Below are 288,358 nucleotides of genomic sequence, written 5' to 3' on the forward strand. Positions count from 1 at the left end.
TCCTGAGATCATGACCTGAGATGAAATCAAGAGTCGGAGGCTTCACTTACTAAGAGCCATCCAGCTGCCCTAGAGGGCACATTTTTAAGAAAGCTAATTTTTACATATGGAAAAGTTGAGGATGAAAGTTGATTTTAAAACTGTGTATTATACCTAAAGCAGAAGTAAGATTAGAATTCAGAATTCCTAACCCTTAGGACCATTCACAGATTTTTAATTCACCATCTATACAAGAGTTTCAGTAAATGGGTCATAGTCCCTATTTTTGGATAAAATTTTATTTCCAGGGCCTTCAAAATAGATGCATGAAATATAAAGTGGCATTCCATACTTTATAAAGCAATTTGATTTTGATTCATTTTCACTGGTGGGAAATTCTAGTTCATTCATTCTTGTGGTTCTCCTTTCTGTGTCAAGATTTAGGGGTCTTAAGCAGCATCAAAGATGGTTACAAAGCCTTAGCTAGTGGCTACTTCTGGCCATTGACCCTCTTTGCAAACAGTTTCCTTCTTAGTCGTACGTATGTTTGCCTTTTATGCACAGCAACTTTAGGTTTGAGAGTCATTGTTTTCATAGCACAATTGAGATGTGAGAAAATTTTCAGGGCTTCCAGCAGTGCCATCTCTAACTCTTCAATGACACTATTTTCCTGAAGGTCTTGCATCCCGCTTTTTTTTTTTTTTTTCGTTTGTTTGTTTGTTTGTTTTCCTACTCTGGGACCCATAGGTCTGTGTTCTCTCCCCAAGTCAGTAAGAAATTATTTTTTAATTTTTTAATTTTTATTTTTTTGTAAAGACCAGCCTTCTCCTTTGCTTCTTTGCGGGCACTCTGCTTTTTCCTGCACCCTGTCTTTGCATGTTTGCTTTCTCTGTGTGTTCTTCTAAGACCTAGACTTTAAGAGACAGTCAGAAAGTATGCCAGCTAACTCGACTTTTTCTCCCGTCATGATTGTTTATGACCCTTCAATCCTCAGGTGTTGAAAAAAAATAACTGACTACTTGTTTGAATGTTGCAACATTAGAAATATGTGTTAACACATACAGGATTAAGGGTGAGACGGAGAAAGATTATGAAAATTTTATTTATTCACTTTTGTGGCTTTTGATCTTTCACAATTCATATATATTACTTTTATAATTAGAAATACTAATGAGGCTTTGAAAGGATTGGTTGACATTTGGAAAATAAACTGGAGTTTGGCTAAAAGCACTTTTTAATTTTTTTTTTATTTTTAAAGATTTCATTTATTTATTTGACAGAGAGAGACACAGCACGAGAGGGAACATAAGCAGAAGGAGTGGAAGAGGGAGAAGTAGGCTTCCCGCTGAGCAGGGAACCCAGTGTGGGCTTGATCCCAGGACTGTGGGATCATGACCTGAGCCGAAGCCAGATGCTTAACGGGCCACCCAGGTGCCCCTAAAATCACTTTAAAAAAGAAAAGCTAGTGGGGCGCCTGGGTGGCTTAGTGGGTTAAAGCCTCTGCCTTGGGCTCAGGTCATGATCCCAGGGTCTTAGGATCGAGTCCCGCATCCGGCTCTCTGCTCAGCAGGGAGCCTGCTTCCTCCTCTCTCTGCCTGCCTCTCTGCCTACTTGTGATCTCTGTCTGTCAAATAAATAAATAAAATCTTAAAAAAAAATAAAAAAGAAAAGCTAGTGATTTTTTGATTTTTTTTTTTTTTTTTTTTTTTAGGTTCCAGTCTGTTTTCCAAACTGCAGTTTTATTTGCCCACATTAGCAACAAACTACTGGAAATTAAAATCAATAATGCACTTGCAATAGCATAAAAATAAAATACTTAAGGATAATTTAATAAAAAGAAAAAGGACACTCCTTTTAACAAGTGGTTCTAGAACAACTGGATCTCCATCTAGAAAAAAATATACCTCAACTCTTACCTCATACCAGTTAATCAAAATTAACTGGAAATGAGACAAAGACTTAAGTGTAAGTGTTAAAATTTAAAATACCTAGAAAATGAGAATAATTTTTGTGACCTTGTTTTAGGCATGTATTTCTTAGAACACAAAAAACATGAAATGTAAAAAAGCCCTGATAAGTCAGACTTTGTCAAGATTTAAAAATTCTACTTTTAAAAGACCCTGTTGAGAAAATAAGAGATAAGTTACAGAGTAGGAGAAAATACTTGCAAAACTCATATCCGATAAAGGACTTGTATCCAGAATATATGAGGAACTTTTGCACTTCAGCAATAAGATAAACTACTTATTTGACAAGATATTTCATCAGAGATTATGAATGACCAATAAATATACAAAAATATGTTCAACATCATTAATTATCAGGGAAATGCAGATTGAAACTCATTGAAATTGAGATACCTTCATACCCCCACTAGAATGGTTAAAATCAAAATGACTGAGAGCCTCAAGTGCTGACTAAAAGGTAGAATAACTAGAAGTCTCATACCCTGCTAATGGGAATGCAAAGTGGAATGGCCACTTCGTAAAACAATTAGTTTCTTATAGATGTAAGCATAACACTTGTCCTAAGCCCTGCCAATCTTACTCTTAGGTATTTAGGCAAGAGAAATGAAAACATACACCTGGTTCACAAAAAGGTAATGTATGTGAATGTTGATAAGGTCATTCATGGTAACCCCAAACTGGAAACATCTCCATTGTCCATCAGCTAGTGGACAGATAAACAAGTTGTGATAAACCTGCCCGGTGGAATATTGCTCAGCACTTTAAAGGAATGAGGACCTGATAAATGTAACAGCCTTTGTAAATCTCAAAAGCTGTATGCTAAGTAGGAAGTCAGATACAGAAAGCTCCACACTGTATAATTTCATTTGTGTAACATTGTAGAAAAGGCAAAAGTATAGGAACAGAAAATAGGTGAGTGGTTGCCATGGTCCAGGGTGGGAGAAGGATTGACTACAAGGGCGTCTGATCATCAGCTTGTGTCTTTTCACTGCCTATATTAATCCAAGATCATTTGTAGGTGGTTTTTTATATGTTAGTTTTACACCTTTTATTTTGAAATAATTTTATACTTAAAGAAAACCTACAAAAAACACTACAGGGATTCCCTGTAGACCCTCATGCCACTTCTTTTAGCATGACTTTTGCCATGATATAGCCGTAGAATGGTTAAGTGAACTAGGAAATTAACACTGGTCCAATATTCTTAATTTAAACACAGACTTTGTTTCTATTTCACTGCTTTCCCATTCATGTCCTCTCCTGGTCCAAGATCCATTCAGGAGGATTCTGTGTTGTGTTTGAGATGTCATGTCTCCCTAGTCTCTTCTAGTCTGTGATGGTATCTGTCTTGTCTTTCTTGATTGTAACATTTTTGAAAAGTACTGGTTACCTAGTTTGTAAAATGTCCCTCAATTTTATTTTGCCTGATGATTTACTCATACTTATAGCAAGGTTTAATATTTTTGGTCAAGAATACAACAGAAATGACTTAGTATCCATTTGTGTTCATCATAGGAGTGGTACAAGATGTCGACATGTCTTATTACTAGTGATGTTGACCCTGATTACTTGGTTAAGGTAATGTCTGCCAGGTTTAATCCAGTCTTTTCCTTTTGTAATTAATAACTTTGGGGGGGTATATATTTTGAGAATTTGCAAATATACTGTCCATACTGTATTAAATTCTAGGAAGAGAATCAGTTTACCCTCATGCTTAGCTGAAGAGCTCAGGGGAAAAAAAAAAGGATTTAGGAACCTTGAAATGTGGGTGCCCAAGAATTGGGTGTATGGGTCTATTTTAGCACTGAGTCCCTCTGAATATGTCTGATTCTAGGCCGAATAAGGAGAAGCAGTGTAGTGAAATGTGCATTGCAGGTGTCTGAGACAACTGACTGATTCAGTCACATTCACAGCATATTTCTGGGACTTATGTCATACAGCCCCTGCTGCCACTCTTGGGGACTCTGACTTACCCCACCTGCAAGCCATTCCACATTGAAGTTGGTGAGGATTTCAGCTCAGTGTCCTGAGGGTGTTTATTTCCTAGTTCCTCAGAGGGAAGGCACAGTGTGTCTACCCTGGCCTCCCTCTCCAATCAAAGATTCAGCTACCTCCACAGATGCCCATGTAAATCATCTTTAGTAGAACAATGAGAATCTGGGGAAAACCCCTCCTAGGGAAATGAGTGCCATTTCATTAAAAGAGGAAAAAAACACAATCCTTCAAATCTGGTTCATCTCACAGTCTAAATGCAAGTTCTTAATTAAAAGCCAACAGAGATTTCTAAAGTTGGAGGAAAACTAGAGCAACAACTTTTTAAAATTATCCTGTGGGCTTTTTTTCCTTCTTAGTCTCTTAAAGGGAAAAAGGCTAATAACCATTCAGTGGCAAATTGCTGTTCCTTCAGAACAAGGAAGTGAACGAGAATGAAAAGTGGCATCCCAGGGGAATAGGGAGTCATCCCGTAATTAGACTGGGCACCATGGAGAGAGGCAGCAAAAAATTACTGGAATGGATCAATGAGGATTTATCCTATTAGACCTCGATGGTTTATTCTAATTTCCAGCTTCTGAGAGAATAAGTAAAAGACCATCTTACCCTTTTGTGTTTTTCTCAGAACCTAAAACAGTGCTGAGCATGAAGAACTTGGGATCCTTGTTTATTGATTTGAGGATTCCATCATTCAAAGTCTCTGGTGTTTTTGGAGGCTGTGGTTTTTGCACAAGCACATCAGTGCTGAAATGATGGCAATGAAGATGAGTTCTTTAGGTCCACCTTTCTCTGCCTTGTACTATTGACGTTCTAAGTCTGCTAATTCTTTTTAGTGGGGGCTCTACTGTGTGTTATAAAGTGTTTTCCTAGGATCCCTGGCCTCTGTGCTAGATGCCAGTTCCACCCCCGAATTATGATAGTCAGGATGTCTCCAGACATTGCCAAATAGCCTCACAGGGGTTACAAAATCACCTTCATTTGAGAACCATGGTATGATTTCTTTATTCCAAGGTCACACAGCAAATAAATGATAGAACTGAGACTAACACCCAGAAAGTCTGAGCCCCTGGCCTCTAGTAATTTCTGTGATACAGCTCTAGACATCACATTGCCGACTACATGGATAAGAACATAATGTTAGGAGCATTGATATAGATTGGCATTTTTTTTTTTTTTTGGGGGGGGAATGGATCCTATCTGTGAGTCTGGTTAACTTAATGGCAAAGACTGCCTTAAAGAATCAAGAAACTGTCCATTTTTCAAGAGCACCAACTGATCACAGAGACCTGCAGTAATCTAAACTGGGCAGACTTGGTGTTGGCTCTTAGAATCAGCAGAGGTCTGGGGCAGTTCTGAATCCGCATCTCTTTCCTTAATTTACATACTGCCTCCATTTCAGCAATGCAGAAGGGAAATGAATAAAAACAATTATCCTCAAAGACATTCAGTCTGGTCTTGACTTGTTAAGAACGATAAAAGTCAGCAGTTAGAAGCATTTAATACAGCTGAACAAACCATAGAGTCTCAAACAGCTTCATCTGGTGTGTTTCCTCTCAGTGGCAAATAAAAAGGAAGACTATAATTAGGGCATGGTTCTATTTGAGCTATCAAATAAAAGCTTTTAAAAATGATTGCCCTTATAGACAACAATGTAAAGAACAAAGGAATCTTGCATGGTTTATTATTTGCTTATTAGTATTACTATGTGATATTCCCTACTTTTCACATTTTAAAATAAAAGGAAACACTAAATGCTCACATTATTTCTTAAGTGTATTTTGACAACACATAGAAAATACATTGACCTCCTAATTTTGAAAGCCAGGTTACAGATTTCCAGTTAATCAATAAGTGTTTATTAAATCCCACCCTGTTTTCCATTTCAGAGTACTGCATAAAATGTGGCTGAGAGATCATAGTTGCTTCTACATTCTAGAAATCTATCGAAAGTAGAAGTGAGAGGCAGAGAAATCAGTGTCCCCAATCTTTGGCCAGAGTGCACATGAATCCCCTGAGGATCTTGTGCAGATGAGTTTCTGACTCATTTAGGTGTGGAGTAGGGGATGAGATTCTGCCTTTGGAAGAAGTTTCCAGGTGATGCTGACGTTGGTCATGCAGCAATCACACTTTGTATAGCAACAATCTAAATGACAAATCAAGGATGCATGACCTCAAATAAGCTGAGCTTGTATTACTAAATTCAAAATATGGTCTCTCCTAAGCATGGAGAGTTACGTTGGTCTCCTCTCTGGTGTAGCAGTGACTAAAGATATCTAAGTGTCTCATGCTAATGCCCATTGCCAGTGCTCTGTACTATTCTTCATGTGTAAAGTGTGTTTGCATTTTGCTAAATGAGGCAGTGATGGGTTTCCACCATTGGACACCCCTTGAAACAAGTGCCTGAGTTGCTCAGAAAGGATTTGTAACCTGATATTGGCTGAAGGTCTGGGCTTGCCCTCGAACTTTCATGGCTCCTCTATTTTCTACTCAGGTTTTATGATTGCCTAGAGACTATTCAGATTGGGGACTTTGGTCCAACTATGTATTATTCACATAATAACCTTGAGCACAATCCTTGTCACTCTCTATGAAACAGATGCAGCTTGGGGGGAAAACCAGGTATAAGTTGAGTCCTTGTCTCCTATTTCATAGAAATTTGTGGGAGGCCTTCCCCCTGGAGGTTTGCTCCTGGGTGAGGATGACATTGTGTTCAGTTAGCAGCTGAGCTTCTAGGCCAGTGCAGTCTAATACATCTTTCTGCAGTGAGGGGATTTTCCGCTTCTCTGTTTGTGCCATTAGCCACATTAAGCTCCTGAGAATTTGAAATATAGCTGGTGCCACTGAGGAATGAAAGTTTGAATTCTACTTATGTTTAAGTAAATAAAATTTAAAGCCAGATTCTACCTGCAGCTAGTGGGTACCATACTGGACAGGACAGGTAGATGAACTTCTCAAAGATACAGGTACCTAGAAGAAAACAATAGGAAATGGTTGGATTCAACCAAGACTAGACTAGTTTAGATCTGGCTTTCTAATTTATCAAGGTGACCTAGGGAAATGTCTGAACTTCTCTTTTCATTTTTGTATCTTTCATAGATGTGAGAGACTAGGTATTTAATTTACGTTTTAAAAGTCTTTTAGTTTGCTTGATAAGAGATAGGTACCCATTACAGAAAATCTAGAAAATATTATTATGCAAAATGAATTTTGAGAAACCACTCATAAACCCACCATCTAAAAATAACCACATTGAACACATAGTGAACATTCTGGTGGTTAGTCTTCAGTTCCTTGTGTGTGTGAGCGTCTCACCTAGTGATCTATAAATGAATTTATAGATCAAAATCTATAAATAAGTAAATATTAATAAATAGTACATAAAAGAAATTTAATTTAGGTACAGTACTTTGGTGAGGGGTCATAGTGATACAGTGCTGGAGAAAATGCCAGATGCCACTGGAAGAGGGAGGCTAGGGTAATTTTCTTCCTTTTTTGGAAAAAAGTGATGCTCTGCTTTGCATGGTAACTATGACCAACCTGTGAAACTCTTTTGTAGGCATCAAAGAAATGGAGCCCGTGAGTGACTGATCAAAACTCATGGGCTAACAGACGGACGCTAATCTCAGAGCCCTGCATAAGCACTTAGCCATCTGAGTTGCTGTCAGTATCACAGCCAAATAACAGATGGAAATGGGGGAGAAAGTAGACCCAGCAAACTCCAGGATGAAGTTTGTCTTCATCATGTAGCGTTAAGTACTAAACAAGATGTTTCTCTAGTTAGTAGAGTTGTTTTCCTAAATGCTCTTATGTTACTGCTTAAGCAGCCCCTGCCTTTGTTCAGGCCCACAAGAAGAAAAAAAAAAATCTTTTGAGGATCAAGATGATGATTGCTTCTGAGGCCAGCTGAGTGAAAGGGGAAGTTCCTTTGCAAACTGAGCTTGGAAACTTGGAATTCAAGCTTTTGTATTGATGAAATGCAAGTCATTTTAAGGAACGTGGAGGTGACTTTCTGCAGATAGGGAAAGGAGGAAGGAGGAGGGAGACTGCAGAGGTCAAAGTATAAATGAGTGAGATTCACCCAGAAAGCTGTTGCAACAGACGTTTCTTAAATGTAGCTCTGTTTTCATTTGAGATCATGTGCAGTGTTAAGTGCTTAATCAATCTGAAAGCATTATCACAATAGCAGCTAGCAATAGTGCTTTTATTCTTTCCTGGCTGTTTCTCAGACTCAGGTTGAATGACAAGTTCAAAGTTTATGAACTCTAGCAAGACAAACTTAGACTTTTCTCCTGTATTCCGTGAAAGCTTTGTATTGTCCTCTTTACCGCCTAAGCCGGAGTACAAATATAGGTCCAGGGAACTGAATATCCCATTTATGAATTACCAGAGGATTCTTCCTTCTTGAATTTTCTGCCCTTTTTTTTTCATCATTTCCCTGCTTATTTAAACTTATGACTTCCATGGTATTTTTAGTTGAGATTTTTTAGTTGAGACTGCTGACTCTGGTGTTTGGCTGTTATCTCCAGAGGGTGGACTCTGGAGTCCTACTGCTGGATTCAAAGTCTGGCTCTACCATTATTTGGCTAAATTTCTAAGCGGTTATGTTATGTGTCTCAGTTTCCCCTTAGGTAACGTGGCAATAACAATAATCCTAATACCTGTTATTACTATCTGTTATGGTCTGGAGATACTTGTTCCAACATCATAACATTGTTGTGAGTGAAATTAGACAATCCTTGTAAATTGGATGAGCACAGTGAATAGCACAGTGCGTGTTCTAAAGTGTGTGGGCACCGAATACTTCAACCATGTCAGGTCTACCTTGTCATAGGCTTAGCTTTTTGGGAGAAATGTTTGTCTTACAAGTGGGAGGGATTTTTCCTTTAGTTTGCTGCCTATGGCTTTGTGCCTGGCACTCTAGGAGAAGAGAACCAAACTACATAGTACTACTAGTCTCATCCAGCAACTCTGGTAACTTTAATACACAGATCTGAAGAGCTAATAAGGAGAGATGGAAGGCCCAGCATTTAGAGTCGAATAGACTTGGTCCAATCGCAGCTTTATCATGAACCAGCTGTGTGATCTAGGACAGACTACTTAACATCTCTTGTTTTCAGGTTCCTTATTTGTGAATTGAGACTACTATTCCAACCTCACAGTACTGTAGTGAAGCTGAAATTAAAGAATCCTTATAAAGTGCTTATTATAGTGACCAGCACATTAATAGTCTAAAGTATCGATTCGTAACAGTTGCATAGTTTCGCCATTTTCCCTCTAAAGCATTAGGGAGCCTAGAAAGAACTTTAGAAAGAACTTATTCTCTGAAAGCTTAGAAATAAATATTCATTTATAGTTTGAATGGCACCTACCCAAATCAGATTCTAGGTGTAGCATTCAATTTTAGGTGTTCAATGAATGCTTGATTTTAAAAAATGCATAAATATATAAATATATATGCACACAGAGATCTCACTCATGTAGCATTGACTGTGTGGGAAGCATTTGTTTCAAGCACTGAAGAATATTCATTTAACTTTCATATTAATTTCCATGAAGTAGTTCTATTATTATCATTCCCATTTTCCAGATAAGGAAACTGAGTCAGAGAGAGCCTAAGTAACTTTTCAGGATCTCAGAGCTAGTACATGGTGAAGCTGGGATTTTTGCTCTGATTCACAACACTGTTCCCTCTAAGTGTTGCAGTCCTGACTCAGAGTACCTCACCTGAAAAAAGCAGGTGAGGCCACATACATTTCTCTACACTCATTTTCTTCTGAATGTGGAAATCAAACAACCAAAAGAAATATTTCTTTTTAAAGTCCCTTCCTCTTCACTCCTCTCCCATTCTCTTGCCATCTCCTCCACTCCCTCTCTCAGGCCATTCCATTATGTAAGTCCCATTACAGGCCTCTGCTGTCACACTCTGGACACAGTATAATTCAACATGACACATGGTGAGCAGAGATGTGTAGAAATACCTGAAACTATTAGAGCCAAACAGCTTTCTGTTAAAGTTTTTTACTGCCGCATAAATATTCTCCTAGCTGGCTGGAGTCTCCAAGGTATAAATACTCCATTAGAGAATGTATCCACAGCAGCAGCATGGCCCTCTGGGTCTTGTCCAAAAGCCCAAGAAAATGCAAGGGTTTGGTGACATCTGATTTCACTGTGTTTAAACAGCCCTCTCCAGTTTCCAGCATACAGAGGCATGATTAACAAGGTCCATTGGCTTATTTCTTCCTTAGAAGAAATCTCAAGACCCCTGTAGACAGATGTAAGGATCAATTAGACAACTTGTATTTATTGAGTGTTTAGTATATGCCCCGACCTCTGGCAGGTGCTATGGTAGAAACAGGTGAGCATTAAAATACCACACACCATTGTCATTGAATATTCAGATATTTTCCTATGAGCTTTCTGAAGGTGAGGGCTCTCTTTCTTCTTTAAACAGCACATTCATCTTCCATGAAGTCTCCTGAAAGAAAATATTTATTACAATATATTTTCATTTGACTAAGTTTTGCTGTCTAGAATATCAAACCATATCTTCAAAGTGCAGACCAAAAAAAAAAAAAAAAAGACTGTCCTGATGGTCTCTTCTTTCACAGTACTTTCTGAAGAGACCAAGCCTCTCCCTGAACACTCCAGGTGGCTGACAAGACCATACTCCTGCTTACTTAGGAATTCATATTTTCAGAGGAGGGAGGCTGGGTGTCAAGAGTGGTGAGGCCGGCAAGAATGTGTCATCAACTGGCCCACACATGTGAAAGATTGATTCATCCTTGTTCGTTCTCTGCCCGTGGCTCTGCCACTCCACAAACATGGGAACAGAGGGTCAGCACACAAGCTAGCCACTCTATGCAGCAAATTAGGCATATCTCCCAGGCCTGCATAAACACGAGAAGGGCATGCTTCATTCTCTCCAATCCACAAATCAGAAAATTAAGGTCAGTATTTCTTTGGCCTATACAACATCCTAGCGAGGTGAAGGAGAAAGGAGGCAGTCTGCCTTCTCACCATTTCACAGCCAGAGAATAGAGACCTAGAGAGGCCACACCTGCAGAGCTGATGCCTTTCTCCACCGAGGTTCCACATGCTTTCCATTTGACTGGGCTTCCCCAAACTTGGGTAATCATCAGCATCACCTAGGGGCTGGGGATAAATATGTGATTCCAAGGCTCATTTGTCCTTCAGAGACTCTGATTAAGTAAGTCTGGGTACTAGGAATCCATAGTTTTAACAAGCCGCATACATGACTTTGAAGATTCAGCATTGCATGAAACTACTGCCCTATGTTTCTGTAATTTTTGTGGGTTAGGAAAGAAAAGTCTGTATTTGACAAGCTGAGCAAAAGTACATATAGGAATTACCTTGTTACATGGGATTCGGTTTCAGCTTAAGCAGAAGACAGCTCTTGAGATGAATGGCCTTGAGAGGAAACGGTCAAGCCAATTCCACGTGGTTGACAAAGGCCCTGCCATTCTGTGGTCAGAGGAATGGAACGTGAGGCTTTCATCCACCAAATGTTTATTTGGGTCACAGAAGTGCCCTACTGTCTTTCCTGTCACTTACAGTCTCTGGGCTACGTCCTGTGAGGTTTTGAAGTCTTGGGGGTACTTCAATTTGAAAGGGATGCCAAATTCATCACATAAGGGGGATAGCCTTTAGTTATGGAGTGTCTGGTCTTGTTCTCATGGGGATTTGGGTTGGGCTGTTTTTAGGATGTTTTGTGGAAACAGCACACAGATATGAGACTTGGCATGAAGTTTTGCCCCCATTCTGATGTTAGATCGTTTGGGGAAGGGTTAAGCAGATTTTATTTCAGTGAGCGGGCGAGTCACTAGATCAAAGGATAAGAATTCTCAGAAGTTAATTAGAATCACCTTCTTTTCTGAGATCCTTCATTTTATTCAGTAAATTGCCAATGAAACATTTTCAAGGAATAGGAATAGTGTGGATAACTAAAACACATACATAATTACTACTCATATCATTTTCCCCTCAATCTCACAAGAGCCCAGCCTTATTAGTAGAAAATCAAATACACTGGTTTGAATTTTTTCTCTTTACTTACCCTTTCCACCCTCCTGAGGAATTATTCCATTAAAAAATGTATTTCTTTGAAATGGAAAGAGATTGGGAGGAATTTTACTACCCACTTGGAAATTTGGAAGATTCAATTCTATTTATGCAGGTAATCTCTACAGAAGATTCCAACATCCAAATGGACATAGTGACATATTTGATCATCCTAGGAACAGCCCTCAAAACCAAAATTTCCAGATGCATCTAAAACTGCGATGATATGCCTAAGTAAAGAAATATCCAAACACATGGTTAGTTCAGTTCTGCTGTGTATATATGCAGACATGGCCAGGATTTTGCAAAATATTTAGAACTAAACACCCAAGGGAGAGAGTGTTATTAGTTCTTTGCCTGTGGATATGTTATGGAAGGTCCTGCAGGTGTATGGGTTGGTCACTGTTTCTAGTCAGCGCATGGAAGCCCCAGAAGCTGGGTTCTCCCCTTCAATGACTGGCTCTGTGCTTCGGGAGTGGTGACAGTGACACTGGCCCAGCCTTTGCCCTGTCTGGCTCACATGAATGAGGAAGAGAATACAGAGTAGTACTGGGGTGAATTCAGCTCTGACTATAGTTTTTTTGCTTCCCTCCTGATGCCAAAGTCCAAATGATTTCCCTTCCAGCTTACGTCATGGTTCTTTAAAAATGAATTGTTGCCAGTTTCATGGTTGTCACTGCCTTGGAAGACTTTTCTGATGCATTTCATGATGAACCCTCATTGGTTGATAGTGGTTTGGTTAGCAATTCAGCTTCTAAATCTCGTTGGCCCCTATGCCAAATTCCTTAGTTCACATTCCCCCAAAACTGTTGCTTTGGATGAGTGATGCCTTCTTTCCTCACTTTTTTACTATCAGGAGATCCTAGCTATTGAATTTAAACAGCCAGTTAATATATTTGAAGGACATTTGGAGGCTGAAACTAGATTTTGCTTAGTAATCCTGCGACATTGGACTTCGGGGAGTACAGACTTTGAAAACGCATCATACAAATAGGATCGTGGTATAAAATGGTAGTCGGAAGACTTTATACCAAATGTTTGTAGAAACATACTTTTTTGAAGTAGTTCTCATTAAACCTGCAGTTTTTAAAAAATAAATTTTATTTATATACTATGAATATATATTTACTGTTCCTCTTTCACTGTCAACCGAGTTTCCTGTGAACTACAGTTTCTCAGGTTTTCACAATGCATTTCTTCATCTGTTTCTTCTCCTTTTAGCTCTAAATGTGTTTCTGGCCACTGCCTCTTTGTACTCTGACAATCTGCTTTTATAGTGATTCCTTATCCCCAAGACAATAAATATTTTTCCTTCTTAAATCTGTCTTTTTAATAATATCACACAAATTCTTTCTTCGTAACTGCCGTATTCTGTCCTCCTGCCTTCTTGCCCCTAATTTTGGTACACTGACTCCAGTTGGATAGGGGATATATGGCAGGGCCGGGTGGAAAAGAAACCCCATTAGAATGGGTTAAGACAGATGGGAGGAGGGAAGGTAAAGACAGGTTGTAAAGGGAAGAGTAACAGGATGGCGGTGAAATACAGGGAGATTCTTTGAAGACAGGAGGTATTACAGCATATTTGTCGGTTGATGGGGGTGATGTAACAGAGAATAACTGATAATTTCAGACCAATGTAGGTGAAATGGGACAGATCTAGTACACTGTAAGAAGGGTGGCCTCAGAGAAAACCACAGAATAAATACAAGGGTTATAATTCATTGTAACATGAGGGAAGACCCAGTAATTGGGCGCTGCTATAGCAGATTTGGTGGTGAGACTATGTGGAGGGGGATGATTCTACTGAATCTTCTAAAGACCCCTAACGTGAAATGATGACTATAACTCATCCTTCTGACCCATCCTGATTACTGATAATTTTTGTTAAAAATATTACTTTTACTGATCTCTAAATCAGTTAGTTTTTCTTATTATTTCTTACACATCATTCTGTCACCTCATTATTCCTCTTATCTGTCCCTCCCTTACCAGTTGCAGTACTACAATTACAGGTCAGTGGGGTCATTTGACTCAAGGACACATATTTGACAGCATTGTCATAATTTTGAATGAAAAGATTAAACATGTTTATTCGGGGTACCTGCGTTACTCAGTCATTTGGGTGTCTGACTCTTGATTTCAGCACAAGTCATGATCTTAGGGCTGTGGAGTCGAGCCCTGTGATGGGCTCCATGCTCAGGGGGTAGTCTGCTTGAGATTCTCTCTTGCCCTCTCCCTCTGCCCCTCTCCCTGCTTGTGTGCTTTCTCTCTCTCTCTTTCTCTCTCAAATATACAAATATTAAAAAACACATTTACTTTTTACCTTTTGATAAGTTCCTCAATATTACCAACGTATGTCCTGCAATATTTTTTTCTTGCTCTTGAGATAGTTTCATAATGAATACCATCATCTCACTAGTTTTTCTTTTTGTTCCAGCTTAAAAATATTTTTTTTTGTATTATTACCATCTATTCTATATACGAAGAGTCCTACTTTTACTTTCTCATTATTATCTTATTTACTTCACTTTGTCTGTATGCATTTTTCTCAATCTCTTTCCTATTTATGCTTCCTTTTATTTTCTTAAACTATTTCCATTTACCTTCCCCCATTTTTATGTCCTTTCAATGAAAATTTTCCTTATATCATATTTTAACATATCACCTCTGTGATATCTTGAGAGTAGGCTTCTAGTTCTTGTATCTTACCACAGTTTGAATTTTTCTTGTTTCTAACAGGACTTGGATTATTTTTATTTTATTTATTCAGTAGTTCAGGGATTTTTGAGAAGGGAGTATTAGTTATGACCATAGCATGATTAGCAAAATATGCTATTTTTTCATTCTCTAGTATGCAAGCTCAAATCTTATTGTAAATAAATCTTATCTATTGTAACTGGCCCATTTTTTTTCTGAGTGATTGTTTTTTCAGACTTGGTGTAGCTCACACAAAACAGTCATAAAAACAGTTTAGTTTGATACATGGGGCTCATACCTAGGGTAATAAAGTGATTTGTAATAGTGGTATTTAGCATAAGAAATAGAAAACAAGCATAGAGCAAAGGCAAAGGTGGCCTGTGCTAAGTCTTGAAGGCATTATTTTCCTACCCCCAAGTTATGATAGCTCATATTCCTCTAAGTATGGCAGTCTAGTCTAGAAGGAATTAGCAAAGGAAATTGGAGGCCTGCCTTGTGAATTTTATGTATAGAATCAACTTTCACTATAACAATAGAAATAGAGCAGTAGAAGCAGTTGATAAACTTCTGTAGCAAAAGCAGGAAACCTGTATCATTGAGAAATTACAGAGCCCATTACTCTTAGCATATCCCTGTTAATGCTGGGAGTTAACCAGACTTGCATGGAACATGAGGGAACAAGACTGAAAGTTGAACCTTAACACTCAGCAGTCTCCTGGCAAACTTCTCACACATAATTTCTTGAGGAAGGATTCGATCTTCACTTACACTTATGTATTATTCACAAGTACTATTGAACAGTGTTAGTTAACCTGTAGTAAAATGTATGTAATCTGTTGTGTGTTTAGTTTTCCTAATAAATGGTTTTTTCCTTAAAAGTGTCTTGCTTTAAATAGTTGCTTTAGGATTAGCAGTAGAACATGTCCTGGGTGAACATTTGCTATTATTTTCCTGATTGAATAGGGCAGTTATTACCTTATGTCTAAAATGCATGTTTGCTTATGTCTGTATTTTTGACATTTATTGAGTTTCTTATTCTTCTAATCCTGAACCTTCCAACCCTGATATTTAGTTGACACCAATTTTCAGCATCATTGTTGTCTTCAGGATTTCAGCCATATTTATTTGTATGCAATGTGTCACTTTTGATCTCTAATCTTATTTCTTCATCTCAAATTAAATCATCCTTTCATTCGGAGTGCCACACACTGTAGGCTTCTTGAGCTTTATGCTATTTTTATTACATGTCCAGCTTTACATTGTGTTATCCCCATAGTTTTGAGAATTTATTTAGTCTTGAGGCCTTTTTCCTTCTCCTCAGACTCCTGTTATTGTAGTTGAAAAACCAAACAAACAAGCTTCTCATTTTTTTTTCTCTTCTAAGACTTTGGCTCTGTATATATTGAACGTATTTTTTTCAGTCTTTGTTTTTATCTTATCCATTCATTTCTCTGGATGCTTTTTTTTTTTTTTTTTTTTTTTTAACCTCCCAAGAACTGAATTGCCTCTTTTGAGGGATTTGTTCTCTCTTCTTTCCTTGGCAGAAGCCACCATTTCCTTGATGTTTTATATATATATATATATATATATATATATTATATATATAATATATATATATATATTATATATATATAATATATATATACTTTTTCTAGTTTCTAAAACTATAGCCGTTCCTAAATGAAAAGTTCAAGGGGAAGAGAAGACAACTAATTAATGTTTTCTTTTTAATGGCACATTCATATACTGGAGCATATTAATACCAGTTCGTATCCTTTCTTTTGCTCATTGTTTTATTCCTGAAACAATTAAAGGAAGTTAGAATTCTGGATAGTTCACCATTTACCTTTTTTCAGTGGTCTCATCCCTTTTCTCCACTCAGAAACAATCTCTAAAATAAATTAATCTTTCACTGCCAATTTGGAACACATATCAAACTTCTTCCTTCCTAGAACTGAATCCCTGCACATCAGCCTTTGGAATCAATCCTCGTTGAATTACTAATCAGAGACTCCACTACATAACCTCTTACCCACCAGGATCCTGAGCATTGATCTCCCTCAAAAGGCTCCTGCATGCTGCCTCCCCTCATGGAAATGGCAAGTAGCCAAGATTGCATTCTCTTTTCTTTCTTCAGTTCCTAACCAGTAAAGAAGACAAGAATATTTTCTATTTCCTTTGCTCTCTAAATCTCCCCAGTATCCCACTATTTTTTTGCTTCTTTGCTGCTGCTCTGACTTACCATTTTAATGCTCTTCTGAGTGTATTCATTTGTAGCTTAGAGTTGGCATTACTTAAGAAATGGGAAAGAGGAATTGGGGTTGGGGCTGGAAATATGGACTATAGCCTGTTTGGGAATCTACCTCTGTCCTTATTACTGGCCTTTCATCCTCCCGGTAGAGTATGGTATGTCTTTGGCTCACACCTTTCCTCTCCTTGCTTGCTAGCAGTGCCACAATATTTCCCTGGTGACTTCTCACAGAAGAAATTTGCCGTGTTTCCCAGGGGCAGTAAGGGTGGTGCAGGTGCACATGATAGGCCTCATTTTAGAGGTTTTGCACTGAACATGAGGAGACCTTAGTGGCAGCCACTTACACAGCTGTAATTAAGGTTCAGGTCTCTAGACTCAGGCCTAACTTCAGCCTCTTTCTGCTGCACATTGTGTTCTAACTAGGCAGTCTTTCCAGCTTTTGTTGGGTCCTGCTTCACTCAGCCCTAAAAGCTGGGACATTTTCTTCAGTCGTACTCTCTTTCTTGGTGATCTCATTCAGTTCCATGTTAAATACCGTCTATATGCTAATGACTCCTAAATAGAAATCTCTTGATTTGATCTCTCCCCTGAATTCGGTTTCATTTATTTTTCTTACTTGACATCCATCAGGATATTTGATAGGCATTTCAAACTTAGCTTGTCCAAGATCTTCATGCCCTTCCATCTCAAAAACCAACCTCTTCCAAGCTTTCTCATTGTGACAGTCAGCCAGCTGGCTTTTGCTAAAAACCTTGGAGTCAATATTATCTTTCATTTAAACCATTTATTTAACTTATCAGTTGATGGTGTTTGCCCAGCTTTCAAAATATATCCCAGATCTGACCATTTCTCCCATTGCCATCCTATTACAAGCCACTCTTTTCTCAGCTGGTTTGTTACAGAAGATTCCACGCTGGTCCCGTTGATCCCATTCTTACTTGGTACAGTCTGTTTTCCACAGAGCTGCCAGAGGGGTCCTTTTAAAGAGAAGTCAGACTGTGGCACTCCTCTGCTCAGAGTTTTCTCATAGCTACACAGCATATTTTTAGGTCTTCCAGATTCCCTGGGATGCTCTGAGCACCAGCACAGTGGGTCACTGAGTAACTCACTGATTGCATCTACTCCATTCTCTCTCTCCTTTACTGTGGTCTGGACCAGCTCATCAGCTTTTCCTCAGGTTGCCAGGTGCACTGGGCTTCTTTGCTGCTGCTGCTTCTGCTTGGAATCACATCAAGATGTTTGCATTATCTTCTCTTTCACTTCCTTCAGAGTTCTGCTCAACTATCACAAGTATCTTCAGAGATACTTCACCACATGGATTAGAAATTGCAGCTCTTTGCCTCAGCACCTCTGTTCATTTCTCGTCACAGTCGTTATCACTCCCTGACTCTGTATTTGTATTGCCATTTTGTTTTTGGTCTGTTTATCTGTGTATTTTTTTGTTTCCTCTACTAGCCTGTAAGCTCTGCGTGACAGATTATGACTTCTGTTCCCTGTTATGTGCCCATTGTCTAGAATAGTTTCTAAACCCTAAGAACAGCTTAAGTCAAACTCAATAAATATTTGTTCACTCAGTGACTGGTGTTGTATACTAGAGGCCAGTCCATTTAAAAGGGTCCAGATCACAAGAAATCCTCTGAAGGAGTGATCTCACACTATACACTTGACTGTGGTTGAGTACACACTGTAAAACCATGTAAACCAGACTTCTTTGGGGCGGATAGATTTAATTTCAAATAGTCTGTCTTATGTTGACTGTTACTATTGTTTTGTTTTTGTAAGGAAGCACATGTTATCTCTGACTACATCTTTATTGGGACCATACTAAAGGCATGGTTCTGTACCTTTCTATTCACTAACTCGTCTGGTCTTCACCAGAAGCAAAAGGTGCACTTGAGCTTCAGTGACTTTCCCAAGGCCAGATGATTGATTGGTCACTGGTGGAGGCAGAATTTGAACCTTAGAAGCCTGACAAGAGAGCCATCCTCTCAATCATGATAGCTCTGCTTCCTAGTCTCATATTATTTCTTGTGTCCCATTTTTTGTTTAGAAGATATGTTTATCATGCCACAGTGTCAATGCAACAATGCCCTCAGAGGACTGACAGACCATTCCATATTTATGGAAGTATTTGGTCCTATGACATTTTTCTTCTTAAGATTCAACAACCCATTAATTTTGCACTTTTAGAACAACCTGCCCCATGTGCTGCCCAGAAAATATTCTTTCCACTTGTGATCATTGGAAAATAAGAAACCATGTTCTGGTCATCTCTCCAACACTTACCTTGCCCTCCTTCCCCTAAGAACTGGTTGTTCTCCATGTTCTGCAGGCTGCTCAGTCAACCGGGTCACTGCGATGTCCCGTATGCTAAGGACACTGGAAGCAGGAGTCATGTTTGCACAATTAGATTGATAAGCAGATGCTAAGCCGATGTGACACAGCTGCTACTGCTGAGCCAGGAAAAGCAGGTCAAGGTTATCAGGAGAAAGTGTGACACTTGCCCGTAGCTGGGAGCAAAAATATCCCCATGTAGTGTTTCCTTTCCTAGTTTCTCTCTTCATATTCCTTCTTGTCCTTTCTTTTTATTTCTTTGTGTCTCTTTTTTTTTTTTAATTTTTTATTTTTTAGGGTTGTGGTAAAAGACTCACAGTGAAGTCACTGGACATCTAAATGAAGGCCAGCTATAAATCAGCTGCTTTGTCTTTCTAACATTAGATGCATTATTTGATCTCCCAAGTGGATCTGTGCTTTCAAAACCAGATTCAAAGATTAACAGGGACCATTTGCCATTGATTATTTGATTCTGTTTATTTTTAATACATGGCTTCACATCTGAAATACACCAGATATCTTGTACTAATGTGTTGGATACTCATGGCACATCTGCATACATGCAGAGGAACAAGGGAGTCTGATTTCTTGTTGCCATTTTTCATTGAGTCGCATTTATTGGTGGCTAAATTTGATTATTCATCCAGAAGAACCTGTTTCCCCTAAGGTCTTTTTTAGCTATTTCTGTATAATTTTGAACTGAATATGATTTAATTAGATGAAAACAACCACATGAGATGAACCAAGCTTAAAACTAAAGCCATTTAAAAATTATCATCTTCAGATAAAGAATACCTCAGCATCTACTGGTAGCTCACAAAACTGTACCAGGCAGATCACCAGTGGGTAGATGATGCCACGTCCTTGTTTGGGGTTATTCTAATTGTTGATAGTGGAGTGGCCACGCATGGAAAGCCCACTTCACCTCCAGGAACGCTCATCCCCTTCTGACTAGGCCCTGTGCTCTGCCTGGAAATCTTCAGACTCATCAAAAATTTGAGGATCTCTGCTTCCATTTTATTTTATTTTATTTTATTTTTTAATTTGTTTCTATTTTGCCTTTCAGTCCCTTCAGCATATGTTATGTGGAGCATATAATGAAGACTGTGTTTGAAGTCTTGGTTTATATTTGAGCCCTGAAACCTGTCAGCTGTGTGACCTGAGATAATTACTTGTCTCTCTGAACCTCAGTTTGCTCATTTGAGTAGGGAGGCAGCAGCGAGATAAAATCTATAGAGTACCTAGCATTATACACTTGCAATAAACAATAGCTTTTTAAAAATAATAATATTATTATTTTTTGTTGAACTAGTTTTAGTGTTACTGGTGATAAAACCACTCAAGGCAGAGAATGGTAAGTGGAGAATAAGTCAAAATGACTTTTCACCAAATTTTGCTTGTAAAAGATAAGAAATTTAAATAATAATCAGACAACAAACTATCATACTCAACCCAAAACCAGATGATGGAGAGGAAACTCTAGATCCTAAAATGGTAATATGTAGTTACAGGATTTAACAGTATATTTTTTAGGTAGCAACTGTAAAATGGAAATGAAATAATGCCTACTGTGTGGGGTTGGTGTGCAAACAAAATGATTTAAGCCATGTAAAACTCTTAGAACACATAAGAAAAGAAGTTGGGTATTGTCATTAATGGATAAAAAGAAATTTAGAACTGGTGGAATACCAGGGATTATGGGGGGAGGTGTCTCCTTGGGTGGAAATACTATAAGTCTGATTGTGGTATTTCTCAAGCTTTGGAGAGTGACTAAGTGGTCGATATCCTTAGGTATGTATAAATGTAGGTATGCATATTGTATGCATGTATATATGTATATATCTATCTTTATATCTTCCTCCTTGGTGCATTATCTGGCCCAGGCCTCACATTTAGGGAATGCTTATTGAATGAGGGCATGAAGAAGTAGAAAAGTGACCCATCTTGTCTAATTCTGAGAGTTATTTGGTTGAGACCATATCATTCTGGTGCAAACTGAAATTCCTTTGTTTTCATCCTCACTTTGCCTACCTACCCCATCTTGCCAGGCACTGAGACCCTAATCCAGGCACAAAATTATGCAACCTTTCTACGCCTTTTCACCACAGAAAGCATTTTCCTGGAAGCGATCTGGGTTCACAAAGTCCTGAGCCTGCAGAGGCCAGGAAGGGAGTAGAAAGCGCTGGGTGGAAGTAGATTATGGGTACCCTCAGAAAGCAAGGTCAGTGAGAGCAGCCACCTCATCTGTTTTTTCAGTTGTGTCTGTTCAGCACCTGGAACAGTGCCTGCACACAGCCCTTTATGGATAAATATTGGTCGAAGGAATGAATAAATAAATGCTCTGTGCAGGCTGACTATTACAAGGCAGCGGCCAGGTCCTAATGTTGTCCAATGCTTGGATTTCTAAAGATAGAGCATAGAGTCTGCTTTTATGTGGAATCTCTTGGTTTCAAATGTTGTCAACAAGTTAAAAATGTTAAAGCACTGTGTAGGTCAAACAAAAACATATCTAAGAGGAAAATTCAGCTCATAAACTCCCAGTTTTCAACCTCTGCTGTTAGTAGTAGCTTATGTAGTGTTTTGCCATCTTCTCTATAGGCTCACTTTAATTACTACATTCCTTCTTCATATGTGCTGGGTAGTTTAGACAGCATTATGTCCATTTTATACAGAAGGTCACAGAGACTCAAGAAGTTAATTGACTTGTTTAAGGTCACAGCACTGGTATGTTATGGAACTGGAACCCGAATCCAAGTTTTCTGACCTCAAATCCTGTGCACATTCCAGAACATCATTGTGATTATTCTACCACATGTCCTTTGGGAGCACAAGGTGAATCATCAACTATGTGCTTTTGCTCACAAATTTGGGTTTCTGTTCTTCTTAGGACTGTCTAGCACTCTCTTACTCATGTTTCTCTCTCTGTGTTCCAACCAGTCCGGTCCAAGCAACTAAAATGCAATTTTATAATTGTAATTACAATAAAGTTACCTCCACTTTGGCATTATTAATTCACAGGTAGGCCCATTTATTTTGTTGTACACCTGTCTGTACAGATAGCAGATGTTAGTTTGAATCATCAAGAACTTACAGTTCTTTTCATTTGGATCTAGATTTGGTTGCTGTAAAACAACCAAAATAATAATGTTTTAAGCAAGATAAAACTTGTTTTGGGATGCCTGGGTGACTCAGTTGATTAAGTGTCCGACTCTTATTTTGGGCTCGGGTCGTGATCTCAGGGTCATGGAATTGAACCTTGTGTTGGGCTCTGTACTCACTGGAGTCTACTTGGAGTTCTCTCTCTCTGCCTCTTCCCTCCACCCCTGCTCGCTTTCTCTCTAAATAGGTAAAATATTGAAAGCAAGCCCCCGCCCCCCCCCGTCTACTGAAGATAAATAGTCCAGAAAAGCTTTAAGGTTACCCAGAGCTAGACATCTTCTATCTGTTACGTGCTTGTTACTCTTGCCTGCTTTGTTACTGTCTCTCACAAATATGTTCATATAAAGTCACAGGGACAGAAGAAGGAGATGAAGGGACTGCATTCCCTACCTCTGATGGGCATGAAGTGGAGGTTGCACACGGTGCCTCAGCTCATAGCTTATAGTATCTGAGTATCATGGTCACCTAGCTGTAAGGGAGTAAAGAGTCTAGTTTGTTTGTTTGTTTGTTTCTTTCTTTCTTCCTTCCTTCCTTTCTTCCTTCCTTTCTTTTTTTTATCTGAATGGCTGTGTGTCCAGCTGAAGATTTTATTACCATATAAAAAGAAGAAAATGGATATTGGAGAACAACTTGTCATTTCTACCAGAATAGCTAGTGGTTAGCTAAGCTATCTGATTGGGTATTCCTTGATTCAGATACTTGGTCCTAGTTTGCTTTTCATCTGCAGAATGTAATGTGAATAGTAGATATTTGTTGGATGAATGTTTTAATACATAAAACTGAGATGCTAGCTGGATAAGTATTAAGATTCCTCTCTGAATTCTTTGCAAATGATCGGTTATCTTTTGAAACTTGGAATTTGCAGGGAGCTGTCAGGACTTGTAGTTGATAACTGTTGATAGGGGTCCTTGAATAGGAATTCGTCAAATTAGTCTTTGGAGCTAACCCCTATTCCTCCAAATCTCACATATCTGGTTGAGCCAATTACTTCGTATACCTCCTCACCCTCTGTTTAGTTGGATGGTGGCATTGATGAAAACCCTGAAAATATTCCAGCATAATTGTATTTGTTTCCTATGGCTGCTGTAACAAATTATCACAGGTTTAGTGGCTTAAAGCATCAGTTTTTTTTTTTTTTTTCGGTCACAGTTTTGGATGCCCAAAGTCTGAAATCTGTATTACTGAGCCAAAATCAAGGTGTCAACAGGTTTGCATTGCCTCTGCAGGCTCTAAGGAAAAACCCATTCCTTCTTCTGGCTTCCAGTGGCTTCTGGATTGCTTTGACTCATGGTCATATCACTCTAGTCTCTGCTTCTGTTATCTCACTGCCTTCTTCTCTTCTGTCTGTGTCATATTTTCCTCCATATTTTTCTTGTGGTCTCAGTTAGGGTCTGCATGGATAATCCAGGATCATCTCCCCATCTTAAAATCCTTAATCACATCTGCAGAGTCCTTTTGCCATTGATAAGATGACATCCACAGATTCCACAGTTTAGAACATGGGTATCTTTTGGGGGAGCCATTATTCTGTCTACCATGGTAATATTATTGCCATGAGAAGCAGTGGCTACTTATTGACCTTACACTGTGTGCCTGACATTGTGCTATTTCACGTACTTTATTTAGTGTTAGCTTTTCACAAATTTTGCTTTCCCAGAAACTAAAAGGTTCAGAGAGACTGAGTAATCTGTTCTTGGTCACCCAGCATGTTCTGCCTCCTTTTCCCCCTTCCTTCCCTAAGCCAGTACCAAAATGAAGTTAAATGTTCCATCAGCTTAGAGCAGCAAGACAGAATACCTCCCTCCCTGTTGGCACCACCAGGTCAGTTTAGGTAGTACATCTCCCCTTGCTTCTAACTTGCATGAGACCCTCTGTGATTCCTTTTCCCCTTCAAGGGGGCCTTAATGTCCATTTTGTCCTCATCTCACCTGTGTGCAAAATTTGGCATCTAGGACAGGGGCCACATGCCCATGTGACTTTAACTTGTCATAATTTACTCATGGGACAGTTGGGAGTAGCAGTTCCCTTCACATAATTGGGTCCAGAACTCTTCTGGACCTTGGCAGTACACAGTTGGGTTACAGATGTCGTGAGAACAGGTTCTTTGGCAAGATATTGAGTATTCCTGCGTCTGGTCTCAACCAGACATAGCAGGAGACTGGCTTTTCCCAGGGGATTTTACTGCTTTAGGTTCTGGTCCAGACTGGAATCAAGTAGTGAAACAACTTCCAAGTCAACATTTAGAATGTTAGTGAAAAATCTTAGTTCAATATTAAGTGTATCAATAGCTGAATTGGGGGGATGGGGTGAAGAGAAGATTGGGAGGAGTTTGTGCTGCATATTTCTCCCTTAGTTATCCCCGCGTGAAGGCACCTGTTGGAAAGACCTGGCTGGCTCTGTTGTCTGATATGTGATTTCCCAAACAGTTATGTGCAGAAGTAGTGGCTGGCCAGCTCAGCTCTCTTGTTGCTATACTAATGTGGTAGCTTAGCCATTTGGAGTTAATTGTTAATCAAGTCAGACATCATCTGCAATACTATTCTGAAAGGTAGAAAGGCAAAAAAAAAAAAAAAAAAATCCAGTATCTCATTACCTTTGTCATCAAAATGCTCTCTAAAAGTTCTTGTATGATGGTCATGGAAATGGCAGGGATGGGACTATTACAAGGCCTATCTTCTGATTTTGGTTTTTATTTTCAAATAATTTTAGGACCTAAAATCAGCTGAGAAGTATCCGCTGCATCCTGGACATTGACAAGGCTGGCTTCCAGCAGCACCCTCTCTGTGACACTCATTTTGCTACTAAGAGAAGCTACTTAACAAACCAATTGTCAACAGGGGGAGATGAAAACACAATAGTTAATCAGGTTTTACAAGGTCACACGTCTAATGCGAATTGTAAAAGGACTCCATTAGTGCCTTCTTTCCCTTGTTCTTGAGTGTAGCCTTTTTCTAAATTAGGGCTCACCACTTTGGATCCCCCTACAAGATAGCAGTCAGTTAATAAAGATTTGAAGTACTTTTTTCCTTACTGAGGGCCCCCTTTGGAGCCTATTAACACCCTTTTTTTATGGCAAGCAGAGCAAGTAGCCACCTCCTGACATGTGTTGGCACTTTCTAAAAGGTCATTAATGCTCCATATTTCAGAGTATAACAAACCCAGAAAGGCTCTCAAGGAGCCCAGCAGGGGTAAAATAAAAACAGTGAGCAATTTACAGAGCTCTCTGTCTCACCTAGGTGGTGCATGCTAAATGAGAGAGAGAAAATTAGGGCACCCCCCCACCTTGAATTTGCAGGGATTTGCAGGATCTGGGGAGTTTCCAGGTAAAATCTAGAAAGTCTAGTTCTTAAGAAATAGCCTTCATCAAATATTTGTGTTGTAGAAAAACAGCATCACAGTAGTTTCTTTTTCCTGTCTTTACTCTTTAGAAGAAATTTTCTGCATGGGTAGGCCTTTTTTTACCTTCTGTTTACCTCTAAAGCTCTTTTGTGGTTTTTGATAACCTATCACATTGAAATTGGAAACTGATGGGCAAATTTGGTACTTCATTTTATTTTCAAATTTTGGAGATTTTTCTCTGTTCTGGAGATAAACTCAATCACATATTTTCTGATGGAGCTACTTGAATTTAGCATGTTGCTAAAACTTGCATTTGACACTAGATTGATGGGTTTATTTTGTTTTTGTTTTTTTTTCTTTTTTGAATTATTTATTTATTTAAGTGCTCTCTACACTCAACATGGGCTTGAACTACAACCCTGAGATCAAGAGTTGCACACTCCTCCGACTGAGCCAGCTAGGTGAATTTATTTATTTTAGAGAGAGAGAGAGAGCAAGGGCCGGGCAGAAGGAGAAGGAGAGAGAGAATTCCAGTCTCTTTGCTGAGCAATGAGCCCATCGTGGGGCTTGATCCCATGACTTTGAGATCAGGGCCTGAGCTGAAATCAAGAGCCAGCTGCTTAATTGACTGAGCCACCCAAATGCTCCCCACCACCCATTTATTTTCTTAAGTTATATGTGAAGATGTGAGAAGGAATATAAAAAGTTTTTAAAAATAAAATTTGTAGTGTTGTCACAATGTATATCTAAAGTTCACGTATATAAATCTTTGAAGAGCTAACAAGTCAGTGACCTTCTTGTGCCCTTAAAGATCGATACCACACCAAATAATGCACAAAACGCCTTCTTGTTTGCACTGTGGTTTCCCCAAAGGATAGAAGGATCAGCACCACTGGCTGTTATCACTGATGGGGTGTTCTTGTTCCTCCCATATTCTTAAATTTATTTTTGTGAACGAATCCAGCACTTGATAGTGAGGATTCTATTTAGAAGTGTTCTCTAAGCATTCATACTTTCTAACAATGATGAGAATGTACTTGGTTCATCCTTTACAGTTTTTCTGAGAATTTGCAAATAGCCTTTCATTCATAGGTCAGGAAGGTAGCATCTCTCGACCCTCCACGAGTCACACAAGAGTATTAATGCTCTACTCTATTACCCAGCTGACTCCCACTGATTCCCACAGCCCTCAAAAAATTCTGTCAACTGTTGCTTAAACATACACCAGAGAACTAAGCTTCAGTAAGAGAAGTCAGGGTAGCCTCGGCAGGACACACTGAGCAGGATTGTCTGGCAACTAAAGCAAGAGAGATGAACACTGACCATTTTCTTATGTTCTTGCCTCATGCTGCCTAAGATCAAAATCCTGTTTTGCAAATGAGGTGTCTGCTTGGTTTGGCTTTAATCATGTGTCCAGCCCTTGACATAGAAGAAGATTTCTATAATTCTGGTAAGTCTCCGTGCTCATGTAACAGGGTGTCCCACCTAAGCCTAAGGGGAGGGTAGACTCTGGGGGGCTGGTGACCTTGCCCTCAACAAGGCTTCATTTGTTGTCTAAAGACCCAAGAGACTTCTGAGAAAAGACCATGGGTAGGATCAGTTACTGAGTCCAGAGATATGCAGACATACCAGAAAGAACTGCAGGGCAAAACACAGCATACCAAACTAGATTCAGCAGCAGGGTATGGAGAAGACAGAGAGAAGAGAAGCCTATCTGGGTGTAGTATATGACTGTTACCTGAATCAACTCTGTCCCAGTCCCTCTGGCCACATGACTGTCCCTTATACCTCCTTTATTTAAATTTTATATATATAAACTAGTTCTCATTCTGGGTTCTGCCAACAGTGCATGAATATTGTGAAGTGGGAGTTAAAGAGTGGAAAGTGGTTTTTCTCCAAGTAGTAAGAGGAGAGAACTGAGTGTTTGGATTAGTACCAGGATTATCATGTATGGTAGAGCAGGTTGTACACTGCACAGTTTCAAGCATTATCCTTCACATAGACTGCAAGGTGCATATACTTTCATGGCTGCACTTGGTGGCCCCGCCAAGAATCAACATCAGCAGGGGAAAGAGGGTCAGCAGCATCCCAAAAGAGGGTCAGAGGTCTGAAATAGAGCAGCCATGATAGGGCATGCAGTGAAGGCTGACCCTGCATGATGGTCAGGTGTAGACAATACCCTGAAAAAGCTCAGTGGTCTAGAGTGTTGGCCTGAAGAAACTGAGTTCTAGGAGATATTCCCAGAAGCTTCCAGAGATACTGGTGGCAGTGGTGGGAAGGGGCTACTAAAAGGTGGCAGAGGAAATGGCAATGGCTATGAAAATTAAGAGAAGCTGGGTATGTTAATGTGGGATAGTTTTGTAGGCAGGTGGTAAGATCCTGGAGTCTTTGTATTATTTGTGTAAACAAATATGAGTAATTTATTTTCGGACCTCAGCTTCATGGTTGAGCCCTATTTGTTCTTTTTGGGACTTAAGCTTAGGAATTCCCTCCTTGTTAATGGGAAAAGTGCTTCTGCTTTGCTAAGTCCTGCACGTGCTCTCTGGCTGTGAAGGAGTGTGTACTCTGCTGGCCAGGTTGTCTCCAGCATGCTGTGTTCATACTGAGTTGGCACAGACAGTACAGTGACGTGACATTAAGTGGACTGATGATCTGAGTTTTCCACAATAAACTGCCAGGAAGAAATTCTTGGCCATGGCATTTAAAGAAAAAAGGAAAATAATAACAAGATGATTTTTAAAAGACCCTCACTAAAGGGAAAAGTTCAGAATTTTTACTAAAACGTACACCCACCGAGGGAGAGACTGACCAGGGGAAAATTCTTTTCCTTTCAACCTAATCATAACAAGATAGACATGATGGGAAACGATCGTGAGGAACATTTTGAAAGGCGGAATTTCTAAGTCCAAAGAGCAGTCAGTGTTTGGAAGGTACTGTGACTCTAACACTTCATAGACGTTGACAAAAGGCAGCTCCACAGCAAACTCCAGAGCCCCCGCTGGCCCAGAAGGGCTGCATTGTGGGGTGCAAAGTGGAGCCCGGCCAACAGGATCTGCCTGGATTTTTACTCTTTTGTCAGTGTCTCCCAGTGTCACCTCTTCCATACTTTGCTTGACCCCAGGGTGTTCAGCAGTGTACCTGCTTTATCCTGAGCATTTATGGAAGGCTCTCAGAAATCAAGAAGCTTGCTTCCTTCCTTCCGCCTTGCCTTCCCTTTCCCTTTCCTATCCCTTTCTGTCTCTCTCCTTCCTTCCTTCTTTCCTTCCTTTTAACTGTCAGGAGGGTAATGGGAGGTAGCTGATGACAGATGATGATGAGGGGTAAGAAGAGACAACTGGCTTCTTGCCTCACTTCATACCTTGATAGAACTAGTGAGCATTTATATGCCTGGGTGGCTCAGTCGGTTAAGCGCCTGCCTTTGGCTCAGGTCATGATCCCAGAGTCCTGGGATTGAGCCCTACATGAGGTTCCCTGCTCAGCCTGCTTCTCTTTCTCCAGACCTCCCCTTCCCCCCAACTTGTGTTCCCTCTCTTGCTGTCTCTCTCTGTCAAATAAATAAGATCTTAAAAAAAAAAATAAGTAGCAATCAATATGGGGGAATGTCTGGTGATCAAGGGGAAAATATCTCTTTATTGGGTGACAGTTGCTTGCATTGATCCTTCTATAAAAAAAGAGTTTTATCCCAGAGATCTCTACTTAATCTGTGTGTACCTTTTCAAATTTGAAGTCGATTACAACTGCCTTTACATTATTAGGCTTATTTAAGTACTATTCATTATACTTTAAACATCATGTCCTCCTTTCCTCTTTATGCCCCTTTTCCAGATCAGGGTCAAAGGAATTCCTTCTATTTAAACTCTTTGAAATACTCCATTTGTGTCACCATTAAGTTTGTCTCGTATTTAGACCATAGCTTTTTCAAGCAAATTTTCTTTTCCTGCCGTTTCTAATTACTAGAAGAAGAGATGTAGCCTCCTGCACCATATTATTATGATCTTACAGTTTCATGCTCATTGTATCTATCGAATGGGATTTGTTCCTTTCTCTTGCTTATAAAGTTAACCGTGGAGCCCACTGAGTGTCTGTTCTAATTTGGAGCAATTGCTTTATGTATTGTCTCTGGTGCTGTCAACCTCTGATTCATTTTTATTGGACTTTGAGTCATTCCCAGAGATGGTTATAGCTCAAGGCTTTTTCTTTCTTGGATTTCATACTTACTTTGTTGGAGTGTATCTATCTTCAAGTTACTTCCACAAAAAGGGTATGCAAGAGGTAAACTCTTTTTTTTTGTATAAAAGATGTCTTTATTTTCCTTTTTTTTTTTTTAAAAAAGATTGTGTTTTTTATTTGAGAGAGAGAGAGTGAGGTAGAGAAAGAGGGAGAGACAGCATGAGTGGGGGGAGGAGCCGAGGGAAGGGAGAAGCAGACTCTCTGCTGAGCAGGGAGACTCATTCAGGTTGATCCCAGGACCCTGGAATCCCAGGACTCCGGAATCATGGCCAGAGCTGAAGGAAGACGCGTTACCAGCTGAGCCACTCAGCTGCCCCAAAAGATGTTTTTATGTTCCTATTACAGATTATTGATAGTTGGAAGAAATAAAGGGCAATAGGATCAAAACAACTTTTCCTAAAACCCTGAAGAAGCCACTCTGCTAGAACCTCTTTCGGCATTTATTCTACACTGTTGCTTCCTCTTGTGTTTCTGCAAAACACTGCTTCCATGTACTGCCCATCTTCAAGGAAATTTTGGAGTCTCTATTTTTTTCCACTGTTAGGGATTTATTCACTTTTAAAGAAAACTTTTATCTTTTATCATCAATTTAACTATTTAATAGCAGCCCTGAAGAGGAAGGAGGCACAGTTGTATATTCTACTATGGTCAATCTACCATCCTGAAGAAACAAAACAAAACAAACAAAACATTAGCCTTCACCTGTTAAGTGCAAATACCTTTGGGGTAAGGGTGAAAGAGGCAGCTGACCTTATCGCATGCATTCCAGTAATCAAATTATTCTGAACAGCCCGAAAGAACAGTGAGTCAGAGCTGCACAAGGATGTATCAACAAGGCTTCAGAATACATCCTTATAAAACTAGGAAATGGAGAACAGATTCTTTGAAATTTGAAGAATTTCAAAGTGGTAGCTAAGGTTTGATCCTAGCTGAGGCAGAATTACTTCAGAATGGAATTCCTGTTTAAGGGTTGCTATTGAATTTTTTGTCAGTCATGTCATATATCTGTTCATCTATGTTTATATCTATCTAAATACATATACACATACATATATACACATGTACTTATATATACATATGTATATACTATATATATACACATACTTAAATATGCATACAATATACACACAGGTATATACACACATATGGACACATATACTTATGTATTGTACATATATGTGCATGTACATATAAATACATTTATGTGCCATATATACACATATGCATATGTATACATATAAATATATACACACATGTAAGTATATACAAAGACACACACACACATAAGTTTGAGCTTCAGTTACTTCCATTTCAGATAGCCTTCCTTATTTCCTATCTCAGAAAAGGAGGTCTGGGTATTTTGTTAATGTCAGTCTTAAGGATTGCCACTTATGTAAAAACTTAGGGCATATGCCCCTGTGAACTTGGATGCAACCATTTTTTCTGGATTCTTCAACTCTCAGAAATGTTCAAACTTCTGACAAGATTGTGGCCACTCTACCACTGAGGTTTTTTTTTTTTCTTCTCCCAGGCTTCATGGCATCCTAAAACAACACAACCACCACCACCACCACAACAACAAAACAACAACAACAAAACAACAACAAAAACATCTTCTGAAGTTGGTATTATCATGTAGCCCTTCAAGTTTACCATACTACTATTTGAGATCAGAGTTCTTTTAATTGTAACCCATCCACTTCTGATCTGCATTCACCCCAAAAGAATTTCAGGGAGTTTTGACTCTGAGTATTTGTCAGTGAAGCTGGCTATTGACATACGTGGATTAAAGCCACCAAGGAAGGAGACTGTTGTCCCAGAATATCTCACCAACACTAAATCTTTACTTTGTCCCACTGTCTTAAATTCTACTAATTGGGTTAATAAGGATTAGCTATTCATATTTAAATTGGTTTGAATGTCCAGATTTTTTTTTTCTTCCATCTATCTTAGAAGTATTAGGGAATTGAAGTTTGGAGATAAATGGAGGAAAGAGGTCAGTGAGAAAGGAGACTCTGAGGTGTGTGGGGACAAGCATGAGGTGCATGAGACTAAGGGAGAAGGTACCTAAGACAGCATGGCTTACTCCCAAGGCCGTGTCCCAGTGTGCTTGCAACTTGACTTCTGAGAGCAACAGAATGATTCTGCCCATATAGCTGGTTCTGGCAGACTTCTCCTCTGTTCTGATGATAGAGCAACATGGTCATTTTTCCTAAAGTTTACTGCTGTGGGTTTGAGGGCCTGCAACCCCAGATCCCAAAGTAGCTGGGCCTTTTAAGCCCATGTAGCATAGCCATGTTATGCTGAGAATTCTCTCCTCAGCTTCCTCACAGCTGGGGCCATATTTGATCAAGTGATGACTCACTGGACTGTGCACTCCAGTTTCCCTATAAGAAAGATAATGAGAAAGTGAAATGCCTGCAGGAGAAGGAGGATGAAGGTGGTTTTGGACCTCTTCCTGAAAAAATGAGGCAATATTTATCTTCTAGGCATTGGTTTGATGCTAGCTGGGGGAGACAGACATTATATCCATGCTTAAGAAAACTTGCTTTGTATGTTGGGGTTCCCCCCCCCCCCAATTAGAATTAAGGAAGAGGACATTTTTGAGTTGCATGTGTTTAGATAGTTGCAAATTGAGCACATTCTTGGGTCAGGCCAGCTAATCTGGCCTCCTGGCGCAGTGAAAATTTGGAACCAGACCTCTGAAATAACACAGAATAAATAACCATGGAAGGATTGAGTGATGTCTCTTATATGTCACTTTTAGTTAGCTTTTTCTCATCAGTCAGGTGGTATTATTTTTACTACATTAATAATTCATACCTCATTCTAGACAATAAAAAGATTCATAGTTTGGATTAGCCAAAACAAGTAATTTGGAGTTTGTGCATATGCAGAGTAAATTTGGATTGAGTAGCAATGAAAAAAGAATTAATGTTTACAGAATATGTTCCAATTGCCAGGTATTGTTTACAGGCTTTCTACATTTTCTTCTTTTATTCTTCATTACAATTAGCAACAGCAGTAACACCTCTTTGAGAAAAGTATTATGATATTTTATAGTTAAGCAAATTGACTTTTGGTGAGCTGTGGTAAATTGCCCAAGGTCACTCTATTTGTAAGTGTTTGAGTTGCATTCAGGTCTGGATTTTCGTGACATCAAATCCAGGCTGTTTCTGTCATGTCATGGTGTCTCTGAAAATGATGCCAAAAAGTCTGTCTGGTCAGCAATATCTCTGTCATTGATCTGTCACAGGACCTGAACTTGCCCTCACTGAAAGATATCATTTCTAGAAGGCACTTACCACAAAGTGCACCCAGAGCAAGTATAGTGTGGGAGTCTTATTAATCAGCTCCTCAACCACCGCCCCTTGCCTTAGCTCAATGATAGAGTCCCATAGAGCAGAAAGAGGCTCTGGGACAATTTAGCCCACCCTCTTTTTTATAAATGATGGAAATGGGATGCAGAGAGCCTTGGGAAACTCAAAATTACGTAACTTGTGTGGTTATTTTTTTTTTTTTTTAATCAGAAATCAGGGCATTCAGGGAATGACACAGCTGGAACTTGATTTAGAGAGTGAGGAAGGGGCAGACATGTTCAATGTTAGGGGTCCTTCTCAGAGGAAAGCATTATGGTAAATAGCACATAGAGAAACTACAGACGTCCATGGGATCACTCCCCTGAGGATCTGGAGTGGAGGGAGCCCCTGTCACAGTAAGGGGATGCTTACCACAGGAAGGGTGAACATTACAATTTTGCCAAAAACCAGTCCTGTCAGAAAGCTTAGATCATTAGAAATGTTTGGGAAGGCATGTGCCATTGTTGCCTCTTTCTTGAGAATGCCTCTAGTCATTCCTGTTGGCATTTTGCTCAGAGTTGATGGAAGACTCAAACAATACTTTTAGAGAGCAGTTATAGTTTATGCATAGTTTGTAGGTCAAAGCTCAGAAACATCTCACACCTGAAAGCAGAGCCTCAGAAAGCAAGAGGCTAAATTCCCACCCCACCAAATATTTGGCATGTCAGGGTGAACCCACCAGGCACTCACACAGACAGCTTCCACTGAATCTCTGATTCTGACTCATGGGGCAGCGAGGGAAATGGTGGGTCCTGAGAACGTGATAGCATTCTGGCTGGAGGGGTCTGGTTTTAGTGCTCATGTAAATATGATGAAAGCCTTATACCTCAAGCTTAAAAAAAAAAAAACAAACCCCAAAACCCAAAGGAAAAAAACAAAACAAAACAAAACAAAACAAAACAAAAAAAACAAAAGCAGTTCTGGTTCCTGAAAGAGAGAAATGTTACCCTGCTCTTCTCAGCCTAGGAAATGGCATCGCTGGCACACTTGGCAGCTGTTCTGAGGAGAGCTGTGTGACCAGCTCTTCAGGCTAGAAGTGTACTGGTAACAGCATAATGATGTCTGAGAAAATCAAAGACCAAAGGAACAATTACAGTTTGGTAGAAACAAATATACAACCAAGCCCAACTTTGGGGTAATTTTTGAAAAGATGCCCTTGGGTCTTGGGAAGACATTCTGGTTATAGATTCTGGAGGAAAACCATAATCACGAGAGGGCATTCAAAGGATCCAATAACCTGTGGTTAAGTCTATGTGTGTGTAATTGTGATTAGCTGGTCAAGGGAGGGTACTTGGGATCAGCAAGCCAAGAATAACATGCCTGAGTATAGCAAAAGAACCAAGGTGTGGGTATGCTTTTGCTCAGACAGAATACAAAGTCGAGAAAAGGAAGACCTCATTTGTACGTCTCATGATAGAAACATCTGGTATTGTCTTGCCACTCCTGGGCACCTAGATTCCTCAGACCTCAGTTTCCTTTTCTGTAAAGATAAAAGCTTGACTAGATGATTTTAAAGGTCTTTCCAGCTACAACATTGCATAATATAGCTGAAAAACACCTGTTGGGTCTTTGGAATATTTATGCAGGTCTTTTCGTTTTTCAAATGGTTGAGTATCTACTAGAAGGGCAGCCAGTTTGGTTGGTGCAGGGACTCTTGCAAAGAGTAACAAGTTAGAGCTCCTGCCATTAAGAGGTTGATAATTCAATGGGGTTAATGCTCTGAATTATATGTGAAATTCAGTGCGAAAGGAATATTCTGTGTGCTGTCCATGATGAGAGGTAAAAATGAACATGATGATGGGCTGCATGGCCACAGCATTCACCAGTCTGAACTAATACACATGAAACATGTCAATGACATCCAAGGGATAAACTTCTGGATGCTGATTGAAACCGCAACTGGGAAGTCAGAGCAAGCATACTGGGGAAGGAAGGGCTTGGTGGGACAGTGGAGGAGTGCTCGGATTTGAATAGGCAGAGAGGACAGACAAGGAAATGCCAGCTGGGGAAACTAGTATAGTAATTAATAGAAGAAATATTCATAGTTTTTCTCAGAAGCACTGAGAGCTTCAGCTGTCCTCAGCCAAATGTTAACCCAGATGGTATATCCAAATTTCATAATTAACAGTTCACCCAGGCACCACAGGTGCTTAAGGATAAGTCTCATGTTATTTATTTGTGGGGCCACGGAAGGAGGAGAAGACCTAGGGGTGGGGAAGGAGGGTGGGTGGGGGTGATACCCTGGGGCCTTTTCCCAAGATGGGTAAGTTTGATTAGTTTCTGTTTGGTTACTCTTTCTGAAGCTGCGTGTAGGTTTTCTCTCTGCATCCAGAAAAGGTGTCTATCTGACTGGGATGCCGCAGATGGAGTTCACAAGGCCAGCAGAGGCATATATACAAGGGCACAGCGCCTGGCACAGTGTTCTCTCTTATTCCTCTTGGCTGCTGAGACCAGGGCAAGAGAAGGTGGGAACGATTCAGCAGAAATCAGTCAACATTTTGCTGAAAACACAAGTCAGAGCGGATCCTGTCTGGCTGATAGACATCAGGAGGGAAGTAAAGAGAAGTAGCACCCTCCACAATGGGCCCGGACCTCAAGTCATGCTGGCTTACCTGGGAGATTGGGTTCTGCTTTCTGTACCAGCCCCTTCCTCAGAGGCACACAGATGGTTTCCGCCTTAAAGGCTCTAAGCAAAATTGAGTATTTATTAAAATTGAGCACAATTTATCATTTTTGCCTGCTTTTCCTTTTTGGCCCTTTCTCAACTCCCATGAGGAAAAGATTTAACTTGGGTTATTCATTCTATCCTGGGAGTTCTGTGTTTAAACATGATCCTGCTTCTGAAGTAAGATAGTGGCATTGGGTCCCAGGCTCTTGGGTTTTAGATGACATTTCCTCCAGATACATGTTGGGTTGGCCTTTGCCTGGTCTGAAGGTTTTGGGCTATTTTGGTTGTTAGCTGCAGTGATGATGCTGTTGCTGTGTTGGAAGAAGAGATCTGTGCTCTGATGTCTTGCTACATTTTGTGGGCCCCCTCTCTGCCAGCCCTTGCTACACAGGTGTCTACATTGACTGAGCATGGCCAAACCAAAAGACCTTGAGAAGGGAATCTTGGATTCCTTCTGAGGGGAACTAAGGAGGCTTCTTACTTCCTTCTTTATTTCTACAAAGTACACTGAAATTAAAATAATTTGCCCCAGGTACTCAGCAAACTGGGCCTACATTTAGGCTAGAATATTAGTCTCCTTGTACTCTTCAAATCCATAGATTTCTACTTGTCTAGAATTTTGCTCCTTCATGGGAGGCAATGTAGTACATTAATACATTGATTAAAAAAATGGGCTGTGAGAATGATAAACCCAGAGGGTTCAGATTCTTCTTTTTTTTCTTCTTATTATCTATTTGAACTTGGGCAAGTAACTCATCATACCTGTGGCTCAGTTTGTAAAAAGCATAGTGCCTATGTAATGTGATAATGATTAAATGAACTAATATTACAAATACTTATAGCAGTGTCTGAAAAACTAAGGATCCAATGTGTGTTGCTGCCATTGTTATTGTTATTTTATTATTATTGTCATTATTGTCAGAGTATGATGGTATTCATATATGTTCATTTGTTTATCTTCAGAATGTTTATTAAGAATCACCTGTTAGGCAGGACACCAGCCTAGGCATCAGAGATGATTAAGGCAAAATCTCTGCTCTCAAGAAATTACTCTTTCATTGGAGAAAAGAAATATAAAAACAGTGTGAGAAATAGAAGACATGGCGGGGAAGAATTGAGGGTTAGTTTAACTGGAGGTCAGAGCATACGATAAGGGAGCAGCTCCAGATGACCTTAGAGAGGTTCAGCTTGGAAAGGCTCAGGCCACATTGTAAAAATCTTGTGTGCATGCCAAAGATAGCAGATTTCAGGACACTTTTATATGAAATTACAAAACTGGCCCCTCTCCACCAGGGTCATAAGTCTTTACCAGCATTCACAGCTTGGTTAGTAGAAAATGTGCTGGGTTTCAGTGCCACCCTTTGCCACCCTTGTGCAGACTCACCGCACAACCATGTGCAATGACACAGAGAAGGGTATCCAGCAGGAAATGCATTAAGAGTAAGTGGGAGAATGAGTTTAGTCTTGACCCTGCTGAATTTGATGTGCCGTTGGACATTTGAATAGAAATGTCTGCTATAATTGGATATAATAACAATAATGATTAATGCATATGTATACTTTCTAGGTGCAAGATCTTTTTCTAATGAGATCTGTATCTGTAAACCGGGGTTTCTCAATCTCAGCACAATTGACCCAGTGGTTGAGATAACTTATTTTTGTGGAGGTGGTCTTGTTCATAGTAGTATGTTTAAGTAGCATCCCCAGACTCTACCCACCAAATACCAGTAGCACCCACCAGTTATTAAAGCCAGAATGTCTCCAGACATTGCCATATGACCTGTGCGGGGTGGGGGTAACCCCCAACCACCATGAGAACCATTGCCAGAAACTCACATCCTCACAACAGTTCTGTCATCTGCAAGTGATTGTTGTTATTCAGAGGTTAAGGACTTGTTCAAGGTCACATAGTGGGTAAGGAGCTGAACAAGGAGCACTCTGTCTTTAAAGTGCCCTTGTAACCACTGCTCCATAATAACACTCAGGAGTAATGGAGCCTGGAGAAAGAGATTTAAAAAAAAATTAATTGTTTGCTTATTTATTTATTTCTTTATTTGGGGGGAGAGACAGCAAGTGAGCATGTGGTTGCGCACATGTGAGCATGGAGGGGGCAGTGGGGGGAGAAGGAGAATCTCAGGCAGGCTCCCCACTGAGCAGGGGACTCTTGATATGATTGGCCTTGATCCCAGGACCCTGAAATCACCATCTGAGCTGAAATCAAGAGTCAGATGTTCAACCAATTGAGCCACCCAGGTACCAGGAGAAAGAGGTTTTAAAACTGTAGGCTAGAGTTGATGTTACAAGTCATTCAGGATACTGTTGGGAAAAGAAAAGGTTTCTATTATGAACCTGGGGAACATCATTATGTAAACAGGGTGAGGGGCTTCAAAACATGCTGAGCAGACATGGTAACAGAGGTAAGAGAACAACCAAGAGTGATGTGGGTTATCAGGCATTCCGAAGGAAGTCAGAGGTTGGGAGTGGCTTTGGATTTAGCAGCAAGGATGTCTTTGGTGAGCTTTGTGTTACTGTGGGAACAGAAGTGGCAGTCAGCTAGCTAAGTCTGAGGACGGGCATTAGAGTTTGGGACTGGAATAGTCCTTTAAAGATGCTGGCTTGAAGCGGTTTCTCAGGCCTTCTCAACGTGCTTTTGTCAATGGTGGGAGAGGGTTGAGTGCTAAGGCAGTCTGTCAGCTGCCCTGTCCTCAAAGGAAGCAGCTTCTCTGCAAAAACAGACAAGCAGGTTGCAGACGTTACCCTTGAATTTGACAAGTAGATCCTTCAAGAGAGTTATTTCCTCCCCCTTCGGAAATGTTGTTTCTAATGAACTGTGTGCAGGCAGAGAAAAGGGGCTTGTCTCTTCTTAATCCTGTTGATTCCTGAGTGTTTTCATTTTGTCCAGCTTCTGTCATGTCACTGATTGGAGGAGGGTTTGTTCAGGAGCATGGAGGGGTCTTTGTTGCCTCATCCACCCCTTTTTACTCAGCCGGAGTAAAAGTGTCCTGAGGAGTAACTGCCTGAGGCCAAAGCACTTCCTGGCTAAGGTTCCCAAACTTGGCTGATTCCCTGCATCACCTGGGGGATCTTTTTAAAACACAGATTCTTGGCCCTCACCCTTGCGGAGTCTTAACTCAGTAGGTCTGAGCCCTATAAGCCCAGCTTATTTAAAAACAAAACAAAACAAAACAAAACAAAACACTCTGGATGATTCTGAGGAAGTACTGGGGTAAGACTTTCCCCTGTAGCAGGAATGTGTAGGCTTTGTCTGTGAAAGGCCAGATCATTTCTGTTGCATCTACTTTGCTGTTATAGTATGAAAACATAGACACTGTGTCAGTGAACAAATTTCATGTAATTCCCATATGTCACACAGAGCATTCCTTTAAAAAAAAACTTTCCCCTAGTCATTTAAAAATGACAAAGCCATTCTTAGCTTACAGGCTATACAAAAATAGCAATGGGTCGTATTTGACCTATTGGCCATAGCCTGCTGACTCAGGAGCTATGATGCTTGGGTACTTAGGCTACAAATAAATGCTGACTCACATCGTTTCAAATATGGGCTTCACCAGTTCCCAGCTCTGTGATTTCAGGCAAGTTAACCCACCCTGGGCCTCTGGTGCCTTTTCTCCAAATGGCATAGTTTCCATTTATATTTTGTGGGCCATCACGAAGATTAAATAAGGTATTACTTAGGTTCCTGAAACAGTACAGTGCCTGGTAATTATAAGTGCTCAGTAAGTGTCAACATTTCTGTTATGACGAGGTGTTGTGCTTGATGCTGTAGAGTTGGAACAAATAGATAAAACCAGTTCTTTCCCCTTAAAAGAGCTCATATACTAACCAGCAGTGTGAGACATGCATGCAATTCTTTGATGACAGAAAGTAAGTTCATTGGAGCTGATACTACACACATGCTGTGTCTGTAGACATTGAGAAATGTGTCGTGGACTTGGTGCTGGAGAGGCCGGTCTGTAGCATTCCCCTGCTTCTCTGCTGTTTCTTTCATATTGATCTCATACTATGGAGTTCATCTGTTATAAGAGAGCTTCCCTTAGAACCAATGAGTATGGTCTGTAGCTCTGGATGCCACATTCTCATTGAACTGACTTGAATTCCTAATTCATTGTGAACTTCAAGGGAGTGAACTGAACACAGAGCCTGTTTTTAGGGTATAACTGGCTCATACTTCCAATTACCTGAGCCAATGAAAAAATGAGAGGGGGTGTAAAACACTTTTGAATTAGTCAGATAGTTTTTGTACTATTTGGTGGAGTTTCTTTGCAAATGAGACAGTATGGAACAAAAAACTGCATTACATCTTCACCATAACTTTTTTTTTTTTTTAACTGGAAAGCACCAAGATTAAAAATCGACTTTTATTCTCAATATTTAGCTATTATTTTGTTGCATGTGATCCCAATGTTTTATTGGGATCATGCCACGATATTTATCATGATACATGTATTTATATACATCATATATTTTTGGAAAGATTGGGATTACATCATATAAATTATTTTTAAAGTCTTCCTTCAGCTAATAATATTGCATGTACAATTCATGTCATTAAGCATCTTATTCATCAGCATCTCTATAAAATTGCTCAGGATGTAATTATCATCATATACCTAGGAAATTAAAATCATAGTACATGCAATGGTATTTTGGTAACCATGGAGGCATGCCACTCAGAGCCTCCTCTAAAGGCTGCCATGAGGAGTGCAGTGAACTGACCCTCCAGCTGCCACACCTTGGGGATCTGCCCCTATGTTCACGCTGAGTCCACACATGACTGCTGGACATGAAGGGGGTTTTGGAACAAGGCCATTCCTGCCTGACGCAGAACCCCTCTAACAGGCACCTGTTGCTCGGTGGCACCCTGTAGGCCTGGCTAGAAATTCCTTAGAGCTACACTACACTCCCAGGCTCCTACCCTAACCTCCTTCCTTTCTTCTCTCCTTTCACAGGTGTCAATTGGTGTCCCAGTCAGAACGTCCTCCCTGCCTCCTCCTAATCACTCTCCCTTTTATCTTTCCGGAGTGTTTTCTCTTGTACTTCTGATTTCATGAGGGCAGCTTCTTCTTAGACAACCCAGATTGGTACGGGTATTGAAGTCTAAGTCTCCTTCCTACTTCTGCCTCGTAACCTCGATGTCCTTCCTCAAAGGCAACCCTGCCATTCTTCTGTTTCATCCTGGAGTTTGTTCTTCCGATATAATCATTTTGTGTATTTCACGTATTTCCTTTTCTTTTCTTTCTTCTTCTGCCCTTTCTATATTTTTCTTCATCTTTTCCCTTCTCTTTCTTAGCAAGGCTGGAGTGTACAGTACATATTGCTGCATGCTGCTTTTTCACTTCACGTATCTTGGGGACAGGTCTGACCTTATTAGGACATGTACAAGTGCCTTTTCCTTTTATTTTCTTTTCCCTGTATAGTATTCCGTTGTTTGAATGTATTGACATTAATTTGACCTGTTCTCTATTATCTGATTATTTCTATCATTTTTTGTTCAAAGCAATGTTGCTGTGAATATCTGTATCTAAATTTTTTACACCCATGAGCAAATCCCAGATGTAACCTTTCTGGAACAATGGGCGTGCATATTGTGATCTTGAGAGAGACTGTCAAATTTCCCTTCCTGGTGGATGCACCGATTTCTACTCTCAGACAGACATGGCAGCAATAACACCACTTGAATGGCAACATAAAAAAATTTTTTTAAATTGAAGTAGTATAATTAAACTCTTCTTTAGTGGTTTGTCTTTAAGATTCTAGTCTTGTGTAGTTTCATGATTACTTTTCCTGGAGATTTTTTGGTGGCATTTTTGAGCACACTCAAGGAAGTGAATACTATTTTTGTAGGCTAGCTGCCTGAACATTCTGTGCCATTTAACAGGGAAGGATAACCATTCATGTTGTTAGGAGCCACTTACAGCCATCAAGGCATTGGAATAAATCAGAAAAAAAAAAAAACAGAAGTAGTTGATAACTTTAGGAATAATGTCTTATACATTAGGAAAAACACAGAATGGAAGTCAGAAGATCTGTTCCATTTCTCTTTTGTCTCTTTTTCTGTGGTTCCTCAGTTTTTTCCACTTTTGCCCCCTTAGCCTCACGGAGTTCTTGTGAGGACAGAATATGAAAGCGAATGGAACACACTATTAATATGATCATTTGTTATTAATAAGGGGAATTAATATTATTACATTAATAATTATTAATGCTGTGAGGATTGCAGGAGTGCAGAATATTAATAAAGGGACACCAGGGTGTCAAATAGCACTTTTTTTTTTTAAAGATTGATTTATTTGAGAGAGAGAGAGAGAGAGAGAGAATGAGAAGGGGTAGGGGCAAAGGGAGAGGGAGAGGGGAAGCATATAGCTGAGCATGCAATAGCTGAGTATGGAGCCTCACTTGGGCTGGATCTCAAGATCCTGAGATCCTGAGATCGCAACTGAACCGAAACCAAGAGTTGGATATTTAACTGACTGAGCCACCCAGATGCCCCAAATATCATTCATTTTATTGAGAACCAGCACATTGATTTTCTTCTGGTGAAATTCTTCCAGTGTAGATAAGATATTAGTGAAACATGAAGAAAGGTTGGCCCCAGGGTAAGGTCCTTCACTTTTCTATGCTTTAGTTTCCTCATCTGTAAAATGGTGCTGTTAATAGTAATTACATCACTGAGTTGTTATGAAATCAAATTAATAATGTAGAACTCTTAGAAGAGTCTCTGGTACTTAATAGGTGCTCAATAAACATTAGTCAGCATCATTATTACTATACCACTATTGTCTCTGTTTAGCTTCTTAAGTTCCCTGGTCTTTGAATTTAAGGTTATAGAAGGAATAATTTATTAAAAATGAATTCAAAATTTTAGAACTGAGAGTTTAGCCCTAGAAAAAATAAAATCTAAAAATGTTAAAGATGTAAAAATACTGAAAAGAAATGGCTTCACAATGAACAGAAGTTTTTAAGAGTAAAAGAAAAAAAAACATCAAAGCAAATGTTATTTTCAAAGCAAATCATTCTATCAGTGAAATTGTTTTGCCTGATGTGTATGCTACTGAATGGTTGAATGCAATATATGTGACTTTCATCTCCATTGGGCAAACCTTAGGCAAAATTTTGAACCAACTAAAATACATCTTGGAATTCGTTCCATTCCCTTTATCCTCACCCCCTCCCCCATCTCTTTATATGAAACTGTTAGAGGGGTGCTCATCTTGCCTCCCTAGCTGCTCACAGTTATGAACCCCTCCCTAAGCCACAGTGTTTTACCCCAAGCAACTGCAATGTAATTTGTTCTAAAATTTTCTCTCCCTTCTCCTAGTTGAGGAAATTAATCAGTTAAATTAGTTTACATTAGACTTTACTTTTGTATCTATCATTATGAAAAATAAGTGGTTATGCTAGATCAAATTCCCATTATATAGATGGCAAATGCAACATCTAAAGGCTTGGTAGTGCAGTATACCCATCTGACACTTCTTCTCTTTATCTATAATCCTGTCAGTTCTACTTCCTTAATATTATTTTGAGTTCTTCCTGAATAGCAGGCCTCCTAAAATGAAACAATCTGGCCATGTCTGCCATTCTTAAGTCCTTTAATAGCTCTATCTAATGTGACATAAAAGTGTCTTCAAGCCCAGTCAGACCCTTACCTTGGTAGCTTCACCAGTTCTCATTTCCTTCTCACTCCCACTCTACACATCAAACCTTGGGAAATTCCTCCTCTTCCTCCATACTTCTTTGACTTGCAGATGCTTACCCTGAGAAATGTTGGCTCTCATTTTTCTTTCTTTTCTCCATTTGGTGACTGTATGATCTATATATGACCTGTAAATTCTCCTTATTGACTTGGTTGCTGTAAGACTCAGAATCAAATTTATAGTCCTCATCTCACAAATGCATACACATTTAATAGCATGCATTTAACTTTCCTCCTGGGTCCACTAATTTTCCCCACTCTTTTTCTGTATGTTCCACTAGGAACACATTAGACAATACAGTTACCTTCTGGGACATTAATGTACTACTGAGATCTTTGTAAATGTATAGAACAAAGCTTTCTGCTTTAGTTAATTCCTATAGCAAGTGCTTATTAAAAGCTATGTCAGATATGATGCATGAAGATATAAATAATAATGCAGTTATACTTTTGTGGAGTGCCATGTTATTTATGGTGTAGGGGTTCATAGGAAGGAGTAGTCACCCTGTTGTAGGAAGTGTTCCTGGAGGAAGAAAGGAGGCCTGATAGGGTAAAAGGAGCCCTGAACTGAATCACAAGACCAACGTCAAGTAGAAGCCTCAGCACTGGCCAGGCTTTTTGATGGTGGTAGATTCAACCAAGGTTTTACTGTGTCATCTGCAAAGTGGGCTTATGTAGTAGACAGGATTCTGAAGATGGTCTGCCCAACATTGCTGTCCTCTGCTTATTTAGTTAAGTATGAATCTCAGTTTTGCTGTGAAGGGATTTTGCAGATGGAATAGAATTCCCAAGTCAGTTGACCTTGAAATATGAGATGATCAAGTTGAGTCTAATGTAATCACGTGCATCCTTTAGAAGCAGAGAGTTTTCTTAGCCAGTGAGGAAAAAGGTCAGAGAGAAAGCTTTCTGCTGGCTTGGGAGAAGGAAGAGAATAGCCATATTGTAGTCTCTATGAGGGCAAGTGGCTTCTAAAAGCTGAGAGTGATCCTGATCGATGGGCAGCAAAAAAATACAGGCTTTAGTGCCACACTTGCAAGGAAATGAATTTTGTCAACAAGCAGTAGGCCTGGAAGAGGATGCCAGACCTCAGCTAAGGATATGCCACTGGCTGACAGCTTGATTTCAGCTTGTGAGATGTGAGCAGAGGACCCAGGTAAATTCTATCTGGACTCCCGACCCAAGGAAATTATGAGATAATTTGTGATATTGAATTCGTGATATTTTAAGGTTCTAATTTGTTAAGGTAGCAACAGAAAACTAAAACAGCTTAAAATCCATCTTGCCTTGCAGATTACCAGAACATGATATATGTGATAGCCCTTTATAAAGCACGAAGACCAGTGCACATGTCAAAATTCAAAACAAGTCTCATACATCCCACCTTAAAACTGCTTCTCCCCAACAGTCTTCCTGACTTAGGCAAATGGTAGCATCATCCAGCTAATACAGCCTGAAAACCCAGGCGTTATCTCCCTCCCTCCCTCCCTTCCTTCCTTCTTTTCTTCCCTTATCCTTCATGTCTGATCTGCCAGCAAGTCCTGTCACCCCTAGACTACTGCCTGGCACATAGAAAGGCCTCCATAACTTTTGTTAAGTGAATGATAATCCTTCCTTGGATTAAATCACTTAGGTCATTGCCTCCATGAGTTCCTTCCTTTTTGGGCTGTCTGTCATTGTAATAGATTAGAATTTTTTTCATAAGTACATACTCCCTTTCCAATTCCTCACCTCAGTGGAAGAAGTCAGCTTCCTTGCCTTATTCAGTTAAACTTGGCCATGGACCAGTTTGGTTAACGGGAGTAATGGAAGTAACATGCTAGTTTTGAATAGGGCTTTTAGGAGGCATTGGTCTTTCTACCTGCTCACTTTGGGAGCTTTCAAACTTCTACATTAATAGAATATAATCTAGGTATTTGCTACTCTTCCAGCTTGGGCCTCAGCGTGAGACAAACAGAGCAGAATTGCCCCAGCCACCCAACACCTACAGAGCATTCCCAGGCACTGTGGGTGAGATGATAAATAATGTTTTAGCTACAGATGTTTGGGCTGGTTTGTTTTGCAGCATTAGAAAAACAGTAGTTGACTAATACACTTTTCTAAATGTGTAATGCTCCCACAATCTAGGAAATAACGTGTCTTGGTTCAGTGATTTAATGAGGTCATTTAAAAACTGATTTCTTTCAGTTAAATATACTAAGAATTCCTTTTGAGACTGAGGAGACAGAATACTGTAAGGAGTATTAGAAATGAGAATCTGCAACTCTCATTTTTCAGATAAGGAAGCTGATGTCCAGGGGTCCTCCAGCTTGTATAATTAATTCGTTCTAGAGAGGACCAAGGTCCAGAGCTCCCAAAGCAATGCCTCAAAGGCCTTAATAGGAGAATTTGATGGTAAGGCGACTAAATTGTGTGTGAAAATCAGCTCATTTTGTAACCTTCTTTGAAATACGCAAAGAGCAAGAAGTCCAATAAAAGGCAACAATGACTTTGGGAAAAGCAGGACATAGTTTTTAATATCCTTTGGGAGGAAACTGCCCTGTGTACCTATTAGCTACTGTCATTCAGAGGCATAATTTCAGCTAACATTGATATGCTGATTAGACACAGCCTTCTGTTTTGATCTCAGCTGACCGGTAGGGCCTAAATTTTGATTTGATTAAAAGAATAGGTAACATTCAATTAGAAAATTTCCTCAAGTTAAAATTGGTTAAAGCAGTTAATTCCAAATCTCTTCCACTATTGACTATTTGATAAACACAACTCACTTTTCCTATGAGGGAAGAAAAACCACATGGGGCACTTTTTAGGGGCTTTTTCAACTTAAATAAGGTTTGTTATATTTTGCTGACTTTTTTTTTTTTTTTTTTTTTTTTAATTTGGGAGAGGTGACTATCCCCAGAAATTCCTTTAGATTACAAATTTGGTTCCTACTTGAAATCATGTTTTTATATCAAAACATGTTAGTGTTGTAACTTCCAGAGTCTCTGGTATCATTAATTACATCTCCTTTGCAGTTTTTACCTTGTGGGGATCATGGCCAAATAGTGCATTTAATTGCCATAGAAATTCTGTAGATGTTAATAATTGTCATAGCTCAAATCTAGGTATACTATATTATAGCAATTACATATGTCAACTTCCTTTTTTAAAGAAAAAAAAATTATTACATCCTGCAGTTTCTTTTGGAAGATGGGGTGAATTTTGGATAAAGAGCCAACTCAGTGTATGGTGCAACATAAGCAACCAGTGAAAAAAGTCTTACTTGCTTAGTGACTAAAAGAAAGACATTGGGAGCGAGGTGAATTATCTCTTATAAACTCACATTTCTGTAGTTCTCTCAGTGAATATCAGATTCAGGCACATCAAATCTGTTAAAGCCCAAATTTGTAGTGTTGGGGTGCCTGTCAGACTAATCTTTGGAGCTTTTAGAAAATGTCTGTGTTGGGCCTCATTACTGGGACTTGAACTCCTCGGGACTGGGGTGGGACTTTGCTATTTGTTTAAAGAAAAAAAACTCTGCAGGTGAGTCTGATATCTTACCACTGAGTTCAGAATTCTCCAAAGGTTTTTATTTTTATAACTTTAGGTTTCCTTACTTCATTTCACTCTACTTTATCTGTTTTGTTCCATGAGCAACTGGACAATTTAGAAATATTTAGTTCCATCACCATTAATAGTAAGTTGTGCTGACCAGTTACGCTACAGTTCTGCAGATCTGGTCCAAGTATAATTTCAAGAATTAACAACTTTTTTTTTGAAAGATTTTATTTATTTATTTGACAGAGATAGAGAGCACAAGCAGGCAGAGCAGCAGGCAGAGGGAGAGGCAGAAGCAGGCTCTCCACTGAGCAGGAAGCCCAATGCAAAACTTGATCCCAGGACCCTGGGATCATTAGCTGAGCCAAAGGCAGCCACTTAACCGACTAAGCCAACCAGGCGCCCCAAGAATTTACAACTTTTTAATAGCAAAAAAATTATATTCTATAACTTGTAAAAAATAAAGATTTCTACTTTAGGCCTTTCTTAGATTTTTAAAGTTTAATTTTGTATTTCTCTTTAACCTGGGTATCTTATCTGTTTTTTAAAACTGTTTTTCATTGAGAGGTTGGATCAAGAAATACTCAAATAAGGGAATGTATGAAGAAAATCAAATGGAATTCAGTTTTCCAAGGATAATTCTAGTACTCTAGATTTCATATTAAAATAAGTGTGTTTGCATGTATTATTTTTGAATTTAAAAAATTTTAAATTACCTCGATTTCTGTTTCTTTAACAAAAACTATTTTTATAGCTTATTTCCTTAAAAATTGGAAAATTTAGTAAGCACATGAAAAAATCTTCAGTAATCCTATGAGTTGAAAGTAACATTATTTACATTTCAGTATGTATTTTTCTGTTTGCTTTTTTCTATAGTCATATACCTAAAATAAACTGAAATTTCTCAGGCAGTACTTTTTGGGAACTGGCTTATAAAAACATTATCCTTTTTAATTTTAAAATTATAAAGTAACACAGGGATGCTTTAAAAACCCAAACAATACAATTTTTAAATTAGGAAAGTAAAAGGCTTTCTGTCCCTCCCCCATGTTCTGTCCTACTTCCCTAGGGAAATTACTATTTGGTATTTTTGTTTGTTTTTGACTACACGTGTGTGTTTTTTTAAAATAAATAACTCCTTTTATTTCTTATACATTATAAATATTTTCATACTAAAGAATCATCCATAATTGATTTTTATTAGTCACCCAGTTTTATGTTTCATGTATTACAATAGTTGATTTTATTAAATCCCTACTATTGGAGACCTTTACTGATAATAGTTTGTATCCTCCTTATGATGAATTTCTGTAAGTAGACTTTATATGTTAAAGCCTTTATATATGTATGGCCAAATTTTGCTTCCAGAAACATAATAAATTTCATGTTCAGCTAGAGTTGTATCTACAACTGTACCTATTTCCTTTTGCCCTATATGGGATATTTTAATTTTTAATAATTGTGATTAATACTAGCTCATTTTGATTTTATTTGCACATCTTTATGTAGTAAGGTTAAACCTTTTTCCTGTAAGTACAGGGCTTTTGCATTTCCTTTAAAAATTGCTAGGTTATGAGTTCACTTTTGGTTTTATTGGTTTAAAAACATTCTTCAAATGTTAGAGATACTAAGACTTTTTCCTAAAGGATATGCTGCAAACAGTTTCTTCTCAGTTAATTTGTCTTTTCTTTGTATTATGAGGTACTTTTTTTTTTTTTTTGTGGCCAGATCTATTAATCTTTTAGTTATAGAGGCATTATGCTTAGAAAGGACTGCACTTGGAGATCAGATAAATACCCATCCATTTATTAAAAACAACCTTTTTATTTTAAGAAACTTTTATAGAAAAGTTGCAAAGATAGTGTAGAGATTTCCCTTAACTCTAAACTCAGTTAAACTTCTCACCTAGTTATGGTACATTTGTCACAACTAACTACACAAATACATTATTATTAACTAAAGGCTGTACTTTATTCAGTTTTCTCTAGTTTCACCTAATGTACTTTTTCTTATCCAGAATCTCATCCAGTATGTCATATTATATTTGGTTATCATGCTTCCTTAGGCCTCTCTGGTGTGATAGTTCCTAATACTGTCATTATTTTGACACTTTTAGAAGTATTGGTCAGAGGTTTTGTAGAATATTCATTAATTCGAGTTTGTCTGATTTCTTCAGATTTGTTTATATTTATTTTTTATTTAAGGGGTGCCTGGTGGCTCAGTGGGTTAAAGCCTCTGCCTTCGGCTCAGGTCATGATCCCAGGGCCCTGGGATCGAGCCCCACATCAGTCTCTCTGCTCAGCGGGGAGCCTGCTTCCTCCTCTCTCTCTCTCTCTCCGCCTGTCTCTGCCTACTTGTGATCTCTGTCAAATAAATAAAATAAAATCTTGAAAAAAAATAAATTCAGTTAGCCAACATATATCACATCATTAGTTTCTGATGTAGTGTTCAGTGATTCATTAGTTGCATATAATACCCAGTGCTCATCAGATCACACATGCCGTCCTTAATGTGCATCACCCGGTTACCCCAACCCCCAACCCCCATCCCTTCTGCAACCCTCAGTTTGTTGCCCAGAGTCAGGAGTCTCTCGTGGTTTTTGTTTTGTTTTGTTTTGTTTTTCTCACGATTAGACTGAGATTATTGGTTTTGGGGAGAAAGAACACAGAAGTTCTGTTGTATCATATCATAACAAGGATTCATTCTATCAGTGTGACATCACTTTTTATATTGACTGTCACCACCTTCTAAGGTAGTCGTCATCAAATTGTCCACTCTAAAGTTATTCTCTTCCACTCTCCATTTCCATACTGTAATCTTTGGAAGGATGTCATTATGAATAACTTGCATTTAAGTTGTAAGGAGTGATGTTTCACCTCCTTGAGGGAGGGAGTATCTATATGAATTATTTGTAGTTTTGTGGGACTCCTGGATGGCTCAGTCAGTTAAGTGTCTGCCTTTGGCTCAGGTCATGATCCCAGGGTCCTGGGATTGAGCCCTGCATTGAGGGTTCCCTGCTCACTGGAGAGTCTACTTCTCCCTCTCCCTCTGCTTTTTCCCGCTGCTCGTGCGCTCGCACTCTCTCTCTCTCAAATGAATGACTAAATCTTAAAAAAAATTATTGGAATTTTTCTCTACAGGAGATCAGTCATTTCATCCATGTGTTTACTTATTCATTGATTTATTTATGTCTCTGTGGACTCGTGGACATATATTTTATGCCTTGGGTTATAATTTCAATAACATGTTATTTATTTTGTTGCTCTAATTGTTTCAGTTTTGGCCATTCAGAGCTCTTTCAATTGACTTCTGTGTCCCTTTGACGTCCACTACCCATTTTGTTTGTTGTTACTTACGGACACTATAAGATGCTTCAGGCTCATCTTGTATATTCCCTTTTCCAGCCCTAGAATCAGTCATTTCTCTAAGGAGCCCCACTTCCTTTTATTGCAGAGTAGTATTAGAGACCAAGATTTGAATGCAGGGTGTGCTCAGGGCCATTGGGGAGTCATTGTTTGTAGATCCTCTCAGCTGACAGAGCGAGAGGATATATAGTGTGTATACTAACCTGTATGTATTCATATGTATATAATTAAAATTATGTAATTATAATGGTTTTAATTTTTATAGTTGTTTTTAGTTATATCTGTATCTTTTTAAAGCTAAACATGAGGTCATACTGATGTCTCCATCGCTAATCTTTGGTAACCATGTGGTTACCAGCCTTAACCCCTTGTTTATCTGCACATCTGCATTCCTATAGTGAGAAACCGGGCTCCTGCCATCCTCTGTCTATTTACTTATTTGTTCAATCCTAGTATACCTGTATAGTGGCTTCACAGTTGTTAACCCATAACCCTGTGGGAAACAGCTTTCCAGCTGGAGTGTGGTGCTTATGTATAGTTCCATTTTCTTTAGCTCTGTGTATCCAGTCATTTCCACAGTCACTCGAGTCAGTACTGCTTTTTCCCCACTTCTACACTGATGTTACATCATACATACAATCTGGAATACAACTAGATTCTTTTGTTACACTTTCATTCCATCCTGGGATCCTTCACCTTTCTGTTTGACACTTTGATTTGCACACAGTAAGGTGATGTATGGATTTTGATAAATGCACAGTGTCCTGTATCCATCACAACAGTACCATATGAAGTAATTTCACAGCCTTAAAAATTCTCAGTGCTTGGCCTTTTCAATGTCCTCTCCTATCCAAACCCCTGGCAACCATTGATCTGTTTGCCCTCTCTATAGTTTTATCTTTTCCAGAATACCATTTAAGTGGAATCTACAATATATAGTCTGCTAGGACTGGCTTCTTTTAGTTGGCAATATATATTTAAGATAGTATTGACATTACTGTGTGGATTTATTGTTGCTTTTGAGTCATCCATCACTTTACCTATTTTTTTAAGATCTCAATTTTTACATTTAACTCTTTAGTCAATTTGAAATTTATTTTGTTACATTGTTTAGGATAGAGATCTAAGTTTCTCTCCAAATAGTTAACTGAGTTGTGAATATCATTTATCAGAAGAATTTTTTCTCCATTGACTTGAAATGCTTTTATATAACTAAATTCAATGTTTGTAAAAGTCTGTTTCTTAGCTTTCTATGAGGTTTAATGTTTCTATGAGGCTCAGTGTTTCTGTTATTAATTCTTATGGAGCTACCAGTGTTAGAAGTACTGTAGTACTGCACTTTTGCTATATAATTTAATATTTAGTAGATGTCCTCTTAATTATTCTTCATAAAAATCCTTGGTAGTTTTTTCCAGGTTTTTCTTTTAAAAAATTTTAGATTTATTTCATTATTATAAAAACCACATTGTAATTTTAAATAGAATTAAATTCAGAGACTAAATTAAAGAAGAATTGATATCTTTCCAATACGGTCTTTTTGTTTTTAAACTGAAGTATGATACTTCTTTTCATTAGTTAGTTCTTCCCTTATGGTCCAGTTTTCTTAATTTGGGAATTGTACAAATATATTATTAAATTTTCTTCCATATATTTTATACTTTTCAGCATTATGAATTTTCAGTATTCATTGTTAATTTACAGTTATTTTTTTCTCAACTGTAATTTCTTTGAAATGTAAAAGCAATTAGTCTTTGCATTCTAATGCTTTGTTAGGACCTTTTATGTTGTTCACATTGGTCCTTCATTGATAATCATATTTTTTCATAGACAATCATATCATATTAAAATAATGAAATGTTTATTTCTGTTCTTTGAATTTTATACCACTTACTTCTTTTTCTTACTTCATTGTACTGGCTAGATCTTTCAGATGAGTTGAGCTAATAGATTTCTTTGTCTTTCTTCCCAACTTTAGTGTGAGTACCTCTGGTGTTTTATGGAAACAGTGAATTTAACAGCATTACAGATTCTTACAATTTATAGTTTTTTTTTTAAGACATTTATTTATTTGACAGAGATAGCACACACTCTGTCAAATTCCCCCTCCAAAGAGGAGGTATGGAGGGGGAAGGGCAGAGGGAGAGGGAAAAACAGGCTCCCTGCTGAGCAGGCAGGGCTCTATCCTCATGACCTGAGCCAAAGGCAGATGCTCAATGAACTGAGCCACCCAGGCACTCTATTTAGAGGGATTGTAAGATCACAACTGATGTATATTTTGCAAATAGAGTAATTATCTATTAATTTATCTTATGTAAAACAAAACATACCTTTACTTATTAATTTTATGTTAGAAGTGGTATACTAATATCTTGCTTCTCTCACTATATTAACACATACCTAGTAAATCCTCTTATTGCTGGCATTAAGAGCAGGGGATTAAATGTGTTGGATGTGCATCATCAAAATGAATATAGAACGTTTATTGCCCAGTTATTACTTTTGCAACTGGAATCTAGCGTCAGTGTCATAGTGTATTTTGACAAAAAGAAGGTCTTTAAAACAGAAAAGAAAAATGAAGACATAGTAGTGAGAGATTTTAGAATTTAGCTTTTTATTTCCTTGTGTTTGCAAAGATTTTTCTTTTTTCATGCTTAGCATCAGTGACCTGTTTTCTGGGCAGGGCTGATATAAGTACTGCTGTGCGTACCAATTGGTGTCCATTCTGACTGGTTAAATATTCTTATTGATTATTGTCCGATGATAAATATATTGACTGGTCACCTCATATTGTGATATAGTTTTTCATTTATGGGAAAATAAGATTTTTAGTTTCAAGTGTCATGCCTCATTACATCCCTAGTTATTGGAACATGAAGTCAGTTTCAGAATTTCTCTTCTATCTACCAGAGGGAAATGCCAATATGAAAAAAAAAAAAGATGAAACTTTTTCTTATCAATCAATAAATATCTACTGAATGTCTCATATCACCCAGATCATTAATTAGTCCTGCAGAAGACATAAGAGTTGCATAAACGCTTTGGTGGGTTAGGTGTTTCCAGTGCAGGACTCTGGACAGTGAAAAGATAAGCCTCTAGTATTTGGTACAATTTAAATACGAGGATACTACCTTTCTTTCCTTTCTTCCAAAATCAGCATTGCTTTTTATCAGGGAAATTTATTTCTCTTGCACTGTGGAGTCCTGGCAGTTAAGGTTACCTTGCCTTTGCAGTTGTTTACATCGGTGATAGCTCAGAAGACCGCCCAGGTTCAACGAGTGACAAATCATTACTGACTGTACAATGTAATTAAAAAGCACAGGCATCGATTAGCGATGAGCTAAACCTAAGACCGAAAAGTGAGAGACCCAGAATAGCTGGCAAAACTTCTCATTGGATCTGTCTGAAATGGAAGATGTTTGCCCCTCCAGGCATGGCGCAAGGCCCATTGTGCATTTCCATTAGAGATCCGCATTGCATCCGAGCATGCCATTGATGTTGGCCTATTTATGAAAGGCTGTTGAAAGAGGTTTCAGAGCTAATTGAAAAGAGATGTTTCTGAACTACAGTCACTTCAAACAACATGGCTCCAAAATCGTTTCAGTAATTTGGAAACAAACACGTCTCCATACTTTACACATGAAATTAAACAAATGATTTGTCGTGAAAGCTCCATTGGCATTCGGTAAGATTTGTTTCTTTAAAAAAATTATTAATTGGACAGTTGGCTGAGTTTATTATAATTGTCCCTGCCCACATCTATCTGTGCTTTCATTATGTTGTCTGTCCCTGTTTTCAGGGATGTCAACTGAGGCTCCTAAATCTGCCTTGTCTGGAGGCAGAGCATACGTTTTTAACAGGATGTTGTCAACTACTGTTCAGTTACAAATTTTTATCTTCTAGGAAAAAGGAATTTCTCAAAACCTCCTTTGCAAAAAAAAATAAATAAATAAGAAAAAAGAAAAAAGTATTAATAACAAAACAACACCCTCAACATGCTTCCACAAGATTTTTCTCAAGATAGACTGTAATAGAAAAAACGAGGTTGAGCTGAACCTCAACCACACTGAAAATTGAGTGAATTTATGTGAACAGAATGCAAACATAATTATTAAAAAATGTTCTCCCCCAGGCAGTTTTCAATCAAGATCTGAAAGCATTTGCAAACATTGATTTCTCCCATAACACTTGTTCTTATTATTGGAGCTGATATTTGTCTGTTCTTAAAGCAGAAATTGAGGTCTGATAACTGAAGCTGGTGTGGCCAAGTTTACAAGTTAGCTTTTGCCCATGGGGTAAGAAGGCAGGGGTTGATGTGTAGCTGTTCCTCAAAGCAGAGGGAGAATCAGGTTCATTGTTATTATCTCAGTTATCCATTAGATTTAATTGCTCTGTCCTTAATGTTTTAACAACATTTTTTTTTGGCGTGGGTTTTTTTGTTTGTTTGTTTGTTTGTTTGTTTTTGGTTGGGAAGACTAGAGCCAAGCAACTTACCTGGTTAGGCTTGTAGTCAATGCTCCACATTTATCATTGGTCCCTTACTCTAGCGTGGTTTAAAGCAACCACTTAGGTTTTTTGAAGTTCAGCTACTGAGGGGAATATGGAGTCCTAGCTTCTATGACCCATTGTGAAGGGTGTTTAAGGCTTCATAGCTATAACATCCATTAGATTTCACCACATCTGAGATAATTTGATTGTTTGAATAACTGAAGGAACTGGATTGAAATGGTAGGTGCTATTTGGCTGTTTCTGAGTGAGTTGTTTCTGCGTAGGAGAATGTGTCCATTGACTGTTGAGTGCTTGGTCTGACCATAGGAAATGTCCTCAAATGATTCCTCATACTGGCTCAAGCTCTTAGTGGCTATTTCTAATTATATGCCCTTGGGTGAATCTTGAGGATCAGAGCAACTTTGAGAGATCCCAGGACATTCAACAAGAGCTTGGGCAGATAAGAAGACCATGAGAGGAGTGAGGCAGTTCTGGAAATCACATGCACTGGAGAATTCAGAATTGGCTTAGGGAGGTGTAGAAGATCTAAAAGATTGCAGGATTCTGCCTCCTTCTCATGTAGGTATGATATAGCTTACCTTCTTTCCAATAGGTGAGCATGAGCTATGATGCAGAGTTTTAACATCTCTGGCCTTAACTAGAACCATCTTGAACACCATTCCTAGCTCTATGGAAGCTGAACAGATGTACTCCCTGTGATTTTCCTAAATTAAAGCAGACATCCTTGAAGTGACCCCAAGTTTCCCTTTGAGTTTACCCCAAGTGGATTTCCTGGGATGTCCTAGAACTTCAGAGTTTCAAGGGAGGTGAGATGCATGGATACATGTACAGGTGGTGGATAGTGAAAGGTTGAATACAAATTGATCTCATTTGAAGGACATCAAGCAGAGCACTGCTCTGGCTGCTACATAGCACCCCATATATAATGATTGTTTAGCTGTTTAGAAATAGAAAAGCAGCAATATATTTTGATAGGTCCTAATTCTGGATATCTTACTGCTGGTTAAGCATTTATAGGAGGAGAGATGAAAAGGAGCAGGGAATGAGCAAGTAACATTGCACTTACTATGTGCCAGGCATTGCACTTATATTTATCAGTTATCTCATTAAGTGCTCTTAAGCATCCTGGGAAGTAGACAGTGTTATTATTCTCATTTTACAGGTGAGGAAACTGTTCTCAAAGCAGAGGGGAAAATCAGGTTTATGGTCCAAGGTCAGAGACACACATTGGATAATTTCCAACTCAGTTATAGCTTATGCCTCCCAACTTCCATTTATGTCAGAGTAAAGCATAGAGAGGACACAAGAGAGGGAAGTAATTAGAGATGTAAAATAAAGATTTGTAGATAATCTTTTTAAAAGTTTCTGTTTAAATCCAGTTAGTTATGTGCAGTGTTATAATAGTTCCAGGCGTACAGTGTTTCAATTCCACAGCTCTGTACAGCACTCAGTCTTATCATAATAACTGTCCTCTTTAATCCCCATCACCTATTTCATCCATCACCCCATCCCCCCATCCACCTCCCCTCTGGTACCCATCTCTTTGTTTTCTATAGTTAAGAATCTGTTTCTTGGTTTGAGTCTCTCTTTCCCCTTTTACTTATTTCTTAAATTTCACATATGAGTGAAATAATAGTATTTGTCTTTCTCTGACTGATTTATTTTGCTTAATAATGCTCTAGCTCCACCCATGTTTTCCAAATGACAGGATTTCATTCTTTGTTATGACTGGTAGTATTCCATTGTAAACTGTTACAGCCATCCTGAAAAACAGTATGGATGTTCCTCAACAAGTTAAAAACAGAACTACCCTACAATTCCACAATCACATTACTAGGTATGTATATACTAATTCAAAGGGATACATGTGCCCTGATGTTTCTAGCAGCATTTTCTTATAATAGCCAAATCGTGGAAACAGCCTAAGTGTCCATCGATTGATGAATGGGTAAAGATGTGGGGAATATATACAATGTACTCAGCCATAAAAAAAGAATGTAGATAGTCTTACTCTGTGGAAGTTAAATGTTTTCCAGGTGTTTTATTCATTATTTTCTAAGGCTGTGTATGAGAGCTCAGGTCATGGGGAGAGGGAGTGGGTTAGCCATTTGACAAACCCAGGACCACTTTAGAAATATGGATAAAATTGTATTATTGGGGATAATAATAAGTGTGTATGTGTACGAAGGTCTGGAAGAGCTGGGAAGCAGTGAAAATTAAGGCAGATGTTCTCTTTTAAATTGTAAATACAATCTAAGTAGTGGAATTGAGTGAACATTGAACATTAGTGTAATTGTTTTTAATAGACTATTTTTTTTAGATCAGTTTTAGGTTCATACAGAATTGAAGGGAAGATATGTTGGTTTCCCATATATCCCCTGCACCCACACATGAATAGTTTTCCCATTATTAGCATCTTCCACCAAAGTAGCATACTGGCAGACTTTTAACAAAGGTTTATTTATTTTTTAGAGAAAGAGAGAGAGAGAGCGTGAGCGAGCCTGCATGAGAATGACGGAGAGGGAGAGGTAGAAGGAGAGGGATAGAGAAACTCAGAAGACTCTTTGCTGAGCACAGAGCTAATGGGGGGCTTGATCTCATAACCCTGAGATTACGATCTGAGCCGAAACCAAGAGTCAGACACTTCACCACCGATGCCATCCAGGCACCCTAGAGTAGTATATTTGTTAGAATTGATGAATCTACCTTGACACATCATTATAACTCAGAGTCCATAGTTTATATTAGGGTTCACTAATTGGTGTTATATATTCTATGGATTTGGGCAAATGTATAATGACATGTATCCACCATTATCATATCATACAGAGTAGTTTCACTGCCCTAAAAATCCTGGGTGTTCTGTCTGCTCATTCCTCCCTTCCCTCGACCCCTGCCAGCCATATTTTATTGCCTCCGTAATTTTGCCCCTTTCAGAATGTCATATAGTTGGAATCATACAGTATGTAGAATTTTCACACTGGATTCTGTCACTTAGCATATGTATTTACATTTCCTTCATGTCTTCTTATGGCTTGATAGCTCCTTTCTTTTTAGCATTGAATAACATTCCATAGTCTGGATGTTTATTTATCTATTCACTTACTGAAGGATATCTTGGTTGGTTCCATGTTTTGGCAATGATAAAGATGTTGTAAATATCTGTATGCAGATTTTTGTGTGGACATAAATTTTCAAATCCTGTTGATAAATACCAAGGAACATGGTTGCTGGATTTGGATAGTAAGAGCACTTCAGTTTTGTATGAAACTGTCAAACTGTTTTCCAAAGTGGATGTACCATTTTGTATTCCTACCTGCAATGAGTGATAGTCTGTGTGTTCTAAATCCTTGCCAACATTTGGTGTTGTCAGTGTTCTGGCTTTTGGCCATTCTAATAGGTGTGCAGTGATACGTTACTGATTCTTGTTTTAGTTTGCATTTCCCTGATGACATGGTGTGGGGCATCTATTCGTATGCTTATTTACTCACCATCTTTATATCTTCTTTGGTAAGGGAACTGTTGAGGTCTTTGGCTCATTTTTTTTTTTTTTTGTATTGATGTGTAGTTAATATACAATATTAGTTTCAGGCATACAACATGGTGATTTGACATTTATATGAATTATGAAATGAGCATCGTTGACTCTAGTCCCATGCAGTATTTTATACCACCACAACTTATTAATTTTATAACTAGAAGTTTGTACCTCTTAACCCTCTTCACCTGTTTCATCCATAGCCCACTCCACCTCGCCTTTGGCAACCTCCACTTTGTTCTCCGTATTTGTAAATCCACTTCAGTTTTGTTTTGTTTTGTTTTGTGTAGATTCTACATATAAGGGAAATCATATGATGTTTGTCTTCCTTTGTCTGGCTTATTTCACTTAGCAGAATACCCTCTTTGGATAAATACTCAGAGGTAGATTTGCTGGATTGTATGGTAGTTCATTTTTAGTTTTTGAGAAACTTCATACTTTTTCCACAGTAGGTGCCGTAATTTAAATCCCCATCAACAATGCACAAATGTTCCCTTTTCTCCACATTCTTGCCCACACTTGTTATTTCTTGTCTTCTTGATACTGACCATCCTGACAGGTGTAAGGTGATATTTCATTGTGGTTTGTATTTGCATTTCTCTGATGGTTAGTGATGCTGACCTTTTTTCATGTGTCTGTTTGCTATCTGTATTTCTTCTTTAGAAAAATGTCTACTCATGACCTTTTTTTCATGTGTCTGTTTGCTATCTGTATTTCTTCTTTAGAAAAATGTCTACTCAGGGTCTCTGCCCATTTCTTCATTGGACTCCTTGTAAGGGTTTTTCGTTTGTTTTTGTTTTTGGTGTTGAGTTGTAGGAGTTTTTTTTTTTTTAATATATTTTGAGTAATCATTCCTTTTTGTATATATTATTTGCAGATATCCTCTTCCATTCAATAGGCTGCCTTTACATTTTCTGGATGGTTTCCTATACTGTGCAAAAGCATTTTTGGTTTGGTTGTAATTACATTTATTTATTTAAATTTTAGTTAACATACAATGTACTATTGGTTTCAGGAGTAGAATTCAGTGATTCATCACTTACATAAAACACCCAGGGCTCATCACAACAAGTGCCCTCCTTGAGACCCATCACCCATCTAACTCATCCCCACTCCTCTCCATCAAGCCTCAGTTTATTTTCTATTTTCAAGAGTCCCTTTTTGTTTGTTTCCTCTCTCCTTTTTTTCTTTTCCCTCTTTCCATATGTTCAGCTGTTTTCTTTCTTAAATTCCACATATGAGTGAGCTCATATGGTATTTGTCTTTCTCTGACTGACTTAGTTCACTTAGCATAATATACTCTAGAGCCATACACATTGTTGCAAATGGCAAGATTTCATTCCCTTTGATGTCTGAATAATATTCCATTGTGTATATATATACTATGTCTTCTTATCTATTCATCAGTTGGACATCTGGGCTCTCTCCATAGTTTGGTTATTTTATTTTATTTTATTTTAGTTTAGTTTTTTGCTTGATTTTTTTTTATAATTTTTTATTTTTTATAAACATATATTTTTATCCCCAGGGGTACAGGTCTGTGAATCACCAGGTTTTCACACTTCACAGCACTCACCAAATCACATACCCTCCCCAATGTCCATAATCCCACCCCCTTCTCCCAAACCCCCTCCCCCCAGCAACCCTCAGTTTGTTTTGTGAGATTAAGAGTCACTTATGGTTTGTCTCCTTCCCATTCCTATCTTGTTTCATTTATTCTTCTCCTACCCACTTAAGCCCCCATGTTGCATCACCACTTCCTCATATCAGGGAGATCATATGATAGTTGTCTTTCTCTGCTTGACTTATTTCGCTAAGCATGATACGCTCTAGTTCCATCCATGTTGTCGCAAATGGCAAGATTTCATTTCTTTTGATGGCTGCATAGTATTCCATTGTGTATATATACCACATCTTCTTGATCCATTCATCTGTTGATGGACATCTAGGTTCTTTCCATAGTTTGGCTATTGTGGACATTGCTGCTATAAACATTTGGGTGCACGTGCTCCTTCGGATCACTACGTTTGTATCTTTAGGGTAAACACCCAATAGTGCAATTGCTGGGTCATAGGGCAGTTCTATTTTCAACATTTTAAGGAAACTCCATGCTGTTTTCCAGAGTGGTTGCACTAGATGTCATTCCCACCAACAGTTCAAGAGGGTTCCCCTTTCTCCACATTCCTCGCCAACACCTGTTGATTCTTGTATTGTTAATTTTAGCCATTCTGAGAGGTGTGAGGTGGTATCTCATTTTGTTTTTTTTCTTTTTAGAATTCTATTTATTTATTTGACAGAGATCACAAGTAGGCAGAGAGGCAAGCAGGGTGGGGGGGAAGCAGGCTCCCCATGGAGCAGAGAGTCCTATGCGGGGCTCAATCCCAGGACCCCGAGACCATGACACGAGCCGAAGGCAGACCCACTGAGCTACCCAGGTGCTCCTCATCTTGGTTTTGATTTGTATTTTGCTGATGATGAGTGATGTTGAGCATCTTGTGCAAAAGCTTTTTAGTTTCACTTTGTGCCATTTGTTTGTTTTTGCTTTTGTTGTCCTTGCCTGAGGAGACAAATAAGAAAAAATATTGCTAAGACTGATGTAAAACATTTACTGCCTGTGTTTTCATCTATGAGTTTTATGGTTTCAGGTCTTACATTTGAGTCTTTAATCTATTTTGAATTTATTTTTGTGTATGGTGTAAGAAAGCAGTCCAGTTTTATTTTTAGCCCATAGTTGTCCAGTTTTTCTAGTGCCATTCATCCAAGAGACTTTCCCCCATTATGTATTTTTGTTTCCTTTGCTGTGGATTAATTAGTCATGGATTTATTTCTCGTCTATCTATTCTGTTTTATTGACCTATATGTCTGTTTTTGTGCCAGTACCATACTGTCTTGATTACTATAGTTCTGTAGTCTAGTTGGGAATCAGGGACTGTGATATCCCCAGCTTTGCTCTTCTTTCTCATTCTGGTTCATTTTAAAGTAAAGTTGTTTGTTTCATGTGGTTGGATTTTAATAGTTCTATTTTAGATAACAGTTCCTTATCATTTGTGTCTTTACAGATATTTTCTACCAGTCCATGATTTGTCTTTTCATTCTCTTAACAGTATCTTTCATAGAGAAGAAATTGTTAATTTTAATGAATTCCATCTTATCAGTTCTGTCTTTCATGGATCATGATTTTTGTGTTTTATCTAAGACATCATAACCAAACCCAAGGTCTTCAGAATGTTCCTCCATGTTATTCTATAAGAGTTTTATAGTTTTTATTTCACTTTTAGGTGTGTGGTTCATTTTGCATTAATTTTTTTAAGGGTGGAGGGTCTGTGTCTAGAGTATTATTTTTTGCATGTGGATGTCCAGTTATTCTAGCACCGTTTGTTGAAAAGACTGTCTTTGCTCTCTTGTATTTCCTTTGCTCCATTGTAAAAGATCAGTTAACTACATTTAGTGGGGTCTATTTCTGGGCTCTATTCTGTTGCATTGATCTGTTTGTCTGCTCTCTCAGCAATACTCCAGTGTATTGATTACTGTAGCTGTATAAAAAGTCAGATCATGTCAGTCCTTCACCTTTGTTCTCCTTTAATATTATATTGGTTATTTAGGGTCTTTTGTCTCTTCTATAGACTTAGAATCAGTTTGCCAATACCCTCAAAAAACTTACTAGGCTTGTAATTTGGATAGCACTGACTCTGTAGATTAACCTATAGATTGTTATGGGAAGAGCTGACATCCTGACTATATTGAGTCTTCTATCAATGAACATGGAATCTCCCTCCCTTTATTATTTTTTGATATCTTTTATTGGAATTTTATAGTTTTCCTTATACAGATCTTGTTTATATTCTGTCAGTTTTATACCTAAATATTTTATTTTTTGGAGGCGCTGATGTAAATGGTATTGTGTTTTTAATTTTAAATTCCACTTGTTGGTAATCGGTAGTTTATAGGAAAGCATTTGACTTTCATATATTAACCTTGTATCCTGAAACTTTGCTATAATCACTTATTAGTTTTAGGGGTTTGTTGTCAATTCTTTTGGATTTTCTACATAGACATTCATGTCATCTGTGAACAAAGACAGTTTTATTTCTTCCTTCCCAAACTATATGCTTTTTGTTTCTTTTTCTTACCTTTTTGTACGAGTTAGGACTTCTATTATGATGTAAAGGAGTGATGATAGGGACATTTTCACCTTATACTTGATTTTAGTGAGAAAGCTTTGAGTTTCTCATCATTATCTTTGATATTAGCTGTAGGCTTTTTGTAGATAGTCTCTATCAAATTGAGGAAGTTGACCTTTACTCCTAATCATTGAGCATTTTTGTCATGAATGGGTGTCAGATTTTTTCAGATGCTTTTTCTGCATCTATTGATCTATGTGATTTTTCTTTTTTAGCCTATTGATGTGATGGGTTGCATTTATTTATTTTTGAATATTGAATCAGCCTTGCATACCTGAGTTATTTCCTAATTGGCTCTGGTGTGTAGTTCATTTTGTATACTGTTGAATTCAATTTGTTACTGTTTTGTTGAGCATTTTTGCATCTATGTTCATGAAAACCACTGTTCTATAGTTTTCCTTTTTGTGATGTCTTTGATTTTGATATTAAGGTCATACTGGTCTCATAGAATGAGCTCGTAAGTATTCCCTCTGCTTCTGTCTTCTGAAAGAGATCACAGGGAATTAATACAATGTATTCCTTAAATGTTTAATAGAATTCACCAGTAAATCTATCTGGGCCTGGCAGTTTCTGTTTTGGAAGGTTATTGATTTTTGATTCAATTTCTTTAATAGATGCAGGCCGAGATGTTCAGATTGTCTATTTCTTTTTGTGAGTTTTGGCAGATTGCATCTTTCAAGGAATTGGTCTTTCTCATCTAGGTTATCAAATCTGTGGCCATAGAGTTGTTCCTGATATTTCTAGATTATCCTCTAAAGGTCCGTGGGATCTATAGTGATATCTCCTTATTAATTTCTGATATTAGTTAATATCAGAATTTCTGATATTAGTTAATATCAGAATTAATAATTTCTGATTATGATTCATTAATTTCTGATATTAGTCATTTGTATCCTCTCTCTTTTTTTCCTAATTGGCCTGGCTAGAGGCTTATTGATTTGATTGATCTTTTCAAAGAATTGGCTTTTGGTTTTGATTTTCTATATTGATTTCCTGTTTTCAATATCAATTTCTGCTCTACCTTTTGTTTCTCTTTTCTTCTTCTTACTTTGGATTCAGTTTGTTCTCCTTTTCTAGTTTCCTAAGGTGGAAGTTTAGGAGATTGATTTTAGATCTTTCTTCTTTTAATATATGTACTCAATGCTATAAATTTTTCTCTAAGCACCATTTTTTAAAAATTTTTTATTTTTTATAAACATATATTTTTATCCCCAGGGGTACAGGTCTGTGAATCACCAGGTTTACACACTTCACAGCACTCACCAAAGCACATACCCTCCCCAATGTCCATAATCCCACCCCCTTCTCCCAACCCCCCTCCCCCAAGCAACCCTCAGTTTGTTTTGTGAGATTAAGAGTCACTTATGGTTTGTCTCCCTCCCAATTCCATCTTGTTTCATTGATTCTTCTTCTACCCACTTAAGCCCCCATGTTGCATCATGCTTAGCGATATAAGTCAAGCAGAGAAAGACAACTATCATATGATTTCCCTGATATGAGGAAGTGGTGATCTAAGCACCATTTTTAGTGCATTCCATAATTTTTTTATTCTCATTTAGTTTGAAAATTTTTTTATTTCTTTAGTAATTTCTTCATTGATCCATGTGTTATTTAGAAATGTATTATTTAATCCCCAAATATTTTGGAATTTTTCCAGCTAAGTTTCTATTGCTGATTTTTAACTTAGTTTGCTTGTGGTGTAAAAGCAGATATTGTATGATTTTTATGTTTTAAAATTTGCTGAGGCGTATTTTATGACCCAGAATGTGACATATCTTGGTGACTATTCCATGGAAGCTTAAGAAGAATCTGTAGTCTTTTGTTATTGGATAAAGTATTCTGAAGATGTGCATTGTATCTAGTTGAATATGGTGTTACTGAGTTTAACCATGTCCTTACTGATTTCCTGCTTGCCAGATCTGTCTATTTCCAATAGAAAGGTATCACACTTCAACTATAGTAGTGGATTTGCATATTTCTCTTTGCAGTTATATCAATTTTTGCCTCACATATTTTGACACTGTTATTAGAAACATACGTGTTAAGGGTTGTTATGTCTTCTTGGAGAAGTGACACCTTTATTACTTATATATTTCCCCCCTCTTTTATATATTTTGTAAAATTTTATATATTACTTATAAATTGCCCCCTCTTTTCATTAGTGTTGGCATGGTATATTTTTCTCCATCCTTTCACTTTTATCTGTATATGTCTTTATGTGTAAAGTGGATTTGCTGTAGATAATACAGGAAAGGCAGAGAGTGGAAAACAAAAATAGAAACAAAGAACAAGGGCAACAAATAAAACACACCAAATATGGTGATATTAATTTTCTGATATCAATAATCATTCTGAATGTCAGTGGTTTGAACGAAAATAAAAAAGACATTGTCAGAGTGGATCAAAAAACACACCCCAACTATATGTTGTCTATACTTTGCTTTTTTTTCCTAACAACCTATTCTAGAGGTGTGTAGATCTTTCCATATCAATACAAAGAGCTTTCTTTTTCTTTTTTATAACTGTGTAAGATTCCATTTTGTTGTGTGGTATGACATAGTTTATTTAATTGACTCACTCTTGGTGGATATTTGGATTGTTTCCCATTCTGCAAACAAATAAACTTGTACAATCATTTTGTGTATAAACAAGAATATGTGTAGGATGTATGAAAAATTAGGTTGTTACAAATGGTGTTGGGAAAATTGGACAACCACATGCAGAAAAATGAAACTGGACCATTTCCTTACACCAAACATGAAAATAGACTCAAAATGGATGAAGGACCTCAATGTGAGAAAGGAATCCATCAAAATCCTTGAGGAGAACACAGGCAGCAACCTCTTCCACCTCAGCCACAGCGACTTCTTCCCGGGAACATCACCAAAGGCAAGGGAAGCAAGGGCAAAAATGAACTATTGGGGCTTCATCAAGATGAAAAGCTTTTGCACAGCAAAGGAAACAGTTAACAAAACCAAAAGACAACTGACAGAATGGGAGAAGATATTTGCAAATGACATATCAGATAAAGGGCTAGTATCCAAAATGTATAAAGAACTTATCAAACTCAATACCCAAAGTACAAATAATCCAGTCAAGAAATGGGTAGAGGACATGAACAGACATTTCTGCAAAGAAGACATCCAGATGGTCAACAGACATATGAAAAAGTGCTCCACATCACTCGGCATCAGGGAAACACAAATCAAAACCACAATGAGATACCATCTCACTCCAGTTAGAATGGCTAAAATTAACAAGTCAGGAAATGATAGATGCTGGCAAGGATGCAGAGAAAGGGGAACCCTCCTACACTGTTGGTGCGAATGCAAGCTGCTGCAACCACTCTGGGAAACAGCATGGAGGTTCCTTGGAAAGTTTAAAATAGAGCTACCCTACAACCCAGCTATTGCACTACTGGGTATTTCCCTAAAGATTCAAATGTAGTGATCCAAAGGGCACGTGCACCCAAATGTTTATAGCAGCAATGTTCACAATAGCCAAATGATGGAAAGAACCTAGATGTCCATCAACAGAGGAATGGATAAAGAAGAGGTGATATATATATATATATGTATATGTATATACATATGTATATACATATATATATATACACACACATATACACAATGGAATACTATGCAGCCATCAAAAGAAATGAAATCTTGCCATTTGCGACGACGTGGATGGAACTAGAGGGTATTATGCTTAGCGAAATAAGTCAATCAGGGAAAGACAGTTATCATATGATCTCCCTGATATGAGGAAGTTGAGCGGCAATGTGAGGTGTTTGGGGAGTAGGAAAGGAATAAATGAAACAAGATGAAATCAGGAGGAAGACAAATCATAAGAGACTCTTAATCTCACAAAACAAACAGGGTTGTGGGGGTAGGGGGGTAGAGGGACGGTGGTTGGGTTATGGACATTGGGGAAGATATGTGCTATGGGGAGTGCTGTGAAGTGTGTAAACCTGGCAATTCACAGACCTGTAACCCTGGGGCTAATAATACATTATATGTTAATTTTAAAAAATTAGGTTGTTGTGACAAAGGGTAATTCTATTTGTACTTTTGATAGATTTGCCAAATTGTCCTTCACTGCAGTTTTGTTAATATAATTAATTAACTGCAGTTTTGTTAATATAATTAATTTTATGGGCAATCTCTAATTTTCTGTTTGTAAGTGTTGACTGTATTATACAAATGAGATGGCATGTTGGAAACTTCAAAGGGTCTCAACCAGGGAACTTGTGCTAGGTTGCCATCTCACTCTGGGTCTCACTTCCCTTATCCATATTGAGAAGCAGGATGCAACAGTTACAACTTTCCCTTGTGCAGTAGCTTTCTAAAATAAGATTTTATATTTCTTGTCATTACCAACACTGTGGATGTACTTCATGTTTAACATTAGCCTAATTCTGTGATCTCTTCTGATATCCAAAGCAAATTAAAACCTCACAACATCTGTTTTACCCAGAACACATTTCCTAAGAACATAACTACTCTTAGTCACTTAAATGAAAAATAAAGTGAAATTTAGGTGTTCCCTAGAGTAGAATTCAGCTACCAGGTGGTTTGCCTGGCTTACAAGCATCACATTTCCCTGCAGCTGCAGTAGGAGCTGGAAGTTGCATGGCATGGGTAGCATCTGGACTCAGCTTCATCAGGTGAATAGTTATGTGACAGAGAAGTGATCTGGGTCATGTGCTCCTTGCACACTGTTTCAACAGGCAAGCATTGTCAGCCAGCCATGAAGAGCCCTTCTGTCCTGCATGCATGCACTATGGTGGGCTCTCCAGTAAGGATGCTAAAAGGCATCAAGTTGACAATTTAAGGAGGAGAGGGGATCATATCAAGACTAGGCTGAATCTTGTGGTATCTTCTTGTTTGAGTCTGGGTGGGTAGGCACTAAGGTTTGGGACAGAAAAAAGAAAAAAGGTCAGTATAATTTGATACTCTGAATTTTCTATTTTGCCATCTTACTGCAAAATCAGAGTATCTGACATACTCCTAGGAGGTTGGTATTGGAATCAGGGTACATTTATCATAAACTATCCCATTGAATAAGTATCCCAGTCCTTTTATTCTGGTTCTGGAAGTTTCAGCAAAGGAGAGGAAGGAGACTCTTTGGTGGCTCAGGAGAAAGGGGGGAAGGGATGAAAGGACATACTAATTGTTGGCTGCCTACTCTCTGTCAAACTGAGCTGGCTGGTTTACATGTAAGCCAAGATGGAAGCTAGGTTTTTGTTTCCCCATGGAAATGAGGGAAAGTTTTTGCTTTCAAAACTCTGGGTAGCCTTTCTGACCCAGAACATAAAGAAGAAAATCAAACACTGCATTAGGTATATCCATTATATGACAGGGAGACGACGTTTATTAAGGCACTGATTGTGTTTTAGATGTTGTACTGAACACTGTGGATGCAACAAAATTAATTGTCTCTTTACAGATAAATCTGCCGTAGAATACTGAAGTTATCAATTTTCCATCTCTTCAAACCTCTATACCTATATTGCTCCTTATCAGAAAGAAAACCTCACAGATAATAGTTCCCTAAGAGTAAATTCCTTGTCTTATTTTCCCTTTTCATCTCACAGATAAAAATTGCAATATGAAAAGATTATTCTTCCCAACTGTCAGAACCCATTAGAATTTCTACAGCCTGATGCTCTTTAAGGTAAACATGCTGTATGCATTTACTGCAATAAACTCATCGGATTTACATTTTGATTGTTGAACACTGTACAAATTGCACATAATTGCCTTCTCTACGGCTACACTCTTGCTATTTGAAACTTTTGAAAATCTTCCTCATCTGGAATTCGGTAAGAGATTAATCTTCCCATCAAATAAGGGGACAGGAAATTGTCTTTTGCAGTTGTATCCTGTGAGGACACTAATTAGAAGCCATTTCCTGCTCTCTGACCACTTTCTAGCAGCGCTCCCCTGAGATCCAAGAGATGTCATGTGACAGCATTTGAGCTGAAGCCCTTGGTGGTCAGTAGGACTTGTCTATATGCTATGTTTGGAGATAGTAGGAATCCTAATTATTTCCAGATCTGTACTATATGTAGAGCATGGTTTCTCAACCTTGGCAGTATTGATATTGTAGGCCTGAATTTTTGTTGTTGTTTTGGGTCTCTCCTGTGCATTGTAGGACATTTGGCAGTAGCCTTGGCCTCTGCCCACTGAAGGCCAGCAGTAGCCTCCCCACAGACATGACAACCAGTGTGTATCCAGATATCACTGAAGGTCCCTGGGGAGCAGAATCACCACTGGTCTAGAACCACTGCTCCAGAGCATTTGGAATAACATTAAGTGTCCAGATGAGAGTGAGTTCACTGGCAATGTTATGACATGGTCTTATGGATGACTTTCTTCTCTGTTTCTACACAAATGCCAGAAAAAAACCAGTTTATACATTAGATTTTTCCCCCTGAATTTCTTTGTGGGTTAGCTAGAGTCAGAACAGAGGCTTGACTTCACTGATGCAATTTCCCTGCATGCAGAAGAGTGGTAGTTCTAGCTTTCATACAAAAGTTTCGAGAGTTGGGACTTGTTTTCTTTTCAACACGTATGGTTGGTGGTCTAAAGATGGAAGGTGTAATTTTCAGAGATGGCAGTGAAACTTGTATTTGGGATTGGTAAGAATTGGAATTAATATATTCTTTAGCTTCTCTCATATTTGAGTGACCTCAAAGGAAACTAAAATTATTTATATTTCTCACACATGTGTCTGCTATTTTGAATGGCAAATTGTTTTATCATTGGGGGAGAAAAGACAACTGGACCACGATACAGTGTAAGTTTCTCTAATCACATGGTCCACTATAGATACACTTGACAGGACAATTTTCATGCTGATAGTGCTTATTTATTTATATATCTGCCTCCCAATTGTAGATGTTGGCTTTCATCTGGTAGGAACCATGTCTGTTTTGTCCGTGTGCCCTGTTTTATAGGAGTCGCTAGAACATCCTGGGCCAACAACACTAGACTGCAGATTCCATCAGAGAGGAATTATATTTAATTTTGTTTGCCACTGTTTTTCTCTGTATCTGAGCACAGTGCCTGGCACACAGTGGGTATTCAACACATGTTCGTGAAGCAAATGCATGATTGGGAGCCACACTGGAAAAGTGGGGTCGAATCCTGGTTGCACAGGTCACAGGAATTTTGGCTTCCTAGTTCAAGTGAATCCATAGTAGCTCAATTTAATTTGTTTGAGCTAGGGCTTAGGAAAAAAGTACTTTGCCTCTTTTTAAATTTACTTTCTGTATAGGCAACCTGAAAGAAAGATGTAGGAAGCCCAATTAAATGCTTACAAAAGCACCTGACATCTGATGGATAAGCGCAAATTGGTGTGAACAGAGCTTTATTCTGATGAATGGAATTTCTTCTATCTAATTCAGCTGAAAGGAATGAACACTTTGTTTTGTTTTATTAGGGAAAACTTTCCTCCTGCATTTTGTTTTTAAAGGCTGTTCGGCATAGTGGGTAGGAGCGCACTATACTGCAGTCCGACTGCACTGCCCAAGTTCATATCCTGGCTACACTATTGATTAGATGTGTGACCTTTTAAAAATTATTGAACCTTACTGTACATTCTTCTTCTTTTTTTTAAAAAAGATTTTATTTATTTATTTGACAGAGAGAGAGAGATCACAAGTAGGCAGAGAAGCAGTCAGAGAGAGAGGAGGAAGCAGGCTCCCTGCTGAGCAGAGAGCCCAATGCGGGGCTCGATCCTAGGACCCTGGGACCATGACCTGAGCCGAAGGCAGAGGCTTTAACCCACTGAGCCACCCAGGCACCCTACTTTAATCTTCTTATCTAATAGACACATGAGTTTGAAAATACTATTCATCTCATAAAGCTAATAAGATTAAATGAGTAAAAATGGGTAAGTGTGCTTGAAACTCCTAAAGGGTATAGATGTATACACACACACATACACACATCTATTAGGAGGTGAAAAAAAGGACCATTAAACACAGATAAATACATTCGTATGTATGTTCTTATGTGGTAATATAAATATAGATCCTTTGCATGTATGTTCTAGGTAGGGGAATTCGATGAATTCCTATGTCTCCTCAACTTTAAACACAATTGAATAATTGATAAAAAGCAAAACCCCACTTTGTAGAAAGTTTTAGAGAACGAATATCCGAATTGTCAGCTTTCGAAGGTATGAAAACCTCATGCCATTGCAGAGCCGTAGCTGGCCTCGTGGCTTGAGCAAAAATGAGATGCTAATGAAGAACGCGAAGGGAACAGCTTTAGGGGAAACAAAGGTATAATGTAGCAGAAATTGCAGACTCGGGGCCTTCCATTTTGTAAATATTTGGATTGGTGGAAATTTGTTAATTGAGGCAATTGATTTTCACCTGAAAATGGTAGCAATATCTAATTCATTAAAGCCTGAAATAACATCCTTTGGGCCAAATGGGGTCATTCCAATCTTAACCTCTTAGTGATATATTAACAGTAGGAAAGCATTTGGATGCATATCTTAAAAAGTGCCACATTAACAGGAATCCACGCTGGAGAGAAATTTTAAAGAACCCAATCTGTACCCGCACTTGCACTAAGAGGGGAGAGAAACCCCCATGGCCTCCAGCTCCTGTCCTCGTCTTCAGCAGTGTTTTAAGGTCTGTGTTTAATATTGCCAAGCCTACTTGAGTGATAAATGTAACTGTATAAAAATTACTTATTACAAGCTGTCATGTTGCCTCACTCACATCGGCTGGGCTGCAGGCATTGTACATAAAACTTGAATCTCTACCTTGACAGCATCAGCCACACTGGCTTTAAAGTAAAATGCTTTCAGTCATGAATACAAAACATAATTTACCTTTTCATAATACTTCAGTTTGAAACAAGCTGGAAAGCTCGTGTTACCATCAGACCTGTACCTGAACAGAGTGGAGAACCAGCGAATTCCAAGCTGTCACCTGAAACGCACTGCTGCTTCCCTGCTGTCCCTTTGAAGCAAACTTAAGCTGTTAAATTGTGGGGCCTCTAATTTTTAAAGTTGTATTTATGTTTAATTCCTTTTTCGCAACTCTCTGGTGACAACATGTTGTCAAGGTGGATTAGCTCGTTTTCTAAATTGCTATTTGTATTGGAATTCCTGACGGGGTGGATTTTTCTCCCCTCGAAGCTCTCCCACCCCTTCTAGGAACTGTTTATTCAGGAGGTCAGAAGCACTCACGGATACCCAAATATGCCTTAAAAATGAAACCCTGACCCATTTGCAAGCACAGCCCAGTCTACCATGAACTCTCTCAAACCAGCAAAACCTTTCATCCAGTGGCTCAGACCCGTGGGGAAGGCCCCGCCGCCCGGGGATTGTGCCTTAGTCCTGATTCTCGGCTTAATCGAGCTGCTGACTGCAACCTGCAGACGTCAGCCGGATGGAAATCGAATGTGAAGGTTCCAAGGAGGCTCTCCGCAGCCCAGCTGATTCATTGTGACTGTGTTTATGGTTAGTCATGATGCATACAGTATGCGAGGCTCCAGCTGCGGGGGTGTCTGCCCACCAGCCTCCCTGCCACACGGCTGACGTAGCCCCCACCAGAAAACAGTAGGAATGGAGCTGCGGATGCCTCGCGTTAGCCCAATTCCTTCTGACAATGTTCACATTCAGTTAGGGCCCAAAGTGCTTGTACTTGTCAGTTGGGATAAATGATGAAGAAAGTAGTTCCCCTGTGGAAAGTGAAACAGAATGGCCAAAGGAAAGACTTTTCTTTGTGGCTTCCCCATGCTCCACTCCCAAGCACCCATCCCTGTAAAAATAACTCCTGAATTTTCTACTTCTTCAGCTTGCCGGATACTGAATGCTGGAGAAAAGACAGCCGGCCTGCAGGGGCATTCTCTGTCATGGGCTGTTCTCTTTTTGAAATCTTGGGGCACATGAAACTGATTCGGAAGGAAAACTAGTCGGGCAGGGAAAGTCTTGCTGCTTAGGTCAGACAGCTCCCCTGAAATGCTGGATTTGGATTTTATGGTTTGTCTGTGTCTGTGCAACACCTTTCACTAAGGAGTTTAAAGCACTATCCAAACATCATTTGTCAACTTTATGAACGGCGAACGTGGTATTCTTTTCACCAGCAGTTTGGAGTTTCCAGTGTGTAGCTGCAGACCTCTCTTATGCAGCTTTTTCTCAGACCCACGCATCTTCCTCCTTTCCCCTCAAAGGTGGTTGTGTTAGGCAGACGTAATCTATCCCTGACTTCCTAGCTTCCCGATGCTGTTGTTACATGCAGTTTGCCAGTGGGTCACCTTACTGTCCTTCTCCAGTACTGCCTTCTCTGATGGAGGAAACAAGTGTTTTCTTTATCATACCAAGGATTGTAGGGCCCATAAAATACGTCCCAAATTAAAAAGATAAAGTCTCTTCCCTTTAGCATTTGCCTCTTATTCTAGATACTCATTCAGCCTTCAGACCCAGACAATGGACACCCGTAACAAAATGTCATGTCCTTTTGTTCCATATCCTGTCACCTGTGCCCCCATTTCAACAGATGTTTATTTATTAGATAAAAATTTTGCCAGTGGACTTTTCTCCTGCTGTATTATTTTTTCCTATACATTAATATAGTTCTGCTTGGGCACTATGTTCTTCTAAGTGCTTAAGACCTTTAGATGGTGTCTATTTGATCTTATACGTATATAAGGATTTGCTGGTTTGAGAGAGCTCACGATAGACTGGACTGTGTATGCAAGTGGATAAGGGCTTCATTTTTAAGGGTTATTTGTGTTGATGGGTCTAGATAATAATTAAGAAAATAAAAATGTTTTATGTGGAGTCTTGAGTGGATCCTAATTAGATATGAATGTGTGCTAAGTACTGCTTGATAATTTTTTGATATTAATTTATTTTTAAAGTGTCTGAAGGTTGAATGGATTCTTATTGTGTTCCGAAATAAAACCATGGTATGAGGTAGTTGTGTTAGATTGGTAGTTGACAGACTTGCATTTTTTATGCCCCACTTGAAGCCAGTTAAGGCACATTTATTCATTTGCATATTTACAAGTGTTTTATTAATTTCTTCTATATTTACAATAACATTGCAGTAATGTTGTAGAATATTACTTTGGAGACCACTTCTAATTGCTACTGTTCATACACATGCCTCTGAACCAGGTAAGCTGATTATTTCTAGTACAGATCAGTGCATTTAAATCACTGTCACATGTGTAGATATGTCAGAGGATATAGCTCTGTGGGATGGTCACAGGAATGTAGGGAACACCTATTATTAAGTCAGAATTAATTCAGAACCCACTATGGGTTTAATACCTCTTGCTAAGTGCCAGGGGGATAAAAGATGGTAGATGGTGGTAAGATAAGCATATAGTATTTACTGCCAAATTAAATAATATGTTAATAAGTACTGTGGAAGCATGGAGAATGAGAGATTGATGGCTCCATGAAACGATAAGATGTAAGTACCACTTAGAAAAGCAGAGAAGAAGGAAGAAGGGGGATGCAGCAGATAACACTGTTTGCTGTTGAAGCTGAATTCCATGTTTGAGAAAGACACTGATCAGATCAGCTTGGTCAGAGTTGGAATCCTGGACTGGGAAAAATGGGAGGCACAATTGTTCAAACAGGCTTTGAAGAAATACGGCTGGAGAGGAGGTGCCCAGGAGGCTGGGTTTTTCCTGGAAACCATAGTGAACCCCAAAGATCCATCAAAGTTCCATCAGATGGTGCCTGATGAAATTTTGTGTGTGTGTGTGTGTGTGTGTGTGTGTGTGTGTATACAGGAAGGGATTTAATACCTGCTGAGTGATAATAGGTGCTAAGTATAGTTCGGAGTGTTTTAAGCATATTATCTCATTAAACCTCATAACGATGAGGATGAAGTAGTGTAATTATCTGAAGTAGGTATAATTATTGTAGTTTTTCTATCAATGCTGAGGCAGAGAGAAAACATTCCTTCTCTAAGACCATTCAGCAAAAGCAAGTTACAGAACCGGAGGCTGACTCTTGAGCTACTTGACACCAGTGTCTAGGGTCTTTGAGGAGACCCTCTAGAGAGGTTTGTGACTCAGCATGTAAATATTGTGGTTCACTGGTTAATAAACATGCCAGTTAGAACATATCAGGCAGATACTTGATTTAACACATAATCTAGTAAGGGCCACTTAACATCTACTTGCCGACTTTAATGTTGTGATGGCTGAGGAAAGTGATGGAACAAGGAAGGGAGTGTTGTACTTCAGTTCCAAATCATGTTTCATTTAGACTCTTATCTTTTGACTTAAAAAAAAAAAACTTCTGTATTTTTTCCTTTGATTCTTTCCTCTTGATTCTTTGATCCTTATTACTTTCTAGTTATTATGGAATGTTCAGAACAGGTAGACTTCTATGGAATTATATTTGTACAGGTTGCTTTCTTTAAATCATGATGGGAGCCATGGCAGCCATGAGAATGTGCCCGGCAGACCTCCTGGTAGAGGAGGTAATTGACCATGACCCCAGACACTGAGCTTTGAAATCCAGAGCTATGTTTATCCCAAGGTCACACCTCCCATGTGCTGCTCCTGGCCAAAGACTGAGTGCTGGAGGGATACTCAGGTTCCAGGAAGATATCTTTGTCAGTGGGTTTTGCCCAAAGGACCTGCTTAGGCTTTTGCCCTACCTTTGTGAGATTCAGGGAAGTCTAGGTTGCTTCCACCCATGAATCTCCCTTGTCCTCTCCTTCTGTCATGGTCTGATGACTATCCTGACTTTCTCTGGCTCTCTATCTCCTTTTACAGGAGCATTTTCTCTAGTAAAATCCTTGCACATTTGATCTTGTTTGGAATCTGCTTCTTAAAGGACCCAGAATAACAGAGGCATAAAAATACTATTCATTTTCTCAAACAACTCAAATGTGAGAAATAAGACAAACTAAATGGAAAATGTATTTAAGAATTGATAAATGGATTAGAATAAAGTTCATGCAAGAATATATTAAAAGATACTTAAGGGTGAGATTTTAGAATTTTTCTTAGTTTGTACATGGATCTCTATTTTTGGAACAAAAGGTATATAATTATAAAAATATTTTGAAAAAAGGCAGATTATGAGATAATTGACAATTGCCTGTTTTCAAAAGGCCCTTGAATCCATCCATATATGTGCATTTTATGTAACTGCCTATATATGCATATGATTTTGCTGTCTGCTTTTTTACTTACTGAGCATTTTCCATGTATCCACTGCATGGTACCACAATAGTTACAAGTTCCACCTTTGTCCTATTATTTCTTTACAGTGAACCTTTACTGGTTTCTACCTTCTTTTTCTGTTATAGTTTCTGTGATCTCTCTCAAAATATTTTGGTTATGTTGAGATATTTCCTGAACATACATTTCCCAGATGATCTTTTATACAGCAGAAGGAGATAATTTTTGTGTCACTTGCTGTAGTTGGCTATTATTTTTTTCCAAAATCATGGCATCATATACCAATGGTAAATAAGAATTCCAAATTCCACTTCACCTCACCAGCACTAAGTACTGAGCACTACATAGTGTTTTTCTCATGTTAAATAACAACAACCTTCCTAATTTGCCCTTATTTAATTATTAGCAAAGACAAACACTTTCAATGGACATATGTTCCAAATTAAAAAGAAAACATACATCTAATTAAGTAAACATTTATAATATTTTTGGATGTTGATGTATTGGTCCAGTTGTTATTTAAGCAGGGGTAAGAACTTCTTGTCTTTTCATTATAGGAATACTTGCTTTGTGTTTTTAAACGAATGTTTTTTCCCCCCTTGGCGTGTCAAGCAGCTATTCCTTTTTTTTTTTTTTTTTTTAAGATTTTATTTATTTATTTGACAGAGATCACAAGTAGGCAGAGAGGCAGGCAGAGAGAGAGGAGGAAGCAGGCTCCCTCCTGAGCAGAGAGCCTGATGTGGGGCTCGATCCCAGGACCCTGGGATCATGACCTGAGCCGAAGACAGAGGCTTTAACACACGGAGCCACCCAGGTGCCCCGCAGCTATTCCTTTTTAGTTCTGTAACATCAAGACAAAACAACAGCCACTTTTTATGCCAACAGGTAGAACACATGAATGTTGTAGATAACTTTTTTTTAGCATCATTTATTTATCAGTTCCTACCCCAGGAAAGCAATAACAGAAATTGGTTATATGGTAGAATCATATCAGAGGTTATATGGTAGAATCTCATCCTTCCTTGTGCATATTCACATTTCTAGGACCTAATAACAATACGTGCACAGACCAGCCCCCTCCAAAGGGAGAACTGGCAAGACAAAATTCCATGTAGGAGTCTGAGCCTCATTTCTCTCCAAAACACGGTGCCTTCTTCCACAGAGCTGTCAGTTCATCTGTTTGGGGACCAAGGTCATTTCCACCTTTTTTGTTGAGAGTGGAGAAACCCTGGAGGAGAATTAAGGATAGTTTTGGACTCTCCTTTTGAGAAAGTTGACCTGGGATCTTCCTGGATTTCTTTTTCTTTTCTTTTCTTTTCTTTCTTCTTCTTCTTTTTTTTTTTTTTAAAGGAAATTATCCCAGTGTTGGAACTACTTTTAAAATAAATTTTCCAAAACTACCCATTGTATTAATGAGCAACTGAAATATGAAATATGTCTTTCCAAAAGCATATAATCATTGAGAAAGTTATGTAATCACTGAAATGTTTCCCTAGGATGGAAATTATTGCACCTTCCGCTGTTCTCCAAACATATCTTGCATATACTTTTATTATTGCATGCCACCTCATTGTATTTATACTTAGATTTTTTATATGCCTAACTCTTCTTAATAGAATGAAAGCTCTGAGCAGCAACGTCTTGGTTATTATTTTATCCTATGAAACTTCTAATAAACTAATATTCAGAGGATGTACTCCATATGACAGGAGAAACATTGTATATCATATAATCCTTAGAACAACACAATGAAATAGGTATTATTATTATCTCCATTTTACTGATGAGGAAATTGAGATGAGGAGGTTAAGTAATTTGCCTGGGATTCATGGTCATTTAGTGGCAGAGCTAAGACTCAAATCAGATCTAACTCCAGAATCTTCATTTAGTCTTTAGTACAAAGGAATATAGTGTTTATGGTATTATTATTATTGTTCTTATTATTGTGATTTGTAAAGAATGAATGACCAAACCTGTGAGAAAACCCTGTGTTTGGAACTTTTTGGAATGTTCAAATTATCACAGTTTATAGGGGAAATAAAGTACACTGCTTCGACCACTGGACAGAAATTGAACTTACTTATGTATGGGTGCCTATTCCAGTCTCAAATTTTAATGCTCAACCTAGGTAAGAGAGGGTCCCATAATAGAAAGAACATGACCTTAGAAGTCAGTCTAATTTGGGCTTCAGTGCTCATCCCATAACTTTGTAGCTTTGTCATCTTTCATAAATTACATAACTTAGAGGAGTGTCAGTTTCTTCATCTGAAAAATAAGGATATAATACCAACCTGTGGCTTTTATGCAGATCAAATAAGATAACAAATCTTAGATTGTAAAAACTGTGAGTGGTATTTTCAACACTGTGTGTCCAGAAGTGTAGCTAGTGCTTTACATAGTGTTGGGCACAGAGTTGGTCCTCAGTAAATATTCATTGGGTAAATGAAAGAATGAACTTACATAGCATCTGGTATAGAGAAAATGCTCAATTTATGTTATTTGTCCCCTCAAACTTCTTTATTTTTTAAAGATTGATTATTGATCAGATTGAGAGAGAGAGAGAGAGAGTGTTTGTGTGTATGTGCGAGTGTGCAAGAAGGTCAGAGGGAGAGGAAGAGTCTTAAGCAGATTCCATTAGCAGGGAGGCCGACATGGGGCTCGATCTCATGACTCTGAGATCATGATCTGAGCTGAAACCAAGAGCTGGATGCTTAACTATGCTTAACTATGCTACCCAAGTGCCCCCAAACTTCTTTATTTTTATCAAATTGTTATGTTGTATACCTCAAACTAATATACATCAAGTATACCTGAATTAAAAAAAAAAGAAACCTCTTTATTTTTGCATTCACCTTTGTTTAGCATTAGCTTATTGAAATTCTTTCTTTCTTTCTTTCTTTCTTTTTTTAAGATTTTGTTTATTTATTTGGGAGAAAGAGAGAGTGCATGAGAGGGAGAAGCAGATTGTCTGCTGAACAGGGAGCACGATGAGGGACTCAATCCTGGGACTCCAGGATCATGACCTGAGCCAAAGGTAGTCACTTAACCAGCTGAGCCACCCAGGCGCCTTTGAAGTTATTTCTTGACTTAGCATGTCTCCTTCAAAACTTCTTTAATGATTTTATTGGTCTCTTCAACTATATCTTTGACCATTGTCTTTTCTCACCCTACTTGCCATCTTCAGTAGGACTCAATTACTGATTAAATGTGAGAAGTTTAGAAAAGAAATCAAGAAGGGATCTTGAGTTTCAGTTCCCATTGTCTGTGAGAATGGGGGTCAATGCTAGCAGTCATGGACAGAAGGGGTGTGGAATTATACAAGAATTAGCATAGACTGTGAACAGGGCTGAATGAAGGAGCTTGAAATATTGAAATATAAAGAAAAGGAAAAGGGCGGAAAAGACATTTAAAGACCCAATAGGATTGGAAAATTAATTAGGTTAGGGGTTGGAAAGCAAAGAAGAGTTTCTTGATAGTGTAACTAGAAAAGTAGTGGTATATCAACAGAAACACACAAAAAAATGAAGTATAATGGTTTTGAGGAAACATTGATGAAATATTGTTTTATATGTTCAATGACAAGAGTAATTATGAAAAAAGCCATTATTATACAGGGGACAAGTACAATTATTCCTGTAGGGGCTGCTGTGTTGTTTTCTTCTAAGTAAATGTTTCTAGAATGTTTGCTTTTTGTTTTCATGTCTAGTTTTATGATTTTACTGTAATGGTTCAGTATTATTATTTCTATTGTCAGCTTCTATCAGTTAATCTGTTTTTTTGTTACTTACTGAGTAAATTATAATGTACTAGGCACTATGTTAAATGCTTTCATGCATTAACTCATTTAATTTTCAGAAAAATACTATGTGGTAGATGGGTGAAGGTATCTATTGTTTTGCAGCTGGTTTCCAGCAAGACTTCTCCACTTTTCTATAAGCCATCACTTGCTGTGTCTTCAGAGTCCAAAATCCTAGTGTGTTTGAGGCACTTTAAGCATTAACTTGCTTTTACTCAAAGCCCACTCACAACCTGCTTCCAAATCTACCACATTTTGGATCTCTGTTAGAATGGCACAACACTTTCATTATCAGAGTTTGTGTTGGTTATATATTGCTGTATAACAAATTACCCCATGGCTCAGTGGTAAATGTGACGTTGCTATAGTTTTAAAACAAAGAATAAAACCATTGAGCCAGTATTCTTATTTATTCGTTGTAGAACTCTGAGCACAAAGAGAAGAAGGGCATGAATCCATGAAAATACCCTGAAGAGGAAAGATAAGATCTAAGGCAGATGGCAGTATGCCGTCTTAAACTTTAAAACCAGAGTTGAATAACATGTACAAGAGAGGGGATGGAAAAGTACAAATTAATGAACCCTGATGTCTGCTTTTTTTAAAAAAAAATTTCAGTTAAGAGTATATATTGTGCAGAGAAAGACAAATGTCATATGATCTCCCTGATATGAGGAATTTGAGAGGCTGAGTGGGGAGTTTGGGGGGCAGGAAAGGAAAAAATGAAAGAAGATGGGATCAGGAGGGAGACAAAACATAAGAGACTCTTAATCTCATGAAACGAACTGAGGGTTGATGGGGGGATGGGGGGTATGGAGAAGGTGGTTGGGTTATCGGCATTGAGGAGGGTATGTGATATGGTGAATGCTGTGAAATGTGTAATGCACATAACATCACTGAGAGGAAAAAAAATGATGGGTAAACAACCGAATATTACGTGACAAATGCTCTGCAGACATGTATAAAACGCTAAGGAAGTGCACACAAAGTAATGATTTGATATGAGAGAGTGTGCTGGGTATTCTGTCTTTGTCCCCCTCCCATCTGCTCCTCATCCTTCTCCCCTTGCTCTGTGCACTTAGAAGCAGCAGCTGACTCTCGGGCATATCATGGCAGGCTTGTCTTGGTCCCTCATTTCTGCCTGGTTTTGCCCAGTGGGAGGCATCAGCTGGATTGCAAAGGGAGAGAGATCAGTAGATTTACTCCCCTGGCTCCTGCCCTGCTGGGCCACAGTTTTCTCTTGGCTGCATTTCTTACCAGCGTTGAACTTTTAGTTCTTTCCTACAGCTACGCTCTCACTGAGTTCCAGTAATGGCTCCCACCTCTTGCCTGGCAGAGTTTCAAGGTTGCTAGCCTTATGGACTTCACCTTTCTTTCTAGTTTCTTTTAACTTTGCCAGCACCCTTATTACATTCTCCTTAATTACCTCTTCTGAGTGGGTCATCCCCTTCCTGCTAGGTCCCTGATTCTCAACTAACTACAAAAATGAACAGAATGAATCACTATAAAACAAGCTACCAATCACAGGAGCTTATCTAGCCTGGAGAGACATCTGGGCAGAGAGTGCTGTGTGCTTTTAAAATAGTTTCTGAGAGGAGTTTCGAACCTTTACAAGAGAGACCTAATACATACACTGGCCACATGTCATGTTCCAGATCCCACACTGAATTGTTGGCTTTCTATTCATGTGTTTGCGGATTGTCCCACCAAGAGGTAGATTATCTCACCAATGAAACAAAGCAACTGTTTATTTCACCTACTGGCAGGGCTGCCCAATTTAGCAAAAACAAAACCAAACCAGACAGGATTCCGGCTAAATTTGAATTTCACGTGAACAATGAAGGCTTTTTAAGTATGTCTCATTGGAATATTTGGGTGTGGCCATATTTATACTGCATTTTATCTGGCAATTGTACCTACAGGGACTTTTACATAGTAGGCACCTGATATATGTTTCTTTTTTTTTTTAATTTTTTTTTTTAAAGATTTTATTTATTTGAGAGAGAGACAGTGAGAGAGAGCATGAGCGAGGAGAAGGTCGGAGGGAGAAGCAGACTCCCCATGGAGCCGGGAGCCTGATGTGGGACTCGATCCCGGGACTCCAGGATCATGACCTGAGCCGAAGGCAGTCGTCCAACCAACTGAGCCACTCAGGCGCCCCCTGATATATGTTTCTTGATCGATAGATTTCGATGTTACAGAAAACAAAGTTCTCCAAAATAATCAGGCACTGGCTAAGGATTGCTGTTGCTATAGCAGGCTGTGTCAGAAATCATCAAGTGTCCCTGAGGCCACACATTCAGACTCTGCTGGCTCTCTTGGTCCTAACATCCATTTTACCATCAAGATGTATCTGTATCTTGGTTCCTCCAGGCTGTGTATCTGCTAGAGAGGCTGTTGCAAAGAGTAAAGAATGTATGGTTTGGATATAAGCACGTTCAAATTCTAACGGCGGTAGCAGTGAGACCTTGGGCAAGTCATTTAAGCTCCTCAAACCCGTCTCCTAAACTGGACAATGGCCATGAGTAATGCCTGATTGCTGTGTGGATTGATTAGAGTTAGAGCTGATGAGTGCTGAGTGCTTAGTCCCGAGCCTAGAACATAGCACTGAACGAGAACTAAAATACAGCGTCCCTGTATACCAGCTGATGGGTGAGACATAGAGATGACTTCTTGGTAATATGACATAACTACGCAGGCGACCTAGGAAAATGTCTTATAGATTCAGGTTAGTGCTGGAAGTAGCAAATACTATAATCCATCCCAGAAAGGTTTATTTGTTTGTTTGTTTTTTTAACGATTTTTGGTTGTGGGGATATAAAGATCATACCAGCCCAGCATAACGCTATCTCTTAACTGAGGAACCACCTTTGGAGTACAGAAACTATGTACAGAAGTAAAAATTGGGCCTTTTGATGTCCCTTTTAATCTTACGATTGTGGCATTATAGAACTTTGTTTAGAATTTTAGCCAACTCTGACAACATGAGCTATGAAAGAAACATTTTTAAACATGAATCTAGGTCTGGTATATTCGCTAAGAGAACAGCTAATTCTTAGGAACATAATATTGCTTTAAGCTTTCTTTTAAGCATGGTGTCTTTAAGAATATTCTCTAAGAGAACCTTCTCAAACATGCACATTTACAAAATCTCTGTTACCTGCAAATCTTGCCAAATATCTATCACTTCTGTAAATTGCTATATTTTTGTCCCTAGAAAGATATTTGGCTCTATCTCAAATTTTGAAAAACATTTAAGTAAAATAGTAAGTCATTACAATAATTCTTTAAGCTTTCAATTAATGTGTGGCTCATTTTGACAGAATGAAATAGAGGAACTTCATTTTATATATTTGCTTGTTGGGGAGAAGCTAATATACAGATGATAAAAGATGGTTTAAAAGGATTAGAGAAAACTAAACCCTTTGAGGATGTAGTTCATACCTTTATGTATAAAAAAGTTTTCTAGTCTCTATTATATATATTTTTAAAAAATTTGTTTTCCATACAGAAACATCAAATACATGGCATAATTCTATAAATGACTTATGGGAAAAGCCAGTAGATGGAGAATTGGCACACCAGGCTTAGCTTTGGCTCATGTCTACAATGAAACATTTTAGGTCTCAGTTTCTCGAAAGTGATGTTGGACTGGATCTTTCCTCCAATCCGTTTCTTGACATTGAGATTCTGTACTGTGTATTTTGTCCAGTGTGGACAGTCACAAGGCCAGAGTTAAGTGCCGTTAACAAGCATCCTGAGAACTAGACAGGATGAAGCTAAGAGACAGCAATATCCAAGGCAGTCCAGCCTCATCAGAAGGTGTCCCTTTGGTCCTCTTGGGTCACCATAACTCCTCTGCAGTGTCCCTCCATGCCATGGGCTCCATGTACTACTGTGTCTGAGATATGTATTCTAGGAAGATAGAGACTAGGGACTGAGACCTGGAGAGTTCTGATGTTATTTTAGGCTAGAGAGGGAGGTCCAGAAATAAGCCAGCTAGTGACAGCTCTAATGAGGTCAATTGCATGGTTTTCTGGGAGGCCAAGCAAAGGCAAGTGTGTAAAACCTTGGCTTTGCTCGGCCGTCTCCATCTTTCATTTCCATATAAATTCAATAACGGGTTTGAAGCAGCGCGGAAACAGTGCACTGAACAAAATCCTTTCACAGAGATCATTTCTTGAAGAATTTCATGAAGCAGTAGCCACAGCTGTTTAAGGCAGCCTGTATGTCATTTTCTAGGAGAAAATTGAACTGAAGAAATGCACTTTTCCATTGGTGTTATCGTCCCAAATTCTAGATATCTTCATAGATGTACTGTAACTAGAGCCCAAATATTTGTATTCCAAATGAGCTTTTAAAAGATTCAGTCCTTGTTATCCCAAACCAAAATTTCAGTAAAAACAGTTTGGACTAGCTAGCACGATTTTATGGCTCATATCACCGGAGACCCAATATAAAACTTGAGGAATATGTTTTGCAAGAGAATTATATCTCTTTCCACATATTACCATTTTAAAAGCCTAACACTTCAATATTTTTTCTCAGTCATCAGGGTGGCAAATTGCTTACATGAATAACTGTCCAACTGAAATGAATAATCACTAGCAAAGAAAACACAAATAGTCAATTTAGAATATATCAGCACGTCTCTTTCTATTTGGTGCCATAGAGCAAGAACAATTAGAACAACAACAACAACACCTGGTTCCCATTAAAAAAAAGAAAAATTGGACTGAATATTTGCAACGCTGACTACCTGAGACAGAAAGGTGAATAAGAGGTGTGTGTTTGTGAGTGATGCACCGATTTTCAGAGAAATGCAGTGTTCGTTAATAAGGGCAAATTACATCTTAACCCATTCTCAGGTTGGATTTGGGTGTTTTGAAATGCGATTCGTCACATCCTAGTATGACAGATTTGGAAAGGAGGGTAGCTGGGAGACCCAAGCACAACCCCAGGAACACAGGGATCCTCATTTCCAACGCTGCCTCTCTTCCCAGGGGCCTACAGCAGTTCAAGGACCATGCTAGGAGGCTTTGGGCTTTTCGGGAATTGGTAATACCTGCCGAGTTGGCTTTAAAATTACCAAGTAAAAGCATTAAATTCTAAAATTAATATTAAAATTTTAAATTAAATTTAAACAAATATTTAAAAATAGGAAATAAAATTTATTGTTAAAAAAATGCCAGTGAACACTCAAAATAACATTGAGAGGGGCCATTAAAATAGCAGCACCCTTTCTTCCTTTTAAAATAATTATCATTTTTAAGAATAGTGTCTTCCCTTGGATGAGAGCTATGTATCGTGTATTACTAGTGAGAACTTTGAAATGAAACTATCAGTCATTCTACTTGGAAATTAACTTAAATGCGGCACCTGTCTAAGTGTCAGGTGTGTGCTCAGTGAGTGGCTTGTGCAGCAGCATCTTTGTCTGTCTTTGTCTGTCTTAACGTGTCAACTCCCTGGGGGCAGACACATCATCTCCAACTTCCCTATTACCAGATAAGTAGATAGCAAATGCTAAAAAGATGGGCTGACATATGTTGGCCATTAAGAGAATTAAAATAAAAAGGTTGCTTTATTGTTTAATAGTTACAGAGTTTCAGTTTTGCTAGATGAAATCATTCTGGAGATACATAGGTGTGATGGTCGTGTGCCGATGTGGACACCCTTAATGCCTCAGACCTGTACACTTAACAGTGGTTCCAATGGTACATTTTATGTTAAGAATATTGTAACACAAAATGGTGGAGTTATTTAAGAGGAGGGAAAATAGTAAAAAGGAAGCAGACTTATTTTCATGTTTCACGTCATAATCATGGATTCTTTTCCCTTTTTCTGTTTTTTCTTTGCTAACATCAAAGTGACTGATCACTAAGCAGTGGGGCTGTTAAGATCTGTCATCACATATAGCCTGAAAATGTTTCCTTTCAAGTGTTCGTGATTGAATTGAAAGTTTCTTATTTTCTTATCTGATTTGATACAAAGAGACAGAGGGAGAAGAAAGGGAAGAGAGAAGAGGGAAAAGAACAGGACTAAGATTGTATTAATTGTAGGATTACCTCATCTAAGCCAGAGCATGTATCAGTAATGGAGATTCTTGACTTACTGATCAGGTATTTGTACCACTACTGGGACCAGTTTCATCTTTCTGAAATCGCTCTGGGGTCATGTCCAGCTCCTCGTAATCTTTTTCAGGTGGGGAGGTAGCTAGGAAGTTCTGAATTGACAAGAGAATATGACCAAAGGATGGGGGCGCAGAACAAATAGAACTTAGAAATGTATATTCTTGGATCCAGAAAAAGGAAAGGAGAAAAAAAACCCCTCTAAAATCTCCAGTGACAAATCTTTCTAATATGATGAATCTGTCATATTTTAACTATTCTGGAAAAACTGCTGGGTACATGTTAAATTTTCCTATGTGTGATTTAAAGGCAATATGTACATATATTTCATCTGCAAACCTGGATCTATTCATATAACTGTGTATGGAAAAATGGATTCATATTCAAACACATTTCCCCCCAAATTTCTTTGGTATTAGGATATAAAATTTTGGCAGTTTAAAATATAAAAGATGATTTTATGCATTTTTGAAACTGTGAGAATGAAATAAAACAGTGGCACACTAAAGATATTAGCTTATAATGAACAAAGAAAATCTGGTTTTAAATAATTAGAATTTTTAGGTTAAAGTCAAATGTTGCCATAATTATATTTGTTTCCTTTGTGAAAAATGCAATTAAGTAAATGTCTTCCAATAATTCCCAAATACGGGAAGTAAACTTGACAGTCTTTTATTTGGTGTTCAAGTTGGTGGTGTGCCGGACATATGTCATATAAACCACCTAGTAAATGCAAATTTAGGTGTGATGTTTGAGAATACCTGTTTCTACTTGATTGCTTATACGGTATAATAGAATAAAAACATTGGAGTGAATGGCTAGAAACTGAATATTCTTCCTTGAAGGCAGTTTTTTTTTTTTAAGGTTTTTTTTTTTTTTTTTTAAATTTATTTGAGAGAGAGAGTGAGCACAATGGTGGGGGGGAGGGAGAGGGAGGGTGCTGAGCATGGAGCCTTGTTCAGGGCTTGATCCATCCTAGGACCTTGGGATCACGACCTGAGCCGAAGGCAGAAGCTTAACCAACTAAGCCACCCGGAACCCCTTTGAAGGTAGTTTTTGCCCAGAATATGTCTTGCTGCAGGTGGCAGGCACTGTGTCATCCTGGTGTCCTGACTTATTTGACAGTCCCCTTTAATCAAATGTTTAGTGCAAAATAAGTCATATTGTAGCATTCCCTAGATACAAGAACAGTTATGCTCAGTTCATTTCATAACCACTTGCTCATCACTGCTTTTAAGTGATAAAGTTAATATTTGGGTTTTTTTTCTCCCTCTGTATTTACCTTTAAAAAAGTTTAAAACATACCTATTGCTAAAAAGTATGGACCCATTTATAGGAATAGCAAAATAACAAATCTGAGAATCATTAAGTGACATTTGTCCTCAAAATAGAAGTGGCATCTAGGCCTTTCCCATCAAGTCATAGAAAACCAGAAAATGACAATTTAGGCTCTGCCTAATTTATTTTGTACTTATGGGTGAGAGGAAAGATAAATTTGGGTTTTGACTATGGATGTAAATATGTACTCACTGCCAAGAAAATACAGGACATCTTACAAAACCGTGAGTGAATGATGAAAAGACAACATTCTAAAGACACTAGATTAAAGGAAAGTACTGTAGATTCTATTCCCCGCTCTGCAGAAATTGTCTGCTACATCCATTATATTAAGCATCTTGTAATTAAGTAGTAGTGCCCAAGGTGGTGTTATCTCGGAGATGCTGATAGAGGGAATTTTATGGCAAGGTATACACAAGGGCAGCATTTTTCATTTTAAGACAGTTTAAGGTATTTTTTTGAATTACCTTAATTTCCAGTCCTCAAACTTTAAAACATTGTTCTCCCTCTTACTTCATTTGGTCCTCTCAACATCTCTGTGAGGCTGCCATTACCATACCCTTTTGATAGAAAAGAGGAATGAAAGGTTCATAGAGTTGTCCAACTTCCTCAGTTAGCAAGGAGGCAGAGCTGGGATTTGGACCCAGATAATCTGGCTCTGGAGCCAGCCCTCTAAACCTCTGGGGCTCTTTGCCCTCCTGCTGTGACTCTTCTAAGGGCCTTCCCATACCCATACCACCAGAGGACCTCCGCTTTCAGCGAAGCTTCCATCCTTAAAGGAAACTCAGATGTGTTATGCTCAGGTGAAAATGCCATCCCCTTCCTTCTAGTTTTACTGAGCTCGAATTGACACAGAACACTGTGTAAGCAGAGTGATCTCCCTTCCATTTATTGTGAAATCATTACCATTTTAAGTTTAGTTAACATTCTGTTATGTTATAACTTTATATATTCTTTATAACTATTTGTATTTATATTTTCATATGTATGTATTTATATTTATAAAATAAATAAACATAATATATTATACATGCTATATATATTATATAAATATATAAATATTTATTTATATATATTTATGTATTCTTTATAGCTATAAGGAAAAGGAAAAAATCTGTGTTTGTTGTTGTTGTTTTTTTTTCCCGGTGATGAGGGTTCTTAGGATCTATCCTTCTAACAACTTTCTTGTATATTATAGGGCAGTGTTAGCTGGAGCAGCCATGCCATACGTTACATTCCTGGTACTTATTTATCTTAGAACTCGAAGTTTGTAGCTTTTCACCACCTTCATCCAGTTCCCCTTCCCTCCATCCTCTGTCATAGGTAACCGCAAATCTGATCTCTTTTTCGGAGTCTTCCCTTTCCCTTTACTTGCTTGATTAGATTACACATATAAATATGATCATATAGTATTTGTCTTTATCTGTGTGACTGATTTCACTTAGTGTAATGCCTTCAAGGGCCATCCAAGTTGTTGCAAATGTCAGGATTTCCATATTTTTAATGACTTAGTAATATTCCACTGTGTGTGCACATGTGTGTGTGTGTGTGTGTATACACACACACGTGCACACACACACACACACACATATGTATCTCAAAGCTTCTTTTTCCATTCCTCCCTTGAGGGACACTCAGATGGTTCACATGTCTTGGCTATTGTAAATAAAGTTGCTATGAACACGAGGGTGCGGATATCTCTGACATTGTGTTTTCATTTCCTTTGGTTAAATACTTAGAAGTGGAGTAGGTGGATCATAGGGTGGTTCTATTTTTAATTTGTTGAGGAATCTTTGTACTGTTTTCCATAGTGGCTGTACCAGTTTATGTTCCCACAAGCAGGCCCGAGAGCTTCCTTCTCTCCACGTCCTCTCCAGTAGTTTTGTCTCTTGTCTTTTGAGGACAGCCATAGAATACCATTCTGAAGGCTAAAACAAGAGTGACCTCATTACCGGAAGTCTGTACTGAAGACCCTGTAGCTCATGGACTTCCCGGTTCAGGTCCCAGCCATCCCCTCTTCCAGGTGAGAAAGCATAAACTGTCTCAGAACTCATTATTCTTACATTATGTTAAATAGAGTTAGAAACTTGATATCTATTATAAAGTATGGGGCCACTCACTTCCCACAAATCCTCCACTTGACTTAATAAGCATGGTAACATCTGTGTCAGTATCAGAGCCAGGCAAATACCATCTTTTAGCTATTGGAGTAATTTTTGTGTCATGTTAAATGTCCTGTCTCCGAGTCTCAGTGTCTTAACCCCTATCATTCAGGAGTTCAAGCAGATAAACCCAAAAAAGCCCTCTTGAACCATAAAAATTGTAGATTCCAAGGAATAGTGGAAATTATAACCTCTTCTTACTGTCTGAAGTAGCTCTTCTCTCTTAGCCGTAGACATCCATTCAGAGTTCTTTACCTCCAGCCCCACAAAAAGAAAAACTATACTATACACATAGTTGCATATGTGTATCCATTCACAACCATGTTTGATGGTCATGGTGACATGGGGTAATTTTCCAGGCTGCTCTCCTCTGAGCACCCTCTTCAGCTGATAGTATGGGAGGCCAGACCCTCTCTTAAGGAGGAAGGTTTTCTCTTCCTTCCCCTAGAGTTACTCTTTGCCCCAGGAAGAGAAAGTTCCTGGGCACTCTCATTGTCTTTAAACAATGGTAGTTCCTGCCTAGCAGGAGTTAGCTGCCTGTGAGTTCTGCTGGGCAATATAGCCCTGGTATGCTGTGGCTTTTTGTCAATGCTAATTGGCCATGGCAGTGATAACTGCCTATGACTTGAAGCCTGAGGAGTGCCGAGAAATGTGTGATTTCTATACAATAAGGGATAATTGAATATTGCTCCTTTCTGTTTCACAGCCTTGTGAACACTAGGTCTGGCAGATTTGAGGCAAGGCCTATGAGGAGACTTGCCAATTTCTTTCACTACAAGTGGCCCATGCTGGGCTGATCTGTTCTTCCACTTGTTCCTCTGGCACCTGCCCATGTGGAGGGGACGCTTCAACACAGCACATCTGTTGTAGCCTCACAGATTCTTCTGCTGTTCCAGATCTGTGTGTGATGAAGAGTCCTCTTGTGTGGAAATCATCCAGCCTCAACCACACAGTTCAGCAGTTTTGCTGAAAGGAGAACAGTCTTGGCGGCACTTGGCGAATCAGGATGACATTAGCAATCTTGCCTTGTTTCTGCTTTGCAGAAGGAGTAATCACAGCTTCTATCCTCAGCTTGTGCTGTGGCCATAAGGATAAGTCATATGGTTTTCATGCTTGAGCTGTATTGGGTCGTATCTATCTGACATCACCTTCTTTTTAAGTCCTATATGAAGAAAGATGGTGTGTGAGTTTTATTAGCAGCAACTCAAAACCCTTAAAGTATACCACTATACATTTTCCACATGGTCACCAGTTTCATTTAGCAAGGAGAATGTTTTTGATGAAAAGATAAACAATACTTGTTTGGTTCCTCAGTTCTTTTGAGTTATTTTTTGCTTCAGCTTCTTTTATCCAATACCTTTATCCTGTATTTGTCTGAGTTTCTCAATTGCTATTTGGCATATATGCATATATTTTCTTGGTGAAATCTATTCTGATTTTCACTGTATTGTGGATGAGACATTTTGCAGCTTTTTTTTGGCACTGTTAGCAAGCCCTGCACCTGGAACTTCGTTTGTTTCCAGTTTGGAAATTCCAGTTTGTCCTTTGAACTTCCTTGTTCCCCCATGACTGTGGTGGAGCTACTGTACACATTGGGCCTCTTTTTTTTGTATTTCTGGCTCAGACTGACAGGCTGACTGACATCTTCTTGAAGATAGAGACCACAAATCCCTCTTGTTTTGGAATTCCATTAACCGTGGCATTGTGCTTGCTTGGGTGGATGGAAGGATGAATGCCTTAGTTGATGAATGAATGAATGAGTGAATGAATGGGAAGTATCTCTGATATTTGATGTTGATGTTGTTCATAAATGATGTTTTAGGTGGATAGCCTAATAATAATCTGAAGGGTTTTCTTTATCGATATTAGGATGCTAAGAAAATGTACTTGTGGTAAGTGTTATTTATTCAGAAACTCCAAGTTCTCTCCATCCATCACACCTTTGTTACCTTTGTTTGACTCTGCCATGCTAGAGTTCGTGAATAGCCACCATCAAATTCCTGACACCTCCAGTAACTCCAGTCCAGCTGACCTCTCTTCCCTGAGAGTCTTTCCTTCCTCTTCTAAGTTACACCTTTGAACTGCTTCTCCTCACTGCTTCTTTCAAAGGACTCTGTTCTTTCACCTCCACGAACATCAGTTTTTCTAAATGTCAGTCTCTGCCTCTTTTCTCTCAAGAATTTTTTTCTCTCTTTGGGCATCATCTGTCGTCCATCAACTCTAGACTCATCTGTGTCTGTTGATCTGACATCCTTTCCGTGATCCAAGTTCACATTTCCGGTTGCTCATTCCACATTCTTCGTTTGGTGTTCTTCCTTTTCCTCAAACGTTTCCAGTGGGAAAGTCCTGCAGATCCTGTTCTCTACCTATGTCTGCCCAACTTGCTCTCTCCATTTCATACTACAACAACCACTTTAACTCCACTTCTCACACTCCCCTCAGCCATTTTCAGAATTGACAACTGTTCTTCCCACCTCTATGCTCTATTCCAGTCTGTAACTTGGGTTTCTCAGGCTTTTGACCAAATCTGTTATTACAGAACATCTAGCACCCAGATAAACCTTAACCTTAAAGTTCTGCCATACCTCCACAATCTCCTACTGATGGAGATATTATAAATGATTTTCTTTTATTTTCATCATCTTCCTACACTTCCTACACTTTCATGTCCTTGCACATGCTTTGATTAGAATGCTTTTTCTAACATACTAACCTCACAAACTTGTGTTCACTTTTCAAGATTCAAGTAGCACTTCCTTTAAACAATTTTTTTTTTCTTTTTCACTTTTTGGGGGAAAGTTTGCAATACAGAGCAATAATTACAGTTTTAAGGAAAACATTCACTTTACTCTTGCTTTCAAGGTGCTATAAATAAATGATTATGATATAATTTAATATTGTATATTAAATGATTTATAATAATATTTTAATATGGTATATTTAAATTTTGGTTTTAAGTCTGCAATTGTGAGTGTTATGAGGGTAAGGACGGCCTTACTTATTTTTGTTTCTCTAATACTTCATATGGCTCATAATAGGCATTTTATAAACATTTGCTAAATAATCTGCTTCAATCATTGTTGGATGTATGTGAGATCCTAATTGTTGTTTTCCCTTCTGAGTTCTGTTCAGTTACAAAGCATGTACAGGGAAGCAGTGTACGCCATCTGTTTCACTGTTGCCAAAACCAGATAAGAAAACTTGGCTAAGCCTCCCAACTCCCACCCCTCTTTGAACTTATCCCCCCAGGCACAAGTGAATAGATTGGAATTAGGAGAGCAGAAGTCTGTTTCTGACTAGACAGTAGGGGTGAGAGATGAACACCCAGTGTCTAAGCACAGGTGGCTCAGGATGGAGAGAGAGAGCCTCTTTGTTTCTGTGACACACTCTGGAAATGTAGACAAATAAGATTGGCCATTCTTCTTCTTGAAGGGAGGAATGAGCATGGGAGCAGTTTAGGATGACCAGCTGGTTCCAGATTGCCAAAATCTTTCCCGTTTCCAAAATCTTTCACTGAAAGACCCATCTCTCCCAAATTCCCTTAGCTTAGACAAACTGGCACAGTTGATCCCTGTAAAGGAGAAACAGGAAGGAAAATGTCTTCTCAGCATTTGTAAGAGAACAGAAGAAGTGATGGAGAAGGGCAACATTAGAGTGAAGAGAGGTTCTCCTCTGCTTTTTTTTTTTTTTTTGTTTAAGATTTATTTATTTTAGAAAGAGAGAGTTAAGGAGGGGGCAGAGTAAAGGGAGGGGGCAGAGGGAGAGAATCTAAAGCAGACTCCTTGCTGATCATAGAGACTAACACAGGGTTCAGTCCCACCACCCATGAAATTATGACCTGAGCCCAAACCAGAAGTCAGATACTTAACCATATGATTGAAACACCCAGGTGCCCCACTGCTGTTTTGCTTTTTAATGTTCAAGGTATGAATGCTCTACTTTGCCTATTAGATTAAGTATAAAGTACTCAGCCAGTCATTCTAAGACTTTCTCAGTTTAGCCCAAATCTACCATCTTTGATTTATTACTTATTATTCTGCAAGTATTTGTTGAGAATTTGCCATAGACCAGTCAGTTTTTAAAACCATGGGACAACATACTCAAAAGTGAACATAAAAAGGCTGTAAGTTCCTAACTGGCAAGATCTGTTGTCTTTAAGTGAAGTCTTTTGGGAAGCCTTTAAGATGGTTTCCACTGACTCTTCCTTTTGCCCCCCTCCCACCACTTTGTGATTCTTTCCCCTTGAATGTGGGCTAGACATATTGACTTGCTTCTCATCAATAAGATAATGCAGATATGACATTGTGGGGTGTCACTTCTGATATTAGGATATAAAACCTGGCTTCTCTTTGGGGGTGTTCTGTCTTAGGTTGCTCTCCCTGTAGGAAGCCAGCTGCCATGTCATAGCTCAGCCTTGTGCAGAAGACCACATAGCAAAGGACTGGGGCATGTTCAATAACCCTGTGAGTGGTCTTGGAAACAGATCATTTCCTGCCACCGTCCTTCACTATTGAACTTTCAGATGAGACAACAGGTCCAGCTGACAGCTTAACGTGAACCTGTTAGAGATTTTGAGCCACAGGCACCCAGTTGAGTTATACTTGAACTCCAAACCCATAGAAGGTGTGGGATAATACATTTTTGTTGTTTTAAGTCCTTAAGTTTTAGTGGCACCTGGGTGGCTAGTCCTTAAGCATCTGCCTTCAGCTCAGGTCATGATCCCAGCATCCTGGTACTGAGACCTTTATTAGGCTCCCTGCTCAGCAGGGGGCCTGCTTCTCTCTCTCCAGCTTCCCCGTGCTTGTGTTCCCCCTCTCCCTATCTCTCTCTGTTGTAAATAAATAAAATATTTTTAAAAAATTGCTAAGTTTTAGAGTTGTTATGCAACAATACATAATTAATACACCTAAGCCTATGTTTCTTTTGTTTGCTTGTTTTTGCTCATGATCTCCTTAACACAGTGCTTGTGTGTAATAGATGCCAAATAAATAATTTGGCCAGTGAATGAATGAAGGAATGAATGAATGACATGATCCTACTGCTAAAAGCAATTCTGCTGTTTTTATGAAGAGATTGTACATTGCCATTTTTAAGATCAGTAACTATGTTTCAGAAACATTTTTTTCCCTGTACTGCCTGTTATAATGTCTTATGCATCTATGAACTTAACCAAATTCTTGATTGAGTTTGATGTCTTACTTTTTTTTGATGCATCAAACTTGTGAAGTTACCATTCTGTTGAATTAAAATGTAGAGTTGGAGCTCATTTGGATAAAATCCAAGCTTGTATGAATAAGTATAATGAAGACCAGTGAATTGATCTCAAGCCAACTCATAACCTCATAATGTTTATTTCATTATTTTTCCTTTTTTGATGTTCATTACGTCAGTCACATCTTTTATCACTTGTTTAATTAGAGAATGGGCATGGGAATAAGCAGAGAATTTTGTGACTCTCATACCTATAATTAGAGTTATAATTGAAAAGACTTCCTTATTTGAAGAATTAACTCAATTCAAATGAGCAGGAACACAGTGTTGAAAATAGTACTAGCCCAGGAGTTAGGAGACTTGAGGTTTTTTTTTTTTTTTTTTAAAGATTTTATTTATTTATTTGACAGACAGAGATCACAAGTAGTCAGAGAGGCAGGCAGAGAGAGAGGGGAGGAAGCAAGCTCCCCGCTGAGCAGAGAGCCCGATGGGGGGCTCAATCCGAGGACCCTGAGATCATGACCCGAGCCGAAGGCAGAGGCTTAACCCATTGAGCCACCCAGGCGCCCCAAGACTTGAGTTTTTATCTTAGTTCTGCTACTAATAGGCATATGAGTACATCTCTCTGTGCCTTAATGTCCTTATCCATAAAATGAGCAGGTTGGGTTGATATTCTGTAAGTTTCTTTCTAGGGGAAAGAAACAGCTCTGTGATGGTCTGCAGTGAACTAGGTACTGTGTAACACATGCAAAGGATAGAGGCATGCCTGTAAGTTTTTAAAAGAAAGACAATTTTAAATAATTTGAATTTTTAAAAATTAGTAATTTGAAGATCATAAATAAACTGTGATAGAAAAAAGTCACTGAAGCCAGAATGAGCCCAGAATCTAGGGTTCTGAGGATAAGCAGTTATGTCCCTGGGGACTACAGGCTCCTAGTAATGTGATATTACCAGCTCTAGTGCAGAAGGGCCCTTCTGGGAAACTGACCAACAGGAATGGGTGAGATTTAGTAGTTGTCAGCAGATGACTAATATTTGTCATTTATTCTATGTCAACATTTCTAGGTAGGAGCTTTTCTGTTTGGTAAACAGTAAGTGTCCAATAAATATGTGTGGAATGAAGGAAATAAAAATAAGTTCTTCATGTTCCAAGTTCCTGTTCCATGATTATGATTAAGCATCTGGCATATGATAGGCACACTGTAAAACCCTATTGAATACATTCTCTCTTTAGCATGGTGGAGGAGTAAGATCAGGGACTTTGGAGCTGGACTTCGTTAGGTTTAAAGCCATTTACTTGCAAAGGGAATTTTCCTTAATCTCTGTCAGCCCCAATTTTATCACATGTAGAATGACAGAAGTAAGGCAAAAATAATTTCGTACTTCATTGGACTGTTGGAGAACTGTAAGAAAAAAATACAACGGTTAAGTATAATGTATGGCCCATAGGGTTTTTTTTTTTTAATTTATTTATTTGACAGACAGAGATCACAAGCAGGCAGAGAGGCAGGCAGAGAGAGAGAGAGAGAGGAGGAAGCAAGCTCTCCGTTGGCAGAGAGCCCGATGCGGGGCTCGATCCCAGGACCCTGAGATCATGACCTGAGCCGAAGGCACAGGCTTTAACCCACTGAGCCACCCAGGCGCCCCTGGCCCATAGGTTTTATAAATGTATTTAATTCTGTTTTCTTTCCATTTTTTGGTTTCATTTTCATTTGTCACCTTTTCTTTATTATTACACCTCTGCAAAACTAAACAAGATGAAATGAAGTAATAATATTAATATCAAAGCCCACAGTAGAATTGGAAATCTCTGTGTGTGTGCATATGTGTGATTCACCCTGTGTGTTCTATTGACTAGATAATATCTGATTATATTATTTTTGTGATTATAATGAAATGTCCTTAGATCTTAAACCTTTAGGAAATAAAAACATATCTTTAGCCACATATGAAAAACCCACAGTTCACATCATCCTTAATGAGGGAAAACTGAGAGCTTTCTCCATAAGATTAGAAACAAGACAAGGATGTCCACTGTCACTGCTTTCATTCAGCATAGTACGGGAAATCCTAGCCACAGCAATCAGACAAGAAAAAGGAATGAAAGGCATCCACATTGGTAAGGAAAGGGTAAAACTTTCACTATTTGTAGAAGATATGATACTTAACATACAGTAAACCCTAAAGACTCCACAAAAAAAAAAAAAGAAAGAAAAGAAAAAGAAAAAAAGAAAAACAAAACAAACCACTAGAATTGATCAATGAATTGAGTAAAGTTGCAGGGTATAAAATCAATGTACAGAAATCTGTAGTATTTCTATACAATAATAATGAAGCAGCAGAAAGAGACATGAAGAGCAATCCCAGTTACAATTGCACCAAAAATAATAAAATACCTAGGAATAAACTTAACCAAGGAGGTGAAAGACCTGTACTCTGAAAACTATTAAACACTGATGCAAGAAATTGAAGATGATAGAAACAAATGGAAAGATACTGTTGCTCATGGATTAAAAAAACAAATACTCTTTTTTTTTTTAAAGATTTTATTTATTTATTTGTCAGAGAGAGAGCGAGCGAGAGCGAGCACAGGCAGACAGAGTGGAAGGCAGAGCCAGAGGGAGAAGCAGGCTCCCTGCAGAGCAAGGAGCCCGATGTGGGACTCGATCCCAGGACGCTGAGATCATGACCTGAGCCGAAGGCAGCTGCTTAACCAACTGAGCCACCCAGGCGTCCCTAGAAAAACAAATACTCTTAAAATGTCTATACTATCCAAAGAAATATACAGATTTCATGCAATTTCTTTTTTTTTTTTTAAGATTTTATTTATTTATTTGACAGACAGAGATCCCGAGCAGGCAGAGAGGCAGGCAGAGAGAGAGAGAGGAGGAAGCAGGCTCCCTGCCGAGCAGAGAGCCCGATGCGGGACTCGATCCCAGGACCCTGAGATCATGACCTGAGCCGAAGGCAGCAGCTTAACCCACTGAGCCACCCAGGCGCCCTCATGCAATTTCTATCAAAATAACAACAGCATTTGTCACAGAACTAAAACAAACAATCCATAAATTTTTATGGAACCACAAAAGACCTGGAATAGTCAAAGCAATCTTGAAAAAGAAGACTAAAACTAAATGTATCACAATCCTAGATTTGAAGACATACCAAAAAGCTATAGTAATCAAAGCAGTATGGTACCGACACAAGAATAGACATATAAATCAACAGAACAGAATAGAAAGCCCCGAAACAAACCCATGATTATATGGTCAATTAGTCTTTAACAAAAGAGTCAAGAATATGCAGTGGGAAAATGACAGTCTCTTCAACAAATGGTGCTGGGAAAACTGGACAGCTACAATGCAAAAGAATGAAACTGGACCATTTTCTTGCACCACACACAAAAATAAACTCAAAATGAATTAACGACCCATGTATGACACCTGAAACCATAAATATCCTAGAAGAGAACATAAGCAGTAATTTCCCTGACATCAGCCATAGCAACATTTTTCTATATATGTCTTCCCTGGCAAGGGTAATAAAAGCAAAAATAAACTATTGGGACTACCTCAAAATAAACTGCTGCACAGCAAAGGAGATAGTCCACAAAACTAAAAGACAATCAACTGAACGGGATTTTACATTAGATTCTCAGACCTTACCTATCTCATAGCTGAAAGTTTATACCCTTTAGTTTTAGATAAAATGGGTTAGATACAATGGTAGACCAAGGTCTCTCAACCTTGGCACTACTCAATATTTTATGCTGGAAAGTTTTTTATTGTGGGGACTGTCCTATGCAGTGTACATTATTTAGGAGCATCCCATTTCTCTACCAGAAGCCAGTAGTATCCACCTCCTCCAATGGTAAAAAACCAAAAGTGTCTTCAGACATTGCTGAATGTCCCCCATGGGACAAAATCACCCTGGTTAAGAACCAGTGGTCTAGTCAACAGATTGACTCACACAGTGCAGGTGTGAAGAGATGACCTAAAGAGTATTAAGTGATTATCCTTTCCTTCCTTCCTCCTTCTTCCTTCCTTTCTTTTTTCTTTCTTTCTTTCTCGATTTTATTTATTTGATACACACAGAGAGAAAGAGAAAGCACACAAGCAGGGCAAGTAGCAAGGAGAGGAGAGGGAGAAGCAGACTCCCCTGATGAGCAGGGAGCCTGATGTGGGGCTCGATCCCAATGTCCTGGGATCATGATCTAAGCTGAAGGCAGATGCTTAACCAACGGAGCCACCCAGGCACCCCATGTTTGTTTTTTTTCAGTATGAAACCTCACCACTTTTTCTTTGTTCAGACTAAGCTCTGGCCTCCATGCACCAGGGAAACGGAGGCCACAGCTGAAATGCAGAGAAACATAATAAGGTAATGCTAAGCTTCTGATCTCCCAAGGACTAGATCTTAGGTTAAGCAATAAATTTGGAAGCATACTTAGCTCTTCTGTTTTACCTGGCACAAGGAATGAATATAAAACCCTCTGGATGGAAATAGCAAGAAATTTTGGAAAGAGTATTAGGTGAAGTATGAAAATTCTGTGTGTAAAGTGAAGGGGAAGTATAGAATTTTCTTTAAATTTGAGGATCTGAGATGAAAGGGATTTCTGCCTCTCCCTGTGGCTGAAGGCAAAACAAATAGAGAATGCCCCTGTACCATCATGAAGTGGGTGCCAGAGAGTAGAAATGACAGTGTGATCTTAGCATGTGTGAGAGGAACAAGGAAAAATTGTCAAGTTTCCTGAAGTGCAGAGAGGGATGTGGAGTATACAAAAGCTCTTGTGCTTTCTTCTCCGCTCCTTGCCATGTTGTCACTTGTGAAGGGACATTTGTTAGGAATGTTGTCAGTGAGAATGTGGGGACAGGAAGTTGGTAATGATGGCTTGTCCTTGCTGAGTATGCCCATTGGAGATTGTGGAGCAGAAAAACCCTCTAGGGACTGGATAATCCTCCAGTTACTTTTCATCTAGTTGGGGGCATGGAAGAGGAAATGTCTGAGGACCAGACAGGATATAATGATTCTGAGATGATTCCATGACAGGAGATATGCTATTCAAGATCAAGGAATGTATCAATCCATGTCTCTTCACCAGTGCCTCAGTCTCTTAGTGTCAGTCCTAGAGAGGAGAAGAGTGATGGGTCAGTTTTGAATTCTGCTGAGTTTTTATTTTCTTTTCATCTTGTTGTTACAGTTAATAGGCATTAACTGTAGAGTTACTAAACTTTTCTGCATATTCATTATAAATATTCATTATAACATGTCAGGAGAGCAATAACGATCAAGCCATTGTTTTTGCTAATAGTTCAACTAGTATTTATCTTTTTTGTTTATGTGTTTCAAGTTTTTATTTAAATTCTAGTTAGTTAGCATGTAGTACAACATTGGTTTCAGGAGTAGAATTTAGTGATTTTTCACTTGCATACAATACTCAGTGCTCAATGACAAATGCCCTCCTTAATACCCATCACCCATTTAGCCCATTCCCCACCCACCTCCCTCCATCAACCCTTCATTTGTTCTCTATCTTTAAGAGTTTCTTATGGTTTGTTTCCCTCTTTCTTTCCTCCCTCCCTCATATGTCCATCTGTTTTGTTTCTTAGATTCCACATATGTGAAATCTATAGTATTTGTCTTTATCTGATTTATCTCACTTAGCATTATATATTCTAGCTCCATCCATGTCAATGCAAATGGCAAGATTACATTCTTTTCGATGGCTGAGTAATATTCCATTGTATGTGTACACACGCACACACCACATCTTTATAAATTCATTAGTTGATGGATATCTGGGCTTTTGTGGATAATGCTGCTATAAACGTTGGCGCATGTGTACCCCGTTGAATTTATATTTCTCTATGCTTTGGGTAAATATCTAGTAGTGCAATTGCTAGATTAGCTCTGGGTAGTTCCATTTTTAGCTTAACTGGGTAGTTCTATTTTTAACTTTTGAGGAACCTTCACACTGTTCTCCAGAGTAGCTACACCAGCTTGCATTCTCATCAGCAGTGTAAGAGGGTTTCCCTTTCTCCACATCCTTGTGAACGCTTTTTTTTTCTTATGTTGTTAATTTTAGCCATTCTGACAGGTATGAGGTGGTATCTCATCATGGTTTTGATTTGTATTCCCCTGATGATGAGTGATGTTAAGCCTCTTTTCATGTTTCTGTTAGCCATCTGCTATGTCTTCTATGGAAAATGTCTATTCATGTCTTCTGCCCATTTCTTAACTGGATTATTATTTTTTTTTTGAGTGTTGAGTTTGATAAGTTTTTCATAGATTTTGGATACTGGCCCTTTACCAGATATGTTGATTGCAAATACCTTCTCACATTTAGTAGATTGCCTTTGGTTTTGCTGATTGTTTCCTTTGCTGTGCAGATGCTTTTTATCTTGAGAAAGTCCCAATAATTCTCCTTTGCTTTTGTTTCTCTTGCCTCTGAAGATGTGTTTAGTAAGAAGTTGTTGTAGCCAATGCCAAAGATGTTGCTGCCTGTGTTTTCCTAGAGGATATTGATGGTTTCCTGTCTCACATTTAGGTCTTTCATGCATTTTGAATTTATTTTTGTGGATGGTGTCAGAAAGTGGTCCAGTTTCATTCTTCTCTATGTTGCTGTCTAGTTTTCCCAATACCATTTATTGAACAGACTGTCTTTTTTTTTCTTTGGATATTCTTTCCTGAATTGTCAGAGATTAATTGATCACATAAGTTCTAGGTCCATTTTTGGGTTTCCTATTCTGTTCCACATTTGCAAATCAGTCATCGTGATACACCCCAGTAATAAAAGAAAGGATAAGAACCAATCCCCTCAACAGATGCAGGAAAAGCATTTGACAAAGTCTAGCAACCATTCTGATAAAAACTGTCAACAAAGTAGAGATAGAGGGAACATACTTCAACATCATAAAGGTCATATATGAAAAGCCCCACAGCTGATATCATCCTCAATGGGCATAAACTGCGAGCTTTTCCTCTATTGTCAGGAACGGGACAGGGATGTCCACTCCCACCATTGTTATTTAACATAGTACTGGAAGTCCTATAAGTAATATAAGGCACCCAGATCATCAAGAAAGATGTCAAACTTTCACTATTTATAGATGACATGTTATTCTATGTAGAAAACCCAAAAGACTCCACCAAAATATTGCTAGAATTGATACAGAAATTCAGCAAAGTAGTAGGATATAAAATGAACATACAGAAACCTGTTGCATTTCTGTATACCAATAATGAAGCAGCAGTAAGAGAAATCAGGGAATCAATCCCATTTACAATTACACCAAAAAATATAAGCTATGTAAGAATAAACCTAACCAAAGGGGTAAAAGGTCTGTACTCTGAAAACTATACAACACTTACAAAGGAAACTGAAGAGTCCACAAAGAAATTGGAAAAACATTCCATGCTCATGGATTTGAAGAACAAGTATTGTTAAAAAGCAGTCTATACCTTTAATGCAATCCCTGTCAAAATACCACCAGCATTTTTCACAGAGCTAGAACAACTAATCCTAAAATTTGTATGGAACCAGGAAAGATCCCCGATAGCCAAAGCAATCTTGAGAAAGAAGAGCGAAGCTGGAGGCATCACGATTCTGGACTTCAAGCTCTATTACAAAGTGTTAGTCATGAAGACAGGAAGGTACTGGCACAAAAACAGACACATAGGTCAATGGAACAGAGTAGAGAACCCAACTAGTATTTGAATTTGGTTTATTACATAGTAGTACAAATGTTAGGCATAGTTTTAACTCTTGCATATATGTTTACATGGAGATTTTATGTATATGTATACATGTGCATATGCGTATGCACATGTATGAATATGAATATGTATGACTATGAATGTAAGAAGGGGCAGATCATACTCTGCCTCCCTCCAGAGCAGTTCCAGCTGCTGCCCTGAACTCTTCAGGGGCCTTATTAGGAGTAGCTCACATTATCCCCACTTGCCCTTGCATCTCATATTTCACAGCTCCTCCTGGAATTTTCTAATAATTGTACAGTAGTGTGTTGTGGTTCATCATCTTGTCTTGACACTTTTTGCAGGGGGGAGGTGTAAATAAAAATACTTCTCACTACTGTTGAGGCCTTTGAAACATAAATTAGAATTCCTTGTCCTAATTTGCCGTTGACAAGTCTTACAGGCAGAGGTAAAACAAAATTCTTGAACCAGCAAACTTGCTTCCACAAGTACAAAGGAATTTCAGTCATAGCCTGAGGAGAAAATGGATGAGACTGTCAGTCACATAAAAGAATTTAAGGGGAGAAAGAACTGATGCTTCATCAAATGGGAGAATTCAAATGTTTCAGCATGTCACTGACCCCAGTACCTAATCTTACATTCTTTGAATCCCTACAGATAAAGAAGATGGTTAGGTCCCTCCATTAAGATCTACTAGAAAGTGCTCATGTCTCCCATATTAATTACATGGGGCATTATCTTACATGAAAATACAGTCTTAACTTTTAACGTATAGGCCTTTTGAGTATTTGTGATGTTTCTTTTAAAATTGAGATATGATTTACCTGTGATAAAATACATAAGTAACTGTTCAGTTTGATGGGTTTTGACAGTGTAACTGCCATCCAAAAATATTTATGATGTTCTTTAGTAAATCAAAACTATCAAATATTTTCAAAGTAGCTCACTGCTAACCAGGCATGGTATGAAGCCAGTAGTGGGTGGTGCTCTAAGTACTGATCTGAATAGTTCATGACCATACTTGAAGTAGTGTATAATAATAAACTTTTTTCAAGTTCAGTTTGATATATTTCCTGGGGAGGAAGAAATCTAACTTGTTTACTTATAATGTTTAGTTTTTGTAGACTTACAGAATCTTAACAACCAAACCTGGGAGTCTTGACTAATGTAATTCATTTCACAGAAATTAAATTTTATTATGGCTGCAGAAAAAATGAACTCCAAAGAAAAGAGTAAATTTGTGTTTGGTTATTTTCACAGCTACTATGTACTAGGTACTGTGTCCCTCAGAAAGAAGCTGACAGCTCTCACAGCCTCTAGTATCCTTGCAATGGAACCCCATCCTCACAGCACTGCCTCAGTGTACCTTCCCTCTATGGATCCACCCCCAAATCTGTTATAGGGCCAGACACATTGCTGGTCTGTTCTATGTGCTGGGCTGCGATCCTATACCCTTGCCCAAAAGCTCTTTACTCTAATAGGAACATTAAACATATATCTACCTTGTGGCAAGTATTGGAGAGGCACAGTACCTCCCTTATATCCTTTTATCCTCTTTATCATACTATGTCCATTTTAAGGATGAGACATCTGAGACTCAAAAAAATTAAGAAGCTTCTCATGGTCACCCAGCTGCTAAGTGGTGAAGCTCTTACATAGTGTTTGTTAACACTATTATCTAGTAAATCAAAATAAAATTAATTCAGAAAAAAAAGCCTACAACAATATTAAAACAGTTTCCTTGGGGTTGTTTAAGACACATAGTTAGTAAACATTTAGCATGATAAAAATTAGTTATCAGCAATTCTAATGCTTTCTAATCTGTGACCCTGCTTAGGGAAGAGAAGAAGGGGACAGCCCATGAATTCAGCTGAAATTGCAGTATTTTAATCTGTTTAGTTTGTTTATGCTCATTGTCTTAGTCCATTCAGGCTGCTATAACAAAATATCGTGAACTTGGTGGTTTTATAACAAAAAACATTTACTTCTCACTGTTTTGGGGGGTTTGGAGGTCCAAGATCATGGTCCCAGCAGTTTCAGTGCCTGTTGAGGGTCTACTTTCTCATAGGTAGCTATCTTTTTGCTGTAACCTTACATGGTAGAAGGAGCAACCTAGCTCTCTGGGGTCTCTTTATAAAGGCACATCCCATTCTTGAGAGCTCCACCCTCTTGACCTAAGCTACTCTCAAAAGCCCCACTGCTAATACCATTGCTTAGGGCATTAGATTTCAACGTCACCAATTTTGAGGGATTTAAATATTCAGTCTTTAGTATTCATGATTACTATTTTATTTGCACATGAGTTTCCATGAAAAAGAAGTTTAAGGACCACTGATCTGGTCCAACTCTCCCATCATATAGGTAAGGAAATGGAGAGCTACAGAATGGCTTATATAAGATTGTATCAAAATAATGAGAAAACCTAGATTAGTTCCACTCAGTTCAGAAAGCATATGCAGAGATTTTGTTATTTATGTGGCCCTGAGCTAGAAGCACAAGTTAACATGCATAACCCTGGTCCTCAGGCAACTCGAAGTCTATGGGAGAATTCATGTTTCCTGACAAGACAATTAATGTTTTGTCCTATCATTTTACTTCTTGTTTAATCCTACCAGGTCATACATTCTCTCTTTCTGGCCAGTCCTTCAATGACAATCATACTACACTAATGTCACACTAGTAGCTTTGCTTGAGACTCACTTATTCTGCTTCCCTGCTCTTACGGAGGCAGTCACAGAGAACTGTGTGCTTTGGAAAGGGGATGAAGTAGAGGGGGGAGAATGAAATCGAGAGATGAAGAAATAAGTGTCAAGGTGCTATGGGTGGATGGTAGGCTTGAGAATGCAGGAGACAAACTTTGCCTTACTGTTTTACACACCTTTCTAGGCTCTAGAATCTTGTGAATGATACTACAGGGTCTTGGGAAGCCAGATGTCCAAGTAAAAGCATAAGCACTGACTTTGGCAAGAATAGCCCTTAACAATGCAATAATAATCTTAATAATCCTCAACTCATCGTCTTTCTCATCTCTAAATAGGAATAACAATAGTCGACCTCATACAGTTTAACTGAGATGGTCTACACAAAGTCCTGACAGTCTCAGTAAGTGTGCCTCATAGCAGTTCTGCCTATGAGGTGGTACCCAGAGTTGGCTAAGGGAACTGGCTATACTTTGAAGATGAGCCACAGTGACCTTGTCTGGTCATTTGGCCAGTACATTGGTTTCCTTTGATTATCATCAAGTCAGGGTTCTGGGAAGATGCCTGGAGATATTTTCTCTACAGGGCATCTTGCTGTTTTTTTCCACTTGCTTTGAGAAGTGGCCAATTCCTGGAGAGATAACTCAGATGGAGATTATAAACTTGCATGAAAGACCTGCTCATGTGGGGGAAAGCCCATGGCTTCCTGGCAGTGAACTTGGTTACACCAACCAAGAAAAGAAAGGCCCTTGAGCATGATTGCTTCCCTTGATATTATCACTCCATGAACTGATGCTAGACATCTGCACAGGTGGAGGTTCATGTTTGAGGACCATTGAACATTACCCATTTCCCTAATGCATCATAATTAAACACCTGTGCTAAATAACTTTTTACTGATCTGCTGTGGAAATTTGCTGGGTGCTCAACAATCCTTGACATTTCTATCTCTTACTTGGGAGGGTGGTCTCAAGGTTATGCTTTGGTTCTCTTAAAAAAAAAAAATAAATAAAACAGGCAGCTCCCTTCCACTCCATGGGAAACTCTTACTGAGGTGTGAATTTCAGGCTCTTTCCAGGACATTTGGGAAAGAAAAGATTTTGTGGTTTTGGGAACTATTTCTGCTTTCTCAAAAGTGGCAGTAAGTAAAATGCATTGGCTAACAGTAAGAGGACATGAGAGGTCTGTTGTTTAATTTCTTTTCTTTCTTTTTTTTCTTTTCTTTTTTTTTTTTTTTTAAAGACATCACTGTTGCGGTGAAGAGAATGTCTGCAAATACAGTGCCTTTTTAATGAAGTTGACTCTGCTAATATGAGTAATATGCATAAACCAGCTGAACCAGTGTTGCTGTGTATCTTAAGGCTCTGCAAAAATTGTCCCTCTTAGGTTGTCATGTTCATATTTGCAGTACACATCAATGCCACATTGCATATCTTTCTTTATTCTTGAACAGAAGATAACAAACATGTTTTGCCCTAGACTAAAATTGTGGTTTGAGTGAAATCTATCTTCAACTTGTATTATTTCCCTTTCTCAATAGTTACTTCACATTTCAAAATTGTGTTTCTTTGCTGTTTAAGTTTTCCCTTCTGCCAAAATACGAGATAGTAATACCTAATGGATACTATCTATCCATAATCATCATCTATCTTAACTGTATTGTTCATGTAAATTGAGTAAGGTACATTTTTAACCCCCATGTTATAGATGAGGTTATTAATACTGAGCAGGGTTAAGACATGTTTATCACATCCTGTAATACTTAAGTATTACAGTTGGAAATTGAACCTAGAGTCTGTGGGACACCCAAGTCTTGAACCTTCCACTTAAGTAGATCTGAATCCATGATTTGTACTTAGTGATTTTTAAAATAATCAATCCTTAGACAATGTGTTTTCTTAACTAGGTATTTTAATTTTAAGCTTTTAGTTTCTAATACCAGATTAAAAACATGTATTAAGGGAAATCACAGACCTTATCAAGAAGGTGGGGAGAAACTGGCACGTCCATTCAGATATGTGATATATCAAGGCAGTCCTCCTGATTTTCTTGGTTTTGTCACTTTAAGTGATGAACTGGGGGCTAGATTTGTTCCCTCAATTCAAGATTTCCCCCTTTGTCTTTTTGCTCATTTTTGCAGAAGAACGCACAGTCCCGTGTTGACTCCTCATCTATAGAATGATCAAGAACCCCTGAGAAAAATACTATTACTATGGGTTTGGTAAACAAGTGCTATAATTTCATATTTCTGGAATCAAATGTATCCTCAGTTATTCTCATCGATTCTTTCCTGTGCCCCAAGTCTTCTGTTCCTAACATTAGCTGTTCCACATTTTTTAAAGATTTATTTATTTATTTATTTATTTATTTATTTATCAGAGAGAGAGAGGGAGAGAGAGCGAGCACAGGCAGACAGAATGGCAGGCAGAGGCAGAGGGAGAGGCAGGCTCCCCGCTGAGCAAGGAGCCCGATGTGGGACTCAATCCCAGGACGCTGGGATCATGACCTGAGCCAAAGGCAGCTGCTTAACCAACTGAGCCACCCAGGCGTCCCAGCTGTTCCACATTTTTATCATGTTCCTCGGGATATAACTGCCTTTCAGATGATGACCTCACCTTTAATTCATAGACAGAATCAAAGTTCTTAAGTGAGAATTCTATATGCTCTTTGGCATTCAAATGAATTTTAAAACCAAATCTATTGATTTTTCTCCTTTTCTTCATTTTTAGAAAAAACATGGCTGTGCTTTTATTTAAAGACCATCATTTCACCTCTGTTATGGATCCTCTTGTCTTCTCTACCCTGCTGTATCATTTTTTCTTTCTTTCTTCTGCAACTTTTATATTTTCATGTGTACTGGTTCCTTCCTCTTACTTAAAATATGCTCTAGTTTCTCTGATCTTAAACAAAAGAATGTTTGAAAAATAACTAGATTTTTCTTGGTCTCATATCTCCACTACCTATTGTTTTGTCTCCTTATTTTCCTTTCAAGTTTGTTGATGTTTTGTCCTCGCTTTTTTTTGTCACTTCCCCATGCCCACTGGTTTTTCAGTCCCCCAAAACTGACTTCTGTGTTTTCTACTCCATGAAGACCAATGACGTCTTATCCACCCAGTCCCACAGACAGTGTTCATTCCTGATTTCACTAGACATGTCTGTGTAACTGTAAATTTTTTTTAATAACATTTCTTTCTTTTTTCTCTTGAATATTGGAGTTTATACAGTCCAGCTTCATGGACTTCTCTTCCTCTACTCAAGCCTTAAATATGGGGCGGGTTCTTTTCTCAGTTGTCTTCTTTTACTTTATACTCTGCCCTCAACTGACCTTATCTAGGCCACTGACTTCAACTAGCTATACTTTGGTATAGCTTGTGAAATTTTGTATCTCTCTCTCTGATCTTTGTCCTGAATTCTGGGACAACAGAAGAAACTGATTGTTGATATTATCATTTGGTTGTACTATGGGATCCTCATATTTATCCTGGATTCATTCATCATCTCCCCTTACACAACTCACTCTGTGCCCTATTTCTGATCCTCATTAAGGACATTGCCAGTCATCCAGATTCTGAAGCCAGAAATTTAGAAGTTTCCCTATTATGTTCCAACTACCCTTCATCCTTGCCATGTGCAATTTTTATCAATTCTTCCCCCAAAATATTTTTTAAATTCATCTTCTCATTTTTATCTATTAGCAGTAATTTATTTCAGGCTTTCATCGTTGTCGCCTAGTCCACTTCAACGATCTCTTGAGTGTTGTAATTATTACTATTAGAAATAAGGAAATCAGTTAAAAGCCTTTGAGGTAGTTTAGGTTCCAAATGAGGGCTGTTTAGTAGCATCATGATTTTGGAAATGGAGGCTGAGGGAGGCAATGGCAGAGTGACTTGTTTGAAGAAAACAGAGAAGGTATGAAATAATAGTAAACAATTTAAAAGACTACATCAGCACCCCCGAAATGAAATATTTAGGTATAAATATAACAAAATGTTTACAACAGTTATATGAGGAAAACTTCAAAACTCTGATGAAAGATACTAAAGAGGAATTAAATGAATGGAGAGATTCCAAATTTTTAAGTAGGAAAACTCAATATTGTCAGGATGTCAGTCCCTACCAACCTTATGTAGACATTCAGGGCAATCCCAATCAAAATCCCATGAAGTTACTTTATGGATATTAACAAAATGATTCTAAGGTTTCTATTTTAAGGGTAAAAGACTCAGAATAGTCAACACAATATTGGAGGAAAATAACAAAGTTGGAGGACTGGCACACCTTACTTACTGTACAACTACTGTGTGTTGTACAAAACAGTGTGGTATTGGTGAGAGAATAGACAAATAGATCAATGGAACAGAATGGAGAACGCAGAAATAGACCTCCATAAATATAGTTTGATCACTGACAAAATAACAAAGGCAATAGAATGGAGCAAAGTATTTTTAACAAATAGCTCTAGAACAACTGTACATCCACATGCAGAAGATGAATCTAGACATAAATCTTAACAACCTTCACAAAAATTGAAGCTAAATGTAAAACACAAAACTACAAAACTCCTATAAGATAACATTGGAGAAACTCTTGATGACCTTGGGTTTGATAATGACTTTTTAGATACCACATTAAAAGAATGATGAAAGAAAGAAACAGTTGATAAGCTGGAGTTTATTAAAGTTAAAATTTTATGCTCTGTGAAAGAAAACATGAAGAGAATTAAAAGATAAGCCACATACTGGAGAAAATATTTGCAAAATGTACATCTGCTAAAGGACTGTAATCCTACCTCTTAAAACTCTATAGTAAGAAGAAAAACAATATAATTTGACTAAAGAACTTAATAGATACTTCACCAAAGAAGATATACAAATGGCAATATATACAAATGCTCCATATTATATATGATCAGGGAAATACAAACTATAAAAACCAGGAGATAACACTACACACATTTCAAATGGTCAAAAACTGGAACATAAGTAGACCAAATACTGATGAAGATGTGGAGCAACAGGAACTCCCCTTCATTGCTGGTGGGAACACAAAATGATACAACCACTTTGGAAGACAGTTTGGCCATTTCTTACAAAACAAAATGTATTTTTTTTTTCATGACATTTTTCTTCATAGTGAATGGATAAACTGTGGTACACTCAGGCCACGGAATATTATTCAGTGCTAAAAAGAAATGAGCTGTCAAGCCATAAAAAGACATGGAAGAAACTTAAATCCATATTACTAAGTGAAAGAATCGAATCTTAAAAGGGTTCATCATCAAATTGTATGGTTCCAACTACATGACATTCTAGAAATGTCAAAAATATGGAGACAATAAAAATATTGGTGGTTATCAGGTTGGCAGGGAGAGCATGGGGGAAGAGATGAATAGGTAAATTACAAAGAATGTGTAGGGCAGTAAAAATACTCTGTATGATATTATTATAATGAGCATATATTATTATACACATTTGTCCAAACCCATAGAATGTACCACTCCAAGAGTGAACCCTATTGTAAACTATGGACTTTGGATGATTGTGATGTGTCAATGTAGGTTCATCAGTCCTTCTAATGAGGGATGTTGGTAATGGGTGACTAAGCATATTTGGGGGCAGGGAGTATAGGGGAAATAAATATATCTTCTACGCAATTTTGCTGTGAACCTAAAACTGCTCTAAAAAAGTAAAATCTTAATAATAATAACAATAATAATAAAACAACTAAGGAGAGCTGACCAGGGAAATGTGCTGACATTTCCCATTTCTTAGGTGGGCTGAAATCCACTAGAAAAATGTTGACTTTCTTGGCCCCATTTTGCATCCTACTTTGATGCCTCTAACAGCCCCTATATAGGGGAAAAGAAAGGCATTGGGCTTCGTAGTGGGTTGAGAGTTTTGTTGATGTTGGGATGGGTCTGGAGCTCTAGGATTGAGCAGTATAGTGCAGCAGGCAAAATAATGCCTCTCTAGAATAAACAGGTCCTAATCCCTGGAACATGTGACTGTTATATTACATGGCTAAGGGACTTTACAGGTGAAGTTAAGTAAAGACCTTGAGATGTGAGATTATTCTGGATCATTATGGTGAAACCTAAATGTAATTAAGAGTGTGTTTATAAAAGGGAGACTAAGGGAGATTTGACCAAAAGCACAAGGTGATGTGATCACATGATGAAGAGGTTGTGGCAATATGCTTTGAGGATAGAGGAAAGGATCCATGAATCAAGGAGTATCAGTAGCCACCAGAAGTTGAAGAAGCAAGGAAATAGATTCAACCCCCAGAGCCTCCAGAAAGAAATTGTTCTGTTGACACCTTGATTTTAGTCCAGAGAAATTCATTTTAGACCTCTGATCTCCTGAGCTGTATTTATAAGAGAATATATTTGTTGTTTTAAGTCACCAAGTTTGTGGTAATTTGTTATTGTAACAACAAGAAACTTGATTCAAGATTCGGGATTTGGGCAGAAACATAAGCAGAGGGGAAAGAGACAAGATAATAAGGCAATAGCTGTAATAGTGTAGTTGAAGTGATAGTCCAGTGTTCAGCTTATTAGAGTGGAAGTCGAGATACACAGGGACCAATAGGAAGAAAGTAGAAGACTCAGGGAATTGGAAAGTCCAGTACAGACCAGGAAATTTCTACTTCATTTGAAGTAATTGGGTAAATTTCTCGTATAAGTTCACCTGAGCTTAAAAACATTCCAATACTACAACTATTCATAATATAAATATCACTAATAATAGGTGTGTAAATCTGTAGAAAAACCTTTGTTAGCTCACATGACCAACAAATATAGGGTTGAAAAGTAAATGGATATAAACATAGGAGACTGTACTTCCCTGGGCTTTGTAGATTTTTTTTCAATAGGCATGAGTGTCAGTAAATACCCCTTCGTTTTCAATTGTGGATTGATAAGATTGTTAACAAAGTATTAAAAGCACTTGCTTCAGTAAAATTTTAGGAAAATAGTAGCTCAATCTGTATCAGGATAGAAATGAAAAAAAAAAAGAGCTAAAAACCTGGAAAATTTGCTTTTTGACTGAAAACGAAATAATGAGACTGTGATATATATGTTTGCATTTGAAGAAATATTATAAGAAATCCACACAAATGCATATACACATAAATAATTATGTGACTGTTAGTTAAGTTTGGGAACTTAAACATATCAAAGTTCACTTCAAAATAATAGCAAGTACTATGCATATTTTTATTTGGATACCCACAGAACAATAAACTAATGTTATTTGAAAACTATTCAGAAGGAGATATAGTCCTTCTAGGCATTTGTTATGTCATCAGAAAATGCCTGTCCATACTAAGACATACACTTGGCCATAAGGCCATATCTTAATAGTGTTCATATCAGATTCATGAGAGTAATAAGATGGATTGTATTTGTTACATTTCCCTTGGTACTTAGGTTACCTACAAATTCTTGTCTTCCTTTATCACAACTGGATGACTTAATTTATAGAGGAAGTGGCTGCTGCTTTTATCTGCATCTCTTCTCTTCTCCTCTGGGTTGTTGTGTCCTACTATTGCTGTGAACTTCATGTAGTCTGACTATAAACCCATCCAAAGGAAAACTTAAACAGCTTCATTGTTAGTTGGACTGTATGCCTTTGTTCTGTAAGCAATAAAATTATATGTCCCTGGCTAAATGTAAATAGATAAGGTTTATTATTATCTTTCTAGAGATAAACTAGGATAGTTGATTTTTCCACATTGAATCATTTAATGGATTTTTTTCCAGAGGATGGTTTTTTATATGCTAATGAAACATGTAAAGTGTGACTTTAAATAGCGTAAGGACCTAAGTAGCACTACTATAGTAAGATTGGAAAATTCTCCTCTGAGTTCTAATCCTTACGGTACATTTAGAAGTTAGTACAACCAAGCTGGCCTGGGCAAAAGCTCATTTCAATCCTTTCGACCATTATAAAAATGATATAATAATGACTGGCTGTAACAAAAGTGTATTAGGGCATGGATCAACAAATTACATCCATGAGCCAAACCTGGCCAGTTGCTTTTTTTTTTTTTTGGAATATGAAGTTTTACTGGAACATAGCTATACCCATTTATTTATATATTGTTTGTGTCTTCTTTAGCTCTCCAAGGACAGAATTCAGTAGTTGTGCCAGAGACCTAATGGCTGGCAAAGCCTAAAATATTTACTAACAGGCTTTCTGAGAAGAAGCTTACCAACTTCTGTATTAGATAGTCAAATATGCATGTAATTTTTTATAGTACTTTATTTTGTCATTTACCTTGAATGTTTTGAGATCATTTTGATCTCAGATTTCCTCTTTTCTTTATGAACTACTTAAGAGTCCTAGGAATTTTGGTTTCAGTACTTCATTTGTGCCTCCTGGACAAAATATTTGTTCCTACCTCTTTTTAGAAACATGGTGCCTTAATTGCCTTTATAGTGTATACCTTTCATTTTAGAAAGTAAATGAATAGGGGTACCCGGATGGTTCAGTCAGTTGAGTGTCCAACTCTTGATTTCAGTTCAGGTCATGATCTCAGGGTTGTGAGATTGAGCTCTGCATCAGGCTCTATGCTCAGCACAAAGTCTGCTTGTCTCTCTCCTTCTGCTCCTCCCCCAGCTCTCACTCTCTCTCAAATAAATAAATAAAATCTTAAAAAAAAAAATTACATGGGATTTTCTAACATGGCGGAGAAGTAGCAGGCTGAGACTACTTCAGCTAGCAGGAGATCAGCTAGATAGCTTATCTAAAGATTGCAAACACCTGCAAATCCATCGGCAGATTGAAGAGAAGAAGAACAGCAATTCTAGAAAAAGAAAAACAAACACTTTCTGAAAGGTAGGACTGGTGGAGAAGTGAATCCAAAGCGATGGGAAGATAGACCCCGGCGGGGAGGGGTCGGCTCCCGGCAAGCGGCGGAACAACGGAGCACAAAATCAGGACTTTTAAAAGTCTGTTCCGCTGAGGGACATCTCTCCAGAGGCTAAACTGGGGTGAAGCCCATGTGGGGTCAGCGTGGCCTCAGGTCACACAGGATCACAGAAGGATCGGGGGTGTCTGAGTGTCGCAGAGCTTGCAGGTATTGAAATGGGAAAGCCGGCTACAGAGATAGAGCCGACAGTAAGATCACAGCTCGGGGTTACCTTGAACCGGCCACAGGCTCGGTGAGCTTGGAGTGCGGCCGGAGGTCAGGCAGACGGGAGTTACTGGGCGCTGTTCTCTGAGGGTGCACGGAGGAGTGGGGCCCCAGGTTCTCGGCTCCTCCGGGCCAGAGACCAGGAGGCTGCCATTTGTATTCCCGTCCTCCAGAACGCTACGGAAAGCGCTCAGGGAACAAAAGTTCCTGAAAGCAAACCTGAGCGGATTATTCAGCCCGGCCCCTGGTAAGGGCGGTGCAATTCCACCTGGGGCAAAGACACTTGAGAATCACTACAACAGGCCCCTCCCCCAGAAGATCAACAAGAAATCCAACCAAGACGTGCAGTTTCAATACCAAGGAGAGCAGCAGAATTCCAGAGGAGGAGAAAGCAAAGCACGGAACTCATGGCTTTCTCGTGTGATTTTTTAGTGTTGCAGTTAATTTAATTTCTTTTTCATTTTTTTTCTCTTCCTCTGCTAAAATTTTTTTAACTTTTACCCTTTTCTTTTTTAATGTTTTTTAACTAGTTTATCTAATTTATATATTTTTTCTTTTTTATACATTTCTTTATTCATTTTCTTTTTTTAATTCTTTTCTTTTTTTTTCTTTCTTTCTTTTTCAACCTCTTTTTATCCCCTTTCTTCCCCCTCATGATTTGGGATCTCTTCTGATTTGGTTAAAGCATATTTTCCTGGGGTTGTTGCCACCCTTTTAGTATTTTACTTGCTCCTTCATATACTCGAAGCTGGACAAAATGACAAGGTGGAAAAATTCACCACAAAAAAAAGAACAAGAGGCAGTACCGAAGGCTAGGGACCTAATCAATACAGACCTTGGTAATATGTCAGAGCTAGAGTTCAGAATGACAATTCTCAAGGTTCTAGCCGGGCTCGAAAAAGGCATGGAAGATATTAGAGAAACCCTCTCGGGAGATATAAAAGCCCTTTCTGGAGAAATAAAAGAACTAAAATCTAACCAAGTTGAAATCAAAAAAGCTATTAATGAGGTGCAATCAAAAATGGAGGCTCTCACTGCTAGGATAAATGAGGCAGAAGAAAGAATTAGCGATATAGAAGACCAAGTGACAGAGAATAAAGAAGCTGAGCAAAAGAGGAACAAACAGCTACTGGACCACCAGGGGAGAATTCGAGAGATAAGTGACACCATAAGACGAAACAAAATTAGAATAATTGGGATTCCAGAAGAAGAAGAAAGAGAGAGGGGAGCAGAAGGTATACTGGAAAGAATTATTGGGGAGAGTTTCCCCAATATGGCAAGGGGAACGAGCATCAAAATTCAGGAGGTTCAGAGAACGCCCCTCAAAATCAATAAGAATAGGCCCACACCCTGTCACCTAATAGTAAAATTTACAAGTCTCAGTGACAAAGAGAAAATCCTGAAAGCAGACCGGGAAAAGAAGTCTGCTAATATACAATGGTAAGAATATTAGATTGGCAGCTGACTTAGAGACTGCCAGGCAGAGACCTGGCAGGCCAGAAAGAGCTGGCATGATATATTCAGAACACTAAACCAGAAAAACATGCAGCCAAGAATACTATATCCAGCTAGGCTATCATTGAAAATAGAAGGAGAGATTAAAAGCTTCCAGGACAAACAAAAACTGAAAGAATTTGCAAACACCAAACCAGCTCTACAGGAAATATTGAAAGGGGTCCTCTAAGCAAAGGTAGATCAGAGGTAGATCAGAAAGGAACAGAGACAATATACAGTAACAGTCACCTTACAGGCAAAACAATGGCACTAAATTCATATCTTTCAATAGTTACCCTGAATGTTAATGGGCTAAATGACCCAATCAAAAGACACAGGGTATCAGAATGGATAAAAAAAAACAAAACCCATCTATATGTTGCCTACAAGAAACTCATTTTAAGCCCAAAGACACCTGCAGATTTAAAGTGAGAGGGTGGAAAAGAATTTACCATGTTAATAGACATCAGAAGAAAGCAGTAGTGTCAATCCTTATATCAGATCAATTAGATTTTAAGCCAAAGACTATAATAAGAGATGAGGAAGGACACTATATCATACTCAAAGGGTCTGTCCAACAAGAAGATCTAACAATTTTAAATATCTATGCCCCCAACGTGGGAGCAGCCAACTATATAAATCAATTAATAACAAAATCAAAGAAACACATAAACAATAATACAATAATAGTAGGGGACTTTAACACTCCCCTCACTGAAATGGACAGATCATCCAAGCAAAAGATCAACAAGGAAATAAAGGACTTAAACAACACACTGGACCAGATGGACATCACAGATATATTCAGGACATTTCATCCCAAAGCAACAGAATACACATTCTTCTCTAGTGCACATGGAACATTCTCCAGAACAGATCACATCCTCGGTCCTAAATCAGGACTCAACCGGTATCAAAAGATTGGGATCATTCCCTGCATATTTTTAGACCACAATGCTCTGAAGCTAGAACTCAATCACAAGAGGAAATTTGAAAGAACCCAAATACATGGAGACTAAACAGTATCCTTCTAAAGAATGAATGGGTCAACCGGGAAATTAAAGAAGAATTGAAAAAAATCATGGAAACAAATGGTAATGAAAATACAACAGTTCAAAATCTGTGGGACACAACAAAGGCAGTCCTGAGAGGAAAATATATAGTGGTACAAGCCTTTCTCAAGAAACAAGAAAGGTCTCAGGTACACAACCTAACCCTACACATAAAGGAGCTGGAGAAAGAACGAGAAAGAAACCCTAAGCCCAGCAGGAGAAGAGAAATCATAAAGATCAGAGCAGAAATCAATGAAATAGAAACCAAAAAAACAATAGAACAAATCAACAAAACTAGGAGCTGGTTCTTTGAAAGAATTAATAAAATTGATAAACCCCTGGCCCGACTTATCAAAATGAAAAGAGAAAGGACCCAAATAAATAAAATCATGAATGAAAGAGGAGAGATCACAACTAACACCAAAGAAACACAAACTATTATAAGAACATACTATGAGCAACTCTACGCCAACAAATTTGACAATCTGGAAGAAATGGATGCATTTCTAGAAACATATAAACTACCACAACTGAACCAGGAAGAAATAGAAAGCCTGAACAGACCCATAACCAGTAATGAGATTGAAACAGTCATTAAAAATCTCCAAACAAACAAAAGCCCAGGGCCGTACGGCTTCCCAGGGGAATTAACCAAACATTTAAAGAAGAACTAATTCCTCTTCTCCTGAAACTGTTCCAAAAAATAGAAACGGAAGGAAAACTTCCAAACTCATTTTATGAGGCCAGCATCACACTTGATCCCAAAAACAGACAAGGATCCCATCAAAAAAGAGAGCTATAGACCAATATCCTTGATGAACACAGATGTGAAAATTCTCACCAAAATACTAGCCAATAGGATTCAACAGTACATTAAAAGGATTATTCACCACGACCAAGTGGGATTTATTCCAGGGCTGCAAGGTTGGTTCAACATCTGCAAATCAGTCAGTGTGATACAACACATCAATAAAAGAAAGAACAAGAACCATATGATACTCTCAATAGATGCTGAAAAAGCATTTGACAAAGTACAGCATCCCTTCCTGATCAAAACTCTTCAAAGTGTAGGGATAGAGGACACATACCTCAATATCATCAAAGCCATCTATGAAAAACCCACCGCAAATATCATTCTCAATGGAGAAAAACTGAAAGCTTTTCCGCTAAGTCAGGAACACGGCAGGGATGTCCATTATCACCACTGCTATTCAACATAGTACTAGAAGTCCTAGCCTCAGCAATCAGACAACAAAAGGAAATTAAAGGCATCCAAATTGGCAAAGAAGAAGTCAAACTATCACTCTTCGCAGATGATATGATACTATATGTGGAAAACCCAAAAGACTCCACTCCAAAACTGCTAGAACTTGTACAGGAACTCAGTAAAGTGTCAGGATATAAAATCAATGCACAGAAATCAGTTGCATTTCTCTACACCAACAACAAGACAGAAGAAAGAAAAATTAAGGAGTCAATCCCATTTACAATTGCACCCCAAACCATAAGATACCTAGGAATAAACCTAACCAAAGAGGAACAGAATCTATACTAAGAAAAATATAAAGTACTCATGAAAGAAATTGAGGAAGACGCAAAGAAATGGAAAAATGTTCCATGGTCCTGGATTGGAAGAATAAATATTGTGAAAATGTCTATGCTACCTAAAGTAATCTACACATTTAATGCAATTCCTATCAAAGTACCATCCATCTTTTTCAAAGAAATGGAACAAATAATTTTAAAATTTATATGGAACCAGAAAAGACCTCGAATAGCCAAAGGGATATTGAAAAAGAAAGCCAAAGTTGGTGGCATCACAATTCCAGACTTCAAGCTCTATTACAAAGCTGTCATCATCAAGACAGCATGGTACTGGCACAAAAACAGACACATAGATCAATGGAACAGAATAGAGAGCCCAGACATAGACCCTCAACTCTATGGTCAACTAATCTTTGACAAAGCAGGAGAGAATGTCCAATGGAAAAAAGAGAGCCTCTTCAATAAATGGTGTTGGGAAAATTGGACAGCCACATGCAGAAAAATGAAATTGAACCATTTCCTTACACCACACACAAAAATAGACTCAAAATGGATGAAGGACCTCAATGTGAGAAAGAAATCCATCAAAATCCTTGAGGAGAACACAGGCAGCAACCTCTTCGACCTCAGCCGCAGCAACATCTTCCTAGGAACATCGCTAAAGGCAAGGGAAGCAAGGGCAAAAATGAACTATTGGGATTTCATCAAGATGAAAAGTTTTTGCACAGCAAAGGAAACAGTTAACAAAATCAAAAGACAACTGACAGAATGGGAGAAGATATTTGCAAACGACATATCAGATAAAGGACTAGTGTCCAAAATCTATAAAGAACTTAGCAAACTCAACACCCAAAGAACAAATAATCCAATCAAGAAATGGGCAGAGGACATGAACAGACATTTCTGCAAAGAAGACATCCAGATGGCCAACAGACACATGAAAAAGTGCTCCATATCACTTGGCATCAGGGAAATACAAATCAAAATCACAATGAGATATCACCTCACACCAGTCAGAATGGCTAAAATCAACAAGTCAGGAAATGACAGATGCTGGCGAGGATGCGGAGAAAGGGGAACCCTCCTACACTGTTGGTGGGAATGCAAGCTGGTGCAGCCACTCTGGAAAACAGCACGGAGGTTCCTCAAAATGTGGAAAATAGAACCGCCCTATGACCCAGCAATTGCACTACTGGGTATTTACCCTAAAGATACAAAGGTAGTGATCCGAAGGGGCATGTGCACCCGAATGTTTATAGCAGCAATGTCCACAATAGCCAAACTATGGAAAGAACCTAGATGTCCATCAACAGATGAGTGGATCAAGAAGATGTGGTATCTATACATAATGGAATACTATGCAGCCATCAAAAGAAATGAAGTCTTGCCATTTGCAACAACATGGATGGAACTAGAGCATATCATGCTTAGGGAAATAAGTTAACCTGAGAAAGACAACTATCATATGATCTCCCTGATATGAGGAAGTGGTGATGCAACATGGGGGCTTAAGTGGGTAGGTGGGTAGGAGAAGAATAAATGAAACAAGATGGGATTGGGAGGGAGACAATTCATAAGTGACTCTTAATCTCACAAAACAAACTGAGGGTTGCTGGGGGGAGGGGGGTTGGGAGAAGTGGGGTGGGGTTATGGACATTGGGGAGTGTATGTGCTTTGGTGAGTGCTGTGAAGTGTGTAAACCTGGCAATTCACAGACCTGTACCCCTGGGGATAAAAATATATGTTTATATAAAAAATAAAAAAATTTAAAAATAAAAAAAAGTACATGAATATTAAATTACCTCATTTATTGGTATTGTAATAAGTTTTATCTTAGGTTTGGTTTTAAATTCGAATACAGGTTTTTGAGGTTTTTTTTTTAAAGATTTTATTTATTTATTTATTTATTTGAGAGAGTGAGAGAGAGCACGAGAGGGGAGAAGGTCAGAGAGAGAACTAGACTCCTTTCTGGGCTGGCAGCCCAATGCAGGACTTGATCCCATGACTCCAGGATCATGACCTGACCTGAAGATGGTCGCCCAAGCAACTGAGCCACCCAGGTGTCCTACTTTGAGTTTAAATCCATAAATAACACAGCCCATTCTATGGACTTTTATTAACAGTGATAAACTCTGTAAAGCTACTTTTATGAACTGACTTTGGACTCCTCATTTAATTGCAGTGTTAGCTTCAGATGATCTGTCCTCGCTATTCTCTTGCAATCTATTCAATAAACCTCTATCTCCTTTAAAAAACAAAATTACAATGTTAGCTAACTCTATCTGTAAAATGAGACCAGTAACTGTTTATCTGGAAGGAGAAGAAGCCCAGTGGGCTTCAAGGTCTGTGCTAAACCATGCTCCATGTTTAGTTGGTGGCTGTGTTTCTCAGTTGCCTAAGATATTATTAATGATCTGTTTGTTCCCCCTGCAAGAATCACATATTTTATAAAATGAGAGCCCTAGTCATAGGCTTTTGCATGTTGGTCTATTGATTGTCATTAACCTGTGGCAGAAAGCATGGACTGCTCTATATGGACCCATTTGTCTTCACATAATACTTTTGGTATATCATGAGGAAGATTGGTATGGTGGTGTTCCTGGAAAGAGGAAGCCAAAGGGAGGTTTTCTCCTTTTAAAGAAAGCCATCCTATACTGAGTAAGCTATTCTTCGCACTACTAGAAGAGTTGTCTTTTTTTTCCCCCCCCTGAAGTCATGAAGAGGCAACACATTGAATAAGGATTAAATACATGGTTCTTCCAAGGAATCGATGAGCTCTCCCACTCAGGCCACCAGTATTACCGGTATTACTTACCAGTATTTGGTAAGTTATCTCCTATCAGGGTGGTTTAAGTTCTAGGTCAATTGGACCCTTGTAAACAGATGAGTTTGTATAGAATCTCTTTGTTTTCTAGAACAGAACTAATGGAAATTTAATTCTAAGAAATAAAAATTTAAAAAACAAGTTAAACGCATTCAGATTCTCAACTATTTCCATTTTATTGGCTTTAGAGGAGATTTAGCAACACCGCCCATAGGCAGAAGACAAATAAATTCAAAGAGTATATGAAACTGTGTAGAAGATTTTGTAAGAGTTTGAATTCCTACGTATATTTACGAAGGAAAAGGTTTAGTTAGGATTAGAATTGCAAGGCTTCCTCTTTTAGTGAGGAGTGAAAGTGAAAAACCCAGGAGTGACTCTCCCCAGGAGTATTTAGGGGATTCAGCAGGGCTTGTGAAGGATACATTTTGGAAGTGGAGCTTTCTATGTCTCTGTTGATGGGGCTTTTTAGTCCTGGAGTGTGTTCTCCTATCCATGCCACCCTCTAGCCAACTGTCAGAAACACCAAGCCAGGTTAACGGAACTTCTGCTCTTCTTAAGAATGGCCCAGAAGACTTGGATTAGGAATTTTATGAATCTCTCATTAGGTTCATTTTTTGTCATACTTGGAATTATATAGCCCATTAAACCAGTTTCAGGTGATACTACTTCATGCACACAAAATGTTCTTTATGACCTTGCTAGAAATCTCTTTGAACTGCCTAAGTATTCATTGTGTCTCACTTCCCCGAGGTTCAGGTTGCAGTCTGAACAGCCTTCTGCCATCCAGGAAAGACATGCACCCCATCCAACTTGCTTTGACCTCTGGTCCCTTAGGAAGATGGATTAAGAGCTCTCCAACCTAGGTTTAAATTCCTGGTCCATTCCTGGCCAAGCAAGTTGCATAACCTCATTTGTAAAATGGAAATAATAATATTAGAAATTATGATAGATATTTTTAAGAGGCTTAGAAGAGTGTGGCACATGGTGTTATATATTGTATGCCCCAAGGTGTTAGTCCTAGATGATAAAATGAAAGTGTCTCCTGAAATACACAAAGTCATGGTTGTGTAGAAATAGGAGTTGATATTAGTGTCATTATTATTAAATTGAATATTAATTTAGCTATATTTTTAAGCTCACTCTGGTCTTAATTCTTCCTTCTCTTTGCTTTTTTACTTTTTCCACTTTTGGCTTTCAGTCTCCCTAGAATCCTTTCCCTTGGTCTTCCAAGAGACTATGGGGTATTTCTATTCTATGATCTTATTCACATGGCACTCATTATAGCCATTGTCACTTCATTCCTTAGCAATACTTCAGTATTGGTTACAATATTCTTGGGAATATAAAGCAATGGTATCATTCTTACTGACTTTCTGAAATGGTATGTTAACTTACAGTGTGTATACATGTGATGAGTTAAATAGAACCAGGGCATAACTCTAAGCAGTAAACTGCTTGTGGGATTTACCACTTTTATTTTTCCAGTTCCTTTTCGATTTTTATTTTTTCTTAAATGGAAGACATAGTTAAGTTGGCTGTTATATGAAAATTCTGAATAGCCAACATAATTTCTCTTCTTACTCTTTACAGTCATCCCCCCCCCCCCGATATATTTATACATACATCTTCAGCCTCATCTTGGCACTGGCTAGGTGACTGACTCCTTGAACAATCAAAAATTATATCTCAAGCTTCAAGTTGCTCTAACCAGAGAAGCGTACTACTATGGAAATCCTCATTTGTCGTTTGAGTTTTGCTTATTTTTGAGATTGAGGAAGTGAGTCTTGAGCCATGAATCTGACTGTAGGTCAATGCATGTGACTTTCTCCCAATAGCAGTAGCTCTGGCTCTTTAATCTTTGGGTGATCATATCCTACTTCCACATTGAAAATCCCAGGCCATTAGTTGATCTTTTCCTGATTTCAAGGATGTCCCGGAATCGTTCTGTCAATGGCTAATGAACTAACTCTTGCAGCTCATAATGGGATATTGGCTTCTGTGTTTATGAGAGCACCAGTTGAGTAAGAAGTACAGATGTTCTCTCTAACAGTTGTCATGATTTTATCATGAAGGGTGCATTGCTTGAAAGGGAGAAACACTGGATGTGAATCAGTCACTGTTTACATAATTGGAAGGGTAATTGCCTTTATCGTAATATAAGTATTGAAGATATTCAGAAAAAGGTAGATGGCTGATAGGTAATTGTGATCAATGTATGGGAAATGGCTAAATTTGTACAGTGCTATGCACTTAAAAAATCTGATTCATGTACTATCGTGATTGATTTTTACTGCAACCATGGAATGAAGCATCAAAGGTAGTTAGTCCTCTGGCATGTTTCACCTAGGTTCATTTAGCTTTAATTTTTCAAGTCATTTCTTGGTCTAGCCCTTGTGAAACCTGCTTCAATAGTTTTAAGTTTCCCACAGCTACACGAAGAGCACGGCCACCAACTCCATTTCTCACACTCTAGCTTTTTGGGAGGAATATATTCTTGGTATCACAGTTTTTAGACTAGATGTCTTCATGCCCCCTGAATGAAAGATAACTTTCCTTTCTGAGATTTTTTATTTTATTTATTTATTTTTTAGTGTTCAGCATTTCATTAGTTGCGTGAATTACCCCCATCACCGGCCACTCTGGAAAACAGTATGGAGGTTCCTCAAGACATTAAAAATAGAGCTACCCTATGTCCCCGCAATTGCACTACTAGGTATTCTGTTTGAAATTTTTTGAATATACTAACAAATCAAATTTATAGTTTTCTTCTGGAAGAAATGACAAATCAAAACAAGAAGAATATTTTGTTAAGGAATGTGAGGAAAGTAAGTAATAAAAATGATGTGGCTTCAATTAGAAGGAAAGAAATTGCTGTTTTCCAGTTGTTCTAGCTCTGGTGTCTTCACGGACATTATCAGTCGTATCCAAACACCTAAAGGAAGTTGCAAAATATTACTGCATTCTTGAATGCTGCTCTGCCTACCAGGCTCCAAGTCTCAAGTTTGTCCTGTTTGAGAATTTTTTTTTTTTTTTTTTTAACAAGAATGAGTTCTGCCACATATTATCCGAAACTTGACCTTAGGAATTATCCTTTAAGGGAAGAAAGTTGTTCTGAGGCAGGAGATGACAGATTAGTTTTGGAAAAATAAAGCTGCAGCAAACTACTTTGGTTTTCTGAAGCAGTCTTCATTCTTCAAGAATTTGAGTTTTTTAAAAACATATTTCTAAATGTGAAGTTCATGCATTTGAATAACTTTATGTCATATACTACCTCCCAAAACACACCTCTATTTATGTGTTTTTAAAAAAGGTCAAAAATTGGTAGAGGGGTATCTGGTATCACTTTATTAAATAGCATTTAGTGAATGGTGGTTAGTTGACTTACAGATAGATAATTTTACATAAGAAAGTTTTAAAGCTTACCATGATGTGGAGAAGTATGCATGTTCAGGCATATGGAAATGTGAATTTTTGCAAAATTCTGAATGCAGTGCAAATATGATACCTTGTGTCTCCTAAGGAGGCTGGTGAAATTGCGTTCATATTTTACCTTTCTCCTCAATCAAGTGGATCTTTCCCTGATTTTTCATATTGAAATACTTGGGCACTCAAATGGAATGTCATGTGACATAAAAGTCATTCTTTGACAAGATTACCATATACACCATGCCTAGATGCTCAGGGCATTCAGAAGGGTAGAGCTTTCTGCAACATGACTTCAGCTGTTGAAGTCAAACTAACCCACAAAAACTTAAGTATAGAGAATTGGTGGACAGGAAAAAAAATGAGAAGACTCAGGTACTAGTCACTATGCATTTTCTTAAAGATTTTTCGATAGGCCAGTAATAAATATTTTTAATGTGCATTTAGAGCATAGCATGGCACCACGTAGACATTACTGCTATGCAAAGGAAGTAATCTCTTCTTAAACTTGGCGAACTTGTAACTGGCTGGAGCTAATATTTCTGTCATATCTCATTTAGTATCTCAGCCATGCTTCGCTGTTCTTTTCATAACTGGTTCTATTTCGTGTCCCTATCCATATATTTCTCTTTATCCTATTCCTTAGAATACCTTCTCTTATAAAAAATATTTTAATTATAGTATATTTTACAAACTGTTACATTCATATTAGGTGTAGGCTATAGTGATTCAACAATTCTAACATTACTCAGTGCTCATCATTTTAAGTCTACTCTAAAACCCCTTCATCTCCAGCCTCCCTGCCACCACCTCCCCTCTGGTAAGCATGTTTGTTCTCTATAGTTAAGAGTCTGGGTTTTTGTTTGTTTGTTTCTTTTTTTTCTTTATTCATTTGTTTCTTAAATTCCACATATAAGTAAAATCATATGGTATTTATCTTTCTCTGATGGACTTACTTCACTTCACTTAGCATTATACCCTCTATAACCATCCATGTTGTTGCAGATGACAAGATTTCATTCTTATTTATGGCTGAGTTATATTTCATTGTATCTGTATATCATCTTCTTTATTCATCTATTGATGGACACTTGGGTTGCTTCCATATCCTGATTATTGACATAAGTAATGCTATAATAAACATAGGAATACATATATCTTTTTGAATGAGTATTTTTGTATTTTTTGGGTAAATACCCAGTAATAGAATTAATGGATCATAGGATTATTCTATTTTTAATTTTTTGAGGAAACTCCATATTATTTTTCATAGTGGCTGAACCAGTTATGTTCCCTCTAACAGAGCAAAGGGTTCCCTTTTCTCTGCATCCTCGCCAATACTTCCTGTTTCTTGTGGTTTTGGTTAGCTGTTCTGACAGGTGTGAGGTGATATCTCATTGCAGTTTGATTTGCATTTCCCTGATGATTGGTGATGTTGAGCATCTTTTCATGTGTCTGTCAGCCATCTGTATATCTTCTTCTTTATTTTTTTAAGAATTATGTTCAGTTAGCCAGCATATAGTACATCATCAGTTTTTGATATGTTGTTCAACTATTCATTAGTTGCATGTAACACCCAGTGCATCTATATGTCATCTTTGGAGAAATGTCTGTTCATCTCTTCTGCTCACTTTTTCTTTTTCTTTTTTAAATTAACATATAATGTATTATTTGTTTCAGGGGTATAGGTCTATGATTCATCAGTCTGACACAATTCACAACATTCACCATAGCACATACCTTTCCAGGTGTTCATCACCCAGCCACCCCATCCCTCCCACCCACCTCCCCTCCAGCAACCCTCAGTTTGTTTCCTGAGATTAAGAGTATCTTATGGTTTGTCTCCATGTCTGGTTTCATCTTGATTCATTTTTCCCTCCTTTCCCATACAATCTTCTGTCTTGTTTCTCAAATTCCTCAGATCACCAAGATCATACGATAATTGTGTTTCTCTGACTGACTTATTTCGCTTAGCATAATACCCTCTAGTTTCATCCCATGTTGTTGCAAATGCCAAGATTTTGGTTTTTGGTGGCCACATAATATTCCAGTGTGTGTGTGTGTGTGTGCGTGCATGTGTGTGTGTGTGTGTATTTATATACATACATACACACTACATTTTTATCCATTCATCTTTTGATGGAAATCTAGGTTCTTTCCATAGTTTGGCTATTGTGGACATAGCTGCTATAAACATTGGGGAGCACATGCCCCTTCAGATCACTATATTTATATCTTTAGGGTAAATATCCAATAGTACAAATGCTGGGTCATAGGATAGTTCTGTTTTTCAACTTTTTGAGGAATCTTCACATTGTTTTCTGGAGTGCCTGCACCAGCTTGCATTCCCACTAACAGTGTAGGAGGGTTCCCCTTTCTCTGTATCCTCACCAACACCTGTCATTTCCTGACTTGTTAATTTTAGCCATTCTGACTGGTGTAAGGTGGTACTTCACTGTGGTTTTGATTTGTATTTCCCTGATTCCAAGTGATCTTGAATAATCTTTTCATGTGTCTGTTAGTCATCTGTGGGTCTTCTTTGGAAAAAGTGTCCATTCATGTCTTCTGCCCATTTCTTAACTGGATTACTTGTTTTTGAGTGCTGAGTTTGATATGTTCTTCATATATTTTGGGTACTAGCCCTTTAACCATGATATGTGATTGGCAGATAACTTTCCCCATTATATAGGGTGCCTATTAATTTTGTTGATCGTTTCCTTTGCTGTGCAGAAGACTTTTATCTTGACAAAGTCCCAATAATTCTCTTTTGCTTTTGTTTTTCTTTCCTCTGGAGATGTGTTTAGTAAGAAGTTGCTGCAACCAATGCCAAGAGGTCGCTACCTTGTTCTCCTCTAAAATTTTGATGGTTTCCTGTCTTACATTTAGGTATTTCATGCATTTTGAATTTATCTTTGTGTATGGTGTAAAAAAGTAGTCCAGTTTCATTCTTCTGCATGTTACTGTCCAGTTTTCCCAATACCATTTATTGAAGAGACTGTCTTTTTTCCATTGGATATTTCCTGCTTTGTCAGAAATTAGTTGACCATAGAGTTGTGGGTCTATGTCTGGGTTTTCCATTCTGTTCCACTGATCTATATGTGTGTTTTTGTGCCAGTATCATACTGTCTTGACAACTGTAGCTTTGTAATATAGCTTGAAGTCCAGAATTGGGATACCTCCAGTTTGTTTTTCTTTTTCAGGATTGCTTTGGAAATTTGGGGTCTTTTGTGGTTCTGTACAGATTTTAGGATTGTTTATTCTAGCTCTGTGAAAAATGCTGGTTGTATTTTGGTATAAAATGCATTAAATGTGTAGATTACTTTAGGCAGTAAAAACATTTTAACAGTGTTTGTTCATCCAGTCTATAAGCATGGAATGGATTTCCATTTCTTTGTGTCCTCTTCAATTCCTCCTTCCCTTCCTTCCATCCTTCCTTCCCTCCCTCCTTCCTTGCTTCCTTCCTTGAGGAGAGCATGTGTTACATGTATTGTTACTCGATGTTATATGCAAGTGATGAATCATTGAACACTACATCAAAAACTAATGATGTACTATATGTTGGCTAATTGAACATAATAAAAAGAAATTTTGTTGGCTGATTGAACAAAATAATAAAAAATAATTAAGTGGATTTCAGTTTCTTACTTAAGTGTGGTATAGTTTTCAGAGTGCAGATCTTTTACTTCTTTGGTTAGGTTATTCCTGGGTGTTTACTGTTTTTGGTGCAATTGTGAATGGGATCAATTCCTTGATTTCTTTTTCTTTTGCCTCATTGTTGTTATGTAAAAATGCAACAGGTTTCTGTATTGACTTTATATCCTGTGACCCAAAGAAAGAATCTGACTTCTCTCTTTTCTAGTTCTATTTCTAAAGAATGGGTAAGCTGATACTCATCCTTCTGTGACTAGGAAACTACTATTTACTGTCTGTTCTCCATTTCCTTGGCTGAATCCCCTCACCTGAGAGCTCCTTTTCTAACCACTGGCCTGGATGGGGTCTTATGAGTCCTATAAATCTTGGGCACTGTGTTTTTGGAATAGATGAACCCTTCTCTATTCACGGAAGGCTTTCTTCCATGTACCTTCTAGGAGTCAAAATGTCCTAATTCATTTCTAAGCCTCATTTCTTTATTAATTAATTAGTTAGTTAATTAATTTCCTGTTTTAAATAACTGGGACAGATTAGGCCTGGTTTCAAGTAGTGACATAATACAAGAATTATACAATATATGTAATTGAATATTACATTGTGTATTGCGGTTCTGTTTGTGTGTATGTGGTTTTTAAGAGATAATTTGAATCAAAATTCTTTTATTCACTCATTCTTTATTTATTGAAAAATGCTTTGGAACACACACACACACACACAAAAGGAAGTAGCTTAGTGTAGTAAATAGGAACTGAGTTCTAAGGTTGACAAATTTGAGCTCAATCGTGGCATTGACTTAATTGGCTCTGCTTAAATTCTTTGTGTCTCTTTGTGCCTCAGTTGTCTTAGCTGAAATATTGGTATAATAAAGCACTTAGTTCTCAAAGTTGTTCTGAGAATTAAATAAATAAATGCATGTGAAAAACTTAGTATTGTGTCTGGCAAAAACAGGTGTTCAAAGGTTTTCACTTTAATTTTTTTTAGAATTAACAAACCATATTACTTGACCTGATGAAAACGTAATCTAATATTAGACAAGTAATATAGCTCAAAGCATTTGGTAAATCAGGGGTTGGCAAACGCATGGGCCAAATCCTCCTGTCTGCCTTTTTAAAATCAGGTCTTTTTTTTTTTTTCTTTTTTTAAGATTTTATTTATTTGACAGAGAGCGATCCCAAGTAGGCAGAGAGAGAGGGGGAAGCAGGCTCCCCACTGAGCAGAGAGCCCAGTGTGGGGCTCCATCCCAGGACCCTGAGATCATGACCTGAGCTGAAGACAGAGGTTTAACCCACTGAACCAGCCAGGCACCCCCAGAAATAAGGTTTTATTGGAACTCAGCTAGATCCATTTACATACTATTAATGGATACAATTGCCTAAAATGTAGAGTTGAGTAGTTTTAACAGAGACCTGGAAAATTGAAAATATTTGCTATCTGACATTATACAGAAAAAGTTTTCCAATCCCTATTATAAATAGTAAGAGTTATAAAGTAGTGTGTAAAAGGTTAAAGGTGGGAGATTATTTCTGAGTGTGAGATCAGTAAGAAGAGTTTCATTGATACTATTGAGAAAGAGGCACCTTAATGTTGTTGGACTGATTTCCCTTAAGTAACTCTTAGAGATGAGACTTACTTCTGGGTGAAAGGAGGTAATTATTTAAAAAATGTCTTCCAGGATGTAAATCAGAGATGAGGTCTATTTTAGTAAACAATATAGGAAATAATATTTTGTGTTAAAAATTATCATATGGTTTCACTTATTTGTGGAGCATAACAAATAGCATGGAGGACAAGGGGAGATGGAGAGGAGAAGGGAGTTGAGGGAAATTGGAAGGGGAGGTGAACCATGAGAGACTATGGACTCTGAAAAACAATCTGAGGGGTTTTAATGGTGGGGGGGTGGGAGGTTGGGGGAACCAGGTGGTGGGTATTAGAGAGGACACGGATTGCATGGAGCACGGAGTGTGGTGCAAAAACAATGAATACTGTTACTCTGAAAATAAATAAAAAAATAAATAAAAAAATTAATTTTGGTTCAGGAGGAAGCTACTTCATAATATTATAGTATATGACTGTTCTACAATGTTGAAGTAGAGATCACCACAGTGTATTCCTGAAGCACGGAGTGTGGTGCAAAAACAATGAATACTGTTACTCTGAAAATAAATAAAAAAATAAAAAAATTAATTTTGGTTCAGGAGGAAGCTACTTCATAATATTATAGTATATGACTGTTCTACAATGTTGAAGTAGAGATCACCACAGTGTATTCCTGATATCGTAGCCCTTACGTAATTCCGTCATCATATAAGTAGAGTTTGTTTAAAAAATGAGTTGTGAAGGGGTGCCTGGGTGGCTCAGTGGGTTAATGCCTCTGCCTTCGGCTTAGGTCATGAACCCAGAGTCCTGGGATCAAGCCCCACATCGGCTCTCTGCTCAAAGGGGAGCCTGCTTCCTCCTCTCTCTCTGCCTGCTTCTCTGCCTACTTGTCATCTCTGTCTGTCAAATAAATAAATAAAATCTTTTAAAAAAATGAGTTGTGAATATTCCATAAAAATCAAAATTTAAAAAACGACAGTTGTCTACTGTTTCAGTTACTTTAATCATTTTTGGGCGATTTAAGTTTTTTTAATGTCTTCTTAAATAGAAATATTTTTTAAAATATATTTTCTAGGAATTTGTCCTTGAGTTTAAATTTTCAACATTACTGGCATTATTTATACTATTCTGTATTGACTATTAAATGTTTGAAGTTTCTTACTGTGTCTCACTTTTAAATCTCTGTGTTGATTATTTGTGACTTTCTATTTTTCCCAATTAGTTATGCCAGTGGTTTGGGAACTTTTAGTAGACTTTTGAAAAACCAGTTTTTAGCTTCATTGATAATCTCTATTGAATGCTTTTCATTCTTATCTCCCTAATTTCTGTTTTTATCTTCATTATTTATCCTACCTTTTTTTCCCCCTGTTCTTTTATCATACTTTGAGGATATTTATCTCATTAATTTTTAGACTTTATTCCTTTGTAATATGTGCATTAAATGCTATAATTTTCTTTTTAATGTCATCTTTGCTGTGTCTCACAAGTTTGGATATGTAGTAATTTCATTATCATTCCTTTCAAAATAGATTCTAGTTTACATTATGTTTTCTCCTCTGATATATGGGTTAATTAGAAGAACTGTGTTTATTAATTTCGAAACATACAGGGCTTTTTGGTTATTATTGATCTTTAATTTGTGATTTAATTGCACTGTGGTGGAAGATGATGCAATGTGTGATTTTAGTGCTTTGAAATTTTTTGGGTTTAGCTTAACGGCCCAGAAGAGTACAATGTTTATGAATGTTTCATATATGCTAGAGAATAACATGTTCTCTCCAATTTTGAGTGTAGCATTTCATGTATATCTTTAGTTCATGTTTATTCCTTATGATGTTCTAGATCTCTACCCACTTTTTTGTTTGCTTAGTTTATCAAATGATAAACATTTAAAAATCTTCTGAATTTTCCTATTTCAACTTGTAGTCCTAATATTTTTTACTTTGTATGTATTGTAGTTTTTATATGTAACCAAATTAAAAATTGTAGATTCCTAATGAATTGAACATTTTTTTTATTATGTTGTGACTTAATAAGAATAAGAAAAACAACTTTTTTTTTGCTTGATACTAGTATAGCTACGATAACTTTCTTTTGCGTATTAGTTGCATGGTTTACCTTTCAAACTTTCTGTATACATATGCGTTAGATGTGCAAATATATTTATATGTTAATTGAACCCTATGTTTTTGCCTTTAACTAAAATATTTAGCCTACTTTATTTAATATTATTACTAATACATTTTAACATATTTGGGTTTATAACTATAATTTATTTGTGCTATCTCTCCTACACATTCTATGTTTTTCTTTCCTTTTTTTTTTTTTTTTTTTTGGTTCTTTTGTGTTGAAACTTTCATTTTTTTCCTTCTACAGGTTTATAAATTATACTTCTTTTAGTGCTTATCCTGGAAATTACAGCATGTATTTTTAACTTGTCAAAGTCAAACGTTAATCATTGCCTTCACCTTCTATCCTGACAATAGAAGGTCCCTAAAACATTTAATTTCCTTTATGCCTCTCCTGACTTAGCTTGGTACTGTTATATATTTTACTTCTCTGTTGGCATTTTTAAACTCTAAGACATTATAATTGTTTTATTTAGTATTTATTTAGAATTATTCCCATTTTTGCTATTTATTATCACACACCATTCTTTTTATGATCACTTTTCTTCTGCTACTTTCTTTTGTCTGTTAGGTTCCTTTGTCCATAAAGTTTCCTTTACTATGGTTTGCTGGGTCTAAATTCTCTGTCATTTTTTGTTCGGGGAGGAGACATCTGAAAATGCCTTTAATTCTCTCTCATTATTAAAAGATATTTTTGATAGGTATAGGATTTGGAGTTTGCAGTTATTTCTTTAAGCACATTATGAGTGCCATTCCACTGACTGCTGTAACCCCTTGTTATTTTAAAGACTTTTCAGTCTATCACCCCTTTGAAGGCAATTTATTTTTTTATTGTTGCCAATTGATATTTAATAATTATTTTTATCTTCTTGTGTGTTTTTCAGTTTGATATTATGGACCGGTATAGATTTATCTTATTTATCTTATTATTCAGACACCCTGTACCTCCTGAATCTGTGGGTCAATCTCTGTCATTATATCTGGGAAATGCTCTGGTATGTCTCTTCAGACACAGCCTGTGTGACCTGTTCTCCCTCATCTCCCTCTAGATTCCAGTTAAATTAATGTCAGATATTTCCATTCCATATATTCTTCATGTCCCTTAACTTAATTTTTATTTTTCCTTTCTCTTCCACATTCTTGATAATTATTTTCAACCTATTCTCCAGCTACCTCATTTTCTCTTCAGTTATGTCTGGCTATCATTAAACTTATTATTGAGTTTCAAATTATAGTTATTTTATTTTTTATTTCTTGATTTCGTCCTTTTCCACATCTGTATTTTTTAACAGAGCTTTTGGTCCCCATCAGATACTTTGTTCCCTATTCCTATCAAGTTATGTTTTATTTCTTTAAACAAAATTATTTATAATCATGTCTGATAATCCCAAGGTCTCATTTCAATAATTCCAATATTTAATATTTTGAGGAGCCTGTTTTCTTTCATTACTGCTATTTTTTGCTCATGCGGCCATATTGCTATATTGTTATTTTTAGTATGTGCATCTCATTTTCCCTGTAACATTATTCATGAGAATTCTTTCAGCATTAAAATTAAGAGTTACAGTCTACGAGGGAGTTTCTATTATCTTCTGTCAGGTACGTAATAAACTAATTTCATAGCATTAGGTTTCCCTTTATTTCTTGTTTTGAGGAGAGTGCAGGTGAGATTTTGTATTGCAACTCCTACCGAAAGCAGGCTTATGCTTACTCACAGATATGACCACACTCTCCCAAGTAGAGATAAAACAATTTTACTAAACAGGTGATCTAACCAAGAAGTAAGAGAACTCTACTTCTTGTTCGTCCTTACATGGAGGGTGTAACCCTGGGAAATTCCAGCTCTGTGAGTGGGAGAATATCTTAATAGCCTCCATACTTTGGATGGATCCTGGCTTTTGACCATACTGTGTTTGCAGGCAGACTAGAAAGCCAGAGTTTACCAAACTCAGCAAATGCCTTATGTCAAGAGTAGCTTCACTTAACTCTCTGAGTTGGAGATTTTACTTAGATTTTGACCTGTTTATTCTCTATAACTTGTCTATCCTTTGGTGTTTTAAGATGGATAAAAAAAATTATTCCTTTTTACCATCACATTTGGTTATTTCTTTGGCGGGGGGGGTAAAGAGATGATCTTAATAGCTTAGCTCACTATTCTAGAAACTTCTATCTTCTGGTTGATATATTATATTGTATTTTATACATATATAACCTGTTTTATTCTGAAATGCACATAAGATAATTTTACTTTGTTTTGTTATTATGCACAAACAGCATTTGATAAAATCGAACATCTTTTTATGTTAAAAACTCTCAGCAAACTGGGTATGGAAGAAATGTGCCTCAACATAATGAAGTTCATGTATAACAAGCCAGAGCTAATATCACACTTGTCAGTAAAAAGCTGTAAGCTTTTCTTCTAAGATCAGGAATGAGACAAGGGTGCCCACTCTTACCACTTTTATTAAACATACCACTGGAAGTCCTAGCCAGAACAATTAGGCAAGAAAAAGAAATAAAGTTTTTCAAATGAGAAAGGAAGAATTAAAAGTTTTTCTGTTCATAGATGGTACATTACATATAGAAAACGTCACAAAAAGACTTCACAAAAAATCTGTTAGATGTCACAAAAGACTTCACAGAGGCGCCTGGGTGGCTCAGTCACTAAGCGTCTGCCTTCCACTCAGGGCATGATCCCAGAGTCCTGGGATTGAGTCCCACATTGGGCTCCCTGCTGGTGGGAAGCCTGCTTCTCCCTTTCTCACTCCCACTGCTTGTGTTCACTCTCTTACTGTGTCTCTATCAAATAAATAAATTTTTAAAAAAATCTTTAAAAACAAAACAAACACAGAAGATTTTACAAAAAACCTGTTATAACTAATAAATGAATTCAGTAACATGGCAGAGTATAAATGGCAGAATATAAAATCAAAATATAAAAATCAGTTGTGTTTTTATATGTAATAATAAAATATCAGTAAAAAATTTAAGAAAATAATGTCATTGAGGGACGCCTGGGTGGCTTATTTGGTCAAGCATCCAACTCTTGATTTCAGCTCAAATCATGATCTCAGGGGCCTGGGATCCAGCTGCATGTTGGACTCCTTGCTCAGTGAGGAGTTGACTTCAAGATTCTCTCTCCCTTTGCCCCTCTCCCTACTTGCTCTTTCTCTCTCAAAAAAAAAAAAAATAAATAAATCTTTAAAAAAAAATTCCATTTATGATTTCATGAAAAAGAATAAAATACTCAGGTATAGATTTATATGTATCTTTCCTGATTTATTAACAGAGTTACATTTATTTTTAAAGATTTTAAAAAATTCCCCAAATTTTTTAGCAGATTTTTTGTGGGCCTTTCTTATTTTAAAGTCCTAAAGCTTGGGGTGCCTGGGTGGCTCAGTTGGTTAAGGGTCTAACTCTTTATTTTGACTCATGTCATGATCTGAGAGTCATGAAATCAAGCCCCATGTTGGGCTCCATGCTCAACGGGGAGTCTGCTTGAGATTCTCTCTCCCTCTGCCCTTTACCACCACCCACCATGCTCTCTCTCTCAAATAAATAAATAAATCTTTAAAAAATCTCGAGACTTAAACCTATGCATCTATGCTGTTTTTCTACCATGACTAGTCTTCGTAGCAACAAATAGGAAAAACATCAAAGACAGGGGTTGTAACAGGTTCTTTCAGGATTCGACTTATTTTACAATCATGGATGTGGAAATTTGGTAGCCAAGCAATGAAACAAAACTAATGGAAAAGTATTGGTGAACCAGGCTAAATAATCTCAGTATCAGCCATGGGATAACAGATGAGAGAGACCCAGGCGTCCCTGGACAGAGGGTATGTGAAAACAACTTAAGTTCATTTCCCTATCTCTTATCAGGACACTTCTCCCCATTAGTGTTCATAGATTCTGTTAAAAAATTCATCATGTCTTTCTGTAGCTTTTAATGTTGCAAGATGACATTTAGAAATTGCTAAAAAAAAAAAAAAAAAGAAATTGCTCAACCAATTAATAATGGAGGATTTGAAGGCAATGATCAGGCATTTGAGAATCTTCCTCTTATATAGCTCTAGTAATGAGAACAAAGGTTTTTAAATCAGAATGCCTGGGTTCATCCTAGGAGAGGTAACCATCAGTCTGTGACTTGGTTTCCTCATTTGTAGAATATGAGTAATAAGAGGATCCTCTGCAGAGTTGTTGTGAATATTAAATAAGTCCATACATAGAATGTGCTTTGAACTAAGCCCGTCCCTTAGTATGTGTTATGTGAATGTTCAAAGGGAATGGAGCTTTTCAATCCTCAGTGGAGGCGGAGTGAAGATATAAGCACTTCTCGGGGAGGTAGCACATTGAATGTGTTCCTATGAGTAGACCAGTTTTAGGAAGTTAGGTGCAATAAGGATAGAGGGCATTGGTTGCCTCAGGAGTGGGAATGAGAAAGGAGTTTAGGACAAACGTACAGAGGTGCTGTTCTTAGCCTAATTGATATTTTTACTCCTGCTTTATTGCTTTTTTCCTCCCACTCCTCTGTCCCTCAGTTACATAGGCTGAATTCTCTTTCCTTGAAGCCAGTGAGTATACAGACTGATTTTTCTTTTAACCAAGGAATATATTAAGTAAGGTTGAACATGAATTGTTATTGTGCCACAAGGGGAAAGAAACTGATTCAATCTGATTCTCAAGTGTATTCCTACATTGAATAATAATGACATTATCATTTAATTATTTAGACATTAGCTTCATTCGCATGTGTAGTTTGGGATCATTTAGAAAAAAAACTGGAAAGAACAATATTCTGTTTTTATTGTAGAACCCCACTGTTAAATATCTTGCAGGCTAATGTTTAATCGCATTTTTAGTCTTGCACAGTTCTTGATAATAATTAACCTGAAATAACTACTTCCTTACGTGAGTTGGGGACACATTTGCTTTTGTTGTTTCCTTTCTCAGGAAGTTAAATGGTTAAAACTTGCCAATCTAAATTGTCCATGAATAGCCATAAGAGGAAAAAGCCCATGAAACGTGGAAATAGGAAGGTTTTGTATGTATTTCCTAATATAAACTTGAATATTTGTTAAACATTTAAAGACTGTATTTAAATGGATGTTTCTTTTTAATATCATGTGACTAGAATATTAGGCTTGAAAACCTTAGACTCCACTATGAGGAGTTTATCTCTTGTTTGTGGTGACTAAAGTCAAGAAAATCAAATTATGAAGCCTCTCTACATTAAACATAACTTTGGTGAGCCATGTTGTAGGTCTACAACAGAGTTCATACATATATATATATATATATATATATATATATGAAGTATGTTTGAAGTATGGCAGAGGCAATAAAAGATAAGAAACAAAAAATACTATATATAGAGAGATATATATAGTATATATATAAATGCTCCCAATAAGATGACATTTTATGGTAATGAGCAGGAATGTTTAATACTCCAGTGGGGAAGAAATTTAAAAATTTATAAGTAGTTATTTCAGGTTAATTATTATTATAGTATAAAAATACTATATATATATATATATATATATATATATATATATATAGTATTTTTTGTTTCTTATCTTTTATTGCCTCTGCCATACTTCAAACATACTCAGTTCAGTTACTTAGGAGATGCTCTACTAGTTTTCCAATTAACTGTGACAAAAATCAATTAAAACATGTTTTGGAATTTTAAAAAATCAATGAATTAGCAAATACGTGTATTTATTGCGATGGGTTTTATTATTTTTTCAACCTTTTTTAGGGGGACTGGGGCAGAGGAAGATGGAGAGAGGCAATCTTAAGCGATCTCTGTGCCCTGCATGGAGACAGACTCAGGACTCCATCTCACAAACCTGAGATCATGACGTGAGCCAAAATCAAGAGGTAAATGCTAAACCAAATGAGCCACCCAGGAGCCACAATTTTTCCAAATTTTTAAATTTCTTCCCCACCAGAGTATTAAACATTCCTGCTCATTACCATAAAATGTTGTATTATTGGGAGCGTTTACTTTTCTACCTCATTGTCAGATGGCCAAATAATTTGCTGGGCCAGTGGAATGTGAGAAGTGACAGAATTCCAGACCAAGCAGAAAATTTAAGAGGCATCATGTTTCTGCCAACTCTTGTGCTTTCCCACATATCACCTTGATATGATAAAGTAGCTTCTTCTTTTACTAAAGGGAGATATTTTTATGTAGGAAAAGGATGGGAGGTTACTTTTTCAATTTTAGTTGTTTTCCCTTACTTTTGATTCAAACTATGCCATTGGGTTAGTATTTTTAGACTATTATCTCAGAGAAGGCATACAGTATCTATATAAATACACTTGTTGCCCATAACAATATAGTAGCTGATTGATTCTTGGATTGAACCTCACCAGATTCTGTCCCAAAACACATTTCTAGAAGACAATATAAATGTTGCCCTTACTTCAGGTTCTGTCCTAAATCAACTCAACCTCTTTGTTGAAGGCTCCCTGATCACACCTGCCAACACCAGTTTTTCCACTATGCTACTTCTTCCATATTGTACACTGGTCTCATTGAATTGGTGTGTTTTGAGGGTGAGTGATGGTGTCATACAGCACCTCCATGTTCACTGAATACATAAGTCTATCGGAGGACAGTGTGCATTGATGAGTAAAGTAGATCACGTGGAGTTTAGTATGTGAGGTATCAGCTGGCTTTAGTTATACTCCCATTGATTCTTATCCGTCTCACAGGAAACTCCTTGAGGACAGTCATCATGTCACTCCATTATTTTTTCCCACAGCACTAGGCACACACAATTGTGGTTCAGCAAGTGCCCATTGAATATAATCTAACTGAGCTCAATAGGTAGGATAACAAAAAGACTTTTTTGAGTCAGACTTCACTCATTTGGAATTGAAACATACATAAGTCCTCAGAATCACTAATTTAAGCCTCATCACCTTAGTGTTCCGGACAATTTATATTACCAAAATCCATGAATGAGCTGCTGAACTCTTATTTTGTGAACAAATTTAAAGAGTTGAGGAAACAAAGATTTAAGCATTTTTGTTACTCATTCACACTAATAGTGTATGCAGGTTGGAGTTGACCTGGGAGAGATACAAGTGTCGCCATTTAGGGTGGAGTATTGTGGCCATGATCACCCCATTCTATAGCACAGATGTGCTACAGTACCTGGGTTGCAGGTGTTGTAATGCAAATTTCCAGCAAACACCTAGGACTATAGAGGGGAGCCTGGCTGGCTCAGTGGGTGGAGCATGGGACTTTTGATCTCTGAGTTGTGAGTTTTGAGTTCCAAGTTGCATGTGGAGATTACTTAAAAATAAAATCTTTAAAACAAAACAAAACAAAACAAAAACTTCAGAAGAGTGTTGGGATCAGTGCGTGGGACAGAACATGCTATCTTTCACCAGATAGACAGTTTGAATCTCAGTTCTAGTACTTAATGCTTATTTGCTGAGCAGTTTAGATAAATCACATAAACTGTTTAAATCTTGGTTGCCCCATTTATCAAATGGGAACAAATGCCTACTTCAAAGGCTTCTGGAATGTTAGGGATAAGGTGGTGAGTTGCCTAGGGCAATGACTGACTCGAGGATGGACTGTAATACATGTTAATCTTTGTTGTTATTCACACCTTCAGTCCCTAACCCAATGCCTGGTATATCATAAATGCTAAATCAAGTTAACTTCAGTAAACGGACTCTCTTGGACTCATTAACCAGTTTCTGTTGTAATGACAGGAAAAGAAAGCTCTATAAAACATGGAGAGATTTTATGAATTAGAAGAGGTGAAAAAGACTTTGTCCTTGTAGCTGTGTATGGAACTATGGCTATATAGTATAATTCGTGTCAATAGTTAATATTAAGTATCTACATCTGATTAGCACTGAGAGCACTTTTTCATGTACCACAGAAGATTTAAAAACAATATGGATAGAACTGGTGTCGAACATGGGAAAAAATTTGCCACCTCTATTGCGGAATTAGAAAGATGGTGGACAAGCTTCTGAATCAGAAGTACCTGATGTCCTGGTATGTAAAAAAAAGTTATCAAAAACCCATCCCTATATTGTTAATTACTACTTACCATGACAGTGGCACACATTGTGTAGCACTTGAACCCAGGTAAGTAAGAAGAAATTATCCGCAATTTGTAGATGATTGTATAATTGGAAGTTTATGATGCCAGGAAACAACTCTTCTAGTACAGAGCTCCTTCCTCTGTGGGCTTACTAAGTCTTCTACTAATAATAGAGATCTAGAGAGGAAGGTATAACTTCTTATTGTGATAGATGAGAGCCAAGTCCCCAAAGAATGGTAAATCAGTAGCTCGTAATGTCAGGGGTCTGGGAGGGGGAGAGAATACTCTAAGGCAAATCCTTGAAGGCAACCTTAACACTTTGATATTTTCACTGGGTAACTTTTTTGTTGTAGGGGCTATCTGTGTACTATAGTATGATCAGCTGCTTTCTTTGCCTTTACCCATTCGATGCCCATAACACTCCCTCAGTAGGGACAATAGGAAATGTCTCCAGACATTACCAAATATCCCTTATGAAGAAGGGGCAAATCAGCCTGGTTGGGAACCAGTCCTCTAGGAAAAAGACAAAAAATAAACTTCACCTACTTTACAGTTTTCATCATGACTAAATATAAGCAGAAGTTATGGTATCTGAACCAGAAGTTATTATTTTTCACAGATCCAGGTGCAACCCTGCTTCTTAGTAGTTTAGTTGGTGCTGAAAGCAGGAGAAAACAGTGGGGATCGGTGAGACACTTTTCCTCCAGGAGAAGATAAGTCTGGTCTCACAGAGAGAAATCTGCTAGTATTCCAGGGCATAAGGCCAAGTAAGATCATTCACTGAAACATAAAGAGGGAGCAGGAGGGAGAATTGTCCATCTGAAATGTATCCAGGGTGTGCTAACCACACATTTTCTTTCCTGTAATATGCTGTATAATACCCATGGGTGGTGCCACTCTGTGTTTCTGACTCCAAAACACCTTGGAGCCTTTCTCAACAGCAGAACCACTCTACTTTAATATTAAAAGGGTGCATTGGGGGGAGTATACAAGGTTATGAGTCTTGAGACCTATGATTTGACACTTTGTCAGTCACTAGCCACTAGTGTGTAACCTCAGGCAAGGTGTTTCACCTCTCCGGATCTAGGTTTCTATATCTGAAAATGAGATTAATTTCAACATCTCCACGCTTTAAAATTGTATGGTTTTCTTTCTCTTATGACCACAACTAAGTCACTGCTATTACTGCCAGCTAGTATGAATGTATGATTATTCTACCAAGCACATCACCAGAAGTAATATGGTAATATTGGTGGTATCATTCTTGTAAAGTTAAAAAAAAAAGTTCTAATGAAGCAGATTAAGGCTACTTACAATATATGCATCCTTGGGCTCAGGAAGACTAGGGAGGAAATGATCTACTTGGATATGAGAAATGAAGTAGCCAGGGCATTGAAATCCATAACTCACCATGGTTAATGAATCTTCCTCTCCCTAACCCAGTACCCCAGGCAAAAGATTGGCATTGGTACCTATTAAATAAGAGCTAGGAGAAAAGGAATTACAGTCAAAACCCTCTTAAGACATTTTCAAAGGAGCAGCCATTAAAGCTTCTAAACCAGGAAATCATCCTTGGATAGAAATGGAAAATCACAGGTACGCTGCCATGCAAATGTTGTCATTTAATAAATACTATTGGATGAGGAGGATGATAAGAATAAATGCATGCTGGAGGCAAAAGTGAGAAGCAGGAACCTTTTAAAGGGTGGTTAATTTTTTTTTCCCCCACAAACTGAGTTTGTACTAGTGGAAATGTTCTATCACCTGGAGATGGAGATTCTTAATGGACTGATTTCTCTCACCCCAAATTTAGGCTTTGGTGGTCATTGTAGCCACACAGATGTAAGGGGCACTTTTTCCATTTGGGGAGATGGAGGGGAAGGATTATCACTTTCATAGTCAGATGCACTCTTCGAAAGGTAAAGGCAAGACCTCCTTTTCCTCATCTGTTGCTAGTTTCCCAGTGGATGCCAGCCCCCTCCTCTGCAGCAGCATCAGTGAAGATATGCAGGCAGGCAGCAACCACATTAATGATCTAATTGGATTATTGATTGATTAAGGAAGCAGTGAGAGATGGTGCCATAGAGAAAGTTTAGCTTTTAAAGTAAATATTGTAATACTGAAGTCTCTAAGAGAATTTGGAATCAGTGAAATTTGTTTGGGGACCTTTACTACTCTCTCAGTGGAAGCATAGATATGGTGAGCATTGGCATTCTCTGCCGCATCTCGCCTGCTGCTCAGCAGGTTCCTATTTGCCTCCTGCAGACCAAAGTCCCATCAGGCACTGCTTGTGTCTTCACATTCAGGACCTCTAGGCATCCAGTCAGGATATGATGATCTAACAACAAAAAAGGCAAATTATCCACACTCCTTCTTCACTTAGTAGGAAATGGAGGAGCAGGGATAGGTTGATTGGACTACATCTGTCTCAGGCTGGCTTCCTGGAAAGCAGACGCAGACAGAAGTTGCCTGCAGGAGGTTTGTCAGGAAGTGCTGTTGTGAGCCCCACCTGAGGAAAGGAAGGGAAGGAAGCAACACATTCCTCAGCCAGTTGCATGATGTAGCTGGGGTGGCCCTTTAGGATTGCCCCAAGGTAGGGCAAGGAGGCTGGGCTTTTATAGTTCAGGTGGATCGGTTATTGGATTTGGATATCTCTGGAAAGGGGCATGGCCTTAGACAAAGTGAGGGGCAACTTTCTTTAGCTGAGACAATAACAAGTGTTGTCGGAGGGCTCTTGGTGGTACAGTTGATTAAGCATCTACTCTTGGTTTCTGCTCAGGTCATGAACTCAGGGTTCTGATCCAGCCCTGAGGCTGATCCAGCCTTCAGCAGGGTGTCTGCCTGATATTCTCTCCCTCTCTGCCCCTCCTCCTTCCTCTGTCTCTCTCTCTAAAATAAATAAGTCTTTAAAAAAAAAAAAAAAGGTGTCATTCAGGGGCTCTATTTGGCACTCTGAGCAACTGGGAAATCAAATCCTTTAGTCCTTTAGTGGGATACAGGAGCTGCATCATAGTAACTGCTACAAAATATCATTCAGAAAAAGGAACAACACAACAGTCATTGTTTGTACTAGCACTTGGAATCCTGGGAAATTTCTTTTCCCTGTAAGAGAAGAAGGTACCTGATGAGATTTCTGGAAGAACTTCTTCCCATTTTTTTCAGTGGCTCTGCCTTCTAGGGAAGTTTTGCTTTATTATCTTCTACACGTGTATATGAAGTGGGTGGATGGTGTGGCGTCATTTTTTCCCTGGGGTTATGCATATTTTAGATGTATTCCATTTCTGAAAATTTGGAGGGCCAAAAGACTGATTTAAATCTTGAGTAGTGACTTTTAAAATCAGGATTAATGGTTTCTTTGACAATACAGTTTATTTAAAAACTTTATAGACCTCTGATCTATTTGTTTCCAGTCAATTTCATGTAAAAATCATACCAGATTTATTTTCCAGACATCATCCCCAAATTTGCTTTATTTGCTTCTTTACTCCCATGCATCTCTTTTCTCTTAATTTAATGGTGGTTACCTTGAAAGTATCTTGCTTTGCCCAAGGTTGAATATTAGGAGTCTTTACTTGTCTATCAATCTTACTTTTATACTTCTTGAGGTCTAGAAAAAGTCATTTTGTCTGAAGCTTTAAAATACTGAATTTCATTCTCTATTTTGGGACAATTTTCTAGAAGCTTATCACTTTCTTCAAATACTTTGCCAAACACAACCAATAGTAGCCAACACACACCATCAATATGTTTCCTTCCAGCCAGCCCCCTGAAGAGTTGCCACCTCAGTAGACACATGGTCTCCTTCTCACATTATTTCAAGTGACAGGCTGACCAAACAGTTTACCGCTGTGTATTATAGGTCAACAGTTCATTGTATCTTTTTCTTTTTTTTTTTTTTTTGCCATGTATTTCACATACTTGAGATACTGGGTTTTGCAGCATCCTATTTCAAGCCACCAATTTTTATCAGTGTCATACATTAACAGTTTACCAATTTACCAGTTGTTGTAATAGTTTAACACTATAATAAACAACCCACAAATTCCAGTACTTAACATTTTTATAGTGTCTAGCTCATTCATATCACATCCATTGTATGCCAGGTCACTCTCATCCATGCACTGATTCAGATCTTTTGAATCTGCGTCCTTTTATCTTTTGTTACTAATATCCTTAACATATGGCTTCTAAGATTTTCTAGGAAGAGAAAGAAAACAGAGGGTGGAGCATGGGAGATTCAAGAAGCGGGTGTTAAGCTGGAAAACACCAGATATCACTTCTGCCCATATTATGTTGTCCATAAGTCATTCAAATGTTTCATTTAACTTCAAAATACATTTTAGTATATATCTTGGGTGAAGAGCAGAAAGAGTGTTGATGAGCAGCCATCCTTTGCTCCTGGTGGGCTGGAGCAAGAGGTCAAACCAAATTGTGAAGGGCCTTGTATTACCCTCTTATGGAAATTGGACAGTAACCTTAAAAAAATGATTTAAGGGAAGTGACTGAAAGAAAGGGAAAAGTAAAGTTGGTTGGTGATATACAAGATAGGAGGATCTAACAATGCAAACTAAGGAGGGATATTAACAGAGGTAATGAAGAGTCTTAAGAGAGAGTGATGTCTTGGAAGTTAAGGGAGGAGAATTTTCACAGAAGTCTAAAGTGTCAAATGCTACAGAGTAGCCAAAATGATGGGATAGTGAAAGGACAGAAAATACCAAGTATTAAAAATTTGGGGGAGCAGCTAGAGATTGATACATACCCTTTGGAAAACTGTATCAGCTAAAGATGAAAAATATATATTTGTATGTGATACAAGAGGTTTTTGGATATCTATAGTAAAAGCTCTGTCATATCCAAGAATTGGAAATGGCTCAAAAGTCCATCCATAGCAGTATAGTACAGATAAATTGTGATATGTTTATACATTGGAATATTATATTATCATAAACATAAACATTATGCATAAATCTCACAGTGCTGACCAAAGGAAACCAAACAGAAAATGTATATCCATCATTACTCTATTTACATAGGGTTTAAAATAGGCTAACTTAATCTACAGGATTAGAAATTAGGATGTTGGCTACCCGTAATGGCTAGGTATGACTGGAAGGGGACAGAAGAGTTCTTTTTAAGCTCTGTTTGGTTAATGGTTACATAGTTTGCTAGATAATAATGGCTCCCTAAAGGTATAGCTATAGCCTAATCCCTGGAATCTATGAATAAGTTAACTTACATGGCAAAAAGGATTTTGCATATATGATTGTTTTAACCATCTTGAGATTGAAAGATTAGCCTGGATTATATTTTAGAGAGAGAGAGAGAGAGAGACAGAGTGGGAAGAAAAAAGAGAATACTTAGGTAACACTTCAGTAAAAATTTACATTAAGAAAAGGATGGAACAGGAGAATTATCTTTGGGTTTCACAGGAAGTAATTTACAACCCTATGTAGAGCAGTGGAGGTAGGAGCAAGGTTGTAATGGCTTGGAAGGCAAAAGAAGCTGAGGAAGTAGAGAAATGGATATGGATACTTCTTTTAGAAGCTTATCAGTTATGGTAAAGAAAAAGTTATGGTTGTAGTTGGAAGGAGTGAGGTAAGGTGCATTGGAGTAGTGTTAAGGGAAGAGTTTTGTTTAGGCTGAAAGAGCCATAAGCAATTTTTTAAGTGGAGGGGAAGTAACCAGAGAAGCTATAGGAAAGAATGCTCAAATAGCAGAGATGGAAATACTCCATATTACTTCCTTTTTTATCCCCCCTGTAAGTAAGAGGAGAAATGAAAAATAAACACATAAAAGAACACCTGGAGATTTTATGCATATTAGAAGGTAAGTGTCCCTTCCTCTGCTCCCTTAAGGTAGGAGGCACAGAGCTAAGCTCTTCTGTTTATTTTTGTGTCAGTTAGCTATTGCTGTGTAATAACAATCCAAAAATTGGTGGTTTATGTTGAAAAGAATTTATTTAGCTCATGTGCTTATAGGTTAGTTGGGTGGTTCTTTAGTCTCAGTTGACTTGGTTGATTTTTTTTCTTTTTTTTTAAATTTATTTTTTATTTTCAGCATAACAGTATTCATTATTTTTGCACTACACAGTGCTCCATGCAATCCGTGCCCTCTATAATACTCACCACCTGGTACCCCGCCCTCCCACTCCCCGCCCCTTGAAAACCCTCAGATTGTTTTTCAGAGTCCATAGTCTCCCATGAGAGACTATGGACTTGGTTGATTTCTGCTGTTTTTCTCATTTGTGTGCAATCAGTTAATGACTCACCTGGTCTAAGATGGCCCTACGAGGGTGATTTGAATCCATTCCCTACTGTCTTTTATCCACCAGTAGGATAGCTTCAGTTTATCTCATATAGACTCAGGATCTCAAGAGATCAAGCAGAAGTATGCAAGATATCTTTAGACATATGCTTGTATCTGACATCTATCACTGCCACCTCATCCTTTTGGCCAAATCAAGTCACAAAAAAAGTCTGAATTCAAGGACTGGAGGAATAAATTCAGCATCCTGATGGGTAGAACTACAAAGTCACATTGCAAGAGGCCTGGACACAGGGAAAGAAATACTTGGGCCATTTTTGCAATCAATATACTAAAATGCTCTTTGCAAGTCATGGAGTTATAATGAAAGACAGCATTTGTAAGATATGTTTCCATGTTGATTTAACTCTAGCTTTGTTGTTACTCTGACATCATTCTTTCAGAGGCTGCCTTTTGTCCATAGGACAGGCTTTTTGGGCTGCTGGACAGTGAAGATTTCAGTTGACTGATGGTAGAGTGGTTGCCTGAGGTGTCCAGAAACTATTGATTCAATGTTCTGTAAGACTATGTTTTTATACCACTCTCAGTTATAGAAGGAGGGAATTTTATTCATTAGTAGCAGAGATATGTAACAAATACAATATTCAAGTCTAGATTTATCAGAAGATAATTCAAATTATCTCACTTAACAGATTCTGGATCTGTTTAAATTCACTGAAAATCTGGATCAAATATTAGCTTTCCTATTACAGGGATATCAAATTTCAGATATGCTTCATTATGACTCAATTTCTTGGCACATGCTAAAAAGCACCCCAGTGATCTAGAGCAAATGAATGTGAAACATATCACAGACCATGCTTTCGGTCAAAATGTCCCTGCTTCCTCCTTACATTCTCACTTTATTTTTTTCCTGCATAGGATATACCCCATATTGATATTCAATACAGATACTGAGCATGCAATTTATTATGTCAAACTGAAAAATGCCTGTGGTAATACAGGTTTTTATAGCTCTGGTTTTCTCCAGCTCAAATTGCTTTGAGTATCTATGTGTCGGCAGAAAGTTCGAAGTAGGATGAATACAGAAACCATGAGTGGACAAAAGACACCTTTAGAAACTACAAGCCAGCAACCGGAAAGCCTTTTAGCTGTAAGTCAGCAGACTTTTATGTCAAGCTTGGCTGACTAATTATTGCTTATAATTTGCATTAGGATTAATTAACTAATTAGAGAGGAATGTCTGAAGGCAAAGTTATGGCTCTGCTTGTCAAGCTGAGGACTTTAATTATTCTGATATTTTTAATTATAATCAGCTGCTGAATGAGTATTACATTGTCAGCTACTATCACTGAAACTAAGCTTGGGCAAAGGAGCTGGAGGAATTATGGGTCGCCACTGTTCTTTCCCCAGCGACAGAAAAGTATGACCCAAACGCCCACAGTAGGAAAACCTTCTAAGAGCAGTGATCTTTAAAACTGCACACAGAACTGGGTAAACCACAGTAATTCAGGTTGGTTTGCCAATTACAGACTGTAGTAGAAACTTCTCCTAAGCAGAATGAGGAAATCAGCCTTATGCCCATGTCTGATTGTAGCTGGCAAGGAGCCTTGTGAGGTGATCCTACTAATAGACTGGACTTAGCCAACAACTTGCTGTTTTTTTATGAAACGTGGTATCAGCTTCCTGGAGCCCTCTATAAACTATTTGATGTAAAACTGAGTATCAAAGACTTTCTTCTTTTTCTCTGAGTGGCAGATTAGGAGAATGAGTATGCATATCCTCAAAACTGCTTTGACTGTTCCAAAGAAAGTTATTAACTAAATGTGCCAAGCACATAGTACATACTCAGTAAAAATTTATTGAATGAACTATGATATATAATCCACAGGAACTAGTGAATAAAGACTTGATAACACAGCAGCTAACTTCACAAGATATTTGGTAATTTTTGCCCGAATATTAGAAATAAAAATCCTAGATACTACTTTTATTATTTTTTAAAAGATTTTATTTATTTATTTGACAGAGAGAGAGATCACAAGTAGACAGGGAGGCATGCAGAGAGAGAGAGAGGGAAGCAGGCTCCCTGCTGAGCAGAGAGCCCTATGGAAGACTCGATATCAGGACCCTGAGATCATGACCTGAGCCGAAGGCAGCGGCTTAACCCACTGAGCCACCCAGGCACCCCTAGATACTACTTTTAAATAATAGAAACAGTAGAGAAAAATGCCTCCAAATGATTCATAGAAAGATAAAACATGCTTGCTAACTTTTTCATGATGGTTGAAGAGCTAAAAAGTTCTCTGTTCTTGTCAAATAATTACAACAAAGAAACTCTAAGCTTAAGTGGTGTTAAAGGTTCCGAATGACTTACAAATTGGCAAAGGCCTGCAGATTTAATGTCAAGGCACAACACAAATGTTGTGCTGATTTCTTTTCTTTTTAAAGATGCCCAGGAGTGAATTCACAGATTCTCAATCACACAGACACTCTATGAGAATCAGCAGTGTTTTCTTTGAGACCATAGTTTGGAAATGGGGGTACTCTATTAGTTTTTTATTATCACAGAAATGCTTGCATTTAGCAGTCTCTGTTTTTTACTTTTATGTGGAGTTGAGTGTATAAGGAGACATGGCCATTCATAAAATCATAGCCTTGTAAAGACCTGAAGGAGATCTTTGAGATGGGTAGGACTCTGTAGTGTTTAAGAGCATAAGAGCTCTTATTTATTTATTTAACAAGCACTTGCAGAATCAGTAATTTGTACCAGGCACCATTTGAAGCACTCTCAAATGACCCTAAAAGAAACCCTCTGTATTACTGAGGCACAAAGGTTAAGGAACTTGCTCAAAGTAACCAACCAGTCTGTGGTGGGGCTGGGAATTGAGCTTAGGCTCAAGAAGCCATGCTCAACATGATTGGGATACCCTCCCTCACTTGGTGTGAATTGCATCCTGATCTCTCATAATATTCTGTGTTCTTATCTTCTAGTGAGGAGTAATAATACTACTTACATCATAATGTTGTTGGGAGGATTCAGTGGTGTAAAATCTATAGAGAATCTTTCATATCTGAAAGATGGTACATGCTTCATATATGTACTATTTAGGTAGCTATTAGGTCCAAATTCCCAGTTTTGCACACAGAGGAACCAAGGACCAGAGGTTAAGTGATTTGCCCAGAATTACTACATCAGCTAAGAGAAGAATATTTGGCATCTGGTTCTCAGTCTAGGCTCTTTCCAGTGTCTGCATCATGCTTCTCAGAGTGATGAACTTGTCTCCCAATTTGTTCAAGACTTTCCCAGTTTTATCACTAATAACCATGTGTCTCGAGAGACCCCTCAGACTCCCTAGAAATTGATCACCCTACTTCTCATGCAATTGTATTTTGCAGAGGACAAGTCATCTTGTCCCTCTCCCTGACATTTGACTTTTTGGTAAGTTATTCCCTGGGCTCAAAGGGCATATGAAACTTTTATTCCCTTTACACTATAAATGAGAAAGCTATATATAATAACAGGCATATATTTTTAATGCCTTGAAAAAATGGATTTGGCTGATTTTATCACTGTTTTTATCAAGTGTTCTTGTGACACCTAAACAAATAAAATATCATAAAAGCTATGGCACCATGATAGTGCTTTAGCATACATTGCTTCACATTTTCAGAAACAATTTTAGACCCATGGTTTCATTTGGCTTTGTTTACTATTTTGAATATTCTGACTCCATTTTGAAAATGGAGAAATGGGGGCTCAGATCATTATGACTTAGGTATGACTTACTCAGAGCTGAATGTTCTTTTTGCTACGCTGTAATAACACATGGTAGGATCTTATAATAAGGGATAATTCTGCTGAATAAGCAGAGACAGAACAAGAGTAAGGTGCTTAGCTTGGTGCAAACTTAAGAAGGCAGCAAAAAACTCAGTAATCAAGATAAAGAATATTCTAGTGTAATACTTGAAGAAAACAATATGGGCTATGGACATCATCTCAGCACTCTCCCTCTGCCTTGCTCCAGCTCACTGGTATAATTCAGGAAAGAGCTTATTCATTTGTCTGGAGCTCTGATTTTTGTGACTGCCACCCAGGGGGAGCCTCTAGGTCCCCTGACTTTGGTGGGCACTAGGGCTTACAACTGTAGTTGTGTAGAACAGTTTGTATTTACATACTTTTAAAACCTGATGACTGAGTGCCTGGCTAGCTCAGTCAGTAGAGCATAAGACTCTTAAAACCTGATGCCTGAGGTCTGGCTTTCAGTCAGCCTGAATCTAAGTATTGAGATCCTTCTCTTTGGGACACTGACAAGTCTTGGTACATTCTCAGTGGTGGGGAGCTGTTAACAATATAATAAACTTGGGGGAAGCACAAAATTATGAGAGACACCAAGAACTGAGGCAGGGTTGAACAACAAGTTTCATCTCCTATAAAAGGCCATTCCTTCAAGATTGGAAGAGGTGGTTGTTTCATCTACAGTATAGAAACCAACACGGAATCAAGCACAGTTTCCAGATTAAAGAATGGTAAAACCTCAGGAGAAAACACACTTTAATCAAGGAGAGATAAGTAGTTTACCTGATGAAGAGTTCAAAGTAATGGTCAGAAAGAGGCCCATAGAACTAGGAAGAAGAATGGATAAACACAGGGAGAACTTCAATAAAGAGAGAAAATGTAAGAAAGCACCAAACGGAAGTCACAGAGCTGAAGAATACAATAACTGAACTAAAAAATATGGTAGAGGGTTTCAACAGCAAATGAGATAAAGCAGAAGAAAGGATAAGTCAACTCAAAGACAAGGCAGTGGATACTCACCCAAGCAGCAGGAAAAAAAGAGAGAAGGAATGAAGAAATGATGAAGAGAGCTTAAAAGAACTTATAAGACAACATCAAACAGACAAATATTTGCACTAAGGGAGTCATTGAAGAAGAACAGAGAGAAAGGGGTAGAAATCTTCTTTGAACAAATAATGACTTGAAAACTTCCCTAACCTCTGGAAGGAAGCAGACTTCCAGATTCAGGAAGCCCGGAAAGTCTTAAATAAGAAGGACACAAAGAGACCTACAACACTCATTATAATTAAAATTTCGAAAGCTAAAGACAAGGAGAAAATATGAAGAGGAGCAAGAGAAAAGTTAACTTGTCATATACAGGGAAACTCTATCAGACTGTCTGCAGATCTTATAGCAGAAATGTTGCTCATCAGAAAAGAGTAGTATGATATATTCTAGTGTTGAAAAAAACCAACAAAAAACCCTTTCAACTGAGAATACTCTACCTGGCAAAGTTATCATTTAAAAGTGAAGGAGAAACTAAGTTTTTTAGATAAGCAAAAGCTAACAGAGTTCATCACCATTACACCAGCTATACAAATGTTAAAGGAATTTCTTTATGCTAAAAAGAAAAGAGCTAATTAGTAACAAGAACACATATGAAAGAATAAATCTCAATGGAAAAGTAAATATATGATAATGACATAAGCTAGTATGAAGGTTAAAAGACAAAAATGGTAAAATAACTATGATCACAGTAATTAGTTAAGGGAAGCACAGGATAAAAAGATGTAAAATGTGACATCAAAAACATAAAACAGAGGGGGGCATGAGCAATATTAAGCTTTATCTTGGTATCAAACTTAAGTTGTTATCCACCTAAAATAGACTGTTATAAATTGTTCCATATAAACTTCATGGTAACTGCAAAGCAAAAATTTATAGCAAATACACAAAAGATAAAGAGAAAAGAATATAAATATATCACTAAAAAAGTCTTCAAAGCACAAAGGAAGAGAGAAGAAGAAAGGGACAGAGGAACTACAGAAACAGCTAGAAAACAATCAAAATAGCAAAGAACATATACCTATCAGTAATTACCTTAAATGTAAATGGGCTAAATGATTCAATCAAAAGACATGGAGTGGCTGAGTGGATACAAAAACAAGACTTTCTTATATATGCTGCCTATAAGAGATTCACTTTAGATGTAAGAACATGCACAGACTTAAAGTAAAGGGATGGAAAAATATATTCCATGCAAATGGAAACTGAAAGGAAGATGAAGTAGTTATGCTTGTATCAGTCAAAATAGACTTTAAAACAAAGACTGTAAAAAGAAAAAATATACGACTGTTACATAGTGATACGGGAGTCAGTCCAACAAGAAGATATAACATTTGTGAATATCTACAAACCTAACACAGGAGCACCTAAATATATAAAACAAATATTAACAGACCTCAAGGGAGAACTACAGAGCAATTCAATAATAGTGGGATAGTTTAATAGCCCACTTATAACAATGGATAGATCATCCAGACAGAAAATCAATAAGGAAACATTGGCCTTAAATGACACTTTAGAACAGATGGACTTAGCAGATATTTAAAGAATATTCCATCCCAAAGCAACAGAAAACACATTCTTCTCAAGTACACAGGAACATTTTCCAAGATAGATAATATGTTAGGTGACAAAAAAAAGTCTTAATACAATTAAGAGGATTGAAATCATGTGAAGCATCTTGTCCAACCCCCCAGGTATGAATCTAGAAATTAATTACATACAGAAAACTGGAAAACTATCAAATATGTGGAGATTAAACAATATGCTATTGCACAACCAATGGGTCAAAGAAGAAATTAAGAGAGCAGTAAAAAAAAAAAAAATACCTTGAGACAAATGAAAAAGGAAATGAACATTCCAAAATTGGAATGAAGGAAAGATGAAGGAAAAGCAGTTCTAAGAGGGACGTTCTTAGCAATCAATGACTACCTCAAAAATAAAAATCTCAAACAACCTAACTTTACACTTCAAGGAACTAGAAAAAGAACAAAGCCCAAAGTTAGTAGAGAAGGAAGGAAATAACAAAGATTAGAGCCAATTGAACGAAATGAGTACTAAAAAGAAAATGGAAAGTTCAAATGAAACTAGATCTGGCTCTTTGAAAATATAAACAAAATTGAGAAATCTTTAGCTGACTCACCAGGAATGAATGAATGAATGAATGAATGAATGAATGAATGAATAAAACCAGACATGAAAGAGGTGTTATAGCTGCAATACAAAGGATCATTAAGAGACTACTGGTAACAGTTATACACCAACAAATTGGACAACCTAGAAGAAATGGATAAATTCCTAGAAATGTATAACCCATCAAGACTAAATCATGATGCAACAGAATAGACTGATGACTAGTGAGGATAATGAATCAGTAGTAAAAACCTCCTAACAAAGTCCTGGAACAGAAGCTTCCACTGGTAAATTCTACCAAACTTTCAAAGAAGACTTAATATCAATTCTTCTCAAACTATTCTGAAAAAATAAAAGGGGAGGGAACTTTTCCAAATTGATTTTACAAGACCGACACTACCCATTACCCTGATACCAAAACCAGATATGGATGCCACAAAAGAAGAAAATTCTACCTCGGTATCCCTGATAAAGATAGATGCAAAAATCCTCAACAAGGTATTAGCAAACTGAAATCAATAATATAAGGATCAGACACCATGATCAAGTGGGATTTATTTCAGGAGTGCCAGTACGGTTCAAAAGCCACAAATCAGTCAATATACACCACATTCACAAAATAAAAGATAAAAATCTTATATCATTTCAATAGGTGCAGAAAAAGCATTTAACAAAATTAAACATCTATTTATGATAAAAACTCTCAACAAAGTGGGTGTAGAGGGAACATAGCTTGACACAATAGAGTCCATGTATGACAAGCCCACAGCTAACATCATACTCAAGAGCAAAGAGCAGAAAACTTTTCCTTTAAGATCAGGAACAAGACAAGGATTCTCATTCTCACCATTTTTATTCAACATAGTATTGAAAATTCTAGCCAGAGAAATTAGACAAGAAAAAGAAATAAAAATTTTCCAAATTAGAAAGGAAGAAGTAGAAGTTTTTCTATTTGCAGGTGACGTGATACTACACATAGAAAATTCTAAAGACTCCATCAAAAAATCTTTAGAAATAGTAAATGAATTTAGTAAACTTGCAGGATACAAAATCAGTATACAAAACAAAAATCTGTGGCATTTCTGGACACTAATATTATGAAGTATGAGAAAGAGAAATGAATAAATAATTTCATTTAAAATTGCATCAAAAAAATAAAATGCCTTGGAATATATTTAACCAAGGAAGTCGAAGACCTATATATTGATAACTACAAGACGTTAATGACAGAAATTGAAGAAGGCACAAATAAATGGAAAGATATTCCCTGCTCATGGATTAGAATAATTAATATTGTTAAAATGTTCATAATATCCAAAACAATATACATATTGAATGCAACCGCTATCAAAATTCCAATGGCATTTTTCATAGAAAAATAGCAGCAATCTTAAAATTTGTATGGAACCATGAAAGACCCCAAATAGCCACAGCAATTTGGAGAAAGAGCAACAAAGCTGGAGACATCATGCTTCCTAATTTCAAACTATATTACAAAGCTGTTGTACCTAAAATGGCATGGTATGGGCATAAAGAGACACACAGCTCAATGGAATAAAATCCCAGAAATAAACCTATAAATATCCAGTCAACTAATTTATGACAATATGCAATGAGGAAGTATATTCTTTTTATAAATGGTGTTGGGAAAATTAGACAACCACATGCAAAAGAACAAAACTGACCACTTTCTTAAACCACACACACACACACCCCTCAAAATCAATTGAATATAAGGCCTGAAACTCAAACTTCTAGGAAGAAAAATAGACAATTACTTCCTTGACATAGGTCTTAGTGATGATCTTTTAAATCTGACACCCAAAGGAAAAGCAACAAAAGTAAAAATAAAAAGCAGGACTACATCAAACAAAAAGATTTTACACAACAAAGGAAACCATAAATGAAATGAAAAAGCAGCCTACTGTTAGAAAATATTTGCAAATCATGTATCTGATAAGGGGCTAATATCCAAAATATATAAAAAACTCATACAATAGCAAAAAAATGGATTAAAAATGGGCATAAGATGTGAAAAGACATTTTTCTAGCAAAGGCATACAGGCACATGGTCAAAGAAAGGTACATGAAAATACACTCTACATCAGGGAAATGCAAATCAAAACCACAGTGAGATATCACCTCACACCAGTCAGAATGGCTATTATCAAAAAAGACTAGAAATAATAAGTATTGTAGAGAACGTGGTGAAAAGGGAATTTTTTTTTTTTTTTTTTTGGGAATGTAAATTGGTACAGCTACTACGGGAAACAGTATGGAGGTTCCTCAAAAAATTAAAAATAGAAACACCATATGGTCCAGAAATTCCACTTCTAGGTATTTATCTGAAGAAAACAAAAACACTAAATTGAATAGATATATATACCTTCATGGTCATTGTACCATTATTTAGAATAGCCAAGATAGGGAAGCAGCTTAAGTCTCCATTGCTAGAAGAATGGATAAATTATAGCATGGATATAAATATACATATATGGGTATGGAATATTTAAAAAATTAACTCAAAATGGATTGTAGACTTACATGTAAATAGAAAACTATAAAACTAAAAGATAACATAGGAGAAATTCATATGATCATCTCAGTAGATGCAGAAAAATCACTTGACAAAACTAAACCTCTGTTTGTGATAAAAACTCTCAACAAAGTGAGTGTAGAGAGAACATACGTCGACATAGTAAAGTTCGTATTTGACAAGTCCACATCTAATATCTTAGGTAAGGTTGATGCCTTTTTAGATACAGTATCAAAGACATAATCCATTAGAAAATAATTGATAAGCTGGACATTAAAATTAAAAATTTCTGCTCCATAAAAGACAGTATCAAGAAAATGAGAAGACAAGACACAAATTGGGAGAAAGTGTTTGCAGAAAACATATCTGGTAAAAGACTGTTATTCAGAATATAAAAAGAACTCTTAAAACTCCATAATAGGAAAACAAACAACCCAATTAAAAAATGGACCAAAGATATTTAAAGATAGTTCACCAGAGAAGGTATACAGATGGCCAATATGCACATAAAAAGATGATTCACATCATATGTTATCAGGGACATGCACAATAATCACAATAATGAGATACCATTACACACCAATTATCACAATAATGAGATACCATTGCACACCAATTAGAATGGCCAAAATCCAAAACACTGGCAACACCAAGTGCTGGTGAGGGTGTGGAGCAATTGGAGCAAGAACACTGTTCTCATTCACAGCAGGTGGGAATGCAAAATGGTATAGCCACTTTGGAAGATAGTTTGGAAGTTTCTTATGAAACTAAATCCACTCCTTACCGTACAATCCTGCAATCGTGTTCCTTGGTATGTATGTAAAAATGTTGAAAATGTATGCCCATATAAAAATTTGCACACAGATATTTATAGAAGCTTTATTCATCACTGTCAGTACTTGGAAGCAACCAAGATGTCCTTCAGTAGAATAAATAAGCTGTGATGTACCAGATAATGGATCATTACTCAGTGCAAAAAAGACATGGATTATCCTGCTATGAAAAGACATGGAGGAACCATAAGTGCATATTACTAAGTAAAAGAAGACAATCTGAAAAGGCTATGTCATGCCAACTGCATGGCACTCTGGAAAAGGCAAAACCTGGAAGACAAAAAGATCAGTGGTTGCTTGTGAGTGGGGAGTGGGGAAAGAGATAAGTAGGCAGATCAGAGGATTTTTAGGGCAGCAAAAATACTTTATATGATATTATAATTGATAGATGTTATGCATTTGTCCAAACCCATGGAACACACAATGCAGAAGTGAACCCTAAAGTAAACTAGGGATTTTGGGTGATTATGATGTCTCAATGTAGTTCATTCTTGGTTAAAAAAATGTACCATTCCAGTGAATCATGTTGATAATTGGGGAACCATGCATGCATAGGGGGGAGGGGTTCTATGGAAAATTTCTGTAATACTCTCTTAATTTTCTTGTAAACCTTAAATTGCTCTGAGGAAGCCTGTCTTTAAAAAAAAAAAAAAAAAAGACACAATTCAACCCTGTACTTACACAATCTTGCTTCACTCTCCTCACCCTAATCCTGGTCTTATGTGCAAGTTCTTTTTCAGTGCTGAAAAGAGAAGAAATCAACTCCCTTAGTGCATAGGGATAAAAAATTCAGTTATTTCTTCCATTTCTTCAACATTCAACAAACCAACTCAATTGGTTTTAATTTTGCTTTTTTCCTAACTCATCTTCTTAGAGCATTTTCTTTTCTCTCAATAGTTCTTATACTACTTCTAAGAACCCATCTTATTTCTGAGTCATACATGGGTGATTCTCTAGAACCTTGACATCCTGGGAAAATGTGTCATCTTCCACACAGCTCACCCAGCTTGGGCAGCTCTGTATTATGGTCCTGGTACCCATTCATATAGAGGAAAGAGATCATGGTGCTGGAGTGACCGCTGAGTGTTTCAAAAGCATGGACTGTGGGATTGCAAAGATAGCACCTACAGGGCCAAGGGTTCGGTGTGTGGGGGGGGGCGGCGAGAGGGTTGTCACAAAGGTGGGGGCAGTGGCTCCATTGGCTGCAGGTTCTTTCAGATGTTTGTGATTTGGGGCCTGCCTTACAAAGACCCCTTCAGCTCCAAAAGGAAGTAGTGTACTCACCAGCCGGGCCTGGATGACTGTTCTTTATTAGGGAACATCTGTGATGAGTATTTGAAGTAAACGTCTCTGGAAAACGTGTACACGTTTATGCTCTGGTATGCCATTTGCATCCCACTGGCTCCTCTGCAAAATATGTTTTAAAAAAAATCTCAAGCTGGCTGCTTTATTTCTTCCTCCCCAGTCAGCATTCTTTTGCTTGAAAGGACTTTCATCTACGAGACTGCCTATACCCACCCACTTCCCTACCCCTTAGGAATCAAAAGGCACTTTGTCAAGCTCAGACGTCAAAATGAACAAAACCTAACGAGACTGTCAGTGTTCAATGACTAATGTGGGTTTATTGCCCGTGATGCAGATATGGGGGACAAGTGTGGACATACCTTAAGTTTCTCTAATAACACCAGGCAGACTGATTAGCGTTGTCTTTTATTTTTTAAATATGATTAATGTGAATAGATGAGACACAAAAACAGGGGCATAAATTTTCATCTGAGAAGAAAAACAGGCCTTTTGATTCCTGGAGCACCAAAGAAGCGCAAAGACCAGTGTGAGGGGAAAAGAAAAAGATACAGAGGACAAACACGAACACACACACATGGACAAATAACCCTAACACAAAAGACACTAAACAAGATCAGTAATTCTCTGTCCTTGTATGAGAAGGATATTGAAAAATGTAGAAAGGCAGATCTTCCAGCCCCTTTGAATTCTTACTTCACTAACAGTAGGAATACTTGTAAACCTAGGACTACCTCCATTATTAGGCATGGCTGTGAAAAGAACTATTCCACATGGGTAAATATTTTTAAGAAATTGGCATTTTTAGGTTTCTAAACAATGTTTCAACCCTTTGGTTGTTATATAGGGTTGACTACCTCATCGGACTCTTGACCAGCCACAGTAACTTCTCATCCTGTGCTCTCACCCAGTGGTGCCTCCTGGGTTTGTTTATGTGTACAGAGATATTGTCCTCCTTGCCAAGTGGCCCAGAATCTGCTTTTTCATCCAGTTCCATGTTGATTTCAGTAGTTTTTATATCTCATGTGTTGATCGCTATCACTGTTGTCAACATTTCATTGCCGCCAAATTGTATCTGTCTCCACAGGTCTTCGTAGCATCCGAGATATGTCTTCTGATTTGTTCTTTTCATCTACTGTGGGCTAGTACATAAGATGGCCAAGTTTTTTGTTTGTTTGTTTGTTTGTTTTTTTACCTTAATACAGCCAATACCATTCTTTTATTTTACTTTCTTTAGATGGGTGTTGGGTATCAAGTAGGGCCCTTGTTACGATGAGCACTGGGTGTTATATGTAAATGAAGAACCACTGTCTGAAACCAATATTAAACTAGCTAAATTCTAGCTAACTAGAATTTAAAATAAAAATAATAATAATAATAAATCCCCAGATGACCAAGACTTTTAGAGTTCAGTCTAAATTGAGGCTCCAAAGGTCACCTGGGTGGCTCAGATGGTTAAGCATCTGCTTTCAGCTCAGGTCTGGGAATCCAGTCCCATCTCTCTCTCTCTCTCTCTCTCTGGCAAATGAATAAGTAAAAGCTTTAAAAAAAAAATAAAATGAGTCTCCAAGGAAGAGCTTTTCTATAAGCTTTAGGTCATAGCTTTAGGTCATGAGTTTAAGCTTATGAAGCTTATTTCCTTTCTTTATGTATTACTTCCTCACTGTATTCCCGATAGCTGAGACAGCTAGACAACTGAGTTGGAAATAAGTGGATATCTTGGTTTAATGTATGTGTTGCCTCTCCAAGATCATTGGAAGCTGTCTTACGAGTTTCCAAATTTCCTTCCCTACCCAGGATGTGAACTTATTGGGGCACCTGGGTGGCTCAGTGCATTAAGCGTCTGCCCTCGGCTCAGGTCATGATCTCCGGGTCCTGGGATCGAGCCCCACATCAGGCTTCCTGCTCAGTGGGGAGCCTGCTTCCCCCTCTCTCTGCCTGCTTCTCTGCCTGCTTGTGATCTCTCTCTGTCAAATAAATAAATAAAGCCTTTAAAAAAAAAATGAATGGAACCTTACTTTCTAAGCCTCAGTGTCCTTATTTATAATGCAGTGGATTTGGTCTCTGTGAGTAGTTCCCTGGGGAGCAGGGACTGATAAAAATAAGGCCATTCTAGTGTAGGTATACCACAACAGTGTAAGAATGGTGAATCTAGTGTAGGTATACCACAACAGTGTAAGAATGGTGAATCTCTTGTTCTTTCTGCAATTTTATCTGTCCTAATTCGTGGTGCTGAGACAGTATTTTTTTATGAAATGATGATGGTAATAGGTGATTCTAAAAATGTCTTTACTATTATAACATACTACATACAAAAATACTACCTTATCTCAACTGATCTGAAACAAAACTGTTACTACTTTCTAAAAATCTGTTAAAAGCCCTGAACTAGAGGAAAAATCCAATCATAACATTGTATATGTTTGTAAATCATTTTTAAAATAGATTGAACTATATCAATGTCAATGATGTAATATATATTGAAATGTATGTATGTCTAGGAAGGATTAGTTAAATTCGTAGAGACACAATCACTAATACAGACTTAAAGCTAGTAAATTTCTGATGGAACATAGCTTACTTTTGCAGTTGATGTCATGAAAGTCACTTGTACTTCCCAAGCTCTTCCTTTAGATCCTCAGAAAGTCAGGGCATAGGCTAGAACAATCAGCTGTCTGACCCTGGCGGACAGCTCTTTACGTTTTTCTAAACATTCTTCTTTGCATTTATCTTCCCACGTCCCACTGCTGACTCCAACTGCATTTTAGAAGAAACTGAAGAAAAAGAGAAAGGAATGGAGTGAAGGTGCAAAGAGGGAAAGGGGAAAGTCATTGTTTTAATCCTTCGGGTGTCTGCAGGTACCTTGCTTATAACTCTAGATCTGGCATGTTTCACAACTGGCAGAATGCCCTGACTTTGTAACTTGGCTGTAACTTTGTAACTTTGTAACATGGCTCAGTGACAGCTGACACACATCACATGGGAAGCTCTTTGTGGGACAGCCATATTCCAAGGTGGGATAGAACTACCCAGCAAAGACGACTGATTTCTCCCCAGATCTCTCTTCTGCCCTCACAAGAAGGATCATGCATGTCTCTGAGGAGGCGGTAGCAAAAACATCCCATCTCCCTTCTGTCTGCTCTGTTCTGCTCTGTTGGCTACAGCTGACTTAGAATTGCTCACCTTTCTTCTTTCCCTTCAGGAGATTGTGAAGGACTGGAGCATGAAACTGAGGGGTGGGGGCATTTACGGAGTCTATGTGGACACAGGCATAGGCACCACTGTTCAGGGGACTCATGAATCGTGTCTGGGACATTATTACACTCCACAGAAGTTTAGAGGTAAGACATCAGAAGGCATCTGAGATCCTTTGGAGGAAAGGTATGTCGTCAGTTGGGAACATTTGACTGGACTGATTTTCTTTCATGTCCCTTTCCATCCTGTACTTAGAGAGCTGCTCTGTCATGACATTCATTCAAGACCTATTTATTCACTGTCGAACATGTGCTGTGTACTGTGTTAGATTCTGGGATTCAAATGCACATTTCTGCCCTTGAGGAGCCCATAGTCTGGCAAGACCCAGGGAGAAATGAAGACCCAATGATACCACAGTGGGCTAAATGATAACAAGACTCCCACACTGTTACAAGCACAGATAGGTGTGTGTTTGGGGGTGGTGGTGTGAGTAACTGTGGGGCTGAGGAGGAGGCAAGCAGGGAAGACTTAACCAGGGAGTTGAGATTGGAATTGAGTATAGTGCTATACAAAGAAAGCTGGGAAGGAAGCTGAGAGGAGGAATTCATGAAAGCACGGAAGTAGAGGCACATTTGTAACTGAAAAGATGAGTATGTCTGGAATATTGGGTGTGGGTTTGCTTGAGTTAGTGGGAGATGATGTTGAAAGGGGGACATTTAAGGTCCCACATAGTCCTACAGGTTCTCATCCCTGAAGGAGATGGTGGATTCAGTATGCACATGTCACCTTTATTTCCTGTTCTTCTCCTGAAGCACAAAGGAACAGAAAGAGGAGTAAGGGAACTAATGTGGGTTACAAATGTAAAAGTCAGTCACTGAGCTAGTCTTTGTATGTTGTCTTAATCTTTAAACCTGAAGATTATGAAATATCCAGATCTCACAAATGCAAAAACCAGTCTTGACCAAAGTCACACGCTCGGCACCATAGCCTTAGAATTCTAATCAGATCTGTGTGGATTTCAGTAATCTTTCTAGATTTTGCTTCTGATGGCTCCTTTTAAAAAAATATTCATGACCCTCACAATATGAGTACAAAAATTGGATTAATTTTATGGACTTGCTGTAAATGTAGGCTTTTCCCCGTAGACAACAGAGTGCCATTCTACCCATCGAGACAAGGAGCCTGGGAGCTGGTGAATCCTGGGAGCTTGCTCAGTGTAATATGAAACAGTCCTTCATACATGGAGGGCAGGGGAAATAGCAAAGAAAGGCAGGTCACTACAGATCGGGAGGAGCAGGTTTAATGAGCAAGGGAACTTACATACAGATTTCATCTTGGGTGGCTGCAAAATGAGTAGATCTGGGCACACTCTCTGCCAGAATCTTCAAAGTTTATATAGAGGCCTTAACTGAGTTCAGTCACGTACACAGTCTAGATAGTCTCAACATCACATCACTATCTCAAGGCTATGTCCTTGGGGCAGCTTCTGGGAGTGGGGAAGACAAGCAGAATGCACATTCCAAGCACAGGGGAGCCGTGAGGAGACTCCAGTTGGCTGGATCCAGTTCGTGGGTCAAAGCAGCGGTCACGTCTTCCTGATGACCTCCCCCAAAGGAGCTCCTGTGGGACTAGGGCTGCCATCAGCTGTCTGATGGTGTCTGGCAGGAATAGAACCCCATCAAGCAGGAGAGAAGGGAGCAACAGATAGCCAGTTGCAAACCCTGGAGAAGCATTCCAAAATCAGGGGATTTGCATAGTGAAATTGAAAGCATATTTGCATTCAGGAATCAAACGCATGCATTACCACTGTCCTGGAAATAGGCTGACTCAGACCATACGACTAAATAAAAGAATAATGTTTACTCAGAACTGATGTACTTGTTTAAAAAGTTAATGTTTTAAGCTTTCTGCCTTCTAGCAAAACATCGCTAATCTAATTAGAGCTTTCCAGCCCCACTTGGCCTGCAAGTAGGCCTGCAGTGCATTGACTGCTCACCAGACAGGATGGACCCCAGGCCCTTTCTCCTCACCCCCTGAGCTTAAAAAGTTCAGCTCTACCCTGCTTCCCATCGCCAAATGTTTTCTTCTCATTTCTAAGCCAGCCACCAGGCACATTCCAGCACTTTGCACTCTCTAGAAAGCAAGTTTATTTAGGTGATAGGTCTTCCCTTAAAGACATTCTTAGAACACTCGGTGGTGAACAGCACATATCAATTGCAAAGGCAAGGGAATTTTAGCAGTAGATGAGGTTTTATAACATCAGGGCTACTTAGGGGTGGTGGGAGGGATCTTTAAGACTCCCCAACCTCAGATTTCAGCAAGTTCATTGAAACATTTTTCCCATTCTCAAGTAGTAGCTTGTTAGTGTTTATGGTCCTGGGGACTGGTGGGTGGTGGGCTCGAGAAGTTATGGGTGATGAACTTTAAGATTGAGGTGGAATTAATTAGACATAATCCCATTCTAAACCTAGTGTGCTTTTAATCATTCAAGATCCAAGAGAGTGAGCCCAAAGGGGTTTATAAGAAAATCATGAAATAAAAATATAAATGTAAATCTGTGAAGTTTTCCTGTGTTCTATACAGAACTGGACTTAGTCTGGCTGCAGTATTTTCTGGAGATGCTGGTTGAGAACATGGGTGTGGGAAGCCCTGCATATTCCTCCCCAATTCCCAAAGGTGCTGACTTTGAGGATGATGAAGTCATGGAGTGGTACTTGTATCAGGGATACTAATAACGACAACGTGTGTTATAGGGTTCTCACAGTTTCAGACCCCTCTCCTATCATATCTTACTTCATACCAATACAACCCATGAGGGAAGTTAGTGAAGGTATTAGTATTCCCATTTTCGCAAAAGAGTCACTTGAGACATATAGCGGTTAAGTGGTTTGCATAACATTGCACAAGTATTTCACCAGAGATGGGATGAAAAGTGTAACAAGTGATCGCACTTTCAAAGTCCTGAATGGTTGGTCTACCCAGTGTAAAGAATCTGTAAGTTTCCTCCTCTTTCACAGATAAAGAGTTTGTGGAAATGAGATAGGGAGAGGCAAGGTCATGACCATCTCATTCCTGTCTCCGCCCCTTCCCTGCCTTTGAAAGGTTGAAGTAAGTGTATTTGATGTCTTCAGGACAACATACTACGGGACTGATGAATGCATTTCTATCTTTGGATTTCAGAACTCGCATACAACCCTTTGACCCTGTGTTAGCACTGAGTGACCTTATCCTTGTCTACGCTCCAGGGGGCACCTACATTTGCAAATGCATAGGGTAAGAGTCTGATGGTCTTAATTATTTTCCCAAATTCTCTCAGGGTCTGAACTTGACATCCAGTTCTGGTGGGTGAGGTTTAATGACAGGTAGAAGGAGTTATTTCATCAGTGAAACCAGCACTTTAAAAAAAAACCAAAACCAAGCAAACACACAAAACCAGTTGTGTTATTCGTAACAAATGTGGTGGAGGGAAACCAGCTTATTTTCTCAAGCTTTTACTCCAACATATTAATATTAAGTGAATGTTTTGGACATATTTTGATTTAGTTAATTTCTTAGTGGTTTGTTTGAGCCCAATTCTGTTGTGTCATCCATTGAGAAAAAAGCTGTGATCCTGTTTCCTCCCTGACTTATTAATTACCTTCTGCCTGAATGCGGTAGTCAGCATTGTTATCTCATGGATCACATGCCACGTTGTATAATACTTTCGTTGTAGCTGAGAATTCAGCCATCACCCAGTTGCAGTATAGGGGAGATTATATCAAGAGCAGTGTTTACAGTGTATTAACAGCCTCATAAAGATAGACATCGGAAATTCATTTGAAAACCTAAAACACTGTGTTCATTCCTAAGTTCTCATAGATGGCTTCTTAAGTATTTGTCCCTGACATAGTGTGCATTGTTGCCAAGACTTTCAGCAGAACCTCTCTGACACATTCATATAGGAGTGTGGACACAGAAGAATGGTTTATTTCATGAGCCACTCCCCTACTTCCCTTTGGCCCCATGGCCTAACACACAGGGAAGGGAGGCTTCTTCTCATGGATGCTAAGCAGATTGCTCGAACATACTCTCTAATGACATGTCTGAAGAGCCTTACTCTGTGCTCATCTTACCCAGGAACAGAGTTTGTGAGGGACCTTTCCGACTCTATTTGTTCTGCCATTTCTGAATCAGAAAAGAAGAGAGCAGATGTGGAACCCTGGGAATGCCCACATTGACCTGGAGGAGGGTGTTAAGGATGCTGACTTTGAAGTCAGGGAGGCTTCCCATCAGCACTATTTCCAACACTTGCTATCTGCATTATCTTGATGAGTTTGGACACCTGATATCTCAGTTGGGGGCTATAAATAATGATGTCATAGTCTCTTTGTGAGGATTGAATCAGTGTACATAAACACCTACGCTGGTACTCAGTACCAAGCAGATGATCAATAAATGTTAATTACTATTATGTCTGCCACCCTGGAGGACCACCTACGAGGTTGTTATAGAGAATACATATCATAATGCCGGCAAAAGCCCTTAATACAGACTTCATGCCTTTACCTTTTCCTGTATAGCAAGGGGGAAAAAATCTGTATTCATACTCAATTCATGGATTTTAATTAGTGAGTAAAATAAACTCTCTCCCTAGCTTCCATGAGGATGCAGGTGTGAGAGTCTCTTTTAAATACACTTCTCATTTCTACTTGCCATTCCTTTGTTCTGACACATGCTGCATAGATGGGCGCATTTCCAAAGCTGAAATGTCTGGATTTGGTCAAGAGTCAAAACTTTGTCTGTAGTTTATCTTCTGATCGCACAGGTTATCCCAGGAGACCAGAGACCACCCTGAGACTTCAATCTTGGCATTCAAAGTAAAGTAGCATCCTCTGTGCATGAGCACCCAGTTACCGGGAATATGCGCTTATTGATGCATAAATATATAAACAGGCAGAAAGCCAGTACTCTTAGATGATGGTGAGTCAGTCTGAACCCCAAAGGCCAACAGGACTGAGAGGTACTTCTCAGGCAGAGCCTCAAGGCCCTTAGGTTGAACTTTGATAGGATTTTAGATCTAAGCGCTCCTTAGCAGGTAATGAAACCACCTGAAATTTCCATAGCATTATGTTCTTTTCAAAGACCTTTCATATAAAACAGCTTATCCCAACCATCCTGTGATGTAGGCAATGCAAAGACTCTCATCTTCACTTTACCTTTAGAAGGAAATGTAGGTTGAGAGACATTAAGTGTTTCCAGGCAAATGCTGAGTGAGTGACAGCCTCTGAAAAGTGCCTCAGACAAGATCCCAGTGTGGGAGTGGAGAAGTGGCAGTGTTGCAAGGAAGGAACCCCAAGGAGAATTCTCCTGTGGGAATGATGAAGAGGTCAAGAAGAGTTGCCTCTCCTTTCTGAGGTGCAATGTCCCTTGTGAGTTATCTCTGTAGGTCCCTCGGGTCCTACAAGATGGATAATGTCTGCTGATTTTCCAGTTCTTCTTGCTACCTCCTGGATGCTCAGTTAGATTGTGGTTCCTGTTTCTGTTGGGAATAGATTCTATGCCTCCTGGAGTATTGCTACTTCTTTGAAAAGGTTCTCACAGTTTTCTGGGCACTAGACTTACCGCGTGCTCTTTAAAAATGAACTGTGGATCAGCTGTTTTAGGAGATTCTGGATGGGAATATGTATGTGTGTGTTGTGGATTCGGTGTTATGCTGAAGTTTGCAAGAACTTTTTTTTTTAAGCAATTTTATTTTTAAATTTTTTTAAATTATTAACATAAAATGTATTATTTGCCCCAGGGATACAGGTCTGTGAATCATCTGGCTTACACATTTCACAGCACTCACCATTGCCCATACCTTCCCAAAGGTCCATCACCTAGCCACCCTATCCCTACCCCTCCACCCCCCAGCAATCCTCATTTTGTTTCATGAGATTAAGAGTCTCTTATGGTTTGTCTCCCTCCTGATCCCATCTTGTTTCATTTTCTCCTCCCTACCCCCCATGACCCCCTGCCTTGCCTCTCAAATTCCCATATAAGAGAGATCATATGATAATTGTCTTTCTCTGATTGACTTATTTTGCTTAACACAATACCTTCTAGTTCTATCCACGTCCTTGCAAATGACAAGATTTCATTTTTTGATGGCTGCGTAGTATTCCATTGTGTGTGTGTGTGTGTGTGTGTGTGTGTGTATATATATATATATATATATACCAACTCTTCTTTATCCATTCATCTGTTGGTGGACATCTAGGTACTTTCCATAGTTTGGCTATTGTGGACATTTGCAAGAACTTTTTGGGTACATATTTTCCCATCTCTATAACTGGTGGTGTAGTATCTTGAAATTGACCATGGTATAGGTTTTTGGCCCACGGAAATCAGGAGGCACTACAAATAACCTCCTTTTCCCCCATCCTGAGAGCTGCTTATTAAACATTTACTAGCATACCACTGAGTAGTTCCAATGTGTTCCAACCACATACTTAGGCCTCAGATAATTTAAGTTAGTGCCTGTAAGTCTAGGGGAGCTACTTGGGCACAAAGATCATGACTGACAAACTTGATTGCTTCACGCTATTTTCCCTCCCAAAATAGGAAAAAAATGTAGTTCATGTTTTCCCTCTTAAGCAGACTTAATTATATGATTTTATATTTCTAGCATATGTTGCAGCTCTTTCAATAATAGGAATCATTGAGCATCTATTCTGTTCCCAGCCCTATTCTAGTGCATGAAACAAAGCCAGCCTTGGCTCTTTTGGAACATGCACAAAATTCTGAAGTCTGTAATTCGTTGGAAATTTTAAGGAGATTCCATGTAAATGGAACAAAGTGAAGGAGAAGGAAAATGATACAAGATGAGGTTGGTCTTGTAGGCAGAGTCAAGTAAAGAGTTTGTATTTAATTTAGAGTTTAATAGGCAGCCCTGTTTAAGCAGGGGATCTGAGGAGGCATGTTCAGATTTATGGTATAAGAAGATCACTCAGGTTGCTGTGTGAGAAGTCCTTGAGAGTGCAAAGGGAAGTCTGGTGGTAAAACAATTTTTTTTTCTTAAATTTCTTCAAAGAAGAACAATCTACAATTCTCTTTGGCCCTCTTAAGCACAGATTTCTTCCTCACAATGATAGGAATTCAAATCCTCAAGCCACACACTGGGGGAATATTGCCTCCCTGGAGAATAGGTGAAATCACCTCAGAAGTATTGTGGTATAAAAACTTATATTTGTATAGTACTTTCTACACTTCTCGTCTCCTTTGGCCACTGGACCCAAGCTCTAGACTTTAGATGAAGACATTCAACCAGCATTATCCAATAGAGCCTCCTACAATAATGGAAATATTCTGTATTTTCCTTCTCCAGTATGGTCACCATTCTCCATGTGTGGGCTGTTGAACACTTGAGATATAGCTTATGTGGCTGATGTTTTAAACTTTATTTGATTTCAGTGATTTAAACAGTCATAGGTGACTAGCTACTGTCTTGGACAGTGATGCATTAGATCCTCTATCTCTGGCTGTGCAAATGACCTCTCTGAGCCATTTATGTGGATAATGATACTTACCTTTAGAGAACTGAAGATTAAACGATGTATATAAAAACATAAAGCTTGTGACTAGCAGCTCTCAGGCAGCTGGATTCAGCAGTACCCTGGAGCAGGACTGAACTGGCTCAAGAGAGGAAATTGTGCACATCTCTACCCAGCTCTGAGTGTACTGACCCTGCACTTAGTCATAGTGGGACTAACTAAATCACGGAAATTACCAACAACCACCACTCAGGGCTCCCTGCCTTTACCCTTGCCCCGAGAGCCAGTTGTTAAAAATTTACCAACACATCTGGTGGGATACATTTATTTGTACTCTTTTCCAACACCAGACCTTCAATTATTTCCCTAATCCTTTTCCTTTTCACGATTCCTACAACATTTTAATATCCTATTCCTTTCCTTCCGTGGTGGTCAAAGACTTTTTTGCATCTGTATTTCTGCCACCTCAGAGAAAAGCATCTGCTCAAGACTGTGCATCTTTGTTCTTTCTCTTTTTCCTTTAATACAACCTTGGAACTTTTAGTCACCCAGTTTTCCTATTCAGTCTTAAATGTGAAGAAAGCAAACAGCTGGCCCTGCACTTTTCAGAAATGCTCCGGGTCTCCATCTCTCTGTACCTTTATCTTGGCTGGGGGCTCTGGGCAGTCCTAAGCTTTTGTATTCACCAGCAAAGTGTTTTGTAAAATGTTGCAAATTATACTTCTGCTTTTTCATGCCTCCCCATTTCCAGTAATTTTAACTGGTGTTTCATCTGCAAACTTGATTAGGAAGGCAATATATTTGTATTATTGATGACTTTGTTTTCTCAGCAATATGGTTTTAAGATAACGGCCCTGAAGTTTGGAGTGCCTAAATCTCATCTCAGCCTGGGACTTCTGCAGAGAGTTTATCAGTCAAAAGCTTAAAAGATGAAACTGAATGAAGACCTTTAAAACGGCTCAGAACCTGTTCTGACTTGTGAGCTCTGATCTCTACCAACAAGTTAACCCTGATTAACTTCCCAGGTGTGATCCCATCTGGATGAACTCTAAGAAGATCTATCCCATTGGTTTTCAAAACATTTCTGTTTTTTAAAGTAGCAAAATCTTTTCCTCAAAGATAATTTACATGAAAGTCTAATATATAAAATAGTATATAAAACAAGATGAGTTTTCTTCCCAGAAGGAGGGGCTTCAAATAGAAGTGTTCAAAAAACATTGATGAGCCTAATTTTTTTTTTAATTAAAAAGAAATTACGCATCTATTCTGTTGTAGGTAGTTTTTCTAAATTACACTTTGTTTTCTCTTTTAACAAAATTATAAATCTTGGTTTCCTATGCCAATATTTACACAACGATCAAGAGATCAAGTGGGTTTTATAATAATGGACAACTTTTTAAGCTCTGTAGATTGGGGTCACCTGGGTGGCTCAGTTGGTTAAGAGGCTACCTTTGGCTCAGGTCATGATCACAGGGTCCTGATATCCAGCCCTGCAAGAGGCTCCCTGCTCAGTGCGGGGAGCCTTCTCCCTCTTCCTCTGTCCCTCCCCACTGCTCAGGCTCTTTCATAGGCTGTTTCTCTCTCATTCTCAAATGAATGGATAAATAAATCTTAAAAATGAACTCTGCAGTTTTGTGGTGAAATCCATTAAAAATAGCATAATGTTGTTTGTGCTTTTATGATTTCTTTTTGCACTTTAGTTTCTTGTGCGGAAAACAGTTGTGGGATAAACTGTGTGGCTTCAGTATTGATGTTCTCTCGTTAACACAAAAACAAAACCCATATTTTAACCTAACTTGGGCACTTACGGTCTTCAGGCTAATCCTCTGGAAAGAAAAAAAATGGCAATTTCGAATGGACTGAGATTCAAGTCTTTAAGGTTCTTAACCTATTTTGGAACATCTGGATGTATGCCTTTTTGTCTCACATCTCCTTCCATATATTGATATTATAATTTTATTGCCATGAATGAAGAATGGTCTTAATAGGCAGTTAGTCATGCTATCCAGTTATCAGCAGAAAAACAAATTAGTACCAACAATGCAAAATGTTATATTTTTTCACATTTTATTGTTTTGTACTTAATATGCCTATAGTTCAGATTGATTCATATGGTCACTTAGCCAGTGCTATTTTATCCATTGGCCTCTTTGAACTCAGAGCCTAGGGATTATGAGCTTTGCAGGGGCTTGCTAAGATGTTTGAGTCCAGAAAAGAAAATATATTGATCTCGAAATAAAAAAAGAAAACTGCTAACTCAAAATTGGGAACTGTTGAATCATGTGTCTCTCAAAGCTAACATTATGTTAACTAATTTAATGCCAGTCTTCTACAGTCATATGTCAGTATAATAACCTTTAAAACAAAAGAACAAAAATGAATTATTTATTCTTCATAAGACTCAAGATTTAACAATGTGCAAAATCCTTTAAGACAATTTGCAGAATAAGAGGGGTGGGGTTATGGACATTGGGGAGGATATGTGCTTTGGTGAGTGCTGTGAAATGTGTAAACCGGGCGATTCACAGACCTGTACCCCTGGGGATAAAAATATATGTTTATAAAAAATTAAAAATTAAAAATTAAAAATTTAAAAAAAGACAATTTGCAGAATAATAATAACTTTGAAGTAGAATATTTAGTATGTTTCTTATGAAGTCAAATAAGGCCAAAATCAGGAAGGTCTAGAAAAGTCTTTTTCTTTTCTCTTTTTTTAAGGATTTATTTATTTATTTGAGAGAGAGAGAGGGAGGGAGAGAGAGCGTGAGCAGTGGGGAGGGGCAGAGGAAGAAACAGACTCCCCTCTCAGCAAAAAGCCAGACGTGGGGCTTCATCCCAGGCCCTGGGATCATGACCTGAGCCAAAGGCAGATGCTTAACCAACTGAGCCCCAGAGGCATCCCCTTAGAAAAGTCCTCTTAAAAGTCCTGTACACTTAGCAACTAATTTGCCTTGACAGATTAATTAATTTATAATAATTGGTCAAAATAACAAAGTACTTTGCATATTATCAGGGTCAAAGTCAAAAAGGAAACACTCAAGAATAAAACTATTGGGGCACCTGGGTGGCTCAGTGGGTTAAGCCGCTGCCTTCAGCTCAGGTCATGATCTCGGGGTCCTGGGATCCAGCCCCGCATTGGGCTGTCTGCTCAACGGGGAGCCTGCTTCCCCCTCTCTCTTTGCCTGCCTCTCTGCCTATTTGTGATCTTTCTCTCTGTCAAATAAATAAAATCTTAAAAAAAAAAAAAGAATAAAACTACTTAGTCATATACTGAAGTAGACTTTAAACTATTTCTGTAAAATAATCTTGTTTTACCAAGTGACACGTCTGTGGCCTACCATGTGGAAATAGGAATGTTGTCTATAAAGAACAAGTTTTATTTGGTTTTCCTGCTTGATTTATGTAATAAGCGGAACTGCTCAAGTATTTCCTGTAATTACATTTAATTTGTTTTTCAATACATATCAGAATCTCTGATGATAGAAAGGATGTTTCATGAGTGTTGCAGGGAAGACCTTTAATCCATCTGTTCTCCAAGAATGAGTTCTTAATCTAGGGTTCCAGGACCTATAGTTAACTAGTTGGTGATGGATGGATTTTAGGAGACCTTTCTGCTCAGTAAAATTGTACCAAAAAATATGTGAATATGTGCATGGATGTGATTTTCTCTGGCAAAGTTCTATAACTTTCACAGTCTTCTTAAAAGGATTCATGCACATGTATGTGGGTGCGTATTCACTTGCGAATGCTTGCGCTGCACACATGTAAAGAAACCTTGCCCCAGAGTCTCTCCTTGGATCAAGCCAGATTATCAAAAGATCAAGTGTTGTTGTTGTTGTTGTTGTTGTTTTAAGATTTTATTTATTTGAGAGAGGGAGAGAAAGCACACACGAGTGGGGGGGGTGGGGGGGCAGGCGGAGGGAGTGGTTAGGAGCAGAGGGAGAAGGAGAAACAGGCTTCCTGCTGAGCCGTGAATGGGATGGGGGGCTTAATCCCGAGATCATGACCTGAGCTGAAGGCAGATGCTTAACTGACTGAGCCACCCAGGTGCCCCAAAAGATCATGTGCATGGTCATATTACCTTGAGTCTTGCTTTACCCCCTGCTTTCCCTATTTACCTCTTTCTTGCTTAAGAACAGACTTTCAATTCTGAACCCAAAGTTTTGTGGAGGTTTTTGGGAATAGACTTATGAAATCTTTAACTGCATCTGTTTGGAAAGCTGGTGAGGGTGTTGTTTATCATGTTATGGAGAACCTTCCCTAGGGAGATCCATTTGAGAAAATTAAGAGGTAATCTTTGTAAAAGGTTTTGCTTCTCTCAGGAGATTGGCAGGTTTTTTTCATTTTTTTGTTTGTTTGTTTTTTTGTTTTTGTTTTTGTTTTTAACCTGTGGAGTTCTGTCCACTCCTGTTCTACGTGATCTTGGTTTTGACTTTCTATTCTTATTAACGCTTTTTTAAAAAAAATTATTTTTATTTATTTTCAGCATAACAGTATTCATTATTTTTGCACCACACCCAGTGCTCCATGCCATCCGTGCCCTCTATACTACCACCATCTTGTACCCCGACCTCCCACCCACCTCCCCTTCAAAACCCTCAGATTGTTTTTCAGAGTCCTTAGTCTCTCATGGCTCACCTCCTCTTCCAATTTCCCCCAACTTCCTTCTCCTTTCTATCTCCCCATGTCCTCTATGCTATTTGTTATGCTCCACAAATAAGTGAAACCATATAATTGACTCTCTCTGCTTTACTTATTTCACTCAGCATAATCTCTTCCAGTCCCGTCCATGTTGTTACAAAAGTTGGGTATTCGTCCTTTCTGATGGAGGCATAATACTCCATAGTGTATATGGACCACATCTTCCTTATCCATTCAAAGAGCTGGAGCAAATAATCCTAAAATTTGTATGGAATCAGAAGAGACCCCGAATCGCTAAGGAAATGTTGAAAAACAAAAATAAAATGGGGGGGCATCACGTTACCTGATTTCAAGCTTTACTACAAAGCTGTGATCACCAAGACAGCATGGTACTGGCATAAAAACAGACACACAGACCAGTGGAACAGACTAGAGAGCCCAGATATGGACCCTCAACTCTATGGTCAAATAATCTTCGACAAAACAGGAAAAAATATACAGTGGAAAAAAGACAGTCTCTTCAATAAATGGTGCTGGGAAAACTGGGCAGCTATATGTAGAAGAATGAAACTCAACCATTCTCTTACACCATACACAAAGATAAACTCAAAATGGATAAAAGACCTCAATGTGAGACAGGAATCCATCAGAATCCTAGAGGATAACATAGGCAGTAATCTCTTCGATATCAGCCACAGCAACTTCTTTCAAGATATGTCCCCAAAGGCAAAGGAAACAAAAGCGAAAATGAACTTTTGGGACTTCATCAAAATCAAAAGCTTCTGCACAGCAAAGGAAACAGTCAAGAAAACAGAGAGGCAACCCACGGAATGGGAGAAGATATTTGCAAATGACAGTACAGACAAAAGGTTGATATCCAGGATCTATAAAGAACTCCTCAAACTCAACATACACAAAACAGACAATCATATCAAAAAATGGGCAGAAGATATGAACAGACACTTCTCCAATGAAGACATACAAATGGCTATCAGACACATGAAAAAATGTTCATCATCACTAGCCATCAGGGAGATTCAAATTATTAACACTTTTTATTCTTAGTTATAGTTACTATTTTTGTAAGCATTATTGACATAATCCTTCTTAAAGGATGGTTAAGGGGAGAAAGAAATGAATATCCAACTCATAAATGGAGAAATTAAATTTCAGTTTAATGGCTACCCAAAGTAACAGAGCCTGTCCCACGTAAGACCTCAAATCCAGGCCTCTTATATGCCGAACTTGTTCTTTTGATAGTTTTCCAAACAGATGACTCAGAATGCTGGTTATTGGGAAGCAGTGCAACTTGAACGTAGACCTATAAGACACTCCTCTGGCCTCTATGGCTTCCCAAGTTATGAAACTACATCCTTTTTAGTTCTGGATGTATTACCTCTTTACCATAGACAACACAGTGACTTTGAACTTTGTCTTTTCTATCTACAATAGCATTTGAGGAAACTGGGGTTGGGGGGTAGTAGCAGAGTGCTACACAGATGTAGAGACAGAAAAGCTTGAGTTGCATGTCTACCCGCTCTCTCTGCATCTTCCCCTCTTGAAGAGAAAGATAGAATACCACAGTGATTAAGAAGATGGGTTCTAGAGCCACATAGATTTATGAAGCCCAGCTCTGTACTTGCAACCATGTAACCTCGGAAAAGTTATATAATTTATCTTTGCAAAAGAAAGCTAGCTATCTTTTATCCCATAAGGTTTCTGTGAAGATTAAACAGTTTATTTATATATAGAAAGAGAGTTTAGAACCGTACCTGGCATATAATGCAATCTCAGTAAGTATTGTATATTGTGATTACTGCCAGAATTATAAATAGATACAGCATAAACATGTTCACCTTGTAGAAAGAGACCCCTTGGAGAACATAGGAAAGTCAGGTCTTTCTCTTACACATAGAAAGAATTAGACTCAGTCCTCTGTTAGACAGTATATTTTCCCCAGGGCAAAATGCAGTGCGCACAGAACTAGGGTTTTAAAATAATGCAGGTATCATTTTACCTACAAATCAAGACCTGGGATTGATTTTTAAAACATTTCTCTAGTACCTGCTGAAATCCATTTCAGGTGAGAGCAGAAGGGATAGAGAGAGCCAGGGAAGAAGTAGTGGAAATCGCGTGCACAAGGTTGTTGTTCCAACTTTGGAGGTTGGAGTAAAGCCACCTCGAAGATTTGGCCTAGTATGTTTATGATCCTAGGAAATTTCCCCAGCATTAAAGTTGTGCTTCAGGGAACAGAAAGAAGTAATGATTTTTGTATCTGTAAATAAGGTCGTTGCTATGTGTGAGTGGCAACGTTCCATAGACATTAGCTATTTTCACTTTCTTGTGGTCCACCCATGAATTACAAAGCGCAAAAGGGTGTTCCCTTTCTAGTTGAAAATAGCTTTTGGCAGCATTTTCTGACACAGTTCTTCCATGCGCCACGGGACCTGTCACCTCCATCATTTTGCTTTCCCTTTCATCCTCCTACAAAAGTGATTTTGAAGGGGGAGGGTAACTGATCAGATGAAGCTGAGGGATATGTGAGCGTGTTAATAACAACCTGTCAAAACCCGGGATAGCCAGATGCAAACATGTTAGATTAGGGTGAGGTGGATGTCTAAAATGTTCATACCCTCATTTACCTGAAATTCTGTGCAAACCTCCATCCTCCTTCCCCGTCTTAGGAGCAAAACATTGCTTTCATCTTCATCTCCAGTATTATAAAAATCAATAGCAAATCTTTATCTTTTTAAAGCTAGACAACACTCACAACTCAAAAATTCACTCTCAGCCTCTTTTATTCTCAAGAGTTCATGAAATTAGTCCCAGGATATTCTTTATTGGGGGAAACAATCAAATAATCATTAATAATTATATATATATTTATATGTATATGTATATAAATATATAAAATAATGAAGATTAAATACAAATTAAATTCAAATAAACCTTGCTGGAAAGCCTTAAGAGATACACTTAAAATGGGTCCCTTTGGCCCAAGTATTGCTCTAAATGCCTTACTTACATTAGTCAATTTAGACCTTCATAGCAACCTCACGAGGTGGGTACTGGGATTATAACCATTTTTCATATAAACAAACTGAGCCACAGATGGGTTAATGATCTTGTTTAGATTTGTACAGCCAACTGCGAGTTAGAGATGACATTCAGACCTGGGCGGTTTGTCTCTAGGATGCTGCCCCCGCACCGGACAATACTGCCTCTCATGGCAAACACAGAGGCCTGGGTGGTGGTGAATTCTGAGAGGCTGTGATAATCCACTGAGGCTTGCTTCCTCCTCACAGATCAACTGGAGTAAAAATATAAAACTAGAGTTTCAAGGGATGTTAGAGATCACTTAGGCCCTGAAGTATCTTGTAACTAGTTGGTGAGAGAACCAGGGCCCCAAATATTGGCTCCTTTCACCTTGTCCAGTGCCTCATCGCATTAGACTGGGATTTCACTAGGAAATAATCCTGGAAGATTCTTCTCTTCCTCTTCTGCAGCTCCTGTTTTTCTGTGCTGATCCATCCCCAGTGCCTCCCATTTAAAGTCATGGTAATATGGAAGGAACACAGGCATGTGGTCAAGACCCTAAGGTTTGAGGCCCAACTCTGGTATTTCCCAGCTATCTGAAACCTGGCCAACCTCTTTATCTCCTGGACTCTGTATTTTCTCATCAGTGGTGATAAACACCTGACTTTTTTTTTTCCTTTTTTTTTTTTCATGTTGCTGGGTTCTCTCCAGAATTGACATTTCCACATCTCTAGATCTTTGCTACTTAAAGTGTGGTCCACACACCAGCCACACAGGCATCGATGGGAGTGGCTTAGAAATAAAGGATCTGAGCCCCAACCTCAAGTCTGCTGAATCAGAATCTGAATATTAGTGAAATCTTCAGAGGACTGCTGTGATATTAAAGTTCAAGAAGCCCTGTGAAAGTGCTACAACTAGCTGGAAGGGTTCTTGTTGTCTAGAAGGTACTTCAGGTCACCAGTTTTTTAGTATTGAGACCAGTTTTGAAATGTGGAAACTTTTTGTATTTTAAAAAAGGTAATTTACTGCACATACTCTCTCTTATTTAATACCCCGTGTGGTGTTTGGAGCAGCACCCTTAAGAAAACACAGTGACAATTACACTAAATGGGATAAAGATCAAGGATTATCTTTATTATTGCCTTTAGACAACAAGTTTTGGGTTTCAGAGCTTTTTGGGGTTTTGGATAGACTTATGGGGACTGGGTATATGAATTTCTCAGGGATGTCCTGCCCTGCAAGATCCTATCAACTGTTCTAAACCCAAGGCAGGTGCATGTTTTGGGGTTAGAGAGTCAGTGTATGAAAAAGAAGAAGACTTTGCTTGTGACTTTTTAATCCCTTGGAAATCAAATAAATAGCTCAACTAATTAAAAATGTCTTTTTGAAGGTATTGATGATATGGGTGATTGAATCACAGAAACAAATGTTCTTTTGATAAAACTTCTCTAAAACGTTGAAGGAACTGCATCCTTCCATTTGATTTTTCCCACTCTCTCTTTTACAACTATCTTAAGCTCAGATTATGTTTTGGGGGCTCAAGCACAGGCAGAATATTTGGGCTATTTTTCTAACACGATGACTTTGTTGTAGCCTTGCTTCGAACAAAAAGAAAGGGGGTAAAATCCATTAGCATAACTTCATCACTGATATTTCAAAGAAGACCCACCTAAAACGAAAAGCTGTTTGAAGAGCCTGTAAGGTTTAAGAGATGGAAGAGAATAGGGCCTCTGGTTCAGTAGAATTGGCTTCTAATCCTAGCTCTTTCCCAAGCTGCTGCCAGGATCTGGAACTCTATCCCCTCTTGGTCTGGAGCACAAGATATTTGGTGGGTAGTCAATGCTGGGCGGCAGGCATATGACTTCCCTACCAGAAGTACCTACCAACTCACCTCAGAGTCCTTTCAGAGACAATGAAGCTGAAATGACCAGCTCTAAACCGAGCCAGCTCTGAAACATGTACACACATTCACGTTAATGTCCAGATATCCATTTATGTTATTTCACGTAATCTTCATAAAGCTTTGGATGACAAAAAAACTACAGAGTAGGAAACGGAGGCTTGGGAGGTTAGGTAAATTGCCAAAGATCACACAGCTAGAACCCGGGTCTGGCTAATTCCAAAAATTGTGCTCCGCATCACTGTGGTTTCCAGTTTTATTCTGAGCCTTAGATTTGCCTTAAGAGCCCTAGAGTTCAAGGTAGCACAGCTGTACTCTCAGCAACAAGGCTGGACAGGCTACCTAAGTACTGTCCATGGAAATGGTGTTGGGTAAAGGAGGAGGCGATGTGGCAGGACTGGGATTCATGAGCCCACAGAAGATGATTTATAGCTCCTTTTCAACCTGCCTTCTATCTTCCTTCCAGGGACATAAGTGAGATAATCATAGGATTATAGTGATGAAATGAAACTCCTAAAGCCAATCTATCCCCCTGCCTTCAGGCAGTGGTTCATTTAAACTAGACGATTTTCTCCCTTTGTTTAAAGATCTTAAGAGGAGGAATTTCCAAATCACTCAAAGATACCTATGACAGGGGCTCACAGGTCTCATGGTGATTAATCTTTTTCTGATAATAAACCCAAATTAATTTCCAAGCATTTATTGAGTTCCTACATTGTCCCATGTGTTAATGTGGGTGGAGAAATTTGTGTGTGTGTGTGTGTGTGTGTGTGTGTGTGTGTGTGTGTGTGTGTGTTTTAGATGTTGTAGGGAGGCATAGTTAGCTCACTCTTAGATTTATTTTAGTTTTAGTTTTAAATTAGTTTTCTTAGATCAACAAGAGTAATACAACTGCAATAATTAAAACCCAGTAAAGTGGCGCTTGTGTGCCTCAGTCTTGCCTTCGGTTCAGGTTATGATCCCAGGTTCTGGGATTGAGCCTGTGGGCTCCCTGCTCAGTGGGAAGCCGGCTCTCCCTCTCCCACTCCCCCTGCTTGTGTTCCCTCTCTCACTGTCACTCTCTCTTTCAAAATAAATAAATAAAAATCTTAAAAAAAAAAAACAGTAAAAGTGTTTTCAGAAACCACATGCTACGTAGCAGTAATCTTAAAACCTCTCTGACATTCAGCTTACTCCTCTATAAAGTGAAGGGCAGACAGTCTTGTCACCATGGTTGCTTAGCAGCCTGAGGGTTGCAGATTCTTAGATATATGGTGTAGACTATGAGGGTCATAAGACCTCTGGAGAGAAGTGATTTTGGGGGGACAGTCTTGTTCAGGTGTTAGGGAGTTGGTTCCAGAAGAATAGGAAGCCTTGGTCTTGGGAGACTGAAAGACACTCCAGGAAAATAACAGGAAAACGTTACCTGTTAACCAGCCAATGAAGGCCCATTGAGGGAAGAGTGGGGCCAGATTATCTAAAATTGCACATAGATTTGAGGCATTGAGGTTAGAGGTGGCATCTCATTGAAAACATGACAGCAACAACAGTAATATAGAGGGGAAATGCAGAGAGAAAGGAACTATATGACTAGATCATCTCATGTATCCTGGTTTCTAGGGTAGGTGATTTAGGGAGATAACCCCTCACACCCACTTAGAAGTCAGAGGTGAGTTTCCCCAGTCATGTATGATGAAACAAGGCTCAGAGAGGTTCTGTAATTTGCCTCTATTCCCCCTGCAAGTAAATGGACTCCAGTCTATTTAAGTCAAAGCCTGAGATTTCTGCATGGCCAGGATATGAAGTAGGAGGTGTTGTGGATATTTTATGAGAGTGGAGTAATTACCTTAAGGTAAGGAAGCAGGGAAGTGCTGAGGTCATGTAGGCTTACAGGTGGCAGGATGAGAGGGGGAATAAGGCATCCTAAAGTAATATTCTAGCAGACTGAAGGGAACATGGATCGGATATAGGGTTGTGAGGCCAGACATGGGTAAATCAGAGGGGACTACAGTGTTTGGAATATGAAAAAACTTGAAATTCTCTGACTCCATAGATTTCAAGTAGGAAGAGAAGCAAGCTGGTTTGGAGATGAAGGTGACTTACATCTTGGCTATAAGTGATCTCAGTTGGTGTGCCCAGATGGATGCTGATGTTTGCATGTGGGGACCTTGGTATAAAGTCAGAGCTAATGAGAAAGCTTTGGGAATGATTAGCAAAGACAAATCATTAAAATCTGAAAAAGGGGGGAATGCAATAGGAAATAGAGGGAGGAGAGCCCCTCCAGGACAAATGTAAGAAGAGCAAGAGAAGTCTGCGTGGAAGATGGAGTATTCAAGGAGAGCATAAGAAAAGCAAGAGAGCAGAATAGCTACAAGATGAAGGGAAAGTGATTTGCAGGAAAGTGGGGTAGAGTGAGGAGGATGGGGTATGTGGGCCTGTTAATCCTCAGAAACTCCAGTTACAACAAAGAAGTCTATTAGAACGAAGATAGAAAGGGGTGCCTGAGTGGCCTGGGTGACTCGGTTGGTTAAGCATCTACCTTGGACACAGGTCATGATCCTGGGGTCCTGTGATTGAGCTCCACGTCAGGCTCCCTGCTCAGTGGGGAGCCTTCCTCTCCCTCTCCCTGCTGTTCTGCCCACTTTTGCTTTCTCTTTCTCTGTCAAATAAGTAAATAAATAAAATCTTTAAAAAAAGAAAAAAAGAATGAAGACAGAAAAATCCAGATCGTGTGTGAGTGTGTGTGCGCGCATGCATCGTTTCAAGGATCTTTTCTCTTTTGTTATTTCTTCAGGCAAACAGTACAACTGTGATCTTTAGATTTTCTGCAAAGAAGAACTCTTCTGTAGAACTTTCTCTGATACGACTTTGTACTTGAAAACAATGTGCTTTCCTAGGTAGGGTGTTAATTGCTGAAATGGTCACCCAGAAATTTGGAGCACTCACACGCTCACTCGGTAACCATGTAAGATATCCTTCTGTGAGCCAGGCCCTGTGCTAGGCATGGCCCCGCAGGTAGGTCCGTGGAGTCCTCTCCCTTCTCCCCAGCAAGCCATGTTGTCATTAGCTCAGGTAGCCAAAGGGAGTAGGAGAGCAAAGGGAGCCGCTGAGACAGAGGCTGAACTGGCTTCAGTCTCACACTCTGCCTCCATAATCAGTTGAGGCTGGGGGTAAGTGGCAGTTCCCTTCCAGACGTGTGACCCTCTATTTCATAAACAAGTGAGAAGTGAATGTCGTCTCTAGCCCAGGAAGCCCTTTTCCCCAAGGCAGATTTGGCGGGGAGCTCAGGAGGTTTGCCCTCTTCCCCTGCAGAGATCATCTGTTGGGATCAGGTGATCAATACCCTGGGAGAGCTGCTGGACAGGAGCGGGCAGCAAATAGGACAGGGAGTTCCTGACTTTTTCTTTGGTTAGTTCTTTTACCTTTCAGATAGAGGGCTTGCCCGCCTGTTTGACAAGGTAAATGCAGTATGTTTGAAATTAGTATAGATTTCATTATAAACAACCTGTGTCTCTTCTCCCGTTGATACTCATTTTACTGACAAGCAGTTTTGGGAAATCACAGTCACTTCTTCTCTACTGCTCTCTCTTTCTATTCCCCGGCACCCCCCTACCCCCACCCGTGCCGACCACACCACTTATATACACACAGAAGCCTTTCCGTTCTGTACATTTTCATACATGCGGGGAAGACAAAGCCTTTAAAAATATGAATCATCTTCTATTTTTCTTAGTCAGACAAAAATTTCCTGCACTTTTGTTCATGTAAACGCGAAATTATCTTCCTGCAAGTTGAGGTGGCGGCAGTTCCTGAACACAGTTATATTTTGCAGATAACAGGATTAGCTTGGATGTGGGTAATAAGTTGGTGAATCCCCCCCCGGCCATTTCTCAACACTGTGAGAGCACTAATCCTTTATGCTTTGATGTCTTCTACTTTTCCATCAGGTGCGCCACGGACTATTTGTCCTGGGGCAGTCAGCTCTCTTATAAGATCTCATAGTGTCCTCATTAGCTGCGCCTATTTACCCAGCCAGCCTGTTGAACCCAATTTATAGTTTATGTGATTAATTCCCAAAGTACAGTAAACCCTAGCTCTAAGGCTCTCTATTATATGACTGCATCTCCTTTAAGGGAAAACACAAGCTTCAGCTCTTCTGCTGTGTGACGGCATCATACATAACACACTAATAATTTTACTCTCGACGACACATTAAACATCTTTCTATGCAGTTTCTTTATAGCACACAGCTCATAAAGAAAAGAATGTTCCATATTGGACTGTAAAGTGCTAACTATGTGAGGGAGTCATTTGGTTTTTTGCTTTAAATTTTTTTTTTTCTGAAATTATGGCACAGCGTTACTATATGGTTTGAACAGTGAATGGGCAAACCACGCCACTGTACAACTTTTTATCTACCGAAATATACGTTTGGAAAAGCTGAATAGGTAATGTGGCAGCATAAACCCATGGGCTCCTGTTCATCTTTAACATTCAGGCTTGGAAGATAAAAGGTTTAAGTGTGTGTGTGTGTGTGTGTGTGTGTGTGTGTGTATGTGTGTGTGTAGAGAGCGAGAAAGCCAGACAAAGAAAACAAAATGAAGAGAGGAGCACTCAAGACAGTCTGTCAACTTTGCTGGGATTTTTCTTATAGCAGAAAGAATTATGGAGAAGTGACTTACAACTGGTAAGGGGGGAAACTGTACCAGTGGTTCTTAACTGGGTGTATCTCTCCCCCAGGGACATTTGACATTGTCTGGGGATATTTTTGTTTAGCACAACTCCGGGGCATGCTAGTGGCATCTAGTGGGCAGAGGCCAGGAATCTAGCTAAATATTCTACAGGCAGCTCTTACAACAAAAAAGTTACTTGGCCTCAAATGCCAATAGTGTCAAAGTTGAGAAATCCTGTTCTATACCTCTGGATAATGGAATTAATTGCAGAGAACATGATAATTTCCGCTTTTAAATCTTAACTGACCTCAACGTTGAGAGGGCATGAAAAGGCAGTTGACAGTTGGCATCTATCTATCTATCTTGAATTTTGCAAAGACAGCAGATCAGGGGCTGATTATTTCTAGTGTGAACGACTTAAGCCTCTCACTTCTTTTTACTTGAAGTCAACTAATTTGGTGCATAATGAATCTAATGGGGGAGGTGGCCAAAGAAATGTGTGAGGTAGGACTCAACCTCCTTTGCTACTGGTCGGCAGCTCAAGACAGCATTCGAGGAGGTAAGATGTGAAAATGAATGTCTTTGAAACTATGGATTTCCATTATTTATAACACCTCTATTCTATTTCAAGTCCGTCTCTCTGTACATTATCTCTATTCTCCATGGCCAGGGGAATGAGTAATCATGAACATTTGCCGATGATTTACTTGTCTATGAATAATCCCTCAATTCTTTTTTGGACAATTTTCTCATGGCTGTGGTCTTTATTTAGAGATGAATAAACTCAAGTGGTGAAGGGATGAAAGTAGCACAAGAAACAATGGAGAATTATTGAAGTACTGTGATGGGATGGTTGTAGAGTAGCAACCATCATTGCTGCACAGACCCAAGGCTTTTTTCCCTGGTTCCAGAAAGACTCCAGAGATCTGATAATTGTACGAATCATTACATAGATGCCCAGACATTTCCTGGATTAATTTTCCCTTAAACATGTCTACAGAGCAAGTAGATTCTTTAGGCAATATCACTTTTTTTTTAAATTTTTTATTTTTTATAGCAATATCACTTTTTAAAGGAATGTTTTTGTTCCCAAGTTCTTGTCCTGGAACCTACACATGAAGTTTTTATCATCCATATCACAAAGTTTTTATCATCCAGTTTTTGATCATTCAGTTTAAGAAGAGGACTTTGAGTTTACTGTTAATTACATACTCTCACTAAATGTATAGCTAAGGAGAATTTTATGTTCCTCCACTTCCTATTTCCACATTTCTTTAAGAATTGGGGCTCTCCAACCATGTGAGATCCTCAGTGACCCAACTGAGTCATGGGGCTTCAGCATGAAGCATTTAGTCTGGCTCACCAGCAAGGAGATTGCATAGAAACTTGGTAACCTTTCCCTTAAAATGAGGGCGTGTGTGTGTTTCTGGCAATGTGCCCTATCTATAGTGGATTTTCTCCAGGAGTATAAGGTAGTAGAGTAATCTCTTAATTGGGAATAGTGGGAGTTAGAAAACTCGGTAAATCTCTCAGCAGAAATAGTATCACTTGGCTTTGTGTCATTTCAAATAATCTGACCCTTAGTTTGCAATCCTTTGAAATATAGGTAGTGATGCTGGACTCCCTCATAGAGATGTAGGAGGAATCATTCATAAAACATACTGTAAAGTTTTTATGAAAGTCCAAAGTACCATAATAAATCAGATGTTGATACCTTCTGGTTCTGAAATTCTCTGACTTTATGATGCTAAACAGGGAATTATCACAATCTGTAAAAATTCAGCTGGTGGTAGAATGTCCTAAGGCAGGATTTGATCCTGAGTAAGTGATGTTGCATATTTTTTTGTTTTGTTTTTCAAAATCTAGTCAGCTCTTGATTTTCATCATAAATAGCAAATGGAGATAATCTCAAGAAGATGAGATTAAAAATTCCTTGCAATCAAGTGACATAAATTAGATATTTTTAACATAAGAATATATTTACATTTTCAGAACATATAAGAGTGACAGATAATATTGATGAAGTACTTACCGTGTTCCAGGAACTGTGCTAAGCTTTCTATGCTGATTATTTTTTTTAATCTCCAAAGTAATCCTGTGAAGTAATTTGCTACTATTATCACCAATTTACTGAGAAGTAAACTGAGGCCTACCATACATGTAGTAAGGGGCAGTAATGGGATTCAAACTGGAATACTTCTGACTCCAGCATCTGAACCCTGAACCACTCCATTATACAACATATGCTTGGATTCTCATTACAGAGGAATTGGACTAACATGCATGGTTTTTCTGTTATCCATCATTAAAGCACACTCAACTGAAATCCCTTGAACTTAGCAACTCAAGTATATTTTTAGTTTATAATTGATAAAAGTAGAGTAGTTCCTGAGAAATGGGTGGAAAATAGAACATTCTTTTATGTTTTCTTCAGTTGCCTAAGGAAGGTGAGGAAGGGGGACTGCCTTCTAACAATTCAGCATTGTGGGACCTCAGCAATTCTTTGCAGAGCAGAGCTTTTTCTCTTTTGCTTGGGGTGTTTAGGATGCTAAGTAGATCAACTCTGGGCTCAGAGAGCAACAACCCAGACTGGACATTGGGTAATCCAGAATAAAGAGCATGATATCCGTAATGATAATGAGGTAAGATTTGTCTTTTTTCTCTGACCATCACCATCATCTCTTCCCTCAGAAACAAACAAACAAACAACAACACCACCAAAAAACAACTCTAAACACTATAGGCCATATGATTAACATAATTCCTCTGAAATTTTCACATGTTCTACAAAGTAGCTGAGGCATATAGACGTTGGGGAGACATAAAGTACTCTGGGCTTAAGAGGTTGAGAGAGAGAGAGGAAAAAAAAAAAAAAAGAAACAAAGACAGTGTTATGGGGCATCTGCTATAGGCCATCGAAACGGTAGGTGAGGGAAAACCAGCTGCTGAGGTCAGTTGAACTCTCATAATGTTGATCTCCGAAGGGACTTGGATTCTCTGGACATCTGCTGGGCTAAAGACCCATGAAGGATCAAAGGAGTTACTGAATTGGAGAACTGCAACTTTCTGTTACCAACCGTAGCTAATGTAATTGAGGGAAAAATTGTGTTAGATTTGCTTATGGACAGGTAAGATTTTATTGAAAGTAGAAAAACAAGAGATACGTTTAATATGCTTGCCTGTGTGATGATGTGTACACAGTAGAGTAAAAATGAAAAAAAAAAAAAACCCTGAATACAGCACTACCAGAAAATTAAACTCTAAACAAGCATATTAAGGGATCAAGTTAGCATAAGAGAAAATATTAAACTTCAGCAAGGTGGTGGGGGAGGGGCCCAAAGCGGTCTTGGGGACAGTCATAATTGCAGCTTTCTAGACTGCAATTCCTCAGGAAGAAATGAAGAAACAAACCAGCAGATCTTCACTGAGGCTTCTTGTAAGCTTGGTGTGGGCTCCGACAGAGCTTTCCAGGAAGAGCTACAGTACCACATCAGTTAAAGCTGTCAGGGCAGGGAAGATAAGGACAGTAAGGCATCTAGAATCAATTAATGATAACAAGAGGGTTAAAGTGAAAAGGGGATTTTTTTAAGAGATATGCTAGGCAAATGGAAGAGGTCAGAGAGAAACTTCATCTGGAGTATCTTACTGAAGCAAGACTGAGAGTTCAGAAGTCATGAATTCAGATTTTAATCCCAGTTCTTTGTGAGATATGAAGGCAATGACTTGACTTATTGGCATGTGAAGTTTTCCTTTCAGTAAGAACGACAGGAATCAGCTTTCAAGTAACTAAGTACAAGGGTATCGATGGTTGAAATTTCAGGGGGCTCTGAAATGCTTCAGCATTACCCCTATGAGTCCCTGAAGCTATTAATGTGAGGCTTTATTCAATCATGATGATAAAATATCCCTGGCGAGGGTAACACATTACATTTCATCAAGGGGGCATGAGTATTTTCCTTTGAATGGGCTTTAAATTTGACTTGGAGATTGATTTGGCCATTCAAAGATGGAGGGCACATTTGGGATAGAAATAGTGGCCTTAACTGGGTGATATGGAAACTTGGAAAACAGGCTTCCTCCACATCATAAGCTCCTCTACAGACGCTTATGCAAGGATAATCATTCTCACCATATTGTGGCCCACTCTAGGTGACACTTCTTTAAGGAAATCATAAAAAGGTGGAGGGGCCATATACTGTGGAATGATCTTTCTTGCCTTTTCCATATATATATATATATATGTATATATACATATATATATATATATACAGTGATTGTTGAGGGCAGTAATTACTGGTTGTAAAAGAGAAAGAGGGGATAGATCAATCTAAATTCCCTTTTTGCCTTGGAGCTACATTCCTAGTTAAAAGAGAAGGAAGGAGCTTCCCTTTCCCAGCTGTAAAGGAGAAGTATTGTACCCTTTCAAAACAATAAAATAGCCCATCAGGAAGGGGTCTTACAAGTAAACTAAGTCCTGCCTCATCTTCTTACAGATGAGAAAATTGAGGCTCAGTAAAGATGTTTGACCCTCTCTGCTCATTATTAGTGTCAGATCCTGGTGACTCTTGACATCAAAGAGACATTGTTGGCAGTAAAGGGATGCATGGAATAACCAGGACATACTTTCCCTTCCCCTGTCTCTTCCAGTAATTTAACTGCTTAGCCTGCTGCCTCTTCTTCTCTCTCCTCTTTCTCCCCAACCCTCTTACTTCCTATTTTATTTGGGGAAAATAAAAAAAATCACCCATATTCTCCTACCCAGGAAAGATTTTTTTCCTAGTATTTTAAAATCATAAGTAGTATATCAAAGTGTTTTATTTTTTATAACAAAAAACTAACGTCTTCTTCGATCTTTCCTTTTCCACATTATGGTTCTCTACTCCCATTCCTAGAGGCAATGACACATGTCAAATGAACTTTTTTTTAATTCTTCTTGGTCATTTTTCATACCTGTATTTGAGCCCATTGAAAATATACAACATCGATGTGTATGGGGGAGATCTGTTTATAAATGATTTTGCACATGTAGTCCTCAGCTTGTTTTGTAGTTTTGGTATCAGTGTTGATACTGATGTCAGCATTGATCTTGTTCATCCCTCTTTACTGTTGTATAGTATTTTATTATATAAATATATCACATTTTATTACTCTATTCATGTATTGATGTCCTTTAGATTTTTAAAGTTATAAACCATGGTGATTGAAAATCCTAATGCTGTTTCTTTGTGCACAGATGCCAATGATTTTCAAGGTTGCTTACCAAGAAATTGAGTCACTGAGTCATTTAAAATGAATAACTGTAGGCTGTCCTAACAATTTCACCTCCAGAGTACCTATACTAATTTGCATCAACAGAAAGTTAAAATACTAATTATTTTTCGTCTCTAATACTTCAGACTACAAAATATTTTAATTTTGCCACCCTGTCTGATGAAAAGTAGTATCTCGAGGTGCCTGGGTAGCTCAGTTGTTAAGTGTCTGCCTTCGACTCAGAAAATGATCCTAGGGTCCTGGGATCAAGCCCCACACCCGGCTCCTTGCTCGGAGGGAACAGCTTCTCCCTCTCCCATTCCCCCTGCTTGTGTTCTCTTTCTCGCCATGTCTCTCTCTGTCAAATAAATAAATAAAATAGTAAAAAAAAAAAAAAGAAAAGTAGTATCTCACAATTTCAATACTCAAGTTGAGACTTTTTCATATATTTATCAGCTATTTGTAATTTGTTTTCTGTTAATTGCCTGCTCATAAACTTTGCCCATATTTATAAAATAGACTAACTTTTTTTCTCTACTGATTGGTAGACATTCCTTATATATTGTAGATACTACTATTTTGTTATATAAGTTGAAAAATATTTTCCCCTGTCACTTTCTTTAAAAAAAGCTTTTAATGTTAATTCGTTAAAATTTGATAATTACTGTGTAAGTATATGCATCTTGCCTTTTGAACTTGAGTAAAACAAGATTCCGTAAAGTGATAAATATTTTTCTATCTTTTCTTCTTATAATTTAATTAATATTTTGGCTTTGTCTTTAATCTGGAGTTATTTTTGTATATGGTATGAGGTAAGGTTCTAATTTTTTATATGGGTGGCCAGCTTTTTTATTCCATTTCAAATTTTTCTGGTATCATTCCATCCCTGGGGGCAACCATTAGTTTCGATTTCTACCATCAGAGATTGTTTTATCTGTTATTAGACTTCACATAAATGTATACAGAATGTGCTTTTCTGTATCTGGCTTCTTTTGTTCCACATAATGTTTCTGAGATTCCTATACTGGTATTCATTTTCACAGCTTTGCTTGATTCTCTTATTAATGATTTTTAGTTAAATTTTGTGTGTTATCTAATTAACTGTTATATAACTAACATAAAACAACCGAATTTAACCTTTTTTATACAAGTCACTTGCATGCACGCATGCACACACACACACACATTCTTACATTGTTATTGACTTTAATGGGGACACGTCTAATATTTCACTATTAAGTGTATTAGCTTCATGATTTTAATTGATTTTTCTTTTCAGGTGAGGACTTCTTTAGCTGCATCATAATACATCTCGATGTATGCTGTATGTTATATTTTATACTGATTCACTTCTAGATTTTTGTAAAATTCTTTTTCAGTTTCATGACCTATGAATTATTTGGAAGTCTGCTCTTTTCACTGTCAGATGTCTAAGACCGGTGCTTTAGTCTATATAAGAGCTTGTTACCATGTTTTTATTGTTTTGGGGGTTTTTGCATTATAATCAGCAAGTGCAGACTAATTTATACTTTTTGTCTTTAAGATTTCTCTTGTTTAAGTATACAGTTTTTTATACTTTTCAAAATTCAAGTGTGATTAATGTACAGTTTTATTAGTTTCAGGTGTAGTTTTAGTTTCTCAGTGCTCATTGAAATAAGTGTACTCTCAATTTCCTTTATCTATTTCACCCATCCCCCCATCCACCTCTGCTCTGACAACCATCGATTCATTCTTTCTGTTTACATCTGTTTTTTGAGGGGAAAGGGGTTGTTTCTTTTTTTTTTTCTATTTATTCATTTGTTTTGTTTTTTGAATTCCATACATGTATGAAATCATAGGGCATTTTTCTTTCTGTGACTAATTTCACTTAACATTATACCTTCTAGATCCATTCATATTGTTGAAAATGGTGAGATTTCATTCTTTTTTATGGCTGAGTAAGATTCCATCTTCCTCATCTTCTTTCTCCATTTGTCTATGGATGGATTTTGCGTTGCTTCCATATCTTGGCTATTGCAAATAATGTTGCAATAAACCTAGGGGTGTTTAGTGATTTGGGGGGTAAATACCTAGTAGTGGAATGATTGGATCATATGGCAATTCTATTTTTAATTTTTTGAGGAACTTCCATGATGTTTTCCACAGTGACTGCAGCAATTTACATTCCCACCAACAGCGCACAAGCGTTCCTTATTCTCCACATCCTCAGCAATACTTGTGTCTTGTGTTCCTGATTTTAGCCATTTTGACAGGTGTGAGGTGATGTATCTCATTGTGTTTTTCATTTACATTGACCTGGTGATCAGTGATGTTGAGCATTCTTTCATGTGTCTGTTGGCCATCTGTATGTTTTTAGAAAAATGTCTGTTTAGGTCCTCTGCTCATTTTTTTTAATAAATATATTTTTAAAGATTTTATTTATTTATTTGAAAGAGAGGCAGTCAGAGAGAGCATGAGCAAGGAGAAGGTCAGAGGGAGAAGCAGACTCCCCGTGGAGCTGGGAGCCCGATGCGGGACTCGATCCCAGGACTCCAGGATCATGACCTGAGCCAAAGGCAGTCGTCCAACCAACTGAGCCACCCAGGCATTCCCTCTGCTCATTTTTTTAAAAAAATATTTTATTTATTCAATTTATTCATTTGAGAGAGAGAGTGAGAGAGAAGCGAGAGAGCGAGTGAGCACAAGCACGGGGAGAGGCAGTGGGATGGAAAGAAGTCGACTCCCTTCTGAACTGGGAACCCAACATGGGGTTCTATCCCAGGGCCTGGACATCATGACCTGAGCCAAAGGCAGACGCTTAAAACCATCTGAGCCACCCAGTGCCCCTTTGCTCATTTTTTATTGCATTACTTGTTTGTGGTGTTGAGTTGTAGAAGTTCTTTATATATTTGGGATATTAACCATTATAAGATGTATCATTTGTAAATATCTTCTTCCATTCAGCAGGTTGTCTTTTTGTTTTGTGGATTGCTTCCTCTGCTGTGCAAAAGCTTTTTAGTTTTGGTGTAGTCCCAATAGTTTATTTTTGCTTTTGTTTCCCTTGCCTCAGGAGGCATAAGTAGAAAAATGTTTCTACGGCCAATGTCAAAGAGATTACTGCCTGTGATTTTTCTAGGAATTTTATGGTTTCAAGTCTCACATTTAGATCTTTGGTCCATTTTCAGTTTTATTTTAGTATATGGTATAAGAAAATGGTCCAATGTCATTCTTTTGCATGTAGCTATCCAGTTTTCCCAACACCATGTTCAAGAAACTGTCTTTTTCCCATTGCATAATCTTGGCTACTTTGTCATAGATTTACTGACCACATAAGCTTGCGTTTATTTCAGGACTTTATCATCTTCTATTGATCTATGTGTCTGTTTTTCTTCCAGTATCATGCTGTCTTGATTACTACAGCTTTGTAGTGTATTTTGAAATCTGGGATTGTGGTATCTTCAGTTTTGTTCTTTTTCAAAATTGCTATGGCTGTTCAGGGTCTTTTGTGATTCCATATGAGTTTTAGGATTATTTTTTCTAGTTTTATGGAAAATATTGCTGGCATTTGATAGGGATTGCATTAAATATGTAGAATGCTTTGGGTAGTATGGATATTTTAACAATATTAATTTTTCCAATCCATGAGCATGAGGTTTGTGTCATGTTCAGTTTCTTCCATCCATGTTTTAGAGTTTTCAGAGTACAGATCTTTTACCTCCTTGGTTAAGTTTATTCCTAGATATTTTATTATTTTTGGTGCAATTGTAAATGAGACTGTTTCCTTGAGTCTTTTTTTTTTTTGCTACTTAATTATTAGTGTATAGAAATGCAAAAGATTTTTGTATGCTAGTTTTGTATCCTGTGACCTCACACAATTTATTTATCAGCTCCTGTAGTTTTTTGGGGATGTCATTAGGGTTTTCTTTGTATATAGTATCATGTCATCTGCTAGTAGTAGAAGTTTTACTTCTTCCTTATTTCGTTTAAATATGTTTTATTTCTTTTTCTTGTCTGATTTCTGTGGCTAAGACTTGCATTACTATGTTGAATAAAAGTGGTGATAGTGGATATCCCTGTCTTGTTCCTGATTATAGGGGAAAAGGTCTCAATTTTTGATCACTGAGTATGATATTAGTTGTGGGTTTTTCATATATGGCCTCTATTATGTTGATGTATGTTCTCTGTAAACCTACTTTATTGAGAGTTAATATGAATGGATGTTGTACTTTGTAAAATGCTTTTTCTGCATTTACTGAAGTGATAATACAGTTTTTATCCTTTCACTTGTTGATGTGATGTATCACATTGATTGATTTGCGATTATTGAACTACCTTGCATCCTTGGAGTTAATTCCACTTGATGATGTTAAATGATTTTTTTAATGTGTCATTGGATTTGGTTTGCTAATATTTTGTTGAATATTTGTTCATCTATGTTCATCAAAGTTGCTGGCCTATTTTTTTCTCTTTTTTTTTGTAGTGTCTTTATCTGGTTTTGGTATCAGGACAATCTTGCACTCATGGAATGAGTGTGGACGCTTTCCTTCTATTTTTTTGGAATAGTTTGAGAAGAATAGTATAACTCACCTTTAAATGTTTGGTAGAATTCCCCTGTGACACTATCTGATTCTGAACTTCTGTTTGTTGGGAAGTTTTTTTTGTTTTGTTTTTTGATTACTGATTCATTTTCATTGTTAGTAATAGGTCTGTTCCAATTTTTTCTTTTTTCCCCTGATTCAGTTTTGGAAGTTTATATGTTTCTAGGAATTTATCCATTTCTTCTAGGATGTTCAATTTGTTGACATATAATTATTCTTGATGTTCTGTTGTAATTATTTGCATTTCTGTAGTATGAGCTGTTATTTCTCCTCTTCATTTTAAGTATGCAGTTCATTTTTTAAATTAAAATTTTCAGGTGTATTAGAAAATGATGTGTTTTTCACATCTATTTAATAATTGAGATATTTTTCCTTCTGATTTAATGATGTAGAAATAAGAAAAAGATTATTTTACACTGTTTCACTTCACACTCACCAGATGGGTATATAAAATAGTGCAGCCACCTTGAAAAACAGTTGGGCAGTTTTGCAAAATGTTAAATATATAATTACCATATGACCCAGCAACTTCACTATTAAGTATATGTGAAAAAGAACTGAAAACATATGCCCATACGAAAGTTTGGTGAGAATGTTCGTAGCATCATTCTTTATAATACCCACAAAGTGGAAGCAATACAAATGTTTACCAACTGCTAAATGGCTAAAAAAATTGGTATATCCATACAAGAGAATATTATTCAGCCCCAACAAGTATTGAGCTACTAAGAGATGCATATAGATGAACCTTGAAAGCACTATCCTAAATGAAAGAAACTAGACACAAAACCTTACAGATCATATTACTCCATTTATATGAAAATCCTATAATAGGCAAATTCATAGAGACGGAAAGTAGATTAGAATTTACTGCGGACTGAGGGTACATGAAATGGAGAAAACTGCTAAAGAGTATGAGGTTTCTTTTGAGGTGATAAAAAGGATCTGCAATTAGATAGTGGTGATAGTTGCACAACTTTGTGAATATACACTAAAACCCACTGAAGCATACATATATTTTAAAATGGTGAATTCTGTAACATTATGACTACAGCCAGCATTGCTGTATGAAACACAGGAAAGATGTTAAGAGAGTAAATCCTAAGTATTCTCATCTTGAGATGAATTTTTTTTCTTTTTCTTTTCTTTTCTCTTTTGTAGGAGAAGACAGATGTTCGCTGAGCTTATTGTAGTAATATTTCAAAACAATGTAAATCAAGCCATCATCTTGTATACTTTAAGCTTATATAGTGAGGAATTTTATTATTATTTCTCAATAAATACTTTCTCAATAAAACTGGAAAAAATCTCAAAATAAAGGTGAGTTCTATGATATACAGATTCTATCTGAATTTTTAAAAAGCTTAAATACATTAGGAGAATTTCTTGAGGTCTCAAACTGACTGAAGTATCTAATCACTCAGACAGAACTTATTAGTCTTTTCTGTTTGCTCTGGCCCTGTTAATACACTCAAGAATATATAAGAGACTTCTGATTGAAGATGACAGTTATTTTTGTATGTGTGCAGTTGAAGGATTATATTTAATTTAAATTAATTAAACTTAAATAAATAAATGAAAAAAATAAGTGTAATTGGGTAATTAAAAATGGTCCCCCAATAATTCCTTGGTCCATGTCACAAAATGCAAACAGCTAAAGAGGCCAATGAATTACATAACTAGATCTCAAATTATGTAAAGAATTTCAACTTTATGTTATAATGTGAAAACAGCAAGCAATAGTCTAGTTGATCGTAAGAGGAAGAGTATTCTCCAGAGCCCCAAAAGTTCAAATGCTATACTGGAAATACATACCGATAGTGAATACTCAAGTCCTTCCTATTCTTCCTTCAAGTCCATACTGATAATAGACATTTATCATTTATAAATAAAATAATGGAGATTTTGACAAGTACAAAAAATGGTTTGATATTCATGGCACTTCCTTTTTGGAGATAATTAAGAGGGTAAATACTCATCTCTAAAATGGTTTAGGTGTGGGCACCTGGGTGGCTCAGTGGGTTAAAGCCTCTGCCTTCAGCTCAGATCATGATCCCAGGGTTGTGGGACATCAGGCTCTTTGCTTGGCAGGGATCCTGCTTCCTCCTCTCTCTCTCTACCTGCCTCTCTGCCTACTTATAATCTCTCTCTCTGTGTCAAATAAATAAAATCTTAAAAATTTTTTTTTAAAAAGTGGTTTAGGTGTGACCTTTTCCTGAGTACAAACAGATAAACTTTTGTGGGGTTTTTCTCATCCTAGTCTACAAAATGTCAGTTTTCTGATTCAATGAGCAATCTTTTTCACTTCTCTCTCATATTAGTTGTCATAATAGTTAAGTGGTTGGTTAATTGGCTTAGCATCAGATTTCATTGCCTATATATTATGTTTGTTTTTTTCTTCTACTCCAAGTATTTTCAGTCAAACCCTCTTTTGTGTTTTATTACAAACCTTACATTCCAATTTGAACTTTGAAGTAATTTAAAAAATAAGCCTCTAATTTAGTTATTTATTCATTCACTTTTCTGTCACTTATTCATTTATTTAGCAAATGCTGACTGCCCACCATCTGCCTGACCCTATGCTAAGAACCAGTGATACATAGTCTTGGCCCTTAAGGGCCTCCTGGTTTAGTTAGGAAAAACAAAATGTATAAGTAAGGAAAACTGTGCATTTTGGTAGGGGTTTTAACAAAGGTACCGACCAGCTGTTCTTCAAGGGTGGAGATGGAAGGGATTACACTGGAGGTAGAGAATGAAGAACTAGAAAATTGTCAGAGAAGACTTCAGGAAAGCAGGAGTAGACATTCTCTAGATGCACCATAGGTAAGGTGAGAGAACATTCCAGATATATGGGTTTCCTGTGAAAACTTTCATAAGCTGAAGTGACATAAAGGAAAGAAGCAACTACCATTAATTTATGAGGAAAAATTCTTGAGCATTCCCAGACCCAAAAATGACCTCTTTCAGGCTGTTCTGAGACCTTAGGACTTCTCTTGCTATACACCGAATAAAATAGAAATAAAGCACAGATGCTCAAGATACTCAATTGAGAGCGATGGTGGCTTGATGCTGAGATACTGAGCATAGTTTCTGGGGAAGGAGCTTCGTGGGGCCATTCTACCTGCTCACGGTGCTTGCTACCTTTGTAAAGGCTTGATGCAAAACAAATGCTGAATACTATTTTTGCTTTTTGCCTTTTTCTGTAAGGTTTCTTTTGGTTAGGGAGAACAGGTATTAATAAGTCTTTTGTCAGGCGAACGTGATAACCACTACACTACGGAAACTTAATAAGTCTTTTGTAAAAGCAAAGTGGCATAATGCAAACTTTCAAAAAGTGGGGGGATACCTGTAGTAAAATTTGTAGCAAAGAATGAAACTCTTGAGTGTTTTCATTGAGTACTGCTATGTACACACATTACTAAATACAGTCCATTAGACAGAATAAACAGAGTCCTCATAATACTATTGAGGGTTCACATGATTAGTAGAGGAGTCAGTATTTAAATTTATTTCTAGCTGATTCTATAGCACACGGTCTTAACCAACATATTCCCCTGCCTCTAATGACACTTGTAATGTCTACTACCCCTTACTGTTTGTTTCTTTAATTCTCATTATGAAACTCTCCTGTATCCAAAGACCGCCTAATAATGTTCTCCCTTTACCGACTGCCAAAATATAAATCAGTATGTTCTCAACAAACTTTATCTCCTTGAAGCTAAATCAAATACTTAAAAAAAAATTATCACTTTGACAAACTAAATATATTTTGATGGGCTCTATAACCATAGAAACAATCCCATAAGCATAATGAAAACAAAGTATTTAATTTCAAGTGATAAATTTAATAAAAGCACCTTTTAATAATATGTTGACTGTTAAAAGACATTAGCTGGTTTTACAGATGATTTATACCACAATATTTGTTTCCTCCCTATAAAACAAACTCAGATCTGGTGAAACAAATCACGTAAAATCTCTCCTGTTGTTTTTGTTGAGCTTCCTCTTAGTGCTCTAACACTCTTGTCTATACTAGGTCTTCTGTATTGTAAAACATCCCTCTGTTAGCAGAGTAGTTTGGTGTTCTCTCCTTCTTTCAGATCAAACACCTGTGAGGTGGGATGAATATGGAATTCTTTTGAGTGTTCAGCACAGTGCAAAATACCTTCCAAACTTTCCTGGCATAGAGAAGTACCAGATGTGTTTTCCTTAAAAGAAAAAGAAAGTAGATAAGCTTAGATGTATTTCCAGGTAAAGTTAATCCGTATGTTACTGATTAGTTAATTGATATTATCAAAAAGTTCACTGATGCTACACGAATAAAGAACTCTTTATTGACTCTTCGTAAAAGTGCAGGTATATTTTGCTTTTAGATATGAGTAAGACTTTTGGCATAGGAATTTTATTTTTTTCATGTATAAAGTTCAGTGTTAAGGATCTTGTTGATTCTTGGGAACTTCAAGATTTTAGAGAGAGCTGGTTAATTGGCACATGTGAGACTTGATGGTTATCTCATACAGAGCATAATGGAGTGGCTGAGTTACATGGATACTGGAGTTAGATCGTCTCAGTATAAATCCTGTATCTATTAGTTACAAGCTGTGCAATTTTATGCAAATTGCGTAGCTTTCTATGCCTTAGTTTCTTATTCCTACACTAAAAACAGTAATAGGATTACCCTGAAGGTTAAATTAGTTAAGGCATGTGAAGCACTTAGAATAGGTATATCATACATGCTCATACAAGTTGCCATTGTCATGTATTACGCTATAAGGATATTATCAACTCCTAGCAGTACTCCTGACTCTTATTTCACACACCTAGAACCCATCCTTACCAACTTGGAGTTGGCAACACTTTTTACAGGTGTTTTATATGGCTTTACTGTAGGTGGCTTTCAGATGTTTGTGTGATATTGTGCTGGGCACTGATTTGGAACAAAAAACACCTATTCTGAACATATATCAAGTCTATAGGAGGCTGTATAAGTTATTTCTTTTGGAAGATTTTCCATTGACAAATGTAAGGTTTCACAATTTGGTCCATGTTGAAAATGTCCAGCAGGGCTCTTGTCTGGCAAATGACAGAGCTTAGGGAAGCCTTGACCTCTAGGAACCCACAGGGTGTCCTCGTAAACAACTAGATACATTCAATTCAGTGTTATCTTTCTTTCTTTTTTTTTTTTTAAAGATTTTTTTATTTATTTGACAGACAGAGATCACAAGTAGGCAGAGAGGCAGGCAGAGACAGAGAGGGGGAAGCAGGCTCCCCGCTGAGCAGAGAGCCCGATGTGGGGCTTGATCCCAGGACCCTGAGACCATGACCTGAGCCGAAGGAAGAGGCTTAACCCACTGAGCCACCCAGGCACCCCCAGTATTATCTTTCTGACCAAGGAGATATGTCTTAGTCACATTTCACACTCCTGATCCTGTGCTCTCCACCTTTTCCCTCAGCTCTATCAGTACCACAGCAGGGGTGCATCCTTATTTGGAGCATGGATATGACTGGACTTATCTGATGAGTTAGACACATAGAATCAATATTTGGTGCAGTAAGAGATGTGCATGTTCAAATAAAACTGGAATGAAGCAAACAGTACGGTGACTGGTTGAGTCAGTACTTTCCTTTGGCCTGTGTTATATGGTATCAGATGAAAAGAAAGTGAGCCCAAGAATGTTCTTGGCCACTCTTTAACCCTACCATAGCAGGCTTTGGTCTGCCAGTAAAATTTCCAGGCAAGTGAGGTATCTACAAATTAAATCTCAGACATCAGCAATGCTAAATATCAAAGGGACTATTTCAGTGTCTGCAGTGACAGTCTTGGTTGATATTCAAAATATTTAGTAGCCATTATGTCTTTGACTCTGACAAATCAGTACAAATGTTGGAAGAAGTCAACCAGTACAGTTATATTGTCAAAAGCCTGCTGAATAGTACCCCTCCTGTATTGTCTTAGTCATTTGGGAATTTCTGAAGACAGGTTATGAACTGAACACTTATTCATGGAGATGTTGTTGTTAGGAAAACAGAAACAGATACACTAACAGAGAGAATTTAATATAGGAAATTGTTAAACAAGGGTTGGGGAACTGAGAAAACGTTAACAACAGTGAGGTAATGCAGATAGAAGAACCACAGGCATCAGCTCTCACTCCTAGATCTGGGGGAACAGAGTGAAGAGATTGGAATTATTAGAAGCAATAAACTCTGAGGAGAGGCACTTCAGTTGGGGATTCAAATTTCTGAAAAGGGATTTCTGCCTGTTCAGGAGCTCCGAAGGGGTCCAGTGGAGCTTGTTCTCAGACTTCTGAGGAGGGGGTCACTGGCTTGATGGTGTAATACTTGTGAGGCCAAGTGATGGCTCATTTCAGGGAGTGTCAAAAGAAGCTAGAAAAAGCTCCCGTGTTATCAAACGGAGTGCCTGTTCTGGGACCACACTGATAAGAATGGCAGGCAAGTTGTGTTTCTTCCCCCAGCCTTTTAGATCCCACCCCCTCCCTGGTGAGCCCCCTTTTGATGCAATATAACAGGAATCAAAATTGGTAAAAGAGAAATATATTTAGTAGAATGGTAGCCCTGATATTATAAACACTATATATATAACAGAGTTGATTAAAAACTGAGAGATAATAGCTTCAAAATCAGCAAGGTAAACTAGTTGTTTCTATAGATACTGGTAAATTCATATCTAGTATTAATTTACATATATGTGTGTGTGTATTTACATATATATACACATACATTACATGACTATATACATATATTATGACATACATATGTCTTTGGTTATGGAAAGTTCTAAAGCCACAGAAACTTTAATACATTAAATAGCTTACTAATTTATTATAAATGTATTTGTAAGGCTCACTTACTAACGGATATAATAAGCTAGAATCGTGAAAACTTTCCACCATAAAATATCTAAAAATCCCAGAGAGTAAATAGTTTTAGGTCCTCTTTTAAATAAGTGCCCTAAGAAACAGGATCAGGAATCCAGGAAATTAGTCCACTGAAGTTACTGAGCAGGGATGTCTACTGATAATAGGAAGCCTAAAGCTTAGGTTTCAATGACTGCCTGGGAGTGAGGGTGGCAAAGGTAAAGCTCTGAGACATCCAAGAGATGAGAAGTACAATGAAAGGTTACCATTTCTTCCCCTGTCTGAAGTCTTATGTGATCCAGAAAAATCTACACCCTTCAGGGAAATGAAATGGAAAAAAAATGTACTTCACAGTTACAGAGCGCAAGAAAATTGATTGCCTCAGTTTTGACTTGAGTAGAGAAGAAAAATCCTTTGTGGGGAATTTATGACCAAAAGCCCATACTTATGTGATACTTGAAACAAAAAGTGTAAGTTGAGAATTATTTTTAAAGTGTACCTCGGTAGGGAGTGCCTTCAAGAGCCTACAGAAACAAACAATATCCTCTCTGGAGGAAAACACTTTCAATCCAGCTTTAAAAGACTTGCTGAGATAGAGTAATAATGATTATGGGATCACAATAGAAAAGTAACAAAGCGGGGTGCCTGGGTGGCTCAGTGGTTAAGCCACTGCCTTCGGCTTGGGTCATGATCCCAGGGTCCTGGGATCGAGCCCTGCATTGGGCTCTCTGCTCAGCAGGGAGCCTGCTTCCTCCTCTCTCTCTCTGCCTGCCTCTCTGCCTACTTGTGATCTCTGTCTGTCAAATAAATAAATAAAATCTTTAAAAAAAAAAAAAAAAGTAACAAAGCTAGGAGGAAGAACAAACAAACAAACACCTTGAGAGAAAGTCAGCAGAAACAACAAGCAATAGAGAACCAGATCCAAAAGTCTTTATTTAGATAGTAACATTTTGGGGTTAATTTAACATTAAAAAAGTTATTAAAGACTTACAAAAGTGAACCAACAACGTGAATCAGAAGCAAGAGTTAAAGCAGATAATAGTCAATTTGTAAATAAACAAAATAGATGAAAGTAAAATTAAAATATTTTATGGAAAGTTTCAAGAGCAGATTAGGTCAGGGGTAAGCAAACTTTTTCTGTAAAGTTTTTTCTTTTATTTTCCTGTCTCATTTCTCCTTCTTCTCCTCCTCCTCCTCTTTCTTTTTTTTTTTTTTTTTGTGTTATTGTTCTTTGTCTCTTTTTTGTTTGTTTTTTGATTTTTATAATCTTTTCAATGTGTGAAAACCATTCTCAGCTCTCGGGCTCTACAAAAATAGATTGTGGGCCAGATTTGGACCATAATTTGCTGTTCTCTGGATTAGACAGTGCTAAAAAGATAATTAGTTATCCAAAAGTAGAGCTGAAGAAATTCCACAGAAAGCAGAACAGAAAGATAAAATGATACAAAATATAAATGAGGGATTAAGAGAATTTTTACTTTACTTTTTAAAGTAAAAAGTCAAACTGACATCTAGGAGATCTAAAAGAATGGTAGAGAGACGATATTTAAATTTTTTTGTTGTGGGAGTGTAGTTGACTTGCAATGTTAGATTAGTTTCACACACACAGCGTAACGATTCAACACATGTCTGTATGTTGTACTGTACTCATAAGTGTAGCTACCAACCATCACCATACAATGCCTTTACAATATCATTGACTATATTCCCTGCACTGTACCTTTTATCCCTGTGACTTATTCATTCCATTTTGAGAGACAATTGCTGAACATTTTTAAAAACTGATGGAAAGTTCTCAGATTCAAGAAGGCCAGTGGATCATAAAGTGAAGTCTACTCTTAAACAAGCTGAAGAAGGACAATAACAAAACACCAAAGAGAACTTCAGAGCAGTCATGCTGTTCCTCCTAGGTAAATTGGCAGCTAATTTGACAGCTGGTTTGATAATAGCCATAAGTAGAAGCCAGAAGATGGTGAGATAGTATCTTCAAAATGCTGAGAAAATATCACTAGCAACTTAAAATATCTATTGCTATTTTATAGGTTTCTTTTTTTCATGTTTCTGGTAAATTTCATGAATTTATATCTGCCTCATTTTTCACATTGCTTGGGTTTTCTGAATTAGAGATGGATGAAATCACTGTTCTTGCCTTTCTGGCTGTGGAACACTTAAAATGGACCATGGAGTAGAGAGTTTTTGTGAGTGTCCAAACATATGCTTTGTATCTAAAATCTACATTTTATGGGCCTGAATAATAAAAGTGTCTGGACAACCAAAATAAATGGAAAACCTCTATATTAATGGTCACAGTCTTTGCTAATAAACAGGTCTCTTGAGCGTGCTTTCCATTCATTCTTATTTGACGTTCATATTTTTTTTTTAAGATTTTATTTATTTATTTGACAGACAGAGATCACAAGTAGGCAGAGAGGCAGGCAGAGAGAGAGGAAAGGAAGCAGGCTCCCTGCTGGGCAGAGAGCCTGATGTGGGGCTCTATCCCAGGACCCTGGGATCATGACCTGAGCCAAAGGCAGAGGCTTTAACCCACTGAGCCACCCAGGTGCCCCCTCATATTTTGAAAAGAAGCAAACTTTTAAACAAATAATTACCTGTTTGCCCCAGGAACCACCAAGTATATGTCATGAGAATACTTTGCTCATAAACTGTGAAGATAAGGTTCTGTCTGTCTCACTCACTACTGTAATCCGAGCTCCAATGAAATGCCTTAAGCATGGTAGTACTTACTACATATTGGTTTGAAGAGATGAATGGAAGGATTAGTGAATAAGGCAGCTGATTCTAGCTGCAGATTGTTCAAATGTTAATAACCCCTCCAAGTGGAGTCTTTCTTTCTTGGGGTCCCCTTTGGCATTATGGATATGTCAGTATGTATACAACATTATTTTCATATATTTCACATTTACTTTTTCAGTCTCTTTGAGAAGAAGTCACGTACATTTTTAAACTCAAGTGCTAAGCACAATGTTTAGAACACATACCCTCTTTAAGGAAACCTAATCAGTGAGTGTTTGACCCACTGGCTGACTAAATGGATGAATAAATGAACGGATGAGGAAGCTCAAGATGGATAGCTCTTAGCCTTGGGGGACCAGGGAAGGCATATTGGGTAAGAGAATGCCTAAATGACCTTTTACTTTACCTCTCTTATTTAGATATACCGTAGCTCTAGAAACATATTCTCAGACGCATGCTTGGGATAACACTAGTGCATCACAATGCTCTGCGGTTTGGTTTCCTTTGCCACCGGGCTACTGAAAAGGTTCCTGCATTCAATCAGATTGGTGATTCCTCCTTCTTGGAAGCCTCTATACCTTGCCTCTGGGCTCCCCTTTCTCCTCTCCCACCAATCTCATTCCCTTTCTGGACCTCCTCTTTCCCTTTTCCCATCAAACATCAGTGTGCCCCTGTTTTGTTGTTGCCTCTCCTCTTTTCATTCCCTAGGTAACCTCATCCACCTACATTACTGAAGAGAAGGCTGACAAATAGGAGATCTCTGGCCCAGGTCATTCTGGAGGCCTTCCAGAATCCTGCTACATGCCTGTATCTTCCATAGGTGTCTAAACCGTAACTCATCTACAACTAAACTAATTATTGTTCCTGGAGTTTGGGGAATGAGCATTTCTCTTAATTTCCAACCTGGGTTAGAGATACAGGTAGCAGACTGATTATACATTTCACACCAGGCCCACCTCTCAGGTCCTTCCATACCATACCTGGGCCACTGGAAATTCGTGTGATATCTAGGATATTATGCTTGCCTACCTATGAGACTTTGAGGGATACAGATCTCCATTGCTTGGGGGGCTTCCCAGCATATCTGTTTCTGTCTTTTCAGAAACCCCAAGAATAAATAAATAAATAAATAAATATGTATGTATATATATTTGTATATTTTATTTATATATTATATAGGATATATATTTTATATTTAATATATATATATATTTATATATTTTTAAATTTAATTTCTTTTCAGTGTAACAGAATTCATTGTTTATGCACCACACCCAGTGCTCCATGCAATACGTGCCCTCCATAATACCCACCACCAGTCTACCCCAGCCTCGCACCCCCCCGCCCCTTCAAAACCCTCAGATTGTTTTTCAGAGTCCATAGTCTCTCATCGTTCATCTCCCCCTCCAATTTCCCTCAACTCCCTTTCTCCTCTCCATCTCCCCATGTCCTCCATGTTATTTCTTATGCTCCACAAATAAGTGAAACCATATGATAATTGACTCTTTCTGCTTGACTTATTTCACTCAGCATAATCTCTTCCAGTCCCGTCCATGTTGATGCAAAAGTTGGGTATTCATCCTTTCTGATGGAGGCAAAATACTCCATAGTGTATATGGACCACATCTTCCTTATCCATTTGTCCGTTGAAGGGCATCTTGGTTCCTTCCACAGTTTGGCGACCATGGCCATTGCTGCTATGAACATTGGGGTATAGATGGCCCTTCTTTTCACTACATCTGTACCTTTGGGGTAAATACTTAGTAGTGCCCAGATATGGACCTTCAACTCTATGGTCAAATAATCTTCAACAAAGTAGGAAAAAATATCTAGTGGAAAAAAGACAGTTTCTCCAATAAATGGTGCTGCGAAAATTGGATAGCTATATGTAGAAGAATGAAACTCAACCATTCTTTTATACCGTACACAAAGATAAACTCGAAATGGATAAAAGACCTCAACGTGAGACAGGAATCCATCAGAATCCTAGAGGAGAACATAGTAACTTCTTCGATATCAGTCACAGCAACTTCTTTCAAAATATGTCTCCAAAGGCAAAGGAAACAAAAGCGAAAATGAACTTTGGGGACTTCATCAAGATCAAAACCTTATGCACAGCAAAGGAAACAGTCAACAAAACAAAAAGGCAACCCACAGAATGGGAGAAGATACTTGCAAATGACAGTACAGACAAAAGGTTGATATCCAGGATCTATAATGAACTCCTCAAACTCAACACACATGAAACAGGCAAACATATCAAAAAATGGGCAGAAGATATGAACAGACACTTCTCCAATGAAGACATACAAATGGCTATCAGACACATGAAAAAATGTTCATCATCACTAGCCCTCAGGGAGATTCAAATTAAAACCACATTGAGATCTGTGAATCACCAGGTTTACACACTTCAGCAAAAATAATGAATACTGTTATGCTGGAAATAAAAAAAAAAAAATTGTTCAAAGAAAAAAAAAAAAAAACCACATTGAGATACCACCTTACACCAGTTAAAATGGCCAAAATTAGCAAGACAGGGAACAACATGTATTGGAGAGGATGTGAAGAATATATTTTTATTTCAGGAGAAATTCCTTTCTCTCTCTCTTTTTGAAGATTATTTATTTATTTGAGAGAGGGAGAGTGGGCAGCAAGCGCACAAGCAGAGGAAGCAGCAGAGGGAGTGAGAAGCAGGCTCTCTGCTGAGCAGGGAACCCAATGCAGGGATCCATCCCAGGAACCCAAAATCATGACTTAAGTTGAAGGCAGATGCCCAAATGACTGAGCCCCCCAAGGGTCCCCTCTTTTCTCTTTAAAACTTACTTCCCTCAGTGGGCTGAGGTTTCTGAAAACAAAAGCCTGGAAGCTACACTAGGAATTTCCCATGACAAAAGAATGAGCAGACCATCTTGCCTGCTTAATAAGTATGAGGCAAAAGATGTGGAAAAATCTCTGATGACAGAGGGCAAGGTTTTCCATGTTCAATAGTAGAGAATATCCTTTGGTAGGGGGAAATTCTGAGTAGTAGTGAAGAGAGTTGATAGAGTAGTAGGTTGCTGACAGGGTCCTTGCCCACACCATCCAGGGCAAATCTAAGTGCAAGATAATGCTAAAACCCCTAGACAGATTTGAGGATCTGGGAAAAATTACACCCAATTCTGATGTGGGATCTGCAGAGGTGGAAAACATTACACTTCTCCATTCCCAGCCAGATGGGAGAGCAGAAGAAATGTATATATGGTTATCTCGATAGACAGGTGATCCAGAATTTTCTGTGGTGTCCCAAACTCTAGAGCAGCAGAATCTTTCTGTGTTGTTGGGAGCACAAAGAGGAGTTTCCCACATTCCAAGCTCAGCATTTTCCAAATGCCCAGTGTAGCACATGAAGAGACCATGAGCTCTGGAACAAGGAAGGATCAATAGATCCTCTGTGGATCGATAGCCTCATGGTGAATGGAGATGTGGGTCCAGCAGAGTAAGCCCATGTGGACAGAGGATACGCCATAGGCCAGATGCCTCTTTGAATGCTTTTGAATTTTTCTATGACTCTGGAACAAGGAGAGACTAAAGTCCCTGATGGAAATTGAGCTCCCATCTGTGAAGGCTTGAAGTAGAAATAAATGCCAAATTTAGAAATAAATCTGCCTTTTTATGCATCTGATTCTGCATCCTTTGGGCAGTTTGATAATCTATTAAAAGGTCAAGTGGTTACTAAGCATGTTATTGAGATTTTGAAAAGTAAATCAGGGAAGAATAAAATGTGTAAAAGATTTCAATTAGGTTCTGGATGGAAGAATTTAAAAAGAGGTATAGTTTTGAGGAGAAAATCTGTTCTTCAGGAATGTTTCTTGAATTACACAAGAAAGTAATTTATGAAAGGAGTTATCTGGCATTTTTGGGGGGGGGGTTGTATACATTTACTTCCAAGAATCTGTTTTCTTTTTTAAGTACATACACATGCATTCAATGTTAATCTTGATGTTTTAATCCTAACCCCCTATTTTTAAAATGAGCATTGATCTTGCCAACTGTGGTTTTTCTAGCCATGGTACATTTAAGGAATATTACTCTTAATTGGCAAGAAATTTAATTCTGGTTATTAAGAAGAAGGACGGATGGGTGGACTTTTAAAGGATTTTCCAAATATGTTGAAAGCAACAGGGCTTTCTTGATTCCTTATTCAATACAATTAAATACCCCAAATTCTCAGTTGCTAGACTATGCCAGGTAACTATGATACACTTTTATTATATTTATAATTTTTATTTTTTAGTGGCTCCTTTTACATAATCAACTCTAAATAATGGAAGATCTTAATTCGGAGAAAAAAACCATCCGTTGATATATAAAGACTAATGGTAAAAGTAAATTTTTAACTCAAATTTATGGTATTATTCTACATCAGAATTCAGCATTGATGATATTTAATGAAATAATAAGCAGTATTTTTGAGGCTGGGAAAGCAGAAGAAAGAAAATCAAATTTGAATTATTATGATATGCGAGTCATTGAATCTATTAAATCCACTTGCCCTTAAGACTTCTTGCTGTTGTGGAAGGCATTTCACAAGCTTATAATTACATTTTGTTTTTTTTCCCCCTTTGCATTTAGGCTGTAGCTTTATTAAATTATTCATTATAATATACCAACTTTAAACCCAAATAGTGTATAAATACAAGATCTTGTAACTTCAACACGGTATTAGAGCCTTAGGAACCAAAGGTATGTGTTATGTGTTCTACTGTATTATTTTCTGATTGCCACTGGACTCTCTATGGCTTTGGCTGCCCCTGTTGTCATATACTGAGTCCGCTGCAGTCTTTCCAGTGTAACTTCATACCTTCGCCGTGTCTCACAGCTGGGTACCTAAGGACCCTGCACGAGATGCTGGATGGCACTTCTACCTACGTATTACATTTCTCCAAATGACAATGCACGTCATAGTGCAGGCAGTGATCATGTATGTGGGTATTTAAGTGGGGAAAGTAAGTTATGGGAAGGCCAAAAACATTTCAGCAAAGAAAATAATAAAATTGTATTATATGTTGACCAAGTTTTGTCACAGTCAGGAGTTAGCATGCATTGCCCTGTTTTCCAGCTCTTCTGACTTGTGATCATTTGAGTACAAGAACAGAGAAAAGTCAAAATTGAGGGTTTCATCAATGCATCATTGTGTGTGCGTGCACATACATGTGTGTATGAGTGTGGTTGTTTGAAGAGATAAGATCCTATTAACTTAAAATTTGCACTGGAATAATCCCATCACTGACTTTACCTCTATTCTCATATTTCCTTCGGTCTACCACTGGCATCCACATCGTTTTGCATCATACCTCCTCCCGCCCCTGTAATAAACTTGTTTGAATGCATATAACATCTACATTTCCTTTATTTTGTAGGGTTGGAACTGACTCAGTTTTGCACTCCATACATGTCAAAGTCTGAACAAGATAGAAACTGACTATAATAAGTGCTCAGTAAATGTTTGCTCAATGAATAAGAGAAAAAGTTGTAGATGTCTTCAACCACAGTTTTACATCATATACCCCTGTGTAATTACAGAAGTCCATGCATAAACACATTCTTGTCAGAAAAGATTCAAATAATATGGAGGTTATAGGATGTAAAATAACAGTCTGCCATTTTCCTGGTCCTGTTCCACCCTCACTATCCTACTTTCTTCCGCAGAAGGAACTATTTTTACTACTTACTGTGTTTCTTTATAGTCCTTTTTAAATTTCTATTTGTACACCCCTCCACACACATACATATACCCACACAGATTTTCTTCTTCTTGGTGTAAATTCATGGGGTTAAAACTATCTTCTAAAATTTGATTTTTGGACTAACATATTTATTGGAAATTTTTATTGTGTCACTGTGCAGAGATGTACCTTATTTTTTAATAATTCTTTTTATGATTTTGTAATATTGATGTACTATATAATCTAATAGCTCCATACCTGATGAGCAATTAGGTTGTTTACTGTTTTTCTTTTGCAGAATTTTTTACTTTAACAATTTGATGGGTGCAAATCTTATGCATTTTAAATCTTGCACAATTGTATTTATGAGTGAGGTTGATCAGTTTTACTTATGAGTATTTTCAGACATGATGTTCACATACATTGCCCATTTTCTTTCTTTTTTTTTTTTTAAGATTTTATTTATTTATTTGTCAGAGACAGAGAGAGAGAGCATGCACAAGCAGGGGGAACAGCAGGCAGAAGGAGAAGTAGGCTCCCTGCCATGCAAGGAGCCTGAGTGGAACTTGGTCCTAGGACCCGGAATCATGATGCGAGCTAAAGGCAGAGGCTTAATGGACTGGCCACCCAGGTGTCCCCACTTTACCCATTTTCTATTTGTTGGTTTCTCTTTACCTCTTCTCAGTTTTTTGATTAGAATGTCCTAGAAATTAAATACCTTTTTTTCTTTATCGGTGCTGCTGGTATTTTACCTTACACGCTTGTATTCTAATTTGGAGTTTTTATTCCTTTCTGTTCTAAATGCTTATACCAGTTTGTTTATGTGTACTTTTTGTAAACCCTATATATTGTGTGTTTTCCCTTTCAATAGAATAATTTAATAAGTTCAGACAGGTGTGATCATTGTTGTCCTTGGACTTGACCTTATGTTAATTTGCGATGTAATCATCTTTTCCTTACTCTTTCCCCTGCTCTTCCTTCCTCCTTCCCTCCTGACGCTGTCTATTGATTTAATTATTTTTATTTATTTTCCTTCTACTGCTAGAATTCTGTTTTTAATACATATATTTAAGTTTTTTGTCATTATTTAGTATTAATCAGTATGTTTTTCTCCTCTGAAGATGACAAAAAGCTTAGCATGTTTTCATCTCTCCCCTCCCCACTGTCTCCTGCATTGAGATCATTCAAGATTTTGATTTCAGATTATTTCTTTACATTATGCATATAGAATTATTCAGACTTAACTATGAATGTCCTATATCACTTTATCTATACTTTTGTTGTAATGGGATGTGACTATCTGTAACTTTTATTAAAAAGAGCTTCTGCAAACAGTACATTTCCTTCACTCTTGCACTTGAATGCTAGTTTAGACATAAGATTTTGGGTCAAAATAATGTTATTTCTTAACTTTGAGGGTATTACTTCATTGTCTCCTAGCACCTCATGTTGTCAGTGGGAAGACTGATGCGTCTGATTTTTTCAGTTTTGTGAACAGAGCAGTATTTTCACCAAAACATTTTGTGATTTTCTCATTATCTTTATTTTTTTTAAAAAAATTTTATTTATTTATTTGAGAGAAAGCACGTGCACACACGCAAAAAAGAGCATGAGCAGTGGGGAGCGTCAGAGGGAGAGGCAGAAGCAGGCTTCCCATTGAGCATGGAGCCTGATGAGGGACTGGATCCCAGGACCCTGGGATCATGATCTGAGCCGAAGGCAGGCGCTTAACTGACTGAGCCACCCAGGCGCCTGCCATCTAATTATTTTGATGAAATTTTCCCAAGGTGTACTTAGGATAACTATTTTCTCATTACCCTGCAGAATGAGTCTACTCAGTAATAGAATCTTATTTCTCTGTAGCTCTGGAAATTTTCTTCTGTTACTTTGTACTCTCCCTTGACTTCCATTCTTTCTGGTCTCTTTAGAACTGTTTTAAGTAGATGTTGGCTTCCTTGACAATTTCAATGTATACATATTTTATGTAATGATTTTCATCTCTTTGTCTTTTAGTCATTATTCTTTGGGGTAATTTTTTGATTTTTTTTTCTCCCACTTCTTCCTAGCTTTATTGTGTCCATTCTGCTATTTACTCCATATAGTTCACTGTGTTTAAAGTTTTCAGCATTATTTATTTACTAGGTAAATAGCTGTGGGTTTTGTTTTTTTAATCTCTATGAGAAGAATCAGTAACACTTAATTTTTTTGGTTTTTTTTTCCAGTTTGGACTATTAACTTTTCTCAAGTGTTAGACCTTGGTTAATTTTATTTGGTGTTTGGTAGTGTTGGTTAAACCCAACGATCTGGTTCACTCTCTGTCAAATAAATAAAATATAAAAAAAAAAAAAAAAAAAAAAGATCTGGTGATTCTTCCTTATCTCCTCCCATCTTTGTGTTTTGTTATGTTTGTAAATGTCTTTTTGTCTACTCCTGTGTGTGAATTCTCATTCAAGATCTTACTTTCAGATATTGGTTGGGGAGGGGCAGGACATAGATTGGGAAGAGTGTGCCAGTAGCTTATCATCTGGGTAATGTGTTTCCCTCTTCCTTCTTGATGTCACTAACTCCCTATGCTGCCTCTCTTCTTCCTTCCCTGAGTACCCAGACTTCTGCTTTAGCCTGAGGGGTAAATGCCGTGCTGCAACCTACTTATGACAAGCTGTGGAGGGATAAAAGCCAGGATGCCCAGGTGCTCTGAATGGATTTTTTCAAATAATGGCTCTGATGATTGCCACGGGGTTTTCTTCCACTTCATGTCTCTGTTGCCTTAAGAGTGAAACATTCCCAGAACCACTTCTACTTCAACAGGCATGTTCTTGTGGATTTTTTGGTTGTTTTTTTTTTCCCCCCTCTAATATCTCAATCCCATCTTCCTTCAATCTTTTAAGAATTCTTTAAAATTGTTTACCCACCAATAGCATGTCTTCCTCTTTGCCTCATTATTATAAAAGAAGAGATCTTTGTGTCCCTCTGTATCTGTTATCTCGGTCACTATCGGAACTATAATATTTACACCCACAGTTATTTCCATAAATAAACCTTTATTACTATACATGGTTCAGTGGCTTTTAGCCATATAGTGTGGTTTGGGGTAGGCATGGATGTGGGCACCTGAGTTCATTTCTGACATTTTGTCTTAATATCCAGAAATTGTCTTTAAATGGACCCTTATGCTCTGATTTCGTTGACAGTAGAAGGCATAACATTACAGGGTATTCACTAGGTTTAGTGAAATTCTTTGTGCAAACCACTTAAGACAATAAAGCTGAATAGCTTTGTGTCTGATGATTTATCTAGTGTAGGGATGGAGCATGGAGATCCTGCAGGAAGAGAGTGTTAACATGTTACTTACACTGTCTCTCCTAAATATTGGATATCTCCAAACAAGGTGGTAGTAAGTACAGGATCAAAGGCAATTAAAGATTGAATTTGCTGAAAACTGCCTGAAGTGTCTATATTCTGGGTCGTTGATTAAACAAAGATCCATATGCTTGAGATACCATATGTGCAGGCAGGAGTTGACATTCTGTTATGAAAATTTAAGAGCATAACTCTTATCTTTGCCCAGATGGGAGGCTGTCCTTTGTATGATGGTTCACCTGAAACTTCTTTTTTTCCAAACAAGGAGCTAAGACTGATACAGAAAGCAGGCAACTATTCACTAAAAGAGTCACTTTTTTTTTTTTTTTGGCCTTAAATATTGAAGGCATAACAGGCCGCATATGAATTGGGCTTTATTTTTTCCTTCCCTATCACTGTTCTATAATAATCTCATGTGATTCCTAACACTGTTTCTAAAAAGCCAGTAAATAATATTGTAAAATATTTACATCATAGAAGAATCATGATGGACTTTAATTTCCTTTTTTTTTTTTTCATAATTCTACTCCTTATACAAGAGATAAAGTGCAAACATTTTTAGGCCTGTCTTGTGATGAAGTCGTCCGTTTCAGTCTAGTCTAAATGTCCATATTGAGAAGGGAGAAAAGACAAAAACAGTAATTCTAACCCTTGATTAGAGGCATAAGTGAAATGATCTCTTCCTTATTTCACAGGTTGATCTTTATTCTTACTAGATTGTGCTCTGAAAGAGGTCACTATGTTGCATTTCTCATTGAATCATTCAGAGATCCTTTGGAGACAATATTCCTAATCCAGATTTTCTCCCCCCTTTTTTTTTTTAGGTTTTATTTATTTATTTGACAGAGAGAGAGAGAGAGATCATAAGTAGGCAGAGAGGCAGGCAGAGAAAGTGAGGGGGAAGCAGGCTAGGCTCCCTGCTGAGCAGAGAGCCCAATGTAGTGCTCGATTTGAGGACCCCTGAGATCATGACCTGAGTCGAAGGCAGAGGCTTAACCCACTGAGCCACCCAAGTGTCCTCTAATCCAGAATTTCTATGGAAGAAGCTCCACCATAATTACTTCTGGCTCTTAGCTGTTTTGTTAAGTCCTGTTAGTTCATGAACTCCAGTATTGACAAATTTGTTCCAATATCTAAGAGAACCAGAAAGTGAAAAATATGAGAGAAAAATATGAGTTTCTATAGATGCCAAATAGTTCAGAAACTGACCTACTGATGTTAACTGAATTTAGTGGAGTGAGTCTACCCTCATTTCTTTCAAATTTGTTTTGGCCAGGGGTTGGTTAAGAGAAGGACTTAAAATGAAGACAAAGTAGAAAGTCTTTAAAAATAGATATTCGCAACGGTCAGAATATGAGGGCCACTCTTCTATTCTAAGCAGAGGGTTTTAAAGCAGACAGGTTGTTTTTACCATTTGGAAATATTCAAAAATCTTTACCATCACTTAAAAATGCAATAACTTGGGGCACCTGGGTGGCTCAGTGGGTTAAGCCTCTGCCTTCGGCTCAGGTCAGGGTCTCAGGGTCCTGGGATCGAGCCCTGCATTGGGCTCTCTGCTCAGCGGGGAGACTGCTTCCCCCTCTCCCTCTGCCTGCCTCTCTACTGGTGTCTCTCTACTGGTGATCTCTCTCAAATAAATAAATAAAATCTTTAAAAAAATGCAATAACTTATCTTTCCAAAACTATTTTGCGTTCTAATCTATTTCAAGATAATATAGTAACATCTGCACAAGTCAGACTCCAAAATGAATGTTTACTTTCAATCTATTCTGCCCTGTACATAAGTGAAACTAAACCCTTAATTGTTGTATATCTCTTTCACATGATACTGGATATCAGCACTTAAAAAAATTTTTGGACTAAATGTACCTTACATCCCCCCCCAAGCCCAGGGACATAGGAACATGCATACATACGTCCATGTACCTACTTGAGAGTTTTACCTTCTTCACAGAAAGATAGCTGTTTATGTGTGCAAAGACACGAGTGCCAGGTTACCATTTGGTTAGGACAGGCAGATAAAAATAGAAAGAGGCACCGTGGAAATTAAATCACATGAATAACTTCTTAGAAGTTGTTTTTCCCTTGCTATTAGCTGCACACACCTCAGGACTTCTTGCGGGGTCACTGTGGGCCTGGAGAGTAAATATTCCTTGGCAGTTGCTTTGTATTTCCTCCTAGATGAGTTGTTTGTAATGGTTAAAGCAGTAGAGTGCGACCCATATATAGAGAAAGTGACAGGTGCCAGTTTTGTTATTAAATCCCAGCAGCAGAGCCTCTGAATTTCAAATGAGGCCCCTTATTGGCTGCATGTGTGAGGGGTCAGGGGATGGGAAAGCGTGACTGAAGCAGAATGGGTTTCACTTCACTGAGCTACTCCAAAGTCTTCATTAAACATGAGCATAACATTTGCACTTGTTTTGTTTGTTCTAGACAGTTTGGATAATTACCCTCTGAAATGGTGTGCACCCATGTAGATTTGTGTATTTATCAAGGGGAGGGGGTGTCGAGGCACGGGGAGAGGGAGGACGAAGGTTCATTGCACTATTTATTTTAATCCTTCAGTGATGATTGCATTTCTCAACCTCCATACGGAACCTCATCATCCGCTCCTTAAAACTGCTAGTTCAGGTCATTCAGTTGAAATTTTATTTGATTTTAAGGGTAGCTTTTAGCAGTTCTAATTCCTCCTTCTCCTCCCCCCCCTCCCGGAGGGTTTGAGGACCCCCATTGACTTGGGAAGGAACTCTGCCCTCTACCAGAAAAGAATGAAGGGAAGAACTCAACCTTAAAGAAAAAAGACAACCAGCCTGTGACCCCTCCCCCGCCAAATAAAACAGGCTGGGTAGAGATGGGAGGAGGGAGCAGAGACCATTGTCATCATGTTGTTCCCCTTAAGAGAGTGAATTGGGAAGGTCAGCAATTCTGAGAAAGCCATTTCTAGTGGTCTGTACACAGGCGTCAGGATCAAGCACATCTTGGTACCATGTCTTAATATTTTTTTCATCAGCTTTTCTGTATTTATGCACTCTATTCACAGATCATTAGCTCTCTTCCTACCTGAGAAAGTAGATAATCTCAATATTTCTATATAGTTAAGGCAGAAAGCTGGGGCAGCCAATCCTATAACACCACATAACCACAAATGCTAGTCACCACGACAATTACCCTGAGAATGGGAGAAGTCATTTCTGCAGAGATTTTCTTTGTCAGAAACATGACATAAGAGAGGGTCCCATCCTAACATCTTACATTGCAGAGCACTATTAATTCTCTCCTGTATAGTATCAAAGGTAGATAGATGGATTTAACATTACTAAGAGCAGATTATGCAGCAGATACCATTCTAAGTACTTGAAACCTATTAACTTGTTTAATTCTCATAACTGCATGAGGAAATCATTATTATTGTAAGTATTGTAGTTTTTTTTTTTAAAGATTTATTTACTTATTTATTTGGTAGAGATCACAAGTAGGCAGAGAGGCGGGCAGAGAGAGAGGGGGAAACAGGCTCCCTGCTCTGATGCGGGGCTCCATCCCAGGACCCCAGGACCATGACCCGAGCTGAAGACAGAGGCTTAACCCACTGAACCACCCAGGTGTCCCTGTAATTATTATTATTATTATTTTTTTAAGATTTTATTTATTTATTTGACAGAGATCACAAGCAGGCTGAGAGGCAGGCAGAGAGAGAGAGAGGCAGAAGCAGGCTCTCCACTGAGCAGAGAGCCTGATGCGGGGCTTGATCCCAGGACCCTGGGATCATGACCCGTGCCAAAGGCAGAGGCTTTAACCCACTGAGCCACCTAGGCGCCCCCTGTAATTATTTTTTAAATGATGAGTCGAAGGCATTGGGAAATTGGGTAATTTGCCCAAGTGACAAATCTAATAAGTACTAAGCTGGGATTTGAGTGCAGCAGCAGCATCTGGCACAGTGGGATCCAAGTGGGAAACCAAGGGCTTAGCGACATGCCTTTACTGTCCGAGTACCAAAGCTAGATGAAGCGTCCTGACAACTTGCTCTAGATTTCCTCCACTAGTCATCTGAGGATTGTATCTCTGAAAAGGGCACCTGAAGAGCCTGTCCTCCCAGGTGACTGGGCACAGAAAGCAGCAGTCCTCTCTCTTGGAACCGCCATCCACCATACTTGGGGCGTTAAGAGTGGCACGCACCAGGGGCCCGTGTGTACACCATGCTCTACTAGGTACTGTGCGCAGTCAAACCAAGAAACAGTTCTGAACGGAGGGATCTCACAGTCTGCTAGGAAGCCAAGACATGGAACAAATGGGACACAAAAGTTAATGGAGTTTTCTTTGTTTCAGGATGTGCCTCCCTGCTGATTGAAAAAAAAGATTAACTAACTGATTATTTCATCTCATAACCTGGTGCAACTTTTGAACCTTAGAAAAGGAATTAGCTTATCTTATTGCTGAGTGTTGAAAATCTTAGAGTGGAGGGGAGTCCGTATGGATCAGCAGTACTTTCTGAGGACGTGTTTGCCACCCAGCACTGTGACTGACATGTTAAAATATGAAGACTGTTGGAGGCAGATTAGTTAGTGGGTGGTGGGTGCACACTGTCTTCGAGTGTGGATTGATCCTGTGCCCTCCAGCGTTCAGCAGCTTGAGAATATTGTTCAAAGGAGGTGAGAAAATCTATCCACAAATAAATATGGGGACAACTAATCATAAAAAAAATACTGTAAAAGAGAATTTCATATATATTAGAAGAGAGAGGCAAAGTTACTATCTCCAAGGACTGTATACTTGCATTGGAAATAATATGATGTAAATTATGAAAAAGCTAGAGAAAAATATATGACTATAACCCCAGGTACTGTGGATGCATAATCGTGTAGCAGTGAAACTAATGAGGAAAGCCAAATAGTTTTTTTTTTTTTTTAATTTAAATTCTAGTTAGTTAGCATAGAGTGAAATATTGGTTTCAGGAGTAGAAGGCAGTGATTCATCACTTACATACAACACCCAGTGCTCATCACAAGTGCCCTCCTGAATACCCGTCACCATCTAGCCCATCCCCCATCTACATCCCTCCATCAACCCTCAGTATGTTCTCTATCCTCTCTTCTGGTTTGTTTCCCCCATCCCCCCCATCCTCCACCCCCACCATATGTTCATCTCTTTTGTTTCTTAAGTTTCACATGTGAGTGAAATCATAGGGTATTTGTCTTTCTCTCACTGACCTACTCACCTACTGTGATACACTCTAGCCTCTAGCTCTTTCCATGTCATCGTGAATGGTAAAATTTCTCCTTTTGATGGCCAAGTCATATTCATTGTGTGTGCATATGTGTGTGCGTGTGTGTGTCACACCTTCTTTATCCATTCAACAGTCAATAGACATTGGGCTCTTTCCATAGTTACAGCCAAATAGTTTTAAAGTTTATGTCAGCACTTACATAAGTCTCAAGATTTATTAAAGCCTATTTAGACTGAGAGTGAGGAACGTAGAACTTGTTTATGGCTTTAGATGTGATCTCCTTTATAATAAGCTTATTTGATATGCTCTGTCTTAGCTGACCTAACAAAAGAAAGCTAGGGAGGAATGGACATACTCCTTATGCACTGTGTCCAGGAAACCCCAGCTAGTTTGCTTACCTTTCTGCTTTGGCCTTGCTTTTTCTACAGCCATTGAAAACTTGGGGCTGTTTCCGGCCTAGTGCTTCACACAGTGCAGGAGGGTTTGTAAGATGGTGAGATCGGGAATGTTGGCTCACCATGAGCAGCGTGGGTGGCCCCGGGAGCCTGGCCATTCGAGGAGCCCTGGATGTTCAGCAGCACACAGGAAGATGGTTGTGGTGGGTGAGGCTATCCATGTTACTTCTGCAGATACTGTATATGCAACAAGCTGTGTACTGCTAAGAAAGTCACTTGTCAGATTTCAGTACGGGGAGATGTTCTGTGTTTTCGAAGCACAAAAACCCAAGAAGACATCTGATCCTACATTCTTTCCAGCACAGAGATTCCTTCCAGCAACAGTCTGATCCTGGATGTGCTTAAACTTACAGTGATAAGAAAGTTATCAACTTTGAGGCAACCCATTTTATGTATTAAGTTGACATGTGTCTTTCTGTATCTTTTACTTGGCTCTTCTTTACAAAGTAGCACAAAATAAATAGTTCTTTCTGAATCTTCTTTAAACCAAATTGAACTCGACAACTTACCAGACCTTATATGGGTACCTTCCCATCTGCTGAGTTACTCTACTCTTGAAGCTCTGTGTTTTGTTTTCATGTCTCAAAATGTGCAACTCAGAATTCAGATCAACACTACAGATGTTCTCAAAATGTGCAACTCAAAATTTGGATCAACCCTACAGATGTTCTCTGGCCTGGGGTCAAGCAGTAAGACATGTGCCTTCCTTGAGCAGGACACCGTCTTTTTTCAGACAACTCAAGATGATGTTAACTTACAAGAAGCTCTGTATTACCTATACTGGTTGTTGTCAGCTGGGTGGTATTTACTCCAGAGGACATTTAGCAATGTCTGGAGATAAATTTGGTCACCACCCCTGGTAGAGTACTCAAGGCATTTAGAGTGTAGAAAAATGAGATGCTGCTACCCATTCTCCGATGCACGGGACAGCTCCCACTGCAAGGGCTGCTCAGTCCTGACCAGCAGTAGAGCTGAAGTTGAGACATTCCGATCTTGCCTACAAATATCCTGAAGACAAGCTTCATCCGAACACAAAAGCTAATAGTAGAAGGAATAAGGGGGTCAGAAAAGTGTTTAATCTACACTAAGGAGGAAGTCTAAGTATATAAAGGCCCAAACCCCAGAATAAACCTCTTCTCATGTGAGTCAGAAGGAAGGCTTTGGCCATTATTAGGAAAACAAGACTGGCAGTAAGTTAGAAAGTCTGTAAGAAAAGCCCTAAAAATGTGCAGCCTGGTGACCCACTTCTCTGAGATTATCTTAAGAGGTAATTAGAGTTAAGGGAAAATATTTAGCAATAAGAAATGCTTATTACCACACTGTTTTCATAATAAATATGAAGACCAACCTAAATGTTTAACAACAGGGATGGCTTAAATAATTTATTATCCATACACACAATAAAATATTACACTGTCATTAAAATTGCATGGGAATATATTTATTGACAAGAAAATATGGCATCCTCACAAAATTGTATTCAATGAAAAAAGAAAACACGTGTTTTTTTGTATGTGGGCACTGGCAGGGAGGGATTTGGGTTAAAACTTTTTGTTTTCATGCTTGTACTTTCTCATTTTTGGTACTGAATAAGAACTGCTGTATTTAACAAAAGCAAATGTTATTTTTATTTTTAGTTTTTTAAGATCTTGTTTATTTATTTGACAGACAGAGAGGAAACAAGCAGGGAGAGCAGCAGGCAGAGTGAGAGGGAGAAACAGACTCCCTGCTGAGCAGAGAGACCAGGACCCTGGGGTCATGATTCAAGCCAAAGGCAGACACTTCACTGACTGAGCCACCCGGGTGTCCCAGAAATAAGTTATTTTCAGATACTTAGGAAAAAGAAGGTCTAGAAGACATTGAAGAGAATTTTATGCCACTTTAATAAATAATAATAAGTATGAATAGACTGAATCTGAGAGGGAAAAAACATTTGAAAAGTCTGGGGAAGCAATAACATTAGGCCAAGAAATAATAATGAGTGCATTTGATTACCTAAACTTAGATGGACAGAATATAATAGGAGTTGGAGGTACGATTTTCACAAAGGACCAAAGACTGTTTCCTAGAACAGGCAGTTCACAAGCAAAAAAAAAAAAAAAAAAAAATGCACTCTTTTGACTATTGCATTAAAGGGCTGATTCGGAAGGTAATGGTAAATGAGTCGGAAACCGATTAAAAAGAATCTTTTCTATAAGAGAAGCCAGTCTGATTGTTGTTAGGACTTCTAAGTATTTATATAGGATTGAGAAATAAATTCAGGGGCTAAAAAAAAAAAAAAAAAAAAAAATCCACCCACAAAGTGTGACCCACTGCAGGGTCCTCTACCTAGGATCCTACAGTGAATTGCAAAGGGTCGTCTCTGGTTTTCTGACCTTCCCTCAGGACTCAAGTGGCTAACTGCAGGGTTCAAACCAACAAGTAAGGAGTGTATGGGGGTGCCTGGCTGGCTCAGTGGGTAGAGCAAGGGACTCTTGATCTCGAGGTCTTGAGTTCAAGCCCCCACATTGGGGGTAGAGATTACTTAAAATCAAATAAAATATCTAAAGAGTGTGTGACTCTGTGCATATAGATGAGACATGGCAGGAAGTGTGAGAAGGCTGTATAATGCATTAACTGATGATCCTGTGCTATTGTTTACAACTCAGGGAAGAATCTAGGTCCTCTACACACATCTTTCCATTGCAAAGGGGACCATCCAAAAGTTGGCAGACAGGAGATACAATTCAAATGTCATCTTCCTTTTGCTTATCTCGTGAGGTTTCTGCACCTCGCACTCTCTGTGCCATTCTAGTGTTGGAACCTCCAGAGAGGCCTGTTGAGGATAGAGAAAATCCAGAGGAAGTCTGCAAAATGAATTGGAGGCAACGTCACAAGGAACGAGGGGAATAGGAAAGGAGGAAGAAAGAAAGGCAAGAGTGGCTGCTAATAATGTTAGTTTTCCTTTCAGGTAACAGAAACTCTGCTGGGCTTTTTCACAGGATACCTTATTTTGTCTTCATAGCTCATTTATTTGGCAAGATGAAGATGATATGTTAATCCAGTTTTAGTTATTCTCAATTCATTGCAAGACTACAGTTAATCTCTGCCCCTCACTTTCTAGCTGTGTGACTTCAGGTGAGTGATTTAACTTCCCTGTGTCTGATTTCCTAAATCTTTATATAATAGGTCTGATGATCAGCACACAAGGAGTTGTTGACATCTGTGGTCTTGTTTGCTAATATTTGGCACATCTAGAATGAAGTGGCCATTTGAAACTTGAATTTTGGCCTAGCCTTCCTCCCTCCCTAAAAAAGACTACTTCTCATGGTAGCTCTTGGACATGGCATGGAGAGGCAGCTCCCACAGCAGGCCTGCCTGAGTTATGTTTCCCATGTTCCTGTGTTTGTACATGCAAGACAGTCTGTTAGGCTCATGAGAAAAAAGGCTTTCCTCTGTCTGAGCCAGGAGCTGACACTAAGGCAAGAATGGAGCTAAATTGTTCCCATCAGCATTTGTGTTTAAATTAAAGGACCGTGCATTTGAAGGGAGTGGCAAACTGTGGGAACCTTGGCTGAGACACACTTAGAGGCTTATCATTGCAGGCTCAAGATACGTAATTTTATTAAAAGAAAATATGAAGCTAATGTCTCCAAATGTTTTAATTATTTATCCACCTCTGTTTCAACTTGTCCTCTGATGTTGGCCATGAATCAGAATGCAGATTTAAGCAGTGTTTTAGTGATTATTATGCCAGCATTAGCTTTTCTTCCACATTAGAAACCAAATCGAAAGACCTTTTTTTTTCACATTTTTAATATATTTTTGTTTTATGACAGCAATGAAAAAAAATAACATTTAATGAAGGAAAATAAAAGCCTCAAATAGCTCAATCGCAGGGGTTCAGAATGAGCCTCCCCCAAATTTGTCACATTGGCCTATGGGATTATTTTGAGTCGAAGGCAGTCATGGCTCAAAAGACTCAGGGGGAGCTTCTTACCTTCCCCTTCAAGGCCTCTGAAAACTTAGATAGAGGGCCTGATGTAGGAGGAGGGCTCTGCTACGATAACCCGTTCCAAAGAGTATAGGCTAGGTGTGGTAAGCTAGAGGATGCTCAGCCGGGCTTGGAGCTCAAATTCCTGTTTGTCCGTATATAGCAAATACATGTTTACCGGACATTTGCTCTTCCTGTATTCCCGTCAGTTGTCTTTTTTCTCTCTGATGCCCTGGGCCCCTATCCTATTCCTCAGCTCAGGAGGCATAGAAGACCTCAACTGCCAGACTTGCTCTTGAGTCCCCTATTTTGGGGGGCTTCTGTTCATTCAAAATTAAATTTATTTTTCTCCATTAGTCTGTCTTGTCTCACTTTGATTATTAGAACAGCCAAAGAACCAAGAAGGGAGAAGTAAAAAATTCCCCCCCCCACCCTTACATATGTGTCCCTGTCAATGAAGTCACAGAAAAGAAAAAAAAAAAAACATAAGTGTGTGTATCTGTATACACGCACACACACACACACACACACACACTTGCACTCCAGAAATGTAGGTTTCGGGGACAAAACCTGTTTGGAAGGAGGCAAGCCTCAGTGAGCCGAAAGGTTGAATTCCTGCCTCGCAGAGTGACTTTAGCTAGGTCTTTTATGCTATTCCATGCTTGAGTTTCCTTATCAGAAATTGGGTATACAAAATTCTGTTGTATCTCACATACTGTCTTTAATTCTACTTAAGTGAATATGTTTTGAGGCTTTAAAGTATGATTAGCACTTTGATGGAGCCTCACTAATCCATAATAATGTTTAAAGTACTAGACAGAATTACCTACTGAATAGAGGCAATTAAAATCTTTTGCCTTCTTGTACTTAAATTAAGGATTAAATATGGACCCTTCCTCTTCCATCTTTAATTCCATGCCACTCTTGAGGAAAAAATGTAGAATTGGTGGCATTATTTGATGTGTGGAATAGGAGAATCTCCCCCCCCGTTCCCCCCCCCCCTTTTTTTTTGGCTTGAGAATTATAGACTCTGAAGATCTGGAAAGGCTGTAGGGGTCAGATAGTACAACCATGGGACCATCCATTTAGACAGTGAAACTGACCTCCATTTCGAGGAAGAAAGTTGGCTGAGCCTGCATCTTTACAACTTTTAAAACAAATAGTTCTTTGAAAACTGTTTTAAAGAGAGACCTTAGTTAAATGATTATCTATGGCTCCATAAATTACAGCATTGTAACCATAAACTCATCTGTAGGCTAAATTGGGTAAATGATGACAAAAACTGTGAATTTTTGTTTATGAATTTTTATTTATTGAGTTTTTATGAATTCTTATTTATTGTACTTTATATCCCAGTTAATCAAGTTAGAGGAAAATATCCTAAGAAATCAGTAATTCAAGAAAAAAAAGCAATGAAAGACATCAACCCTTGGATAAATCAGTAAAATGTTAATTAAATGCCTGCTGGGTCAAGGCATAGTACTGGAAGCTTCAAGGAAAACAGATGTAGTGTGATGCGTACTTTGTCTCCAGTAAGATTTTCCCAGGCATTTTCAGACAGTTTTTTCAGAAACCAAGGCCTTTTTGTAGAAAATGGAGGAGTCACTTCTGGGACCAAGGGATATCTAGGAAATCACCAGGCCCCTTGTTACCTGTCTTGATCCGAGAACTTTTAGGGGGGAAAAGGGTCCTCCCACTATTTCATCTGAAAAGATTCCACTCTTTAAATAAAAGTTTGAAGATTGTATAATGCTTTTATTTCAGAAATACTAAAATTTATAATAAAATAGTATTACCCTATATACATACTTTTTTTTGCATTTCTTTCCACTGTTTCCTTTTTATACAAGGTCATCACAAATTGCTCAGAAGGAAAAAATTCTGTTTGCTTAACAGAATTTTAAAAAGCTGTAAGTTCTGGCCATTTCTCCCCCTCCCTTGGGTCGTTTGGTGAAGAAACCAATATACTGTTTCTCTTTTTAGGATTTGTTCTGGCTTGTAAATCCAAGAAATTTAAATTTCTCTTTGCTAATTAAAATTAAATTTCCTTCAAGTGACAAGGATTTACTAAATGGCTAGAATGGATTCAGAACAAAAGTTTATAACCAAGCACAGATAGGGCAAGGTATGAACATACAATAAATTTGAAACACGGCCCTGCACATGAGGAGTTTAGGGTCTAGCTGGGCAGGCAAAAGGAAAACCCAGAAAGTCACAATGAGTAAGGGGGAGTTTCTTTATGGAAAAATGCCCTTTCTCCAGCTAACCATCCTGAGGTAAGGATGATTAAATAGAGTGTGGACTGGGTAAGCAATCAGAAGAAATAAGTTTAATGGAAGAGAAATAAAAAGCATTAGCTCATAAGTGTTTTCCCCACGTCACAAATAAAATGTTAACTAAAGAGAAAAACTAGTACCTTCCAAAGACTTCGCTGCCAAGGGGCTTGGCATTTCCATAATGGTGAGGAAGGAGAGACATCTCTGATTTCCATAGTACTTTGTAATTAATTTGGTGCTCTTATGGAAAATTAATTGGTTTTTGGATAATGAAATAGAAAGAAATATTCAGACTCTGGCATATTAAAAGAAATTCTCTTTAATAGACACAATGTCAGCCTGATAATGTGGTCTTGCTCCCTCAGGTGCTCGGATGCCGTTTCAGGGTAGCCCGAGAGAGCCTCGGTGGCTTAACAGTTAAGCAAGCTTCTCCCTTGCAACTAAAGCTAAGCAGATTAATTAAAACTTAAAAGCATTATGATTTAGTTATGAATAACAGTTTGCGGTGACAGAGCTCCCCGTCTATAATTCACCATAACAAAATGACACTTGGGCTCGCTGCTGCTATAATTAGCTTTTGATATACTATTTCTTGGAAATTTCTCGCCAGCCACAGCCTGTGTGTGTTTCCAGATGTCCTGCACATACTTAAAAATGGTAAACATTAATTTATAGGGATGACAGCTGTGGGTCAAGTTTGAGGTTGATTGATAATTCCTTATTCAAATGTGTGCCTATGCGGCTTCATCTGTCATCCCCTAGTGAAACAGAAAGCTATTCTACCACATTCCTAGTTAATATTTCATTTTTTTTCATAAATTATCTGTAAAGGCAAAAGCAATAGAATTTAGACCTTTCTCCACCATATGGCATGGAATATTAATGGAGCTGAGGGTTTTTAAAAATTATTTTGCAGCCAGAAGGGTTGTGATTTGTTAACCTGACACATTTGTGTTTGCACAGTGTTAAGCACACAGTGGGCGCTCAATAAATGCTGCCCAGTGACTGTGAGGGGGCTCAAAACACTTTCTAGATGACAGGCCATAATTCCTCCGAGCAACCTTCCCGTTTTATAAATTAAGAAACAGCAGACCTGAGAAGTTTTCCTAAGGAGGTGATTAAGTGATTCATCTCTAGGTCACACTCAACTTGAGAGCACAGAAAATGACCCGTGCTCGCAGAAGATATATTCTTTCTGATTTACTTATTCACTTAGACTTGGAGTACACATCTTGCCAAATCATCTTTCCCTTGGACTGTCTGTATGGAGTCAGAATAGATTCCTGAAACATAAAGAAAATGTCAGTCATTTAGCAAACTGTTTTGTCTATCAGGCACCAAGCTGGTTGACTGAACTTGCCACCCAACTGGCTGACATTTTTCAGTTTTGAAATGCCGATTTTGCAGGATTTGGGTGCTTTGGGTGCTGTGGGTAATAGCCATGAACAGAATGCCTGAGTCCCTGCTATGAAAGTATAGGCTGCAATGTTAGGACAACAGAAGATCTCATCAGTGCATTAAAAATATGCAGTGCCCTTGGTTATTGGGTCTTCTGCAGACCATGTGTCTGGTTTCAACTAACTTTAAGTGTGATGGCACTGTGTAGCCAGCCATTTAGCCTGTATTACTTAATCCCAATTCATCCAAACGAGGGACTAGGCCATTTTATTGTGCTACCAGAAACACACTGAGGTTTAAAAAGATATATGGCTTCCTGGAAACAAGGAATGCTTGCCATTTACGGTTCAGAGTCCCTTAATTATGAATATGTGCTTCTACAAAGCAGCTCTCTAAACCAGAAAATGTTATTTCAGTATATGCATAAGCAAAATGAGGATTTTTTAAAAAAGATTTTATTTATTTATTTGACAGACAGAGATCACAAGTAGGCAAGAGGCAAGCAGAGAGAGAGGGAGGGAAACGGGCTCCCTACTGAGCAGAGAGCCCGATGTGGGACTTGATCCCAGGACCCTGGGATCATGACCTGAACCGAAGGCAGACGCTTAATGACTGAGCCACACAGGCACCCCCAAAATGAGGAAATTAAGATGCAAAGATTTTGGTGACTTGCCTAAGGTCAAACGTAAATTTGCAAGTGAACAAAAATAAAATTCAGTGAGTTTTTTTACAGGTTGAATTGCATGTTTTCCAACAAAAGTGTTGACATTATTAAGTTTTTATTCTCTCTGTGCTCAATGCTCACAGAATTCTGATTTTTTGACCAGGCCACCTAACAGAAAACAGGTATTCATTTGGTCTTCGGTGAGCAGGTGAGCAGAACTGGTTGTAGTAAACCCATAAGGTAAAAGTTTTTTGTTTTGCTTTTGTGTTTTGGGGAGTTTATAAACTCTGCTCAGATGGTTGGAGAAATTGGCACATGTGGTTGTCATGGAATTGGTAATGGGAGCAACTGTGTGTGATTGCAACCCTGGAACAAAAGGACAAGAACAACATTTTAATAGTTATAGTGTGTAATATGGAACATTGGGTAATAATAGCATTTTATTTTTAATGGCATTTTTAAAAGTATTTTAAGATTCATAAAAGAATTGGTGATAAATTTCCAATGCAAATCAAAATTTTAAAATGTGGAAGCCTGTGCTAGAATGTCAAGTAAAAACAGAAATTTATAAAAATTTAAATATTGCAACTATAACCATTTTGATAAAAATATTAGTGGCTAAATTTAATGAATATAAATCATATAAAATAAGTGAATCAAAAAATTAAAAAATTATCTTCAAAATGAAGAATAAAATAACACAACCTTTTAAATGATATATTGCAATCCCATTAAAAAAAGGTATTACCGATATTAAGTTGTAAAGTATATCTGAGAAAACCTTTCCATCTGTAGAAGCAGTTTTTCATTCAACACTAGTTATAACTACATTAGTAATAAGATAAATACTTTATTTTTTAACTTCGGAAAATTTCATCTCTTCATAATCCATAAGAATTTTCTGAACAGTTTGCTTTTGAAGGGGAGGGCTAAAAACAGCAATTTTTAAAAGTAATATCTTTTTATTTTTGTTTTCAATTAAAACTGTTGTCTTCTTTAGTCTTGATGCTCAGCCCTATGTTTAGCTTTATTTATCTTTTCTTCTTTATCTTTTTTTTTTTTTTAAAGATTTTATTTATTTATTTGACAGAGAGAGGCATAGAGAGGGAACACAAGCCGGGGGAGTGGGAGAGGGAGAAGCAGGTTTCCCATGGAGCAGGGAGCCCTACGTGGGGCTCGATCATGACCTGAGCTGAAAGCAGATGCTTAACAACTGAGCCACCCAGGCACTCCTGTATTTATCTTTTTCTGAAGCTCTGTTACTTACATCAATTTCAGCAGTCCTGTAGTTCATTGTCTAATTTGGGGGCAGGCTATGAGATGGATTAAGAGTTACTCATGCAGTAGGAGTTTTTCTTAGTCGATTCTCTTTTTCCTTTCTCCTCCTAAGAATTATAGAGTTAAAGAACACTTTCTGAATCAGGGAAACATTATCTGATGCAAAATGTTAATTTTGAAGGGGGTGTGTGTGTGCATGTTTGTGTGTGTACATACAGAGAGAGAGAGAGAGAAACCTCATATTGTACATGATTCAGGTTTCAGAGTTTTTCTGTCCTTCCAAAACCATACAAATACCAACAACAACAACAAAAATCTCTGGTGTTTCATACTTTAAAAATGCGCTCTGCCAGGTAACTGGGTGTTGTGGAGAATACTGCCTGCTGCTCCACCCAATGTTTCTCTCTGTGGACTCAAGAAGGATGCTCTAACTTTACACTGGGAGAAGCTTGCTGCTTCTTAGCAGCTGCTGAAATGCTACTAATGTTTTGGAAACTTTGAATTATGTGTCTTTACCTTTGGCCACTAGGGAACTCAGAGCCCATTTGCCATCCATTCTTCTGTACAGGAGTTTCTCGTGTATGCTTTAGTATACTATTTTTTCCCATTTCAATTACTTTTCTACCCTAAATTTCCCTTTGTCTTTTGGCATTTTTCCTATGATATTATGTCCATGTATTAGAGGCCTCTGTTTCTGGTCTTTGGTTTTGTTTTTGTTTTTATTTGGAAAGAGAGAGCAAAATAGAGAATGAAAAGATGAAAGAACTAAAGGAATTACAGGCTGAGGAAAATCACAAAAAGGAAAGTCTCCAATGAACTAAACAGTTATGTAGTTCATTTGGACTGCTTAAAGACCTAAGCAAATGGTTGGCACAGCACCACTGCTTTCTTAGCAAATCAAATCTTGGGGTGCTTTTTCCATGTTCTTTTTTGCGACCTCTTGTGAACTTCTGATGAGTTCCTGGTTGGCATGCACAGCGTCTCAGTCATCTTTGAATCTCCCCAGCCCTCCCTGATGTCATGCACTTTGTCTAGAATATAATTGCAACTTCATAGGTAGGCACTGAGTGAAATACTTAAGCAGTACCCAGATTTTCAGGATGGTGTGAAATATTCTGGTACTTATTTAACGTTGGTTCATTTAATTATTTCACCAGAAACACAATAATCAGGAGAAAAAGAAACATCTAGTGCTTACGGTGGGGGTAGAAGAGGGTTATGTCGATGATTTTTCTTCTGCATGAAAAGGACACAGCTCTTTCAAATTCAGCAGCTGAGTGGATCCATATGCCTTCCAGGCAGAATGTAGCCAGGGTAATGCTACAGATAATGTAATTAATTAACCCTTTTGTAGTCTTAGGATTTCAAACTTCTAGGTAATGGCATTTGTATAGTAATTTCCCTTGGTTCTATATAAGATCTTTAGTGGAGTCACAAAATAAGATTTGCATTTAAATGTAAATGGTGGGAGTAAGGCAGTGAAAGTTATGAAAATGAACACTTGATAAATTTGGATAAAAGTGGCTTAGTACAATAAACTATATCTTACAAGATCTTTTGTATTCTGGAAATCACTGGTGAATGCCCACGATAGTTTAATCTTCGCTTTGTCACTTCTGTTCTGGTTTGGTTTGACAATCAGCATTTCTTTTTAAAGGAATGATGATTTCAAACTCTCGGAGAGAAATAACTGTATTTTATGGAAGCCAGTAAGTTTAAGATGATTTAATCACTCTAGAATGTGGTCAAAGTACATCTATAACAGGATATGGGTGCATAGAGAGACTCAGTGAATGAGTGACTTGTTGAAATGAAGGTCATCTAGTCAGCCTGTCCCTAAGTGAGACTCCAGAGTGGAGTGTCTTCTCGTAGGCCACAGCAGAGCACACTGCTAAATGCATAAAGGAAATGGAGGGGCCCTGAGCCGAAAATGGTGAAAAACCAATCTATGCAAATTTATTAACTTATAGATATTCTGAAAGTGTGTTAGTCTTGAAAACTGACCACTTAGAGTTTGATATTTATTGCTGAGAAATAACACATAATAAAAAGTCCCCCATATTTGAAAATCACACAAAAAAATTGTTTCTACATCCCATCTTTCCTTTTCCCCTTCCTCTCTCCCTCTTGGCTTCCTCCTCCCTGTTCCTCTTCCATTTCCATTCATTTACATCTCTACAGTTGAATAGACATATATCTAAATAATGTTAGACTAGTGTTAGATTATAATTCTACCCAACCTAAGATAGTTTTCTTTCTTTATCCCTTACAAAAGGATTTTTTTTTTTCATCCCAACTCTTCTCTCAGTTATGGAAACCAGTGGTATCACTGTGTCCAGTATTCATCTGTATTGATGAAATTAACAGTAGCTATTTAATTTTGAGCCTATAAACAGATATATTGAAGAGTTCACAATATAGTTTTCCCCAAATGTCATTGCAATGCCAATTTTAAAAAGGTTGGATAGACTGAAGACAATATTAAATAAAACCCTGCTGTTTCACTTCTGAGACTATACTCTTTTCTAAGCCTCAGGTCTTATGCTGAAAATGAGATTGGTTGCCCCAGTTTAGTTTTAGGAGATAATTTATAACCAAAAAGTTGATGATAGGTGCATTAGTAAACAAGGACAAAGAGGATGTAGTTAGTGGACATGCTGGAATGACACAGTAGCAGAAAGTGTACAAGGCAAAAGGGGAGGGATGTTCTGTGAAAAGGTGCACTAGATGCTTCTTTCTAGAAGAATTTAATACATGGAACAAGTTGATTCAGCTTTATCCCAGTATCAAATACATTCTTAGAGGTTGATTTTTTTTTCTTTATCAGTGAAACTTGCAAGTTTGGTCATAGAACAAGATTGTGGGTCTCTGACAAGACACAGAAACAATTCTTGTGCTTTTGACAATAGAAGGCGTAATGGTCAAGATTCCAGAAAAGGGAAATTTGGGGCTTTTGAAAAATATGGCCCAAGTACAGACTTGGTGAGATAGTGGTCTATTCGAAGCTAGCCTTTGTCATCACTTCTAATTGTGCGCTATCGTTATATCCTGTAAATTTAAGATTTGTGCTAGCTAGGGGTAAGCTGTTATAAATAGAAAAAAACATTGTTTTATAACATAAATTTTCCCATGGGTTTATGTGACTTGAGTCATACTCCACGACTCCTGCTATAAACACATATGCTATTTATATTAAATCCTATATTTATTTTATTTAAGATTTTAGAAGAGAGAGAGAGAGAGAGAGTGCACAAGCAGGGGGAATGGCTGGGAGGGGGGAGAAGCAGGCTCTCAACAGAGCAAGGACTTCATTGTGGGACTTGATCCCAGGACCCCGGGATCATGACCTGAGCTGATGGCAGATGCTTAACCAACTGAGTCACCTAGGCATCCCTAAATCCTATCTTTAAACCTAGAGATATCGCTGCAGTTATGGGTAGAAGTGAAATGTTTCCATTCTTAGTGTTTTATACTTTCCTTTGGGCATCCTGTTGTACTTTGGTCTTTGTCACATTGGAAGCTCTGATACCAGCTGGTCCAAGTGGGAGGAACATCTCCACTCTCCTCCCTGAGTGGCTGTATGCCCAGTGGACCCCCAATAAACAGAAGTTTACTGCTACAATGGCAACTACCAGATATAAATATGGACAGGACAAAAAATTAGTCCTACACCAGGCACGATGGAATTTTGTTTTGATAAAACCCCAGGGCCAGTAAGATGGGTTGTCTGAGCAGGAAAAGACTGCAGGAGAAGAAAAATGTACTGGTTTCTTGTAAGGATGTTTCTTGTGAGGATGAAACTTGCTGGACGTGGGAAAATCTCTCCTCAGCATCATTTACGGATGAAGCAGAAAAGAATGAGAGTGATAGATTGCATTTATCTTCAAATATACAGACTGGTCAAATGCCTTCCTTTCACAGTATCCAAGAAAAATGCGGTGTACTGCCTAGCCCTGAACATGGCCCATTACGTGACCCTGGTCCCAAGTCTGAGTCAGTAGAAATGCTGTTCCACTCCAAGGATGACATTAAGAGTTTGCAACTTGTGATCCAAGCTCCTTGGCTCTGCTTATCCATTTTCTTTTTCTTTACTTTTACTTTATTTTTGAACTGTCAATTCAGTTTGCATTTAGAAATCAGAGGCCTCTTTTATCAAGGGGGAACCGAAGCACGGCAGTTGGTTATTGCCATTCACATTCTCCAACTAGAAGTACACGTTTTTGTTTGACATTTTAACACGTAGACATTTTGTATAGGGGAATCCACCTGATTCATAAACACGTTTGGGCTTTTTTAACACTTCTGCAAGGAAATCTTGTTAGTGGTTTTAGGGTAGAATTAAAAGAAAAAGAAAAAGAAATGGGGACATCAATGACAGATCTCTCCTGTACTTCTGAAGGATTTTAGAGCCACACTTAGTTTTCAGATCTGTGAACTTCTCATGTTTTCTAGACCCTCCTTGAATGTGTGCAGCATAATAGCATTCTAGCTACTGGAGCTGTGGCTTGCAGATCTGTCTTAAGGAATTTTTTCTCAATATAGAGGGGCTCTCTGGATCCTCAGAACCAGTACTAGTCAGTACTTTTTCTTTTTTTAATTATTTGTCAAACTGTAAGGCCTTTGAAAAGGAGGTCTCCTTGTCACATTTTTCTAGTTTCTCTTTCCTTCCTTACATTTCACTGTTTCAGTATTGTGTTTTCTGTACCTTTCTTTCACTGCTGCTGGGGAAGTTGATCCTTCTTTATATTTCCTTCCCCAAACTTCTCTGGCTCAGTGTGTCTTTTGACACAGGAGTACAGATAAGCACTTTAATAAATAGAACTAAACAGAAATATTCAGAAACGTGGCTAATGATAGAGTATAATATGTATCATAGAAAAATCATAATTTAACTAGACAAATTGTATTATACCCCAAAATGTGATATTATGCTGATACTGAAATAATGATTATAAAGAATTTATAGTCTAGAGGGAAATGCTCATTACATAACAAATTGTTACAGCAACTATGAAACTATGGATAAATATAATTTCAATTACATAAATATATATGTATATATTATATATACATACATATATATATGTGTGTGTATATATATATATGAATGGAAGATAGTGCACCAAAATATGCAAAGATTATTTCTGACCATTGGTATTACTTTAAAAATACTCTGCCAGGAGCATAGATTTCTAGCATAAATTACTAATACCGATTTTCTTAGAACCTACCGGGCACTTTGTACTGTGCTAGGTGTGTGGGGCTATTATGACATTAAATCCTCGGCACACCCTATAAAGTAGATATTAATCTCATTTTACATAGAAAAGCCCATATATCAGAAATGTTGAGTAAATCATAATAGGTCACATAACTAGAAATAATAATGATTATCCTCATTTTACAGGTGAAAACACCCAGGCTCAGACAGATGACTTAAGTTGACTAAGGTCATCTTGCAGCTAAGTAGCAGGACAAGTTTGAACCCAGATCTTTGTGCCTTCACATGTCGTGCTGTTCCCAGTATATCACTGTGCTCTCTAAAACCAAACCATGACAGTGACAACAAAAAAATATATTAAGAAGTGTAATAAAGAAAGAGAAGGAAATCCAGTAGGAAAGCAGAAAAGTATTTTGTCTCTGACTTCTTAACTAATCAGTTCTTGCTGAGCCCTCTGACCCTTATCCAGAGATCTGGATTGGTGCAGTATGTGTGAAAACACGTAGTAACCTTTTATAGTGTCTACCTTCGGAGAGTTTCAGAATTCACATAGCAAATGTTTTCTGGTGTCTCACTTATTAAATGTCTTGTTGTTGTTTTTCTACCTTGTAATAATCCTCTTTTGACACAAGTTACACTGCAAGCGGAGAGACAGAAAAGTTTGTATCTATTGTCAGTCCCCAAATAATGCATGCTATGGCATTATGTTCGTATAATATTTTTTCTTGGCTCGTTGTCTCCTGTCTGTTGTTGGGCTCAGAAAATGCATATAAAAAGTGCAAACATTATTGTCATAAATATGGTATGTCACCAAAAACTGCTGTGGAAACTCAAAAGATAGATAAGAAATAATGAGGTTTATAGATTCATTAGCATTTGAATGATGAAACATGTATATGTGTTAGTCCTTTGATCAATACTGCCCTGGAGGGAAAGTACTGTATCTCATTGTCTTTCCCAGACCTTCCACTGTGGACATCTGGTTGCTATGCAGTCCCGTAGCACGACATTTCATTGCCTCGGTGTTGTAGAATTCAAGTTCCTATTTTATTACCAGCGATGGCATAAGTTACAAGGAAATGTGTGGAAAATCTTGGTCTGAATGCTAGAAACGTTTCCAGGAGGGCATCTCTTCTCTTCTGTTCTGTCTGCATTGGCCTGACTTGACTAGCATGCATGTCCTCTCATTCTAGGTAACTGTTAAATTTGAGTGATTTTATTATATATGTTATATACATCTGTGAGCTGTTTCATTAGGTGAGTTTCACTGCACTATGAATGCTTCCTTTTTATAGATACTGTTCATTTTGCAATTACCCAAGCCATTTGCAAACATTGCTTGTATATAGTAGACCAAAGCAACGTTTCATTGTGGAAAAAATCAAGTGCATTAGAGTCAGAGTGACCTGGCATCAAATGCTGATGTCATTGTTTTCCAGTTGTGATAGTCAAGCAATTATTCATTCCATGTACGCCTCAGTTTCCTCATCTGTGAAATGGAGACATTAATACCTAGCTCATGGACTCTTGAAGAAAATTAAATGAGTAACACAAAAAAGCTTGACACATTATAGAACTCGTTTTTTTTTTTTTTTTTTTTTTACCTCTTCTCAATGATCTGTACTGACAAAATGGTCAAAGTGAACTAGTATATGTAGTAATAATCTAAAACAAGATTTGCTATGAAAACATTATTTGTAGAGTAGAAATATAGTATATGACTTTTGTGCGGAAGGGGTAGTGGTTTGCCCATGTTAAGCTTGTACTAAAATTGTTTCCCCAAATGCTGGCCAGTTGATGGAAGGGAGTATGCTCCAGAAACAAACACAAGATTTATGGCAGCCAGTGGCCGGTGTGGAATATCACACATGCCCTGCACAAAATATAAAGTGCATATTCTATAAGTGGATAATTGAGAATTTCTTATATTCGGTTTCCATGCTTATGACCTGGTGGCACACATGAAGGATGGCGTAATCCAGGAGTTAATGGAGGGCAAATTTTAAAATGCCCCGAAACTTATCTTCCTATAGAGAAGGATGCCGGTGTCTACCAGGTTTCTGCTTGTTAATTTCTATGGTTGCTGCTACTGGGGAAATTGTCCTCATTTGCATTGTCTTTCAGTGACCTACCTGGAGGCAAACACCTGCAGACACTTTATGTTCACAGAAGTATCACTTGGGACAGAGACCCACATCCATTCAGTGCAACCAACTATGTTAAAATAACATTATGGGCAAATATTTCAAAGCTTAACATTTCAAACGATCGCTTCACATACTATTTTACCCTCTCTTATTGCTCATGAGTAATATATATTGCTGCCAACATAACTTCTTGGCCTCTCCTTTGCCCTGTGTGTTTTTAACTTTGCAGATAGAATTCTTACAGAGTTTTAATTGTAGGAATTCAATTACTATGTTCACTTTTTTTTTTAAACAAGAGAAAAGAAAGAGTCCCTGGTGAAAGAATAATTTGATTTCAGTTGAAAATAAAGAATGAATAAGAAATAATAAAAAGGAAATGCGTTTGGAAATGTGAATAGGTATATGTTACTTATAAATTATGCATGCGTGCATGATTACATATTAAAGAGTATCTGTTAGTCATAAAAATGATCATTTGCATATTGTTTCATATATAAATGTGTTTATTCTGAATACAAGTATATATGCCTATATAATAAAAAATATATATTGTCCACATAATTATAACTTATAAATTTTACTTTTTAAGAAAAGTGATCAAGGAAAATTCTGAATGTGTATCAGTGTTTTGTTTTTTTTTAAGGAGTAAGTTCCTTTTTAAAAACTATTTCCTTGGACTGCTTGCAGCATTCTCTAAATAATGGTTTGGAGTTGAAATGTTTCCTTTCATGCATTAATGTTCAAAGTCTTTATTTATTTATTTATTTGTTTATTTCTATTTGTATGTATGTGCGTGTGTGCTTAGTAGTTACAGCAAAATAGATTCAGCTTGTATAAGGTTTTAAGAGATTTTTAAAAAGCACTCCCTCCCTCTCTATTAAGACAATGTTTGCATTGAAGCTATAAACTTTATGTTTGGCATGGTTACAGAACTCACTGGAGGAGGAAAATCAAGCCATATTTAAAGAAATGAGGTTAAGAATTTTCAAAGTGATCATGACTTACATTAACTGTTGAGCACAAATGCCATAGAAATGTAGTTGGCTATTATTACTATTTTTTTTTGAATCACTGAAACAATTAATAAGTCTGCTTTAAAGACTTTTTTGCCTTAGGCAGTAATACTTAAAGGTTCTTGTGTTTAGGTTTCAGCTTTTCATTTGGATCTTTCCGACCACGGGAATAAAGAATAAAATTGTGAGTAATCTATCTCAGGGGACACTGACCAATTAATCTTTTTATTGGTATTGAGAGGCATCAGGTAAATCCTTTAACAATTATAGGTAGTATATTGGATTTATCTGTATATTGGTGAGGAACCTGGGACATAGGAAGTATTTTGCTACATACATGTGCAGTGACAGGATGTGGTCAAAAATATATCCTACTTTATGGTCCTGGGACTCACATGACAGGAGCAACCAACAGACGACTTACCATCTCCTGTAAGTCTACAAACCCTCGGGTGGGGACACCTTCTTTTTGTGATGTTAACCTGTTTATCGCCACGGAATAGTTATCATCCCGATTATGAATGTGTCTTCACTCCTCCAATAGACTGCAACTTCAAGAGGATTTATTCTTTCTTCTTACCTTCTGAGTCTACTCTGCCCAACATTACACTTTCAATAAGGATCAAGATATATTAAATATTTGGTTGAAAAAAATTCCTCTTGGTATTATAGTGCAAATAGAATGCTTTACTTTTATAGAGTTTAAATATTTAAAGAAATATAGGTATACTATAACTGTAAGTAGATAAAGCAGTAAGTGAGACTTTCTAGAAATAACTCTTTCTATTGGTGTCCTCCATATATCTCAGGACTAAGAGTTGCTTATTGTGGCTTTTAGCAATGGTCAGTTTCCATTCTATTCTAGAAGCCATCAGATGTCCCCTGGGCCCACACAGCAGAATCTGCCTTCTCTTCATGAGCAGAATTGGAGATTTCCTAATCTCACAGGCTGTAGCTATCACGCGGGGAAGGTAAGGCATTTCCACTCCTCAGATCCGGTAAAATAAACCATAGCTTTAAGGAAAAGAGTCGTTTGGTTCTGTTTGGATCTGAATTATCCATCCCGACGAACTGTAACAATCCCATGTTGAATATATTTGCTCATCTTTCCCTTCCACTTGCTTTACAATCATCCAGCAAGAGAGTTCAGAGTAAGAAATTAGAAATGCATGGAGCTACTAGGTCAACGTTCGCCCAACGCCCCATTAGAATCTGAGAGCAGCTCCACAATGAGTGGACCCACACGATCCCTCCCCCTGATGGAATTAGTATTAATTTTGAAAAAAACCCAACACCAGAGACTCAGCACCCCCTGAGAGGGTGTATCCTAACTAAGTAAGGGGGCAGAGAAGGAGGCAAATGTGCCGGCACCGCCTACCCCTCCCACAGCCCACTGGCGGGTGGTGGAATTAGAAGTTCCGAGGGTACATTTCTCCCCGAGCAGTCTCTCTTCCTAGTTTTTCCACGAAGAAACCTCGCGCAAATCTGAAAATATTAATAGACTCATTACCAGTGCCTTCATTTGCAAGTCCGATTCGTTTCTCCCTCTCACCCTCCCGGCCCACCTCGTCTCCTTCTTCGTATGTTTCAGCAAGGGAAGAGAGGATCAAGGAGGGGGGACAGTGAACTTAGCCACAAAATAAGTCAAGGGAGAAATGAAGTACTAATTAAGAAAGCCGGGGTGTTATGCAAATGGCTCATGCACCGAAGGCAGCCTAATGAATGTGCCCGGAGTGGATGGGGCGTCTTCGCCGCGCCGACAGCTGGCTCCCAGGAAGGTCAGGCGCAGGCGGGCGCGCGGGAGCATAATCCTTCAGATTGGCAGCTCTGCCCCCTGGTCACCGTTTGATTATCTCCCAAATTGCTGTATTTCACAGAGATAATGATTTTTTATGGTCACAGATTTGAAGACAACTGCTGTATCCTCGGGGTTGTCGTTCTGCAAGGAGACGCTGCTGCTTCCTTCCGAAGAGGGAGAGGGGGAGAGAGACAGTTTCTTCTCCTTTTCTCTGCCTCGCAACTTACTTCCTGGAATGGTTTATTATCATAACGAAAGCCATATATATTATGACGGGAATCGCCCCAGTTCCGATTAATCCCAATCCTTTCCCTGTTCCTCAGCCGTGGCTAGGGTCTGAAAGTCCTTTTTCTCTGGTCTTCCAAGCGTTCCAGCACTTTCTCCTGCTCACAAGAAGGAGGGGGTTCTGTCTGCAAAAACCCAAAATAGTTTGGACTTTGAAAGAGGAAAAGAAGGTGCATCTCATAGCTTCCAAGAAGTGTGTGTGTGTGTGTGTGTGTGCGTGCACATGCTCACGCCATGTTTGCCATGCATCATTACTTAGACCTGTCCTCTGAGAGCTGAAGAGAGTGCAGGTGGGAAGCCTGTAGGTCACCTCCTCTGACCCCAGTTGGAGTTTGCCCAGGGTGGGGAATGAGGCTGTGACTCATGGTCTCTTTTAAGTTCTTTAAAAAAGCCTTCAAGGTGGGAACTTTTGGCTGGAGCTCCCAAGTGGGATTTTCATTTAATTTGAATGTAAAAGCAATCAGGAAAAAAGGGAAAGTTTAACCATATGATTACTCCCCTTGAAGACTGGTTTATTTAGCATTAGTTGTAGGATTACTTGTGAGCTTAGGGCATATAGGAGCAAACTTATTTTTCTTTGAGAAGGTGACACTGAATGAAGCTCTGGTATGAACTTGATTTTCTGTTTATATTGGGGACATTACTGTAGTAATTTGGACGCATATCCTGCAAGGATGCTTTTCTGAGCTGATAAGGGAACGTCAATGTTTTCCAACTGGAAGAACTGCAACTTGAAAACAATTTGTGTTTTAGTTCAGCCTTAATTATTCCAATGTTGCTGGTGTTTTAATATTGATGAAGAAAGGGATTGCCTGGGACTCATATTTTAAATCACTTCTCTCCTCTTAATTGAAGAAAAAGGTAAATAGTGTGTAAATGAGGCCCACTTGGCTTGAGGTCTTGCTGGTGCTTATCTAGAGGTGCTTATCAAGGTGACTTGATATATCCTGTTTCCTATCAAATATTAATTTCTTCATATTTTTATTGTTTCTACTGTAGTTAATATGCATTTATTTTATTTTAAAATACACAAGTTACTTGTATGTAGGGTTCTTTGGGTTTATCTACAGAGCAGTCTTTTAGAATAAAAAAAGGGAGGGTTCTATCATTTATTTTCCTGTGTCTGTAGCTAAAAGAAGTTACAAAACAGAGTGCTTCTGCAGACCAATTACCCACACATCATTAGGTCCTAGCCATTTCTTTTTTGACCTGGAAGTCCTGTCTCTATTCCCAGGTGAGTTTACATTGGGAAATAAGTTTCCAGCCTCACTAAGAGATAAGATGCTTCTCTGGCATTTTGGTGCATCTTCATACTATGAGTATCAAAGCGTTATTTTTTTAGACATTATTATCATTCCTTCAGCAGTTTCAATGATTCTTACCAGGTATTGCTCTAAGAGTAAAGAAAACAAATCTGGCAAAGTTAAGGGGCAAGGTGAAGGGGTTGGAATTGCTGTTTTAGATGGGATAGCCAGGCCTCTTGAGCAGGTGCTATTGAGCTGAGTCAAGGAGAATCCATGCACCTATCAAATGGCAGAAACAGCAAATTTAAGGCTATGAGGTGAGATCATGAATGCCTTATTTGAGGGATAGCGAGGACAGTGTGTTGGAATTGGAATTAAGCAAGACAAAAAGTGTGGGAGATGAGATCTGAGCCAGGTCTTAGAGTCAGGTCATAGAACTTTTACAGATGATGGAAAGGAGCATGGATTCTATTTTAAGTGGAGTAGACAGCTTGAAACAGTCTTCTGCAAATGAACATTGAGCATTTCCATTGATCACAATTATAAAAACACTGAAGTGAACATCCTTTTTTATAAACCTTTGCACACTTGCTTATTTGTTCATTCATTCATTAAATAAATATTATTGAGTGCCTACTTTCTGCCAGCTGCTATGCTAGACACTGGGGATCCTGCTGTGGAGAGATCAGACATAGTCTTTCCTCACATGGAGCTTATAGTATATGGGATATATGATCTCTCTTATTTATCCTTAGGATATATTTTAATTATTTCTTGAGGAAATAGTCTTAAAAATGGAATCATTCTATCAAAAAGAATGCACATTTCAAATCATACACACATGAATTATATATTAAAAAATAAATATATATCTGCCCTCCAGAAAAGTTGTACCCATGCATATACTGACTACCAGTGGGTAAAAGTGACTATTTCCTCTCTCCCACAGAAGATGCCCCCAAAAGGATACACCAGCAAAAGAAAAGAAAAGTATATTTCTTCCTCTTTTCAGTTTGTGTTTTCCCAATTATTAAATTAGTTGAATATCTTCACATTTTGTATTTTCATTGTCTTTCTAAATTCAAAGTCGGTTCATTTGTTGCTAATTATCAACACACAGCCTAGATATTACTTACAAATGATGATAGTAACAACCTACAACCACAGAAACTAAGACTTAATAAGTGCATGCTTAGTGCTGGCATAGTGCTAAGCTCTTAAACACATCATTTCATCTAATCCTCACCAAACCTAGGGGGAAAAAACACTGTGGTTTTCATTTTGACCCATTAGACTTTAAGCTCTTAGAAGCAATGACCACATTGATTTTACTCACTATTATTTGCTTCTGAGTCTGGCCTAGGAACTGGCCTAGCTAAATAGTCATATACATTTGCCACCTGTTTATACATGAAAAGTTGAAGCACAGTGATTTTAAAACCAGGCTAGGTAATATTTCTGGGATATAGGCTATACTATATCACAGAGTTAGGTAAAAGAAAAGCTGTTTGTTTTAAATTGTATTATTTTCTCAAAATGTTTCAAAATGAAAATGGCATAAAAGGGTACACTGTGCAAAGTATCTTCCAACCCCATCTTTCTGTCTTCTCAACACTTGGCTTCCCTCATCAGGTGATCAGTGATACCAGTTTCTCATATGTCTTTGCAGTAATGGTTTATATAATAAAGAAATAGATGGCATATGTGTATATGTTATGTCATTTTTTATGCATTTAAATAATATGAATGGTAGAAAATTATATTATTCTGCATCTTGTTTTTTTGTTGTTGTTGGGAAAACAGTATAATATACTTCTTTTAAAAGCAAAGACTAGAGCTAGACTGCCTGTCTTCAAAATTTTGCTGTGCTCAAACAGTAGCTGAGTGATCTCAGACAAGTTTATTAGCCTCTCTGTTGTGGGAAATGAGATAGTTTGTATCTTGTAGGGTTGTTGTGTGTAAATCACCATGCACATAAAACAGCAAGTAATGCATAAAACATATGTATTACAAGAATAATTACATAAAGCACATGGTAATCATACAATGTTGCTAGCTCTTGTTACTGTTATTATCATTATTTTTGGATCTTTTTTTTTAAATTAATTTATTTTCAGAAAAACAGTATTCATTATTTTTTCACCACACCCAGTGCTCCATGCAATCCATGCCCTCTATAATACCCACCACCTGGTACCCCGACCTCCCACCCCCTATTTTTGGATCTTGTAGAGCATTCCCATTTTAGTACATGAAGAGGTCCCTCATTTTTATCCCTTCACAACATTGCAGTGTATGGCAGTTCTTAATATTAACCGTACCTTATTTAGGATCCCTCCCCTACCCCAATATTTTGGTGCTACAAGGAATGCTATAATGAAAAACTTTTCATGTTTGATCACCCTAGATTATATCAAGCATATCTGCAGCATGAATTCCTCAGAGTGGAGTTTCTGGGTCACATGGTGTGTTCATTTATATCTTTTTTTTTTTTTTAAGTTATTGCCAAACTTCTCTCCATAGAAGTTGTACTAAGTTATGCTCTCACCAGCAGTGTGTGCAAGTGGTGTTCACATAAAATAAATAACCTCCTTGAGAGGTATTGTTTAAATCTGCATTTCTCTGATTAGGAATGACTTTGAGCATAGGTTCATGTTTAGGAGCCATTTGTATTTCTTTTTTTCTGTGAATTCTCTGTGAATCCATTTTCCCTATTTGTTTCTTTTTTCCCTGTTTTTAAATAATTAAGACAGACATTAACATATTTTTTATCTCAGGGATAGAGGTCTACGAATCATCAGTCTTACACAACACCCAGCACCCACCATAGCACATACCTTTCCCAGTGTCCATCACCCAGCCACCCTATCCTGACCACCCCCACCCCCACTCCAGGAGCCCTCAGTTTGTTTCCTGAGATTAAGAGTCTCCTGTGGTTTATCTCCTTCTCTGGGTTCATCTTGTTTCATTTTTTTCAGCAGGCGTGTTAGGATAACCAAGGCTCCAGACTCAAGCTTTTGCTTCCTTATTTGTTTCTATTGGGTTGTTGGCATAAACACATATTTACTATGTGTTTTTGTAAGTCCCTTGCATTTTGAAGAAGTATGTGTTACAAGTATTTTCCCCAGTTAGTATTTTTTTTTTTCTTTTGGCTTTATTTGTGGAAGTTTTTGGCATACACACATTTTTTTATTTTATATAATTGAATATTTTATCTTTTCTTTTATGAGTTCGATATTTTATCTTCTAAGGGAAAGTTTAAATGAGTTGTAGTTAAAGGCTATAGTTTTGTAAGATTGCGATTTGAGTTTATAATTATGTCTGGCTTTCTCTCTTCCTTATTTGAATTTAAGTTGTTTGAGGGCAGAATTTGTGTGAATTAACTCATATAAGTTGCTTTATATGAATTAATCCACTTAATCTCCATAACATCCCAAAGAAGTCAATAAAACTGTTATTCCCATTTTACAGGGGGGCACCCTGAACTCAGAGAAGTTGAGTTATCTGCTTAATATTACACAGCTAGCAAGTTAAATTGTTGGGATTCCAGCTCATGTGCTCACCTGCATAGGAGGCATAGTCAATAAAATTTAATGGATTTTTCTATGGAACAGACTCAGTTGTCAAAATTCGTGACCAAAGGACACAAAGTCTTACCCTAATCATCTTTATTTAGACCTGAACTCCACCCCAACAGAGATGAACCATTCTGGGACAACTTTGCAAAAAATATATATATTTTTTCAAAATCAGATGTAAAGAAGTCTAAAGCTGAGCTTATTCAGCAATGTTTCTCTTTCTCTTTCTGATACAGTAATGTAAAAAAAAAAAAAAAAAAAAAGGCATGTCTCCCCTTCCCTTTGCTGTACCAAGAGAATATTGCAGGCCAAGCCTTCTAAACTTATGTGTAGAACTGAGCTTAGGCTGTACGTTAAGCAGAGACCTAAGGATCACCTACAACCATGCAGCAGTGGGCATGAGTAACACCAAGAAGCATGAGACACTGTGGGTCTCTAAGGTCTAGTGTGCTACCCTCATTTAGAATTGCAAAAGAATGCCTGCTGGGTGCTGCACTTGATGGGCAGGAACATCTGTGCAGACAGAACACTAAAAGGAATCTTCAGAGAAGCAACATGTTGGCACTGTCCTCTTAAACTGGGTTTCTGGTTAGCAAATTGGTCAGTTGGGCAATGTTGTTCCAACCAAATAGTCACATGAAACGAAACGAAAAATACTACCTTTGTACATTTTGACACAATAAATGTATCTTGGAAGTTCATCTTTTTGGCAGCCTGTGTGTTTCTAACCAAAAGAAGATCACGAATCATTTCATTCAGTGTTTGCTATGTTTATCATTTTTTCACCCCAGAAACTTTTTTCATTGTTTTTAAGTGCGTAATTCCAACTTAAGCACTAAAATAAGATCATTCTGCCTGCTTCTGACTCTGGACTTGATTTTTCTGTGTGTAAGAATCTACTTTACTAAGTACTGCACCGCTGATGAAAATACAGGAAATTAACCCAGATTTATTCAACATATATTTAGTGTGGACCTGTCATTTGTGAAAAAGTCTGAAGACTTGAACTGCAGCACTCAGAGAGTGTTGGCAAGCATCACACAGAACTTTTGTAACTTACTTGGATTGTGAGATGTTCATTAGGAAGAACTAGAAGAGGTACCAAAGAAAAAGAGATAGAAACTAGATTCATGTCTTGTGTAATCATGCTGTAGACCTAAAATGTGGAGTTGGATTGAAGATTGATCTTTCACATAGAAATTCATTTCTATTACTCTAAAGGTTTTTGATGAGTCAACTAGTGATATACTTTTAAAGACAACTTTATTGAGAAATAAAGAAACTTTATTGAGAAATAGTGTGCATACATACAATTCAGTCATTTAAAGTATACCATTCATTGATTTTTAATATATTCACAGATATGTGGAATCATCATTACAGTCAATTTTAGAACATTTTAATCACTTTCAGAAGTAACCTGATACACTTTAACTATCAGTCCCCACACTTGGGCTCCCTCCTTTCTCCTATCCCTGGGCAACCATTAACCTGTTTTCTGTTTGTGTAACTTTCCCTGTTATGGACATTTCATATGAATGGAATCATGTAATATGTGATTTCTTGCAACTAGCTTCTTTCATTTAGCATAGTGTTTTCTAAGTTCATCTGTATTGAAGCATATGTTGATTCTTCATATGGCCAAATAATATTCCATTGTATGGATATAACATATTTGTTTATCCTTCTGTCACTTGATGGACATTTGGGATGTTTCCACCTTTGGGCTAGTATAAATAATGTTACCATAAACAATTTTGTATATTTTTCTGTGTAAAAAGTTTCTGTGTAAACATATGTCTTAATTTTTCTTTTGATATATATCTAAGAGTAGAATTTCTTTGTCATAAGGTAACTTCATGTTCAGTCTTTTGAGGAAACGCCAGAGTGGTTTTCCAAAGGAGCTTATACACTTTACATTTCCATCTGTGGTATGTGAGGGTTCTGACTTGTCCACAGTCTCCCTGATAGTTGTTATTATCTGGCTTTTTGATTCTAGCCAACCTAGTGACTGTGAAGTGGTATGTCAGGTATGCATTGTCATTTTGATTTACTCTTCCCTGATGGCTAATGATTTTGAGGGCCATTTTATGTGCTTATTGGCTATTTGTATATCCTTCTTGAAGAAATGTCTGTTCATATTCTTTGTCCATTTTGTAATTGGGTTGTCTTTTTATTATTGAGGTAGAAAAAGTCTTTATATATTTTGGATATAAGTCTCTTATCAGATATACAACTTTGAAATATTTTCTCCCATTCTGTTGGTTTTCCTCTCACTTTCTTGATGGTGCTTTTTGAAGAACAGAAGTTGGAAATTTTGATGAAGTCCAATTCTCTCCCTTTTTCCTTTTTTTTTTTTTTTTTTTCTGCTTATGCCTTTAAAGTCATGTCTAAGAATCCTTTGCCAAATCCAAGGACATAAAGGTTTACCCCTAAATTTTCTTCTAAGATTTTATAATTTTATTTTAAGTCTTTGATCCATTTTGAGTTAATTATTTTATATAGTCTAAGGTACAGGTCCAAATTAATTCTGCATGTGGTCTTCCAGTTGTCCCAGAAGCACTTTTTGAAAAGACACTGTCCTCTTAAACTGGGTTTCCGGTTAACAAATTGATCAGTTGGACTATGTCATTCCAATCAAATATTCACATGAAACAAAACTAAAACACTACTTTTGTACATTTTGTAAAAGTGCCAGCGTTGCAAGATCCTGCAACCTTTATCAAAAAACAGTTAAACCATAGATACGTGTATTTATTTCTGGACTTCCAGTTCTATCCATTGACTTATATGTACTACAGTGTCTTGATTACTGTTGTTTTGTAGTTCAGTTTTAAAAATCAGGAGGTATGAGTCCTCCTGTTTTGTTCTTTTTCAAGATTGTTTTGGCTACTTTTATTTTAATTTTATTTTGAGAGAGAGAGAGAGCATGAGTGTGGGGGTGGGAGGCTCAGAGAGAGAGAGAATCCAAGTAGGTTCTGTGCTCAATATGGAGTTCTCTGCAGGGCTCACTCTCATGACCCTAAGATCATGGAATCAAGAATGGGGAATTTAACTGACTGAGCCACCCAGGTGCCCCGAGATGAATTTTAAAATTAGCTTTAACTTCTACAAAGAGATTGGATGAGATTCTGATATGGATTGTGTTGAATCTGCCTTATCAATTTGAGAAATATTATCATTTTAACAATATTAAACCTTCTTATTCATGGACATGGGCTCTTTTTGTGATGTACTTAAAAAAGTATTCATCCATTCAGCTCATATTTACTGAGCAACTAGAGTGTGCTATGTACGTGGGATAGAGCATGTCAGTCAGGCCTTCTTCTATGCAGGGTCTTTCCTCTAAATGCCTGAGAATCTGCCTGACCTCCTTCAGATCTTCCCTCAAACTCACCCTCTCAGTGGGGCCCTCTCTGGTCACATACCCCATCCATTAGCTGGACTTGCTCTCTCTTTGCCCTACATTATTTTACTTCTTAACAATTATCATTATTTATTATAAATTTTTATTTTTTTTTAATTTTTCTAAGTCCTAAGAAGATGACAATGGGTAGAAATCCTTGACTTCACAGAGCTTACACTTTAGCAGGAAATACAGATGAGAGAAAAGAAAAATATGTCAAATGTATGGAACGAGAGTAATAAATAGTCTGTGAAAACTAAAGTTGAGAAAAGGAAGGACTTGGGGTTGTAGTGAAAGACCCGCGGATCCCCTTACCCAAGAATTCAACACTGCCACAGGATGCAAACAGCAAGAGGTTCTTTATTGTAGCGCGGGCGCCTGCGGGTGGTCAGCAGCTCCTGCTAGCTGAGCACACCAGGCTGGGGTGGTGCAGGATTTTTATAGACAGGTACAAACAAGTTTCGGATGGGGCGGAGCTGATTGGCTGACAATTTGAACATTTGAAAAAGGCATACTTGGTGTTTGCGGATTGGCTTTGGAGGACCCGCGTGTGCGAAGAAAAAGGCGGGAAGGGGGAGTGAGGAGGGGGCGTTGGACCTTATTACTCGGCAGAGAAGCATCCTGCCTACGTGACTATGCGGCCCCCTGCCTACGTGACCATTCCTCGGCTATTAGCAGAAGGTATCTTGTTCAAACAGGAGACAAGTGTCACACCCTAAAAGCCAACCGGTTACAGAAAGGCAAAAGAGCAGTTAATTAGTTAACAACTGGGGGAAGGGTCTTTCAGTAGTTTTAGACAAGATGGCCAAAGGCCAAGGGCTAGCTAGCCAGGAGTTAGGCAGTGAACCAGGGAAAGAGCACTCAAGGCCGAATCAACTGTGTGTGCAAAGGCCTGGAGGCGGGAGCAGACATGGACACTTGGAGGAACAATCAGGCAACCAAGGGGGGCTGCAGTGCAGGGAGACTAAACTAGGGAAGTAGTAAGAGACTTTGTAATGGACTTCAGTGTTCAAGAAGATTAGGGAAGATGTCTAAGGGGACCTGGTCTCTATGAAGGTTTGTGCTCCCAAGAATGCCTGATGAGAATGAAGGCAGAGAAAGTGTAAGTGAGCTAGTAACATTGTCAAATCTCCAGCTTCAAGCTACATGCTGTCAACTATCTGGGTATGTTAATGAGCTGCATAATTGCTTCAGTTATCAACTGTGTATACACAGATACTCATCGGCCTTCTAAATTAATGGTAAAGACTATCTTAGCAATGATGCCTGGGTGGCTCAGTCAGTTAAGCCTCTGGCTTCAGCTCAAGTCATGATCCCGGGGTCCTAGGATGGAGCCCCGCATCAAGGAGTATGCTTCTCCCTCTGCCTACAGCTCCCCTTGCTTGTGTGCTCTTTCTCTCTGACCAATGGATAAATAAAATCTTTAAAAATAAAAATGGAAAAAAAAAAAAGGGAAGAAAAAAAAAAGGAGTATCTTAGCATGCTAGTTTTCTCCCTTCTTGTTTTGGCCTGAAAGAACTTTACTTGGTTCATGTCTCAAGCTTGCTCTAAGACCCACCATTGCTGTGTTTGGTGGGGAACACTTTAGATATCTCTGGACTATCATATTATAATTTAATGCTAGTGATTTATATCACTGTGTTGTGCCTGGGGACCTCATTGAAAGAGGCACATTGTGAATATAGTAAGTCAATTAATTAAGAAAGAAACAGTAAACCAAACCAAGTGCATTTTTGATTGGTGAGAATCTCTAATTACCCTGAAGTTCCTCTGATCTGGTGATAAAAGGGTGCTGCTTTGAGTAATTCCATGGCACTTCCACCAGTTCAGATGTCCCCAGGACAGGAACAATCAATTCAAGTCGTTTATAAACAATGGAGAATGGCAGGGCCAGTGGCTAAACTGGAGACTATGAGCCTCACCCACAGGCAATCAAATTCTGATTTTTCAAAAAAAATGCTGCACTGGCTAAACAAAAGATGTCTGTCAGCTTTTGAATGCTACACAAGGCTGGCAGTCTGCTAAAATCATTATGTGAATTAGAATAATTAACTCATAATAAATTATATGAGGTGGGTGCTCCTATCATCCTCATTTTCCTGCTGAGAAAACTAAGGCTCAGCAAAGAAGGAAATTACTACTAAGAAGCAGAGTCAGAATGCAGAATATTAAATATTCTGGTTTCAGAATCTGTGATTGTAATCACAGTAATAGGAAAAACTTATGTGTAGATAAGTAACCAGCAATTAAGTCCACTATGGATTACGAAATACGTAATATTTGGAAACATCTAAAGGAGCGTTATCCTGTAGATATAATTGCAAGCCACATATGTAATTTTAAATTTCCTTGTAACCCCATTTAAAAGTGTAAAAAGAAAGAGATTAAATTATTTTCAAATAACATGTTTTATTGAATTAAGTACATCTAAAGTATCATTATAACATATAACCAATGTGAATAAGTATTAATGAAATAATTTTCTTTCTGTGTCTTGGGAATTGGGTGCCTATTTTACATTTAAATCACATCACAATAAGGAGTAGCCATGTTTTGGGGGCGCCTGGATGGCTCAGTAGGTTAGGCATCTGACTCTTGGTTTCGGCTCAGGTCATGGTCTCAGGGTCCTGAGATCGAGCCCTGCTTCGGACTCCATGGTCAATGCAGAGTCAGCTTGAAGCTCCCTCTCCCTCTACCCCCTCCCTGCTCACTCTCTCTCTCTCTCTCAAATAAATAAATAAATCTTTTAAAAGAATTTAAAGAGTAGCCATATTTCAAGTGTTCAGTAGCCACATTTGGATTATGGCTACCATATTGGAGGGTAAAGATTCAGATGATTGGCTGAATTTTTCACTGGTAATTTTTCCTTGGTATCATTAGAGCTGTAATTTAATTAGGCTTCATTTCCTTGTAGGTAAAGCAGGAACTCCACCAATATAATAATTACAGAGGAGGAGTTGCCAGCAGGTGCTTTTCTTCTGCTCTCATTAAGAAGTTTGTATGAACTTCTCAGCACAAAGAGTTTGAGATCCTGCAAATTTATGGCCCAAGTTATATGGGGTTTACACATATGTACTGATGTTACCTAAAATATCCCTTCTTATAACGTTTTCTTTATGAACAGGTTTGGTGGATGGAATATTTATATGCTTTTGCTATGAACATAAGTATTATAAAGGAACTATGCTTTGTGCTGCTAACTTAACTGGGTTTGGAAAGCAAAGTGGAAAAACTATAACTTTATGATAAACGTTACCACCTCCCTTTAATGCATTAATATATTTTATAGTTAAAATAGAATGGAACATTGAGGCGCTTGTGCAGAATATATAAAAGCACAGAGGCAGTGAAGGAGACCAAAAATTACATTTGAGCTTATTAATATATGAAAAAAACAAAATATTTTCAGACAGCTGCATCACCAACTCAGGTGAAAAATATTCTAACATGTCAGCAAACTCCACTCCATAATCTGCCAGGATGAAATTAAACAAAACAATCTCCCCAAATTATTAAATTCTAAGTCTGTAGGGGAATGCCCTATATTATACCTCAATTTACTAAACTATAGGCACAACCATGTAGCCACATGTCTCTTTACTTCTGTGCTGTATAATTGTATACAGATGTACTCAGTGTTATGCAATAGACTTACTCCTTAAAAAGTGGAGTGCAAATTCAATATTAAAAATCCTTTAAAGGCACTGAGGGAGCTTGCTATTTAAAAGGTTCTTTTGTAATAAGATTAATCACCCCCTAATTCCTCTCTTTGGCAAGGTAAAGTTTTAATATAGGATTTTTGTAGTTTTTTTTTTTTTAAATAATGTTTCAGAAGTATGGAGAAGAGAAAGAGAGAAAAAAAAACAACCTGTTACTACATATACATGTATACAGGTGAGGATGTCACCTTTGCACTGAATTCCATATTATTAACACTGCTCCATCTTATCAACACAAAGATGTCACTCATCCAATTTTTTCTGGTCTACTGGATATCCTTATAAGCATACAAGCACATTAAGTTTGAGAAGTTCTTTATAGATCTTGGATATCAGCCCTTAGTCTGTAGTGTCATATGTAAATATCTTCTCCCATTCTGTGGTCCATATACACAATGGAATATTACTCAGCCATCAGAAAAGATGAATACCCAGCTTTTGTATCAATATGGATGTGACTGAGATTATGCTGAGTGAAGTAAGTCAAGAAGAGAGAGTCAATTATCATATGGTTTCACTTACTTGTGGAACATAAGGAATAGCATGGAGGACATTAGGGGAAAGAAAGGAAAAATGAAGGGGGGAAATTGGAGGGCAAGACGAACCATGAGAGTCTGTGGACTCTGAGGGTATTAGAGGGGAGGGGGGTGAGAGGCTGGGTGAAGCCCAGTGATGGGTATTAAGGAGGGTATTAAGGAGGTGTATGGATTACGTGGAGCACTGGATGTTATACGCAAACAATGAATCATGGAACACTACATCAAAAACTAATGATGAACTGTATGGAGACTAACATAACATAATAAAAAAATAAAAATTAAAAAAAAATAACTAAAAAGCAAACAAAAAACAGAAACAAGCATACTAAGTTTTCCCATCTTTCCCTCTTTCTCCCCCTGGATGGCAAAATGCCTGGAAAGGGTTATCTATGTGGCATCTCAATAGTTTTCTTTACTTGCAGCTAGTGAGTTCTGTACTTTGTAAGTTTGGGGAAAAAAACTTCTAAGATTATTGTCAGGAGTTTTCTATAAAAAGAACAGGAACAAAATGATCACAAGTATTGCCCATAGTAAGGAAACAGGCATATACATGCATTCAGAAATTCATCTCCCCTACCACAAATAACTTATTCATGACTGTATTATTTTGCTAGGGCCTGCCATAACACAGTACCACAAACTGGATGCTTTAAAAACAGAAATTTACTCCCCCTCGTTCTGGAGGCCAGAAGTCCAAAGTCATGGTGTTGGCAGAGCCACGTTCCCCTCAGGGTGGTAGGAAAGGATCTGTACCACACCTTTCTCCTCAGATGTTTCTTGTCTTGTGAGGGCTGTCCTTCCCCTGCTGTCCCTTCATTCGTCTGTATCCAAATTTCCCCTTTTCATAAGGACACCAATCATACTGAATTCAGGCTAACCCTAATAAGCTCATTTTAATTTGATTATCTTGTAAAGAAACTATTTCCAAGTAAGATCTCCTTTTGAGGTACTGGAGGTTAGGACTTCAATATATCTTTTTTGTGTGTGTGGTGGGAGCTGGTGGGGAGGAGTACAGAATTCAACTAAATAACAGCTAAAGTCAGAAATTTAGTTTTCCTTTCACCCACCTATAGGGATATGATCTTAAATGTGTTGGAGAAATTTGTGCTATTCTTCACAAGAGAGTCTGCAAACCATGTGGATGCTACCTGGATAAAATGTTTATTTATCAACTCCTTTGAGATTGATCTGACTGTCCCTTAAAAATGCAGGGATTCTGTAGAATATATTTATTCATCTGTCCATCCATCCACCCATCCATCCCATCACCTCCCTCCCTTTCTATCTCCCTCCAAATCCATTGTTACTTTTACAAAAATTACTGTGTACTTCCTGTGAATTTAGTATTTTGCAAAGCACTTGGGGGCGGAGACACACAATGGCAAACTTCAGTAGTCTTTGCTTTTAGGGAAGTATAATATAGATGATAAGACAAAGCATAAGTTGTAAATACAAAGTGAGCTGAACTGACAGAGATGCCATCTGTCATTTTGTAGGGTAAGTCATTCATTGCTGAGTATTCTGAGGGGGCTATCACTGAATCAAGATGATAGCAAAGTTCTTCAGAAAGGTATGGTCAGGATTGGCTCAGTATCAGCTTTCTTAGGTTATTGAATTCTGCTTATAATGATCTTTTTTAAAATTTTTTGTAATTATATTTTAAAGATTTTATTTATTTGTTTGACAGACAAGTAGGCAGAGAGACAGGCAGAAAGAGAGAAGGAGGAAGGCTCCCCGCTGAGCAGAGATCCCGGATGTGGGGCTCAATCCCAGGACTCTGGGATCATGACCTGAGTCAAAGGCAGAGGCTTTAACCCATTGAGCCACCCAGGCGTGCCCCCCCCTTTTTTAATTGACATCCTAGCTTTGAAACCATTGCTGTAGCTTGATCAGGCCTCATAATATTCTGAAACTTCACATTTCCTCTGTTCCGCTGTGGATGATGGTGGGGCAATCACAGTGCCATGTCTAGGCTCACCCCAGCCTAAGTTCTGAGGCCAGTTCTCCTGCGAGCTGCGCCAAGCCACTCAAGGTCGAGATTGGCTCTGATTGTCTGTGACATTTTCATCAACCAGCTTGTTGCTTCCTACTTACAGCAACTCTTGCAGGAAATAGAGAAAACCTAGAAAGTGTAGGATCAGCCTCTTCTACCTGTTTCTGGGACCCCAGTTGTCTGTGCACATATGGGGAGATCTACTGTTTCACCCACCTTGGAGAGCTACCCACCATCCTTTTAGTCAGTGTATTTCCCGCTTCGGTGACCAGAGTTGGTTTCTGTACCTCACCAGTACACTCTCGCCAGTACACTCTACCACCACATCTCAGGCTTGAGAAAGTTTCAAGCCCCTCACAACTGCTGACACGGTTTGTTGCCTCCTCCACATTGCTGGAAGGACTGCCCAGATAATTGCCCCATCCCCTGAAAGCTGCTGATGTTTTTCTGTTGATGCCTGGCTGGATCTCTGATACCCTACACTCCCATCCTGGTCTACCATTCATCGTTTCTGTTAAGATATGTTTACAGTATCGTTAAAATAGTATTCTGGACTCTCCTCCTAGGTGCATCTCCTCCCAGTTCTGTCCGGCCCAACACTATCATTGTCTTCTGCCTTTGCGTCATCATTACCTTCTGCCAGTTAATGTTACCTTTCATATCTCCTCTTTCACTCTTGTGACCCCCGTTGGCTAACCCCATCTGCTAATTGCAGTACCCTTAACTGTATCTTCATCCTCTCAATCCTAACCCAACACTAGGCCTCAGAATCGTCTGGAAGAAATCCAGCCTCGTCTACTTAACCTGAAATTTTGGCAATGGAGCCCAGTGGAGGGACCATATATATATATATATTTTTTTTTCATTTTATTTTATTTCATTTAGGGCCATATGTTTTTATGACTCCTCAAATCAGTTTGTTCATAGCCTTTAGAAGATACCACCTCAAATCCTCGTTCTTTTTCAATAGGTTCACCCTCTTGTTTTTGTTTAGAGTTCTAAATACTAAGCCTTGATTGCCAACATCCAGGACCATTCCAGAGCCAAGAGATTTGGATCTTTATTCCCTCCAAAGAAGAAATGGATTGTGTTCTGCTTTTTGATACCACTGACAAGTTCAGATCCTCTTAGGGTAGAGCCAAATAGAATAACCAGGGGTGTATGGGTTTTTATAGGTTCAGGAATGACCTCTGTCTCTGTATTAGAAACCTATCCTTAGTTTTAGACACACAAACCAAATTGTTTTTATGTATCAGATTCTTACTACTCTTTCATATCATAATCCTTCGTGGCAATACCAACATGTAATATTATGTCCATTTTATAATTATTTACTATACATTTATCTTTTTCATTATAGATTGATGAAAATAGGGTTAGTTTGTTCTGTTTAGTTTTGTTTTTGTATAATGCACGGAACAGTGCCTGGTGTATAGTATCATTCAATAAGTGAATATATGCATATCTCCACCTAGATCTTTCTTAGACACCTCCAATATAACATATCTAAAAATGAATTTATTATCTTTTCCCCAAACTTATCATCTGTGTAGGTTGTCTTTTTATTTAAATAGACTTTCTATTTAAGAATAGGTTTTTTTTTTTTAAGATTTTATTTATTTATTTGACAGACAGAGATCACAAGTAGGCAGAGAGGCAGGCAGAGAGAGAGAGGGAAGCAGGTTTCCTGCTGAGCAGGAAGCCCGATGTGGGGCTCAATCCCAGGACTCTGGGATCATGACCTGAGTTGAAGGCTTAACCCACTGAGCCACCCAGGCACCCCTCTATTTAAGAATAGTTTTAGGTGGGGCACCTGGGTGGCTTAGTGGGTTAAAGCCTCTGTCTTCAGCTCAGGTCATGATCCCAGGGTCCTGGGATCGAGCCCCGCATTGGGCTCTCTGCTCAGCGGGAAGCCTGCTTCCCTCTCTGTCTCTGCCTGCCTCTCTGCCTACTTGTGATCTCTGTCTGTCAAATAAATAAATAAATAATCTTTAAAAAAAAAACCTGAAAAAGAATATTTTTAGGCTTATAGAGCCATTGATCTATTTACCATCACTACAGTTTTGCCTCTTCCAGAATGTCATATAAATAAAATTATACAGAATGTAGTTTTTCAGGCTGGCTTCTTGCACTCTGTGGTAGACATCCATGTTGTTACATGGCTTATTAGTTCATTCCTTTTTGTCATTAAATACCGCATTGTGTGGACCTACCAGTTGAAAGGTGGCTTGGTTGCTTCCAGATTGCGGTGATTATGAATGAACTGCTCTAAATATTCATGTGTATGTTTTGTAGAAACCCAAGTTTTCAAGCCAGTTGGAATAAAAATCTGAGTGCAGTTGCTTCCTAGGACTGGTTAGCCCCCGAAGAAATTGCCAGACTTTTTGTTGTCCAAAGTGACTACCATTTCATGTTCTACCAGTGGTGGGTGAGAATTTCTGGTGCTCCTCATTCTCTCCAGCAACTGGTATGGTCATTTTTCAAAATTTTAGTCATTCTCATATATATGCAGTGGTGTCTCTATTGTTGTGATCTTCATTTCCCCAGTAGCAAATGATTTTGAGTGTTGGTTTGTCTTTTTGAATGTTCAACACCCATGTCCTACACGTCCCCACTCTTTCCCACCACTGTCCCCCACTGTATCTTATGTAGCTCTCTATGTTCAGTTCCTAAAGATGGCCTGATGCAGAGCAGACATCCACTGAATGTGTGTGCTTTGACTGTCTTGAAATCAGCAGTACAGACTGACAGATGCGTTCTTCAGAATGGAAGTAATGCCAGGGACTCCTGGGTAGCTCAGTCGGTTAAATGTCTGGCTCTTGATTTCAACTCAGGTCATGATCTCAGGGTGGTGAGATGGAGCTCTGCGTTGGGCTCTGGGCTCAGTGGGGAGTTTTCTTGAGACTTTCCCTCTCTGTCTCTGCCCCTCCCTCTGTTTTCATGCATGTTCTCTTTCTTTCATAAATGAATGAATCTTTAAAAGAATGGAAGTAGTGTCATATTTTGCCTGTTTAAGACTTCATTAAAACAGTAGTGGTGGTATCCTGGCATGCATGCAGATATAAACTACGATAAGCCAAAAATAAATTTAAACTTCATTCATTAATTTATTCCCTACTCTTTGCCAAACACTGTAGACCCGATGCTCCCACTTCAATCTCTTACCCTAGGGGTTAAAATTCGAGCTGCAGAATGTTTGCTTACTTACTTCATCTAGCATGAGACTATCTGTATTTTCAAAAGTGACATGAGAATAAAACTCATCTCTTTCTTCATTAACAGACTCTACACTGGGTCTCAGTGGAATACTGTTTATTGCTATCCCCAACATTAATGATAATCTCTGTGAAGATTGTATTCTGTTCTAGAATGTGAGTCCTTAAGAGCTGGATAGTGAGTCTTCAGGAAGAAACAAAAGGGCAGGAAAAAAATTTCATCTAAAAAGCACACACTTCATAAACTATGCCAGGTATCCATGCGCATGCTCACAAACCCAGTGATTTGCTCTGTGAAAAGTCACATGTGGACTCATATGCCTTCATATAGTTGACTACCGCATTACATAGGAGGAAACACGCAGAGAAATATACACACACAGCCTCTCAGTGCTCTTCTCTTTCAAAATCCCCCAAAGGCTACCAGACCTGAGTTGGCCAATGTCAAACAACCTTGGAGGAGGGAAGAGGTACAGAGCATATGAGGGCATCTTAACTGTCAAGCAGATTACACATATGAAGCACAGAGACCCTTGTGAACAGTGTCCAAGGATTTTAGGATTCCCGTCTTAGAGGACACACTGGGAGCCAAGTAGTGGACGCTCAGTGTCCCAATGTAGTGAAGCTTTGGCTCTCGGTTCATGTCTACAGTTACCACCCTTACAATTATACCATGTCTTAAGATTTTATCCCTTTAAGAGAAAAATTACCATGAGCTATTTGTCCTTTTCTGGAATGAGATGCTTCTGAGAGAAGATATCCAAGGACTGAAAGGTGTCCGTGAGCCCATCAGATGACTGAAGTTTGAGAGGGAGGAGGCGCAGGGAAGGGAGAAAAGTGGGAGAACGTAAAGGATCCCATTTAAGATGTAGCTTCACATCTCCAACGCAGCCATCATGTTTCACATCACTATATTTAAGATGGTTCCCTATGAGTAACTTAGTATTTCTTTTATTTGTTGATAATCATGACAATGCAAACCCCAATAATTTATTCTTTTTATTTAAACTCCTACTGGATCCAGAAACTCTTCTATCTGTTGGTTGCCCTAGCTCTTATAAATCATCCTGAGGTGGCAAAAGCAAGTTGTGGTCTCATGAAAAAAGTCCTAAATGAATGGAATGGATTCTGGCACATTTTCTTTCGACTCACTGCCTTTTCAGTCCTCCTGGTTTTAAGCCCATGAGCTTTCTGTGTTGTTTTCCTGTCACACTGTACCATAAGTTCTCACTTGCGCATATCCTCATACACTCAACGCTTTCCTCCTTCTTCCCTTTGCTTACCTGTTCTTCTGCGTGGAATGCTGTCCCGCCCTGTTTTTGAATGTACTCATTTACCTTTTGGTTCTTACTGGACTAAGGCTCTTTTACCTCTAGGCAAGCTTAGCATTTAGTGGTAGTGAAATCAGGCATCGGTCCTTGCCAAGGCATGCTCCTCTTTTATGGCACTTAATCGTTTCTATTATTATTTTATACTTACTTGTGTCTCTTGCTTCTCCCTGCTCCCTTTAGACTGTGTACTGTGTATGATTTGTCTTTGCATCTTATCCCATATTCTGTGCTCCCTTAATGTTTGTTGGTTGGATATAGGAATGAATGAATGTATATACAAATGAATGTATGAATGTTTATCCTGTGCCTTCTCTGGATCCAGTTCTCCCTTTCTACTCTTTATAGGTGACCACAGAAGAAGAGAGAAGATTCTCCCTTTACTCATCACCCAGTTTGTCCAAGGTGGTTCATACACCACTGAGTGAACCCATTCAGTCACTTCTAAGCCAGGCTCCCGTATTTATTTTTACTTTTGGAAAATTATTGTACTCCTTCTCTTTCCCACAAATAGCTCCAGAAAACACAAAGACTGTCCTTGAGGACTTAATGAAGCAGGCATGTTAGGGAAGCCCATGTGTCCAGGAATTGCCACTGGCCTCTAGGCACTGTGGACAGCCTGTAAAACCTGAGGGTGGCCTCAAGCCAACAGTCAGAAGAAAAAATCAGAACCCTCGGGCCTACAAATGCAAGGAAATGAGTTCTGCCCATGTTGTGAGTGAGCTTGGATGTAGATTCGCCTTCAGTTGAGACTCCAGGTGAAAATGTGTCCTGACCAATGCCTCGATTACAGCCTTGAGAGACCCTAAGCACAAGATTCATCTCCGTCATACCTAAAATCTTGACTCACGAAAACAGGTAATGAGTGTGTGTTGTATTAAGCTGCCAGGTTTGGGGGTGGGGATTTTTCATGTAGTGAATGAAAATGAACCAAGTGGTTTTGGTCAACCACATGATATAATGATTGTTAGCTTCAGACTTTTGTTTCATGGTTAACAAGATCCTAAATGATACTTTTCCCCAAGAATTATATAGTATCCCATGGCAGGAAGAAGAGGATGGACTCTATCTTCTCATGTGTTTCTTTTTCAAGAAAAAAGTTTTCCAGACCTATGTCTCTCTAGCTGTCAGTAGCTCATAATCTCCCATTTTATGGGCCAGAATTTTGTCTTATATTCATTCCCAAGTGGACCACTGATAAAGGGAATGCTGACCTCATGATGATCAGCTTGGACTAATCCAAATTTATGTCCTGGGCCTACAGAAAGCCCAGCCCCTTCTGTTACATGTGGCCACCTAGGAGCTGAACAAAACTTGAGTTTTTCGTGGCAGGAAAAAAGGGGTAGAGAATGATGCTGGGTGGATAGTAACAATGTCAGCCTCAGAAAAAACAATGGGGCTTCAGTTTTCCCATTTGTAAAAGTAGGGATCTGGACTAGTTCAAGGTCTATGGGAAGATCCGACCATTGAGAGTTGTCTCCTGGAGTGTTGTGTTGAGAAGAATTTTGTGACTATGTCTGGGCCATGTGGGGATAGATTCCCAGGGTCTGTTGTGAATGGAAAAAGGTACCATTATGCACAATTCTGATTCTAATATTTAATGGCAACTGTGATGAAAGAATAAAATTTATTATTTCAGGACACTGATTACAGAATCATACTATATTCATAGCTGGAATTCTCCACTCAAAGGGTCAGCAGCATTTTAATTTCTTAGGGCTTTAGTTTTCTCAACTGTAAAATAAGGGTTAAAAGTAGTAAGTGAGGATTAAATGAGATAATACATGTAAAATTCTCAGCCTAGAGGTCAAATGTACTTGTGGTATGAGCACTGAGTACTTAACAAATCTTATCCACTATTTGTAGAGGCATAATGACCATGCTGACCATTTAAAAGAAAGATTTCTTCCACCAAGGTAAGATTTGGGGCAAATTAGTAAGAAACATTCCACTCAGGACAGTTTCACTGTTGATAATTCATTATTGTTAGGCTTAGTTTGCCTAAGACAGTCCCGGTTTTGCCTTATGTTTGGGTGTAATTATAATATTCTCTCTTTCACTTTCAAAAGCGTCCTCATTTGGATTAGGAACTGTATTGTACTGACTATTGTTCTTGCTAAGGTTTTGAGTCAGAAGAACTTTCCTAGGGATAATTCTCTTTTTAAAAGACATTTCCAGTTCTGGACTATTTCTGTGGGAATTCCATGGTCTGGTCATCAGGTAGAGATTGGTATATAGAATTTAGTGCTTTGTTTGATTATTTTCTTAGGTGAAATATTGTGACCAGGTAGAAAACATCACTGTTGCCTGTTTTAATCTTCACTAGTACTGGCAGTCTCACACTGAGACATTCATTCTTTGGCTCCCTGACCCCCCGCCTTTAAAATGCCAATACTCGGGGCACCTGGGTGGCTCAGGGGGTTGAGCCTCTGCCTTCAGCTCAGGTCATGATCCCAGGGTCCTGGAATCGCCCCACATTGCATCATGCTCTCTGCTCAGCAGGGAGCCTCCTTCCTCCTCTCTCTCTGCCTGCCTCTCTGCCTACTTGTGATCTCTCTCTGTCAAATAAATAAATAAAATCTTAAAAAAAAAATAAAATGCCAATACTCCTTGCCCAGAAGAAGCGTTTCTTTAGAATTAAAATTGAGTAGGATGGGACCTCATGTGACACCTCCTGAATCAAGAATGTTTCCCATTCTAAGATATTTATCATCTTTGCTCAATTATGAAACAGTATATATGGGGTATGAGCCATTGCTGGGAGTGAAGTCTTTCATGAAATTCAAGAAAATCCCATATCATCGATGCAGATGATATGGTATCAAATGGAAGTATATCAAAACAAATGTAAAGTATTATTGCAGGTGTAAATGCAAAGAAAGTGATTTTTCATCTTCCCACAAATAAGTAGGGCTGAAAATGGCCATATATTAACCTAGATAATATCTTACATTTCCTGAGAACTGACATCAACTCAGGTTTCTTTGATCACTGCGTATAAGAAAGGAAATAGGAAAGCCACATTTGGATAGGACACAAGCCTATATGGAAATTGTTTATTTTACACTAGAATACAGCGTAACCGCCAATGCAGTGAAGCAGGTAACTAATAGTTCTACCAGTTCACCTTTAGGTGACTGCCTTACACATTATATATGAACATAAGTTTCTGTCCTCCTCTCATTAATTACATTTAATCATAATTATATCATGATGCCTATAAACTTGAAATGTTATTGGATTCCAAACATGATTTAACAGCACATTTCATGCTCTTAATCAGCACACACTCTTAATCATCTCAATAAGAGAGATGTTAAATTCTACCCTGTTCTGAATTTCCTACTGTTTCTCAAAGAAAATGCCATCTCTTTGTCTCCAACTCTCCATGCACCTCAAAATTATTCATGGAGTAGAAGGCGGACATTGGGGGAAATCATGGGATGTATAATTTGCCATCAATTTTCCTTAACCCTTAATAGACTTTGCTTTCTCAGTCTTAATGTTGAGATGTAAAAACTTCTTCTGCTTCCTATCTTCTGCTATTAAAGTATTAAATTGAACATTTTTCCTTAAAAAGATATCTCAAACATAGAGTAATCCAGTGTTTTGAAAAATATTAGGCCTTCCTTTTCATGTAAATGCCAGAGGCAGTTTGGGCTCCAGTGCCTGCTACACCTTCTATGTATTTCCTGAGTATTTCTATATCATATTTCATATGATATATATCATATATCACATAGATATCATATATCATAAATATATATAGAAATACATAGGAAATATGTCATATATATGTATATATATAGTATGTCATATACATAGGAAATGTATGTCATATACATATAATATGTCAAATACATAGGAAATATGTCATATGTATTTCTGGAGTTTGATACTCTGTTACCAGCATGTAGCTCATTACCTTGCAGGCATGATTAAACTAGGGAATCACAGAAGCCATTGGTACAAAATACAGGCATATAAGCACAACAAAGGGAAATATTCTGTCAAAGCAGTGCCAAATTAATTTGCCCCTCCATCCTTAATCATGCATGATAGGTTTTATTGCTGCTTCTATAATCTTACTTTTATTAAGACTGCTATCAAACTCAGAATCCAAGGATTTTATTAGCACAGGTGCCTAGCAAATAAAAAACAAAACATATTTATTCATAGAAATTAAGAGTCATAGCTAATGAGTTAATTTTTATTTTTGCCATTAAAGTTAGTCTACATATGTAGGAAATTCTTACGGTGAATATCTTAATTTCTTTACAATGGAAATATTATTAGTTTTGGTATGTGTGTTCCTACTCCTTCTCTGCCCCACAATAATTCTTTAAAGAAAAATTCCCAAAAGCCCCATTGGCACAATTCCCTGAGAACCACCTGTGTGAAAAAAAAGGACCACACGTGGTACATGCACTTGAAATGACAATAATTAGAACATTAAAATGACTATGATCAAAGCCAAACAAAGCAGACACTAAAGCCAGAGAACAGTGCTTAATTTTTCCCTTTGTATTCAGAAACCCAGTAGCTAGCTGGGGAGAGAATCAGGCAAGTGAAGTGCTGTGAGGTGTCTCAGAAGAATTTGTCCCCACCAATGAGATCCTCCTCCACATTGTCCCCAAGTTACCCCAAATAAGGCAATGCAAGAACTATGTCCCTTGTGCAAAAGCAGCTTTAAGACAAGATCTCAGAGATCAAACCATGAAACACTTAAGGATAACACAAGTAAAAAGCTCAGAAAACATACAAATAGGATAGGATGGAACAAATGGAAAAATATACGCTTAGTCTTCAGTGGGAAGGCAAATATCTTAGAGAAGTTCTAATGTGTGTGTTCATGTAATTACAATTATAATCTCATCTTTGAGACAGTTGTAGAAAATGATATAAAGAAAGAATAAATCTGTGTCTGTAGTCAAGAATAGCGTGAAAAGCAGCAAAATGAGGGAAAACATGCTTTACGCAACATCACAGTGCACTCTGTGCACTAATTGTCACAGCAATTAGATAAATGTGACAACAGCACAACATTAGATGCATAAATCAGTAGAAGAGAATAAAAACACAGGAAAAAATACTACTCTTATATGAACATTTGCTCAATTTAAAAAAAACCTACAATCAATTGAAAGACAAAAGACAGGTTACTTAATAAATAGAGTTGACGCGAATGGCTACCGCACCGGATATCCAAAATTAATACACACATGAATTAAGAACTTTAACATGTTTAAAGTGAAATAATAAATATTTTAGAAGGGAATTATAGACCACATATCCAGTCTAGAGGAAAGGGAAAATTTTTTAACCAAGACCAGATTGATTTTAAATAGCACAATGGCAAACTACATTATGGCACATCCGTACCATGTGATTTTATGTAGCCATTAAAAAGAATGAACTAGAGTTTTACCAGTTGGCTTCAAGGAATTTTTATGAGTACATGGCAAGTAACAGAACAAGATGCAGACAGTAATATTATACCATACAGACAAAACACACAGACACACGGAAATATATATGTATATGTGTTGATAAGTGTTCATAAGGGCTTGGTGAAAAATGTTAAAAAGAAAGAAATTGCAGTTTTAACACAGGTACAGATACATAGTGGGGCCTGTAGTTGCAGAGATGGGAGTAGTATGGATGGGACATGAAGGAGCAGAGGAAAGGACAAAGCATCAGAAGTAGAGAGCCAGCGCAGGGAAAAAGAAAAAAAGCAACCAGCATTTGTTATATGATGCCATTTAGGAATGTATCTAACTAAATCGATATATTTATATTATATACATTTGTATCATTTATATTTAATATTTATATATTATATTTAAATATATAATATATAAAAAATAAATAAATAAATATATATACACACACACACATACATACATACATTGGAAAAAAGAATGTTTTTCATTTGGAAAGTAAAGTTTTCTAATCACTACTTCCAGTGATATTTCCTACCTTAGGTCAGTCCTATATTGGCTTTATGAAGCCCCCACTCCTAACTGTACAGCCTCACCACAGATTCTATATTTATCCTAATCTATGAGGCTTCCCATCATACCTCCAAAGGATGTCTTATGTACTAAGAGTTCTACTTGCAGCAGAAAGACTGCCCAAGATTATGCTAACCCAACTTTCAATGTGCTTATTAGAAATGTATGCATCATTTTTTCAACTAGCACATACTGAGTTCTGTCTTGTGCATCACACAGCTTTGTTCTAAATGCTCTGGGAACTACTAAGAAATGTCATTTGGGGCAACTATTCCAATCCGTCCCTTTTAATCCCATCCATGCCCATCTCTCTCTCTGGGAGTCCCATCTTAGTTAATGATTACTTACAATCTCACGTGGAAATGAAACAAAACACATACACCATTGTAACCAACATTTGAGTCAAAGAATAATATTAGATTCCTCAAAAAATTAAAAATAAAGTTCCCATATGATCTGGCAATTCCACTTCGGGTGATATATATCTGAAGGAAATGAAAACACCATGTCAAAGAGATATTTGCACTCCTGTGTTCATAGCATCATTATTTAAAATAGCCAAGACATGGAAGCAACCTAAGTGTCCTGGAAGGATGAACAGGTAAAGATTTGGCATATAAATGCAATGGAGTATTATTCAGCCATAAAAAAGAAGGAAATCCTGACATTTGGGACCACATGGATGGACCTCAAGGACATTGTATGAAGTGAAAGAAGTCAAATAGAGAAAGACAAAGACTGGATGAGCTCACTTAAATGTGGAGTATGAAAACAAAAACAAAAACAAAAACTCATAGGAAAAAGAGATCACATTTGTGGCTCTTAGAGGTGGGATGTGGGTAAACTGGATGAAGCTGGTCAAAGGTACAAACTTCCAGGTATAAGATACATAAGTACTGGGGATGTAATATGCAGCATGATGACGATAGCTAACAGTGCTGTCAATATATTTGAAAGCTGTTAAGAGAGTAAATCCTAAGAGTTCTCATTAGAAGGAAAAAAACACATTTTTTTGTGTGTCTGTATGAAATGACAGATGTTAACTAAACTCACTGTGCTTATCACTTGACAATACATATAGGTCAAGTCATGATGCTATACTCTGTTAAACTTACAAAGTATTGTATGTCAATTACAGTGTTAGACTAGCTTTGCCCAAACCTCTGTCTTCTCCACGGACCACCATAATACTCCTAACTTGCCTTCCAGGTTCCAGTGTTGCCAGTGACCCCGGACCCCAAACTTTCTTCTCTACATCTGAGAGATCCTTCAAAAATGTAAATCATCCCTTTTTTTCTGCTTTCTACCCTCCAATGGGTTACTTTTACTTTTAGAAGAAAATCCAGAAGTTGTACCTGCTTTTCCCTCTGCCTCTTTTTTGACTTTATTTCCTAGTCTACTCCTAAGCCCTCACTGAACTTCAGCGGCACTGACTGACTTTCTTTCCGGTTCTTGAGCATGCTATGCATGTAGATATCTCAGGACTCTTCTCTTGTTTGAACACTCTTTGCCCTTTTTTTCACATGGCTTAACTTGGGTCTTGGCTCAAGGGATACATCATTATAGAGGACTTCCCTGATCACTGTACTAAAATAATCCTTTCTCTCCATAAATCTTTATGCCTTTATCTAGTTTTCTTTTTTTCCTGCATTTATAAATATGTCTGTATTTATCATCTGCTTCTTTTATTAGACCCTAAGTTTCAGGAAGGCAGGTATTTTGTCTTACTTATTGATGTTTCTTCAACATCTAGAACACTGTCTGAAATAGAGTAAGTATTCAATAAATATTAATTGAATGAATAAAAGCAAAAGTCACCACGTACCTAAGTGTAGAATGAGCAGTGCTAGCCCACAGACAGTCACTGCACATTTGGAATTTTTAGAAAAGTCTTAAGGAAGAAGTTTTACTTAAAGTTGGATGGGAAGAATGGGTGGGTAACCTTTTACTGATCAGTTTACCTCCAAAAACCAATCAATATCCTGAAGTCTTAGGACATTACTGGAATGACAAATCTTTAGATATGTCTTTGACAACCCTTCTAAAGGGTTTTACATCTTAGCATCTGCTTTGGCCAATTCTGGCCCATATACACAAGTAAACAAAGCAAAACTAAATGAACACTAAGGAATACATGATGCCTGAAACATAAATTCTTCACTGGCTGGAGCCAAGGGTAGTTAAGCTTACCCATGAGGGTGCTGGCGGCATGGTAGGCCTCACTGGAAATGTTTTAGGGGACAGGTCCTGGCAAAACAAATCCTGTGGTAGGGGCAAGTATAGGTTCTTTGAATAACAAGATTAGAGGAAACTTGGATTACTGTTTAAAGCTCTTCTAACACCAGCCAACCTGGAAAGGGCCCATGATGCCCCTTGGCTTCTTTATGGGAGAGCTGGAGAGCTGCCTTGGCATCTGTGGATGATGTCTTCAGGGATGTGTCAGGGTGGGTCCCTTAAAAGTCATGCTGCAGTGGAGAATGCTTTTATTCTGCACTTCCCATTCACTTTAACTGTAGAAATTAAGTTTTCTGTTCTGCTGCATTCATAACAGGGATATGTGCTTTCATTATGTTTAAATACCCCCCACTGTGAACACATATTTTTAAAGAAATGTTCATTGAATTTGGGAGATAGAAGGATATAATAGGAGGTGCACTGATGCCAGAGACCCACCGCTCTGTCCTTATGCCTCAACACAAATGTAATAACAGTATGGTCTTGGGAAGGTTACTTAACTTATGGTAGCCTCACTTTTTTTTTTTTTTCATTAAAACAGGAATGATTTTAAGGATACAATATCTAGCATAATATTTGTCCCATAACAGGAATTCATTAAATATAGTCATAAAATAACAATAGCTGTTATTTATTAAGCATTTATTATGGATTAGAAATCAAAAAGTATTTTACATTAGTTTTCTCAGTTGAGCCTCAAAAAAACACCATGAAATGAGTATGTTTATTATCTTTACTTAACAGACTTAGCAAGTCTGGGAACTGAGATTCCAAAAAATTTAAATAACTTTTCCAAGCTCACAAGCAGGAAAGTAGTAAAGCCTGGGATTAAATCCAACAACTATGACTGAGCTTAAATCGAAGCTTGCAGTCACTCCCACTCCCTCTCCAAGTAATACAAAATTTGTATTAATAATAATAATTGTAGTGGCATATTACTATTCATCAAGCACATTGGTTTGACCACATAGAATAATGGAAGGAAAATAATTAACTAAATGGCTGGAGTTCATTGAGTTACTCCTATGTTTCAGGTACTGGGCTTTATATATATATTTACTCACTTAATCGTCACAAGAACTCTGAGGTGGATTTTTTTTTCTGCATCTTACAAATGATGAAACAGAGACTGAGAGGGGTTAAAGGACTTGCTTACAGTCATTATACAGCTAAGACCCAAGGTTGGAACCTCATGCTCATGTGAATGAATGGGCCAGAGGGAAGGAAGAATTATAGCAGAACGCAGTGGAGGGGCTGACTAGAATTGTGGCGGGAGAGTGAGGGCCAGTGGTCAAGGGCATTGTATGACTTGCTATGGAGCTTAGTCTTTATCCTGAGTGGTAGTTTAAAAACCAAATTAACATGATCAACTAAGATATTTTTAAAAGATCGCTGAGATCAAAGTAGCAGATCAAGTTAGATAGCCCAGTGTAGCACAGAACTATTAGGGGCTATCCAGATTCCCAGTAGTCCCATTTCCTCCCCGCTGGGAGCTAAAGAGGACTGCATTTCCTAAGTTTCCTTGCAGTTATGTTGGGTCCATGTGGCTGAACTCCTGTATAAATGACGTACACTCTTTCCAGGTCTGACTGTGAATCTCCCTGGACAATCCTCCACACTCTTGTTTCCCTTTCCCCAATGACAATGGCAGTCATATATAGAAGATGGATTCCTGATTCAACAAGGAAGAGCTTTCCAGCAGAACCACTGACCTTCATTGCTCTATGCAACATTAATTAAAAGAAGCCACTGAAATCAGGAATTTTGTTTGTTACAGCCAATCCTTTACCTTCTAGCCTATCTTGACTAATTAATATTCTGTATTGTCCACGCAGGAGGGAAAGTACTTCCTAGGAAGGGCATGAACAATGGAGGTGGGGGATGAAAAAGGATTGTTTCCCTTAGAAACCTAAGGCTGATAAGGTACATAGTCTTGATCACCTTTTTTTCTGCCGAGGAGGCAGAATTGTTGGTTCTAGGACTTAAGATGTTTTCTAAGAGAAAAGTGCTTTGATTCTGTCGCTATGATAGTCATCCCCTAAGATGGCCTCCAAATAATCCTTACTTCCTGATACTCAAGCTTTTGGGTAGTCCTCTTTATACTGAATCAGGGCTGACTTATGTGACCAGTGGAATACTATGGAAAATGATCATATATGGCTTTAGGTCACAAGATGTATTGTGGCTTCTAGTCTGACTTCTTAGATTATTCACTCTAGAAGAAGTGCCATCTCCCACGTGCCATCCCAGGGACACAGTATGCAACCCCATGGAGAAACCCATATAGAGAGGAACTGAGGTCTTTTGTCACTGACTTGCCAGCCACATGAGTAAGCCACATTAGAAGTCGGTCCTCCAGCCCCAGTCAAGCCCTCAGATGACTGTGGCACCCAGATTCTTGAGTTGTCTAGCTGAGGTCCCTGATACTGTGGAACAGACAGGCCATTCCCACTGTGCCCTGACTGAATTCATGATCTACAGAAACTGTGAAAAATGTTAACTGATTATTATTGTTTAAAATCAGCAGATTTTAGGGCAATTTGTTATATTGCTGAATACTAATACAGCCACCAAAGCAGCTCAGGCTAGTATCAAAGAAGACCCAAGCAGGATTCCTGTGCACAAAGTGACTCTGGAGGCCTGATTCTTGGCTAGTGGGCCCATCTGCCTCTAATGTAGACTTCCGGCTGCTGAGGTAGTTCTTCAGCAGTGCTGAAGCAGTGACCACATTTCCTCTAAGGATACTGCCAAGTCTAGGAGTTCCTATTCCAGGACCCACTACCCTAGATAATGCTTTGTTCTCTGTAACTGGAGACAGAACCTGGGGCACCTTCTCCTTTTGAATGATGAGATTTTTAAGTGGAATGGCAAGACATTTCTTTTAAGGTGTGATGTTGTCATTTTATTCCTAATTTGAATTATCTTCAAAGTCAAGTGTAATTCGAAAGAGAATGTTAGCTTGTTCTAGAGACATGTTTAAAGACTTTGGCCAATCCATCATCTTTCTTCTACAAACTGCATTTGGGTAGTCAGTAGTCATGCAGTCTTACAGTGAAAAGACCACTGGATGGAAAATCAAATGACCTTGTCTCAAGCCTTGACCGTAGCTGGATAATCTTCAAGAAGCTACTAAATATTACCCCATATACAAGCTTAAGAGATGCTGATGATACATAAATATAAGGAATAAGATAAATATAAGAAATAAGATTGGGAGAGTGAGTGTAGATAGTATAATAGGAAGATATGATCAAATAGAAAAAGCATTATCAATATTTCGTTCAAAGGATGTGTGCTGAGTGTATTATGGATCAGGCACTATGGTAGGCTTTGGAAATGAGCAGTAAACATCAAAGGTTATGCCTTCATTGAGATTATGCTATATTGCAAGTAAAGTATATAATTTTTTATTGCTGTCATAACAAATTACCACAAACCCTTGTTCCTTAAAACAACGGAAATATATTATCTTAGAGTTCTGTATAAATGAGAGTGGTCCCACCCAAGTCTTGCTGGCTAAAATCAAGGTGGAAACAGAGCTGCTTCCTTTCCTGGATTGCCTCCTTCTTCCACTTTTCCTAATTACACTGAACCCACCTGAATAATCTAGATAATCTTCCCATCTCAGGGTCCTAAAATTAATTATATTTGCCAATTCACAGGCTCTAGGGATTAAGATGTGGATGTCTTTGGGCGCTATTACTCTGCTTACACGTAAGACACATTGAGTTAGAAATGCTCTTCAGTTTATGTTAATATAATGAAAACCATGCAACACGGCGTATGATTTTATTGTTGTTTTGTTTTGCACCCTAGACTTAATGCCTGATTTCCAAGGAGAATTTTATTTTGATTTAAGAAAGTATTCCTTCTCAATTCTATCTGGAATTTTGCAGTTGTGTTTTTTTCTTTACACTATTGGGAGGTGAAGGTGAAAAAAAGAACCTGATAGCCAGAGGAGAAAACCCGAATCCATTTATTATTTCTTTGTGAAGCCTGGGTGCATGATATCTTATTCATTGACCTGGATCAGAACCAGTGTTGAAATCTCATTGCTGAGATGTGATGCTATGACCCTGAGGAATGAATTTAGTTCAACACAGACAAGACCATCAGTGACAGTCACTGTCTATTTCTGGCATTTAAATCAAGATTTTTAGAGTGTCAGAATCTGTTATAACTTGGATTGAAATATGACAACCTGTCAAAAAATTTCCACAACTGATAACATCCCCTTGAGGTTAATCGACGAAATTATATGATGAGATAATTTGTGTAATATAATTCATAAATTCCTTGTTACTATGTCTCATGGGTGGGATTTTATAAATATGTAGTCAGTATTACTGCACTACTCTGTAATACTTGATCCCTTATGCTTGAAACATATTTACAAAATACAGTGAGACACTTTTCAAATCAATTCAGTGTGATAAAGCTTTGTAGGTAATGGACAATACATGACAGACACTGCCAGGTGTTGTGGTGGGTATGTTAGAGGAATAAATGACAGCTTCCATTCTTCGGAGAGCTTAAAAGCTTGTTGCTGTAATGATGTAAACACAGAAAACAGCTGAAGAACATTACAGGTCAATATACTCAAGCCTGCTGTAGACCAGTGAACTATGGAAGCACAGTGGGTCCTGAGTGATGCGGGAAAGGCTAAAGGGATGGTTAGATTTGCAATAGGATTTGAAAAATGGGGAGTGGGATACCCAAGTGGGAAGGACTTTATGAGCAGCGTCCCCAAGATCAGAATAAGAATTTGATGTACGAAGGAACTTAAGATTATCAAGCTGGAGGAAAGGAAAGGGAGCGGTGAGATACAAGACTGGACAGTGTTTGGATATACCTATTTGTGCCTGTGTTTCTGTGTGACTGTGTGTGTGCACACTTGTGTTTGCACAGAGCTCAGTGCTGTGGCATAGCTAAAGAAAGTACACGATGCTAACAGAGACAGTGGTAATAGGTACTTTTATTGAATGTGTGCTAAGCATGTATATACATTATCTCAGTTAATTGTCAAAACAACCGTACGAAGTAAGCATTACTAATATCTTCGTTTTAGAGATTAAAAAAAAAACAAAACTGAAGCTCAGAGAAATTAAGTCACAAGCTCATGGCACACAAAGAGCCAGTGACAGAGCAGGGCTTCTAATTTATTGGTCTTAGGGGAACCCATTTCTTTGAAATAGTGCTAATTATTAGCAATACAGTCCTTTCTGATGCAATGCATTTTTTTAGTTCATATGTTATCAGTAAAAAGGAATAATATCAATATACTGAGGAAATCATGTTGGTTCTTACATGATTTTCCTCCCTCCGTTTATATAGTTTACAACAATTAGGGGCAGACTTCCTCGTGCTTTAAAGAGAGAGCTTTGGCTATACATGATTTCAGAAAGAAAGTCGAAAATCTTGCAGAGGAGCCTCGAGAGCGAGTGTCTAGTTTACTGGCTCCCATGACTTCACTTTCTACCCAAACGATCTTAAAGGATAACATAGTACATACTCTCTTGCACCTTGAATTTTTCTTCACTTTACCATGTATCTTGGAAATCACAACATATCAGTTCACAGAGATCTTCAATTTCCTTCCTTCCTTCCTCCCTCTTTCCTTCCCTCTCTTTCTCTCCCCCTTTTTCTTTCTTTCTTTTGTACAGCGACATGGTTATCCACTGTGTAAATGTATCCCAGTTGTTTCTCATTAGTCTCCCATTTTTGGACATTGAGTTTGTACCCAGATTGTACTATTGAAAACAATGACACAATCACTAACCTTTTGCAAGTGTATTTTAAAAATATTTTTGGGAGATGTATCATCAGTGTGATTTCCTAGTTTTGTTAGATATCTCAGTTTCTCCTCCACAGGGTTGAACCCATTCACATTTCTACTTACACCCATCCATAAGAGTGCCTGGTTCCCTAACCTGCCAACAGTCTATGTTGTCAAGCTTTTAAAATTTTTGATAGGTGAAGCAACTCAGAGTAGCTTTATGTTGCATTTGTGAAGTTGGATTATTTTTTTCTGTATTTTTTCTGTATATTTAAGATCTATTATTTTTTTTTTTTACTTTTTTGGTGAATTGTCTATTCATGTATTTGCCCATGATTTGGGTCCTTTTTAAGATTACACATGCACATATAGACATACATTGGGATACACATATTCACACACACATACACAGTGTTTGCTTTTTCTCTGTGATACATTTTGCAAATTATTTTTCCTAGTTCATCATTGGCTTTAGCTTTGTTTACGGTGTTTTGTGCTGTGCAAAGTTGGGGTTTTTTTATGTTTCTATAGTCAAATTATTACTCTTTACTTCTATTGGCTCTGGATTTAAAACCAATAAGAACCCCTGTCCTAACTGCGTCCAGTTTATAAAGGAGTTTTCTCCATACATGGTGTCAAGACCTCCATTTAGATCTCAGACCACTTGGAATGTGTCCCAATGTGCATCGTGCAAGATACCCATCTAATTTAGCTCTATTTCCAAATAGTTATTCCACTGTTACAGCACAATCTTTGTGAATTGAGATGCCGCTTTCATTATATTCTGCATTCCCATAGGCACTCGTCTGTTTCTGGACTTTGACTCCCCTCTACTGTTCTGTCTGACCACTCATGGGCCGCTGCTAAACGGTTTTAATCATCCATGTTTAATTTGTATTTAAAGACAGATTGAGTTAGTGCCCTACTTCGTTTTTCTTTCACAGTGTTTTCTTAGCTATTCTTGCATGGTTATTTTTCCATATAAATTTTTGTATCAACAGAGTATCTGGTTTCATAATAAAGACTGTCTGGTTTCATAATTAAGATTTTCTAGTTTTGGGGTGCCTGGGTGGCTCAGTCGGTTAAGCGTCTGCCTCCAGCTCAGGTCATGATCCCAGGATCCTGGGATCGAGTCCCACATCATATCAGGTTCCCTGCTCGGTGGGAAGTCTGCTTCTCCCTCTCCCTCTGCTGTTTCCCTGCTTGTGCTCTCTCTCTCTGTCAGATTAATAAATGAAATCTTTAAAAATTTTTCCTAGTTGCATAATAAAGGCTGTTCATATTTTTACATTAAATTTATGTGTATCAAATATGTTAACTCAGGAAGAATTAATATTTCTATGCTGTGGAGTCATCCCTACATAAGATGAAGAAATAATCTTTACAGTTGTTCTATTTCTATTATGACTTTCAGGAATATTTTAGAATTTTCATCATATAGGTGTCACACATCTCTTTTTAAGAATGTTCCTAGATAATCAAGATGTGTTTTTCTCTACCAGAGTGTTCTTTCTTTTACTGTATATGCAGGCTATTCATTTGTGGGTATTACCTTTGTATCCTGCTACCTGACTGAATTATTTCACTGTTTGAGCAGTTTTATCATTTGATATTCAAATTACTATCATATCATCCTCAACAATACTCTCCCCCACCCTAATTTCTGTGTCTCTAGTTGAATTTTTTTGTCTATGTATATTGATAAATGTCTTCTATACATTAAACAGCACCATAGATGGTGGGCATCCTTGCTTTGTTGACTAATTTTGATGGAAATGCCTCTATTTCCCCCTTAGGTAAGATGCTGGCTTTAGGACTAAGAGGTGTCTGTGTGCGTGTATGTGCGTGTATACATAGATGTATACATATACATGTATATGTATACATCTATGTACACATATATGTACACACTTATGTGTATATATACATAATTATTCCTTTTGTGCTTTTTAAAAATTTTTTGTAAGAGAGAGAGAAAGTGGGGGAGGGGTGTGGAGAAGGAGAGGGAGAGAGAGAATATTAAGCAGACTCCACACTCAGCACAGAGCCTGACACAGGGCTTGATCTCACAACCTTGAGATCATGACCTGAACCAAAATCAAGAGTCAGGTACTTAACCGACTGAGCCACCCAGGTGCCCTTGTTTTTGTTTTTTTTAATTGAGATAAAGGATGAATTTTATCAAAAGCTTTTTCATGATCTGTGAATTATTATTATTTGTTTTTCCTTTTGTTAGTATTTTTACTCAGTTTATGATTTTGTTGTCGTTGTTCGGGCTCAATTACAAAGTCTTGTACATTGAAGTGGTCTGCTCCAATCTAATTTTTTTCCTATGACCCTGTGTATTTTTGTTTGTTTGTTTTGTTTTTAAAGATTTTATTCATTTATTTGACAGAGAGAGACAGCAAGAACAGGAACACAAGCAGGGGGAATGCGAGAGGGAAAGCAGACTTCTCGCTGAGCAGGGAGCTGGATGCAGGGCTCGATCCCAGGACCCTGAGATTATGACCAGCATCGAACCCAGATGCTTAATGTCTGAGCCACCTAGGTGCCCCCACCCTCTGTATTTTTATTATTATTATTTTGTTGTTGTTGTTTTTTAATTTTTTATTTCTTTTCAGTGTAATAGTATTCATTGTTTTTGCACCACACCCAGTCCTCTGTATTTTTAATGCATGCCTTTGCAAAATGCCGTATTTTTCTACAGGAGCCTATAGTTGGTTCAGGGAAATTTCATAGAGCATAGAGGTATAGTCAATCTTAATTCCAAATCTTTTTTTAAAAAAGATTTTTAATTTTTTATTTATTTGACACAGAGAGACACAGCGAGAGAAGGAACACAAGCAGGGGAAGTGGGAGAGGGAGAGGCAGGCTTCCCACTGAGCATGGCGCCTGATGCGGGGCTCGATCCCAGGACCCTGGATCATGACCTGAGCCTAAGTCAGATCCTTAATGACTGAGCGACCCAGGCACCCCTTAACTTCCAAATCTTAAATAAATATGACAACATGAGTTTTGTTTTGCTTCTTGCCAAGGAATTCATTTTCCCAGGTTGGTAACAATCAGAGAGTTCTGTTTTATAGGTCTTCCTCCAAAAAACAACACTTTCATTTATATTCATTAAATTAACCCAGGGCTCAACTTATTAACTAAAATGGAAATACTTTGCCATGTAATATTCTGTACAGTGAGACACAGAGAGAGATTGAGGTGGAGAGAGAAACAGATGGAGATGAAGATGAGGGTGTGGGAGGGAGAGAGAAGCAAAGATGTTTAAAATGTCACATAACATAAAAAGTTCCTGACTACTAACCTGTGAGTGGATTGAAACCAATGTGACCCTATTGGTTGGTGTGAACCGCTTCTCATGTGACCTACAAATACTTCCTGTTGTCTCTTAGCGAGCTTTGTCCATATACTGGGAGACATGCACTGCCTTGATGTTTCATTCAGTTTTACCTACAGTGAAATTACTCCTCTTCACTCTTGGCCCATGAGAAAATATCATCTCTCACTTGCAAAGAAGGAGTGGGAAGCATGGATGTTCCTGAATGTGGCAGCCTAGTGTTGTCAACTTTTCTCAGGTCCTGGAAACCAGCCCCGCTCTCTTCCTCTGGATGGGGTGATGGGTCTGCCCATCAGAATCTGGGGAGACCCCGTCCTTCCTGGCACCATGACAGTTTTTCTCTTTTTCACTTTCACTAGTGCTTTTCCCTTTTGGCATGATGTGAAGAATGGAAAATGCATCACAGGACCTAGAAATTATAATTTATGTGCGTAGCCTGGTTTGTAGGCTACCAAGTGCTTACAAATATGTTATCTCATTAGGCAGATTGCTTCAACAATCTGTGAGGCAGGCAGGACAGGTAGTTTCATTTATATTTCAGAAAGTAAGTAGCTGAATCTTAAAGAGGTGAAGGACAGAGGGAAGATTAGAAATCGGCCAAATTATTAAACTTGTTTTTTCTTTTCATTAATCCTTTCTGTCTCTCTGAGGCTTTTGTAAGACATCTAACTTCAGTTTGGGGTGCCTGGGTGGCTCAGTGGGTTAAAGCCTCTGCCTTTAGCTCAGGTCATGATCTCAGGTTCCTGGGATCAAGCCCCGCATAGGGCTCTCTGCTCCACGGGGAGCCTGCTTCCCTTCCTCTTTGCCTGCCTCTCTGCCCACTTGTGACCTCTGTCTGTCAAATAAATAAATGAAATCTTAAAAAAAAAAAAAAGACATCTAACTTCAGTTTTTAATCAATGAAGTTGATGGTGGGAGGGAAGGAAGAAGGATTAAGTATATATAATGTACTTTCCAGTTCTAAAAAACTGTTTCCCACTATAACACACACACACACACACACACCCCATACTTGTCATAAGTGTACCATCCTCCTTATTTATACCATCCTGCCTGAGTTCAAACCCTGATAACCTCTCGCTGGAAATACAGTAACAATCTCTCCGTTAAACCCCCCACCTCCACTTTGGTCCCCTACAGCCCATCTTCCATGCTTACACCCAAGATAATTCTAAAGCATAGACCTGACCATGTTGTTCTGAATCCTCAAACTCAAGTGATCCTTTTTTGTCTTCAGACCCAATTCAAGCCCTTTCGCCTGGTGAGCAAGACTATCTTCTTACTTCTCCTTTCACTTTGTGTTCTCATTCTAGATGTCCCTGATGGTTTCTTTGGTGCAATGCCCCCCCATGCCTCTGCCGTGTTGCTCACTGTTCCTGGAACACAATTGACCATCAAAACCATATTCTTGGAATAAATCCAGCTTTTGTTATCTGGTTCACCTCTATATCACAGGTAGGCAATTCTGAATGCATTTGCCAGAACAAGGAATGAAATATGGAGCTATGGGATGAGAAAGATGGTTGGGCCATGCAAAGTTTGAGCTCCTGATGACTCTGGCCTCATTACACCCTCAAGAATGACATCTTCTGATTGGCTCATGGGGACTACTGTGTCCATGAGTGTGTTAAATGGTAGGCTTAACTCTATAATTACTTGGGTTGTAGAAATAGTAATGGAAAAAAGTTATATACTGATTACTAAATGCCAGACATTTTTCTTAGCACTTTACATAGTTCAACTCGTGGGATCCTTGTAACAAATGCACGATTTAGGTGCTGTTATTATACCCATTTTATGGACGAGAAAATGAACCACAGAGAAGTTATGTGCCCTGCCGGAGATCACACAGCTAGTGGATGGCAGAGCTGAGATTTAAAATCGGATGGTCAAGCTCCACAGACTCTATGCCTTTCCTGCCACATTCTACTGCCTTTCTAGTAGGCCACATACACCAAGGGCAAGTAATGACAATTGTATCAGGGTTCTGAGGATCAAATAAGAGACTATTTGTGCAAATTCCAATACAGTTCTTGGCACACTGTAGGTCCTCAGTAAACTGCTGATGAATTTAAGGAAAGATGATAAATTCACAGTTCTATCAATAGTAGCTATAATCGTGGTGCATTTGCCTGCCCCAGGTTTCATTTTTATAACCAATATCAGCATCTAATAATGGGATTTTAAATTCCCTAACCCTAGCTCATGTGAGAGAAGGGTGTGAACTAAACGTGGTGGCTTCACCTCTGTGAGATGCAGAGCTGAGGTCCTTAGCAGAGAAGTTCCCACAGGTTCCTCTCAGGACACAGCTACCTAAAGTGGACTAACATACTTCAGCATAGCAGTTCTCAAACATGTTTCTCTCAGGACTCCTTTACAACCTTGCAGATCTCTTTTAATGTCTAAACCTGCACTCTGCTGTTGGGTATCACCTGCTGTGCAGTCTTGAAAATTCTGCTGTATGCTTGTGAGACAAAGAGAATTAAAAAAAAAGTCTTGGCATTATTATAAAAATGTGTGACTTTGCCCGTACTCTAAGAGGATCTTTGGGATGCTTAAGGGTTCCTGGATCACACTTTGAGAATCATGGTTTAGCTGTCCATGTTTCATCTATGTGAAACACGCATTTCACAAATTTGTATTTAATACATGTTGACACATTCTACCTTATATGTAGCACGATGTCCTTCCTTGAACGCACATTTCATCCATGCTCACAAACTTCTAGAAAATACATATTATTAGGCCTCTTTTCCCTTTCGAATATGTATACACTCACCATACACACATCTGTATGGATGAAGAAACTGAGGATCAATAAGGTTAAATAACTTGCCCAAGGTCATGTAGACAATAAGTTTATTAGACAAGATTTATTCTCAAAATTTTCAACTTAGACTTAATCTCAAGCCTAGAATTCTTTGAGGAGTTTAAATGCTACCCTAACAGTCTTGAGGTTTGGATCTACATACACCATTCATATCACAGCTTCAACTAAATGCTAATTGGTCTAGTTAAACACTTAACTAAATTTATGGCTTTGTCAGACTGGATTTTGCTCCAAGACACACCCCCAACCTTCATTTTTAATTATTTTCTGTATTTGAGATCCATCAATGTTTAGCAGGAACAAAGCAAGGGTAAATACGCAATGAGACTAGGAAGAAGTTTAAGGGCAGTAAAACCCAAATAGTAGATGAGCGAAGTGTGCCAAGCATAACTCTAGCCCATCATCACCTAAACCAAGATGAGGAATGGATGCTGGAAGGAAGGTGGCTCTTGTATCAAGCCAGCATTTCAGGGATCACCATTACAGTCCCTCTGTCACAACTGGATGGCTTCCCAGTGAACCTGCCAGCCCAGTTTGCTGTGATTTGCTTATATCCCCAAACTGGGGGATCATATAGAATCTTTTTTGTTTGATCTTAAATCACTCTTTGGTGGAATTCAGAGGAAAACGAGACTGGTTTTGCTTATCCATTCTGCAATTGAAATATGTGATAAAGGGAGGGAAGAAAAATCAGGGAGGTTTTCCTTCCTCACTCTGGGTGCAGGTTTCCTGAAAAATTTATCTCTAACCATGAGCCAGCACTGTAGAATTCCCTTGTGGGAGATGCCTCTAACTCATTTAAATTTGTCAGGCTGAAGAATCTTGGCACTTTTATAGCTGGGGAGGAAAAACAATGGATCTTTATTTGTCTGCTACGCTAAGTATGGTTATATATGGGGAGAAACAGATTTTGGGGGAAAAGGCCAAAGAGTGTGACTTTTACTCATTTAGTTATTTAGAACAGAGCACATACGCTCTAAGAGAAAAATAGAGCATAAGCTTTAGAGGGGGTGTGTGTGTGTGTGTGTGTGTGTGTGTGTATAAACAGTCATTAACTTTGTGGACAAAAAGTAGGACTTTACTTGAAGACTCTCAGAAATGATTCATAGGTGTTCTGCTTAGCATATTTTCTTGGAAAATCAAATTAGGAGAAACATAAAGATTTCATTTCTTAAAATCAAGATGCTTAAAAATAGAAAAGACTTTATTTCATCACTTTGACACACACTGCCTGTGTGAGGCTATCGTCATCTTTGTTTTGTCCTTGGTAGTTTTTGGTCTCGTTTTAAGCACTCATGACTTTTTCCTACTATTTTCCGTTAGAACCAATTCCACAGCCCAGTAGGCTGTTAAGAAAGTTTGAGGGTTTTTTTTTTTTTTAATACTGATTCTTTCCCTGAAATTATTCTTTTTTAAAATTTAGTATTTCTCCATCCAGTTATATCTCCCTTTAGTTATGCTTTAGTTATGCCTAAATAATTCTTTCTCCACTTTAGTTTTCATACCCTTAGGATATTTTAAGCAATCATCATGTCTCTCATCAGCTATGCTTTTAAGCTGGAAAGGGCAGCTTTATTTATGATGATGCTATTTGAAAGCCAGTGTTTGTAAATAGAAGTTCGGGATTGGAGGACTTGGAGCATTGAGGATAAAATTATTTGTTTATTTGTTTATTTGAACATTTATTTTCATTTACTTTTTTGTGCTGCCAAGGGAAAAAAGGACAGAAAAAAAAAGTATTTGGTCCAAAAACTTCAGAAGAAAGTGTTTGGCTCACTGCATTCTTTGTAATTCTATGGAAATTTTCTCAGAGTGGAAGAATCAAACTTCATAATGTTTCTTTGTGAAAAGTTATCCTATATGTTTTCTATAAGAACTTTTTAAAAAGATTTACAAAGAACTCTGATTCTGATTTACAAAGAACTCTTAAAACATCTAAGAGGTGAGGAATTAAAAAAAAACTATATGTATGTATATATATATATATATATATATATATAGAGAGAGAGAGAGAGAGAGAGAGAAAGTTGTCTCAAGTAATATGTAGTTTGTTATATACTTCACTAATACAAGGATATTTGAGTTCTTTGTATGTGTTAAGCACTGGAGTAAGAAAAAGTAAGAAAGTCAGGGATTCTGCCCTTGAGGAGGGCATTGTGTAGTAAGCAATGAAAATAGGTTTCAGATTATAAAAATGCAAATGTAATCAGTGCTAAAATAAATGAGCAAGGACAATTTGGAATTTTAAAAATTCATTTTTCTGTAGATAAAGTGAAAAATTCCAAAGAAATAGAATCATTACCAATGTCACCCTATCTATTTTCTAAATTTGGAGATCTACATGATGTTCTTAAAGAGGAGGGTAATAAAATGGTTTACAAGGCATTCAGTTTCATGTTCTTATTAGAACTGGAGCTTTTGTACGTAGGAGTTAGCGTAAAAATTACATAAAATAGGAAGAAACATTGTAAATAAGCTATTTAAAAGTTTGGTTCACAATTCAAAGAAAGTTTAAAAATGTTATTAAAACACGACATAACATCATAGTAGAAAGAACTAGTCTTATTTGCAATATCATATTGCATTAAATTGGGAGTTTAGTGTCGTAACCAACTAATCTATAAGTAGAGACAACCCATTGGGAACATGGGACAGTACTTAGGATTATGTTCACTATATTCCATTTAGATAATCCTGTTTTTAAAGGATAGATATTTAAGACACTCATTTCCACTCCAATTACTTTTTTCCATGTCCAGACCAAAATCAGGTTGTTTTGCCTCTGGCTTGAGCTGACCATTTGTAGGTAAATTATTAATTGATTGACTGGATTATCACAAGATGAATAGGATTCAGTATTAAGTTCATTGAAAGAAATAGGAATGAAAAACAGTTGGTATAATTTCTTTGACATCGAAGCATCTAAATGAAAATAATATTTTAAATAACAGTATTTAGTCACTAGGTTAGTTACTAAATTTTTAATTTGATAGAATCAAACTATGACTTCAGCTCAATTTAGGCCAAAGCAATAGCTAATTTCCAGCTTTCGATACATTTATTAAGATACAGTATAGATATTTTCACAGATTCAGAACACTGTCCAAACTGTAGGACTACTATGGAAAAGTTAAATTTGTATTAGTCTGCCAAAATAAGTTAAATTTATCAGGAAAAATTAATTAGAGGTCTTTGTGATTAAGAGCTTCTGGAGTATGTAAGGGTAAAAAAAATGAACTTAAAGCTTTGGAAGCTGGTGTTTACCATTAGATGAGGATTATTGTTATATTTGGACTGGTTAATATTGTTATCTATATACTCTTCACCATATAGTAAACAAGTATTCTAGGGGTAGTTTGCCAAATAGTTTAAAGAGTAGTTTAAATAGATTTTAGGGTCTGAGCTTTTCCATCTTAAAAAATGGGGAATATCAATTTGTGGCTTGCTGTATTGCTCTCAGGATATAATGTATAATATATAACATACACAAAGACTGGCTCATAATGAATTCTCAATAAACAGTGGCTGCAGTTCTCAAAAATATCTTTCTCAGGTGCAGGTTTGCCTTTTTCTGAGGCCCGGTTTCTTGCCCCCAGTCATAAAATTCAGTGTTATTGAAAAAGCACTTTAAACTACTAAGAGAGGGCAAAGCCTATGGGGGAACTGCTGAGAGGGAGACTCTCCTATTCTCAAAGCTAGAAGTCACCTTCACCCACATCAAAAACCAAGACTGAAGCACCAGGGATGTGCAGAAACGAGGTTGGCCGACTCCAGCCAGCTGGTGGCACCGCTCTCCTGGGGCGCACTCCTCTGCCTCCCCACCTGAACCTTTATGGGCCTCACGCTCGGCTCTTCAGCCATTGCCTGAAGCTCCATGGGGAGGACAAAAGTGTACCGTGGTAGCTAGACCATCACTCAGCAACTGCAGTAATTATTCACCTCCAGCAGATTCCAGAATTCTCTGCTCCTGGATTCAGAGGATGTGTTGTAAGACTCTTTGAGCCTGGAGGCAATTAGCAGGAGACCAGAAAAAGTAAAGATGATCGCAATCAAATTGTAAAAGTTGAAACCAACAAGAAATGTCGATGTGAACTTGATATCATTTGAAAGAGGGAAGTAGCTGTCATTTTTTTGCTGTCTCCCTAACAAATATGAATAAACGTGCAATAAAAAGTATTAGTTTTCACTTAACTATTCATCCTATTACAAACTGTAGCCCCATAGCACAATTGTTGGAGGTTCCTGTCACCAGTTTCTTGGTTTAAAATTGAAACTTTAAAACAAAAACGGCTAAGCATCATCTAGTCCTGAAGTTAAAAGCAAAATGACAATAATAACTTCTGCTTGGTTTGGATAGTTTTAATTTTACTGACTTCAATTTCCTCATTGCGAAGAAGATAGACAATAAGACAAAAAGGTTATAATTGAAAAGAGAACATCCTATGTTATTTTTTTAATGAAAATGGATGATTTTTACCTATAATTCCATATGAAACCTTCATACGTCACTGTTCTGTAGCAAAGAAGGAGTTCTAAATGCAACAGAAAGATGTGCTAATTATGTCACATGGCTGACGGGAGAGAGTAAGGATCATGCAGCACACGGCATAACACAGCACAAAACACATGACAGTCTGGATACATGCAGAAACCATTACAATGCCTGCTGCTTTTGAAAGAGTACCAGTCTAGTGAAGAATAAATAGCATAGGGCAGGTTTTGCTCTTTGTGGCTAAGATTAGAGTCCTAATGCTGTGTTGCCTTAAACCGTGCCAATTTCATTTCTACAGTGAAATACGCTTTAGAGGACAGGAAGAAAACTGATTATTTAATCAAAGGAAGGGAGAAAGCCAAAATAATCCACTGTACCTCATGAAGGAGTAAGGGTTGGGGGTCGGAAAACCTCAGAAAGCATTATAATAATGTAGTTCTTTATTTTAAGTAACAAATAAAATAGCAAAACATTTTTTCCCATCATAAAAACTGACTTTGATCCCCAGTACAGCCATTGAGTGGAAAATTGAACCACAATATAATTGCTTTCCCTGTGACCGATAAAGTGGTGTAACAAATTTTGTGTTTGAATGATAAAATCAGCAATTGGCCCCTAGCATTTCCCTCTGCCATTCCTCCAAGGACACTCAAGTCCCATCAGGCTCCAGGGCAAGACAAAGGGGTGGGGTGGGGGGAGGCAGAGAGAACTAACTGTAAATCTACTCCAAGTTGTTCTTGGATTTCTCTTGCTTGCTTAAAGAAATTTTAAAAAATAATAAAAATGTCCATGTTTGTCTTCCAAATGCCTAATATAAATCACTTCCTAATGTGGAAAAAAAAAATCCACCCTTCATTGAAAACTGATTGTGGATATATATTTAAAAAAAAAAATCTAAAGCCATCCTGAGAAAAATTATTTTACTCAAGAGTAAAATCTTGTTAGAATGGGGAAATTGTCTTAACAGTCCCAGTGACAAATGCCTCAGCTGTTGGATGCAGAAGCAGCAGCCAGAAAGACACTTGCCACAAGAAGGAAACCAGGATTCATTTGTGAGCTCATTAGGACCATTTAACCAGAAAAAGACACAGCACTTTCCACATGGAATCACAGCAGAGGTTCACCCATCGTGGCCACAGACTTTCCCGGACCATTTTGGATGACAATCCTAACTGGTAGTGACTACTGGGAAGTTCTGTGTACCTCTCTCAATTTGTTTTTGGTTGGTATATACTCCAGAAGAGGGTAAACTCAAAGCTTCTAGAAGAGACACTTCATTAGGTCTCCATATATCTGGGAGAGGGGGAAGGAGGAAGAGGAAGAAAGTTCCCAGCAGAGCAAGAGCCCCGCAATAGAAGCCTTAAAGCTTCCATCTGGATGTCTGTGTGAACGCTCTTCTTGCACTTAAATATTTGGTTTGCAAACCTAGACCCAGACTTGGTCTTCTGTAGCTACGCGCTAAAGTTTAGTTATACACAAGGAGGGTGTATTTCTTGAGTAGTGCTTCTGTTTTGACCCAGGGATAGGGGAGTATGCAGAGACCTAAGGAAAAATGTTTTCAAAGACTAGTTTCTTCAAACTTCATGGCAGGTCTTCATTCTATTTGCTGCACTCAGATTGAACACAGTCCCCAAAAGCAGACAACAGGTGTGCTGAGCACTTGGTAGTTGATTTAATGGGGGCAATGATACAAGTAGTTTTGTAAAATCATTTAAAAAATTTTCTGTGCTTTCCAGATTTCTATCATGAGCATATATAGCATCTATCTTATAATTTATATTTTATACTTCAAGTATATTTTGGACTTCTTAAGGTTTTTTAAAAATTTTAATGTTGGAAATTTTAACATGCATAAAAATAGGATCATTTTGTGATGCTGAGGATTCTGAGGAATTACTCACATCTGCAGCTACCAGCTCATGGCTGGTCTTGTTTCAGGAACATTCCCCCCTCCCCAGATTATTTTGAAGCAAAACCAAAAGATACTGTTTTATCTGTATTTCCCTATATATATTTCTAAAATTAAGGACAAAAATATGACCTCAATGCTATTGTCACAGCTAAGATAATTAAAAATAATTCCTTATTTTTATCAGTATCAATTCATGGAATCATTGGGCATGTCCTCTGTCTCTTTCATTTCCTGCAAATTTATAATTATAAAATACATCTTACTATTATAATTACATAATATATCTAGTTTGTTTGTTTGCCATACATTGTGGTTGGTTGATATTTCTCTTTAGTCTTTTTAATCTATAATTTCCTTCTTTTTTATATTTGTAAAAAAATTCAATTAACTGTTGTTAGAGGTTCCCACCATTTGGAATTTGCTGATTTTATCTCTTTGGTGTTGCTGAACGTGCCTTATATTTCCTGTGAATTGGTAATTAGATGTAGAAGCTTGATTATTTTAGACCTGAGTTTTTGGCAGGGGGAGCAGGGAGAAGGAACACGACTTAGTGGATGGTGTTCTGTATTTCCACCAAGAGGCATAGAGTCTGGTTGCATTATTTTTGGAAATATTATCAGTTACCAATGAGCATCAATTTAGTAAGTACTACTAATGATATTCTAGATATGACCTACCTAGTACCCTTCCATGTTGGAGAGGATCACTCCCATCTGAAACAAGATAGATTATTGGTAAGCATAATGGGCACTACTTTTCCCTCTGGGCCTCTACTCCATTAGAAGTGAACAGCAGTCTGTATGATAATTGTTTAGGTGAGCAAGCTGGATTTTAAACTGGGTCCAGGGTCAAGTGAAATCCAGTGTTTGAAATAGCCAATTCACAATGATACTATATTAGAATTTTAAAAAGGAATTATTGATAATGATGATGTAAGTTAGTGGTTAGAACCCAAACTTTAGCTCATAATAACTCTAGCTCTGAATTTTTCAAATTGTAGGACCTTAGAATTTTCTTTTTTTTAAATTTAATTTTATTTTTTCAGTGTTCCAAGATTCATTGTTAATGCACCACACCCAGTGCTCCATGCAATAGAATTAATTATATCTCTTTCATTGAATACTACTCAAATTCAGTGAGAAATAATGTGTATAAAGCAAGTAGATCAGTGCCTGGTATTTAGTAAGCAGTTCTTAAAGAGTCATTATAAAGACCATGTTTTGCACGATGACTCCATGTACATTTTGTTATGGTGATTAAACTTGACCTTTTCTAACTGATACTTTTGGTGGATTTACTATATAGCTTGTCCATTAGAACATTAGTAATGACCCTCTTGTGTATGGAAAAGAAACATTTTATTCTCTCTTCTCACCTAAATCCTGATATTAGGCTGTCCTGCCCCACAACAAAAGGACAAGTCAAGAGCAGTAGAATCCACTGGAAAGTGTGTGTCATCTCCATGCTTTCACCCTTGTCCCCACCAGACTATTCTTCATGATGTACCAGATGACCCTTTAAAACGTACCAGGTGAGGTCAAATCTCTCTTTGAATCTTCTGCTGGCTCTCTGTAGGGGGTTGAATAGTACCCCGCTCCCCAAGGAATGATTATGTTCTGACTCCAGAAACCCTTGAATATGACTTAATTTGAAAAAAAAAAGAAAAAAGAGGGAGGGTTCTTTGAGGATGTAATTAAGTTAAGGATCTTGAAATGAGATCTTGGGCTTAGGGTGAGCCTGAAATCCAATGACAGGTATACTTACAAGTGGAGGGCAGAGAAAAAGTTGGGACGCACCTCTTTGTGGAGAATGTGGAGAAGATGTGGAGAAGAAGGCTATGTGAAGGCAAAGGCAGACATTGGAGTGATGTGTCTAGAAGGCAAGGATGCCCATGATTGCCGGCAGCCATCAGGAGTGAGGAAAGAGGCACAGAACAGATTGCCCCTCACATCTTGTAGGGAGAACCAATCCTCAAGACACCTTGATTTCAGATTTCTGCCCTCCAGAACTGCGAGATAAAAATTTTCTGTTGTTTTAAGCAAGCCACCCGGTTGTAAAGACATATCCTAGCAGCCACAGGAAGCTAATACACACCCTTCGGAATTTTTTCCCACAGGGTCGGTGTGACTCGGCCTCCATCCACATCTCAGATCTTGTTTCTCTCTCCCTCTGCCCCAGCTGCGGGGCCCTCCTTGCTGTTCTTTTGCCATGCTAGGTTCACGGCTGTCTCAAGCCTCTGAATTTCACCTCTAGAAGTTACTTCACCCAAATCTTCACCTGACTGGCTTCCTCTTTTCATTCAGGTGGTGTTTAAAGGCTGCCCCTCGGGGAGGCCTTCCCTTATCATCCTACTAAAAATAGCCACTTTATTATCTCACACAGCATTCTCTATCCATTGGATTGCTTTATTTTTCTTAATGTAGCACTTATCACGACCCGACAACATACGAGCATTTTCTTGTTTATTAGTTTACCCTGGTCCACTTTAATTTGAGGCTCTGTGGAAGCAGGCTATTTTTCTCTAGGCCAGCACTCCCATCTTCAACACCTAGGACAGTGTCTGGACCGTAGTAGGCCTGGAATGAATACTTGCTGAATGAGTGGTTTCATATGAAATCTAGAAAAATAGACATGGATTTATGGGGCAGTATTCTATTTTGTAGGAAATACATTAGCGGCCCACGTCTTAAGACTTGCGTCATCGAAGATCTCAGAACTTCATTGTAATAACAGTCATTTTAAAATAACCTGTCTCTCTGAAAGTGGGTTGTGGGCAACCAGTGTTCAAAACCAAAAGAGGGAATCTCTGACAAGTTTGTGTCCAGGGAAGAGTGGCATGGAAATGTTGTGAAACAGACCTTGATTTATCCCATGAGGTACCCATTTGGTCAGTCCTACAGAACACAGGGTGGCCTGGGACACCTGCGTCCGATGTATCTCTGTGATTCTCGAAGACAAGAGTATAGACAAGGTTTGCATTTGGTGTTTAACAGCAAGGTGGAGGAAAGAAGGTGGGGAGTAATTATAGTGTTAGTTTTTTCCTGTGAGCCAAACAATGACTTTCCATGATGTCAAATGAAGAACCAAGCAGGATGCACTAGCAATTTAATCATCTCTGACTTACATTGTTAAAAAGCATGGGATTTTAAGAATCATTCTAGAAATCACATGAAACTTACTTAGAACGTGGGGGTAGAGAATAGTGCATGGTTCGAGCCAATGCTGAGGTTTTATTCACCAAAAAAAGACAGTGGGTATATTTAGAAATATACTTTATTTGAAAGATGATGAGGCCCACTAACAGCAACTACTTACCTTTCAAGTAATTAAGGACTGGAGCCAAGAAACTGGAGGGGAGGTCAAGGTAAATGGCAGTGCACCCAGTTGAGGGGGGTACCCCAGAGGAAAATGGAGCTAGGTTCAGTGCTGTTTAACGTTTCTCTTCATGATCTGGTTGAAGAAACTAGGAACACAGTCAGGAAATGTGCAGATGCGACCAAATTTAGAGGCACTGCAAAGAGAGGGAGGACAGAGAAATGAGACTAGTGTGCGGGCAGAGAAGATGAATTTCCACTTGGAAGATCTGTAAGAAGAAATACAGGTGAAGCACTGAAAGCAGTAGTGCTGAAAACAAAGTCCAAGAAGCTATTCGAGAAAGAGGACTGTCACATACAGCTCTAAAAAGGTTAATGTGAGCCACCAGGAGCGGTAAGTTTCCCATGTACCATGGCACGTGCTCCCCATGTATCACTGGGAACACAGGAAGTGGAAGGAAAGAGAAAATCTCACTTTAGCCTCTTTTGTCCTCCTGAGGGTGAAGCTAGGGAGAATCAGCTGGCTTTTTCCTGGTTCCCAATTCTAAATATTAGGATTTCAGGAGATAGGAACTTGTCTGGTATCAGGTTGGCCAGACTCCAAAGGGTCTGACAAATGCATATTTATCAAATTGTCTCATGGATCAACTCAGTGCATGGAACTTTGTGCTCTCGAGGTTGAGAAAAAAATAAAAAAAAAAACAATTGTACTTGTAGACAGAAAGAAATGGGGAACAGGAGGAATAATAAAGGAAAGAGGGAGTGCAGAGGAATACATGTGTACAAGCCCTGGGTCATGATTTTCAGATAACGAATGAAATGATTTGAGAGGCTTTTTTCCTTAGCTGGTAACCAGAGGACCCTAATTTTAACCAGCAGTGGTTTCTCAACCTCAGTACTACTGACAGCTTGAGACATACGATTCTTTGTTTTGAAAGGGGTATGTGTGATCTGTGTGCTATAGGATGTTTTGAGGAGCATTCTTGACATCTGTCCTACTTGAGTACCTCTACACATTTCCGAATGGCCCCCTCCAGTTGAGAACCACCAGACTAGATGACTGGAATTGGAAAACCATCCTCCAAATTGGGAAATGTTTCTACAGATTTCTAATAGAAAGATATCTTTTCTCGATATCTCTGGGTAGACTCTATAGGGACCACTGGCTTTTGCCTACCTTTGAAGTGTCAGGAAGGATATGAAGATATTTGGCCCAAGTCACTGGATTTGAGATGTTCTTTACATTTGATCCCAAAGAGACACTGAAATCTGGGAAATCCTCACATTTTCATTTAAGATTTTAGGAGACACTCCTGGTTTTAAGGCTTCCAACCTTCTGGCCCTGTGCTGACCCTGTGGGGTTGACCTATAGGAATGACACACAGTGGCTTCCATGGGTCCATCCTTACCAGACCAAAGCATTACCCTGTCCACTGAGCCTTATTTCTCCTGAGTTTGCGGCTGATTTTGAAAAGAAGGATGTCTGTGCTATAGCCTGACTCATTTTGGGCAAACCCCGCGGATCTGTGAGGCAGGGAATACATCACCAGTATGTATTTCCTCGGTCTCAATCTAGATGTCCCGACCTGCACTGTTTGCGCACACAGTCAGGTGGAAGCAGAATCACTGTGGGTCTTAACTTTAAGGAGCAGCCTTGCAAAAGGACAGTGGAGGGTTTCATATATTGATTAAGCACAGTAATATTAATATGGTTTTTGCCTCTAGTCAACTTCTTTCTTCAGAACACTCCCAGCTGGGACTGAGAAAGTTTCTCTGATTCCAGCTGAATACTAATGTGGTAAACTTTGGGTGACCATTTGACCTGTGTCTTTTCTTCCTTTCTCTCATCTGCCCCTCCCCCTGCCCCTCGGTTCCTCTGGAGAGAATGGCTTTCCAGGTTTCACTGTGGGGCTCACGTGTCTCCTCAGCTCACCGCTGACGCAGTGACTGATGGTTCACAGTGCTGCCTCCCTTGACCTCGTCAACATCAGAAACTGCTCTCAAATCTCAGTCATCTCTGACAGCCTTTGAGCAGAGAAATGAGACAGTCTCCCTGACACAAAGGCTTCTGGCCTGGGGTAAAAAATTCCTTTTGAAAAAAAAAATTCGAACACTCTACAGACCACACTGCTTTCCATTCATCTTGTAGTCTGGCCCATCCATCCCCAACTCCATATTAGCTTTCAGACATTATAGCCTTTCTGTTTCTTGGAGGCTAGCCACGGAAGCTCAGATGTTTTCACATTGTAATGGCTGAGTCCTGGC

Source organism: Mustela erminea, chromosome 4 (assembly GCF_009829155.1).
Source record: "Mustela erminea isolate mMusErm1 chromosome 4, mMusErm1.Pri, whole genome shotgun sequence".
In the NCBI taxonomy this organism is placed as follows: Eukaryota; Metazoa; Chordata; class Mammalia; order Carnivora; family Mustelidae; genus Mustela; species Mustela erminea.